Raw genomic sequence first — 288358 nt, 5'->3', positions numbered from 1 at the left:
TTTATGAGATAACCTAGAAGAAAATCTCAATACTTTGAGTAGACAAAGATCTCTTAAACAGGACATACATGTAAAAAACAAACCAGATAGAAACAGATTGACAAATTAAAATTTAAAATCTTTATATCAAAAGAAACCATGGAGAGCACAAGGGGACAAGCCACAGCATGCAAGAAGAAAATTGCAATTCATCTGTCTGACAGAGGACTCAACTCCAGATTATACACATAACTGCTTCAATCAATAAGCAAAAGATAAGCAATAGAAAAAGTGAATAAAATATTAAACAGGCATGCCACACAAAAAAATACCCAAGTCAGTGGCCCCTAAAAAAAGGTGTTCACACTCATTAAATATCAGGATATTGTACATTAAAACCACAATGTAATACCATTACCTGCCCAGCAGAATGTCTAAAATTAAAATATCACCAGTGCTACCCAACATCAGTGAGAATGTGGAGCCATAAGAATATTCCTGTTCTGCTGGCAGGACTATAAGTTGGTACAACTTTAGATAACCATTTGGTGGTATCTCCCAAAGCTGAACACATATGTACCCTCTGATGCAGGATTTTCACTCCTAGGGATAAAACCAAACTATATACCAAACAGGAATGAGTAACATGAATGCCATAAAGGATGTAAACAAGCATGTCCATAATAGTAATTGTGAAAAATTAAAAACAATTTAAATGTCTTCAACAGTGGAATAGATAAATAAAATGTTGTGTGTTCACATGATGCAATACTATACAGTAAGGAAGGTGGATAAACCACAGTCACATGGCTAAATGTGACATAATGCTGAGCAAAAGAAGCCAGACACAAAAGAGTATGTGTTCTATGATTCCATTTATATCAAGTTTAAAAACAAGCTGAATTAGAAGCCTGGGTAGCCTTTCTGTCCCTTGGGGGATGTAGTGGTGGGAAAAGAGCAAGGACAGTCCTCTGGAGCTGTGGTCACATGCTGTTTCTTGAGCAAGGTGCTCGATATCGGGTGTGTTTATTTTTGAAAATTTATCAAGCAATACTTTTATGATTTGTACACATTTCTGATGTTGCTTTATAAAAAATTTGTTCAATAAGAAGTTTACTTATAAACAAATTTGTTTAGCATTCCGAAATCTTGCCACATCTCCTCTCTAGGCTCTGGGACTATTTAATATTTAACCCATTTTTAAATATTGCTTGTTCAAGACATTCCTCCTAACTAAATCTCTAACATGATTTCATCACACTATTGAACAGGAAAAAGATATTTCTTTTATTTTTTTTAAAAGAATGGCACTGTATCCACCTGGTATAAAATATTTGCATTTAAGACTATATATTTATACTATACTATAAGATCAATAATATTATTAAATATATTATATTAAACATAAATTTAATGTCACAAATAACATGTGTATTTAAAAGATTACAACATGGAGAGTAATATTTAAAAAAAACAACTAAGATTTAATAGCCAGTTACAGTGTCTCACACCTGTAATCCTAGCAGTTCAGGAGACTAAAGTGGGAGAACTGCTTGAGGCCAGGAGTACAAGACCAGCCTGGGCAACATAGCGAGACCCCATCTCTAAAAACAATAAGAAAAATTAGCCAGGCATGGAAGCTGAGGCCAGAGGATCACTGAGCCCAGGAGTTCGAGGCTGCAATGAGCTATAATCACACCACTGAACTCCAGCCTCGGCAACAAAGTGAGACTTCATCTCAAAAAAACAGAACTAAGATTTAATAAAATGGGTCCAATTGATAATAAAAATATTTGAAAATTAAAAGTAGTACAAAGAAAATTTTGAGGTTGCAGAATCGTTTGTCCCTGAATTACAATGCCAGGGACCTGCAGATTGAACTCCTCTGATTAAACTCAGAACCTAGCTAAAAATTTTAAAAGAAGAAGAAAACACAGTAGTCAGGAAATCATCTCTTCTGCTCCTTTAGCTGGTGAGTCCTCTGCTACAAATTGCTCAGTTCCTGAACAGGCACTGCACATTAGCCAACTAGCAAGCACATGAAAGCATCAGCTATTATCTGCACCTAAGACACCACATGAGCACCAAATTGTCCTTTCACTTGAAATCCTGCCACACTCTCTACTGCAGAAGGCAGCTTCAAACACAGCTATTTCGTGTCCCAAGCAGATGTGGAACACGGAACCTCAGTAGGGCCATGATTCCAAATGCATGTCTGACTTTGAATCCTGGCCCCCAAGACTATCTCTTTGCAACAGAATCTAGTCTGGAAATGAGACAATTATTTTTTTCTCATGGGGGTTGTGGAGAGTAGAGGAAGAGAGCTGGAAAGGAGAAGGAGAGTTAGGGGATGGGAAACCAACAAAATGTGGTTCGTTTTCAGGAAGCTGCTAGGCTGGATCTTTCAGAGCAGCTCATATTTTTTCAAAATGCGTGTTTTTTTTTCCCTTTGAGGTCCGCTACTCCGGATACCCCAGTGCCCCCCTTCCAGCTCTGGCCCTTGCACCACCACCAGCCAGGGGAAAGAGCCGTGGCATGGCAGCGGTCACGGTTCTCTTGGATAAGCTTTACCATAATCTTCATAAACCTCAATGCTCAAGGTGCAGAGGGAGATTGGAGGAAACTTGTTTTTCCGTTGGTTTCTCTCTGGCTGCTGTGGCTAATCATTCCTAGAACAGGAAGCTGGAGAAATGTAGGTGGGAGACACTCTTCTGACCAGTCAGGTTGCCTCACTCTTCCAGGGTACAACCGATTAGGAAAAGCTTCAGGTTACATAACCTCCTTCCTTTAGGGCGGTTTCCCAGCAAAAGGTGAATGGGCAGCTCGCCCCTGAGAACTGCCCACCCCTGAGAAGCAGGGCAGGAATCTCCTGGCTGTGTCTTAGTATTGGTGCCTGCCTCTTTGCAACACCCCAGTGGATCAGTGGGGCAAGAAAATGAGATCCCTTGATTCATTCAACAAGCATTTATTGAGTGTCCACCCTTCTAGGTATTGGGAATACATCAGCAAACAAAATGAATAACTCTACCCTGGTGGACTCGTATTCTAGAGGAGGGAGACAGAGCAAAGCATAATAAACAAGTAAATTACAAAGTCTGTTAGAAGCTAATAAATTAAATCAAGAAAATCAGAGCAGAGACAAGTAGGGGGAGGATTTCCATTTTAAACAGGGCGCAAGGTAGGCCTCCTGGAGAAAATGACGTCTGAGCAAAGATTTGAGGGAGACGAGGGTGTCAGTTATGTGACTGGAGGAAAAGCAAAGGCCTAAGGCAGGCATGTTCCCAGTATAGTTGTCAGGGTGGGAAGAGCACAGTGAGCAGGAAACAGAATAGTAGGAAGTGATGTGTAGGGAGGTGTCAGATGAGGTGGGGCTTTGTAAGCAATTGTAAGGACCTCAAGCTTTTAGAGTAAATAAAATGACAGTCATTGCTGTTCTGAGCAAAGGAGTGACAGAACCAAACCCTTTACCCTGGTGCTCACTCTGGGTAAGAACAAACACAGAAAGGTCCTTCAAACCCTTCACAAAGGTCTGCACTAGAGCCCCCTGTAAGTTTCTGGGTGAAGTCAGATGACCTACAGACCCACCCATCCTCGTGGCCTGGGTGGAGGTACAGGGGGAGGGCAACAGCCTGTGTGTTTAACATGATTGAAATCATTCAACTGATCCATCAAGAACTGAGAAAGCAAGCCTGAGTTTCTTTTCCAGAAGAAAGAATGGCTTGACCTTAAGTCACTCTCCTCTCCTTTCCCCAATCTTCCTTGTGACCAAAGAGAGAGACTCCAAAGACTACTAGCTGAGTGCAATCTACACTCTCCAAATGCAGCAAAGGTAAATGGCTACACGGGACCCTGGCGCCATTAACTCATGCTGCAATCCCCTGAGCTAGCCACCCATGCTGGAGTACAATCCGTTTTTAAAAATAATGACACAGTAAGAACATTTTTATTTCATTAATGTGTTAGACGAGGGATGTTCTCTGAAGTCTATTAGTTCATTCTGAGCAGGCTTCCAGCCCTGAAAGAGGAAAGAAGTTTGTTGCTCTGAAGGTGTGAAACCAGGGGGAGAAAGACATATTGAATGGATTCAGAGGACAAACACCACTCTGGCCACGCCCCACCCGTGCCCAAATCTCAACAAATCATAGCAAGAAGGTGAGGCTGGAGGTGATACTTGGAAATCCACCTGATAATAATCACTGACCTTTGCATTTTGGAGCAAAAAAGTCGTTTAGAAATTGGCCTGTCCTGATGTCAGCCTGAGGCCCACAGGTTCAAATCCAACTAGCAAATATATTTTGTTTGAACTGTATAGCATTTTTTAAATTACGTAATACAAACATTTATACTGGTCATTTATATTATAAATCAGGATATCTCACACATACAGGGGAAAAAAATGTGTTTCTTACTTCTCTTTAAAAATATAAATATCTGGCAACACCACGTCTGTATTCCCAAATGGCTGGAGCTGAATGGCAGCTGTCCCCATGGACTGGGCAGATGGTCTCCATTTTGTTCCAACTCCTGCCACTCAGTGTTACTTATTTCTGGGCCATTTCACTTATTATAGCTCTAAAGTTGTCAAGCCCTTATTTGATCTAATATACTCTATATAAAATGTAGAAAACTGATGCCTAGGCAAAGGGAGACAGGAGGGTCTTCAGTCAAAGATCAGTTACCCCTTGAAGTATGTGAACTTAAAAATAAAAACCTCATAGGAACTGAGCATACATAGGCCCTTCTTTCCTCCTGGCATAACCTGGTGCCCAAGTCTCCATAACACCCTGCAGTCATGTTCTTGAATATGTCTCGGAATTATTTTTAATTTCACTTTTATTCTTGTTCAATTCAGTATTCCACATTGAGCTACATTTGGAGCTAAAGCTTTGAACAAGCAAACAAAGTTAGTTAGGGCCCCCAAGCTTTCCCAGAGTTCAGATGGAAACCATTAAACCACCAGGTTCCAGATGAGTCCCACTGGAAGCTGGCAGAAACCTCCTGCTCAGCCTGGTTAATGGCACTTGGACATTGGACAAGAGTAAAAATGACAGGTCTGCCTGCCACTGAGATTGTTAGAAAAACCTATCTTTAGGACCTGGAAGTACCTACCATTCTCTGTGCCCCTTCCAGTTTGATAAATGCTGTCATCCCTTCTCTTGGACACACAGAGACCCAGTCTGTTCTGTTATTTGCCCATTCTCAGTCTTCTTAACAAAGTTATAGGTCTTAGTGCAGAATAGGTTTCCGTGTTTCCCAGGGGATATTCCAATATTAGGCTTTGCTATAACAGAGGAAGAAAAAAGCTCCATAAATCAAGAAGAAGGTAAGAGAGGGATTTAGAGGATCAGAATGTTTTTCTACTCATTTATTTATTCACTCATTCATTCATTCATATAACAAACCAATATTGAGCACCTGCTGGGCTGGATGTTTAGAAGATCCAAATGTAACTAACACAGCTGCCCTGCTGTTGGGGAGCTCACAAAATCAACTCCCAATCATACAGTGTAACACAAGGGATGATTGAGTGCCTTTCTTAAGTCTCAGTTTTTTCATGTTTAACAGAAGGACCCCACTAACTTCCACATAGTCTGTGAAGAACAAATGAGAAAAATGAATGTTAACATTCTTTATAAAGTAGAAAGCACAATTTTAAGACCTGTCTACCATCTCATATTACAGGTGCTCAAGGGTTTGAACCATTGTGGAGAGGTATTTTAAATAAATAAATGTGGAAGGAGGGAAGTCTCTTCCGTATAGCAAAATGCTAACTAACTAAATGTGGAAAGAATGATGGAAATAGAAAATGGCCATTTAGCAAGCATCATAATAATAATCGATTCAGGCAAGAATCATCTCTGTATAATACAACTAGTGGCTTAAAGTGTGAGGAGTAACAGAATGTTCATATAATAAAGTATCTTCCAACAAGATACTTATTAATTAGAAATGGAAAGGCTTGAACAAGTCTTTACAGTATCCTTTACTGTAACTGACAGACATCACCTTAATCAAATAAAGTCAACATCACCAATAATGAGAGAAGTTGCCCTCATGTGCCTCCTGACACAACACATGGAAAAGGACATAACTTCATTTCTACGACATTCCAGCTGAATATGCATGACCTGAACCTAATCACAAGGAGATGCTGGAGAAACTCAGGTTGATGAACAGTCTGCAAAAAATCTCTGGACAGAAAACTGTTCCAGATTAAAGAAGATGAAAGAGATGCAAATACATTCAATGCAATGGTGTACCAGTGTTTTCCTTTGCTATAATAGCAGATAATTTGGATAATTGGTAAATTCAAGTGAGGTCTATAGGTTAGGTAATAGTTTTGTGTTAATGTTAATTTCCTAGTTTTGATGATTAACAATAGTGGTTATATAAGAAGTGTCTTTATTTTCAGAAAGTACACACAGAAGGATTTAGGGGTAAAGAGCATCATGTCTGTAACCTACTCTCAAATAATTCCAGAAAACATACATGGAATTATATGAAAACACGTGGTATTATGTTAAAAAAATATATGACATATATAATATATGGTACGAACATATTAAACTAAGCAAAGTTGGCAAATTATTAACATTGAGGAAATTCCTTGCACTAGTCTCTCAATTTTCTAATGTCTGAAATTTTGGCAAAATAAAAAGTTAAAAGCAATAGCAATAAAGAGGTACAATGTCAATACCTTTAACCAGCCTAGAACCAGCACACAGCATAACAGAGGCCTGGCTACGTTTTCTGGAAACCCCAGATGCCAAATGTGTTTTATCCATTTTTCATGCCTGTCTTCAGGGCTTCTGATATTCATGACAAGATGGGGGATGATTCTAAATGGGCCCATTCCCTCAGTGATGGTTTCCCATAACTAAGCAGCGTCGTTAGAACTAGGTATCGTTGCCGAGCCAGCTGGGGTCTTAAAATTTTATCTCCTGGAACCCATAATCCACATTGCCTCTTCCATTACTGCTGGAAGGCTGCAGCATAGCTCTGCTGAGTGTGTTGTGCCACCGCACATAGATCACGCAGAAATGAGGTGGCGATTTGGTCCCTGGTGCGATCTGTGCCATAGGATGGCAGTTTGCTTTGCCGGACTCTTCCTACACCACTTGGGCCGTTTTGGTCAGCTCCTATCTGTCTGGAAAAAGACACTGGCAAAACCAACCGGGGCCAGGACCCTTCGCATTTGGGGGAGTCATGAAATGGTCAGCCCCAGCAAATGGACACAATGTAACCGATCACCACCACAGTGACCGGTGACTCAAGGACTAAACTGGACAAAAGAGACAAAAATTTGTCCCCTCCCTTCAGCTGGTTAAGACACTCTTGAGAAAGTGCAGGAGTGCCCCCTTCTGCCCAGAGCTGGAAATGCTCTAGTGGCCCTGCATACGGTTCAGCCTCAAGAGGGTTTGAAATCAATTCTTCTCCTTCCAGAGCACATGTTTCTAAACACTATGCCACAGTTGCCCCCTTCAGCCATACTTAAGACTTCACCTTTATTATCTCATTTCATTTCCTCAACAACCTCGATAGCCAAGCAGAGCAGCTATCATCACGGCCTCTAACAGGTGATTTGAAACAGGCACATTGACGGTAAAGTTACTTATCCAAAGTCAGAAAGACTCTCCTCAGAAAGCTTCAATGTCTCTGTCCTTAAAATTCAGTGGCTGCAAAGAGTGGCTTCTAAATTCTCCTACACCTCGAACAATATAGGTTAGATTCTGTGATTCTGGGTCATCCTCGGTGAAACAGGGGCTGGCGAACAGTGGGAAACCGGCAGAGGCACTATCCACAGTGATGTACGTCATTTTAAGTCAAAAATGAGGACTTTGTTGATTTTCCTGTTAGGATCTGACCTGCCTGGAGCTGTCTTCTTAGTTTCTCATGAATCCACTGTTCTTTGCTCCCTCCCCCTCAGGCTATCAAATCTGAAGGGGAAACTTACTAGACCTGTGCCACTCAGAGCATAGATCCATTACTCGGTCTGATCTGTCACAGGGTTCCAGCCTCTCAGCTCACTCTGGGAACAACACATTTCCAAGGGGAGGACAGGTGCTGCTTCAGGGACCAGCAAATTTCCTATCCCTGCAGTTTACAAGCAGAAATAAGACATAGCCATTCCACCTCTCAGCATGTACACATGAGAAACACATGTACATTTGTTTGCACAAGGAGCCACCTACAAGATTTTTTTATAGTAGGAAAAAAAAGAGATGACATAAATATTTATTAATAAAGGAATGGTGAAATAAACTAGGACACATCTCCATTAATGAATATTAAGGATCAGTTAAAAAGAATGGGGTAGATCTGTATGTAATTTCAAAGAAAAGTCTGAGTAATATAATAATGAGAAATTAAATGATTTAATTAATGTTAAAACATATACATACCAAGGTACCCAAATATGTATATAAAAACATAGATAAAGCTCCAGAAAGATGTACTCCAAAATGTTAATACTTATTTCCTCTGAGAAAAGTTCAGAAGTTTCAAGATAACAGCCTAAAGGGGACTTCAGACTTACCTGTGATATTCTACTCTATTACCATATAAGAATATATTTATGTGTTAGATATGCAAATGAACATTAATTTTTTTCTTAAAATTCTAGAGCTTTTTACTGGACACTTTAAATGTCAACTGAAGCATGGGGACAGCTTGTTTTTCCCAGACCAGCCACTAGTAACAGCAACCAAAATGGGACCCTTTGCAGCTCAAATACTTGATAGGATTTTAGGAAGATGGACCCAAAATATCAGTCGGAGCGTTGGACCAGAAAATGATATTGAAGTCCCTTCTAGTCCAAAGATTTAATGGCGCTACATGTATATTCATGCACCATGCAATCTTAAAGCCTGATTCAAGCTAATATAGAAGCACATTCATAAATGTGTGGTTCTTCCCAAAGAGAGAATTTTCTATTGGTAGGGAAGAAGTGGACTTTCATGGCTAATTGGACAAACAGAGTCCACACTGAATTTCGCTGCTTTCTCCATCTTCTGGGTAGACAGGAATACATTCAGTGCAGCGATCCAGTGTCTGGGATTACCTGCACATAGCTGGCGATGGCTAAAATCACCATTCCTTTACTAGAGCATCAAGAGACTATGGTTTCAAGAGTGAACTGCCAAGAGAAACAGAAAAACCTGAAAGACCAAACTGGGACACTCCAGGAGCTGGATTCCATGGTAGGAAGAGGGTGGGTACCTTCACCCACCCCCTAAAGTCCAGAGACTGTTTGGTATCAAATTGTATTTATCACTCATGGGAGGAGGTTTGCATAGACTTAACGTTCTACAATGACTGTGCTTTCCTTGAAAAATAAAGTTTAATTTTATTGTGGTAGTTGTTGTCATCTTGAAAGTTTAGAATAAACAGACTCCAGAGGGTCTGTTCATAACAGATAATGGTGCTAGAACACAGAAATGTTCTGCTGAATAGTTTCGAAGCAGGAATTAATTAATTAATTAGTTGGGCTTTAAAAAAATGAGTTGGGAAGAAATAGAAAAAATACTACACTCAGAAATTGAAGACCAGGCTTCAACACTCAGCTCTGCTACTCACTACTTGTGTGACCTTGAGCAACACAGCAAACAACCTCTCTGAGCCAAAGTTGTCATTTATAAAATGAGTATAATGCTAATGTGCAACTAGTCACAAGGTCGTCATACAAAACTAATAAAATAGCTATCATTAGCCCCCTGCTTACAGATGAAGAAACTGAGACTCAAAGTGTTAAATGAATTTCCCAAGGACACACAGCTAATGAATGGCAGAGTCCAGTTTCAAATGCAGGTACATGTGGCTGCAGTGGCACAAGTCCTTCCCTGCCAGCTGCCCTACAGATGTGTTGGACGTAACATTACCATCCCTAGCTCCCATCCTCCAGCACCTAGCATAGAATTTAGCACAAAATAGGTGCTTATCATGTATTTGTTGTATGAACTAATTCATGCATCGGTGAATGAATGAGCTAACAGATTGTTGATTTATTTGCAAATGTCATTAATTAGTTATATGCATAACACATGAGATATGATTGTTTCGTGTTCATGATGTCAAAAGTATATTTCTCCAAATTTGATGTGTTTCAAATATCAATGTGTGCGTATGTTTGCATCTGTAACATATCCACATGTGTCCAAAAGAGAGGGAACATGAGAATAAGACAGAGATAAAAGCAATCGCATTATGTGAGCAGCCCCCTTGATAGAAGATGGATGCCAACCACCTGCCTTTGGAAACCCTCAAGCTCTCTGGGTAGTAGTCCCTTCCACACCTCAGCTGACAGGCTCTACTTTGAATTGCAGAGAGAATTGTCTTTGAGGAGCAATTCTAGCTCCTTTCTCCATCAGCATTTGATGCATACATAGAAAAGGTCAGGCTTGCAATTGGATCTATTTTCTGCATTTCCAAGGTTTTGGCTCAAAGTGAAACACCAGAGAGCTCTATGATCAAATAACCGATGTGATCAGATAACCTTTCATTACACAATAAAGGCCCTGGTGCCTGCCTCCACCTTGCCACGCTGGAGAAAGGTAGTCTGTGGAATGCCGAACATCTAAGGCTGGCTCAGAAACGCAGCTCAGGCCTCTAAGACAACATCCAGCTGCCTTTTCCACTTGCAGTTTATGTTTGCAAAACCTCAATTCTCCTGTTTCCTCTTGGCTGTAGATTTTAGGCTGGCCTGGAAAGTTTAGTGACCTCTTAGGCTCATAAAATAGTTTGGAGTCACAAGTCTTGTTCTTATTTCATCACTTACCAGCTATGTTATTTGGGCAAGTTCCTTGACCCCTCTGAGCCTCAACTTTCTCCTCTGTAAAATGAGAATAATGATACTTAGAGGCTCAAATAAGTAGCACATGTCAAAGTGCAGAATGCTAATCAACTGGAAAGGTTCATTAAGCTGAAGTAGGAAAATGTTAGCATATTTAACAGTTAAAAATATAATTTTTGGTTATGTAAGAAGAGAGAGTGGGGGTTCATAGAAAATATGTGGCCATGCAATTATATTCTTCTTCACGACCCAGCTTAAGCTCCTTAAGAAGCTTCCCCAACCCACATCAGGCAGAGCCAAGCAGGCCTCCTCCGTGCCTCTCCGATCACTGAGTGCACACTCCACTACTACACATTCGTTTGCAACTCTTTGGCTACCTCTCTGCTGTCCCCCAGCCAGATTAAGATTAGCTCAAAGCCAAGGTCATGTCTCAGGAATCCCTCAGTCTCCACCACTCAGCACTGACCATTCAGTAAATACTACCCAAAATCATGGACGTGAAATTTTACCAGCCAACACGAGACGGCTGCTCAGTCACTAAACGTCAGCGCTAGGAAAGATTTATTATGCCCTTTTTTTAAAGGATACCATTGAGACTTAGAAAAGCGAGGGGAGTCCCCTAAGAATAGAGAGCTGTTGACAGAGCACAGACTGGATCTGGGGTCATCTGACCCAAGCCCAGCACTGCTGCCACAGGACACAGGACACCACATACGTTCTCCCAGAGAGGAGGCCCAGCTAAATTTGAATTTCCAATCACCAACAAATAATTTTATAGCAAAAGTATGTGCAATGCAATGTTTAGAGCAGGCACGTACTAAAAATGTATCTGTCATTTATCTGAAATTCAAATTTAACTAGGTGTCCTGTACTATTTTTTCAGGATGTGGCAGCTCTGCTCCCAGACACCAGCGTAGACTTAGCTCCTCAGCCCCAGTCCCCTGGCTGGCTTCAGGCTTCAGCAGGTGTGGAATGTTGGCCAGGTGGCGCTTTTTATGAAAGCCAGAGGGATGGGGAAGGAAGAACAGTGTGGCACTAAGTGGGGAGTTTGGATTCTTGAAGCCGCAGGAGAGTTGCCCCTGGTACCTGAGGAAGAAGCATCCAGAAAGGTGTGATGAAGAAAAGCACAGACAGAGGGAAAGAACAGAGCCGGAATCCCACTGAGACTCTGTAAAGCCACAGAAACAATAACTGACCTTACGGGGTCATCACCATGATCAAAGGAGATAATGCATGTTTACTGCTAAGGCCTGACACTTATCAAACTCCCCAACATAGATTTGTTATTATTCTTATTTTTGAAGGAATAAGAAGTAGCATATATTGGACATATTGCATATCCCCAGCCCTGAAATGAGTATGATGTATACATATATATCATCTCAGACAAATCTCGTAACAATTCTCCAGGGTAATTACTGTTATTATTGCAGTTTACTAAGGTGCAAAGAAGTTGACACCTGCCAAAGGCCTCTTGGTAGAGTGATGGAGATAAGATTTGAACCCAGGTCTGCTTGTGTTTAAGGTCTATCTTTCTAGACGGCACCAACCTGCTTGGAAAGATCATTTTGGGATCTTCACCTTTTGGTAACCCATTTGGTGCTGACACCACTAGGAGACTGAGGCCATTTCTGAGTAGCTTCAAGCCGTTCCTTTCTTAAAGAGCCTCCTGATCCCCGTCTTAGGAAGGGTGTGCGGGAGAAGGATTGTCCCATGTCGCTGCTCAGAGATTAAGTGCAGACGGGTCTAGGAGGAAATGGGGCATCAGGACAGGGCCTGCGCCCTTTCCAGACCCCTTAGTGACCAGCCCCCGGTAGCAAGGCTGCTCTTTTGGCTCGCGACCTCCCGTTAGTCCTCCAGGGCACACTCTTTGCTCCATCTCTCCTGGCCCAGAGCCAGGGGTGGGCTGTGGAAAGACACAAGGGGGGACGAGGCTGAATGAGGCCCCCTGCAATGGTCACACCGCCCCCCCAGCCCCAATTCAGTTAAAGATTGCAGGAAGTGGTTTGTCCGTTTAGAAGTCGTCTCAGCTCTGGGGCCCTTCTGAGAAATGAACTTGCAGTTCTCTAAAGATAGATTGCGCAAAACGGGAGGGGGCAGCCCCCAAGGACCCTCCAGCAGCAATTCTCCTGAGGACTTCCAGAGAGCTCTGCCCACGCCCGCACTGCTGCCCCACCCCCCCCCCAGCAGCTGCCATCCTGGATGGACCAAATCAACACCCGACTCTTGTGCAAGTCTCAGGTTTCGTGTCCCCAGTGAACAAATTTTGTTCTGAAGAGGCAGCGGGGGAAACATAAAAAACAGGGGGAAGAGAGTTGGGGATGGTGGAGGTGGGGTTTTCAGCTGTTCATGTCATTTATTTTCCATGGGATCTTAACTGTAATTTCCAACTGCATCTGGGTTTTCTGAAACTATGTGATTTGACATGAGGTTTGCAGAGAGTTTAGGCCTCTCTCCAAACTTTAGCGCTTTCACGCCGAGGAAAACAGGTGGTAGGATCCAGGAGGACAAGTGATGTGAAGAAGGGACAAGGAAATAAATAAATAGCAATAGGCTTAGCCAGGGCAGAGTGTAGGGACATGGAGGTGACTCCACTTAAAACACTGAAATCCCAGCAATCAAACAGAGCTGGCCTTGGGAAAGACAAATCTCCACCATGTTTTTATACTTTGGACAAAGAGTTTTTAAGCAACTAGTTTTGGAGAAAGGAGGTAATTCTACCAAGAAAGGCCATAATGGGCTTAAAGCATGTATATATATATACCACCCACCCATACCCCTGATTGGCACTCTGACCAGATTTGCCCCCTCACGTAAGCAGCCCTCAATGTGTATTTCAGTTCATCTGCAGATCTCTCCAGAGCACTGGGGATACAAAGGAGGCTAAGGCACAGTGAGCTTAGGGTCTGGTGAGAGAGGGGAAAAAAGGCAGACAAAGAGAAGACCCTGTGGCTCCATACACCAGCATGAGTATGGCAAAGCACAGGCGGGCAGAGGAGGGAGTGGGCACCTCTCCGGAGGGGCAGAGGAGCTGGGGGCAGAGACCATCAGGGGAGCCTCCTGCAGGGGTGGCAGCTGAACTACATTTTGAGAGATGAATTCACCAGGCAGACAAGGTAGCCAAGGCCCATGCTGGCATGAGCAAATAACACAGGCAAAGGCATGGAGACATAAAACCGCATGAACAATGCGGGTCTGTGACTGTTCAGGAGAACAGGATGTGGGTCACAGTGGAATCAAGGCCCCCTAAAGCATCTGACCATGGGATCCCAGGGAATGCGGGTCAGCTCTGGGCTCCAGCCGGCCAGAGTGGGATTTGAGCCAACCCTGGGAAAGTAGGCGCAGTGGGGGCTTGGAATCTCACAGTCAAAATCTTCCAGCCACACAAGACTTAAACACCATCCCTTCACCCTCTGGGGCCGAGCCCACTATCATTAGACTTGCCTGCTCCAGATCTCTGCTGTGCCCGTCCCAAAGCCCCACCCCAGCTAACCCCTTGGAGCCTTAGGAACAAGCTGCAAATCCCAGCTGCCTCTCATCCCTGACACATGCCTTTGCCTCCCAAGGGTCTTCTGCTCTCTCATCCCCTACCATTTTGCTCTATCACACAATGTGTCCCTTCCCGGCCCTCAGTGTTCTCCCTTTCAGACAGTCCCACCATTTCCCCAGAACCTCAACCTTCCCATCAAATTCTCATTCTTCCTTTTCAGCTCTGCAACTGAAACCCAACCCGGCAGCACTTGAGGGAGCTGCCTCCCCTCTTCCCCTGCGACCCTCGAGAGCAACCAGAAGCTGCTCGTTCTCCAGGCTCCACATGTCTCAAGGCGGGAGGTGGAGTCAGGACAGTCACCAGAGCCACCGTCTCTCCACCACCCCATTCCCGCATTCCCACAACCTGGCAAAATCCTAAACCTGAGTTAACTCACAATCGCCTTCTTTGCTCTTCTGTTGGGGTGGCCGAGCGCAGCAGGGGGAAATCCCAGGGCTGTGACGCAGCGTCACCTCTCCATCCCTTGACAGCAAGAATGTCATCTTTCACACACTCAACCTCTGGGAATCAAGGCCTGGTCAATTCCTTTTCTTCTGCTAGTTTAGTAGCCTCTCCCATTATTTCCAAGACCTTTCCTTTCAACTTTCCTATCTTATCCCCAACACCCTAGAACATAACCTGGCTTCCTAGTCCAAAAAAGAAGTTGAGGCCATTAGGTATACACAACTTAAGTTCCTGCCCACTGTCTCCTAGAATTATTCCTGTATCCTCTCTCCCTCCAGTATCAGATGTATTAATTTCCTATTGCTGCTGTGACAAATTACCCCAAACTTTGAGGCTTAAAATGACACAGATTTATTCTCTTGCAGTTCTGGAGGTCAGACCTTCAAAATGAGTCCTACTGGGCTAAAAATCAAGTGTTGGTAGAGCTAGTTCTTCAGGAACATCCAGGAGAGAATCAGTTTCTTGCGGGTGGCTGCTAGCATTCCTGCTTAGGGCTGCAGCGCTTGAACCTCTGCTTCCATGGTGACGTTGTCACCTCTTCTTCCATAGTCAAATCTCCCTTTGGGCCAGGCGTGGTGGCTCACACCTGTAATCCTAGCCCTCTGGGAGGCCGAAGAGGGTGTGTCGTTTGAGCTCAGGCATTTGAGACCAGCCTGAACAAGAGTGAGGCTCCCATCTCTAATAAAAATAGAAAGAAATTATATGGACAACTAAAAATATATACAGAAAAAATTATCTGGGCATGGTGGTGCATGCCTGTAGTCCCAGCTACTTGGGAGGCTGAGGCAGGAGGATCACTTGAGCCCAGGAGTTTGAGGTTTCTGTGAGCTAGGCAGATGCCACAGCACTCCAGCCCGGGCAACAGAGTGAGACTCTGTCTCAAAAAAAAAAAAAAAAAAGACTTTCCTGATGAAAACAATAAACGTGATTTTTAAAAAAAAATCTCCCTTTGATTCCCTCCTGTAAGGACACCTGTGATTACATTTAAGGCCACCCAAATAATCAAGAAGAATCTCACTATTTCAAGATCTTTAATTAATCACATCTGCAAAGTCTCTTTGCCATATATAAGGTAACATTCACAGGTTCTGGGGATGAAGACACAGGCATCTTTGGGGGACCATTGTTCAGCCTAGAACAGAAGATAATGTGTGGCCTGTCTTCGTGGCCACCCCTCCACCTGTCCTCCTCGAGGTCTCTGTCCCTCCCCCTCTCTCTGGCCTCTACTGTCTTTCATTCCTGTGGGTTCTCTCCCATGAGTCTAGAAACATAACCAAGTGCCTTCCATATTAAAATACGAACACTCTCTGGATCTAACATTTTCCTCCAGCCTCTACTCTATTTCTACTCTACTTTTCTTCTGGAAGTTTCCATAAAAAGTGACCTTCACTTGCTGTCCCACTGCTCACCTTCCATTTCCTAGCCAGGCCACAATAATCTCCCTTTCCTCCCACCACTCCACTAGATCTACTCTTACAAACATCTCCAGTGGCCATGATATTGCCAAAACAATGAACACTTTTAGTCCTGTTCTAACTAGACTCTCTGCTACATTGGGCTGTGGACAACTCACCAATTTTTTTTCAAAACTCCCTTTCCCTTGCTAGATCTCCTACTAATCATTCTTTTTCATTATTATTCATGACCTCTTTCTTCTCTTCCAACTTTTTGAATACTAGAATTAAGTTCTTTGTATAGTTCTCTTCTCTCCACAGATACTCTGCTTGGGTAATATAATCTACTATCATTGTTTTAACAACCACCTATATACTGATATCTCCTAAGACTGTGATTCCAGCTCCACCATCTCCCTGAAGTCCTCCAGGTACCTCAGGATCATAAACTTTGTCCATCCTCCTATGTTTCTAATTTCTGTCAAAGTCATCATCATCTACACAGTCATCACCTACTTTCTCTCAATCAACAAATCTTAATTATTTTGCCCCTCTATGTGTTTGTTCTCTTTTGTCCACTGACCTACTGACCTAGTTTGGGGCACCCTACAAAAGCCCCATAGCTGGTCTCACACCACCCCACTCACCCCTGCCCACTGTGGATCCATCCTACACACAGGCGACCGACCTCTTTGTCTATTTGATCTTTCTACTTGAAACAACTTGGTTGTCCCACATCACCTGCAGGATAAAACCAGAGTAAGTGCTCTTTACACAGGAATCCCAGCCCTCTCTGACCTTGCCCTGACTCTGTCCTGCCTCTTATAATTGCTCTTTAGTTTGTTAACACCAAGCTGCTTTTAATTCCCACAAATGTCATGATGTTTCTTACCTTTCACCGTTGTTCATGCTATTTTTTCACACTTCTTTGATAGCAAACTTCCACCCAGCCTTCAAGAATGGGCTCAGATAGCACCTCTTCTGAGAAACCATCTGTAAACCCCCAGGCCTTTCTCTGAACTCGTGTAATACCCTGTACATTTCTCTGCTAACACTTAGCACACTACTGAACCAAGGAAATAGAAGCATTTAGATGCAAAGACAACATATTCCCTTCTGCCTCCAGCCTCTGTCCCTTTTTTCTATTTCCCTTGTAGCAAAACACAAAAGAGGATTCCATTTGACCTCATTGTTGTAAACACTTCAATCAAGTGATGCTTCTCTACCACTTTCAGAACAAAGCCAGGGAAATACTCCTTATATGGTATTAGAAGGTTCCCAGATCACATCAACCTCCTGGATTCTCTCCTACCTCACTAACCACTTCTATTCAGCCCTTTGCTCCATCTTCCTCATCACCAGCAACTTATTTGTGTGTAAGAGCTGTATTGAGACACAATTCACATTCTATACAATTCACCCATTTAAAGTGTACACATCAATGACTTTTAGTATATTCACAGATATGTGCAACTATGACCACAGTCAAATTTAAAATATTTTCATCAACTCAAAAGGAAACCCCATGACCTTTAGCTATTTTCCTACTAACTCCCTATTTCCCCCAGCCCTAATCAAACACTAATCTACTTTCTGTCTTTATAGGTCTGCCTATTCTGGACATTTCATACAAATGGAATCATATACTATGTGGTCTTTTGTGACTGGCTTCTTTTATTTAGCATAATGTTTTCAAGGTTCGTCACGTTGTAGCATGTATCAATACTTCACTCTTTTTCACAGCTAAATAATATCCCATGGTATGAATATGCCGTGTTTTGTTTATCTCTTCATCAGTTGATGTCATTAGGGTTGTTTCCTCCTCTTGGCTATTATAGATAATGCTGCTATGAACACTTGTGTGCAAGTCTTCATGTGAGCATATGTTTTCATTTCTCTTGGGTATGTACCTATGAGTAAAATTGCTGGGTCATACGGTAGCTCTATGTTTAATCATTTGAGGAAATGCCAGACTGTTTTCCAAACTGACTGCACCATTTGACATTTCCACCAGCAGTTTTCGAAAGTTCCAGTTTGTCCATATTCTCATCGACACTCGTAATTATCTGATTTTCTTAATTTTAGTCATCCTAGTGAGTGTGAACATGTATCTCATTGTGATTTTGATTTTCATTTCCCTGATGACTAATAATGTCAAGCATCTTTTCACGTGTTTATGGGCCATTTGTATATCTTATTTGGAGCACTGTCTATTCAGATCTGTTGCCCATTTTTAATTAGATTATTTGTCTTTATTATCAAATTGTAAGAATTTTTATATGGTCTAGATACAAGTTCTTTGTCAAATTTATGATTTGCAGATATTTCCTCTGATTCCTGTATTTGCACTTTCTTGATTTTGTCTTTTCAAGCATAGAATTTCTTAATTTTGATGAAAACTCATTTATTTTTCTTTTGTAGTTCATGCCTTTGGTGTCATATCTAAGAATTCGTTGACAAATCAGAGGTCATGCAAATTTGTTCCTATATTTTCTTCTAAGAGTTTTATAGGTTTAGCTCTTATATTTAGGTCTTTGATTCACTTTGAGTTAACTTTTATATATAATGTGAGATAAGGATCCAATTTCACTCTTTTGAGTGGAAATATCCAGTTTTCCTATAAAAGACTACTCTTTTCCCTGTTGAATCATCTGGGTATCCCTGTTGAAAATCAGTTGATCACAGACACATGGATTTATTTCTGGACTCTCAATTTTATCCCATTGATCTATTATGATTCTACTTATGCCAATACCACACTGTCTTGTCTACTGTTCCTTTGTAGTAAGTTTTGAAATCAGTACGTGTGATTCCTCCCACTTTGTTCTTATTTTTCAAGACTGTTTTCACAATTAAAGATCCCTTGAAATTCCATGTGAAATTTTGTATCAGCTTGTCAACTTTTACAAAGAAGCCAGCTGGGATTCTGATAAGGATTGCATTGAATCTCTAAGCCAATTTGGGAAGTATAACCACCTTAACAATATTTTTACAAGCCCTGCATATGAAATGGTTTTCCATTTATTTAAATCTTTAAATTATAAAAGTTTTTTTAAACTTTTTGTAGTTTTCAGAGTATAAGTTTCACACATCTTTTATTAAATTTATTAACTATTTTATTCTTTTTGATACTATTTTAAGTAAAATTGTTTTCTTGATTTCAGTTTCAAATTGTTTCCTGCAAGTATTCTGAAATACAATTTATTTATGTATATTAATCTTATATCTTGCAGCCTTGTTGAACTCATTTATTGGTTCTAATAGTACAGTAGTGGATTCCTTAAAATTATGTATATACAAGGTCACATCATTTGAAAATGGAGACAATTTTACTTTCTCCTTTCCTATCTAGATGTCTTTCATTTCTTTTCCTTGACCAATTGTATGCTTAGAACCTCTAGTACAATGTTGAATAAATGTTGCAAAAGCAGATATCGTTTTCTTTTTCCTAATCTCAGGGAGAAAGATTGCAGCCTTTCACCATTAAGTATGACATTAGCTGTGGGTTTTTTATAAATACCTTTTATCAAGTTGAGGAAGTTCCCTTCTAATCCTAGTTTGTCAAATATTTTTATTATAAAATGGTGTTTGAATCTGTCAAATGTTTTTTCCACATTCACTGTGATATCATATGGGGGGGTTGTATTCTGCTGGTATGATATATTACATTAATCGATTCTCATATGTTAAACGAACTTTGCATTCCTGGGATAAATCTGACTTGCTCATGGTGTATTATTCTTCTGAAATGTTTTCTGAAATGGTTTATATGTTGTTGAGAATTTTTGCATCCATATTCATAAGAGATATTGGTCTGTAGTTTCCCTTTTTGTGATTTCTGTCTGGGTAATCCTGGCCTCATTGAATCAATTCTGGAGTGTTTTCTCCTCTTTTATTTTTTGGAATTTTTCTCCTCTTCTATTTTTTGGAATTAATTAGTATTAATTGTTCTTTAAAAGTTTGGTAGAATTCACCAGTGAAGCCATCTGAAACTGGACTTTTCCTTGGGTTTGTTTTTGTAAGTAATTTATTGAGGTGAAATTCACATAATATAAAATTAAGTGTCTTAATCTAATCAAGACGAATAAATTCAGTGACATTTAGAACATTCACAATGCTGTGCAACCACCATCTCTATCTAGTTTCAAAACATCCATCATTCCAAAGAAGAACCCCTTTACCCATTAAGTAATGTGTCCCCATTCTCTTCTTCCCCCAGCCCCTGGCAACCACCAGTCTGCATTCCATCTCTACGGATTTATCTATTATAGATATTCATGTAAATGGAATCATATAATATGTAACCTTTTATGTCTGGCTTCTTTCACTTAGCATAAGGTTTTCAAGGTTCATCCATGTATGTAACAGAACTTCATTCCTTTCTATGGCTGAATAATATTCCATTGTGCATATACACCACAATTTGTTTATTCATTCTTCTGTTGATGAATATTTGGGCTGTTTCCACCTTTGGCTATGTGAATAGTGCTTCTACACACATGCATGTACATGTACTTGCTTAAATATGTCTTTTCAGTTCTATTGGGTATACACTTAGGAGTAGAATTCCAGGGTCACATAGGAATTCTATGTTTAACTTTTTGAGGAACCACCAAACTGTTCCCACAATGGCTGAATCGTTTTACATTTCTACCAGCAGTGTATGTGGGTTCCAATTTCTTCACATATTCACCAACATTTATTATTTTTTCTTTTTTGTTTTTTTTTTTTAATCATAGCTATCCTAGTAGGGGTGAAGTGGTACTTCATTGTGGTTTTCATTTACATTTCCATAATGAATAGTGATGTTGAATATCTTTCCATGTCTTTTTTGGCCATTTGTAAGTCTTTTTTGGAGAAATGGCTATTCAAGTCCCTTCCTTATTTTTTAATTGAGTTATTTATATTTTTATTTTTGAGTTGTGGGTTGTTTTAGAGTTGTGGGTTGCTTTCAATCTCTAATTCAATCTCTTTATTTATCATAGGTCTATTCAGATTGTCTATTTTTCTACTCATTTTCAGTAGCTTTCTAGAAATTTTTCCACTTCACCCAATTTGTCCAATTTATTGGAATATAATACTTTTTATTTCTATAAGTTCAAAAGTAATGTTGCCTTTTTCATTTCTGATTCTAGTAATTTGGCTCTTCCCTCATTTTTTCTTGTTCCATTTATCTCAATATTTATCAATTTTGTTAATATTTTTAAAGAACCAGATGTTCTCTTGTTTAATTTGCTCTGTTGCCCAGGCTAGAGTGCAGTGACATCATCATAGCTCACTGCAACCTCAAATTCCTGGCCTCAAGCAATCATCCTGCCTCGGTCTCCTGAGTAGCTGGGACTACAGATGCACGCCACCACACCCAGCTAAGTTTTCTATTTTTGTAGAGATGGGGTCTCGCTATGTTGCTCAGGCTGGTCTTAAACTCCTGGCCTTAATCAATTCTCCTGCCTCGGCCTCCCAGAGTGCTAGGATTATAGGCTGCACCACTACATCTGGCCTCTTTCTTTTATTATTTCTAATTTTATACCACTGTAGGTGAAGATGATACTTTATGTTAATTATACACTTTTATATTAATTTAGATTTGTTTTATGGCCTAGCATATGGTCTATCCTGCACTTGAGAAGAATGTATATTGTGCTATTAGTGAGTAGAGTTTTCTATAGATTTCTGTTAGGTCTAACTGGCTTACAGCATTGTCTTCTGTTCTCTAGTTGACATTCTGCTTTCTTGTTCCATCCATTTTTGAAAGTGGGATACCAAAGTTCTCAACTATTTTTTTTTTTGAAATGTCTATTTCTTCCTTCATTTCTTTCAGTTTATGCTTCATGTATTTTGGTGCTCTCTTGTTAGAGGCATGTATGTTCATAATTGTTACCTCTTGCTGATGTATTGAACCTTTTATCATTGTGAAATATCCCTTAGTAACAAGATATCTCGTTACTAGAGACAAAAATCTATTTTGTCTGATGGACACTCCAACTTTCTTGTCATTACTGTGTACATGATGTATCATTTCCCATTGTTTTACTTTCAATTTATTTGTATCTTTGAAAATAAAGTATGTCTCCTGTAGGCAGCATATAGTTGGAATATTTTATTTACTCTGACAATCTTTGCCTTTTGATTGTATTGTTTAATCCATTCACATTTTATGATATTATTGATAATAGTTGGATTTATGTCTATCATTTTACTTCCTACTTTCTATATGTCTCATGTCATTTATGTTCCTCTATTTCTCATGTACTGCTTTATTTTGCATTAAGTGAATATTCTCTAATATAGCATTTTCTTTTTAATGATTTTCCTCACTAAATTTTTGAGTTTTTTTTTTTAGTGCTTGCTCTAGGGCTTATTACATATATCTTAACTTATCAAAAGCATCTTCAGATTTGTATTAACTTAATTACAGATATAGAATTATTAATAAAACTAATAAAGGTTTATTACCTTCCCCCTTTATGTAGTATTATTATGTATATTACATCTATAAATATTATAAACTTGGCAATACATTTTTATAATTATTGCTTTATATAATTTTGTGTCTTTTAAATTTGCATAATTATTAGGAAAATGTTATATTTCTATATGTTATAAGCCAAAAAATACATTATATACATATTATTTTATGTTTTTTTAAATCAGAGAAGAGAAAAAGCCATAAATTGACTCATAGCCTGAGAAAATCAAATTCATCCTTTGAAGGAACAGTTCTGAAAGTTAGTGTTTGAGATTTGTTCTGACCCCAGGAGGATACTTGCTAGCTGTTTCTTCCCTATTTCCGTCTGGCAAACAAAAAATCTGTAGTTTAGCCTGTAACTCCAATGAACCTATCAATCTCCTCCCAGTTGCCTTTCACCACAACTTTCAGTTTTTGAGAGTGACTTTGAGCTTGAACTTCCCTGCTGTCTGTTGCAAATAAAGTAATTTCATCTGGGCAGGGATTTGGAACTCTCTGTTCTATGGTCTGTTTTTCCCCCTGTGCAAAATTTCTGAGCCAAGCTCTGCTACTGGGAGTGGGATGATTCTGTGCTTCTCTCAGAGTGACCCCCACTTTAGTAAGTGAGTATTTTGTGAGTGGGGGAGGAGCCATCAGCCCCAGAGCTCTTTGGTTTGCCTCTCTCAGCATGGAACCCTCACCCCAAGGTAGGGCAAGGACAAATCAGGGCCCAGGTTTTCTCAGGAGTGCTACTCCCGAGGCAAAATCTCCATTCCACAGCTGGGGCTGGATGGAAGAAGGAAACCCCTAGCTCTCAGCTGTACTTGCCCAGAATTTAGGATTAGCAACAGATAGCTAGGATATGAGAAATGCAGATGTCCTACCCCCACACACAGGAAATATAGTCCTCCAACTCGGAGCTGGGGGAGAGGGGAGCTCTGGGTTTGGGGCTGGACCAGTCTGGAGCATATGTTCCATCCTGCTGAGCTCAGATGGGGAAGGGAGAGCGCTCTCACAGTTCTTACTGAGCTTTGGTATATTTTTTATTATTATTTCAGAATATTATAGTGGTACAAACATTTTGGTTACATGATTTGCTTTTGTGCAGTTTGATTTTTTTGAATAAATGTTTCTTCATTTGCTGTATGTCCTCAGAGCTATTTCCAGAGACTTTAAGTGGTTGAAGTTTTTTATATAATTTTCACCAGTTTCTCTGAGAATCAGGTCTATGGAGCTCCTCATACTATTATGAAGGAACCTCAACCCAAACTTTAAAGGATAAAGTACCCTAGATCTTATTCTCTAGATTTCTTCTTTTTTTTTTTTTTTAATCTGGACTCACTCCTTTGGTTATTTCATCCAGATGTGGGGCTCGATGTATCATCTATACATAGATTTAAATCTCAAGCCTGACTATCTCAACCTTGATCCTTATAGCAACTGCCTCCTCCACTTGGATATGAGTAAGCATTTCAAACTTAACAAATCCAAGTTCGAACTTCTACTATCTCCTAAATCTGCTCTCCCATTAAATTCTTCCTTATTCCATGAAATTTTTTCAGTTTCTTCAGCCAAAATCCATTGCGTCAACTTTAAATCTTCTCTTTCTCTGGGGTGTCACATTTATTCTATGGAAATCATGTAGTAGCTCCACCTTCAAAATAAATCTGGAATCTGCCACTTCTGACCGCCTCCACTGTTATCACCCTGGTTGGAACCATTATCACAGCTCAACTAGATTATTTTAATAACCTTCTATTAAATAGCGTAGTCTCTCTGTTTCTGTACTTGCACTCCTCCAATTCATTCCCCATGAAGCAGCCAAAGGACTTCTGTTATAAAATAAATCCATTCATTTCACTCCTTTGCTCAGAACAGTTTCCCATCTCAATTAAGGAAAAAGACAAGTCCTTTTAATGGTTTACAAACTCTCCACATTCTGTTGTCTACCCCCCCAATACATCTCTGATCTTAACTCCCTGTACTCCCACACTCTGTCCCAGCTCTGCCGACCTCCATACTATTGCTGGAATACAGCATTCATACTTGCCACTCGGAGATCTGCTCTCACCGTCTCCTCTGCCTGAAATGCTCCTCACAGCTTCCACCTTACCTCCTTTACGTCCTTAGACAAAGATTATCATTTCATCATGCCCTACCTGGATGCCTCATCCAAAATTGCAACACCAAAGGGAAATCACGGGGTGTCAGTATGCAAAGGAGATTCTACTACACCTGAGTATTGAGGCACGTAAGCCTCGGAAGCCCCAAGGAGTATCGGAACTTTATATTCACCCTAATGGCCAGGGAGTTGGATTTCACACAAATATGGGGAAAGAAAATATGACCTTGGATATTTGTGAGGTACAGACCTCACATCTAAATCAAATCCAAATACCTGAAATTCAAACTTACACATGAAGTCAGGATATTGAAAAAAGGATTAGAAAATCACCAGTCTAGAGAAACAGAAAGATGCTACTGGGCATGCAGTTTGTCTGTGACCAGTGGAGGCAGGGGATTGACATGATGATTAAGGAAATTTAAGTGTCCAAGGGTAGCTTGGACTAGAAGTCATTACATCCATAAAATACCATGATTGCTCTGCTGTTAGACCTGGCTCTGCTACTTACCACTTATATGGTCTTGCATGTCTCTTTTACCCTTTCTGAACCTCAGTTTACTTATATGCAATAAGAGAAAAGAAATCCCTGCCTCGTGAATCTCGCACTTTGTTTTTGTGGCAGAATGTAAAATCTCTATGTAAAGTGAAAATGCTATAAAAAGCGTAATTTAGATGTCCCCTAGAAGCTCTGAGACTTAAGTAAAACCTAACTCAACTCCCCTATCCCGCCTATATAAATATATTTAAAATCGGGCTCTTCCATATGATTTTCCCAAATCTCCCTTCCCACTGCCAAACCTACTGTATCAGTTATGTTCTCTGCCAATTTCCAGGATCAAAAGAATCCACTGAAGCCAAACATCTGGTGCTTTTAGAAACTACACTGAGGATTTGGGGGTTAATAGCAAAGGAATATCATTTCTCACATCACAAGACTCTGTTGTCTTGTCAGGTCTGCACTTCATGACATCCTCTTCCAAAGCCTGTGTTCCCAACACATGGCTCTCCTTGCCATGCACAGCTTCCTGGGAAGTGCACCTAGTTAGCCCAGCCCCACTGTTCACCTCTTGGATTACCATATGGCAATATTTCTTCCATTCCATCACATTCATAATACCACATTTCCACAACGAACAAAGGACAAGGGAGACATGGGCTTTTCCTAAGAGTACAGACGTAAAAGCACAAATCACACCAGAGTTTAGAGCATATTGGTAAGGTCAAGGAAAATAGATATATGCATACACACCCCATATACAACATACACACACAATTACATACATCTTTTATTCTTTTGTAGTAATGTAGCTTTAAGAATTGGCGCACCATACCCAAAAGTGCTGGGAAACTGTATGAGATCAGCTGAGGCACAGGTACTTGACATACAGTCAGGACATTGGTCCCTAGGTAACATTTAACCACAGATCACTGTATTCATAAAAGCCATTCATTCTATGATGACAGGTCTATGTGTTATAATCATACGTTATAAAAAACCTTCAACCAACTTTGCAACATATGCTTTAAAATACAACCTCATTTAAGAGCACTAAAAGATTTGTAAAACATGCAGTTCATGTTTCCATGATATTTTGTGCACAATAGGACTTGGCTAATTTGCTGCTACAGAAACAGGAATATTCCTATAGAGTTGCTAATGTCACTGTCTACTGGGTGACATCATTCCTAATTACTACTGCCACTAACCTGGACTGTCAGTATCCTGTGCCCAACTAAGAGTCATTCCATTACCTCATAGAAGCCCTATGGTCCCCATGTCTCAATGGTATTATTATTTTCACTTTACAGATGAGCAAACAGAAATTTAGCAAAATGGTGTCATTTGCCCAAGATCTCCCAGGTGGCAAGTGGCAGGTCCAGGAGTTGAATCCAGAGTGTTTCTGACACCAACGTCTATATTCTAAACAGGCACCCAAAGGGATTTTTTTTAATTTTCAATGTACTAGACTTTTAGTAGGCATATATATAACTAATGCTTCTGGAGACAGAAGAGAAGTTCTATGGAATACAGAAATCAACCCTTCATAAGTGATTTTGCTTCCTCTGCCTGAGATAACCCATGTGTAGAACAGGAAAATATACTTACTTTTGGCCAGGAAGAAACAATTGTTATTTCCAATTCCCCACTTCCTTCTAAGAAGGGTGTTACATGGTCAAAGGTGGAGAGAATGCAAATTGGAGATGAGATGACAGGAGTAGGACCAGATCTAATGAACCTGGGGAGATATGGTGCAGAGGGAAGATGACTGAGGCAGAAGGGAAGAGGAGGGACTCAGGGAGTGTGCAGCCAAGGGAAAAGACTTGATGGAAAAGAACAAGGAGGAGTGGAAATATTCATCAAGTATTTGGGGTGATGTGTGGTGTAACCTAATCTTCCCTTCCATCTTCACTATGAAGTATTGAACTAAAAATTAAAAACTCACTAAGGATGGAGTTGACTTGGGAAGGGAGAGAGTGGTGTAGTGAAGAGAGGTGCTGAGCCCTGTTCAGGTGATGCAAACACAAGAATAGAAGTAGGGACAAGAATAGAAATGGCATCCACACAGACCCAGTCACGTACAGGAAACATGAAATGTGAAGGAAGGAGCCACAGGACTGTCACTGTGTCTTCCAGCACAGTAGTTAGATCAGTTCTCAATAGGAGGTGAGCGGTGCAGTCTCTGTTGGGAGGCTCCTCCCAAAATTCAGGCTAAGACACCCTGGAAGAGTTTCAAGGAAGAAGAAAGATTCAGAAAAGAGCAGGCTGTGATCTCCCTAGAGAAAGGATGTGTTTTGTTCATCTCTGTGACTTCCACACTTAACAAAGTGTCGGATTCATTGCCTGGGCAAAGTGAGCTTTTGATGAACCAATGAATGAATGCATGAAATGAATACATGAGTTCATTATTTAGTTTAAAAAATGGCATACCTGTCCATTGGTTCCAAAGTGATTTTTTGGAGGTGGAAAGCAACTCAGACTTGTCAGAACACCAACCAATGATTATGTCTGCCTCACCTCTTTGTTTTTGGAAAAACTTGCACTTCCTAACTCTCAAAAGTTCAATTTTGCATTCTCTGTAGAGGGAGGTAGTACTTAAATGTACAGATCGACTAAGCTAAGCACCTAAGGTTCAGAAGGGATTTATTGTCCCAGACACTCAAACATGTAACTGAGAGCCTGTATTCCACCCTAAACAGCTTTTCTAAGGATCCAATAATGTTCCACACAATTTGCAGAGGGGCATCCTTAAATGTGCTATGAATGCAACCATGTATGCCACAAGTTATAAGACCTTGGATCGGTCACTTCTCACCATGTCTCAGTTTTCTGAAGCAATGTCCCCCACTGCTCTGGAGGTCCACGATTCTATAAGATGTTATTAGGGTCTTTCTGCTGCACTAAACTACAGATTCTAATCTATAATCTGAAGACTCCAGCCTCATGCCCAGAAGTCACTTTTTGAGCCGTAAGATCATCTGGCTTCCATTAAATCATTTCATTCTCTGATATTCAGAAGAACAAGTTTCTGTTTAGAAAAGTCTGTTGGTTGCCAACCATAAATTTAGAAAATAGACAAAGTAGATAATTTACATTTACTAAGGTTACTTTGAGCCAAGCACTCTGCCAGGCAAGCTGTACACACGATTTCATTTCATCCTGCAAGTTTGGCATGATTGTCTCTACTTCACAAATTGGAGAAACTGAGGCTGAGGCAGGCAAGAAGCTTGTCTGAAGTCATACAGTTGAAAAGTGACAGAGTCGGTTTCAAGCCAGGTCCACCTGACACAAAGATGATGTTCTTGCCACTACGGCAAGGGAAAGAAGTAAAAATAAAGTTTTCAGAATGTGATTAGCAATTTGATAAACGGCATCCTATGGGAACACAGGATGTATCTGATCATTCCCCCGTCCTCATCCAGTTCTGTAAGAGGACAACAGCCTCCTGTAGCGTGACCACAGAAAAGGTGACATTTCTTAATATTTGTGGTAGGGGCTGATAATAAATGATTATGTAACTAATAACACATAGGTCTTACTTCAGATGTCTCAATTTATCTCACAGTTTGGTTAAAATAAGAGATGGTTCAGAAACATTTCTAAAGATATCCATTAATAAGTCCTGATGTTCTGATTAAGAATTTTAAAAAAGCCTCCTAAGAATTCCTAGTTTAGGACCAAACAAATGCTTTCTTGCTACTTTCCAAGAATTTCTAGATTAAATCTTCTTCTTGCAGGAGTACCATTGGCTGTTCCAAAAATTTTTATTTGGCTTAAAAAAAGCCAATAAAGGAAAGTTTTTAGAAATAAAAACCCGTGACATGCATACATGATTCTATAGTTTACAAAGTCCTGTTAAGCCTATTATCTTCATTTGAGTCTTTCCAAACCATCTATAAGGTTAAAAATACAGGAATGAATGATCCCTAGTATAGTTTCATTCAGTCAGCAGTCTTAATTGCGAGCCTATTGTGTGCCAAGTTCTTTGTTAAGGGATTAGACACAGTACTGAACTAAACACACACAGTCCCTGCTCCCATGGAGCTCCTAGTCTAGTCATTGCAAAAACATTACACAAACGCAGTCATTACACAAATAAATATATGAATGAGAGCCAGAACATTATGAAATTCACCCAGTAGCAAAAGCTAGCAACCACCAGTAAGCAAATACCCAGTCTTCTGTCTTCAAGAGTTCTGATTTTGCTTACAGGGTAATTTAACCTATCAGAGTCTTGATTTGCTCATCCTGTAAAATGGGATGATATTGGTAGATATCTTGTCTGGTCATGGCAAGGATTAAAGGAGATAACACATATAAACTAACTCAGCACAGAGTAAGTGCTCAAGAAATGTTTGCTCCCTTCTTCTCCCACTACCGTCCCCCTTTTCTTTCAAAGCTCATCTTCAGTAAGAAAACTTCCCCACCTACCCCCTCCCTTACCTGCTGGGATACCTTCTCTCTGAACTACAATAGATCTTGATGTCTGTTTCACTCCTTCAAGAATTAAAAGCTAAATTACTTTTATTATTTTCTTATTTTTCTTATTATAAAATCAATATACACACATTGCAGAAAAAATACAATAATATAGATATGGCAAAAAAAAAAAAGGAAGACAGAAAAGTGAAGCAATTGCCTTCAACTCAGAGATGACAACTCTGCATATCTGTACTTTATGTATAGACATCCAATCTTTCTCTAAGCATATTTTCCTTAAAAATTTTAATGATCATTTTATAATATGCTTTTCTACTAATACTGTATCACAAACATCTTTCCATTAAAATAAATATGCTTTGGCATTATTTATATTATTATATTGCATAGATGGGGCTGTCATTTTCTTAATTAACCTTTACATTTGCATATTTAGGTTCTGTACAAGTGTTACAACAAATACCCATCCTCATAGCTACTTTTTGTTTACACATCCTGAATTTTTCCTTAGTGTCCACTCAGCCCTATTAACACAAAGCTTTATCCTGATCCTAAGTTCCATTAAGTTGGGGTCCACCTATGTCCTGTATTGCTTAAATTCTTCCTGATGCCCAAAATGATTCCTTGAAAATTGAAATTTCTGATTAAGTTTAGATAAATAAGCCCGTCTACCCCATTGTCTTTCTCTTTGAAGGTCTAGAGTTATGCTGTCCCATGTGGTAGCCACTAGCCATGTGTGTGACTGTTTAAATTTTTAAAAATTGAAATTCAATAAAACTAAAAAGGTAGTCCCTTGGTTGCACTTGTCACATGTTGAATGCACAGTGGCCACATTTAGCTGGAGCTGCCATGTTGAACAGTGTAGATATCGAACGTTTCCATCATCACAGAGAGTTCTATTGCATAGCCATGGTCTACAGGGATAGTGAGTATACATTTGCTTTGAAAAAAGAGATTAAAGCAGTCACTTCTGTTCCCCCTTCCAACTCTCTTTAAGGCAGGACCTTAATGACCCTAAAACATAGATCCAGCCCTCTGTGATCTCTGTTTATAACTCTTTGGTGGGATTTCTTGTCCTCAGGATGAAGCCCATGCTCTTCCTCACACTTCTCTTGTCAGCTGACTCTTCTCCTCATTCTCCCCTCCTCCTCGTCCACTACACTGAACAACTCCTTTCGCACTTCTGTGCCTAAACAAATCACAGCTTCTGCCCAGAAGCCCCTTGCTTTCTTTCCATGACTGGCTAAATTCTATCTGTTCTTTAAGACTTGGCTTAAGCGCAGGCTTCCTCTGGCAGGTCTTTCTAGACACCTCCAGGCTGTATCAGGTTCCCTTCCATTGCGTTCCACAGCACCTGAGACATATTTACATTGTGCTAAAGCTTAAGCCTTAGGCTCCTTCCAGGTAATGGGCAGGAGCTCTAACAGGGTGTTTACATACTCCTACATTTTTGTAAAATTGGCAAAAATAAGGTATTTTAACTGGAATCAGCTAGGAAATTCTTCCTTCCCATTATACTTCCCTTCATGCCAGTGGCATTGCTGTGGCTGTCAGCATTTTCAGGATAGCTTTGGGGAAGGTGAGTTGGCAATGTGTCACTTTATCTACAAAATGGAATTTATTTCATATCAATAAAAAAGTAAGAAATGATGGATTCCTGATGAGAATATGTATAAAGGTACATTTTGTCACCTTTAAATTTAGATATTAAATAATAGAGAGAAAATTTAGATAAAAAATTGAATATGAAATAAAAGCAATTTGGAAGAGTAATAAAAACCTATAAAATGTATTCTGACCTAAAGAAGTAAATTGCTGGAAAAAAAAAAACCAGACCATACTAAGGTAGTAAATTCACTAAGAAAAAGAAAAAAATTTTAAAAGACTAACAGACTCTCAAACAGTTTGGTAGTCCAATTAAAAAACCGTAGTGAATCCTATAAATGTATTGGAAAAATATTTAAGTTTCTTGCTGATCTAACTAACATTGACGACGATAACAATGAATTCATAATATATGACTAAACAAGACATCAAGGACAAACCTATTGATAAGCATTGTCAATGAAGAGAGTGTGGTAGGCAAAATAATGGCTTTCCAAAAATGATGCCTGCTTCCCAATCCCTGGAACTTTTGAATATGTTCCCTTATATGGCAAAAAAAGGTTTTTGTGAATATGATGAAGGTTACAGTCTTCAAATGGGGAGATTATCCAGGATTATCTGGGTGGCCCAATTTAAAGATATGAATCCTTAAAAATGGAAGAGAGAGGCAGAAGAGTAAGTCAGAAGAAGACACAACTACAGAACATTGTGGGACTTAAAGACAGAGGACGGGGGTCACCAGCCCAGGATCGTGGGTGGCTCCTGCAAGCTGAAAAAGATAAGGAAATGGATTCTCTTCTGGAGCTTGAAGAAAGGAATGCAACCCTGCTGAAACCTTGATTTTACTCCAGTAATAATTCCTGTGTTGGACTTCTGACCAACAGAACTGTAAGGTAATAAATGGATGTGGTTTTAACCCACCACATTTATGGTAATTTTTAAAGCAGCAGTAGAAACTAATAAGAAGAACATTTAAGATTAGTTACTACATAAGAAGTGCCCTAGCATCTGATTGCTCATGTATGAAGGAAACTTGAGAATTTTTCAAAATTTGATAACAATCTTAAAATGTACAGGACTTATTAATAATGGGCTATGACACTGAAACTTTTCTAAGCTATTAGTAATTTACAACACTTGTTATTTATATATATAGCCAAAATATTAGGAATATATAGCCAAAAAATTAGGAAAAAAATATTATAAATGTGGGTCAGCATTTAACTAATAAAAATGTAGTTACCGTCTTTATTTTGAGATATTTTAGGGATATCACTGTGTCTTAGGTTGAGTTTCCCCAGAAGCAAATCCTGAGACAGGGAAAGTGCAAATGTTTTATGTGGGACAGGATACCAGCAGTGGGACCAGGTTCATAGGCATGCAACCTATGCAGTGGCACAGGGCCTGTGCTCGGAAGGGTTTTGAGCTTGGTTTAATGCTCTGCTATTACCATTTTGAAATTCTTAATAATTTTTCAACAAGAGTCCCCACAATTTCATTTTGCACTGGATCCTGAAAATTATGTAGCTGGTCCTGACCAGGAAGTACCAGCAGGGGAGTGAGGAAGTGTGAGAGAGAAAGGAAGGTAGCTGATAAAGAATGTGTTCTTGGGCAAGGCACTGCTGTGGGAACTGGGCTCAACTCCAGTGGGAAACTCTAGGAGCTTGTGTGGGAAACATTTGACAGTTGTCCCATGTAACAGGTATTTTATCCTCCAGCAAAATATTCATCCTCCACCACCTAGGGGTGGCTGGTTCCCAGAGGCATTACCTCCCACACACTTCTACCCTACTACCCTCAAGCCTTGGGAGGAGAGGCACAAGTGCTTGCAGTAGGAACCTGAGGCATTTGCTGAAATAATGAGTGCCAAGAAAATGTGGCTAGGTCCCCACGTTGTGCGTTCCAGATGACTTTTTATAATTTGCAATTTTTCTAATATCTCTTCTCATTCCAAATAAATATTCAGTTTTATGGACAATTTTATATTTCTAATTGTCCTTTTTTCTTAAAGATTGTCCCAAATGTATATAAGCTTCAGGCCCCACAAAACTGAATTGACCTGCACATTTGTGATAGAAACTATCGGTCCAGTTATGATTATTTTCTTTGCCATCTACTCCACTGGACCAGAATTATTCCTCTAGTGGTGCCTAATTCTGAAGTGATCACTTTTTCAGGCCCCATCTCTCTCCTTGATAATTCAATATAAAATAATATTAATCAAAGTCAATATGTCCAAAGCCTCTGGTAGGGCCTTAGGGTATGGATCTGGAGGTTGTATACTGCACAATTACAGGGGCCACCATTTATATCACAGTCTCTTTGAAGGGTGCCTCCTGGAGTTGGGCAGTACACAGTCTTCATGATAGCCCTGCAGACTTCTGATATCTAACATGGCCGTCAAAGTCTGCTTTATTGTCGAACATGAAATGTTCATCCGTTTTATTTCTGTCCCAAGTAGATTCATCTCTCCCTGCACTGAGCTCTCATAGTTTTTTTTTCTTTTTCGTTTTTTTCCTCTAATCTCATGACAGATTGAGCTCTCATAGTTTTTGTACTTCCTTTGACAGAGTGTTTACTATACTATAAGATTTACTCATCAATTTCCCCAGCTAGGCTTAACTTCTGGGAGATATGGGAGTATCTACTATTCATCTTTACATCCCTGATGCCACAGTATCTAGTTTAATTGCCTGTGTTATCTTACTCATCATTGCATTATGCCTGGCTCATAATAAATAAATATTCGATAAATATTAATATTCAACAAATTTTAGTTGGCAGCATTCATGAGTGAGTAAATGAATAAATGAACAGTCCCCGCACTCTATATGTCTTTGTCATTTTACCCTATTTAGCTGCCTAGCACTTCTGACTGTTCAGATTTATTTAGTTATTTATCCTCTGTACCTAAAATGCAGGTTCCATGAGGGTAAGGAAACTTAATGTTTATCCATTTATGCAATCTTGTAACAGTTCAGTGCCTGGCACATTAGAAGGTGCTTAAGAAAAAATTTTTGAATTAATAAATGAGAAAATAACCCAATAAAGTATAATTATTTCCATTTTATAGATAAGGATTGAGGTTCTTAGAGTTAAGTAGGTAACAACTGTCAGCACCATCATTCAAAATCAAGTTGGTTTAACCTAAAAATGCATTCTTTGCCATTACTCCACCCTCTCCCTCATTAGAGTAAGAGTCCTCTTAACCGCACTCTATTTCAGACTCATCAGGTCACTCTTAACTTGTGCACACATATTGGTTGATGTCCACAAACCTGAGAGCTCCAGCTAGTAAGCTACATGCTGTTAATGTCACACACTTCTGCACCATCTGTTGAGTTATATGCTCAGCACTAGTGATCAGTATATTTTTCACAAGCCAGTTAACCTCATTTTCTCCTATGGGAAATGAGAATAATAATACTAGTAGCCTTACTGGCTGGTTGTGACAATTAATAAGTGAATTCAGATCAAGCACTGAAAACAGCATAAGACCTCAGAGTTAGCTAATGTTATATGTATGTAATTTAATAAAATATCTGTAAACCTGTGGAATCTGAGTATAAAAAAGAAAATTATTGTTTCTATGAAAACTAAGTTGGAAATTAATTCTTTGGAAAAATTTGCTAAACATAGGTTGGTTTAAAAAATCCCTTGCTAAAAAAAAATTCTTTGTAAACACAATAACCATAAAATATTAGAGGGAAAAAAGTATCAAAAGTTAGAATCTAAAATCAAATTGCTTCAAAAGTATTTTTAAGCTCCTGATCTACTTTAAAGAAATTAGAGCTAGAAACACAATGAGACATTATGGGTATGTGTGTTTTTTGGTGTTGCTGTTGGTATCTGGTTTTGCAAGAAGGATTAAAACCCATACACAAATAGCCTTGGCCTTGTATCAAAAGATGGGTGAATTAATATACAGAAATAAATTTTAAGTTAAAAAATACTTAAATATACATGTATACTTTTGATAAATGATTCCCTTTTTAAACTGTTTTTGATTAACTGATCAAATACAGGTCATGTTCATGGAAAGACAAGACTTCTAATGTAGATGCTCAAACAATTGAGTGAATGAATGAATGGTGATGCATAAATGAATGATGAAATTAAAGGCTAAATAAATTGTCTGGTTCTCTTAATAAATGGCCTATTTTAGATCCCACAGTAGGGCAAAGGATAAAAAAATTTGCTCTTTTGTTACTGGTCTGATGGCTTGCAAGATCTTAAAAATAAACAAATGTAGGGAAAGCTTCTTTTGGTTTTCTCTTTCTTTTCATGTTCCTAAAGCTCTTCTTTTCTCTGCCATCATTTTTCCATTTTCTTCACCTGCTTGCATGGATGAAAGACTCTCAGTGAAATAAAAAGCTCAATGAGGTGAAAATACATCCCATAAAAACTCCCATTAAGGAGTTTACTGAAGGGGCTTACACTCTCCTCATTTAGATGGCCATATTTTATTCCTCCCAAGGAAACTGGACACCTTTAATCCAAAAAGAATGCAATGAGCATCAAAGAGCAAGAGGCAGGATCGAGTTGCAATCCTTTATTTTCCAAAGAGCATTCAGGGGAAGGGATGGGAAGAAATTTATAACTAGCTATTCTAGAGCCTGTGAATGCCAAAGTTAAATCATTCTAACTTCTGCCTGACTTACTCTGTCGTGGCCTGATGAATAAAGTGAGATTCTGTGCTAAAGGGGAAACCTGTGCAAAATTGAAAATGAAAGCTGAAGCATAAATGATGAATTTAGGATATAGCTTCACAAATAATAAGTAAATATATTTCATTGATGAATTTTATCTTAATTGGATAAAGCAAGGTAGAGAAAGAGAAAGAACATAGGACTTGAAATTGAACACAACTGGGTTCAAATCATGGCTAAGTTATTTAGCTTTCTGCTGATCCTGGACAGGGTATTTAGCCTCTTTGAGACTCAGTTTCCCCATCTGTTAAATGAAGATATTAATAGTAACACCTATTTGGAAAAGGTATGGTGAGGATCATATAAAATACTGAATATAAAAGTATATTGTATAGTGCTAGTTTCAAAATAAGGTCCTATTTCTTAGGAAGCCAGCATTCTCTGATTTAAAGTAATATTTTTATTTCAGCCTGAATCCAACATCTCACCCATATCCTCAGAGTATTGGTAATTTTAAATAGGTAGGTCTTTCCTCTTGCAAGATGCGTTTAATCTGTTTTTATAGGTATATGTGAACTATGCTAATCATTTGCCTATTAATCGCCACAGCAACATTATGAGGAACCTGAGGTTTATGGTGGTAATTTAACTTGCCTAAGGCCACAGCCAATAAGAGGCAGAATCAGAGACTGAATGCAGATCTGTTTCATTTCCCTATACTTTTCTGGATTACCCAGTATAGTATTATATATCAAAAAGATCAAAATAGCAAATATAAGCAAAATAACCTAATCTTTCTTATTCTAATTTTTCTAATCTTTTCAATCAAGTTTTCAGCAGGAGCTGCAGTCATGTGAAGGCTTGACTGGGGCTGGAAGATTCTCTTCCCAGGCTCACTCACGTGGCAGGCAATTGGTGCTGGCTGTCAGCTGAGGTGGCTGAGGTTTCCCCCAGGTCACTTCTCACCCTCCAGGGCCACCTTTTGCACTTGACCTCTCCTTCAGGATAACCTGGATTTCTTTACATGGCAGCAGGGCTCCAACAGAGTTAGAGCTAGAGCACACCAGCAAAGGAGAAAGAGCACCCAGGAGAGAAGCCACAGTCTTTTTATAACCCAATATTAGAAGTCAGCTCCCACCACTTTTGCAGCGCTGAATTCACTGCCAGGGGGTCAGTAAATCCATCCTACACTCAGGAGGAGGGTATTACACAAGGTGATGACTATCAGGAGGATAATAGCATTGGGCACCTTAATAGCTGTCTACCACAAACATATGGTTAAAAATCAGTAAAAAACAGATATAAAGTCTAAAACAGAAAAATAGGAAAAGATAGATGCAGGTATTTTAGAGAAGAATAAATTGGGATGGTTAATACAAATAAAATAATACTCAACCTCATTCATACTTAAAGGAATACACATTAAAACAATGAGATACCGGCTGGGCGCCATGGCTCACGCCTGTAATCCTAGCCCTCTGGGAGGCCGAGGTGGGTGGATCGCTCGAGGTCAGGAGTTCGAGACCAGCCTGAGTGAGACCCCGTCTCTACTAAGAATAGAAATAAAAATTATCTGGACAACTAAAAATATATATAGAAAAAATTAGCCGGGCATGGTGGCGCATGCCTGTAGTCCCAGCTACTCAGGAGGCTGAGGCAGTAGGATCGCTTAAGCCCAGGAGTTTGAGGTTGCTGTGAGCTAGGTTGACGCCACGGCACTCACTCTCGCCCAGGCAACAGAGCGAGACTCTGTCTCAAAAAAAAAAAAAAAAAAAAACAAACAAACAAAAAAAAAAAAACAATGAGATACCAGTTTTCTCTTATTGTATCAGCAAATATTAAAAAGTCTTACAATATCTAGTATTGATGAGAGTGGGGGGGAATGGCTATTCACTATTAGACAATTTGGCAATATCTCTGAAAAATGATAATGCACATAACATTTGACCAAGAAATATCACTTCCTAAAATACACTCTACAGATATATTTGCAAAGAAATTACATAATGATATTTACTGATGCAAAATTTTAATAGACTATTACTGAAAACAAAAGAAGATAGACTAAATACATTACAGAAAGCTATGCAGCTATTCAAAAGAATGAGGCTGACTTCTATATGCTGATAATGAAAATCTCTTTGTCACTTTATTAAATGAAGCATAAGAGACAGAGGAGTATTTATAATATGATTTATTTTGAAAAGAAGAAAATATATGCATATTTATGTAAACATAAAGCTTTCTGAAGAATATCTAAGAAAAATTTAATAGCACTTAATTCTGGGAAAAAGGAAAATAGTTTTTTCACTAGTTAATTTTTAACTGAGTGTATTTAATTATCTTATCATTTAAAACACTAATTGGAAAAGTGAAAGCCTTAACTATAGTCCATCTACTAAACTAACAGCAAGCTGACAGTGAGTCTGATTTGACAGTGTTAGGTGAGGCTCAGGAAAAAGGAAAGCAGGGAAAGGAACTCTGATTTATTCATCCCCAACTAAGCTCCGGGCACCTTTATTTAAGTCACCTCCCACCATCTACACTATGCACTGACCACATAGAGTGACAAGCTGCCCTCTGGTCACTCCTGCAAATGCCCTTCCTTGCACAAGTAGCATCCCTGACCTGAGCTAGCTTTCCTCACCTCTTCAGCCTGCTGAAGTCAAAGAAGACACTATACATGTACACTCTGAGATTACAATTTTGTAAGTTTATCCTCCTTTAAAAAGAACAGGGTTTCCAGTTTTTAAATTTTAGAAAAGAAAAGAAGAACACTCTGTGGGTTCCAAACCAGCCTGGGTGAACCCCTGCTCAGCCATTTCTGCTCCCAAAGCATACTCTGAGAGCCTTGGTTCTCCATGGACAGAGGGTAGGACTCTTGCGAGTTCAGCTGATCTAGGTCTACCAGGGCTGAGGTCTTGCTTACAGGTATTTGGGTCCTCGCCCGGATGATGGTGATGGATGCATAGTGTGCCTTCAGTAAATTCTTGTTGCAAAACAATGGGAGAGAAATGGTTTGAACAACATCACCTCTGCACAGATCCCATCCAAACCAGTATCATGGGCCGGGGTGGAAACATGGAAGGAGAAATGATGGGACAGGTTCATCACTTCCAAGGTGTTTCTTGGGAAGGAGCCAGGGGCTTCTACCTCCACAATTCTCATCAGCCCCCACCCCAGTTCTTTGACAGGGACAATTATATGGTATGCTCAGATTTAAGATCAATCCCCTGGTTCCTTAGTCTCCTTTCACTAAAGTGGACAGCTCCCTTTAATCCTCTCCACCATGGAGACTCCGGAGGTGCTTCTCAGGCAGGGCCTGGGGGTTAAAGACGCCAAGATCCATTTTACACATGTTGAATTTGAGGTGCGTGTTGGACATGCCAGGGTCCCTCCGGGCAGGGCAAAGGGACCACGTGAACAAGGGCCATGAGGAAGAGAGGCCCCCTGGGAAGTGGGACAAGAGCAGGGCCTGGACACAGAGCAGGGACAGCCACCCTGGCCGCCACTTTGCAACGGCAGACACAGCAGCAGCAGCCCAGTGGCGCGGCCTCGAGGAGGGAGAGGAGGGAGCCAGCCCGAAACGGAAGGGCCCCCCCAACCCCATCTTCTCCACCACTAGGGACAAAGGGCCAGTTTGAATTTGGGCCTCGCTATTTTAACACCAAAGGTTTTCATTTGGCAGTCACTGTTCATACAACACAAACTCTCTTTCCTCTGACATGAATCCTTTCTTTAAGAAGAAAAAGAAGAAAGGCCCCATCAACACAGCCGGCGGTTCCAGACAATGGCAGGAGCGTGGCTGCCAGCGCCCAGAGAAGGGGCCAGTGTGCCCGGTGGCAGCCTCCTTATCTCCCAGCTCCTGCCCGCACCACAGCTCTTGTTTTTCCTGGGTGTTTTGATGACTTCTCTCCTTCAGCTGCTTTGACAGAATTTGCCGGCTGCCGGCTGATGGGAAACAACCCTCTTCTTGTGCCTGGGCCGCTCTGTCTTCACTCCAGGCCGCAGGGGAGAAAACGTGTCTTTGTGGCTTCCCTTCAATAGCTCTCTGAGTCCAAACCCCTCGTGGGCTCTGGCAGGCCGAGCGGCGATTCTGTGAATAGATGCTGTTGTTTGCTTCTCTTTGCAAAGCCGGCCTCTGGGCATCCAGAAATGCATCCCCAGCCCAGGCTTGGTAGTTTGGGGGCAGATTCATGAGCAAGCTGGCAGATGCCCCAGCCCAGGGAGAATTATGATCAGTCGTGTGTACAGCTCATTCAGGGCCATCGACAAAATGCTTTCACACTGCTGGTCACTAGATGCGCGTTTATGGTGGCCCTACTCTGTGCCTAGCACAGCCCTCACCAGTTCTCCCCCTGAGCCCTGTGATTACCCTTTGCCATGAGTATTGTTCTAGTCTCTTCATTTTGCAGTGATAGAAACTGAGTCTCAAAATGGTCAAGTGATTTTGCATATGGTCACACAGCCAAAAAGTTACAGAGATTTATCCAGGGGCACCAATAGCTTCAGAGATGTTGAGAGTCCCCTAAAAGGTATCAAATTCTCTACTAAGCCACAGAGAAGGAACATAACACCCACCAGCCTAGGTGCTGGGTGCCATATCCCCTCATCTAGCGGACAGGGGAGAAATAAGTGATTCCTCTTTCCCTACCTTCAAATCCCTCCTTTGCACACTCAGTATCAAAAACTCCTATCATGGAGTCTGTCATCAGGCTGGCAGGTCAAGGTGACCCGACCCTGGCCCTCCACACTACACCACTCTGGACCTAGACCATCTGCAGCGTGTTCAGCTGGGCCTTTGCTGGACCACACACGGCGGCCTAGGACATTCCCCAGGCTCGAGCGGCAAGGCTGGAGGTGAGACCACTCTGGCACTGTGAGCTGAGTGCCTTGCAGTTAGCCCCTTTTCTGTGCCTCGCTCTTTCTCTGGCAAATGGGGATGCTGATAATACCTCAAGGGTATTGGAAGGATTAAATGAAAGAAAAAAATGACTGTGGGGAGACAAAATAGTACATAACATTTACACTGTAGCAGCAGCAGCTGCATAAACACCAGCGATAGCAGCAGCAATCTCACCAACAGCCCTGCTGGATTAATCGTACAACAAATGCCTCATGTGTGCTTACTCGGAACAATGCCCTGTCCCAGACACCCTCACAGCTTCCTCATCTGCAAAAACATTTGTGGCACCAATAGGGAGGCAACAAGGGGCCTAGTTGATATCTACTGTTAGTGCAGAATGTGCAATCTGGCTTCCAATGTGGCAGATTGATCCCATAGATACATTTTCTTTGGAAGAGATTTTTTTTTAAGTGAATCAAGATTTTAAAATTGGAAGTCTGATAATACTGAGCCTATGTTTATTTCTACAAGGCAGTGATCAGGCAGAGGTGAATCCTCCTTGCACAGCGAATATACACTCTCCCTCACCACAGTCCCCACCACTCCCTATTGCCTCATCAATACTGCAGCTCAGTGTCAGTTCCCTTTGTTACTGAAATTATGTTGTTGTTCCCCTTGTAGTAAATATTCTGTCCATGTATATTAGTTAGGGAAACACTAGCTGCTATATCTAGCAAATCCTCAAATATACATGGCTTAAAGCAATAAATGTTTATTTCATGGTCCTGCAATAGTCGATGGGGGTGGCTTTCCTACACATGAAGATTGAGGGACCCAAGATCTTCCCATCTTGTGGTTTTGTCAGTCCCTAGAGTTTCCATATTTGGCCTTCAGCCAGAGAATGGAGAAAGTGAGAGTCGAAAAAGCCCATCTGCTTCTTAAAAGCCCCGGCCCAGAGAGGACATATATCATTTCTTCTCACACATCACTGGTCAGAGCTAGTCATGTGGCCACGCTAGATGCAAGGTGGACGGAGAAAATTCCAACTGGGTAGCTACCTCCAACGACAACTCCACGGTATGGAAGGGAGAGTGCTTACCTTTTGTTGCCATCTATCTCTACACCACATCATAGCTCTAGGAAAAGTGTGGGGAAATAAAATAAGACTAAGGGCTAAATGACTTTTCTTACACTCACCTATTGTACTCATCTATAGTCTATCCCCTATGGGCACCTTCGTTTCCAATGTCTGGGCTACAAGCCCAGGAGCAGGGCAGAGGCTGATTCTATGGGTCTGGGGTTGGGCCTGAGATGCTGCATTGATAACAAGTTCTTAGATGATACCAGTGATGCTGGTCTGTGGGCCACATTTTCAGTAGCAATATCCTAGAATTCCAGGCTTCCTAGACCACCTGCCTCTCTTCACAAACTTCAACCCCTCCTGTCTGTGCTCCTGTAGCCCTCTCCACTACCTCTGTCACACTCAATGAAATTATGTCTCCTAGTCAGCAAGATTTCTATCAGCCTGTTCCTGTTTTCCCCAGGTGACTGTAAGCTCCTCAAGGGCAAAGATTGCATTATTCACGCACAATATGTTTGCTGAAAGAATGCATGAACGTTTACTGAGAACCTCACTATATTCTAGGCATGCAGTGCTGCATATTCCAGGATACATGAACAGCCTCTGAAGTATTGCTCGTTTCGCCATGGTGAGATACAAGCTTGGAGCTAAAAAGGTGACCGCAAGCTGCTAGACTCAAAGGACTTTCAAGCTAATTGGGACAGGGAGACTTCAGAAGGGATTTAGGCCAAATAAAAACTGGGGGAGAGGGAGGATAGCAGGGAACTAACTGGTCCTCTATAGGCAGAATCTTCCATAGGTTTTCACTGGTCCCAACCAGGCTCCACCTGTGTTATAGACTAAATTGTGTCCCCTCCCTGCAAAATTCATATGTTAAAGTCCTACCTCTAGTACCTCAGAATGTGACTTTATTTGGAGACAGGGTCTTTAAAGAGGTAATTAAGTTATAACGAGGTCATTAGGGTGGGCCTTAATCCAGTATGAGTAGGGTCATTATAAGCAGTGGAGACTAGGACACAGACACACACAGACGGAAGGCCATGTGAGGACATGGGAAGGAGACAGCCATGTACTGCCAAGGAGAGGGGACTTAGAAGAAACCAACCCTGCCAACACCTTGATCTGGGACTTCCAGCCTCCAAAACTGTGAGGAAATAAATGTCTGTCACTTAAGCCACCCAGTCTGCGATACTTTGGTAGCACAGCCTGAGCAAACTAATGTAACTTGTCTGTTAACTTCTTTGCCACTCGGGACGCTGACATCTCAAGGAAGACAAAGCAAGGAATGGAAGTGGGAGGTGGATGTTTGTTAAGCACCTGGGGTGTGATCGTGTTAATATTAGGCAACTCACCTCATCTTATTTAACCCCCATCACAATCATGTAGGTGAATAGCCTCCTTATTCCCATTTTGTATACAGAGGAAAGTGAGGTTCAGAGAGATGAAGAACTGTCCCCATATGACAAAGAGAGAAGTCAAGGAAGCCAGGTTTGTAGCCGGGGTCCATTTATTATAGATCCCTAATCTACTGAGCTACCCCTGTTGCCTCTCTCAAAGTCAGCCGATGGGCCAACTAAAAAAATCAAAAGGTAGACTGTCTGAGGGCGCCGTGGAAAATAATTTTAAACACTGTATATCTGAGCAGCATTGCAGTTACTAAAACAAATGTCATGCTATTCCTGAACAAAGAGAAAGTTACAAAACAGCAGCAAAAATGGGGCTCTGGCCTCGACACCCACACCCCTAACCTTTTAACGCCAAACAGCCCACAACAATATCGAATTTTACTCATGTTCCTGCTCTTTCCAGTCAAGCTGGCTTTGTGAGTTGTTGGCTTTATCAAAACGGAGGGAGAGTGTGTTCAATACAATGTTGGATTCATTGGGGAGAAAAAAGCAAAAGAAAAACCTTGCTTCTTCAATGCCAGGAGCTTACAAAGACATATAAACCATGAGGAATTCCAAGGACTTGCTCAGAAGCCGTTCCACAAATGCATTTCTTGAACAAAGGGCCAATGTTCCTTTCAGGGAAGAGCGCAGGACTGGTTTCCGGCATTTTTCTTTAAGTCATTAGGACCATGCCAACAAACAAACATATACTGCTCCCGGGAGAAAGAATCTCATTCAACGCAGCTTACAAGAGTTTGATTATTGGGGAAGGGGTGCTTCATGGCACGTGCCTCGCCAGCCGGCCCCCAAATGTACAGATCTGCTTAAAGGGCTTTATTGATGGTGGCCACAGACAGGGCTTGTGAGGAAAACTGACATCCCATAGATACTGAGCGACCAGCATCACCCGCACCAAGACACAGTCCTGTCAGAGACAGCTGAAAGGCCGCCTCATTTCTTGGGAAATTTATTTCTTAAAACATGTAAAATATAAAAATAATACATTCATATGTAACAGGTTTGAGATTTCCTTCACCACAACAATTAAAAGGTTTGGGAGGACCTGAAACGAAATGACATTGAATGACATTGAAAAAAAATAATGGTTGAATCTTTAGCTACGTACATATTTCAGCTTTTAATGAAATGGAAACATGACAGGGTGCATCCTGAAAACACATGGGCATTGGACTAAGAAAAATCATAGTTCAAATTTCAGCTCTGATGACTTTGACAACTTCTGTAAGCTTTAGTATCTTTATCTCTAAAGCAAGGATAATAACACTATCTCCTATAATCTATAGGAGGATATGATTAGATTAGATGAGTGTTTAGAGAGTACTTAGCATAAGGGGTAAACCCTTAAAGTATGTCACCTGTATTTCCAATTCCTCCTCTCTTCCAGAGAAATAGTTTCAAATCCACAGCATGTTTAAAGTACACCTAAGATTAGAGCAACACCACTTGTAGTAGTAGTTAGTGAGGGATAGGTCGCTCTACTCTAACAGTAGCAGTTATTAGAGAAGGGTTTCCTACTCCTCCATACCTTTGCCTCTAAATGCATTCATTTGTCCAAGAAACATTGAGGGTCTATTCTGGACTAGTTGCTGGACCATAAATGGCCATAAGGTGGCCAGTAGCTCCATTGCTTTGGGTCTCATGATTGAATCTCTCTCTGGCCCAGGTAGCATCAGTCTGTCCACCCTGTCACTAATGGCCAGCCAACAGCATCTCACTGGCCCCAGTGTGGAAGAGTGTTGATGAATCTTTGTGTACCCCACACCCCTTTTGACAAACGCACGCAACGATAAACATGTCTGCCTCGGTCTGAGCATGGAGGCTGGTGCTGGAGCAGGGAGGGCAACAGAGATGCACAGGAAGGAGTACAGGGGCTCACAGTCTAAAAGGAGTGACACACTTGTGGAAGACATGCAATACAACAGCGAGAAGAATGCAGAATTATAAGGGGAGAATAAACACCATGCAAAGAGAAGTCTGACCAATTCTCCCTACAGGCATTGGGAAAAGCTTCAAGGAAGAAGTATTGCAGTTGGGACCAGGGAACTGAGAGATGACAGGATCAGGTAGGGGAGAATGATGAGAATAACCCTCTAAGCGTGGGAAAGGGCTCAACAGAGGCAAAATTTTAAGGTAAGTGGGAGAAAGAACAAGTGATCCATTTGTCTCCTCTAGGAAGCCTCTCTACCACCACTAACTACACATCCTCCTATCTGAGTTCAGTGCCTCTTCTGTGTAGCTACTTTATCACAGCACCAGTGACATCCTCTTCACTGCTCTGCACTCCCTACACACAAACACACACACACAATATGCCATCACAGACTGGAAGCTTCATGAAGATTAGGGCTCTGTGTTCCATGATTTATACACCAGCATTTAGCACATTGCCTGGTACTCAAGTAGGTACTCAAAACAATTTTAAAAGACTGTGGTATAAGTCAATCAATAACATTCAGTCAATGAATTAATTTTGATTAGAAAATGCTAGCTGCTGAATGCTGCTGTTCCCTGAAATAGAGAATGCAAGAGTAGGGTGCTTCAGTAGAGAGGTTCCACTGCTGAGGGCCACCGGGCACTTTCGTGAGTGGGGTGGGTGGTGCTCCGGAGACAGGCCTGGACTGAAAGTACAGATCTGGGATCACTTAAATAGAGACAGTAATTGAATTCAAGTAAGGCAGACATCCAGAAAGGAAAGAAAATAATGAGAGCCAGCACAGGAGCCAAAAGAGAACAACAACACAGTTTCTAAGAAGAGTTTGCAAAGACTTCTCAGAGCACAAAGCCCCATCGTTGTTGAGTGAGGGTGTGAATAAGAAGGGAAAGGCTGATGAACCCCTGGTCAGGGAATGCCAGTGGGAAGGGCAGCCCTGGGGAAGGCACACGTTCCCTGGGCTCCCCAGCTCTCGTGGGAAATGTTATCTTTATACAGCCACACACTCTGAAGAGCCCTTCTACCGCCCCGGCCCTTCCTCAGCTATTTGTGTTGGTGCTGTGGTTTTCCTTTCTGACCCCTCTCTTTGAAACATAGGAAGAAAAGGGGAAGAAAGCCAGGATGTCCCAGAGGGTCTGGGGCTGCCATGGGTAAGGGTCTCGACCCCATGTGATCGCTGAGGAGGTGGTATTGAGCCACAGGAAGACCAGAGACTTTTCAGCCGCCCACTTCCCAGTGACCTCAGCAATTCCATGACTTTTCTGTGCCTCCTATTCTCCATTCAGTCTATCAAGTGGACACACACACACACACTTCACAGTGTTTTGTGGACAATGCAGTAGGATTATGAACATGAAAACCTCTCACGTCATGTCCTGTACATAAGAGGTACCCAGTAAATAGGGGCTTCCTTTCCTTTGGGCAAGTCTTACAACTTCCCAAAGTTATATTAATAATTGCTCTGGGGACTGATTCTTTTAGAGGAAAGAGAGGTTAAAATTAAGCCCTACCTATTCCACATGGTTGTTACGAGTGTCAAGATAAAAGCTCCTGGGTGTTGTATAACGTAGGTCTGTCTCAACCCTGACGTGCCTTTTCCTTGCCCGTCTCTCCTGTTGGAGGAGCTAGATGTAAGCAAAGGAGCTGGAGTGCCAGTGCCAGCATGTACCTGAGAGTGGTTTTTCTAACGAGAACGTGAACAAATGGATGATAGAAGGATGGAGTGAATGGCCAGAGGGCCTGAGTTGATTCCTGCAGACACAGAATCTTCATATTTAAGCTGCTTCAACCTCTGAATGGCCTCCTGAAAAACAGGGGGTCACAGAAATAGAGTCTCAGGGGTAAGAAGACTATGAAAAGACTTTCTCCTTATTTGTGAATACCCGCAAACTAGCCATTCTTCATCAAGTCTTGTTTAGAAATGCTTGTGCAGCCTGAGAAAATTGGGTTCAACTTGCCATGTAGAATTTTCTTAATGGAGTTGTATAAACATAGCTCTTTATTAATCTAAATTACTGGCCTTCAGGGTGAGTTTATTTTATTTGCACACATGATCTTCAGTCCCTGGGAACCCTGAAGGACAAGTGTGTTCCAGTGAGACTAAGCCTTTTGTGAACCACTTAGAAATGGACCCTGGGGAGGTGCTACATAAACAAAGTGTAATGAATTGTTCCCCCTGTCAAAAATGAACAATTCATAATGTGCCCCTGAATGGAACCAACTGGTCCTCTTGTCAAACACTCTGTACTTTGATGTCCTTTTCATTGGTTAGAAAAAAGAAGAAAATAACAGTCTTCTTTAATGATTTTTTTTCCAGAGTAAAAAGAGAAAAAGAATAAACTATCAACGACCAAGCCATAAGCACCATTCCTGGTGAACTACTACTGAAGAGGCACTTTTGATATCTTAATTAGACTTCCTTGAATAAGAAAAACTTGGATAATGCAATTAAAGTATTTTTTGCCAGTGTTAGAAATTACAAACTATTTAGAACAACAACAATATTCCTAAGCAGCCAGTTGGTGCAGTGGAAATAATAACAATAGTAATTACTAACATTTCTCTTACTATGTACCAGATATTGTAAGTACGTGCTTTACATACGCAATATTAAGCTATATAATCTAAACAGCAGTCCTATAGGGCCGGTGCTATTAATACCCCCATTTTTCAAGTGAGAAAACGGAGGCAGAAAGAGATTAAATGACACACCCAAAATTACACAGAAAAATATGTGGTGGAACTGAGTGTTCGAACCAGGGGATTCTGGGCCTAGGAACCATTCTTCAACTACTATGTTATAAAGAATACTAGACTAGGAATGATGAAATATCCTTTTAGTCCAGATTTTGCCATTAACTTACTATATGACCTAGGGCAAGTTACAGAGAGACCACAGTTTTCCCATCTCTAAAACAAAAGGTTCTCATGAGATGATTTCCACATTAGTTGGGATTCTTTGGCTGCAGAAAATTGAAATCCACTTTGGCAAATTCGAGCTAAAGGAGGAAGAGGAGGAGGGAGAGGAAGAGAAGGAGGAGAGGAAAACGAAGAAGAAAAGGAATTTATTGATGAGATGTTTAGGCAGCTCACAGAATAGACAGACGACTAGAGGCTAAAGAGCCAGTCTTGGAAACAGAACACGCATCAGGACAGACACGAGCATGGCACTGAGGGTCTGGTTAAAAAGACTACTAAACCATCTCATTGAGGAGCCACCACGGAAGTAAATGCACCCCTGATGTTTTGCTCCATTCTTATGTCAATCTTTAAGATTTAAAGCCCCAGTGGAGAGTCCATATGGCCTTGCATGAGCCCCACACCCTCCTTGCCAGTGGGGGTGGGGCACCTGATTTATAATCTCATCAATACCACACACAGTGGGAGTGGGTTCCCAAAGAGGATCTGCTCCCGTTAAAAAGGTATGAATTTTTTTTAAATCCATTGCTATATCAAAGGTCACTTTCAAGTGGATGTATAGATTAAATAAGATGTATGACAAGTTTGAATTAGGCACAATTTATAGTCAGAGTGTCATAAATTCTGGAGGTTATTGTAGGAAGGTGGTGGTGACAGCTACTGCCACCATGGCTTTCTCTACTGTTATTGTCATTCTCTACATAGAAATGGGGGGGGGGGTCCTGTGGAGTAGCCAAGACCAGGACGGAAGAACTTGGATCACCACGTTACTGGTCATACATCAATACCATTTCTATTTCAGTGGGTGCTCCTGCCTCTCAGATATATTGATCACACTAAATTGAGCCCTTTGGTTTGATTCCTCCTGCTGGGGGTAGTATGGGGAATGAACTAGAAGGTAAACCATTTGGATGGTTTTTGCAATATTTCAGAAAAGAGATGATCTATGTCTGAACCAGGTCAGAGATAACAGGACTGAAGAAGACAAAGCATATTCAACAGACACTTTAAAGATGGATTTGACAGGGACTCAAAGGCCTGATAACTAAAAGAAAAGGATAAGGGTGATTTTGAGGTTTCTGGTACAGATGATTCATTGGATGGAAAAGCCATTTACTGTGGAAATACAGGAGCAATTAACAGTTTACACAATAAGGGGCACAGTTTGGGACACACTGAATTTGAGGTCTTTGGGCACATTTCCAGAAGAGACATCTAGAAATCAGCTTTCTATAAGAATCTAAAGACCAGCCTGAAGTTTGAGAACGAGATTTCGCAATAATCCACAGCAGCATTAGTTTAAACCATAGGTTTGCTTAACCCCAGAAGAGTTTATGAGAGAAAAGGGGTTGGAGAGTGGGGAGGTGGTCTGCAGCTGGTGGTGGATCCCTGAGGTACAAGGGGAAAGAAGCCCACAAAGGAGATGGGAAGGAAGAATCAGGGAGGTATGAAGAGAACAAGGATAGAAGGGTCACAGTTGTTCAAGGCTAGGAGAGAGCCATGGCAGTAATATCTGAAACTCAGAATACAAGGAGACCAATCTGAACAATCCAGGTGGAAAAACTGCTTTTGCAAGGGCCCTTGTGGGAGGCCGGAACACTACATAATCGGATGGCTCATGGGCCTAAAGCACACAAGAGTGACCATAGGAAGATGAGGCTGGAAGGTGGGCAAAGCCAGATTGTGCAGAGCCTTGTGGGCCATGGTAAGGAGTCTCTGGAATTTATACTCAAATGGAGGAGAACCACTGAGAATTTCAACCAAGAGGATGATATGAGGAGCACGCATTTTTTATTGTATATATTCAAGATGTACAACATGTTTTGATACACACACACACACACACACACACAGTGAAATGATCGCTACAGTCAAGCACATTATCCTATCCATCACCTTCCATAGTTACCTTTCCTTGTTGTAAGAGCACCTAAAATCTACTCTCTTAGTGCAGGAATCAGGGGGGAAAGGGAAAAGTAAGTCAAAGGCAATAAATTTGCAGTTATATAGGATAAATAAGTCCAGAAATCCAATGTACAGCATGAGGTCTATAGTTAATAATATTGTGTTGTATACAGAACAAGCTTGAATCAAGCAGCAGGGTCGAGAAGCTTCCTAGAAGGTCAAGAGTGGAGGCAGGGAAACCAGTTAGGAAACTTGCACAAATGTTGAAGTGATAAAAGTGGTGGTGGTACAAAGCATGAACTCTAGAGTCAGCCTGCCTGGGTTTGATTCCTACCTCTGTCACTTACAAGTTGTGGGCAAAAACAATATTAACTTTTTTGGTGCCTCAGTTTCCATATCTAAAGATGGGTATGCATATAATTCCTCTCTACAAAGACGTTTTTAGGATTAAATGCAATCACAAGTGTAAAGCGCCCCAAACAGTGTCTGGTACATAGTAAGCACTCAGAACATCTCCCATTATTGGAGCAGTGCAGTAGGAAATGAAAGTGATTGGAACTTGGCGGAGAAAATGGAGAGAAGTGGATGAACTTATAAGACTCTCTCCAGGCAGCAAGCACCACAGAACTCCAGTGTCAGCTAAATTCATGGATTTTGTCTTACTTGTAGAAAAGTAGTAGAAAATAATATTGAAATGGCAGCTTGTAAAAAGTATAGTATTTTTGTGAACACAGTAGATTTTTAAATGGTTACAAATTCAGATTTTGTATAATGAACATGGAAGTGGAAGTCTAGATAAATAAACAGGCAATGTAAAGATTTGCATTTCTCAGGATGGATAGAGAAGCAAATTGTAACCTCATCTGTAAATAGGCCCATTATGTGTGAAGCATTACCAATTGTTATGCCTGGCTTTTTGGAGAGATTTCCCACAACAACTGCTAAAGATACCGGTGATGAAACCGAAAAGCTTGCAAAGGCAACAGCAATATGGCATTCTTCTCTTGACATTGAGGTCCAAAAATCTGGGATATTTTATTAGGGAGGATTAAAAAAATAGATGGGAAAGCATAAAGCACATAGCACAGTCCCTAGCTCATAGAGGCTTCTGAATAAATATTGTTTTCTCCCATTACATTTGATGACAATAGTTACTTCTTTGTGGGTCTGCTAACATTACAAACCACTAAGGGACAAACTAGGACACAGCTTCATAAGCTATAAGTGCTCAAAATATGTCACTCTGCCTGGGAAGATAATAGCTCATTGTTTGCTGTATTCATTTTCATGGTAACATACATGATTAATGATAAAAATTATACAGGCTGAATATTTGTTTTCAAACCTTTTTAACTATACAGTCATTGATATCACAAGATAAAAGCCATCATCAAAAACATGCTAAAAGTCACTGCTCAAAGATTGCTCACCCTCCTCCCCCATGACCTCCAAGACCCATCCTATATAGAAAGTAGACTGTTTTGGATAAAAGTAAGAAATAAATAGAAAAGGAGAAACAGAGAGGAAATGAACTACTACTAAGTTTGCTGTACCCCACGTGCTGTGCTAATTGCTCTCACACATAATCTAATGTGATCCTCCCCACTCTCCTGTGCAGTAGGGATTGTGGTCCCATCTTATGGAAAAAGAATATGGCCCCAGGAGTTAGCAATCAAGGCAGCAGAGCTACCGAATGGCAAAAGCAGGGGTTCAAATTTAGTTCTGACCCCAAATCTCACGCCTTCTCCACTGCACCACTGTTCCTGTGTGACTCTTAACATTTCTTCCTTAAGAGAAAGGAAGCAAATAGCTTACTTTTAAAAATTAAATCCAATTAAATAAGAATATAGGTTTCGCTTTCCGAGCAATGGTAGAATCAAAAACTCCCTGTTCAATGAAAAGTCTTTGCCACAGTGAAATTGAAAAACTATTTAGAAAGCATCAACGTTCTTCTGGTCATCAACCATACATTTATTAAGGTGCCCCAGGTGTACATGCAACTAAACGATTTTATTATTAATTTTGTGGAGTCATGGGAGTAGAGTGCAATATGATCTTGCTAAGTAAAAGAAAAACAACAGTCATAAGTAGGGTAAGAATAGTGACAAGTTGAGGACGTTTAGACAAGGAAAGTAGGCAGGAAATAGAACTAGACTAGCAACACACAAAAAAGCACAGTGATTTGGAGTTTAGGAAAGTAGTTGTTTTTAGAGACTTCTCTGTGATTTTACCAGACGTATCTTATGACTGTTAATTGTTTATGCACCTGTCTCTCCTACTTGATTTTGAACTCCTTGGGCTTAGCTTATTGTTTATCCTCGTATCTAAGTAGCTTGCACAGTGACTGGCACATGGTAGATATTTAATATATGGGTTTTGATGGGATGAATGGGTAGACAAAAGAATGAAGAATAAAGGGGTATTAGAATAAAGGACTGAATGAATACAAATGAGTGAATTTATGAATACATCTCCATTAGTAATATTTCCCTGAAGAATAAATGCTTCAAAGTTAAGATCGTTGTCAAAATTCCATCACTCTTTCTGTCCTGTTACAAAGAGAGAGGTCTAGTCTTTGGGGCAGTGGTGATGTGGACAGTGGTAGTGAACGGGTTTCATGAGTCTGGAATATGGTATGAGGGCTCCTCAAACACAAAGGAAGGCAGCAGCCAAGCCATTTATTTTAACAGATTGCTGAGATTCAAATGCCAAGAAGACCAAGCATAAACTTCATAGTGGGCATTGGTTGGCTGTCTCCTTAACATCCACCATCTTTCCTGATGGTCTGACTTCTATCTGCTCTCTAGGAACAGAGCTCACAAGTTAGGCCATTCCATCCCCTAGCCGGAGAGTTGGTTTAGAACAATCCTGTCACCTTAGCCAATTCAGAATGAACCTCAAGACTTATGCTGAGAAGTTTCAGGGCAAGAAGTTTTCATATTTCCTGGATGAGACAAGGCGATTTATTACTCCAGGAGCTGTTGGTATGCCTCTTGGGAACAAAGAGAGGAGGAGACTTAGTGTGAAGCCAGGCAGAAAATGAAAAGAAACCAAGTCTTTGGTGACAGCATTATCTGAGGCTGAAGCTTCATCTCTGAACTTTTCAGTTCATTTTTTTTGTTTTCCTACTGTTTGTAATATAATGCATCCTAACTGATACTATCACCACTTATCACATAAAATCGTATCTGGAGCAACAGGTGGCAGAGGGGTCTCAGGTGACTTTTGCAGCTCCAGCTGATGTTCACACTTGCCTTTATGGGTCAGTAGATGTATGATGTACATAAGTGTCCAACAACTTAAAAGACCAGGAAGGTCAAATGGAAGTGCAGATGTAGGCAGATCAGGAATCTCCACACTCAACTAGATTGTTCTTGTGCATCTTTGGAGAATCTGGCTGGATCAAACACAGTCCACTCCTACGACCAGACTTTAGGGTTCATTGAAGAAGCTAATTGACCTCTCATCATGTTGCAGATCCAGATGACTCCCCTACTCCTGAGCACTCTCCCAAAAATGGTTCTATTGCTAAAACAGGCCATGCAAGTTAGGGATTTCTCTCCCTAATTGCAGCTGTGCCACAGACAGTTTTGAAAGAATGGACTGAAAATGAGGAATTTAGGAATTGGGGAAATGAGCAAAGCTCTTAAGTGGCTATCATTAAAAAATTTTTTAAAAATTAAAATATCCCAGAGCATAACAGCGGTGGGGGTAGAAGAAGATTGAGCAACAGCTGTCAGCTGGAAATCTGATATAGGGTAATGTAATCAGGTTGGATTTGCAAAGTCCATTTGGTTTGCAACACGGGATAGAACTTTCCGAACCCACATCACCCAAGTTCAGGAATATGTCATTTTCTGGATGGGAACCGAGGCTTCCAGCCACAACCACTTTATTCTGTGGGCTTTGACATGGATCTTATTATTTAGGGAGTTTCTTTGGTGGGCCAGAGCGGGCAGCCCATCCTACAAAGTAGATGTTGAGCCCCCCTGCTAGCATATCATGTAATCACGCTAGGAAAGTACAGGGATGATGCAATGAATTCCAACAGGCTGGAGTAGGAACAAGAAAGAAAAACACTCAAAACTCCAAATCTTTCTTAAGTCAGTACAACAACTGGAGGATTTAACATGAAATTCCTATCCACAGGACGATGGCCAAGGCAGGAGACAGCATAATTACAGGAGATAAGACTTGGAATGGGATAAATGAGAAGCATCACCCCAAAACTACAGATTTGACAAGAAATAAAGATGACACACACAGTGAAATTTCTGTGATCAGGAGAATACATCAGGATTAAAGTATGTATATTTGTAAGGATCTCTAATCATGCATATTTAAATTTGTTTAAATATGTGCATATGAATGCATGCTCACTAGCTCTATTTAGTTCAACAAACATGTAGATTGAGCCTACTATGCGCCAGGCACTGAGCTTGGTCCTGGAAACAGAACAGGGTTTTCAACCTCAGCACTGTTGACACTTGGGACTAGATAATTCTTTCTTGGGGCGGGGAGGGGTGGGAACATGTATGGACACTGTTCTGTGCATTGTAGGATTTTTAGCAGAATCCTTCTACTCACTAAATAACAGCAGCAACACTACCCCCTAGTTGGGACAACTAAAACTATCAACAGAAATTGCTAAATGTGTCCCCTGGGTTGGGGGCACAAAATCATCACTGACTGAGAACCCCTGGAACAGACCAACAATTAAGACAGAATTATCACAGTTCAATGTGTGTGCTCTGGGGTTAAACTATCTGTGTTTGCATTCTGACCCCACAACTTAGTGGCTTTGTGACCTTGGGAAAGTTATTCAATATATTTTTAACTTCAGTATCCTCATGGATAAAATGGAAATAACATGAAAGAATACTCTGTAGGATAGTTATGGGGATTAATGAGAAGATGTGTGTAAAATATTTGACACAGTACCTGTGCCAGTTTAGGAATGCAATAAATGGTAGCTGCTATTTCCAAGGAGCTCTCAGCATAATGCAAAGCAGTAACAGCAAGTACACAATTAATTTGCACAGGTTTCCCTTACGAGTTATATTCAGTATTTCTCCCATATTGCCAAAATCCCTTTCCACCTCCAATTCACACAGGTGTATGATTTCCCCCTTTCTACCCCATGTCCACAGGCATGAATTAGACTCGAGACATTGCACCAACCCTCTAGTCTCAATCATCCTTCTCCAATGTGTCCTCCATCCTGCTGCCAAAGTTTATTTCCTGAAGATCAACTCTGAAAACTATGTCATTTCCTTTGCTTCACTGGCTCCGCTTAGCTTTTTCTGGCATTCAAAGTCTTCTACAATTTGGATTTACCATGGTTTTCCAACCATCTGTCCCTTAAGAGTTAGTTCAACTCCAATCTTCTCCAAAAAGTTTTCCCAAATCCTCTCAGGTAGAATTTATTTCTTCCTCTGACAGTCTTCCCCCGTACTTTTATGCATCCATAAATCAACTCATAACTATCTGCCCAGCTTCAAGAGTTCTTTATGCCTGTGTGTCTCCTTCATTAGAGTGAGAGCTACTTGGGAATCAAGACCAATTTTTCCATCACCCTGTATTCCTAATGCCCAATCTGCCATGGTAATTACACAGTCCACATAAAAGAAAATAAACAGAACTTGCACGACAAGGAAAAATGGGACGCAGACAAGAACTGATCAGAATAGACACCGTTTGGTCAGCCAATGGTTCTCAGGTCATTATAATCATCAATTAATCAGAATCTCTGGAACAGGACACCAAGCATCAGTATTTTTTAGTTCCCTCGGTGATTTCAATTGCAGAAAAAGACAGTTGCATGTAATATCTGAGAATATTTTCCTCACCCAGGATGTCCAAGTTTCACTGGTTGGGCCAAGTCCAATTAATTGATAGTGGCTGCCTGGAGCACTGCCTTGGAAAGGATTTGGAGGCTCCATTGGGTCTCAGCAGAAGAGAGTACAGTGATTGATTGGCAATGTCTGCCAAGAGCAAGTAATCAGGAGCTGCAACAATCATGTTGCCAATTGATGTCTCTGTGATTGATGCATGAATGAGAAGGAACTGGGTGGACCTAATGACTATCATTTATATATATATACACACATGATACTCATATATCTAAAACTATCATTTATATGTAAACATATACATATGCATATATATGTGTCTTATATACAATAATAACTACCATTTTTAGAGCATCAGCTGTATGCTGAACACTGGGTTAAGCACTGGCAATATTATTGAACAACACTGATGTGGCCTCTGACCCCAGAGTGTATACAAAAGGCAGGTATTTACAAAATAATCACAAATAGTTAATTAAAAAGTGAGAAAGAAAATTAAAGGATGCCCCACAAATCTCCACAAAGGGGGTACTGAGCTAGTCTAGAGGGCCCAAAAAGGTTCCCCTAAGGAAGTAGCATTTGAGTTAAGATCTAAGTGATGCATAGGATTTAGCAAGGGCAAGAGTGGAGGAAAAAGTTTTTCAGGCAAGAGGCCAACCCATGGGGGAAGGATGGGAACCTAGGCTCCCATACACAAAGCTACATGCTCTTGGCAAGTTACTTTAACTCTGTGAGACTCATCTGCAGATGGGGGACTAATAAACTGCAGTGCATGGCATCGTTTCAAGGCTGCAACCAGATACTCCATGTTATATACATAGTGCTGCATATATCGCCATGCAAAAGGGAGAAGTTGTTCCACGATGAAAAATATAAGCATTCTGGAGCCAGAGAGACCTGGGATCTGATTTTGGCTCTGCCACTTACTAGCTGTGTGGCTTGGTCAAATAATCTCAGCCCTCTGAGCCTCAGTTTCCACATCTATAAACTGAAGGTAGTAATCAGTTATAATGAGAAGACCACTGTGGTTAAGAGCTTACCATCAGTCAGACTGCCCATGCTCAAATTCTGGCTCCACCACTCTCTAGCTGTGTGGCTTGAGAATATTAGCTGCTGTGTGCCTCAGTTTCCTCATTTGTAGAATAGCGACAATAATTGCATTATTAGTGAAGATTCAGTGAGGCAATGCAAGTAAAACATTTAACACAGAGCCTCTCACAAAGAATGCACTTGGCAAACACTGACTGTCTTGGCAATTTCCACCTTGGTGGAATTTACTCTGCATTGTGATTCACACGGAACAGCATTTACTCATCAGAGTTAATTCTAATTACACCAAATGAAAGTCACCAAAGGCTCCGAGCTTTTACGAACTTTGAGGCTAAGAGACCCACAGCAGAGCTTCCCCACAGTATGTTCCCATCTGTGACCAAGCAGATCTGGTTTTGGTATGGACGATGATGTGGGTTGACCTGGCACCTGCTCCCTTGGTCCTAGCTGCACCACTGGACGTTTTGAATTTCACTTTCCACAACGGCAGGGGCCCAAAAAGAATCTACACACTTAATAAGAAATAGCTGGCCTGCCTACCCAGTGACAGGATGAAGTCAGAGGAGCTCTGAAATCATATGTCATCCTTTATAAAAGCAGGGTGTGAGGAAAAGATTTGCAAAAGGTGTAAGTTGAGTTTTCCTGGGTCTTCAAGAGTTAAGCACAGCTGAAGGAAGCAAGAAAATCAACAAACAGAGTATTTCCATCTGGCAAAGATTGTGCACATTTGCACTCAATAAGTAAATGCTTATTGAATTCTGACTAGACAAATGAATGAATGAATGAATGAATGAATGAATGAAGAGGATAGGAGAATAAAAATAGCATGGCACTGTGTTAGCATTTTACATAGATTCTCTTATTTGATCCTCAAAACAATACTTCAAATAGTGACTATTAGCCTGATTTTGCAGATGGGAAAACTAAGTTTCACAAAGTTAGTGGGAGAGCTGTATGATTTCAAGTCTTTGCATTGAAAAACAAGATCAACATTTCTCACCACATGCTTCGTGGATGTTAATAGGTGTTAGTCAGCAAAGAGCTACAGAGTCAAATCTCAGCGTTGTAAATAGCTGCTTAAACCACTTTTTACAGCGTTCTCTCCTGCACTACTTCTCAGAGTCTTTAATGTTAAAGTGTGTGTTATGAATCTGCAAGTAGGGATTTATTTATATATTATATGACCTCAGAACCCAAAATATCTTGCAGAACTGGTATTCAATGGAACACATACTGGGATATTTCACAATATGCTATCCTATCTCTCTGAATGATGAATGAATTAAATAAAGAAAGAAAGAAATAAAGGAAGAGATTGATGTCTGGGTATCAGATCTGGAACATGAGGCATGGCCTGTGTATTAGTCCACTAAGGCTGCCATACAAAATACCACAAACTGGGTAGTTTAAACAACAGAAATTCACTTTCTTACAGTTCTGGAGGCTGGAAGGCCAAGATCAAGGTGTCAGCAGGGTTGGTTTCTCCTGAGGCCTCTCTCCTTGGCTTGCACGTTGCCATCTTCTTGCTGTGTCCTCACACAGTCTTTTCCCTGTGTGTATGCCTCGCTGGTGTCTCTCTCTCCTCTTATAAGATCACCAATCATGTTGGATTAGAGCCCCACCCTATGACCTCATTTAACCTTAATTACCTCTTTAAAGGCTCTATCTTCAAGTATAAGGGCTTCAACGTGTGAACTGGGAGGGTGGATACAATTCAGTCCACATGGGCTATTATCTCAGTCAGCTGGGGTAGGTGGGAACATGCTCGGCATCAGTCCATAAATGCAGGTTGGGCAGTGAGAATGACATCAGGACATTAGCAATGGTGGAGGCTCCATCTGGCAGGAAAGGACAAGTGTCAAGAAGGCAGGCAATTCTGTTCATACTTATTATAGTTGGCAATAGGGAAGGGCAGCAAACATGGGGACAGGGGAGAGGAGATGACATTCTGACAAGACTTATGACAATTCCAAAATGAGGTTGCCATGATCTGAATGTTTGTACCCCCCAAAAATTCATATGTTGAAACATAATCCTCAATGTGGTGGTAGTAAGAGGTGGGACTTTGGGGAAGTGAGTATATCATGAGAGCTTCACCCTTATGAATAGGATCAGTGCCCTTCTAAATGAGGCCTGAGGGACTTTGTTTGCCAACTCCACCACGTACAGACACAGCTAGAAGCAGAGAACAGCCGCACCAGACACCAATCTGCCAGTGCCTTGATCTTGGACTTCTCCAGCCTCCAGAACCATAAGCAATAAATTTCTGTTGTTTATAAATTACTCAGTATAAGGCATTTTGTTATAGCAGCCCAAACAGACTATGACAGAGGTTTTCTTGGAAGAACAGCAAGCAGGAAATAGCAAGGATGGTCACGACTTCAGTCCTAGGTCTATTCTCCAAAAGTAGCACTTTTCAACTTTGTTTCACAAGCTAATTTTTTTTATCAAAAGGCATTGAATCAAGTTGTGTGGATAGTCGAACCATTAGACACAAGATAAGGTACTAGAAGGGTGGCATTTGTTTGTAAACTCGCTCCCCTCTCCGGGAAACCTCCAGCCCTAGTCCCAGGTCCTCCCTTGAGATATTGAACGAGGTCATGGGGCTCAAGAAAGGGAGAATGTGAAGGCATCAAAAGCAAGTCCTAGGAAGGGAGCAAGCAAGGAGACCGATTATTAGGATGCTGTGTTTTATCAGGAGGATGCTTTTGGCTACAAGTAATAGGAAAAACAATCCAGTGGCTCAAACCCTAAGAAAATGACTGGAGGAGGGGTGCTAATAGGGATGGCTACTTCAGTGGCTCAAGGACTTCACGAATGACCCAGGTGACTTCCAAGCTTCCATGCTGTCATGCTCAGCATGCTCTCCTCAGGTTCGCACCCTTTATGGTCCCCAAAACAGGAGCTGCAGTTGCAATCCTTATATGTAGGCACATTGGTATTCAGAAGCAACAGCAGAGCACCCAACATGCCCTTCTGAAGTTAAGGGAAATCTTTCCCAGAAGCCCTTGAGCCAATGTCCACTCATGTCTCATTAGCCAAAATGAGTTCACATGATGATGAGTAAACCAATCCCTGTGAAGTGACTGGTCTCAGGATAATTGGCTTAGACCAATCAGGAGTCACTCCCTGCACCTGAGATGGTACTGAGGTCAGCTTTTTTTGATGATCATAGAGAGTGGACGCCTAAACAAAATCAGATTTCTGTGACCAAGAAAGAAAGGGCAGGAAGTTTTGGCTAAAGAGTGGAACAAAGCTAAAGCCCCATGATAGGAACACGGGCACAATGCAGGAACTAGGACCCCAGGAATCAGGACCTAGAAGAATCCCCATATTGTGGCTAAATTAAGGGAACATAATTGTTGAAAGGGCTATCCCAGAGGGGCGTATGAGCACAGTATGCACACAGGAATGTCCTGTCTTGAGTGAAGAAAGGAGAGGCAGAAGGGGAGCTAGGCTAGGTGTATGGATAGGAAAATCATTCAGCTGCCACCCTGAGCTGCTGCCCAGAAGCACAGGGCAAACCCTACTCTCCACCCCCCACCCCCAAAGCAGTGAGCCCAGGGTGATAGATCCACTCTTGATGTGAGCACAAAGGCTGCTTCACGTAACATTAGAAGATTTGTGTCTCAGTTCCCACCTAGCCACTTCCCAGGCTAATGACACTTGGCGTATTACCTCTGAGCCTTGATTTCTTCATCTGAAAAATGTGATAAAAATATTTCTCTTTTCAAAGCCTCAGAAGAATTATAGGTGATCACACAAGAGCTAGGTACCATCATAAATACATGGCTATGTTAGTGGACATTTGTTAAGTCTCTGACAACCTCCAGCTGAGCAATGTATCTGACTCATCATACAAAATGGAAGACACACACCCCCTGCCACCAACCCTGCAACTCATACCAGCCAGGAACTCAATTAAAGGAATCATATCAAATTCATTTCTAATCAAAATGGAGGTCCTTGATTTGGGTGGGCTTTGGCTACAAAAACAAACAGCTCCTTTCTGGCTATCATTTCAAGCTTTCTTTTCATTCATATCTTTTTTTTCCAGAAACAGAGCTAGTCTCTACGCCACTTAATGTTCAAGCAGTAGTGACTACTCAGCATGTCAGCTCTCAGGTTAAAAATTATGGCTTTTCATTTCTGCTCCAAAGAAAACACCATCCAGAAGTACAATCACAACATTCCAAAGGGAATGCATAGTCATTTTTCAAACCTCTCAGATGTGCATGATACTACCTCCCAATGTGTATGCACCACAAATCCAGCTTTTAAAATAAAGACGGACTTTGATTACAGAGCTACTCTAATGGCACTGGATTTTAGCAGCAAGAGCAAAGTATCGTCCTCTTAGCTTTGCTAGTAGCTTGCTGTGCAACCTTCACCAAGCCACTTCCCCTCTCTGGGGCTCACCTTCTTCATCCAAGAAGTGAGGAATTAGACTAGTTGATTGCTCGGATTCATTCGAGTATGCACCATTTAATAAGAACCTATGCTGGAACAGGGATTTTTATCTCCAATTCTCACTACAAACAGAGAACTGAATCTCAGCAAGGTTAAGCCTGGGTTCAAACCTCAGTCTGTGTGACAATATACTGCCCCTTAAATAATTTACTATACTATCTCAAAGCATCTGCTATTTTTTATTGTATTATTTTTTGAATTTTTTCAATAAGTCATTTATTGCTCACCCCTTATAGATATGGATTGTGATGTCAGAATCATGTTACAGGTTTTGGTTTCTAAGTGCAGGTTCATGCAGCTCCCCACAAAGGCTAGGGGAGGGAAATAAGGGTGTCCCAAAGAGGTAGAGAGTGCAGGCTAAATCTAAAATTGCTGGAATCCTGCAGCCTCTCTTGTCACCCCATTTTTGTGACAGGCAGCTGTTTTCTAGCTAAGTGTGTCCTCTCCCTGCCTAGTCATTAGAAGCAACCCAAACCCCTCTGAGAACTGTGGGTGAGAAGGGCACAGCCCGTCCCCAAGCCTACTTCCTTTCATCAGCTGCACAAAGATTCCCTCCGACACAGGTCATTACAGGGGATTAGGCCTCAGAGTTCAGGGGTTCCCAAGAGTGGGTCACCTCCTGCAAGGCCTCCCTCTCTGGCCTTTCCCAAGCTTGGTGGGCCTCCGCCTTTTCCCTTCCCAGCCTAATCATCTACAACAAAGAGTTTGATGAGGGGGAAGTGAAAGGGGAGGTGATATTTGAAGGTGAAAAAAACGCTGGTTCTCAACTCAGACAAAAGATGAGATTAAATGGTTGAGGGGACAGCCCTTCCAAGTTGCTGAGGGGGCCTCTGTGAAATTAATATACTTCCCTAGGCCTGCTGAGAAAGCTCTCCCTCTGCAAATTCATATGCATGAGAATGTCAGCCCAGGAACCTGGTTTAAGATTTGCTTGATGTCAGGGAAAGAAAGAGCTGCAGGAAAGAATTGATCCGAGACCTTTATCTTTCTCACGTCCGTGGGGCTTTGCCTGGGGCACAGGTACTCAGCAAAGACACTGATTTCACCATTCTTACCAACCTTAAGAATGGATGCAATAGTCTGGGAATCTGGGTTCTAGCCTTGTGAATTGCCACAGAGCAGAAACGCCACTGCTTGGCAGCTGTGTGGCCTTCAGCAAGTTACCTGGCCTCTCTGAACCTCAGGTTCTTCATCGATATATCCCTTACCCAGTTGTTGGAGGAAATAAAAAATGAGATAAGGTATGGAAAGTAATTACTTGGTCCCTAGAGGCCTGTTTCCTCTTTTCCTCCCTCCCTTTTTTCTTCCTTCCTACTTTTCTCCCTTTTTTCCTACCTAACTTCCTTTCTTGTCTCTTTTTATTTATTTATTTATTCATTCATTCATTCATTCATTTATTTTTATTTCAGAATATTATGGAGGTACAAACGTTTTGGTTACATAAATTGCTTTGCACCATTTGAGCCAATGTTACGAGTGTGCCCATTCCCCAGTTAGTGCACATTGTACACATTAGGTGTGCATTTACCCATCCCCTCTTCCTACACCACCTGCTTGATATCCGATGAATGTTCTTTCCATATGTGCACATCAGTGTTGATCAATGGAACACATATTTCAGTACCTGCTCTGGACAAGTTATTTTGCCAAGAGCTAAGGTCACCAAGGTAAGTATTGTACCACCTCTACCTTCTTGTCTAAGAAGGAGAGAATTCCAGTTGTTTGGCAAGAGCAATGGAAATTATGTAAAGAATGGGAAATCCATAAGTATTAAATACCTTCATCCTCAGTGTTTGCGGTGGCGCTTCTGGAAGCTCTCCTAACCAATGCCTGAGTCTATAATTCACTGAGTTATCACGAAGATGACCTCTGCATGCCACTAGGGCAGAGTTGGGACCAGGACTCAGGTCTGCGGACTTCCAGTGCAAGCTCTTTCAACATGAGCCTGATGGCAGAGAAATACAAGGTCATGAACCACAATTTTAAAACATGCCATTTAATTCATGCTAAGAAACTGTCCTCCTTTCTTTTATCTTTCTGTCTCAAAAGAAGAAAGAGATAACAATTATTTTAAAAGTGAGATCACTTTGGTGATAACACAAGTCTACAGAGCTACAAAATTCAGCTTTTAAAAATAGCTGCATGGAAATGTAGACCCAGAGAAAAAAGGTCATTGGGGAAAGGAAGCATCAGCTCTTACCCCATCCTTTTTGAAACCAAACCACACAGAACCCTGAGCAAGCTGTTCAAATTCCAGCCGAAACTGTAGGCTGAGACATATATGAGTTTTTAAAACATCACGTGATAGATGACCTTTGCAGTGTCGGTGACTAAGTCTGGAAGGGTAGTGTGGAAAGAGCACTGAGCACAGCGTCGAGAAGGGACCTCCGTAAACACTAGCTGGCAGGCCAGGGCTAGCCCTTCATCTCACCAAGATGTACATTTCCTCGTGGGTAAGATACTGTAAGGATTCAGTGTGCCAGCATATGAGAAAGCATTTCAAAAATATAGAACAGTGCTGTCCAATATGGTAACCATTAGTCATTGTGCCTACTAGAATTTAAATTAATTAAAATTAGGTAAAATTTTAAACTCTGTTCTTCAATCACACTAGCCATATTTCACATGCCCAGTAGCCATATGTGGCTAGTTCCTCCTGTAACAGTGCCTCTAACAGTACTAGAATAGAACGTTTCGTCACTGCAGAAAGTTCTGTTGACTAGAACTGGCCTCGAGGACAGAGCCCACACTGTTAATGATGGCCACCTCTGGGAAGAGGACAGGTGCTGGGAGGAATTTTAAACTTTTACTTTGTAAACTTCTGCATTGTCTGTCTATGTTGCCATGAATAGGAGTCTTATTTACAACTTTTAAAATAAAATCCAACAAGGAAGTGATTACCATTAAAAACAAGATAATGGTTACTTCTCAGGGAGGGTGACTGATCTGGAAGGGACTCAGGGTAGATTTGTGGGGCACTAGGAATGGAATATTTGGGCACAGATACTCAGCAAAACAAATTGATTTTTCTCATTCCTAATAACCATAAGTATGGATAGAGTTACATGCATGTTTGTTTTGAAATTATTTATAATAGTTAAGTTTGTCTTATTTACTTTTTCATATGTGTGTTTTACTTTCTGATACATTTTAAATAAGAGTTTTTTTTATGTGGATAATTTGTGTGGCTACACTTCTCAATAAGGAGGTGCTGCCCTTCACATCAATAAATGATCTCCAGTTTGGTAAATAACAAAAGGGGTTCAGCCCTCACCTGCAACCCCTCTCCTTTAAGCTGCCCTTAATAACGGCCGCCCAGCCCACGTTCACTCTTCGCATCCTCCCTAACTCCTCAGGAATGCTCATGAGAAACAACAGAAGACAGCAGGTAATGGTGATAGAACTTATCTAGGAGACAATTTTACAATATATAGCCTCCAGTTTTTGAACATGCATATGCTTTGATACATCTATTAATTAAATTTTTATTTTAAATTACCTGTACAAAGATTTAGCTAGATGGATGCTAACAACAGTGATTTTTTAGCATTATCATAATATCCAGGAAAAATAACTGGAAAGAACATCAATATCCAAACCAACAAATAGGTTAAATTCTGATATATCCAGACAACCAAATACTGAATAACTATTAAAAGTCATGCTGTGGAGAATTCTTTGATGTGGAAACCCATTCATGCTATATATTGCAAAGAGGAAAACAACAGATTACAGAAAAGCAAATATAGTATTATTCCTTTTTGGCGGAGAAAAATTTGTACTAAAACTACCTTTGGGAATACATCATGCATTGCTTAATGATACATTCTGAGAAATGTGTAGTTAGGGGATTTCGTCATTGTGTGAACATAGGATGTACTTAGACAAACCCAGATGGTACAGCCTACTACACATCTACACTATGTGGTATACCCTATTGCTCCTAGGCTATAAACCTGTACAGGATGTTACTATCCTGAACACTGTAGACAACTGTAACGCAATGGTAATTATTTGTATAGCTAAACATAGAAAGATATAGTAAAAATACAATATAAAAGATTTTTTAAAACAGTACACCTATATAATGTACTTACCATGAATGGAGCTTGCAGGACTGGAAGTTGCTCTGGGTGAGCCAGTGGGTGAGAGGTGAGTGAATGTGAAGGCCTAGGACATTACTATATACTACTGTGGACTTTTTGACTCTTTTGTAGTAGTAGCTTAAAACACAAACGCATTGTACACCTGTACAAAAATATTTTCCTTCTCTATATCTTTATTCTATAAGTTTTTTTCTATTAATTTTTTTTTTTACTTTGTAAACTTTTTTGCTAAAAACTAAGACACAAACACACACATTAGCCTAGACCTACACAAGGTCAGGATCATCAGCAACACTGTCTTCTATCTCCACATCTTGTCCCACTGGAAGGTCTTTAGGGACAATAACACACACGAAGCTGTCATCTCCTATGATAGCAATGCCTTCTTCTGGAATACCTCCTGAAGGGCCTGCCTGAGGCTGTTTTACAACTAACTTCTTTTTTGCAAGTAGAAGGAATACACTCTAAAATAACAATAAAAAGTATAGAATAGTAAAAACATAAACCAGTAACATAGTCGTTTATTATCAAGTATTATGGTACTATACATGATCATATGTGTTGTACTTTTACGACTGGCAGCACAGTAGATCAGTTTATAGCAGCATCACCACAAACATGTGAGTAATACATTGTGCTATGACATTACAATGGCTACCATGTCACTAGGTGGTAAGAGTTTTTCAGCTCCATTATAATTTCATGGGACCACTGTAATATATGTGGTCCATGGTTGACTGAAATGTCATTATGTAGAGTGTGAGTGTACTTCTTTGTACTTTTAGATTTTATTCTCTAAATTCTCTAGGGTGGGTATGCATTATTTTTTTTACCACCACCACCCCCCCGTCTGCATTATTTTTTAATCAGATAAGAAGTTAATTACATAATCTGAAGTTAATTGGGAACCTCTCCTGTTGGGCATTTCCAAGTGCTAGGTGAATGGAGTAGGCGTCTACTGACAGTCATGAAAGCCAAGGCAGTCGTTTATTAATTGGACATTGGCCGCAGATGATCTAAGCTGGGACAAGCAGAGCCCTTCCCTGGTATTTTACAAGTAAAGACCTAAGAGACAGTCTCAGTTGCTCCCCAGCGATGGAAAGTGGGACTCCAGCACCACATTCCTGTACCAGGTGTAAAATCCAGACTGAAGCAGAGGACGAGGCTAGCATGCAGGCAGACAGGTTAGACAATATGTGAGGAGAGCAAATCTCAGTGACATTCCACTTATCTCTGGCCTGTTGTTATATGAGCCATCCCCAAAACTTCCCTTTGGGCCTACAATTGTTTGAGCTAGGTTTCTGCCACCTGCAACCCAAAAAGTCTGGCCTCGATTTTTACACGCAGAAACTCCTTATAATGAGTCAAGCCTCCAAAGGCACATTTGCCTGATCTTTAACAGATCATTCTCAAAGTGGATCGGGTTAGGCTATCAGTAAGTGACGAGTTGAATTGAACTGAAATGAATTGGATTGACCTGAATTGAAAAATTACATAGAAGTTCAACACAGAAGGTATTAAACTAATATCATTTGATCTTTTCCCCAACAACAATAAGGACTAGACATCTCTTTCATTATTACGAGGGCAGGAGATGAGATGTAAAAGGTCTCAATGACTACATTATCCTCAGTGTGTACCATAGGGCTTGGCACGTAGTTGCAATTCAACGACTAGAAAATGAATGAATGTATTTTCTCTTCTCTATCCATAGCTTACGAGAAATATATTACACCAGGTTATATGGGATGTGAAAATCACTGTGTCCTCCCATGGCTTAATAAACTATGATTGAAGCTAACCTAATGCCTGAGTGCTGACTAACTTTACTGTGACTCCCCATCCGTTGAATATGCAAAGTGAATGCAGTTTGCTACCTGCACCCTCCTCCCCATCTGAGGAAACACTGAAGTCTCAAATAACTCTGCTAATGGAAATTGAATGGCACAATGGCTATTAAACTTTCTAAATAGCTGCCATCTCCATAGGCATCCCTTAGGGAAAATCAGAAATATGTTCAACTCATTGGACTCACTGAGAAATCCAGTGAGGGAGAGAAAGAAAAAACTAGGGAGAGTGAGTGGTTAGATAGCACAGAGGACCAACCCACTACACAGGAGGGAAACATCATTCTTAGATCACAAGAGAAAATTTTAGGAAAGATCCTTTCTGAAAAGTGGGCAATCCTATGTTTGAACACACACCCCCCCGTACATTATATTCTATTAGGTCCACATGATTCCTTCTACCATCATCAATAGCATCTATTGATCACCTACTGTGTGCCAAGCACTGTCTTCTCATGGAAACCTCTCAATAACACTGAGTTAGACATTATTATTGTCTCCATATTACAGGTACAGAAACGGAAGTAGTGAAAAGCAAAATAACTTGCTTATGACTAAACAGGTTGTCAGGGGTCGACCTGAGATTTAAACCCAGGAATTATACTGACTCTCAATCATAATACTTAAAATACTTTGTAGTACTTGACTATTTACCCATCAATATCCTCCACAAAACTATGAGTTCTTAAATGGCAGAGATGATGCTTAATTGATCATATTAATATTTCCAGCATCTAGTGTCTTATGCAGAGTTTGTGCCCAATGAATGGTAGAGGATGTGAACTTCTTAGTTTATGTATTTTTCTTAATTTTTTGATGATAACAAATCAATATAGCATTGAATGAGCTTAAGATTCAGAATTTTAAAATATGGAGTGTTCATCTCTGTATCTTCAGTTCCTAGCACATTATCTATAAGTTATTTGATATGTTTTCAAAAGAAAGAGACTGAGTGTAGAAGCTTCTTCAAGTAGTCTCCATGACCATGATCATACCTAGTGTCATGCTTCAGTTAATACATAAAACCTGCTGCGAAAGACACAGATGGGGATGGGCCTGCCTAACTGAGCCATGAGTGACTAACCAAACACACACCCAAAGCCGGGTTAAAGCAATCCCTCAATTTTCTTAGCTAAGAAAAAATATATATTGTACCTTTAATAATCACAAGTTTGCTTCTCTTTCCCTCAAGACAGAGTAAAATTACACTCTGTTATTAGTTTTTTAAGTTTACTATATATTTCTCACCTACTTAGGAAAAAAACTTAAGGTTTGAAATATCAAAGTAGGTGATATATAAACAAAGAGCATTTAAAAATAAAATCAGAGGTGACTGGAGATTATATAAAGAAAAAGAGAGGACTGTAGACCTTTCTGTCCAAAGCTAAAAATAAACCTAACTCGGTCATACCCCCTTCTTTAGATCTGCTTTGATGGCTGCATATCTCTTACGGTTCTTCTAACCTTCTACTGTTAGGTGTAGCAGGTGAAATTCTCTGATCTCTTCTGCCAGATCAGAAGGCCTGCATGGGTGGGACTGTGTCTTGTTGTTCTCTGCATTCCCCAGCACGTAACACTTGGCCTTGTGCATGTTAGCTACAGCTACTCAAGAATTTGAGGGCCCTTAAGCTATTCTTGGATAGAGTCTACATTTCTGGAACATAGTGTAGTACCTGAAACACAAGAGGCACTTAATCAATGTCCGTTGGGTTCGTGGATTGAATTGAACGGAATTGTCAAAATGTTGGTGTCCGTACTTTGGACTCCATTCCACTCTGTTCCTTCAGCTACTTCAAGAAAGCTAAGCATAGTCTTCTACAGATTCCACACCTTGGCCAGGCATCTAAAATCAGTCAATGTTATCCCTATGATGCTCACTAGAACCATGAAAGGTGGGGACCAGTTTCTCCTTTTCCAAGATGAAGAGACTGAGGCAGAAGAGGTTGACTATTTTTTCCAAGGCTGTACGGACACTAAGTGACAGAACCAGGTTTGGAACGCTGTGTGTGGATGCAGAGCCTCATACTGTCCATAGTGCTTCACTACTTTCTCCTTCCCAGACTCACAAATGTGCAAGTGCACAGGAACATACACATGGCACCTGAGCCCTTTTGCCTGCAAGGCACAAAGCCTCAAAAGGCATCCACACCTAGAGTCAAAAACAAGTCACAATGTCCTGTGTTCCTCCATTGATTAAATTCAGTTGACAAGTATTTGTTGAGTACCACCATGTGCCTGGAACCATACTAGGTGCTGGGAATTAGCAGTGAGCAGGATAAATAAGCAGTGGAAGCAGCGGGGCGAGACAGAGCAGGGATCAATAAATTTTTCCATAAAGGGCTAGATAGCAAATATCTCAAGCTTTGCACCCCAGAACAGTCTCTGTACAGCTATTCAGCCACACCCTTACAGAGCCAAAGCAGCCAGTGACAATGCATAAACAAATGGGCCAACTCTGTTCCAGTAAAACTTTATTTACAAGAACAGTCAGGCTTGATTTGACCTACAGTAGTCTGCCAACCCCTGAGATAGACAATAAACATGGAAATAAATGAAGATAGATGAAAGTATGGAGATAAAGGTAAGTTCTATGAAGAAAATAAAGCAGTGTAACAGGACAGAGAGAGAATGAGCGGCAACTTTAGATAAGGTAGCAAGGTACGAGACAATAGTTGAGATGAGACCAGAAAACTGATGAACCAGCCATACCAAGATCCTGAGAAAGAGCTTTCCAAGTGGTAGGAAGGACGAGGACAAAGAGGCTAAGACAAAGTGTATCTGGGGAACAGAAAGAAGCCCAGCATGTCTGGAACAATAGTGACAGGAGATAGAGTCAAAGGGTGGACAGGAGCGGATCACATCAGGCCGTAAGGACACAGGGAGGAGGTGGGATCTCCACAACGCAACAGAACACATCAGGAGGTTTCAGCAGCATTTGTGACATGCTTTAATTTATAAGTTTGAACATGTTAACTCCAGCGCTGCATTGTGCATGGGCACTAGCGATGCAAAAGCAAAAAGAGAAAGCCAGGCAGGAGACTTGCATAGGGAGGTAGCAGAGCAGAGAGTAAGAAGTGGTTGGATTCCAGAGAGATTTGGGAGGTGGTAAAACCACCAAAAGTTGCTGGGGGTTGCAAGTAGGAGTAAAGACAATGGAGGATTCCAGCATGTGTTCATTTGGTTTCACATATTGACAGAGAACAACTGCTGGGCATTGAAGAGAATCTATTATGTTCAAGGGGAGCAGCGCAGACAGAAAGCACTATTGGTTTGGGTGCTCTGAAGGTTGACCCTAATTGTCCAGAAAGGTGGCTGCACTCAGCATGATCTGATAAGAGGCCACTGCAGAGCCTGCAAGGTAATGCCTGTTGTATCACACAGGTTTTTGCAAAATGCAAACCAGCCAAGTAGGAACTCTTCTAAGACTGTTCCAATTTCTTATCACCAAAACACCAAAATAAGGAAGCAAAAACACATGGCCCACCTTAGCTGGGGCCAATTTGACCCAGTGACAAACACTCAAATATTCTAGTGCATTCTCCACCAGACGTGCCTCTTTGGGCTGTAAAGGACCACATATTTAGGAGATCTTAAAAGTATTTGTGAGGAATGTGAATATTAGCCATTTCCTGGGGTCGGGGGTTGCAGAGATCCAGGACTGGGGTGACAGCCTGAGGCTGTCTGAGGAAATCACTCACTGCTCTAACGCTCTAAACGGCTGAAGGCCAGGCTAATTCTCCTGCAAGAAGCTTGAAGACTTTCTCTCAGAGAGAGTCTTTCTGTTCTCCTCATTATCAGAAATGCTGTCAGGCACATAGTAAGAGTTATGTAATAGGAAGCAATACTTTCCGGCCATTTCTCCATCCTCCTGTTATATAATAATCATGCCAAGATGAGGTGGCCAACGTCTAAGCCACAGAGATGCAACCCTGTCAAGTAAATTTATAGTTGATACTTCCTTTTCTTTTTTTTAGCAAGTACTCCCCACCCCCTTTGTGCTCCTTCCCTCCTGCCTTCCCAACCCGCCAGTTTCCAAGCTGAGCTTTTTTCTCATTAGGTGGACCTGTTCCATTCATGAAAAAGGGGAGAAAGGCTACTTTAATTCATTCATTTACTTATTCATTCAGCTAACCAGTTAACAAATGATTATTTAATAGCCTACCATGTAAGGGATTCTGCAAAAAGGTGGAGAGAGAATAAGCTTTGAATAATGGATTTGGGCCTACCAGCTAGGTGACCTGAGACAAAAGACTTGAACTTTCTGAGCTTCATCTGTAATATAGTCTAAGAAGACCAAGCTGGTGGGGTTCTTGGGAGGATTAGAGGTAATAGGAGTAATGTACCTCTTCATAGCTATTATTATTATTCTTAATATTATCATGCCTTTGGCAGCAGAATTACTGAAACAAAAAAGACAAAGGATCAGCTCTTAGCTCAAATCTAGTGGGAAAGAGGCTAAGGTAAAAAAGGAAAGTAACAATTGTCATTTGGTGTAAAACATACATTGCTAAAAGTCAGAAGAGGGGGCCATGAGAACAATGAGAAGGGACAACTCTACCAGATCATTTTCATATCAAGTGGCAGTGTCTCATGCCATGTGTGCAATTGTAGGGCCCCGAAGATAAGCAACCTTACAGTTGAATCAAAAAGAAGCCAGGACTTCAGCTTGGGAGGAATTTAATACACGATGTATAAACTGCCAACCCCAAGAATTCAAAGCTCCTTTGAAATTCAAAATTAATAAATGCAATTCACCATATCAATGGAATAAATGGGAAAAGACAACAAACTCCATCAGTACAGAAAAAGCATTTGACAAAAGTCAAAACTTATTTATGATTAAAAAAACTGTCAACAAACTATTAAACAGAAATAGAAAGAAATTCCTCAAGCAGATAAAGAGCATCTATGAAAAACCTACTCTAACATCGTACATAATAATGAAATACCAAATGTTTACCTCTAAGTTTGGAACTAAGGTGAAGATGTTTGCTCTCACCATTTTTATTCTACATGTTACTACAGGTCATAGGCAGTGCAATAAGGTAAGGAAAGAAACACAAGGCAAACATATTGTGGGGGGAGAAGTAAAAATTCCTTTATTTACAGATGACCTGATCATATATGAAGAAAATCTTAAGGAATCTACAAACATAAAAAACTATTAGAGCTAAGAAATGAGTTTAGCAAGGTTGTAGAATAGAAGGCCAGCAGTTTAAAAATAATAATAAATTGTATTTCTATACACTAGCAACAAACAACTACAGATAAAGTTTTTAAAACAGCATTTACAATAGCATCATAAACATGAAAATTAAACTATATGCAAGACCTGGACACCCAAAAACTTTCATTTAAAGAAGATCTAAATATATAGATATGCTAATGTTCATGGATGCAAGGGTTCAATATTGTTAAGATGGCCATGACTCCCAAATTGATCAATAGAGTCACACAATTCCAATCACCATCGTAGAAACTGACAAACTGGTTCTTAAATTTATATGGAATTTCAAAGTGTCTGGAATAGTCAAAGCAATTTTGAAAAAGAACACAGTTGGAAACTAGCAGTACCTGAATTCAAGAATTATTATATTAATAAAACTACAGTAACAAAGGTAGTGTGGTACTGGCATAAGGATAGACATAGAAATCAATGCAAGAGAATAAGGAGTCAAGACATGGACTCTTGAACTGGTTAACTGAGTGCCATGATAATGCAATGATTAAAAAAATAATAATAGCCTTTTCAGCAAATGGTGCTACAACAACTGGATATTTATAAGGAAAAATAAAATGACCCTCAACACTTACCACATACCACTCACAAAAATTAACTCAAAATGTATTATAGACCTAAATGTAACCACTAAAATTATAAAGAACATATGGGAGGAAATCTTTGTAGCACTGGGTTAGACAAAGTTTTCTTATGACCAAAAAAAAAAAAGAAATGAAGCCTAAAGAAAAAATGTGTAAGTTAGACTCCATCAAAATGTAAAACTTCTGCTTTTCAAAGATATCCTTGAGAAAAATAAAAAGGCAAGCCTGGGGGGAAAAAAGTTCACAACCCATATCTGACGATGAATTTGTATTCAGAATATAGAAAAACTTTGCAACTCAATAATAAGCAAAACAGCCAAAACAAAACAAAAAGTACAAAACATTTGAGTAGACACTTCACAAAAGAAAATCTACAAATGGCCAATAAGGATATGAAGAAATGCTCAAAAGTATTAGTTATCATGGAAATGCAAATTATGATCACAATGAGATACTACTGCTTATCCATTAGAATGTCTAAAACTAACAAGACCGACAACACAAGCGCTGACGAGGAAGTACCTGATATTCTCACACATTGCTGGTGAGAATGTAAAATGACACAAACACTTTGGAGAACTGTTTGGCACTTTCCTATAAAGCTAAACACACACTTAATGTACAACCTTACAGTTCTATTCTTAGATATTTACCCAAGAGAAAAGAAAGTATGTCCACATAAAGACTTGTGCATGAGTGTTCGTATCAGCTCTATTCATAATAGGCAAAAACTGGAAAGAACCCAAATGTCCACCAATGGGCGAATGAATCAACACATAGTAATAGCAAGGAATAAACTGCTGATACCTGCAACACATGGAAGAATCTCCAAAACATTATTCTAAACAAGAGAAGCCAAACATCAAAGAATAAGTACTATATGATTTTATTAATATGATTACTAACAAAGATTAATATATAATGACAAGAACTGGATCAGTCATTGCCTAGGGCTGGTATTGAGTAGAAAGGGAAATAAGGAACTCTTTTCCACTGATAGAAATGTTCTATATCTCTACTGTCACAATGGTTATATGGGCATATACATTTTTCAAAAGTCATCAAACTGTACCTTTAAAAGAGATGCATTTTCTATTTCCAAAGTAGATGGAAATTTTATCTCAATAAAGCCCATTTAAAATTATTTTTAAGAGAAGGGAAAGAAAACTGGGTTTGGTGAAGCACTGAGTATGGGATCTCCAAGTTTCCAATCCCACGGAGTTGGGGAGAATTGAAAGATCAGCACAGAAGCCCCAAACTGGCTAAAAGTTCAACCACAAGAGAGGCCCTCTAAACAGTTCCCATGAATGTAAACTGAGATATAATACCAAGTCCTATGATGTCGGCATAGATAAGATCCTGCCACAAAACAGATGACACAATCAAAAGAGAAATGGAAGAGAGTTTCCTGCAGGAACAATAGGCAATGGATGGTCGAGAGCCCAGGGACAAGCAGTGGCGGGAAGCCCGTGCCACAGTGAGGCCTGAAGAGGGACAGTTACCAAATCTAGGGAGAGTTAAAGCATGGGCACAAGCCCCCCAACAGGAGCTGCAGACTTGGGTGGTGAAAAGAGCTCCTGCCAAACATGGCCTCGCAGAAGGTGAGCAAGTGAACTAAATACCTTAACTTCTCTCTCCTCCTTTTGTCCCCTGATCCACAGGTTCCTTCCACTGGCCACACCCAACCAGAAACCAGAGAAGAAGGGAGCCCAGATGATACAATTGCTAAAGGTCAGTTACCTGGGGCAGAGCAGGTGAAGAAGGGTGAAAAATGGATCTGGAGGGCAACGCAAGATTATCCAACACAAGATCCAAATGCAGTGGCTCACACCTGTAATCCTAGCACTTTGGGAGGCTGAGGTGGGCGGATTGCTCTAGGTCAGGAGTTCAAGACCAGCCTGAGCAAGAGCGAGACCCCATCTCTACTAAAAATGGATAGAAATTATCTGGACAACTAAAAATATATATAGAAAAAAATTAGCTGGGCATGGTGGCGCATGCCTGTAGTCAAAGCTACTCGGGAGGCTAAGGCAGGAGGATTGCTTGAGCCCAGGAGTTTGAGGTTGCTATGAGCTAGGCTGATGCCACGGCACTCACTCTAGCCTGGGCAACAAAGCAAGACTCTGTCTCAAAAAAATTAAATTAAATTAAATAAATAAATAAATAAATAATTTAAAAAAAAGATCCAAATGTACTTCAGAATTCAGTGAATCAAGTACATGCTTATCATACTCTTGTTTTATGCCCAGCTCGGTACTTGGCTCTGCAGGAAATATTTTTAATGGGGGGGTGGGGAAGGATGATACTATGTACTGTATGTACTATAAAGCACTTTTCCATCCCTTGTTTATTGGATCCTCACAAAAGCCCCATGAGAAAGGAGGCGCAGGGATTGTGGTTTCCATATTATAGACCAAGAAAGAAAAGCTCAGGGGAGAGAAAGGTTTTGTCCAAGGTAACGGTGCCAACAACTAATGGAGCTTCGCGTCCTGATGCCCAAAAGCATAACCAATCCAACCTATTTATTGAGCAGACCACAAGTGGAGGACTGGCTATCCTTCTAGTCAGTCTCCTGGGCTGTCTGCTTAGGGACAAAGGAGACTTTCTGGAGTTTGGACAAAATGGTCAGACATCTAATATACTCACGCCAGCCTCCACCCTGTGATGGTTACAGTGCTTATTCTAAAATGTGTATCCAACTCCTTCACTCTCTGCGTAACACCCTTCAATGTTCCCTTGCCATATGAGGCCTTCCAGAAGGAGACCTCTGTTACCGTCTCCAAATTTATCTCCCGCAGTGCTCCCTGGAAACCTCCATGAAGCCACAACCCACTACTACTCAGAGTTGCTTATAGCTGATACCTTCTTTCTTGCCTTCACCCTTTTTGTTGCGTTCTCTGCCTTCTCAGGCCCTACAGACTCCCTACACATAGAAGACCTCCACTCTGCCTCTTGACAGTGACTACCTTTTGAGACAGAAGGACTAGTAATACTTCAATAATCTAGTTTTATCAAGAAAGAGGGCCAGGCACGGTGACTCACACCTGTAATTCTAGCACTCTGGGAGGCTGAGGAGGGAGGATCGCTTGAGCTCAGGAGTTCAAGACCAGACAGAGCAAGAGCGAGACCCTGTCTCTACTAAAAATAGAAAAATTAGCCAGGCGTCATGGTGCACACCTGTAGTCCCAGCTACTGGGGAGGCTGAGGCAGAAGGATCGCTTGAGCCTAGGAGTTTGAGGTTGCTGTGAGCTAGGCTGACACCACAGCACTCTAGCCCAGGTGACAGAGCGAAACTCTGTCTCAAAAAAAAGAAAAAAGAAAGAAAGAGTTATTTCAAATGAATGGTTTTTCCAAATTAAAAAAAAAATTTAAGTACAAATTAAATATCTTAGCTATTTTAGAAGGAAAAGTGTCATACCTCTCTTAGCTTTGTAAATTAGGATATTAAACATGATTTTAGTCCCGTTCAGTGACCGAGGATCATTATTCATCGCACTGTAACAGCCATAGGAATTACCGAGATATGACACACTGTTGTCCTTGCACAAAACGCCAGAGGGTTGGCACTGACTGAGTCTTTGCTTTTTACTGGTTGTTCTCCACCAGGGTCGCTGGATTTTATGCAGCTTGCCTGAACTGAAGTGTACAGCCCCTTCCTCTTCACACTTTTAATTTTCTGTATCTAATCTGCTGTGTCTTGAGAAACCAGATTGCCAAGTTAAAACTGTTTCTTAAGTAAGAATAAATAAGTTCTATGCCAAAGGCAGAAGCACGTTACTTTACTGCGCCAGCTTTTTGATATTGACTTTGTCACCTCTGAGTCTTTTTTTTGCCCATGTCCTGGTTCTCAGATGTTTGTCACAAAACTGATGTGGCCAGACAAGTGACCTCTGAATAAGGAATGTCTTATCAACGTCCCAGTAAATTACCGGGTGTGATCCCCCCGTGCGGGCTCGTTAAACTGTTCAGACTCATGTTCACATCTGCTCCCACACCTCAGGGGCACTTTCTAGAAGGTGACTCTCTCTCTTTCTGCCATCTTAGCAAAACTGAACTATCTCAGGGCACAGATATGTTGAAGAAGGAGCAATCTTGTTATCCTGCAAAATACAGCCATTCTTAATCAGTGTCTTCCCAGCTTCTGAGGTTTTCCCAGGTTTACTCTCGTTGACAACCAAAAAAATAGACATCCATTGGTCTGCATCTCCCCACGGGCCAGGGTGTTAATATGATGAATAATATAAAGGTGTCTTCCTGGAAAAAGCATAATCGAGACTTCAGTAAAAATTATAAATGGGGTGTGTTTGGGACAAGCGATGGAGAAGGGAGGGAATCAAACGCCTTTAGCATTCACCGTGTGTTAGACTCTTCAGTCTCAGCTTTAGCTTCACTTTGAGCCTTTCCTGAGTGCAATCTGCAATTCCTCTTCCATCTGCAAGTAATTCTTCCTCTCGTTTGCTCTCATTGCCATTTGTAAACCCAACCAAACAACTGGGACACCTTCTTAAATTCATGCATTCACCACTCTGACTCTCCCACGAGTCTCTGAGCCCCTTGAAGGATAAGAATTGGATCTTGTTCATCACTGCATTCCCAGGATCAGCACAGTGCCAACATACAAAACGTGCTCAATTAATGTTCAAGTGCTAGAATTAAGCATGATTTTATCAAACTTAAGCTGCTCCCTTGTTTCATTATGTTTACGTAGCCCAACTCAGCCTGGATGGGTAAGTCTCCTACCTGCCTCGCGGTTTTGGACAACTTTCAGCTTATAGCGTTCAGGACTCAGGGACTTAGGTCTCAATTTTGAGCTTGTAGCAGCATTCGGGACTAAGTAATTTGGACTCAAGACTAGGGTCACTGTAAGTCTTGCTTCAATTTAACTTTTTAATTTCATCTAGTATAAAAGACTGAATGTGTTTCTTAAAATTGTAGGCATTCTTTTTTCAAAGAAAGGGTTTGAGTGTCCTCAGGTCCCCAGCGAGGGGCATGCAAATAATACCTAGCTCTTTACCCATTCTCTGAAGGTGGTCCTGAGGCACAGCGTGGCTGGCAGTGCTGAAAGGGGCTGCTTGGACAACCTGTCCTGGACTGGCCAATGAAAAAGGTGTTTATCTTTGGACTAGTGATGCTACTTCTGTGGTTTATCTGAAGGATATAGCCAGATATATGTGGATAATTGTTCATCAAAGAATTACATACAATAGTAAAAAACTAGAAATAGCACAAAGAGTCAACTATAATCAAAAAATGTGTGGTTCATCCATAGACTAGCATAGTAGGCAGACATGAAAATTGCTTTCAGTGAATATTTACTGTCATGGGAAAATGCTTACAATATAGTATTATGTGGTCAAAGCACATTAAAGAATGAGTGTGCATACATATATATGTATGCATTTGAGAAAATACAATATACAAATACACAAAAATGCTCATACAAACACATTATTTCCTTAATTCTAGATGCTATCTATTTTAATATTCTCCATCTATTTAATATCAAGATTTAATGTTGATAAATACTATGATATCAATAATAATGCCATATCATTATAGAATGCACCCCAGTTTCAGAAGCATTAAAATATAGAGGGAAATTCACCTTTGTTAGAAGAGACAAAAGAAAGCCACATGATTTCAGGTTTAGCAAAATAATATATTTAGACATACATTAGATTAAAATATAATGAAGTATTTGAAAATGTAAATGATGGTTATGTCTGGGTTGTTTCTATTTTTCCACTTTATGAAACTTTCTGAATGGATACTACCTCTTCTTCAAGATGCTCAGAGCTTGGTAGAGGGAGCCAGATGTATGAATTAATGTTAGGAAGGACTGCAAGTCTGTGACTGTGTTTGAACAGTTGACAATGGTCAATTCTACAGGACATGTGGAGGTGCCATCGAGATAGGTTTCATCTATGGGCAATGCCTGAGCTGGATCTTAGAAAGGGACCAGAGGTAGAAGGCAGCCATTGAGGGAAGGCATCCTAAACACAGGCAGCAAAGACATGGCTTTTTCTGGGAACTACAAACCCACTAGGGTTTGTTCAAGAGCCACAATAAATGCCAAAGTGGGTAGTTAACTTTTTGCAGGATTTGAAAAATCCTCTTCCCCACCTCACAAAGATGTTTCAAGATTCAGGTGCCACAGAGCCTAAAATTCAAATATAATATCTACAACAGTTCACAGCCCAAAAGAAGATGCTCAAAAAACCTGTGAAATGAACAAGTAAATGAAGAAACGAACTCAGGATTCAGGTCTGCTGGTCACCATTGTCTTTAAGTTCTCCCTGTATTTTCTGATTTTCAGAAAATCTTTCCTGGGCTGGTTATCATTAGCTTTATACTTCAGTGTCCATGTGTTAGATCTGAATGCCTGAGAGACTCTTGAAATTTTAGAGGAGGTAGAAAACAGAAGATCTGAATTCTTATTTCATCTCTGCTGTTTACAAGCCTTGTGATCTCAGACACATGGCTTGAATTCTCAGAATCTTGGGGGTTTGTTTCATCTGTAAAATAGAGATCATTATATCTTCCCTGACCTTACGGAAGTGAGAGGATCAGAGTAGCTAATAAGTGTTAAAACCATTTGTGATATCTAAAATTGTATACAGCTACCAGGGATTATCACCTTATAAATCAAAAGCTAAAAAGAATCAATAATTTGCCCAAGGGTATAGAAAACGGCAAAATGAGACTCTTGAACCAAATCCTCAATACCACACTCTCACCTGCAGCCCCTGTTAGGGGGGAGGGAAATGAAGAGGAGAGAAGATATGCACAGTGAGGGGTTCTGAGTCTTACTGTTTTGCCTGATCTCATATCTTTGCCCCCCCACCTGCCCCTCTCTCCAGCTGACTTCTAGAGGACAGCACCACACTGCCAGTCACAAAGCTATGCACAAGTGCCATCTCTTCCAGGATAACAACGGTCATCGGGCCAAGCTTGAGAGGCCAAAGTCAGTGCAGGTTTGCATGGCCCATCCACCCTTCTTTATGATCAACTCTTCCTTCAAAGGCCAGGATGTGAGCATTCATCTTTCTGGGTTCTTCAACCATTAGTGCCCAGGACTCTCCCCAGGCCATATATCACGGCACTGAAGGCAGGAGGTGCAGACAAAAGTCGTCACTTGTGTTGATGTGGTGTGAAGAAGGTGATTAATGAAAGCCACACATGGCCTCCCAGCTTTTGACTTACCTAAGCTCACTAAAGGTGCTGACGTGGCTATTTTTCACGAGCCGTCTTTCCCATCCCCTTCCCCACCACTGCTTTCAAGAATAGCTTCAGCTTGGTGGGTCTTATTTTGAAGGAAGGCAGGAAAAACGTAGTAGTCATCCAAACCACACCAGTGTGTCTGACGAGCCTGCGTGCACGACTTTTTATTCTCTGACTTCTGCTTTTGTTGAATTTGAAATTCATTCACTCATTCAATAAATATTTAGGAGTACCCACTCTAGGTGCTTAGGATACATCAGTAAGTAAAACAGACAAAAATCCTCACCGTGGTGAAGCTTGCATTCTCCTAATAGAAGACAGACGTTTCCAGGTAAATTGTAAAGTGTGCTACAGGGTGACAAGTGCGATGGGAGACACAGAGCAGAGAATGGGAGTAAGTACTGGGGCAGTTGCAATTTTAATCGGAGCTGTCAGCGTAAGCTTCACTGATGGGATGATGTTTGAGCAAACCACGAAAGAGGCAAAAGGCTTAGCCAAGTGGGTATCTGCAGGAAGAGTGTTCTAAGGAGTGGGAACAGCCACTGCAAAAGCCCGAAGGTGCAAATAAGTGCAAATTGCTTGAAGAACAGCAATGAAGCGAGTGTGGTAAAAGAAACAAGGCTGTCAGATAAATAAAGGAGAATGAAGTCAGAGACGGAAGAGAGGCCAGGTCATGTGGGGCCTTGTGGGCCATTACCAGGCCATCAGCCTTGTCTCCAAATCAGATGAGAAGTCACTAGAAAGTTTTGAGCTGATTTGTGCTTTGAGAGATGCACCTTAGCTGTCACTTGAGAATAGACAACAGGCTGTACGGGAGAGGCAGGGAGACCACGGCCATCAGCCAGGTGAGCAGTGGTGGTGACTTTTACCAGAGGGTTCACTGTGGAGGGCTTAGAAATGGCCAAATACTGGCTGTGTCATATCTCACTGAATCTAAGATGCCACTGTTTGTGGGAAACATTCCTAATTAGGATACATTAATAGGTGACATGATCTGTATCTTGGCATCGAGGAAATATGGAATTTTAAAGTTAAACTAAAGAGTTTGCCAGCAGATTGGAAGTGAGGATGAAAGACAGAGAGGAGTAGAAGATGCTTCCAAAGTTTGAGGTCCGAGCAATTGGAAGGATGGAGCTGCCCTCGTCAGGAAGGGTGGGCGAGACATAGGTAAGAGCACAGTTTGGGGCATGGTAAGTTTTGATGTCTCTTAAAAATTCAAGTGGCGATGCCTTATAGGCTGTTGAATATACGTGTTCAGGAAAGAAGTTCAGACCAGAGAGGCAAATCTGAGAGTCATAGAATATAACAATAATTGAAGCCCAAAGATTGAACGAGATCACCATGGGAGGGAGAATAGACAGAGAAAAGAGGGCCCAGTGTGGAGCCCTGGGCTTTCCATGTGAGAGGTCTGGGAGGAAAAGAGAAACCAGCAAAGGAGACTGAGCAGAAGTAACCAACGAGATAAGATAAAATAACACAAATAATTGAAAATGGCCAAGAGTTCCGGATTGGTTTGGGGAGGGGAAAAAACAACTAACTTACATGTTTCTGAAATAGATGTAACGAAAAATGGCTCAACTCTATGCTCAGCTGATGACACGTGGTGATCAGCCGGGATAGGGTTAATGTGGAAATGGCCACAGCAAACAGATGGAAAAAGAAAGAAAGAGGGAAAAGAATTAGACTAGAGATGAAAAGATAACCATGTAAATGCTTACATTATGTATTTATTTCATGTGTGTCTTCACGAGCCACCTTGTGCTAGGAAAGACTGAAGGTGGTTTGTGAGAACTCAGCTTGTTTGTGTTGAATATTTTTAACTTTACAAAGCAATTTTACCCTCCATTCTAATGTACCCCCATCACTCATTCAGTATTTATTGTGCTACATTCATTCATTCATTCATTGATGTCACCAATACTCATTGCCAGCGCTGGAGCCAGCATTCTGGGTGCTAGGTGTAGTAGGCCAACTTGCAGACACATGGTTCCAACCCCATTTTTGATCTGGAAGCCAGTCCAGACACAAGACTAAGCATATCAGAAACTAATTCACCAAGCACTCACAAACCCTCTTCTTAAATCTGCAAAAGGCAGAGAAGAAACCCAAGACCACAATCGATAGGGGGCCAGGCTGGCAGGTTCCGAAACCTCCCACACTAAGTCAGAGTCCACACTGCCACCGGCTCACTTATCCTTCCCGAGGTGGGCAGGCAAGGTAGGAAGTCACCCAACAGTAATGACAGCCAACATGCACACTGCCTTTTCGGTGGGAAATCAATTTCCATTTCTTGCATTTAAGTTAAAGAATATGGTAGTGTTGGGAGGTGAGTACAGTTGTCATCCGGGTCTTAGATGAGCAAGCAAAGGCTCGAGGGAGGTGAGGTGGTTTCCCCAGAGCATAGCCAGGAGGCGGCTCACTGGAACTCGAGCCCAAGTCTCCAGATCTTTGTAGCCAGCAGTGGGTTGGGTGCTTGGTGGAAGCTCCAAACAGATAAACGGTAAAAAGCTGACTGGAAAACAAGAGCAACTATCACCAGAGAAAGCAGGCATTTGAGGGGGCCAGGAAACAGCTGGCAGGAGACAAGGCTCTGAGCAGTGCAAGGGAGCGGGCACTTGGGGACAGATAGGGAGGAGCGTGGCACGTCCCAATGGGGGTTCAGAGAGGCGCCCGAACCACACATTACTGCCAAGAGAGGGGCTCGAGGAAGTGTCTCAGCTTCTACATGGCACAGCAGAAAGAAGGCAACAGACCTGGATTAGGCTGATCAACCATCCTGGCTCACCCAGGACTGAGGTGGTTACTAGGATTCGGAACTTTCAGTCTTAAAACCAGGAAAGTCCTGGGCAAACCAGGATGGGTTGGTCATCCTGGTTAGAATTCCGGTCCTGTTGCTTTCCAGCTATGTGAACCTTGGACAAACTACCTCCTGTCTTCTGATCCTAATCACCACTAAAGTAGGGGTAAGAATGTGACCCCGGCAGATTTATCATGTGATTGAAGTGAAATAAGTGAGGGGAAAAAAAAAATTAACGTTCCATCTGGCACTTGTAAGGCATTCAATAAATGGCAGCTATTATTATTACTATGAAGTTATTAAAATGAGATTTTCAACTGTACTTTTCTCACCATTCTGGAAGCTGAAATGCAGTCTTCGGAGCTGTTCCAGAAACGATTCTCTCAGGAGCTGGGTTTGGGGCCAGCTGTTGGGGATCTTTATAAACACCATAAACTCTGAGAGGCTGGGGCAACACCATACAAGGATCAAGTGAAAACCCAGCTGTGGGTTCGTTTGGTCCTTTTGCTGCTTCTTGGAAGTTTCTGCATCTTCCAAGATGAACATCTCCTAGTTAAACTTTGCCACTGCATCGGTGTGTGCATCATACCGGGCTGACCCGGGGAATGACAGGGAAGCCAACCGAGTTTCCTCATAGCCACCCAGACACCAGGCACTCGGGGTCCCTTTAGCCCAGACTGTGCCCACTCCCCTTGCTCCCCCAGCCATCCCCCTCACATTCCCCAAAGGCCCTGAGGGGACCTTTGACCAATCTGGCAACATCACAGTAAGCAACCCCAGCATACAGGCTCTATGTACCCACTCTATGAACATCATTTTAATTTCCAGGTGGATTTGATGCATTAATCCACAGCTCTATTACAAGCCAAAAATTCAAGCCCTGTTTCTCTCTCTCTCTCTCTCTCTCTCTCTCTGTAAAAGTCCTTACTTTAAAGCTCTGCATTACACTATAAGCTATTTGCTCTTTGGGCATCAACTGATATCATGCTTATTGCAGTGTAGTATCATAATCTGTCTATGTTGTGAACCAACAGAACTCTTGAAAGGTAGGAACCATGTGTCATCCATGGTGACAGAATATAGTATGGCTTTTAAGATTACCACTGCCCACCTGGTAACGGGTATAGGGTTTATTTTGGGGGTGATGAAACATGTTCTAAAATTAACTGTGATGATATTTGCACATCTCTGTCAAATACAGTAAAAATTATTGAACTGTACACTATAAATGGGTGAACTACACAGTATATGAATTATACTTCATTGAAGCCATGTTTAAAAAGAAAAAGAATGTCACTGCTTGGTTTTGAATTCCAGCTTCACTATTTTGTGATCTGGAGCGAGTTACAGGATTTCTCTGTACCTCAGTTCCCTCATCTGTAAACTGGGTTAAAGCCATATCTATTAATACCTCAAAGGGCTACTATAAGGAATTGAATTGGCAATTATTTTTAAAGTAATTAGAACAGTTCCCGGAACATATAAAGTAATATTTAAGGACAGTTATTTATTTTTCAGCTCTGTATTCCCAGAACATGGTTAAGTGCCTGACACATAGTGAGTAAATGATAAAGATTTTTCAAATGTATAACCCCGCAAGTACCTATAGGAATCCAAATGTGGGACGTTCTAGTGCCTTAAACAATAAAAGAGAACTGAACTAAGGGGTCAATGGCTTGAGTTTGAGTTCTGATCACCACGTGTAGCCGGATGACCTTAAACAAATCACTTTCCTATTTACCCCAAGACTCAGCTTCCTCCTCTAACAAATGAAACTGACAAGTCCACTTCTACCAAGCTCAAGGGGTTGTTTCAAAGAAGAAATGAGTTAATGTATATAAATACTCTTTAAAACTATAAGTGTGCAAATATAAATCCCTCCCAGAAATTGGTTTTGCCCTAAAACCAAGTTGCTCTCTTACCCTAAAAGTCCTATTAGACACGCCCAGCCTGCCATACTCATTCATCATTGCAGGAACATGTGCCAAACATCAAACACAGGTGAGGTATGACCCCAGTGAAAGAGGCAATAAGTAACTGGGCTCTGAGCACCAGCTTGGTCCCATTGTGCCCTGCCCTAGTTGAACTGTGAACTCCTACGAAGCACTGTTCCTTTAAATTTTGGCCCTTTGTGGCTCACAGATGAGTAAATTCAGGCAGCAGCTGTCAGCTCTGCAGGCAGCAGAGAGTCCTTCCAGGGCAGCATTCCCAGCAACGCCACGGTGGGAGGGTGAAATGAGGTGGGCCAAGAGACCCGAAAGTCCCAATTCAAAAGCCTCTACTGCCATCTACCGACGGTCTGAAGAATCCATTGGCAAAAAGCCAAGAGAGGACTGGGGGTGGGGGGAAGCCTTGGTAACAGAAGGGACTTAACAAACCAATTAGTCCACCCCCCGTTGTCCATATGGGGAAGCTGAGAACCAAAAAGGAAAAGGGGCTTGTGTGAGGTCACACCTCTAGCTCATGGCAGCCCACATCTCCTGGATCCGAATCTCAGCTCTGCCCCACCCCACACCATTTCAATCTGAAAATATGAACTATCAGTGAAGATGGCTTGGCGGAAAGAGTTTCTACTAGACACTCTTTTCTCTCCACCTTCTGTCCCACCTTCTTCTCCATTAGAACCCAGCGTCTCCTACTGTCCGGCCACCTCGTGTACTTGAAAGCATTTGCTTTTTTTCAAGAACATGGAGGACAGGAAAGATTCTGTTTAGTAGACACTCAACATGCTCTTTTATAGACGAAGAAACTAAGGCTCAGGGATATCAAAGAACTTGCTTGTGGCAATGGTTCCCAAAGGGCCTGATATTAGGATCACCTGGGTGTCTTTTACAAACTTCAAAGCCCAGGCCACACCCCAGGCCTATTAACTCGGAATCGCTGGGTTAGAAAACAGGTATCCACATTAGTTTTTGAAACTCCCCCACTTCCAGGAAATCCCAACATTCACCTAGGTCTGATAGTGTTTAGATAAGTTTAGATAGGGTTTGGGAGCCCCAGACTTGTGTTCCCCCAATCGATAGGTGAGACAACAGAGTCCTAGGTCATTCAACTCCCAGGCCAGTGAAGAATAGCGTCAACATATTTCAGTTGTTTGCATCATCCTTTAAAGCTTTTTGCCATTTCCACACACTAACGATATTATCAATAACATTTTAAGTGACCCCTTTTTGGTTACTTAAATCAATGTATTGTTAAAAGAACATTGTAACTTTCAGAAACAGGAAAACAATATCCCTTGCTACAAAACAAAAACCAATCATAAGAAGAAATACAAAAATTAAAATAAAAACGTGCCTCCCCTGTGAAACAAAGTTATCTCATTTTCCAATCTGGGGGAACCATTGCTTACTGATAGCAAAGAAAGGTACTCCTGTCTGCTCCTGACAAGACTGAGAGAAATGTAACAAAAACATACCTTTGAGCAGGAGTGTTTGTGTTCACTTGGTGCCTCGATAGGTGTGCTCACCATTTTCTTTCTGTTGTCCTGTCTCTTTCCAGCCTCACTACTGAGCTCGGGGGAAACACTCATCAGGATCCTCTGTGTTGTGAGACCTGAGCCCAGGGACTGTGGGTTCTCACCAAATTGTGACAGCATCTTGCCCAGGGACTTATCCAACAGCTGGGGCCCCATCACACATTACTAAGAGCAACAGATATTCTTTTTGCATTGCTCTGCCTCCTCCTTGCTTGGCTGGACCACCTGTTGGCGTGGAACCATGGCCCGGCACCGCCAGCTCTTTGCACCCTCCCACTCCATGACTGCAGACCAACTCCACGGCCCCATTTCCCTTTCCTGCATGTGAGTGTCATCGCACTCTGTGCTCAGGACACGACTGTTTGGCATGGGCTAGCAGCAGGTGTGAAGTCCAGGCCACAACTGTGCTTGGCAGCATCCTCCTCAATGCCACTGACCCTCTGGAACTGGGGCTGTGTTAATTGAGCAAAAAGAGGGCTAATTAACAGTTACTCCTGAAGACATCATTTGTGTCTGTTTTGAAAATATCTGGCAATCAGTCTATTCAACAGCCACCTGGAAGAAAGCTGGTTATCTGGTCATCCAAGTTTTTTCAGTCACGTAGAACCATCACCTTCACACCTTTAAGAGAAATAACTATTTAAAACTGATTACCATTAATATATGATCGATTTAGGTGTTTAAGTAAAAGCAGAAAAGCAAAAAGAAGAACATGGAAAGCCTTTGTAGTCCCACCACCTATAGAAAACCACTGTTAACCCCTATGTGGTCATTTTTCTCTCTTCACTGTAAACCTTATTTTTCATTTTTAGATAAAAATTAGTTCACACAAAATATGCTACTTTGTATCATTTCGTTCACATTACAATCATCTTTCTATCAATCAGTGTTCCTATATGACATCATTTGTAATGAATGGAGAATATTCCATTTGCAAATGATTGAGATGAATAGAGCAAAAAAATTAAGATAGTGAGTATCCTAAACATTAGATGTTATAATGCCCATTTTAAAGACATGAAAATGAAGGTAAATAGGCAGCCAGTCAATAGTGGGACAGAGAAGCCCTCCCACATCTGCATGATTTCAAACCTGAACTCCTCCCATACCCGTGTTTCCTTTGCATGCCTCGTTGTAAGATTCCCCGTGGAAATCTGCATTTTTAACATGTAATGCATTTTATTATAAACTGAACTCCATTTGATAACCTGTGAAGAGCCACCTGAGGTCCGATCGTGATTCAGAAGAACCAAGTTGAGCAGGATTTTCCTCTGACAAAGACCAGACCTGGTTGGACGTGGTTTCTCACAATCATGTGTGTCGAGATTGGAAAGAACTCCAGACTAGATGTCAGGAGCTATGGGTTGTATCCTCACCTCCTCCATTCACCAGCCAAGAAGTCATGGCCACATCACTCATTCTATCTGAGCCTCAGTTTCCTAATCTATATGTTGGAGTAATACAACCAGCCCTGCCAAGCTCAATAGATTCTAAACAGCAAATGAAAGAATGAAGCGGTATACAAACATAAAAGATCCTTATAAAGTCTACTATGGATCTATCAACAGTGAATTTTTCTAGCACTCTAAAACACATCAAAGAACTGTAAACCAAACTAATTTTAAAAATAAGGAAATTGCCTTCCCTAGAAGTTAGGCAGCTTGCTCTAAGTTTCACAGTGAGTGAAATGTTAGCTAATGTTAGAAACCAGTGTCTGGATTCACATGGCAACTTTCTTTTTATAAGACCACCTTTAGGGTAATAAATGTTCCAAACATGTTCACATAAACATGTTGAAGGCAATTCAGTTCAGTTCCGTTTATTTCAGGTCAATAAAGATAAGCCAAAAGTTTGTTTGCCACGTCCAATGACCTCTTCGGTCAATGAATTTCAGCTGTGATTTCTGTCTTAAATTGAACTTCTTTCGGCTCTGAGGGTTTGCTTACCTAACAAGAGCCGCCTGGAAAGAGTAGAGAAAAACATAAAGAAACTTGGAGCTTGCATTTTCCACAAGCTCTCACACCAGATTCCAGATACAGCATTCTCCTGAATCCGACCTGAAGTGGTTTAGTCAATTGATCACATCCTAGGAATTTGGAGAGCTGCCAGGTCAGGGAAAATTAGTTACAGAGTCACAAAGCAGTGCAGCCCCGTCACATGAAAGTCACTTCCAGCTTGGAACGGATTGCAAATTCCTGCCTCCTGAGTGGTGTTTCAGATGACTGGGATCTGGCTGTCTGTGGGCAGTCAGCAAAGCGGCAGAAGGAAGTCAGGGGGCAGGGGCATTCCAACACCCTGCCTGAGACCCACAATCGCAGAAAAGGAGAACTTCCTGATGCTCCGTGGAGCTGAGACTCGACTTAATGTTGTTTGAGCAAAAAACAACAAGCTTCCATTTCAATTTGCCCTCATTTAAAACGCTGAACACATTTACATTTAACAGCATGGAGACTCTCCTGCCCCAACCCAGAGCTTTTCCAAACTGTTCACGTGGCATGAACAAGGATGACAGGGTTGCCCACATGCATATTAGAACTTCTAAATGCTTATTATACGCCAAGGATTGTGCTAAGTGCTTTATATACCTTGACTCATCTAATCCTTATACACAGCCTCAGGATAGAGGTGCTATTATCACTGTTACAGCCAAGGAAGGTTAAGTAACCTGCACAAGGTCAACAACTGGTAAATGATAATGGACGAACTTAACACAAGTCTGTCTGACTCCAAATCCCAGGCTCTACACAAGTTGGGTAAATATGAGGCCAGTGACCTTCAGATAATACACGAGGGTTAAGGATCTGGCCTCTGTTTTATTGACTGCCAGGCCCTGTCATGTTTCTAAGTCACCCATTGCAAGGTGTTGCAGCTTTAGCAGTTTGGAAAAATCTTCCTTATGTCAAAATGTTTCATCAGCCTTCATTCCCACCCCCTCTGCAACCTCATAGTCCTTACTTCCCAAACTCTCCTCTGGGAAGTCTCTCTCAGACCCCATTCCCACGAAATACGTCTGACATCACAAAGGGATTCTTGTCTGACTTCTGTTGTTCTAATTAAAGTTTAAGCAAAACGTTTCTTGCTCTAATCCAAGTAAAAGAGCATGATTGTCCTCTATTTCATATTGCCCTCACAGTTACAATACATGCTTACATCTGCTGGTGTAAAATATGATTAATTTTTTTTCCAAAACCCTAGGGCTGGGAGGGGCTTGGAAATTTTGTCTTTTGCTTCCCCCTGCCTTCAGACAGGACCCCTCTAGATCAACAAAGCATGAAAGCACCCTGTGAGGTCCCTAGGAAGAGAATTATAAGCCCCACTTCATGTGCTAGGAAATGCAGTCAGGGTGACCGATCTGAAGTCCCTCAAGTAGACTGTGGCCAGGGAAAGAAGGGAGGCAGGAACATGGGTCTCTCAGAGGAAGCTTTGCCTTCTCACATAACCCTTATCCATAGCGTCTGTGCACTATTACTAACCATTTCCACTATGAAGGATCATGGGCGTATGAGAACATTATCTTCTCATAGGCATTTATAATTCCATTTGTCCAACATTTCCTGCATGGTATTAAAGATAGAGAGGCAGGTAGATTAATTCACCACCCCCCTAAAAATGCAGGTCAAGGCCTGGGATTCAACAGCCACCTCAATAATAGAGAATGAGCGCCCTCTGTAGGTGAGGCGGAGTCTTGCAGGCCAGCCCCAATGACTGTCCCCATCTGCCAGGTCCACACACTCTGTGTAGCACGCAGAGCATACAGCAGGCCTTGGGGTGAGTCCCAGCCCAGCTTTGCCACCACCAGCTGTGTGGCCACAGGCAAATTACCCCCATGCATTGAACCCAAGCTTTCTCATTTCTACATTGTGGTTGATAAACCCTTGAATGGGTTAAATGGGGCCCCCCTAAAGATGCATCCACACCCTAACCCTCAGAAGCTGCGAATGTGACCTCATTTGAAAAAAAGGGTCTTTGCAGATGTAATTACATTAAGGCTGTTGACATGAGATCATCCTGGATTATCCAAGTGGTCCCTAAATCCAGGGACAAGTGTCCTTATAAGAGACACCAGGAAGACAGACAAAGGGAGAGGAGGAAAAGACTATGTGAAGACGAAAGTGAGATGGAAGTTGCATGGCTACAAGCCAAGGAACACAGGAGCTGCCATAAACCGAAAGAGGCAAAGACAGATTCTCCCCTAGAGTCTTCAGGGTGAATATGGCCCTGCCGACACCTTGACTTTGTACTCTGTCCTCCAGAACTGAGAGAGAATAAATTTCTAGGGTTACTTTTTAAGCCATTAAGTTTGTGGTCATTTGTTAAAACAGGACTAGGAAACTAAAATCCACCTATTTCGTGGAACCTACCCCAGAGTAAGTACTTCTTCATATTATCGGGGTTTTTCTTGCCCTTACTGTGCCCAAAGTTAACTAAGTTCCTCTTCATTCTGTCCATGCCTCCTAGAGACGATCCACCCAACCAAAGTTCCAGAATCAAGGTTTTAGTGTTTTGATTTGGGGTTGTATGTTTATTTGTTGGGAGGACGAGGTGCATATACCTATTATTAACATATTTCCTATGGATATTTTTCAAAATAATAGCCCCAAATTTTGATTCAAGTGAAGCTGGTTGGACCCCTGAGAGAGTATTTTGAGAACATTTCACAACTGATTCTGATACAAAAGCAGGACTGATATTCGATCGACATACCCTGACCAGTGTCCTCTCTGCTTGGTCTGGGATTGGGTCATATGGTTAAATATTTGGACCCCACCGTCCCCCTGTGCCCTGGCACTGCTCTGCCATCACCACTGACATGGGCAGAATCACCTGAGCAGACTGGTCAGCCCAGAGCAGACAGCTGAGGCTGACTAGTCCAGGGCTCAAACTGTGCTGGCGAAGCCAGGGTTGCCTGACATACCTTGGGGAACAGGCACGGCAGTGGGGCACAACAGGAGACAGCTGGGGCACAGGCCCCTGGTGGCCCAAACTCCTTTACACAGATCTGCTCTTCTTATTTGCTTTATAAATGGAATACACATAAGATTCTTTCTTGGGAAAAACTTAAAAGCATTCTGATGACTTTTTTAAACAAAATTAAAAACCACTGATGACATACTTATTTTCTAGGCAGGAAACTTAGGTCCAAAGAGATTAAGTGACATGCCCAGGACGGTACAGTGAGGAAGTGACGGCCAAGACCAGGCTGGTGGACTCGACATTTATCCAGGGCCTGTGTGCTCCACCAGCCGCAGTCGCAGCCACCAGCCCCAGGCTGAGGCCCCAGAGCACGGACAGCTTTGGCTCCAGCGCCATTCTCCAGGTGCAGTCGCCCCCGCACCTCTCCGAAGGTGCATGCCTGGGATGAGAGGGGATGCCCGGGCAGTGCTCTCGCCGCTCCACTCTCTGGGAGAGAACTTGGCCTTCATCTGCACCAGGGCAGCTCAGCTTCCAGGCCGTTGCTGCCAGAAGCGGTGTCATTGCTTGGGAAATCTTCCTGCTGATCAGAAACTCCTCTCCATTGTATCTTTTCCCTTCCTTAGAGCTGACACCCAGACCTTATCTCACATGAGGAAATGTTCAGGCCACACGACCGTTGAGATATTTCTCAGAACACAATTGTAAAGCACATGTTTCACCAAGAAGAAAATGAGGAGGACAAGACACACGGTGATCACCATGCTGGTTCTGAGAACGAGCCCCTATCTGCTCTGACCCAGATGTGGACTCACAGACTGGTGTCAGCCTCACAGCTGGTCAATGAGGCAGCCAAGAAAAGCTCAAAGCCGGGTGGAGGAGTCCAGCACCCAAAGGGTAAAGATGCAAAAAGTAAACACTCACGAGAGAGCCACAGCCTCAAAGCCCTGGGCTGCCCCAGCCTGACATACCACAGCGAAAAGCCAATGAAGTCTGAAAAATATGCACCTCACCAAGCTCCTAGCATGGAGGAATCACTCATTACACTTTGCCCAAGTTAGAAATGTCTGTGCGGGTTCTTCCCCCAAGGAAACCCCAATGCAGTGAGGAGGGTGCTATGTATGTTTAGAAAGCTAAGTGGCCACAAGATTCCAATATTTGTTCCAAACAGCAAAAAAGAAAAAAATAAGAAGAGATACAAAGTACTACGTGGTCAATGAATGACCAGATAAATGGTAGAATCAATAATTACTAGAAGAGTTCAGTGGGGGAAGTTCAGGCAGGAAGGCTAGCAAGGCTTAATAATACCTATCATTTATTAAATACCTACTACCTGCCAGAATTTAAGAATTTTTCTTTCAGCAACTCCACAAGGTCCATTATAAGTATCTCCGCTTCACAGAGGCGGGAGCTGAAATGCACAGAGGCCGAGTGACCTCCCATAATAACTCAGCTGTGGAACCACAGTGGGACGTGAGGTTCTGTCTGATGCCAGGCCCTGCACCCTTTCCTGAGTGTCCTCAGCCATAGGGGACAAGGAGCACTTGGATAAAGGCAAAAGGAAAGAGGGATCATTGCAGGCAGGTAAAGGGAGCAGCTGAAATCACAGAGGCAGGAAAGTCCAAAGCACGCTTGGGGCTTTTAACAGAGATGAATTTAGCTACGATGGAGGTTTCTGGAATGGGTAGTATTTATTGTGTACTTACTATGTTAGGCAAAGTTCTAAGAACTTTGCATGTGTCATCTCATTTAACCCTCACAATAACCCTGTGAAGTATGGAGTATTATCATTCCCAAAGCGTGGATAAGGAAATCGAGGTACAGAGAGGTTAAGGAACTTGCCTAAGATCACACAGCTGGTAAGTGGCAGAGGCAGGATTTGAACACAGTCTGGATCGAAAGCCCATGCTCTGAATCACACATGATACTTGATGGAGTTTGTCATGGACAAGCTGGAAAAGCCAGGTACAGTATAGGCACTGCCTTGAATTGTCAGGTGTTTGTACTTCATCCTTCTACAGAAAACAATAGAATTATTAATATATTGAAATAACTGTCCTTATAAAAACAAAGTGAGGGTAAGAGAATCTCTCCATAAGAACAAAGTTCAGCCAAGGAAGGGGCAGTTGCCTCCTTGCCCCTTGGAGTTCTCTGCGTCTTTTGCTTCCCCAGCAATCATGTAACCAAAGCAGAAAGGTTCTTTCAGCAGCGGGAAAGAACAATCAGGCGCTAGAGCCAGTGAAAAAGGCGTGCGGTATGTGGGAGGCGGCAGCAAGGCTGGAACAGTATAGAGGTGGACAGGAGAACAATGGAAGAGAAAGGCTAAAAAGAATTTGCTGAGTGATTTGAGAAAAGTAGTTGTCACTGGGTGTGCCTGATTTTAACCTACGGTGAACCCATCTTCTGACCCAAGAACCAGCTGACAGGTCCCCATAAGAAGAATGAGGCTGAATGTCTGAAGCTATCTCTGTCCCAGAAAATCAAGGACAGTCTGTGGCTGTGTTTGTGTCTGTTACCTTCCACACACCTCTGGGAAAGGAGTGCGCTCATCCAGGGAGCCCACCAAGGCCTGAGCAGCGATGTGGAACCAGGAGAAAGACAGGACACAAGGAGAGGCATGCGCCGCCCTGCTCTTGGCCTTAAGAGTCCCCAGACTCTTCTATATAGAAATCTACGTGAAGTTCCCCTGGCATTTATGGAGGGCATTTCCTATTATAAGGAGATTTCATGTAGATTATGTCTTTATTCCATCTACCCCCTCCCAAAAAAAATAGATAAAAAAAAAACAGCATCCAGAGCCACGGGAGTGTGGAGCCAAAAATGAGCATTTGTCTGAGGTTGACTGTGGTCCAGGTAGCAAGCTCTGCACTCTCTGCAGCTGGGTTAGATAATCCTCACCCCCGACCCCAGGACATGCTTTTGATTCCCCCCACATTAAAGATGAGGGCTTGACACCAGTGTGAGAAGATGACTTCTCAGGGTCACACAACTAAGAAAGAATAGGCTCGAGGTGGCCACTGCCCCGTCCCCTTCCCTGGGACAGCAGGGCAGGTCTGGCCTCACTACGTCACAGGTGACGAAATAATCAAGGTCCCAAAACACCACACAAGTCAATGCCAGAGCAAGGCTGAAATCTAGCGCTCACATTTTCTAGTTCCATATTAGTTTTGCCTTTTTATTATGTTATTTGAGTACACTTGTGTTTTGGCAAATTCCTTAAGAAAAAGGGCCAGGACTTTCCATCCTGCTATCCCCAGGGAGCCCAACACCAAGCCTGGCCTGTGAAGACATGAAGCGTGCATCGCTGGTTTGTTGGATGAATTGGTTATCATGACTAATCTCTTTGGTCCCAACAGTGTGCTTCTTCAATCCATCCTTCATGCTACTTCTGGAGGTATAGTGCTGAAGGATTTGTCCTCTTCAACAAAGGCAATCCTTTTCCTCCTCAAGGCTCAGCTTAAATGCCATCTTCCCCATGAAACTTCTGCGTTCTCGCCATGACAATGCCCATCCCTGCCTCTCCCACCCTGCTGGGGTAGCCCTTAGCTGTGCACTCGTGGGTATCTCCTCCGTTACATTATCCTCCTTGAGGAGCTGTCAGTCATCTTTATATTCTTAATCAATGTCCATGGGCATATAAAGGAATGCATAAATGGATGGATAGGTTAGTCAATGAATTAAAAAAAAAATACGTAGAGAGATGAGAAAATAGGTGAAATATTGGGACCCAGAAATTCAAAGCAGTGGACTCCACATCAGAGGCTCCAAATTCTACTCAGAGCTTTACCCTGGACTTGCTGTGTGATCTAACTAAAGTCACTCCCCCCTCTTGGCCTCTCTTACTTGCATTTAAAAAGAAGGGGTTAGACTAGAATTGCTGCGACTCCCCGTTTTCCAATTCTGTGAATGAAAAGTTCACCCTTGGACAAGCCCCATTAACGGATGTCTTGTACCTTCTCCCTTGGACACAGCAATTATCCTCAACCAGCACCTTATCTGAAGCAACCCTTCTCTGCCTAGTCCCCACCAGGAGCATTGCTATCTCTTAGGGGACCTCCTCAGGGTGTTTGTGAACAAAAGCAAGTGTCTTATCTGGACACTGGCTCTGCACTATCCTGCCCTGGTAAAACATGAATGGATTTGCAGAGTATGTAGCCTCTGACAGGCTTCCCATCCCAGGAATGGCTAAAAAGGCAGCCTTGGCTTTCTCGGAAAGATTGTGCAATATTATGCTACTACAGGGCTGACAAGGAGGCAACTCCTAGCCCGGGACCCCTCAGCTAAGTTCAACTCCAGGTCAAGTCAGAGGCCCCCACCAGCTCAGGGGCACAGGATCCACGAGGAAGAAATTCCAGGACGTTGCCAGAAGCTAACAACAGTTCCCAGCTGTTCCCAGCCGCCTCCTGCCATTGAAGTAGTTTGGAGTGGGGGTCTCCGCACAGTCACAGCAGAAGGAAGGTCAAATGAATGGCTGTGCCTCTGGGCCAGGGCGGAGGACACGGCAGAGAGAACAGAAGTCTCTTTGTTATTGGCAGCTCCTGCACATGGCCTCGAGACCCCTGACAGAGACCTCTGTCTCCCTGGAACCCTTGGGGACTTTGACATCGGTTGTATTGGCGGCTATCCTTGTGTAATGACTTTAAAACCTCTGCTTCCAGCTTGCCTGGGGCCTGGGGCCTTACTCTGCAATTCCTTTTGGAGCATATGCTGTGAAACTCTCTTAATAAAAGGTAGTTCCAGAACTGATGTCCCTAGAGTGGAATCAATACAACACCTACCTTACAGTCAGTTCAGCTTGAGCTGCCTACTGCCCACTGCCCCCACGTGCCCACCTTCCCCCTCTCCCCCGCCCCACTCATCATTCAGGTCTCAGTTTTGATGCACCCCCTCAGAAATGCCTTCCCTACCCACCTTCTGCAAACCAAATCATGCCTCTTCTCCTAACACATTCATCCATTTTCCCTGTTTGTGTTTCCTTTTTGGAACTCACCACAACTTGTACTTGGGCATTTATGTGACTGTGTAATGATTAGGCACCCAACTAGTACTTTAATCTCCCGATGGAAGAGGCTGTGCTTGTTTTATTGTCACTGTCTACCAAGAACCCACACATTGCCCGGCACACAATAAGTGATCAACAAATAATGGTTGAAAACAAGTGAATAGATCCATGAATGAATGATTTAACATAAAAGAGTATTATCTTCAGAATCCTAAAAGAGAAAATTTTATATTTATTAACAGTTATGAAGCCCTTACTACGTGGTCTCTTAACTGCTTCTTTATTTTTATGTAAAAGAAGTATGAAGATAAAGAAGACAGTCCTTTTCCCTCGATGAGTTCAAGGGGAGCCAGACATGCAATTTGCCGATTACAAATACTGCAGTCTCATGAAATCCTCATGTGCAGGGTAAGCATCATGACTTGTAGCTGACAAACAGGAACTCTGAGGCCCAGAAACATTAAGTTCTCCACTCAGACCCAGAGCTGGTGAATGTTGGAGCTGGAAACCGGGTCTCCTGGATCCCAGGACTAAGAGTGTTCCACCAGCTATACTCCCGCCCTTCTCAGCTTGGACTGGTTTTTTTAATTCTTGCATTTGAAAGTAGATAGGTCCAGAATTCTGGAAGTTCACACTATTTGCCAGGAGTGACTCCTGGCAGGACCAGGAGGTGGCCTCGCTTCAGGAGGCTCATACTCTGCTCCCTGTTCCAAGCTGGGCATTGGATCATTCTAAGCAGGAAGGCTGGGCAACAGCTGCAAATGCCTGCTCTCACCCCGCCGAGCTGGTGTTCACATCTCTCCTGGCTCAAGGGATATTAGAGGCTTTGTGCTGAAGAGGCTTCCTTTGAGTGCTGGCAACCATCCAAAGGGAAAATGTATACCATTAGCAAATGATTACGGGTCTACTCTGCTTGGTTATGTCAATACCCCAAAGGAAAGATACATTCGGACTCAGAAACTGCTCCCTCAAGAGCCAACTCTATGAGCACCCTGAGGACAAGTTTCCTACACTGCAAATCACAAAAGCTTTGGACTCCCACAAAACTGTGTTATTTTGGGCACGTTACTCAAATTCTTTGAACCTTACCTTCCTAATCTGAAAAATAGATTCCTACGGCTGCTGTGAAGACTACATAAGACCAATCACACGCCACCTTTGGCACTTCAGCAGTGTCCGTTACATGACAGCTCCCACCACAATCCTCTGGTTTTTTAACCTTCATTTTCCTCCCTCAGTCCCTATTCCATCTCTCTTGGTCTTTATCTCATTCTGTTATTTTCTGGCCATTTCTCATATTATCAAGATCCTTTAGGTTCTGACCATCTCTGCTAGGGAATCACTCCCACCCACAATGGGCGGCATGCAGAAGAGATCAAAAGAAAGTGCAATTAGATTTTCCCAAGAGAGTCCAGGACAGCTGCGGAGGGGGAGGTAATTCTGAACTAATTCTTGACGATGGGGGGGAGGACATGCAAGGGCCCCCAAGCAGAGTGTTGGGACGCCCCGTCAGTGTGACAGAGCTGATGCGGGGAGCTGGCCAGGACCACAGAAGAAGACGCAAAGGACAAAGTTTCATGGGGCCATGGTGGAAGCGCCAGGGAGCACCCTGGAATGCCCTCCCGTGGCTATCAGAGGACGTTAAGTACAGGAGTGAAATAATCACATCTTGTCTGATGAAGTTGAGTCCCATACTGACGACAAGAAGGACGAGTGGGACACAAGAGAAACTAGAGACTAAGACACCGGTTAGGAGGTTTTGAGGTGAACCATGACAGGACATTAATGCCCAGATTAGGGCAAAAGACAACAGGGATAGGGATGAGGGAATGGATCAAAAGACACACCTAACACACAACACATGGGACTTGGCAATTGATTTATGCAGGAGGCAACAGAAAGAGCATGAAAATGCCTCTGAGGTTTCTAGCTCAGGAGCTGAGGTTTCCAGGGTCACCATTAACAGAGACTTGGGGTGTGAGTGAGACACACCCACAGCAGGAAGAGACAATGTCTTTAGTTGGTGACATGCAGTGTGTGAGTTACCTATGGGACATCTAAGTGATAGCACTGAGTGGCACCGAGACATCTGGATTAGAAATAGAGTCTGGGGGCCATTTGGCATGAAAGTGAATTATAACAGAATTTATAAGTGAATGAAATCACCATAAGGATAGAGCCCCTACTTTAAAAAAGAAAAGTGAAACAGGGCACTTAAGGCATGGACAGGGAGACCAGAGGAGAACTGGGAAAGACCGAGAGTGCCGCATGAGGGGGAGAGAACATAGCCAAGTGGTGGTTACACAAACTCATACCTGTGTCAAAATGTATGGAACTGTGTACCAACGTAAGTCAATTTTGCTGTGCAATAATTTTTTTTCTTTCCTTTTTTTTTTTTTTTTTTTTTTTTGAGACAGAGTCTTGCTCTGTTGCCCAGGCTAGAATGCCGTGGCATCAGCCTAGCTCACAGCAACCTCAAACTCCTGGGCTCAAGCGATCTTTCTGCCTCAGCCTCCCGAGTAGCTGGGACCACAGGCATGCGCCACCATGCCTGGCTAATTTTTTTTTCTATATATATTTTTAGCTGTCCAGATTATTTCTTTCTATTTTTTTTTAGTAGAGACGGGGTCAGGCTCTTGCTCAGGCTGGTCTCAAACTCCTGACCTCAAGCAATCCTCCCACCTCAGCCTCCTAAAGAGCTAGGATTACAGGCATGAGCCACCGAGCCCGGCCTGTGCAATAATTTTTTTAATAAAATTAATAAAATACAAAAAGAAAAAAAGTTCTTTATGATCCTACTTACCAAGGGAGAAACCACTTTTAACATGTTGGCATATTTCCTTTTAATCCTTTTTATTTTCTTATGTACTTTTTGAAATGGAATTGTATGTGTAATTAACAAGCACAAATGTAATCTTTCCTGATTTATATTACATTGTTTTAAAATTCCATGTGTTAAATAACCAAAGTGGTGCCAACACAGGAAAGGAAGAAAGGAAAGAAAGAAGGAAGGAAGGAAGGAGAAAAGAAGGGAGAGAGGGAGCCAGGGGCCCTAGATACTGCTGAACCCAGCAGAGGGGAAAGATAGCACAAGCCTGGGAAGAGGATATGGTTTCTTTCAAATTCATTTTAAATCTTACCTAAAGCTTAGACATATACATCCTTTTGGAAAGCTCTCTCCCCATTTTTCAAAGAAGGAACAATAAAAAAAAAGCTTCCTTTTTCTTTTTTTTCTTTTTTTTTTTAAGAAAGGGAGGCAGTGGCAATTCAAGTCACCGTCCAAAACTCTCTTTTGCGTAGTAACATCTCCACCTGCTGGACGTGAATGATATCACCGCAGAGCACAGGGAGGTCGCTCAGGTTGGCAAACCCACAGCCCCAAAGAATATGGAGGTTCGTGGAGCTTCTCAGCCCAGACCCAGGTAGCAACCTAACCAGGAAGTACCTTCACCCCGACCCCTCCCCCATTAAATAATCTACCAGCCCTGTGACCACGAAGAATTAAGTATTAAACATTTTACCAGTGAATATAGGGCTCTGAACACCATTGAATGCAAGGAGGCCAGACATGATTTAACCCATCTTGTGGCAAAAAGAAAAGTTGGTATGTTAGAAGCACGGATATGACATTAAGGACTCCCAAGTCCCAGGCTCAGCCCTCCCTCCAGCGTGGTGAGACTCAGAGATCCACCAAACAAGATCACGGGCTTTGCCCCCAGGTCGATGAGTGTCAGAGGCTCACGGCACAGCAGTATTCTCCAATGTGGTCTTAAGAGTAATTATGTTGATTTTTTTTTTTACTTCCAACTGCCTATTTCATTTCCCAGTTTCTTTTTTTTTTTTTTTTTTTTTTTGACAGAGTCTCGCTCTGTTGCCCAAGCTAGAGTGCCATGGTGTCAAGCCTAGCTCACACCAACCTCAAACTCCCGGGCTCAAGCAATCCTCCTGCCTCAGCCTCCTGAGTAGCTGGGACTATGGGCATGCACCACCATGTCTGGCTAATTTTTTTCTATATATATTTTAGCTGTCCAAATCATTTCTTTCTATTTTTAGTAGAGACGGGGTCTTGCTCTTGCTCAGGCTGGCCTCGAACTCCTGACCTCGAGCAATCCTCCCATTTTGGCCTCCCAGAGTGCTAGGATTACAGGCGTGAGCCACAGTGCTCGGCCTTATCTCCCAGTTTCTTAATAAGTTCTAGACTCAGAGTAGTAACATGGGTGTGATCTATTAGCACCTTCAAACTCTGTACCTTCCCAGAGAGTATCAGCACAATAAAGGAGGCGTGGCCAGGCAAAGCCTGTTGTGAGAAGGGCCCTCTCAGACTCCACTGGAAGAAGTTATTTGGAGTGAAAGATTTTTCTCGTACTCCCTCCTGTGACCCCCCCATTGTGCAACCACCAACCTGCTTGCACACAGGTGGAGCCTCATAGCATTTCCACATTTGGGCCTTTGACCATAGCGCTAAGATCAGACATGTTTTATTCACTGTCTTCACATAGATTACCCACTGAGAGCCCCAGGGGTAGAAGAGGCTGCAAGATTCTCACACAGAAAATGAGCTTAGAGCCCCAAACTCCTGGGGTTGGTTTCATATAAGCACTGAGACTGATATGGTTCTTGGGGCCAAACTGCAGCAAAGCACACAGACGTGAGTGTAGCAGCCTCCAGCAAAGGAGGCAGCCAGGGAAGAAGGGACATCGCCAAGCAAGCAGTTGACAAAGGCAAGGATGAGACACGAGAGAGACAAGAGGCCTTTGCTACCCACTGATTTAAAGGGCCAAGTCCCAAGCCCTGTGTCCCTATCATGAGTCACGACCATGACCTCATCCTCAGGAGAACTTTATACTGACACCCAATTAACCAGAATGCTCAGATAATAGAAATTTCTAGTAAAAGGGAAAAAGTTTAATTTCCTGCATACTAGAGAAGTTAGCAAAAATGCCAGTTCATTTAATTGTTGGGATTAGTACTCAAATCTAGCATACCTAGTTGCTTTTCTCTCACTTAATGACTCCACTCAGAAAAACGATCAAGTCGTTGATTTTTGGTGTTCTGTGCTTTCATTCGTGTAGCATGTTTATTTAGTACCTAGTGTGGTCAGGCACCATATAGGCACTCACCGCAGATACAACGATCCGTAAGACAGACTCAGGCTCTGTCCTCCTGGAGCCAGCACATGGGAGGTGACTTTGTGGTGAAGGGCACAGGCTGGGACCAGACACCCAGGGCCCCCATCTGCCATTTCCTGCCTCGTGATCTGGGGCACGATGCTTAACCTCTCTATGCTGTGTTTTCCTTGCCTGAAAAATGAAGATAATGCTAGTACTGAGTCCGTGAGGTGTGGTGAGTGTTAAGCAAGGATGTCCTAAAGAGCTTGAAGCTGCACCACGTATGGGGTCAGAATTTAATAAATACAGCAATTATCATCATATAGCAAGTCCTAAGGGTGCTCATTCGAAAGTAACAACTGCAAAAAACAGGGCAGAATGTAGGTTTTAAAAGCGGCGGAGATTCCCCTGAGAGTGCACTAATTCAAAACGTTCCTTGGACATTGTGGTAGGTTGAACAATGTCCCTGTCAAAGATGTCCCTGTCATAATCCCTGAAATCTCTGAATGTCACTTTATATTGCAAAAGAACTTTGCAGATGTGATTAAGTTCCGGGTCTTGAGATGGAGAGATTATCCTAGGTTATCCACGTGGGTCCAATGTAATCACAGCCATTCTTTTAACAAGCAGGCAGGAGATCAGAGTCAGAAACAGAGGGTAGTGATGTGACAAAGCAGAGGGGGAAAGGTCGTGTGATGTGGGGCCCTGAGCAGCGCGCCACTTCACCACCTCCCCATTCTATTCTGGAATGCCGGAGAGCTGAGCTCAGGACCTCAACCTGCCCCTTGGAAATGCCACTGCCCTCACCACCGCTGCAATTAACAATGATGGCCGATGTGTGGTGGTCACTGGGCACTGCACAGAGCCCATGTAAGAAGATGGGGTCTTTTTATCCTTCCCATTCTTTCCCTGGAAGGGTATTTCCAGGTTTAATATTAATATAATAATGTACTGAAGTATGCAGTAGGAGGTGATCGGCATTAGCAAAAAATGTTTGTCTTGTAGATGTTTCACTGTTAAACAAGAGAAAGTCTCCTCCCACCCTGCCTCTGCCCCCACTTCACCTCTGCCCCCAACTCTAGCTACAAAAGAGGCTCATATGAGGTCTCCTTCTACCCTATGCATCAAAAATAACAACACAGAACCAATGGAACCAGAGCATGAATTCTTGGTGGGGAGTAGAGCGGAGGCAGAGGGTGCACCAGGGGCTGCTGGGGGAGCAGGAATGAGGGAGAGAGGTCACAGGGGGGGACGCGTGTAGGACATAGCCAAGTGAGAAGGAAAGCTCCCTCTGGCCCTCCCTCTGCACTCTGCCTCCGTGCACGGTCACATAATAGTACGGTCTTTGTCCTGGTAATGAAGCGCACCTTCCATCTTTCCAAAGGTTACAAACAGAGCTAAGATACTGCCCCCATCCACACCATTTCATTTAATCCTCACAAGAACCTGTTGAGATGGTTAAATCATTCCCATGACGCAGACAAGGGGTTGATGCCCAAGGATCAACCTGTCCAAGGTCACTTCAGAGCCAGAATCCACCCTCCTTCGAGGCGTCGCCCCCCACTGTGCTGGACCTTGTTTCCCCTCCCCATAAATAAGGTGACGTCCAGAACCAAGACATTTCTAAGTCCTCCTCCAACAAAGCCTGGAGCCCAGGGTGGTCTAGAAACCTTGACATGAACATCAGGTTTTGGCCTGGAACAGAGGAAGAGCTGGAAGTAAAGGATCCCTCCCAAGCTGGAGACAGCTGGGCCCAGCTGAGGAGCAGGATAAAAACCACCTCTCCGTGCAGTACCGTCCTTCAGAGGGGGCGTAGCCACCGCGGGGTCTTGGAAATAGGCAAGAGGTGTCTGCTGAGTCTGCACGAGCGTGGGTGGCTGAAGGGTGCTGGATAGCCACCCCAGGGAGGTCACCCTGAACTGGAAGGACTCCAGAAACGCCCCTGGAGCTCTGGGGACAGCTGGAGGGGAGGGCAATATGCAAACATCCAGGGTCGCCCCCGCACACGTGGAACAAGGAGGGAAGGAAGGGAACAGATGCCCCAGGAGTAATTGCTGTGTGCTACAGGCACTACACCACGCGCTTCCAGAGATGCTGTCTGAGATATCAGCTCTTCAGGGTCAAAACCCCCTTCGTTCCCAGCCTTCAGCAAGCCTGAAACACCCTCCACCACTGCCCATGATTGAGTCTTTTTCTTTAAACTCAGCTGGCCCACACCTTCTAGAAGGGAACTGTTTTGTTTTAAATCTTTAGTGTACATAGGAATCACTGCCTTCCTAGATCTAGGTAGGGGGCTGGGAATCTGCATGTTTAACAAGCATCCCCAGGTGATGTTTTCAGGTAGGTGGTCCCCAGACTACACTGGGAAAATATTGCTTCTTTTCTAGGCCACTGCCTCAAAACTCTTTCTTACTTATTTATTTATTCTTAGAGACAGGGTCTCCCTCTGTTGCCTAGGCTGGAGTGCAGTAGAGCAATCATAGTGCACTACAACCTCAAATTCCTGGTCTCAAGCAATCCTCTTTTCGCAGCCTCCCAAGTAGCTGGGACTATAGGCATGTGCAATCATACCCTGCTAATTTTTTTTCTTTTTTTTTTTTTTTTTGGTAGAGGCAGGGTCTTGCTATGTTGCTTATGCTGGTCTTGAACTCCTAGCCTCAGGTGATCCTCCCACCTCGGCCTCCCACAGTGCTAGGACTATAGGCATGACCAAAGTACTGTGCCCTGACAAAGCACTAATGCCCTGTGCTCTCAGAACTCCTGACTTCTGTCCCAATATCTGGATCAGCTGCCAGCATCTTCATTTCAACTGCCCGATGGTACAGCCGCCATGTATAGTAATTCGGGTTTTGTACCTCCCAGGGCACCCCACTGAGCAATCCTGTGTTCCATCAGCCACGCTGTGCACACTGGCAGGTCTGCCTGCAAGAGGACCCTTCTTTTGATATTTGTCTTGCCCTCTGGACTCCTCTTTTTGGCCTTCTGGGCTCCAGCTTTCTTCTCATCCCTTACGTGACTCACGTCTTTCTTCCTCCATCTTGCTGCCTTTTCCCTAGCCCACCCCACACCCTCCTGATCTATCCTCAGCCCCAAAGAACTTCCCATCTGAGCTCACTCCTTTCCCCCTAAGGCTCCACGGCAAGGGAGAGAGTCCTTAAGGTCTCCAGAAGTTCTCAAGTGTCACACACATAGGTGGTCTGGAAGGAAGGAGAAATGGAGCAAATAAGTACTTGTCAGAGTCTACGAAGGAAGTCGACCAAACAGCAGGAGAAAATAAATCGGTAATCGTGGGAGTCTGGCAGGAAAACCCAAATCAGCCCCCTGGAAGGAAGATGCTTCTTTGAAATTTCCAGTCTTAGCTTAAAGTTTTACATGAACTGTGCATGTCACTCCATCATAGAGCTGCTTTAGTTTGAATATAAAATTAATGTCTTAAATCAGTTATGACTAAAGAGGGAAAATGAAGAAATTCCTCTCATAACCAAACTGCACCTTTGTCTACTATATACCTTGATCTTAGAGGTTAGGCTTTAATATTCCAAGACGGTAGAAAGAGTCTCACATCCATTTCTCAAAGATGCCCAGGAAGAAGGAGGCAGGTGAATTGGGTGGCAGAGTAGCATGCGAGGGCCCAGAGCATGAAGTGAGCCAGTGTTTCAGAGGCTCCATGACAGACTTGGGGTTTAGAAGAAAAGGAGGTAAAAGGACACAAGCAGAGTGACGTAGACAGCACCACCCGCAGTCACTGTCCCTGCTACGAGAGCACGGATGCAATGGAATATCAGGGTGCTGGTGTTATTTGCTAATGATAATGAGCACAGGATAATGTTAGAATTGACACCCCCTCCAAATAAAATCATCTCGCTCGGCCCCCTCGTTTTACAGATTGGAAAACCAAGACCCAAAGAGAAGCAACCCGCCCAAGGTCGTTGGCCTGGTCATTAGTGTAGAGGCAAAATGAGAACAGCTCCATCCTGTGTCCCCAGCCCCTGCTCTGTCCAGTGGCCGAGCCGCTCCCCAGCCCTGAGCATCTCCCCTTGCGGTACCTGGCTTCTCATTCATCATGCAGCTTCAAGGGCTTCTGTGATCTGCACAAAAGAGCAGCACTTTGACCTGCAATAAATCACTGCAGCTAATGGTGTCCTGCTCCAGGACTATCTGCGGACAGCCCTGTTCTCACTCACTCTTGCAATAAAACAGCTGAGCCGACCGCTTGCCTTGAGGGAAGTACGGGAACCAGGAGAAAGGGGAGACCCAAAGCGGGGAGCTGGGTTTGTTTTCCTCTCCCATCTCCCATGCCTCCTTTTCCTTCCTTCCTTTCTTTCATCCTTCCTTCCTGCTCTCCTTCCTTCCATCCTTCCTTCCCTCCTTCTTTCCTCCCTTCCCTCTGTCACTCCTTCCTTCTGTCCCTTCCTTCTCCCGTCCTCCCTTCTTGTGTCCCACAAATATGACACTATAAAAAACAATTTCTATGTTAAACCCCAATGCTACCACCTCAGTCATTTGGAACAGTCCCTAATAGGGTCACTTCAAGATTAGGGGTCTTACATAGTGAAGGCAGCCTCAGTATTATCTTCTGTCCACACAGGGGACTGCCAAGATGCCCATGTCCCCAACCACAGGTGCTCCATGCTGGGCAGTTCTGCGCTGCTTCTGGGCCATGCTTTGGCCATGCAAATCCTTTGCCAGGCTCCCTCGGGTACCATCTGCCTTGACTACCACTCAGCGCTTCCTCCCAGGAATCCTGCCCCCTCCCTGGAATGCTGCCCGGATCTTCACTGCAGGGGAAGATTCCTCTCAACCCCTCCAACCTGGGAGAATCTCATCCTGGTTTGGGGTCTAAGCCAAGCACTTTCATTGCTTCTCAGACATTTTGTCCATTCTTGAGACACCCTATCTCCTAAAGACTCGGGCCTAAACAATTTGCCTCTCTGTGCCTCAGTTTCCTCTTCTATAAAATAATGGTAACTACTCATAATATTATTGAAAGGACTAAATAAGGTAGTACATGTAAGGTATTTGGAACATTGACTACCATATATAAAACACCATATGAGCAATTACTATTATTATTAATGGTGTATTGCCACTGCCAAAAAAAAAATGAATGGCTCTTTAGGCTGCATTAATGAGAATATAATAAAGTATAATAGTGGAAGTGAAAGTCTTTGTGTAATCCTCACTAATTAGACCATACATGGTATATCTCAATTTCAGGGAAACTATTTAAAGAGAAATTTCAATAAACTGAAAGGCATTCAGAGGAGATAGATCCAAATGGTGTAGAAACTTAATATCTTCTTATATGAAAGGAGGCTGAAGACCAGAGATGATTGCTCTGAAGCAGAGACACGTGGAGGAGGGAAAGGGGGAGGAGAGGACAGGGGGCATAGGAGTTGTCCTCAAAGATATGAAGGGCTGTTTTTTCATTTTCATCTTTGTGTCCCTAGGTCCTGGTAGGCTGCTTGGCACTTAGGTCATGCTTAATAAACTTTAGCTAATGGTTGAAAAGTCAGTCAAGTAATCAGTCAATCAGTGAGTACATTCATATGGAAGAATAGAGACCTGGTATTAGAAATTATAGGGAGATTTTTAAAAGTAATTAACATAAAGAAATTTTTAAAATAATCTTTACAAAGAGGCAGGGAGTCCCCTAGCCTGTGGAAGGATTGATTGTTATCAGTGTTTGTTCGGGATAGTGGTACTGCTGGGTGAGGGACTCAGGTACAGAGAAATTGGAATTGGGCAACAGGGATGTTTTCCAGATTCTATATTTCTTGGACCAATAAAATTTTGCCCACACAAAAAAAAAAATCAGAGTAATTACAGGGAGTTGACAACTTTTTGGCAACAACGGATATTAAGACTAATCCAATTATCTGCTATTGTCATTCTGTAAAAACAAAAACAAAAACAAAATCATATGTTAACAAAAGAGAAGAGAAGGAAGAACATGATCTCAGAATAAAAGAAATCCTTTATATTCATAAACTTTGCTTTCTAAACCTCAGTGTGTTTTCCTCACTCTTCTGTTAACCAGGAAAACACGACTGCACAGCACCAGTTTGGGGGCCCGTGTTTGGGAACTGCTGGACTCAATGATTGCGAGGTCCTTTCCCTAGATACTTGGCGTTTCCAGTCCAAAAATGAAGCCAGGCACTTAATATGTGCTCAGTGTATATCTGCAGAAGGAACGACTGAATTATTTTCAGTTATTTGATATTGGGCAGCATCCCTCACCCTCAGCACAGAACCCCAGTGGTACAACTCCTGAAAAAGTGCAGTGAGGAAAAAAATCAGCCAAAATTCGTGAGGACAGAGGAGAGTCTACACTGCTCTGTTCTGCCTGACATTTGAAAAGCAACATCCTCTCCACCACCTCTATTTCCCCCACTGTTAATGATAACCCTACTGTCTCTACAGTATTCAGCAGTTAATATGGTACTTTCCACCCGGCACAGTGGCTCACACCTGTAATCCCAGCACTTTGGGAGACTGAGGTGGGAGGATCGTTTGAGCCCAGGAGTTCTCGGCTACAATGAGCTATGATTAGGCCACTGCACTCCAGCCTGGGTGACAGAGCAAGACCTTGTTTCTAAAAAAATAAGTGAATAAAATTTAAAAATGAAAATTTAAAAAAAAGACACTTTCATGTTCGTTGTATCATTTGTTCATTCATCAAACATTTATGGTGCACTCACTCTGTACCAGGTGCTGTGCTAGGCTCTGGGAAATAGAGCAGAATAATATGCTGTCTTCCCTAGATATCATGGAACCCTGCTTGGGATCCCTGGGCATCATCACCTGTCACTTCCCCTCACGGGACTGCAAATTCCTCCAGAACAGGGGGTGCATCTGTTTATCTTAGGATGCCTGGTATCTGGAAGGGAGAAAGTGATCGGAGGGAAAGAACTAAGGCAAGCTCTGCCATATTCTCAGCCTGGCCAAAGAAATGCCCAGATAAGTAATGTTGCCATGCTGGTCAGACGTCTCAAAAACATTGGATCAGATTAGCCCTGAATGCAGGGATGGCTACACAATTTGCAGGGCCCAGTACAAAATGTAAATACAGGGCCCTTGTTCAAAAAGCAGGAAAAAAGTGCCCTTAGAGAAATGAAAATACAGAGTTTTTTTCTTCCACTTCATGGTTTCTCTTTCAATCAGCCATGGTAAGTTTTATCATTTGCTATTTAATATCATTCTAAGAAAAAAATACTTAAATTTTAAATTATTGGCACCAATTTTACTGTTCATCTTTATATTGTACAATTCCAGTTTTACATGCAAATGTAAGAGCATTTAATTCATAAACAGAATCACCAAAATTATACAATTTCAATTTGGTAGCTCACATTTCATTCTTACCAGAACAATGGAAGCAACATGCAACTAGCTCAGTTGTTTCTATGTCACTTTTTGATACATGCACATTCTACCAATGCCCTCTACCTTTGGTTTACAGAGGGGTAAATAAGGAAAGGAAACTGGCCCATCTAATCTTTGCCTTTCATCAGCCATCATTCTTGGCATAAGTGACTGACTAATACGAGGAAGTAGCACAAATAAGAATAGAGATGAGAAGATAGAATTCCTTGGTGGTTCATGCTTCTTGAAATGCCATTGCCTTCTTTCTGCATTCCAAGTCAGTTCTAGTTCAAATGGCCTGCTTTGGACACACTCTGAGTCATGCTGACCTCCTAAGCACTGCAGTCCCACCAGAATTCCCTGCTCACGGCCACGGACATTGGAACTGGCCAGTGTGAATGGCGTGGTGAGGTACCATGGACACCCACGCTGTGCGTCTCTCCTCTCTGCTCAAGTGCGTGCTCCATGGTCCCGCTGGACTCCACTTACAAAATGTAAGTTCAAAGATAAAATGACTAAGGATTTCAAGACTGTGGCAGCAGAGTGCTAAGCCAAGCATGGGTCGTGGGCAAGCCCATAGAGGGGACCCAGGGCTCACAGCCAAGGAAACAGTGCCTGAAGCCTGGCTGAGATGTGGAGCATCCAGAGCCCCTGACACCCAGGCAAGGTCAGCCAGGGAGGCTTGGGTGGAAAGGGGAGACTAGCTAGCTGCTTAGGGGAGCTGCCTTAGCAAGGAGAAAAGCACCCCAGGCCCTGCAGCAAAAATGGTGCATGAGGCTCTGTCTCCCTGCGGGACTCAGGGATGAGTTTGGGATGAGAAGCAAGAGAAAGCAGGTGTCGTCCTCCTGAGCCCGTGCTCAGGGGAACCTCCTAGAATCTAGAAAGGGAAAAATGGCCAAGACAACATTCCCACGCTCACCAGGACTCAGAGGCCCAAGCGATTCCAGTCCTAGCCATAAAAGGGCCATCTTTCACACTGCTGAGAGTTGTCACAGGAACGAAAGTCGGAGGCACCAGAGTTGGATGGCCCAGCCAGTCGGCACTGGCCACACGGCCAGGTGGGTTTGCTCCTAAAACAGAGCCCACTCGTGGCCCTTCCCTAAGCATTGCCGGGTGGAAACCAGGAATGCTGTCCTTAACGAACAGTGGACAAAATGGCTGCAGTTCCTTCTCCAACACAAAGCGTTCTTCAGCTACAGGAGAAAGTGCGGTTTTCTCTCTGGTACACCAGCTGGATGTGAAAACCTTTCCAACTCTGGACAACTGTCCTTGTCACCTACTGGTTCAGTGTCCCTGCCTGGCTACCTTCATGTGCCTCAGTTTCCTCATCTGAAAATAGAGGAAATAATACCTGCTTCAAAGGGACGTCAGGGAGGGTGAATGAGGTAACACGTGAAGGGAAGAAGTATTCTCTCTCTCTTTGCTTACACTTTCCCCTTCATTTTGCTTATTCTGCTCTGCAGAATGCATTCCTTGTTCTCCAAATCCCAAGAGGTCCTGCACAAATCCCACCCCATGCATGGGGCTTCTATCTCCAGCTCTCACCGAATCCCCCTTCCGATGGTCAAGAAAAATGTCCGTCCCATACTTGGAGCAACGGGTTACATTCAGCTTGCTGAATGCTACTGCGAAAAGGGGATGAATGACATCGGATCAGTTTTTAAATTCAGTGAGTCTCAGCAGTGTTCGTTTTATTAGAATTCTCAGCACAGATCTTGACATGTCAGAAGCGCACAGTGGATTGAATTATGACAATGCCCAGCTTCAGACTCCTCAAGAGTTTCCCTTTACTCCCAAAAATCAAATTATACATACATATTATAATAAAACTGTATTCATATACAATAAAATGTAATGTTTCACATATATAAAATGTATCCCCAAACTCCTGTCATGGCCTGCTGAGGCTCCCTGCATTATCCGGCTCCTTCCCAATTCTCCAAACTCATCTCTTGTCATCCTCCCCTCCATCAATCTTCTCCAACCCCACTAGCCTGTTTTCAAAATGTCTCCTCAAAAATGCCCATCTTTTTCCCACAATAGGGCTTTGCATATGCTCTTCCCACAGCCTGGAATGCCCTTTCCCCACTTTTGGCAAAGCTAGCTCTTTTTCATAGTGGAGACCTCAGCTTAATCATGGTGCTCTTTGATCACCCCAGCTAAGGCGGTCTCCCAGGTTTCCATGAGGGTAGAGACTATGTCTGTGTTGTTCATCTCCGGGTACCAGCATCTAGCATTGTACGTGACATACAGCTGGCAATTAATAAATTCAGAGGATGAATGCATGAATGATAAATGAAGTAAATGATTTTTTTCTTCTCCCCTATGCATGTAGTTCTCTTCTGGGTGTTTTGCAAATGCAAATGGTGTCTTCCATTAGAATGCAGGCAGGGTAAGCATTATAGATTTCTTTTGTTTCCAGCCCAGTATGCAGTACAGCACAGTGCCTGTAGACAGCACTCAGAAAATGTTTGATGAATGAATGAATCATTGAATGGATGAGCAAATGGGCACGTACCCCAAACTTGCTGAACTGAACTAAGTAGACCTGCACGGGTAAAGGAAGTGCCACATCCTTGGGCCAGTGAACATGTGTTCTGCATTTGTCAGTGATGCTTTCTTGTGCTCAGTTCCCTCGCATGGCCATCACTGTCAGCCTGCTAATGGGATCATAAAGGAAGGGGAACCAGGGTCCTGGGTTTTTTCAGAGTCATCAGCACAAAGCCCTTTTAATGTGAGTTCCTGACTCAATTGGGTGTGGAGAGAAGAGAAAAGGTGATGAATGACCCAATACAAGGAAAATTCAGATACCTGACTTTGTTCTTATCTTGGGAAGAATGCGGCAGCCTGAAAGAGTCGGCAGCATGCACACTGAGTCATGATAGACTAAGAAACTCAAGAATGTCCCTTGATAAATGTTTGCTGGATGAATGAATGGTTCTGTTGCTTATTACCTTTTAAGTGAATAGGGTCAAAGGTTGCTATTAACTCAAGGCTCATGGGGTAAGATATTCTTTGTGACCTGGCAGGAATTATTACCAAGGGCAGACTGGGCCAGCAAGTTCACATGGCTAATGAAGACAGGGTCACGGGTTTGAGGTCCCCTGGAGACTAGTTATCTGCGAGCAGAGGCAAAATCTGCTCCACAGCCACGCTCCACGCGCTAACGCTGGGCAACCATCCTGCAAACCCACTCATTCCTCCTGGATCATCTTGTCCAAGAGGGGAGGGTAGAGTACGCATGCCTTCCCTGAATCGGCTCATCAGAGGAAAACAACCAAATACTGTTTACATTTGGTTAGGACATCTCAACGACGATGACAACAGTAGCATTTATTGAGCAGTTACTCTGTGCCAGGCAGCATGCTGGGCTCTTTACGTGGATTTTTCACTGGATATTTACATTGGGCTCTTTACGTGGATTTTTCACTGGATATTTACATGTGGGTATAATTGTCCACTTTACAAATGAGAAAACTAGAGCTTAAAGTTAACAAGATTATTTCACCCTTACTCTCTTATCTATGTCATCTGGTTGAATCCACTGTACCCCTGCAAGGTAGATTTTATTCTGTCTTTTACAAATGAGAAAACTGAGGGTGGAAGAGGCTCGCTGGCTTACCAAGATCACCCAGATGGGAAATGGCAGAGCCTCATCCCCGATCCAGATGTCCCCAAACCTAGTTCTGTTCTCTTAACCCTGACACCAGAGAAACTGTTTTTGTTTTTTTTGATGAGCAGATTAATAGCATGGTCTTTGGCTGGGTGCAGTGGCTCACATTTGTAATCCCAGCACTCTGGGAGGCCAAGGAGGGAGGATTGCTTGAGCTCAGGAGTTCAAGACCAGCCTGAGCAAAAGGGAGAGCTTATCTCCACTAAAAATAGGAAAATTAGCTGGGCGCTGTGGCATGCACCTGTAGTCCCAGCTACTCAGGAGGCTGAGATAGGAGGATCACATGAGCCCAGGAATTTGAGGCTATAGTGAGTTAGGATGACACCACTGCACTCTAGCCCCAGCATGAGGGCAAGACTCTGTCTCAAAAAAATTTTTAAAAAAATTTTAAAAATAACATGGTCTTTACAGATGAAGCATGATGAGTTCAAAACCAGGGAAAGCAAGGCTCCGATTGTTGCAAAGAGTTGCCATTTAAGAGGTGACCCAGGCTAAACCCACAGGCTTCAAGGCTGGGAAGTGAGGTGCAGTGAGATGCAGAGGAAGGGACGGGCTTCAGACCCATAGGGGTCCAGCTTTGCCATTTACTGTGTGTTACTGGGCAAGTTACCTAGTTAGCACTGTTCTACTGCCCCTAAATGCTTTAAATGCATCAACTGATTTAGTCCTAACAACTGTACGAAGCAGTTGTTAGTCACCCCATATCATGAACAAGAAAACGGAAACAAAGAAACCAAGTAGCCTATCCAAGGAACCTAACTAGAAAGTGGCAGAGTTGGGATTTCAATCCAGGTAGTCCGGCTACAGTGCCTGTGCTCCGAACAGTCATGGCATGCTGCTAGGAAGAATAATAATAACAACAGGGCCAGGTGTGGTGGCACAAGCCTGTAGTCCCAGCTACTTGGGAGGCCAAGGCAAGAGGATCTCTTGAGCCCAGGAGTTTGAGGCCTGCAACATAGCAAGACTCCTATCTCAATTAATTAATTAATTAATTAATTAATTGAAAAATAATAACAATAATAATAATGTCTACTTCATAGGCTTTGGGGAATCTAATACCTATACAGTGCATAGCAAAGTGTCTGGCACATGGCATTTATACAATACATGGCATATTTTATCATTGAGTACATTTTCCACCTTGGGAGGTTCATTTTTCAGTAGGTGATTAGGAATATCACAATCAGCTGCAGCTAGATGATACAGACTGGTGGATGCTCCAGGATGGTTCAGGATTTGAAATTAAACATTTTGTGCATGGGTTGAGCTACAAGTCCTTGGAAGGCATCTAACCCAGCAGGCTGATTCTGGTACCGGGAATATTTGCTAAGGATGGGTGCTGGCTCACGGTTACCGCCAGTCACGGGAATACAAAGCAACAAGAAAACACAAGTTTTACTCCACACAAGTCTACATCTAAGAGGTCCATGAGCAGCTAGCAAGACTTGACTGTGGCTGTGGATCAGGGACAAGGCTACAGGCCCTGAGGAGGAAGATCTCACAAGGGCAAGGCGGGGCTTGGAAGGAGATATAGTATGAAGATAAGGGCTTGGGCACAGAGAATAAGGGAGGGGTGGGTGCCTAGCATCAGGACAAAGTTTTATCCCAGGTACCAGATAGCTGGCAAAAGATGCAGATTAGACAAGCAGCTTAAGAGGGACCTGAAGTTGAGTTTCACTCGATTTATCCAGAGTTTTTTCAAAGTCTCCTGCCTTGGGACAGCAGGGGTCCTTGCAGTTTGGCCTTTAGGGAGGTGTGGCAGAGGCTGAGGGGTTGCAGCTGGCAGTGAACAGCTTACCAAGGCTGGGATCCAGGCAGAGCTCAGCACCTTCAGACTGAAGCTGGGGGAGGACTTGTCGGGGATGTCAGGGTGTAGATTCTTGCAGCTGGCAAAGGGTTAGACTAGTGACCCATAACATACCTCCAACTCTGCACTCTTACCATCGCAACAGGCACGCACTAGTGTGCTCCCAGCCCTCCTGGATCATCTGAGGCAAGTAGGGACTAAACTGAGGCGCCTTAGAACTGCTTACATGGTAGCACTTGGAATCCAAATACGGAGACAGCACAATTCTCCGAAATGTGAACCTGGCAGAGATGTCTCTGAGAACAAGCTCCCTGTGATGGCAGAGTTTGTCCTGAAACCAACAACTCTACAGCTCTGCGTCTGTTTTCGAAGGTGATGCGACTGGCCTTGGTGGGGGGGTGGGAGCCCCAAGCGTGGTGCCGTGGTGCCGTGTCTCTCAAGGAGCAAGGATGGGACGGTCCCAGCCATCAATGGAGCCTTGTGGCCGCAGCGGAAAGGCAGGAACGCCCTGTCTCGGGAATGCAACCTCGGCAGTGCCGAGGACAGCCACTCTTGGCCATTATGAAACCCCAGACACTCTGGGTGTGGTGGGGTTTTTAAAAGCGTATTCTGCAGCCACTGAGGAGCCTTGGAAATGTGGAGAGCATAGCACCAGGGCCATTAAACGCCCAGACAGCTCGGGACAGAGACGAGAACAAGGAGCCAATGAGCTTGGGGCAGAGTGTCTCAAAGAAATAAACATGTGGTGAAGGTGTTTCCATGGCCAGTAAATACTGTCTTTCAGGGGGCCCCGAAGGAGACCGAACAGCCGTGCCCCCCCTTCCCCGATAAAAGAGTGACACTGTGTATCTAAGAAGTGAGCAGCCAGGCACAGAAGCCAGATTTCCCAGCCACCCTTTAATTTATAGGCCATAAATGATGGAGCCCATGATCTATTGCCCCTGACTCAGGGGGGATTTATTCCAACTAAGAGCACACACAGAGCCCACTGATACAACTAATGGCCTTGGGTGGAAAAAGGTCGGGCTCTCAGTAAATGCTAAGTAAAGATGTTTGGAACAGACAGAACACTAAAGATGGTTCCAAACATCACAGGAAGCAGCGCGTACTACCCATCCCAGCTGAGGTCAAGCTGCAGGGGGGAACCTGGATGCTACAGACAGACGGGGACAGCCTGAAGCAGCTGGCAACAGGGCTTCATCTCTAACAACCTTCCAGTGAACAGCTTTTCAAGTTTGCCTCTTACCCTGGCTTCTGCCCCCTCAAAGCCACTCTCAGGCTGGCTCCGCTCCTTCACACTGAGCTGCCAAGTGACAGTGCTGTGCAGGCCCAGCCCCCGTCTGTCCCGTGACACTGCGATGCCAGAGAGAGTTCAGGCCTGTCACAGAACGCAGGCTCAATAAATCTTTATCCAGTGAATGAAGAGACAGAAACAGTCTGTTTTTATTCATTCACTCATCTATCCACCCATCCAACAGGTATTTCCCAAATGGAACTTGTCACAAAGAAAGAACTTATTTCATGTTCAGTGACTGGCCAGCAAGAGAGAATTTGGTAATGTTTTATTTTCACTGGTGCGTGTGTGTGTGTGTGTGTGTGTGTGTGGGTGTGTGTGTATATCTTATTGTTGCCATGATATATAGCAAGGGAAACTGATTTTCCATTTATGGTAGTGATAAAATTTTCTTTTTTTCAAGACTCTTCCCACAAAAGAAGGAAGTCAATGGAAATAAAAATCTTCAGTAAATAAAAGCACAGGTTTTATAAGTATATGGGTAAAATCTTGTGAAATAAAGACATTTTCAGATGAAGGATGGCTGAGGGGGTTTGTCACTGGCAGACCTGCTCTAAAACAATTGCCAAAACAAGTTCTTCAGGCTGAAGGGAAATGATACCAGAGGGAATAAAACTTCAGTATTAGAAAAGGAACCGCATAATGTAAATAATCTGATAAATACAGTAGACTATTTTTTCTCCTCTTAAATTCTTAAAAATACGTATAACTCTTGAAAGCAAAAATGTTAATATTGGGGTGTTTCCAGTGTACTAGACATAATATATAGATCACTCCTAACACCAGATGTAAGGCTAAAGGGACTTACATGGTGTAAGGCTTCTATGCTTTACATGAAGTGATAAAATATTTACTCTAAATATTATAGAATGTGAAAATTTAGGTATATAAATTGTAATGCCTAGAGAAACCACTAAAAAGTTTTACAAATAGATATAACCAATAAACAAATAGATAATTTTTTTTAAAAATCAGCTGAATCTGGGGAGACAAAAGTGACTAGAGTTTGCAGAACAGACTACCAGAGAGAAGAAAGCTAAACAAAGAGAAAATGCCAGAGATTTTCAGAAGGTTCTCCTCAAGTATTCAGCTGATGAGCACCTGTAGTGACAAAACGACCCAAGGTTGGGAGGAAAAAAAATACAAAAAAAAGGTATACAGGAAACAGGCCCCAGTCTTCACAGAAGGTCATAAATAGTGCCTTTTCCCCAAGCTAGACTCGAAAGCCATATGATTTTCGGGCAGCAGATGACATACTCAGAGGGTCTTCTTATCTCAGTTGTGGAAAATAATTAGCCCTAGACGAAATGCTCTTCTGGGCTAGCCTGAAAAAGCCTTAAAAGCAACACTCAACAGAATCCTTTCCCAAGTAACTTAATTGCATCCCAGAACAAGGGTCTAGCCTCCAACAGGGTAATTGAAGTTTCTAAAGGAAAGTGATAGGAGACAGGAAAAAAACTGAAGAAATATTTGCCTAAAATGTCCAAATTTGATGAAATCTATAAATTCGCAGATGCAAGAATCTCAACATCCCAAGTATTGAAAGAAAAACTATTAGTACAACCTAGAATTCTTTATACAGCTAAAATAATTTCAAAAACAAACTAAGGCAAAGTCAGAATAAAAACATTTACAGGCATTTGAAGGCTGAGCAAATTTACCACCAGCAGAATCACACTACAAGAAATGTAAAAAGAAATCAGGCAGAAGGAATATGACACTAGGTGGTATATGTGGATCTGTACAACTGAATCCCAAGAGCCCTGGAAGTCTTAACTGCATGGGCAAACATGTAGGATTTTTTATTATTATTTAAATATCATTAAATAAAATATTTAATCTGTTTAAGCAAAAATAATAACAATATAGGGTGGATTTTATAACATATCTACAAGTAAAATCTATGTCAAAAATAGCATAAAGCTAGAGGAAGAGAAAGGGATTATGCAATTGTAAGTTTCTTGTACTATACATGAAGTGGTATAACATCACTTGAACTCTAAAGCAACTTCTAAAATAACAAAACAAAGTTATAGCAAATAAGTCAATGAAGGAGATAAAAAACGAATTACAAAAAAATTTATTCATTCCTGGCCGGGCGCGGTGGCTCACGCCTGTAATCCTAGCACTCTGGGAAGCCAAGGCAGGTGGATCACTCGAGGTCAGGAGTTTGATACCAGCCTGAGCAAGAGAGAGACCCTGTCTCTACTAAAAATAGAAAGAAATTAGTGGGCCAACTAAAAACACATAGAAAAAAATTAGCCAGGGATGGTGGCACATGCCTGTAGTCCCAGCTACTCAGGAGGCTGAGGCAGGAGGATCGCTTGAGCCTAGGAGTTTGAGGTTGCTGTGAGCTGGGCTGATGCCACAGCACTCTAGCCCAGGCAACAGAGTGAGACTCTGTCTCAAAAAAAAAAAAAAGCTTTGTCACATAACTGAGGAACGGCAGCTAATGGGCAAAAAAAAATAAAAAAAGTAAAATAAAATATCTGTCTAGTATGCCTCTTTATCTTATATTTCTTCATTCCAATTTCACTCCACTTTAAGTCATTGTATGCCCTGTCAGAAAATTAAAGATACCTTTGATCATTTCTTTCCACTGTTTATGAGCCTTCAATGCCTCCTCACTAGAGGCCTGCAGTGCTCAGGGAATGGCAATCTGCAAGCCCATGGGAAAAAATTCAGAGTCCTCCTTGAATAAAAGGGAGGGACTTGGAAAGAGATGAAGCTTTAGTGACATAATCAATGTGGGTAAGTGGGAGAGTTACCATTTTGTTTTATTTCTGGTAGCCCAACTGGATACCTTGGGCTAGTGTGGCTTGTAAATGAGTCTGTTAAATAAGAATCCACCCATCATGGGTGGGATTCACAGCAAGGCATCCAGAAAGGTGGATTTTGGCTGGTCTAGGTTCCCTGTGCAGCTGTCAGGATCCTCATTTCACCTGCAGAGTCTTTCTTCCCTTCGCCTTCCCACGGAAAGCTACCTGGGTTTTTCTCTCTTCCCCATTATGTCGTGAGCCCCATTAGAACATAATACTATCAGGACAGAGAACATGTCTATTTTATTTATGTCTGTATTTTAGTGCCTAACAGAGTATGCGGCAAATCGTACCCTTGATATTCATTGACTAAATGACTGAATGAATGAATTATAGGTGCCAAAAAATTTTTTTCATTTCAACAGCACTTAATCCAGAGTCTTGCCTACAGCATGTGCTCGATAGATGTTTATTGGATTTAATTTTTTTTCAAAACACATTTTTAAAAAGGATTCTAATCATATTTTTATGTTTAAGGCCAGTACAGATTTTTAGAAGTAGCCTGATTTGAGTTATCTATGTGCCAGCATCCTAAAATTTATAGCTTCATGAAACTGCAAACTGCAAATCATGAAACTGTGGAACGTTCACACATGGGAGGGGCTCACTCGCCATGTTCTATTTTTCTGTCATTCCCATGTCAGTGTCAGCATCAAGGACATTTTAAAACAAATGTTATCCTTGCTGAGATGTGAATGATGCCGTCCCTAGCCACCTGTCGGGAGGAATGCCAGCATGTCTGCTCATCGCTCCCCGCAACCTAGGCAAATTCTACTCCTGCTGGGGTCTTCCCACCTTGCTGAGCTCCCTCTGCACTGCCAGGTGGCCATCAGGGCTCAGCATCTGGCAGTTTTTCTGCTGCTTGAAAAACCCAGTGAATTTTAATGCTATTGAGCAACTCTGCTCAAACACTCCTGGTGTGAACTGAGCAAAGCTGTGGTTGCTAGGCAACCTTTACAAAAGCAGAAGGATTTCCCAAAGAAAAAGAGACCCAGAATATACTTGAATCAAGTACAATTGCACTGTTAATTTGCAAGTGGTTGGAGTGCACCCCTATCTTGGTTAGATGGTCTATTTCTTTCTCACTCTAGAAAATGACTACTCTGGCCTTTCAAATTGTCAACCAAGGGTGAAAGTATTTTTACTCTTTCCAGAGACCCAGTGTAGCTAGAAAGAGGTATGTTCCAAGGCTGGGACTTCTAGCAAATAGTGAGTGCTCGATAAATATTAATGTTTGTTTAATTAATTAACATGTGGGCAGAAGGGCCTGCTTTTGTATCCTGAGGGAATCGTGGCCCCTGGAGATGTATAAAAGCATAGTTACACACCTACAGGGTGGTTTTAAAATAAGTCCACAAATTCTTTAGTACCTCCTCCCTTTAAGAGATAAAGCTTACGTAGGGGCTGGGCTTAATGACTCACTTCGAACACATACCGTATGCAGTTGACAGTGTATGAGTAGGTCATAAAAGGCAGCACGAGGTTTTCCTCTCTCCCTCTCTGACATTCTCTCTGAGGGGAGCCAGCCGCCATGTTGTGAGCACACTCAAGCCATCCATGGAGAGCCCACACGGTTGGGAACTGAGGCCTCCTGCCAACAGCCATGTGAGAGAATCATCTTCAAAACTGATTCTCCAGCCTCTTGTAGCCTTCAGGTGACTGTAACCTCTGCCAACAGCCAACTACTACCCCATGTAAGACCGCAAGCCACAACCACCCACCTAGGCCACTCTCCAATTCCTGATCCACGGGAACAGGGAAATATAAATATTTGTTATTTTAAACTGCTATGTTTTGGGGGTGATTTGTTACACAGAAATAGATAATACAGTCTTCTTTCATCTTTTTTTGAGAAGACAGCTTACTAAAACAAACTCCAGAAGGCAGGGGTTCTGTCTGGTTCACTTCTGTATCCCCAACACCTGGTACCTTGTACACACGTAATAAACCATGGGTAGCAACTCAATGACAAGCTGGTTCCTAATCTTTTACAGAAACGAATACATACTCACACACAGAAACAAGAGTATAGTTCCTCAGTTAAATAAGAGGCTTTTTAACAAAGAACCATCAGACAGCTTATTTATCAAAAAAGGAACCATTATAAATTATAGGAAAAATGCTACTAGAATTCGCATGGCGGGAGCTGCATCTACAGGGAATGCGAGGCCTTGAAGTACCCAAGGTAAGAACGATGAACAAAAGGCACAGCTTGAGCAATGAAGCTCCTCCTGAGAAGGAAAAGGCACTGCCAAGCAGTGCAGGGGAACTAAGGTCTCAGATCCCACTTGGGGATTTCCTTGACATTGTCCTCAACCAACATCATAAAAGTAATTCAAGTGTACAAAGGCTGGTTGGACAAGATAACCCTTCAGCACCTTTCTGACGTGAGCTGCTATGATTGGAAGCCTTCCATCCTGCCTCCGCTGCCCGCACACCTGGGAGGCAGGTAAGAAGCACACGCTCCTGCCCTCTGCCCTCCTGAAGAAAGCTAAAGGGGAAGGCATGGTGCCAACGTTTCCCACATTCACGTTCACACACGCCCGCTCTCCATCAACTATCTTATTCGACTGTTTGAGGACAGGCTAAATACATGTCCTCATAAGAGATGGTGAATAATGGCAGCAAATCACTGTCTTGCTTCCTCCATGACAATCAGGGTGATATAGATTAAAAGCAAGACTTGCCCTCCCTGCAACCTCAGGTAAGCAAGGGCTAACTGGATCCAAATGCAAAGATGCACTTTCTTTCTATTACAACTCATTTCCAGGGTTGATGGTGTGTACTCTGCCGAGTGCTTGAGGTACGCGAGCAAAGTAGCCATCTAGCCTAACATCTCAGTTACTTTTCACCACCCCTCCAGAGCAAGGGGGCGTTTTCAAAAGTGTTCAGTTGCCCAAGAATATCTAAAGATTAAAAATAGTAATTTAGATGTCTCAGACCAGAGAATCTCATTCTTCTGTTCTTTCCACCCACTGCTGTTGAGTCTATGGCCACGATATCAGGCACACAGCAAACCTCTAAAACTCAATATTGCTATTGCCGTTAGTTCAAGTCATTCAAGAAAAGTTTATTGAGCATTAACTATGTGCAAGCGCTGCTACGTTTTTCACATACACTATTTAATTTGATCCAACCACCACCCAATAGAATGAGAAAAATGAAGCTCAGAGGATTTGAATTATCTCCCAGAGGTCACAAAGCTAGTGACCCACCCAACTCCACACCCAAGTTCCCTGGGTCACCTTCGCCCCCCCCCACCAGAGCAGTCTTTTGTTTGAAGACAACATTTACGCTTCCACCGAGATAGTGAACCCCAAGATTTTCACCACTCTTGCTTTTCTATGTGTTGACCAAGGTTCCAATATTTTGAAAGAGTTTAACTACCTGGCTGAATTCATTTAGAAATAATACTTCCCTGTTTATGGAAAGATGTTTAAAACTCCCAACCCAGGCCTTTGCTCAGCATGAGACAATCAGATTTATCACAGGATCCGTAATAATCCAAGTATAAGCAATTAACATTTGACCAAGTTGTAGCTTTTCTGAAATACTGAAAATAGCTCTATGTTCCCCGTAATTCTGGTCTTACCTCCAAGAGATTTCTATGGGAGCCATTTAGGACAATCAATGTAGTGTTTAAGAGGGAGATTCTATTCTGAGGATGTATTAATAGAAATAAACTAGTGTTAACCCTCTCTGTCGTCGTCCCTTTTCTCCCAGCCCATTCCAGGTGAACCCAGCAGGGAGGAAGCTGAAAGGGAGAAGAAAGGAGGGGTGGGGGAGGGAAGATAGGAAAGCCTGGGTGGGAGACAGGACATCTCCCCCAAATTTAATAGGTCCCAAAGCAAATGAAGCAGAGAGTGACTGGCCCCATCAAACTCCCTGCTGTTTGACAATGCTGCCACCTTCTGGCATAAACTAGAAATTCACTAGGAAATGCTAGCTGCTGTCATTTAATAGCTAAACCCCAGGGATGTGATCTGCTATACCAATAAAGTTTCTAAAAATTTACTTCCAGTGTATTCCTGGGATATTTAAGTTATCATTCAGTACACTCACTTTTCAAGCTTCTACCTTTTAAAATATACCATATAGTACCTAGACAATCAGAGAACTTTCTCGATGTTTCACCTACCTCCATGCATGCCCCTTCCAATCCATTTCCCACCCAGCAGCCAGAGTCTCCCGTGACTTTTAATTTCACTTGGAACAAATCCAAATATGTTGCTCTGGCCCAGAAGGGATCCCAAACTGGTATCCCAACGTTCAGGAGCTCAGATTGCATATGTGTGCCCAGTGCAGTGTTTTAAATGGTGTTAAGTGGGCCACTCCCCATGTCCTCAGTTTTATGGCAACCTCCCACCCAAACCCAGTACACACATGTACACCCCTTCACATATTAATTTACCCACTTGGAAATTTGCACTTACCCAAAACCTCAAAATGTGACCTTATTTGGAAATAGAGTCTCTACAAATGTATTTAGTTAAGAAGAGGTCACATAAGGACTGATGTCCTTATGAGAAGAGACCCAGAGACAAAGACACACAAGGGAAGAATTCCATATGAAGACAGAGGCAGAGATTGGAATGATACAGCTGCAAGCCAAGGAATGCCAAGGCTTGTAGGCAACCACCGGAAAGTAGGACAAAACAAAGAGCGGTTCTGCCCTAGAGCCTACAGGGAGAATGTGTCCCTGCTGACACCTTGATTGCAGAGTTCTGTCCTCCAGAACTGTGAGAGAATCAGTCTCTATTGTCTTAGACCACCCAGTTTGCAGTAATTTGCTACAGAAATCACAGGACTAATATATTGTTTGTTTTAACCAACAACTAAAATATAAGTTTCCCGGACTTTTTTTGCCTTGATTATCACAATATTCACAATATTCTCAGGGCCTAGGACCAAGTCTGGGATAGGAAACAAATCAGTATGTGCTATCACATTCATCAGTTATTTAGTGCTTTATTTAGTCTGTTTGGTGAGGTCATGTTTCCCTGGATGTTGTTGATGCTTGCAGACATTATCAATGTCTAGGCTTTAAAGAGTTAGATATTTATTCCAATCTTCATAGTCTCAGCTTATTTGTATGTACCTGTTCTTCTTAAGACTGCTTTCCCAGAATTCAAAGGGGGTTGAGTGTTATGACCTAAGCTAGTGGTCACTGCAGCCATTTTAGCAGCTTGTAGAAAGTCACCTTGTCAATGTGTCCTCACATGGTGGAAAGAGAGGGAGATAGCAAGTTCTCTGGTGTTTCTTCCTCTAAGGGCACTAATCCCACCATGAGGGCCCCACCCTCGTGACCTCATCTAGTCCTAATTACCTCCCAAAGGCCCCATTTTCAAATACCACCACACTGGGGCTTGGTGCTTCAACCTATGAATTTGAAGGAGATGCAAACATTCAGACCATAACAAAGGGAAAACCGAACCTCTGCCATTGTGGGCCCCATAGCTCAAAACCCAGAGTGGGAGAAAAGTGGAGAACAAATGCAAGCTTGGGAATGACGAGAGAACAGGAGTTCTGAATTGAGCTTGTTGCATTGAAACCTGGAACTCCAGGTCAGCCTCATCAGTTGCAGTAGTAGTGGCCACAAGGGCAAAGCCCAGCAACCCTGGAGCTGTCCCTGCCGGATGTCTGTGGCCCCCACCCCTGCTCTGCCAGCCCAACCATTGGCTACTCCCTGTTGCTAGGTTGGTTATTCCTGCTCTGTTAACTAGACTGCAGAAGGGAGAAACTCAGGTGGAAACTGCTTTCCAATGTATAACTGCAGGGGGCAGCAGAGAGATGCAGTAAAGATCACTTTTTTCCAAAGATTTTGAAGCTGATTTTTATTGGTGGTGATGTTTTGTTTGTTTTTAAAAGAAAGACAGTACAGCATGGAGTTTAAGACGGCGAACTTCAAAGCTAGGCTGCCCTGAGTGTAAACCCCAGCTCTGCCACTTACTAGCAGTGAGTCAGGGGCAATTTAACCTTTGCCTCAAGTTCTTAATTTTTTAAAACGGGAATGACACTAGTCAACCTCCTGGGGTTGTAATGAGCTAAGACACGTCAAGTGCCTGGCTGGCACTCAGAAAGCACTCAGTAAGCGTGACTGCTGCCCAGGCAGTGGCATGATCACAGCTCACTGCAGCCTTGAACTCCTGGGCTCAAATGATCCTCCCGCCTGCAAGGGAAGTTCATTTGTATAGGCAATAGGTTTCTTAGGCCAAACTAAAATGATTGCCCGCGTGTCTTCCACCGGCTTTCCAGGGAGGCATGAGTCTGCACACTTATGTGACCAAGGTGTTATCTCCTATGTGAACCCACGTGATCACGCTTCCCCACGGCGTGTTGCCACTACCGTTCAGAGCCATATATACGCACTCACCATGTTCTCGCTGCTGCTGCATCCCCCCTGGACAATAAAGAGCATGTCTCATCTGCCCGCTGCCGCCGCCTCTCTTCTTTCAACTCCGGGAAGCCTGCTCCGGTGCGCTGGCAGGCCACAGAGCCCACTCCCCACACCGCCTCAGCCCCCCCAAGCGCTGGGATTACAGGTGTGAGCTGCCACATCTGGCCAGCTTTTGTTTTTCTATGGAACTGTTCTCGGATGTACTTCAGGGGGCTTTATACTCAGGTATCCAAAGTTTCTCCCATCCACACAATCCTCATCCAAGAGTCCCTGGAACCCCCAGGTGCAGTTACTTTGGCTCAGCTGGGGCCTCTCTGTGGAATTAACAGAGGACAAGCACTTCTTCGTGCAGATGATGCCCAGGTCTGAGGAGCCACAGTGAGGCACTCTGGGTCAGCGCAGGCAGTCAGATGACGGGCCAGGGTCTGGAGGGAAGGACAGACTCCCCTCCACTCTCAGGCTGACCTTGAGCTACCTCCACGCAAGCTCACTCAGCTGAAGTGAACCAGCGTCCCGGTTCCCAAAGTGTGGTCCTGAGAGCAGCAGAAGCAGCCTCACCTGGGGGCTTGTTAGACATGCGCCTCTGGAGCCCCACTTCTCAGAAACTCTCGGGGTGAGCCCTCCTGGTGATCTGATGCAGCTAAAGTTTGAAAGCCACTGCAGTAGATAGAGAGTCTTGATTTAAGATGTGAAATAGCCAGGTCTCCTCATACAGCCCAAATTGTTGGCAACAAAGATATCAGGATGCTCGAGACACGAAGGGCGGGAGGCAGGTGGGGGAGATGGAGAGCAGGTGCCAAAACAATGGAATTTCTGGATCTTTCAAAGGCTCCTGGAATATTTCAAATCAGAGATGTCTAGAAAAAAAGTCAGGACGTCCATTGCTGCAACACAAGTATTATTTATATAAGGCAAGAAATAGTATATGTCATAAAAGAGATTCAGACATGGTCAGAAAGTCTCTTCACTCTAGGGCAACCAGTGAAGACCCAGGACTGTTTTCTGTCCTCATATTGCTTGATATTAAGACTTGAAATAAACCTTGTTAGGACAGCACTCATGAGGCAGACAGATCACCTGGGCTTGCCCACTCTGAGCAGGATCATTTTATATATTCTTTTCTAATGATAAAATTTAGTTAACAGCCTGTAATCCCAGCACTTTGGGAGGCTGAGGCAGAAGGATTACTTAGGCCAGGAGTTCAAGATCAGCCTGGGCAACATAGCGAGATCCTGTCTGTACAAAAAAAAAAAAAAAATTAGCCTTGAATGGTGCCTTGCACCTGTAGTTCCAGCTACTCAGAAAGCTGAGGCAGGAGGACCCCTTGAGCCCAGGAGTTTGAGGCTGCAGTGAGTTATGATCACACCATTGCATTCCAGCCTGGGTGACAGAGCAAGGATCTGTCTTAAAAAAACAAACAAACAAACCAAAACACTTAATCAAAACAGTGGTTAAAGAAAAAATCTTTCCTAAACACATGAAGAACATTTTAATCTTCATAATTCCATGCCCCAGATATAACCAATACCGACATTTGGGTACTTTTCCTTTCAGTCCTATGCATACATATAAATTATTTTGCAGAAAAATTTGTAGATAGATAGATGATAGATATATAGGTATAGATATGTACACTTGCTTGCTTAAAATGTAATACATTGTGTGAATGTCATCAAATTATCCTCTGTAACATGAAAAGTAAAGTTTTTGGTAAAGGGATCTTTGCAAACTTTCCACCAAGCCCTGGAAAGCCTTATTCTGGAAATAGAAGCACCATGCCATATTTTGCCACATCTAAGCATATCTGAGTTTTATCTTACTGGTTAGTGCTGACACAGGCTACTCCTTGTAGGGAAGTAAGAACATAGATATTTTTCTACTCTCCATTGCCAAAATTGTCCAATCCGTCAAATCAATCAAGTCTATTTTTGCACACTCCTCTTACAGACTCAGAAACACTCATTAAAAAAAATCAAGAGGTATAGACAGCTACAAATAATTTAAAAGGAGTTCATTGTTTACTCACATGTCTTAAAGGACATTAAATGGAAATTCCCCAAAGCAGCCGGGCGCAGCCTGGAAGCTGATGTTGCCTTAGCCGCGTTTCCAAGTGTGAAGTGGAATGGATGAGATTTATTTTTACAGATAGGAAGATGGGGCCTAAGGAAGTCATAAACCCAGTTAAGCCAGAAAGGGGACTAGAACCTCCCCCACCAGCGTGGCCGATGCCTCTAAGGCGATGGTCCCCAACCCCCAGGCCAAAGACTGGTACCTGTCTGTAGCCTATTAGGAGCCGGGCTGCACAGCAGGAGGTGAGTAGTGGACTGCGGTGAGGGGAGCGGAGCTTCATCTGTTATTTACAGCCGCTCCCCATTGCTTGCATCACCACCTGAGTTCCGCCTCCTGTCGGATCAGTGGTGGCATTAGATTCCCATCACCAGGTAGGACTGTCTAGTTGCAGGAAAACAAGCTCAGGGCTCCCACTGATTCTGCATTATGGTTAGTTGTATAATTATTTCATTACATATTATAATGTAATAATAATAGAAATAAAGTGCACAATAAATGTAATGTGCTTGAATCATCCCAAAACCATCCTCCCCCCACCCCACCCCTCAACTGTCAAAGACAGTGCCTACTGAGCCTGGAAATGGTCTCCCCAATCCTGCAAAATCTGCTTCACCCACCGCCTTCCCATCCGTCCCTCCAGGTGCTCAGGCCAAAGGCTGGGATCGTTCTCGACTCCCCTCTCACCTCCCACATCCAGTTTGGAGAAAGCCTGTTGGTTCTACCTTTAAAATATACCCTGAATCTGGTCACTTGTCACCACATCCATTGCCATGTCCACCATCATTTCTTGCCTCAGTTATCAAAATTGCTTAACTGATCTCCCTGCTTAACTGATCTCACCTCCCGTCAGTCTGTTCTTGGCATAGCAGTAGGAATGAACCTTTTCAAATGTATCAGTTCACGTCACTCCTTCGCCTGAGCCTTCTGACGTCTCAGAGCAACAGCCACAGTCCTACTGTGGCCTTCAAGGCTTGCCGTGATCAGACCCCACTACACCTCTGGCTCCAGCCACACTGGCCTCCTCGAACCCGCAGCACTGTCTGCCCTAGGCCTCTGCTCCTGCTCTCAGCTCTGTGTGGGATGCCTTTCCCCAGATAGCCTCGCTGTTAAAACTGGCTCACTTGGGACAAGACCCACCAGTCCACCCTGTTAAATTGTACACTGTGCCTCTGCCCAACACTCTCAATCCACCTTAGCTTTCTTTTATACTTAGCATCTTCCACAGTCCTATATAACTTCGTGATACATTACGTCTGGGCACTGGGAATACAGCAGTGCAGGGAACAGCCACAGTCCTGCTCCCATGGATGGGCAATCTGGAGTGGGAGGCAAGCGTTCAAGAACCACACAATCAGCCTGGGCGTTACAAAGGAGACCTCAGGAAGACGGGCATCCTCGGAGCTGCACTGGCACTAGGACTCCACCTTTGGCAAGCAAATTGGTGGAGCAGCACTGCTTTCCCAGGCAGGAGGTGGGGAATTCGGGGGCGGAGGGCTCTCGGGAAGAGTAGGAAAGAGCATATCCAAAGGCCTCAAGATCCTCACGGCGTTAAGCATCAGCGAGATATGAAAGGCTTGCTTTGTGTACCTTCAAATGTCAACCAGGTATTATACAGTGGGTTTACCATATGCGTTACAGATACAGTGGTTGTTAATTTTCACCTCTGTAAAGCTGATAACTTGAGTGTGATGTCCACGCCAGAAGGTGCTGTACCTGTACCTGGGGAACGCTAGCTCCACAGCAGGCACAGCTACCTGTGCACCCAAAGCTCATTGCATCTTCAACCAACCGTATCATTTTCTCCATTTTATGGGACAGAAAACTGAGGCTTCAGTGACATCAAGTAGCTTCCAAGGCCACAGAGCTAGCAAGTGGATAACATAAAATTCGAACCTAGGTCTATCTAACTTACTGAAGCCATACTATTGCTCCTACAACACAAATTAGTCTTCAGGAGATTTTTAAAAAACAATAGTCAAAAAATCATGGTTATTTCACATCAATAGAATATTCACATCATGTACTGGAGAATATATGCCAACATTTGCTTTCACTCACGTGGCTTCCTCTGCCTGGAACACCCTCTATAAACCCAGAACTGCTGTTTCTCGTTCACCTTTATAGTCCCTAGGACACAGGCTGTGTGTGGCTCTGCATGGATACTTACTAAATATTTATTGACATAAAGATTTGCTTGTGAACACGCTCACTACAGAAATGTATCACATACTTCAGCTTGATTTTTAAAATTGGTGTGTTGCCAGTTTTAGTTTCAAATATGCAGGTCATCACCTGCCCATTTAGAAAACTGACACTATCACACAGCAAGTTTTTAATAAAAATTATAGGATCTCTACATGTTTCATTAAAATTGTGCAGGTTTGCCCAGCAACCACACTGACTGAGGAAAGTAGTTATAACTAGGGCCATTGATTACTCTAGAAATAAATGGAAAACAATACATGTTAACAGACATGGTACCTGTGGTTTTTAATATAGTCATGTCATGATGGTCAGAGTAAGACTTCTGATATGCAAAGGACATTATGGGTATTAACTAGTGTAATTGTTAAGGCCACTCTAGAGAGGTAGGTATTTTGATTATTCCCAACTTTATAAATGAGGACACATGAGACTTGCCCAAAGTTATACTAAGTTAAAGGAGACCAGAATAAACTCAAGTGCACTGACTAAAGCCTGTACTTCAGTACTCACACTACCACTGCCTTTGCAGACAGTAAGTATGAGACATACGATGTCTATGACATAGAATCAAACAATGCTAGAGATCATGTTTCAATTCTCTCATTTTACTGAAGAGGAAAATAGAGTTCAAAACGAGAGGTCTCTTCTTGGGTCTCCTGACTCTTCATGCACAGATCTTTCCATTACCTCTTCTACGATTTCAACTTATTGAAATATGCTAAGGGATTATTTTACAAAAACTTCTTGAACTTATTGAAATATGTAAGGGATTGTTCTATAAAAACTTCTGAAACTGCAGTTACTGCAATCTCAAATGGAATCAGAATGACATTTCAACTCAAAAGACCTAGAATATGAGCACAGATGCCAATTATTCTTATGACAAGTCTGAAATACTTGAGCAATTTAGAAATAGTCCAGAAGGCATTTATTTATTTATTTGAAACAGCCTCCCTCTGTCACCCTGGGTAGAGTGCAGTGGTGTCATTGTGGCTCACTGTAACCTCAGACTCCTGGGCTCAAGGGATCCTCCTGCCTCAACCTCCCAAGTAGCTGGGACTACAGGTACATGGCACACTTGGCTAATTTTTCTATTTTTGGTAGAGATGGGGGTCTCACTGTTGCTCAGGCTGGTCTCGAACTCCTGAGCTCAAGTGATTTTCCCACCTTGGCCTCCCAGATTGCTAGGGTTACAGGTGTGAGCCACCATACCCCCGGCCTAGAGTGCCTTTTAATCCAAATTTTTAAAGTGAGAAGACAGCCAGTTGAGAAGTTTCACTCATCTATGTTTAGGGATGTAGAAATGGGGCAGTGGTGAAAGATAATCATGGGTTTAGCAGAAGAGATGCTATAATGGGTTACTCTGAATCATGAAGGCACAAGGGCTGGAGCACAGGATGAAGGGACACACCGACCAGATTTGTCTTGCAAATAAGAGGGGTTCAAAGGATTTGCCCACACTCCAAGGACAGACATTACAAGTAGAGATCAGACGTGGCAGAGAAGATGTCTCCCTGCTCTCTATTTGGGCTGTCTGAATGGCAAACATTAGACCTGAATTGAATGCCTGAATCCATCCTCTAGCAGTAGAGATGCTTTCACACTGCAGCACCGTGCTTTTATCACAGTGGGTTCTCAAATAAACCTGCTCTTTTGACTAGGGGAGGGTCTTTCTATAAAGGGCCAGTTAGTAAATATTTTAGGCTCTGAGGGTCATATGGTCTCTGTCACAATCCAATGCTGCTGTTACAGTGCAAAAGTAGCAATAAATAATATGTACACAAATGCGTTAAGGCTATGTTCCAATACAATTTTATTAACACTGGAACTTGAATTTCATATATTTTTCTCATGCTACAAAATATTATCCTTTAATCATTCTTAGCTCACAGGCAGTACAAAAACAGACGGTGGGCAGACTGGGCCATAGACCAGTTTGCTAATCCCCGAGCTAGAGATTTTTTCACTTATTCACAAAATGCGGAGCATGAACTATGTTAACTGCACAGGCCACAGCAGTGTCTATTCCAGCTGCATCATTATTTATTCTTTATGCTCATTCACAGCACTCAAACATTCATTCGGCAGCTACCCAAATTTGGGTACTGTTCCAGACCCTTCCTTGGGACACTGAAGGAAAATCAAACATGTCCCTTCTCTCCAGTTCTCATACTATCTCTTCAGTATCCAGACACTACACCTCTTATAGAATCAGAAAAGACATCCAAAAGTGCAGTTAAATATCACAAGTGTTTTGTGAGAAACTTGTATTAGATTCTCAGAGCCGCCGTAACAAATTACCACAAACTGGGTGACTTGAAACAACAGCAATTTTTTCTCTCACAATCCTGGAGGCCCGAAGTCTGAAATCAAGATGTTACCAGGGCTGGTTCCTTCCGGAGATACTGCGGGAGAATGTGTTCCATGCCTCACTCCTAGTTTCCGGTGGCTGCCAGCAATTCTTAGCGTTCCTTAGCATGCAGACGCATTGCTCCCATCTCTGCCTCCACCTTCACGTGGCCGTCCGCTCTATTTCCCTTTCTTTTCTCTTACCAGCACTTGTCAGTGGATTTAGGGCCCACCCTAATCCACAATGATCTCATCTCCAGATCCTTAATTTCAATGGCAAATAACCTTTTTCTGATTAAGGTGACATTTATAGGTTCCAGGTGAATGTATCCTTTTTTTTTTTTTGGAGGGGGGGGCGCATTTCAACCCATGACAACATTCTTAGAAGATGCCTGGAAGGACAGGCCCATGTCATCCAGAAGGCGCCATGAAGGAAGTAACACAAGCCGATCCCTGAAAGATGAGAGCTGGTGTTCATCACATGGTCACGAGGGAGGAAGGCAATGTCAGGTTCAGGGACCAGCCAGACCAGAGCTAGGGAGGTGGAATAATCTGTGAACGGCAAGCAGTTGAGGTCTGGCTGAAGAACAGGGCATGAAGTGGGAAAGCAGCAAGCAGGAGGCCAGAGGAGTCAGCAGGGATTCAGTTAGGAAGGGCTGCGTGTGCCCTGATCCAGCTGTTATCAAGCCAGGTTTTGATGGAAGCCTCTGTGACTCTCTTCCCTGGTTAACCATTTTAATTGTATAATACTTCAGATAATCTTCTCATTAAACCACTGGCATGGCTGCACTACACAACAGTTAAGCAGCTTCTCCCAAACATGAGATTTAGGTTATATGAATTAGGTTTTATGCTCTTAAAATAAAAAACATGTTCATTTTCTACCACTAATGAGATCATAGCCTCCAGTTTTCTCCTGGCAAAGTCCCTCTTATACTCCCTCTCCTCCCAGTATGAAAGGGCTGCTCTGCCTTCTACACTCTGCTTTGCATTGCTACCCTTTTACTCCGGGAACTGAGAATCAAGCAGAATAAAGAAGTGCTCTTCCTTCTACTACTACATCCATACAAGTATAAATTAAGAATAAAATTCAAGTTAATGACAAGATCACCGGTCTTATATACTTAGCAAAATTTTAAAAGCAATTAAAATTATGTACATAATGATGAAGAAAAATACTATTGAAAAGACCCAGCTGTCCCCTAAAAGAAAGAAAAATTACATAATGTGTATACGCATTCCATAAAAACATACAAGGGGAAAACTTTTGAAGCCTGAAAACAAAACATCAGTAAACCAAGCCACGCTTAGAAAAATGAAAGCTGATTTTTATTTTATCAACAGCCATTCTTTAAACATGAACATGCATACGTAATATTCTACGCACACATCACAGTTTTTAACGTTAGTTAATAAAGGTTAAACACACAACATACATCCTTACAAAAAAAGTCAAAATGCAAACTCAAAACTTTAAACAAAACTCTTACTAATTTAAAAAAAGTCTGTGTTGGGTACCATTTGTACAACACAGTTAATTTAAACATTTTCAATTTGGCTGCACATGAAAAAAGCGGCAGTAGAAAATAAAGTCATTGAGGGTTTTTAAATAGCAGAATAGGCAGTTTTGCCATGCAGGAGAAGCAATATTAAATATTAGTTTCAAAAAAAATCCACATTTAAAAATATTTAGTTCAAGTCACAGAATTTTTCTCAGTAGAGACCCCAATGCAATGCATAATTAGCTGCCTTAGATGGCCTGTTTGAAAGGACAATATCCTCTCAGAATGTAACTTTACTGATTTTGGCACAGAAAAGAATTCTTAAGAACAAGAACATGATTAAAAAAGAGGGAAGAGGAACAGAGGAAAGAAATAAAAGCAAGAATAAATGAGATAGTAATTGCAATCACTAAAAAACTGTGCATTCTCAGTCATTGCAGAATACTGTCTTCTGTCTATAGCAGGTGCTTATTCCAGAACTGTTATTGCAGCATGGATTTAATTTGCTTGGAGGTAGTCTCATCATTCAAATGTTTTGTTGTGTACCTTAAAAAAAAAAAAAAGATTAATTTTAGGGGATTATTTAAAAGTCTGCATTGAGTTCTTTAATTATAACAAAATGAGCAATTGGTCAGGTAGATCTTCTCTCACAAAATCATGCCTTTTCATTGCAGCTTTAACCCTGTTCAGGTTCTGCATAGCTTGTCCTCCTCACTACTTTTCCAACAGAATAGCCAATACCTGTTTAACTTAGTTACGACTACCCTTGTTGAAATGATTGGTTAAACTCTCGAGTAAACAATTAGCTGTAACTTCTCACTCAGAGGAAAATAACTGTTTTATCCCAGAGACTGGCAAATTATGGCCCATGGGCCAAATCCAACCCACCACCTATTTTTGCATGGACTGTGAGCTAAGCATATATATATTTCTAACATTTTGAGTGGCTGGAGGGAAAGCAAATAAAAAGAATAGCAGTATTTGTGTTAATGCGGAAATTATATGAAATTCAAACTTCAGTGCTTACATATAAAAGTTTTATTGGAACACACCATGTTGATTCATTCTATGGTTACCTTCTTGCTACAATGGCAGAGTTGAGTAGCTGTGACAGAAACCACGAGGCCCACAAGGCCTAAAATATCTACTTCCTCTCTGGCCCTTTATAGAAAAGTCTACAAACCCCTATTCTGCTCTGGCCCTTTATAGAAAAGTCTACAAACCCCTATTCTGCTCTGGCCCTTTACAGAAAAGTCTGCAAACCCCTATTCTGCTCTGGCCCTTTATAGAAAAGTCTACAAACCCCTATTCTGCTCTGGCCCTTTATAGAAAAGTCTACAAACCCCTATTCTGCTCTGGCCCTTTACAGAAAAGTCTACAAACCCCTATTCTGCTCTGGCCCTTTATAGAAAAGTCTACAAACCCCTATTCTGCTCTGGCCCTTTATAGAAAAGTCTGCAAACCCCTATTCTGCTCTGGCCCTTTATAGAAAAGTCTGCAAACCCCTATTCTGCTCTGGCCCTTTATAGAAAAGTCTGCAAACCCCTATTCTACCCTGTACTTTACCTCAACTCCTACAGCTGTCACATCCCTAAAATGTCTCCATTCTTTACAGGCCATATTTCCAGGCAAGTGTGTTCTGCTACAAGCATGCAAATCCAATTTAAGAATCCAAAAGAATCACTTCACTTAGAACAATTATTATGAGAGGATTCATCATATGATTCCCTTAAATAGCAGAAATCCAATAAGCAAGCCTACTATGTGTCAGGCACTGTTGTAGGAGCTTACAACCCAGCAGAGGGAGAAAGAAGGATACACTAACATCACAGAAGGGGTACAGCCTCTCAGCAAAGGAAGAAAGTACAAGAGGCTACAGAGACGGGGAAAGACCAGCTCAAGTGCAAGCCTGGAGGCCACATATAGTGAGGAGTTCGGAGAACATTTTAAGTGCAATGAAAGTCAACAGAGGATATTAAACAAGGGAGTGATGTGATTCCACTTGTCTGGGGAGGATCACTCTGGCTGTTGGGGGAAACTGTAAAGGAGCAGAAGCAGCAGCAGGGGGACCCATCTAAGGCTGTTACTTAGGACCAGGTGAGAGATGCTCAAGGCTTGGGCCAAATTAGTAGCAATGGAGACAGGTGTCCAATGCTTGAATGTGGAATATATTCTGGAGATAATCCAGACAGATTGATTCATTTGGTTTAGAAGAATTCCACATATAATCTTTAAGGACTAGATCATTTTGAGCAGGTACATACAGACAATCTTTCTGTGTTAAAGAAATTTAAACTCAGTTCCTATTAGTTTCATTTCAAATCAATTTAAAAACTGAAGAAAATATCTATACTCAAGTAAACCTCTAGAGAGTAAAGAGACAAACATGTTTATTAAGTACCTGATATACTCTCTATAATGCTACTCAGAAGTTACTTCCAAACTGTTCTCATATTATTGAATAGATACCAGAGTGCCTGGTACATTATAGGTGCTTAATAAATATTTGTGAAAAAAGACATGGTAGGCTGCCAGGCTGGAAAGAAAAAACCCATAAAGGAATATTTACATGAAATGGTAAGTCATGTGGCAAAGACTTAATCTGTTTTATTTATGTAGATAAAGTGTATGTTTAACTACATATAATCTTACTGATGTCAGAAAATAACAGTTCTCGATACCCATCCCTTCATTTCTGTTTTTCTCCCCCTCTCCTTTACACTACTGGACAGTAGAAAGAGCCAAGTAATGTGCACAGTAAAATTTCTACTGCAGTTAAAAGTATTACTGTTCAGCAATGTACTGTGATATTCAAAGAGCTGTGAGTGTTCTCTCTACCCATGACCTAAGTTCTCTCTCCTTCTGTGGGATGTGATTGCAGCTTCCAGCAGTTCTCAGATTCTTCCTTTAACAGAGCCAATCTAGAGTATATTACATCAGCACACTCTTTTATCAAGAAAAGGCCAATATCATCTAATGTATGTGAAAATAATGTATGACGATGTATGGTATTATTCACAATGTCCTTTTCCAAGTACATATGACTTTTTTCTACTAAAGAAAAGCAATTATATTTACCTTTGTTCTTAAATTTAATAAAGACAATTATCTAGCACAGAACCTGAACTCCCAACTCTAGCTCTCTCTTTATCTTTCCCTCTTACTGATTAAGGACATTTGGTTCCATTTCTCCACTCGTAAAATGCAGACACAACTTGTTGCTTTCTCTTATTAGCATACCATCAGCTGAAGGTACTATATATACAATTGCTATAGAAAAGCATTCAAAACAAACATATATATACATAAACACATACATGCAATTATATTGCCATTTAAAATCTTTTGGTCATTAATTCCACAATGGTTAAGTTTGATTTTGTAGAGGGGTAAATAACAACACTTGCATGGTACCTTGGGGGTTACCAAATGCTTTCTTAAGATTTGCTCTCAGTGAAACACACTAAAGGCTAGGTTGATTTAGTTTAAGCAATGTTTTTCAAAGAATCAGCATTATCTACACTAGCATGGGTGTTTGTTTAAAATGAATATGCCTGAGTCCCAACTCAGACTTAATTAAAGAGACTCTCTGGAGGTGGTGACCTGGCAATCTGCATTTTTCATAACCAGGGGATTCTGAAGCAAACTAAAGTTCAATCACATAACAAATCTAAGACTTAAGAAAGCAGCGTAACACATATGGGATTTCAAGAATGAAATTCTAAATTTGAAAACAGATTCTAACATTTACTAGCTGTATAATCTTTAGTCCCTCAGACTTTAACGTAACTCTTGAGCTTCTACATTGGAGGCAATATGAACACCCCATAGTTACCCACCTGCCTCACAGAGCCATGGCGAAGATTAAATAAGGTCTTATATTGGAAAATGCATTGTAACTTTTGTGATATAAAGTGTTACCAACTATAACCACCACTACACATAGCATTCGAGTATACTGATTAACCTTACAAAACTTTTCAGTTGAAAAAATTAGAACTAGACACAGAATATGCTCACTCTAAATAAAAACAGTTCAAGAGTTGTCTCTACAACAAAATTTCATTTTTTACTTTCCATTATATATTTGGAAAGAAAACTTAACAAAACTGACAGGTGGCTCTTGGCTCTATGGTGCTTTCTCTCCCTCTCCCTCACATGCAGATCACGGTGGGGGACACTACAACTCCATCTCGCACTACCACTGCCCTCCTTTGCCCCAATTTAAAGAAAAAGAGACTGAACTACCCTTAAGCTCTGAGAAAACAATAGTAAATTCTGAGTTTTTATTTTTTATTTATTTATTTTTTTTAGACAAAGTCTCATTCTGTTGCCCAGGCTAGAGTGCCATGGCGTCAGCCTAGCTCACAGCAACCTCAAATTCCTGGGCTCAAGCGATCCTTCTGCCTCAGCCTCCCAAGTAGCTAGGACTACAGGCATGCACCACCCATGCCCGGCTAATTTTTTTTGTATACGTATTTTTAGCTGTCCATATAATTTCTTTCTATTTTTAGTAGAGATGGGGTCTCACTCTTGTTCAGGCTGGGCTCGAACTCCTGAGCTCAAACAATCTGCCCACCTCGGCCTACCAGAGTGCTAGGATTACAGGCGTGAGCCACCACGCCCGGCCTGAGTTTTTAAATTAATCTTTTAAATACTCCCTTCTGGTAAAGAAATAATACTAAAACCTCCTAGACCTCAAGTACCTCTAAGTTTTAACAAAAGACTTCCTGAAGTCTTGCTGGCTTCAAAGTGTTTGACCAATCAGAAAGAAACATGCCTGGGAGAAAAGTCAGGCTGACTGAGACACAGGGAGTGTTCAGAAAGGAACCAAGTAGGAAAGACTCACAATAACATAAATGTTGGTAAAATCACTGAAGTATGCAATGTAAAAACTTCAACAGTAAAAAATTCCAAAAACCAGGCTTATGATCGATATTATAATGATGTTCCTTACTTAATCTTTCTGATATTCATTTGTAATAGGTCTCCTTTATCCAGACAGTCACTACTTACACAACATTTTACATAATCTTTTAAAAATCATTTTTCATAATCTTTTTTTTTTAAATTTTAATTTTTTTAAAAGGCTAGTCAAGTGAAGCAGTGAAGACTGGAGAAAGAACAAAGCAATCCAATTATAACTAATTGGTTGTGATCAATTAGTTATAAACCACCACTGCACTTGGACTGGCCTACTTTTTATAATCTTAATAAAATCATTTGATAGTTCACTCAGCTGAATGACACAAAGCCTATATTTTGCTTTGTGATATAAATGTCTCTATATAAATATTTCTGGGTTCGTGTAATTTTTGTGTTTAAACTCAATATAATCAAGTAATGGGAAATTATCTTTTATGTCAGGGAAATTATACTACCAATTAAATCTCTATGGTCAAGAAGTTATAAATACTGAGATTTTCATTTTAAAATATTCCAGCATTCTAAGGCACTTCAGTAACTAAATCAAGTAAAACTAAGCTGAGAAGACATCAAATAATGACTGCTTTATTTTCATTATAGAGCAATGATTATCTACGTGTGTAAAGAAAAAACTCTGGAAGGCTACATTCTAAAATGTTAATAGTGGTTTATCACAAGATGGTGAGATTGCATGATTTCTTTTTCTTTAAATTTTCCTATGTTATCTTAATTTTATTTATCATTAGCATGTATTATACTTTTATTAGAAAACAAGCAATAAGCAGTCCCTGTGTCAAGAGGAAAAAGTAAAAGCTAAAATCGTCAACCAAGAAATGAAGCTGCTATTGTCATTTATACATATATTTCTCATTATAAAATACTGTAACCACTATTTAGAAGCAAGATTACAAGTAAGCAAAATGAGATCTTTGTATTTCCAGTTTGAACATTTATTTTGTTTTGTTTAACCCTTGTGGAACATTTACTTTCATATGTGTTGTGCTACTCACATTTAAAAGCATTTTCTTTACATACACATAAATCAATCATTTTCTTTACATATTTTTCTATATATACGTACATGCACATATACATACCTGAGAGCATTTAGAAGACCTTCTACACTATTAGGAGGTTGGTCCTTAAGAACTTTGATACAACCTTTCATCTAAGGAAAAAAGAAAAAAGCAAAAGTAAAACATCCATTTTTTCACACAACATTCATTTTCAAAATAGTAAAATAAAATAAATCATGATCACAATTACAGAACTCAAGAGATTGCATGCTGTGTCAAATTAATTACTCTTAGAGCAGAAAAAAGAAACCTACCCAAGTGTTAGCATTTTCAGTTTGTCAGTGAAACAGACTTTTTGAGAACCAAGTCAGTTAAACTAAAGTACCACCCACACTAATGAAAAACAAAGGCTTCCTAAGGAGAAAACTTCCTGGAAAAGGTGCTAAGTAGTAATTTAAAGGACAGAATGGATATGTTAGCAAGGAAAAGAGGAACTTTCCAGGTAAAAGAACCTCATGGTGAAAATAATGAAGTGTCACAAACTGAAGACAGACAGAAATTTCTGCAGGGCTGAAATGAGAGTTAGAGAGAGCCCTGAAGGCCAGGATGACTCATCTGGAACTGATATGCCAGGCAGCATGGACTTGCTACGACTCAATGAAGGTGGTATTTAAGGAAGATTAGCCTGGTTATTGTGAAAAAGCATAACATAACAGAAAGAACACAGCCTGTGGAAGCCAGAGAGATGTGGGTTCAACCCCCGACTTGACCATTCACTAGTGATTCCTAAACTATAATCGCTGTCAGTAAAAGACAGAACACCTACATCCTAGGAGTATATTCAGAATCACAAGGGAGAACAAATATAAAATTCCTGGGACATAGTAATCATGCAATATATGTTCACTCATTTCTTTTTACACATGATAGACATGCATGAGAGGCAGAAGATTGGCCAGCAATCAGTAATCGAGATCTGAAATGCTAAAAGCTTGAACTAGTTATGAAAGGGAGATTGGAAGACAATTCTCACCAAACACTGATGAACTAGATGTGAGAGGGTGAGCAGAGAAACTACAAAATAGAGAAATCAAATACTTAATTTCTAATACAAACTGTTACAGAGACAAGGAAAGCAGAAATTTCTTTATAGTCACAAATTATTATGATTGGGTAGGGAGGGAAAATATGTGAAGCCTTTGACTTTTTTATTGGAACACCACTACTGACCTTTTATATGCATTTTGAAATGAACCTTTTGTTTGAAATGGCCTTTGGCCAAAGGAATTAAAGGACATGATTATAAAATTTCTTATATCTAATTATCTATTTATATTGCAAATGTGTACAAGGATCCTACAAGGGGATACTCTAAAGACAATACAGTCACCCTTCAATCATGCCCCCTGTATACAGGCCACAAGACATATAGCAAGAGAACAGAGGAGATGAAAACCCACCATTATCACACAAACTATAAATCTGAGTTCTGCGAGAGTCCAGCCTACTAGCTATTTAAGTAAAATAAAAGCTTATGGTTTCCATGTAAGGAAGTTGCTTGAAAATACATAAAACAATATATAACTTACATCAATTTTGGAAGTTTTGGCAAATGCTCCCACTGGATGTACGTGGTCATAGAGTATTATGACGCCCACCATTACCCTCAAGCAGAATGACACTGTCTCTTCATTTGTAAATCTGCTTCTGTATTCCCTGGAGTGTAGAAAAGATAACAAAACGCTTTATTGAGTTGATCCAACTTTCACTAGATGCCAACTTACCCCTTTGCTCTCTAAAAGGGATGCTAACCTTACACCCTCTTCTCCACAATGAGATCCCCAGAGAGATAAGGAGGTGATGAGTGGAGGAGTCATCACCCACATATTCTAGTCTCTATCGTACCCACCTTAGTATATTACCCCTTCCACTTGACAGACAGCAACAGTTTTACAGAATCAAAAGCAGTACCTAAGTAAAAGTCCGGGGACAGGTGCTATGTAAAGGCTGATACCATCAATATGAGGAAAAAAGTCATAAGCTTAATAGAGCACACAGGTTTGCTACTCAGGGGCTAACTTGATCTAAACACATTATTGTATTACTGGATTTGAATCTTATTAAAATTCAATCATATTCTTCTCTCATTTGGGAAAAAGGAAATAGAACTTTTACGTGTATAGAAAGAAGTGTGGCACAGCAGAGCAAGTACAGAACCAGGATAGAGACATCTGGGCACATGGGTGGGGCCAGCCACTGTGCATAAGTCCCTTCATTTCCCAAGACCTCACTTCCTTAAGTGAGGAGGAGGATTATGATGACAGTTGCCCTCCTATTTATAAGGTTTTCCAGTAAGAGGATGTATATAATAGTGAGTTGGAAAATAAAAAGTGCTAGGAAAACAAAAGTTATGTAGCAAAAACCATATATAGTCAGGCATCGCTTAACGACAGGGACAGTTCTGAAAAACGTGTCCTTAGGCGATTTCATCAGTGTGTGAACATCACAGAGTGTACTTACACAAGCCTAGAGGGTACAAACTACTACACACCTAGGCTATAGGGAATGTATAGCCTATTGCTCGTAGGCAACAAAACTGTACAACGTGTTACTATCTGAATCTGTAAGCAACTGTAATACAATGCTAAGTATCTGTGTATCTAAACATACCTAAACATAGAAAAGATACTGTAAAAATACAATAGACAAGATGTAAAACGGTACACCTGTATAGGGCACTTAACATGGATGGAGCTTGCGGGAGTGGAAGTTGCTCTGGGTGAGTGAGTGGTGAGTGAATGTGAAGGCCTAGGACATTAATTGTACACTATTACAGACTTTGTAAACACTGTACACTTAGGCTAAACTGACAAAAAAATTTTTTTCAATAACAAATTTACCTTAGCTTATTGTAACTTTTTTACTTTATAAACTTTTGAATTTTTAAAATTTTTGCCTCTTTCATAATTTGACATATTTGGCTTGTGCTACAACCTAATGACGGTTACAACACCACTAGGAGATAAGAATTTTTCAGTTCCATTATAATCTTACAGGACCACCATCCCATATGTGCTTTATGGTTGACCTAAATGTATATCATTATGTGGCACATGATTATATTATTCAAGAATCCAGGAGGGATTCTTTCTGCCTGCTGATAGGAAAATTCATCCAGAACATATTGTGTTACATATCATAAATGCTTTAGAGAGAAGAAAAACTCAGAAGGGAATTCAGGTTTGTGTTGAAAAAAATAAAGACTGAGAACTATATTGAGATATTAATAAAAATGGATACATGGAAGAATAACTCTAGCTCTGTGGCAAAAAGGCAAGATTCTTCAATAAAAAGAGAAAGAATCTTTATGAGAAGCATAACTGAGGAGCTTCAAAGCTCTTCCCCATCCCTGCCTGCCCTCCCCCAAATACCACAACATTTATGTTCTGAAGAGTCTATGTTAGTTAGACTGGTGTGAAGACCAACTCTCCTTTATATTTAATCAGAAGTTACATTAAGTTGCCAAATTATTTTAATTTTGTTCATATAAAAATAATTAATACTTGGGGCATACTTAATTTCCACTTTCCAAATAAGACATGTTCATATTTGGACACGTTTTGAAATACCAATCTCAACAGTACTGTTAAAAGTGAAAAGGATCAGCTAATACTCACGGTGTTTCGAGCATAACTCTGCATACACTAGCCATGGTGCTTAAACAATCTGTAGTATTTTCTATTGGTAAATTTTTATTCTGTAGAAGTGGATAGAGAACAAAAAAAGTAAGTGACAAAGTTACTACTTAAATATAATTTAAAATTTAGCATAACATGACAAATCAGCAACTTTAAAATCTGGTTCCTACTCCTCATTTTCTAAATAATTCACTAGATTGATTTTAAGCACTGTTTCCTTTGCTCTTCCAAGAGGCACTTTTATTCTAGCTGGGTGAGAAAAACTGGACCACACAGACAGGGGTCAGAGGTGTAGAGCCTTGTAGGGAATGAGGTATTTGGACTAGGAAGTCACTGGGAACATTTTAAGCAGAGGAGGGAGAGAATGTTTATATTTTAAGAAGATTACTTGGCTGCTCTATGGAGAAAGGACAATAGCGGGGCAAGAATAAAGGGAGTAAGAATGGTTGGAACATGAATTCAGTAACCCAGATGTGAGGGTCTGATCTGGATAGGTAGCGAGAGAAGGAGTTAAAGTTTTCAGATTCATGATATATAGTATTTTGTAGGGAAAGCCAATAAGACTGTTTGATGGAGTAAATGTAGGGAGTGAGAAAAAGAATGGAAATTTAGAACAGCAGCCCCTAGTTTTCTGCTTGCACAGTGGTACTACTAATTGAGAAAAGAAAGACTAAAGAAAAATCAGGGTGAGAAAAGCTAACCAAGAGTTTGGTTTGACCATGCCATCACTGACGTATACATCTGGGAGTCTGTCAGATTCGAAATGTTATTTAAAGCCATAGGACTTGCTAAAATCCTCATGTCGGCAACAGACGGAAGAGAAAAACAATGCAAAGAATAATAACTTCCTAGACGATGCTTACCTCTGATACAAATTTTGTGGTAGCATCACTCAAGGTTTTCAGCATTGGAGTTGCCTCAGCATAAAACAAAGACATTCGATTTGCCAATTCATTATTTACTTCATTTTCTCCTTCTGCCTGTGTTGGAAAGTAAGAGCACTTCATATTAGTTCATAAATTATTAAATATGATAACATTTATAAAACGACCAAGACAGGGTGCCTACTTCATTAATACTTATTAAATTAATCTAATACCCTTAACAAATTACATTTTAGACCCTCATATGCACATAGTACTTAAATATCCTTTAAAGATAAAAAATTACAAATGCTATTAAGTAATTTTTTAAAAGATTAACCTCTTTAAAAATATTTTAAATGATGTTAAGAAATTAAGTAAAACCTTGGTGGACTGCCTACTATATACAAGAGATAATTATAAATGCTATGGAGGACAGAAAGATGAGTATCAAATTGCATCCTGTCCTTAGGAACACACAAGTATCCATACAACATCCACAATAAAATGCTAACAGATGATGACAGAATAATGGCATGAAAAAAAGATTAAGTTAGACTAGAAGAAACTAAGAAGGACTCATAGAAGAGTTAGGCTTTTGCAGGTAATGTTGGGCACATAAACAAGGTATTCTAACCTGGCAGGGGGAAAGAGCATGTTTTCATATGACTCAGTAGAGTGTAATTCAGCATATTTGGTGTAAAAACGGGCAGCAAGTAGCGAAACGTATGGTTGGGGTCAGATTATAGATTGCCTGAAATACTAGCATAAGTTCATTTTTTTTCCTTCATAGGGAACAGGACGTCACTTGGAGTGCTAGAAGAAATGAATGACAATCAATAAAGTCAATTTTCTAAAGAAAACTAACTGATGATAGTGCGCAGACTGTACCAAAAAAGAAAAAGACTACAGGTCAGGAAATGAGTTATGCTGCTATAGAATAACTGCCAAAAAGAGAGTAGGAATTAAGTTCTCAGTTGGGACAGAAGTAGTAGGAGATAAAAAGGGGGTGGAGAAGGGATTCTAGAAATATTTCACTTGAAAACAATTGGTTTTATCTGTAATTGTTGAGGGTGAAAGATAGCAAAAAGATGACATTAATGTCTTTGACCTTGAGTGATCACAGGGATTGCTATAGTATAAGATTGACTGTTTTGCTTTTATTTTATTTTATATGGTGGGTATGAAAAAGACAGATGTTAAGGTCAGTTTCACACCAGGAATTTATCTATGCACAGCCAAAGTGATACAAATAACAGATGTTTCATGAAAAGAAATCTTTTCCTCTGACCCAGTGCCTATCTTAAAGCAACCATTTCATAAAGTATTTATTTAATGATAAAAAAGAGTGAATGGTCTCCTCTGGTATTTTTATTTTAAATCTCTTATGCCACTTACCACTTCTTATGCAGTTACAGTATTTCTCTAATCAACTATCTATGAGAGGCTGGGCTGATTTTGAAATTTCTCTCTTTTTCACACCAATTAGCATAATGTAGGTCCTCAAAATACACAGAGAACAAGATAATATTTTCTTCCTATCTAAGGTTTTACGTATGGTATTTAACCCCTTAGAGGTAGAAAAGTGTAATAAACCGCTTAATTGGAGGATGGCAAGAGGTTAACAGGACTAAAGAAACCATAAGAGGTGCTATCTTAGCCAACAACAGGCACAGAAGCCATTTTCTCTAACAGCTCTCCCAGGCATAAATGTGCTAATGATCCATGACCTCACTCTCCCCTCTTGCCAGTATCAGGTATTTCTCTTAACCCAGGTCAACTGCTCTCCAAGATTCTTTCATTCTAAGAATATGGGGACAAAGAACTCATAACTATTAATTCACAACATTTTTGTATAGTTAAAAATGAGAATACATAGAGAAATTTTATAAGCATCAATGTTACATAGACAAGCAATTTTACTGAAGTAGTCATGGGAATTTAGAGATGGAGAGGAACAACAGGTAAACAAACATATGGTTTGCTACAGTTTGCTCTTTCCTCCCACAGCTGTGGCTGCTCATAATTACTAAATTTATTACTAGCTTTAGCATTATCTTAATGAACAAATTAAAGAATAAAATCAATAGATTGAGAGCTGAGTTATTCTTCTTACCAGCCCCCCAACTCAAAGCATTAACTTACTGGTACATTATTAATCCTCATACGACTCAATGTTCTTCTATAATAGCTGAAATCATTCTGTATGGCAGGATTTGTCATCTAAAAAAGACATTTATGAAAGAAAAACTTGTTACGTACTAAATACTAACGTAAAAATTAAGTGAAAAATCTACCAAATTTGTAGTATCATTTTAAGAACTAAAACTAGGGTCATTCAAGATGGGTTATAACAAACACGTATTCCTTACTAAACATATAAAACTACACAGATTCTTTTAGAGTGTACTTTTCTTCTTCTTTTCAATGATTTCAAGATAATATACTAAAAGCTTGTTTACCAAAAAATGATATTACTAAATAAACATAAATTAAAAAGAATGTATAAGCATTTGTTTTGAATTATTATAATAAAAGTATGTGCATATGGTCAATAGAGCAATCCTCACATAGACTAAAATTTTACATACAAATCATTTGTGCTCAAAGTATTAATAAGAGAATGAATAGTTGTCTATGACACAATCATAAAATGTTGAAGTTAGGAATCCACCTCTTTCATCTGAGGCCCTGAAAAGTCAAAAGACCTGCCCAAGGTTTCATTAATTGCTTCCTGTGGCAGAACCTATACTGGAACTCAGGTCTCCTCATAAGACATCTAGTGTTTACTCCTTTACACTCACTCCTTTTAACAACAGGATATTCATAGTTATAAAGACTACTAAGAGTGAGAGAGGAAGAAAGAGAGAAAGGAGAAAGGAAAGAAGGAGAAAGGAAGAGGGAGGGAGGGGGAAAAAGAAAACAATTTTAACATTTTAATATAAAAGAATGTTGAAAAATGAGCATGAGCAGAAAAGAAAAAATTCTAGAAAAGAAATTAAAAATTGTTTTCAGAGATGATTTTATAAAATAAAGTTAAAAGAAGACTGAATAATGGGTGATTTACTATTTGCTATATAATACATAAAAAGACCTGCCATAATTTTTAAATCAAGTTTTCTTCTTTTATTAAGGTCCAGTGGACATCATATAAATACATTTTATTAAGGTTTCCAGGCTCTTCCTCCTAGTACTTATTGGAAGACTCATGATTTTCATAACAATCAGGGCCAGCAGAAAAATTCTACCTTGAGTTCATCAAACCGGAGTGTGAAATGAAGAATTTCTGCAAACTGTTTAGCAAGAGCCTGCTCTCGCTCTAGATGCTGGGTAGGAGAAAACGGGGTACTTGTCAAAGCTCCCAGAAGACCTCTTAATGCTGCTTCTAAAGAAAAAAAGATAAAAAGTGAACAATTCATAAGTGTTATAATTTTAACTCCCAGAAAAGCTCTTTTTAAAAAACAGATGATCTAAATATAATCAAAATAAAGAAGTTGGCCGGGCGCGGTGGCTCACGCCTGTAATCCTAGCTCTGGGAGGCCGAGGCGGGTGGATCGCTCGAGGTCAGGAGTTCGAGACCAGCCTGAGCAAGAGTGAGACCCCGTCTCTACTAAAAATAGAAAGAAATTATCTGGCCAACTAAAAATATATATACAAAAAAATTAGCCGGGCATGGTGGCTCATGCCTGTAGTCCCAGCTACTCGGGAGGCTGAGGCAGTAGGATCGCTTAAGCCCAGGAGTTTGAGGTTGCTGTGAGCTAGGCTGATGCCACGGCACTCACTCTAGCCCGGGTAACAAAGTGAGACTCTGTCTCAAAAAAAAAAAAAAAAAAAAAAAAAAGAAGTTTAAAATTTGCCATTGCTAATGTATGGCATACACTCAAACCATACTATTTAATACAATAAAAACTTCAAAGGGACTAAATCAAGGGTTTATAATTCTGTAAACCCAGATCCAAAATAAAGCAGAATGTAAATTTGAATTAAACACCTGAATCAAAGCACAAATTTTATATTACTTTTATCATTCCTAGAATTTGGTTTTATGAAATGGTAATTGTCACCTACAACTGAGTAACTTCTTCAGTGGTATTCTGTCCACACAGTCAAATCTGTACATGGCTATGAATGGACTACTAACTTCTCATACTTTGAATATGCCATTTCTTTTAGTTACTAAAGAAAATTTTGGTTTAGTAAGTTTCTCAAGTGTCTTAGAGCTTGGCATCTCAGGACTGTAATACAAATATTCTCATTCACTACATGAGCAAAATGGTCCCTTTAAAATAAGTGCTACTTTTGGAATGCCAGACTAACAAATACAGTGTTTAAAAATAGAAATACTTCAAAAATTACCTATTGGATACAATGTACACTATTTGGGTGACTGGTACACTAAAATCCCTGACTTCATCACTATACAATTCATCCATGTAAAAAAAAAAAAACAAAACAAAAAAAAACACTGGTACCTTCTAAATCTATTAAAATAAATTATTTTTAAAAATGCAAATACTGATATTTCAGTTCAAAAAAATTGCAGAAATCAAACTGATTCAGTTACAGATTATAGAGTTGGAAAACAATGTTAGATTCTAATCAGAGAAAACAAGAGTTTACAAAGTTAAAAGGTGATCTGACATTATAACCAAATTAATGTCATATTAATAAACAAATATTTATTAATACATTACATCATCAACTGTTAACATAAAAAAAACCCAATTCAACTAATTATGAAGACCTAAATATGAGTCAGCATCTGTACTACACACGTTATGTAGTCTCTCATTTTAACTTTCACAATCAACCATGACATGAGTATTACAGATGGATAAAGTGAGTTTCACTGAGGTTAGAGCCCAATGTTATAGCTAGTAAATGCCAGGTGTTTCCGACTCCAAAGCTCTATTCTTTCAACCATAATAAACGGTCTCTCAAATAAAGGAACATTCTGCTTAGCCTTCTGTAACCTTATAAAACATTAATCTACTGATTACTACCAAGAGTACCAATTACTTCTATAGCCTTATAAAATATTAATCTACTAATTATAAATAATAGTAGGTACTTCTTATGTGTCTGTATGTGCCAGGTACTGAGCTTGATACTTCACAGACACTATTTCTCATCTAAAATGACAGCTATTATCTTTTGTCTTGTTCCTCAGTAAGTCAGAAAATGTATTGACTGCCTACTCTGTGCTAGACACTAGGAAAACAGATAAAGACAGACACGCTCCCTATGCCTTATTATATAGAGAGAAGAAAGATGAATGGTTACTACTGTGATATATCTGCTGAAAAGGTATACATGGTACATAGTACAGTAGAAAGGTATACAAATAGGTCCTCTACTAACTGAAGGCTCAGGAAAAGACTTCCCTGAATAAGTGACTTCTGGACTGGGACTGGAGTATTCATTAGGGATGAGCAGGAGTTTACAGATAGAAAGGGAAGGAAGTCAGACCCTGAGCTGAGAAGAGCATGACATAGTCAAAGAACTGCAAGAAGACCAATATAGGTAGAATAGAGAGGGCAAGGAGGAGAGTAACCAACACTAAGACAAATCACATACAATCTGTATGCCACATTAAGCACTCTGGCCTTGACATCCTCGTGTCCTGGAGAAAGCACTTAAACAGCATAGTGACATAATCAAATTAGCATTTTAAAACCCCACTTCATCTTCAGTGCAGAGAATGGATTGCAGGGGTACAGATGGCTTAGACAGGTGTAAGAGTGGGTATAAAGAAGATTAAGAAGAAAACATTATTCATTATTTTGAAAAAATGATTTACTTCTCCCAAGATTCATTCCATGTGTTGGTGTTAATGTAAGTAGAAAGCAAAGTTTAAGAGACACTGAAAACGATTATTATAAAATACTATTCTAGGCTGTTAAAGAAAAAAAAGCAATTTGTACTTGGCTAGATTTTATCAAGTCTCGGGGTTAATTTCAGCATTCCAAGTGCTCTACCACTTTGGGGAATGAAGTCTGGTCACTTGGCTGTTGGGATGGCCAGTGCCCAGTAGCTGCAGAACTTCTGTCCATGAATGGCTAAAGCCCTCAATGGTAGATCTATCATGAAAGAGAAACTAAAGATGACAAGGCTGTTAATCTGCCTTTGAAGCAGCTAGATCAGCCTCTCATGCTGCAGGCCTTTGCTGGCACAGTCTCACCAGCCTACAATTCCTCAAGAGAAAAACTGGAGGCAATGAATCTCACACATGGTGACCCAGGTTTCTGGATGAGTTAGGAAGAAAGAGAGGTAATGAAGAGATGGCCTGGGGATTAGACTCTAATGAAGTTCTTAAAACAAAACAATGTAGTCATGATTTTTTAAAAATGTAGATGATAAGGGGGAAATTAATGGGCTACTAAGCCCTAAATTTTGAAAAAAATAAAGGGCAGCTGGTAGACCAGTGCAGGAGCCAAAGCCATCTAAGAAGGTTGCAAGAAAAAGACAACTGGGAGAAATAATGAAGATGACAAATTAGTCCACAAGCTACAACAGGAGGGGGGAACAACTAGATGATCAGGAACAGGAGGCCCCTGCAGAGACTTGCCCTTTAAGGACAAGTCATTTATTCCCACCAACTGCCACCCATTTACTCTTAAATGCCAGCCCTTGAATTCTCTGAAGAGAACCGAAGGATGTGAACTATGGGAGGATTTAAGACAGCCAACAGACATGACCACAATAGTTATGTTCACTTTTGGATCTTCTAAAGGGATTTTGATAGATTCAGCCCAGTGAAAAGATACCAATATGTTGGAAAGAGTTATTCATTATGACCCTTGGAAACAGTCCCTAAAGTTAGCTCCTAGACCACGAGGAAGACTGAGGCATGACAAAGTAGTTTGTCTACTGTCTGAGCACACAACCTTCTCTCAGGCAGCTGCCTGAACAGGGAAGAGTCCACGGCCTCAGACTGAAATAAGCAAGCACAGCAAGTTTCCCAGGCCAGCATGGTTAAACCCTGTCAGCAAAACTCAGTATCTTCCAAATTAGTCAGGTAATCCCTGCCCTGTCCCTCTGTAAATATGAGAACTGGCAAGGGATCAGAGTTCCTCCTCTGGATTATGACCCATGGTATATCTACAGCGCTCAGGCCAAATAATCTTCTCCTTGGAACTGCAAAACTCTGAAGGACCATGTGCATTTAATAGTTGTGTGGTGCTCCCTGCGCTGTTTGTGGTATTTGTCTTCACTTCTGGCTCAACAGTGAAGGTAAGAAGAGAAGAAACAAGAGAGGTTTAGTGGATAGAATGTAGAGAATTTATCAGACAGGATGCCAAAACTCAAAGAAGTTAAGTGATATCATCAAGACTGCACAGCTAAGAAGTGGCAAGCACCTGCATTCAAGCACAGGCCATATGTCACCAAAGCCTAAAATCCATTATTACTGCTGCTTCTAACTATCCAATACATATTTATCAGATATTTGTGCCCATTAACCTGTCACTCATTCATTCAACAAACATGAAGTGAGTCCTACCATATACAAGCAAGGATATGCATCTGTTAACCAGGAACTAGAAACATTATTAACCAGGTTCGTGGCCAAGAGATGATGGGTAACATATCAGATCTTAAATTTGTACTCTGCTTATAACTTTACAGAAGACCCTAGAGTACAATTATGAAGATTCAAGGCTCCCAAGTGACAGCATGAAAATTGATAGCTTTTTGCTATTATCTATGTTATTATATCCCTCTGCCAAAATGGAATAGCACCCATGATGGGACACACACCACTAGACTGATTAATTCCAGTAGTTAAAATATAAGATAACGTTCAAGTCCAACTGGCTTGATGTATTTTAGAATTATTCTTTTTTCACTGGCATATGCTAAGAGACCAAGATTAGCTTTAATAGGACCTGAGCACCTTCTAAAACAATTTAACTTCAAATGCACCTACAAACTGCCAGCATAAGAAAAACTCTAAATAAATCGTAGTCAAGATAAGCAAGATTAAAAGACCAAGGCTAAGGTTACAGAAGGTTATAAAGCTACAGACTATACAGATTCTTGACTGAAAGGCAAATACTGTAAAAGAACTAATTTTATGATTGGGAAAATAAATGACAATTCTCATTTCTAGTAAGAAAAGGATAATTTATACAAACACTTCTATCCCAACTATTGTCTGTCTTAACATTACATTTAACAGTTTGTATTACATCAAGAAAAAATAGCAATTTGCTTACTTTTTTAGAATACAGGCATTTTTTTAAAAAAAATGGAACTCCAACTTTAAAGCATACGTTGCAAACACAAATGGTCAAGTAAAAAATATAAAGAAATAAAGAGCAAGATATAAAAAAAAAATATGCAGCCGTAAGGACTTACTGCAAACTAGAACGCACATGCCCTAACTAATAGAGACAGAGGTGGTCTGCCAAGTATTAATTGCTCCCGCCCATTGATAACGCAGATCAATTATTGGCTAACCTAGTGACTTTTCCAAAGCAAATGCAGACTTAAACTATGTGGGCCAAACAAATCACATCTCGGGTTTAAATTTAGCTCTGGGGCCCGAAGTTTGACTTCAGTCTTACAGTATGGCTTTCTTATTAGATATGATATATATTCATTTAGAATATGTAACACCTTTAAACAATTCAGAAATTGAAACATGTTAAGAACTTAATAAAATTTAAATAGTTCAAATTTCTGACACAAATCTATACTGCTCCTCCCCCGTGCCCACCGACTACAAAAAGTCCTTCAAATTTACAACTTGCAAATCACAAAAGGAGCTAACTGGCTAAATCTTACCTGCTCTACCTCCTCCTCCTACAAGAAAGGGAATTCCAATTTTGCTTACTTGTACTGAAAACACGATTCTAATCTTTGAATAATTTTTCCCATACAAAGGAAAAAGCAAACTGTTCTGAATTCTTTTTACTTTAATAACTCCCTAGATAACTTTGGATATATCATTAGCTTCCCATTTCTTACCTACAGTTTTAGATGAACTGAGCATAATTAGCAATGATTTTAACAACACAAAATTTAAATAACCCAAGGGCCTGAGAATTAGTTCCCCAAATATGGGAAAGGATTTACTGCAGAGGTGGAGAGAAATTCCATCAAATGATTTCTTATACTAGGACCCTTTAGCATGCAAAGAAATCAAAGAGATTTCCTAGTGGAAATTATAATTTTTGGAGAAAAATGGTCTAAATAAATCAAAAGCCTGGGTTGACAGGAATGGTAAGATCATTCTGTAATCTTAGAATCTAGAAAGTTTTCTTTACTTATGTAACATATTCAGCCAAAGCATTGTGAACATAAAATATTCTAAATAACTTCTGACACTAATAAACGTCTTTTTCACTAAGGAAGTCATAACGACAAAACTTTCAACTTACCTAACCTCTGAGAAAATTCATAAAATTTCTTTAATTTGCCTACTAGTGGAACAACTGCACCCCATGCTTTCTCTTGCAACTTCTCATCTGCTGGATGCTGGATTGCCTTCAAAATACAAAGAATAAAAACAGATTTTTAAAAATTACAACAGTATCATTTTTACATTAAAATATTGGTTTTAGCGAACATAGGAAACCCTGATATAATCTATAAACTATAGAATAATGGATGCAGGAATGGTGACAGTGGGCCTTAACTCCATGGATACTTTAGCTTATTAGAATACATTCTTAGTTATCACAGTAGTATCATAGTAGATATGGCTACAATGAAATGAAAAATGATACAATATATGTTTGTTAAATATATTAAGCCTTGGTGCCTTTTAGATCCACAAAAGAAAATACTTCATATTGTTTCCCGTATCAGTCAAGATTTCATAGTATTTCTCTGTCAAAGAACTATTTTGGTAGAATAAAAGGAAACAAAAAAAGCAAGGCAACAGATGAAGATGCCAACTTTGAGAACAGGCAAGAAGCTTTCAATAATTTGAATTCCAGACCAGGCTCGATGGCTCACGCCTGTAACCCCACCAATTTGGGAAGCCAAGACGGGAGGATCGCTTCAGTCTAGAAGTTTGAGACCAGCCTGAGCAACACAGCAAGACTGTCTCTACAAAAAATGAGGAAAATTAGTCGGGCATGGTGGCGCATGCCTACAGTCCCAGCTACTCAGAACGCTGAGGAGGGAATATTGCTTAAGCCCAGGAGTACAAGGTTGCAGTGAGCTGTGATGGTGTCACTGCACTCTAGCCTGGGCAACAGAGTGAGACCCTGTCCCTAAGAAAATAATAATAATAATAATAGTAATAATAACTTGAATTCCAGGGTCAAACTAGCTCTAAGAAAACTAGCTGACACTTAAGATCCTCCTAGATCAACCTGGAAAATGTGCTTTAGAAATTGTCACAGATACTTATTCCCTATAACTAAAATCTTATTCTGGATTCCAAGTTCACTCAGGCTTTCCTGAATAAGAAGATGAAAACCTGGTTTCAAATCTGACAGGATGAAAAACAAAACAACCCCCAGATCTTAATATAAACATGAATATGCCTTTTTCTAAACTCGGTCTTTCAAACCATTAGGCAATCTTTTCTGAATGTAGAGAGTTAGTCCCAAAGAAACATTTTCTTGCTTTTATCTTCCTTTTGCCTACAGATGTTTCTCTTAATCCTTTATGTAACTTAATGCTTTTCTCAACAACCTGGTTTGCTTTCTCTAACGTCTTCAAACACACCATCTGAAAGCTGAAATTCATAACCAAGGCAGGGGCCTGCTTATGAACATTATCAGGAGGTACTGACTTTGCCCACACAAAAACAAAAAACAAGAATGCAAAATAAAATTGTATTCAGATATATTTAAAGGACGTTCTGACTAAATTAATAACTATAAACTAAATAAATGGTATCAATTGCTTAAGCAATTTACTTTATAAGTTTGCCACTATTTTCAAATTTTCTTGAAGTTTATAGTTCTTTTAATGATTCTTAAACCTAACAAGTACCTGAAGTCAATCCTACTCATGTGATTATCTAGAAATACTGTAATGTTAAACAAAATCTGACATTACAATATGTCAGATTTGCTTCACATTATATATTAATATGAACATTTCAAAGGGACTTTGATATTATGCTGATGTTTATGGGAAAAAATCCTTTTAGCCTCAAGTATAGACTCAATAATGATTTACATCAAGTAGTAAGTATTTATTGATGTATTATTCAGTAAATAAGCAAACAGATGAAAATTAAAATTGTATTTTCTTCTCTTAAAGAAGCCTATCCAACTTTTCTTGCAAGGATGAAACAATGATTTTCCAAATGTCAATTCATTCTCATAATATAAAAAAGCTCCATTAAATGTCACCCATTTTCATAGCTGAACAGAGCTATTTCCCTGTCCTTCCTTGCCTAGATTTACAGCTGAAGATACTGGCTGCTCTTTTATGACAAACATTTTGTGGTTTTTGTACTTCTGATTCCTTGTCCTCTCACATCAGTTTCTCTGCTGTTAAACAAGGTTTTGGTCAATACCCATTACAGCCCAATATGCAAAAGGACACTTAGTAAATGTCAGTGGTGAGGTTATAATGTAGCATGTTTTATAACTCATTTTCAAAAATGTTAAAACTCTCATGGACACATCCCAACCTTAATGGAAAGTTCCTATCTCCCTTTCTAGTGGTTTATTCTAGACAATAAACTTTGCTTATGTAATAGATTCTATCTTAAACTTTATTCTATTTAAGAATTATGTTTCATAAAATGTTAAACTAAAATATATATAATCCCACACATTAGCATAGTAATAAAACATAGTAAGTTTATGTTAGCTTTGTGTCAGGCACTGTGCTATGCTGTTTACATAGATTATCTAATTTTATCTTCACAATAACTCTATGAATTGCTTCCACAGTTTTGCTACTATGACTAAGGCAGCCATAAAGGCTTTTATACTTACATTTCCTCTTCCATTATAGTTGTTTGGAATATATTTTCTAAAATATATGTACCTGGTGCAAGAGTACAAAAAATTTAATTGCTGTCATCCTATACACCACCAAACTGATTTCCAAAAAGACAACTGTTTTACAATACATGTAACTTTTCCACAGTGATGTGGTGCACTTATTAACAAAGCTGAACATTTTTTCTATTGGCTGTGCTTTTTCATGGGTAGAATGGTTGGTTGCTCTACCAAGTCTTATTAATTAATTAGCAACATTAAGTGTTAATATTGATGTAAGATAGTTATATCAGTTCTTTGTATATTTGGCATATATTCATTCAGCTTTCATGTATATCTTTCTTTCCTAATTTGTTTTCTACTGTTCAGAAATCTTTTCTATTTGTATCATTAAACTCACACATCAATATCTGAATCAAAATTTCTTCAACTGCTCAAATGACTATACATTTGTCCCTCATCTACCATAGATTTAACGCAGTTTTTAAAGAGTTTTCTAGCTTATTTTTTAAATCCACGTTATTTACCTATTTCTCTTGCCTTACACTTCCTTTGCGAAACAGTTTAATGATGGTACCTTTAAATAAATAAGTCTCAAAGCCTGATAAAGTAAATCTCTTACCGTTGCTTTTTATTCTTCCCTTATATTTTGGCATTCTTCAGTGTTGTTTTTCTATATAAACTTTTTCTTTTAAACTTTAAGACATATGTTTACTTTCTCACATCACTAATCGTGAAACATTATGAATGAACTATATGTGGTGACATCTTATATCTCCTCAGGAAATGGCACTATTGTGTGACTATGGCATCCCTATACAGAACTCCAATCTTTGGTCATAGCATCAAATGTTCCTGGTTTCACAGCCCCACAAGCCCTCTTTGAAATGTGCTATGTATAAAATTTCCTATCATCGTACTCTCTTCTAGAAGATTACAACTGAATCTTAATATGTATTGAATTAAGTCTACATACAGACTTTGGGAGAGATACTATTTTTTATTGTAGGGAGCCTTCCCACACAGAGAAGCAAAGAATAACCCTTCCAATGGGAAGTACTGCAAAAAGCTCTAAAGAGTTCTACCTTAAGGGAAAAAAAAACCAAATAGATAATGAATGGTATTTGTTCTATGGTGAATAAAATACTTCTCTTTATTGTTTATGGGAGACGATTATAACCAGAGGATAAAAATTCAAATACAAGACAAACTTTAAAGAAGTTTAATGAGGCCAGGTGCAGTAGCTCATACCTGTAATCCTAGCTAGCAATTTGGGAGAGCGAGGTGGGAGGACTACTTGAGCCCAGGAGTTTCAGACAAGCCTGGGCAACATAGAGAGAACTTGTCTCTACGAAAGAAATTTTAAAATAGCTGGGTGTGGTGGTGCACATCTGTAGTCCCAGGTACTTGGGAAGCTGAGGCAGGAGGATTGTTGAGCCCAGGATTTCAAGACTGCAGTGAGCTATGATTGAGTCACTGCACTCCAGCCTGTGCCACAGAGCAAGACTCTGTCTCTTTTGTTTCTTTTTCTATTTTTACAAAAAAAAGGTCTAATGAGCTAACACCTATAAATAATTAAAAGTAATTTGTAGCACTAATAATCAACATGGAGACACTTTCAAACATTTTAGAATAACTGTTGTAACTTGCAGGGAAAGAACAATTTGCTAATTAGTTCACTGAGATCCTGCTTACTTCATTTAAATCTTTTATTTCCATAAATGTTTAATTTTTCAAAATAGGTTTAAATGTTCAGAGAACATGAACTTCACATAAATGGTTACATGCCTTGATTTACTAAAACCTTAAGGTTTTATTTAAGCTGATATGGTCACGATTAGTCTAAAACGCTTGTATTTATTTCTTCAATAGTTAAGTGCTTACTAAGCACTGTACTAGGTACTAATAATACCAAAGTATATTAAAAAACCAGGTTTACCCTTTTCAAGCCTCAAGCTGGCAGTAAAGTGGTTGGAGAGATGAACAAATAATACCAATTTTTTTTAAATGATGTTTACCATAAAAGAAATGTGCATAAAGCACCAGGGCAAAAGAGTAAGAAGTAGGTGGTTATCTGGATTTGAAGGAGGGTAGGGGGAAAAAAGGGGCATTCCAGACAGAAAGAAAGACAAGGAAGGGTATCTGTGCAAGACACACAGGGAACAAGCTGTCCAGTGCAGGAGAGGTAAGAAATGGAATTCACACTATCTATAATTCCTCTCTGTTGATACCACTATCTCCTAATCTAAAATAAAAATCACAGAATCATTTAACTCTCCCTTCTCCCTTAAACTAAACATCCAGTCAATGGCCAAAGAATCTTTTGAATTGTCTTCTGGGGTCTGCACTTTATTCTGCCTTCACTAGTCATCCAAGTGTCAGAAGAGAACTCAAGTTGGATATGAACTGTAAGCTCAAAGACTGGTCCTTGATGACCTCTGCACTATTTGTTATAGAGAAAAATAACAGAAGCAGAGGTGGGGGGAAATGAAGAAACACAGTGTGGACACTGCCTTCAAGAAATGTGGTAATGAGAAAAAGAGAGGTTAAGGTCCCAAGCTAGGGAGTTTCTTTGGTGGCATAAAACATCTACACGTATGCTGAGAGGAAGAAGTTAGTAAAAGAACAAAGATGATGTCATTAAGAGAAGGGAAGGAATAATTAAAAGAGTAAAGTTCTAGAACAGGATGAAGAACAAGGTAAACAAGCTAATCTTGGAAAGAAGTCGGGACACACTTTCTAAAAATGGGAAAAGAGATGAATGGAAACCTTAGTAAGTTCAGCGGTTTGGGAGAGAAAAGCTGAGGCAGACCACACCAAACATTTCCCTTGTGGTGTAAAGTCAGTGGGGGGTGTGGTGTCCACATTGCAAAGATGATTTCAAGTTTCTCCTGGGAAGGTTAGGAGGAATAGAAAAAACAGACTGGCAGAACAAAGCCACAGAAAGTTATGTTCTCTCCCCCCAAAAAGAAAAGTATAAATAGTTCCTCGTGGATATTGCAAATTTCAGGTATGAGAGCAAACAAAAAAGTAAATAAAATTTTCTCTAATATACTTAAATTACCCATTTGTGGAACATCGTTTTCTTTTTTACCCTCGTATCACTGCAACCACTTCTGTAATAATGCTAAGTAATCGTCCTTCAAATATAACACTTAATATGAAATAGAGAATTCTAAGGTCTAGAAAACCATAGAGATTTGAAAGAGGTGAGACCCAGTAAGTTTTAGCTTCCTATACATAAATGTGATTTACCTCTCGTATTTCATGGCCAGCTCCTCTGTATGACTGTAAGTCCTCCAAGATGCCTTCTGCATCTTTTAATACTACATTCACCTGATTATAAATTTCCTTCTCAGACTCTGTAGGCTGGGCATCTAAACAGCAGGAAAGCACAAGAAAATTTACAGTGACATGAATTTTTTAAAAACATGTATAACTCCAAGCAATTAACAATCCAATTTTCCAAAGATAAGTACGTTTTATTCAATGTTAACTTTGCACTTCTCAGAAAAGACCAATAATTTTTCTAAAGCTCCATGTTTAAATAACTAGCCTCAAGTTTATAAATATCACAAAGAAGCAAGGGAACACCAAACATTACTATTTAGTTTAAGTTACAAATTATGACTTGATATTTTAAACCAATCTGAGAATTATAATTAAAAATTTTTAATTGTGATCATCACTTTTCTACTACATTCATCACTATCACTGACTATAAATGCATTAGTAATCATCTATTTTAATGCAATAGAAATGAAAGCCTACTAAAATATCTTGTTCATCTATAGTTTAAGATTGAAACTACTTTATTTTCCTGTAAAGTTTAACTTTCTAAGTTATGATACAAAAAAGTAAAAATTTTAGAAGAATAGTTTTAAATACTCCCCTTTTCTAGGGATCACTTTAAATTCCATATTAACATTTATGACAATATGGGTTAAAGAAGGGAGGATATATACAACTAAGACGAAACCCAAGGCAGTACCATAGAGCTTTTCTGCTGATGGACACAAGGGCAGGATTCCTGAGCAGAGGAGTTCAAATTACAAAACGGCTCCAGAACTAGCTGCTGAAAACTAGATACTTTAAGCTATGTTACAATATTATTACTGAAACTTTGAAATGGTAAAGCAAAAATTTGAGTCTCTACACGCTTGGGAGTAAGGGAAAAATGAAAGGAGAATTTGTTATAAAAAGCATAATCAGGGACACAAACATATGGGCATTTTCACCACCTGTGGTGTTGGCCACAAAACATGTTAATGGATGACTAAATCTGAATTTCTCTCTGCTTGATTCAAATTAACAGAAATCCCGCTTTTAATAATAACTTGGTCATTTGTTTCTCTGAGGACAAATCTTTTTATTTAATATATTTGATGTGTTTTTTTTAAAAAGGGGGAGCTCTGTGAGGAAACTGAGTTCTTCATAAATCTTTCCAACTACACCACATTCAACACTACAGAAAAGGCATAAAGCACTTAAAATGATAAACACGATTACCATAATGTTGTAAAGAAGAATTTTAATGGCAGAATTCCTCCATGCTAAAATGTTCTCTTACGAAGGGAATGGAGGAAATCTAAATTTATAAGTCATTAAGCACGTTTTTGACAAATCACTGTTTACCAATTATACAAAACTAGTATCTACACTTTTCTGCATGTACTTCGCCTCTGCACAAATACACAATGATCTCTTTATTCCTTTACTTAGAAAATTTAAAAGAAACTTAGTTCACACATGAACCTAGGTGTAAAGATGCCTAAAAACTAACTATTTTGTGCTTGGGGCAAGTCATAATTCAGTTCCATCTATTAAACCTGCCAATTTGTCAAAAATATACAACATATTTTTAAAAAATCAACAATTACAGTACCAAATTTTAAATTCAACATATGCAAAACAGTACTATAGCAACAGTAATAAAGTAACAATTATATGCAAAGCCAACTAAAGAATCTGTTCACATATATGTTCCCTTATTTTTCAGTTTTCAGAAATCATGTATTATTTTGTTAGAATGAAAATACCTTGACAAAATAATTACACAAAAGAAGCCAATTGAAAAACTAAAAAGACTCTCTGTCCCAGGCTACAAAGGTATTACTAGGAACAAATAGTGATATTGTAGCTAAATGATTAGCCTACAAAAAAAAAAAAAATCAGGCTTCATAATTTAGCAGTAGTATGTTTTCACATTTAGCCAGACCATATTTTGTAATGTAACAGTTAAACATATACTTTAAAAATAAAATCACACCTCATAACTTTTATACTTACACCGGATGCACTAGAGAAAAATAATTTTTACATGCAAAAATGACAGTTTTATACTTTTTCATATGGAACTGTGGAACTACAAATAACATCAATAGTAGACATATAATATAGTTTGAATTCATGAAGTGGGAATTCATGACAAAAGACAATATTTTAACTATCTATATCAACAGTATTTGTGAAGTTCAAAAAAATATTAAACTATGTATTTTTGGTGTGGTGACTAGCTGTTAACATAAAAATGTGACACTGAGACTTACATACAAACAAAACATTATAAAGTAGACTTAAATAGACCTTGTAAGTGGTTAATAACTAGTAAAAGTTTAAAAAGTACCAAGAAATTTAAAAATAAAGGAGAAGATTCAAGTTTCCTCCTTAAGGGTGTGAAAAATACCCAGCACCACACTGATTAAACATTTTTTAGACTATCACAGGAAAGTCACATTTATAATTTTGAAAGCTGCTGAAGACTGCTGTAGAAATGAAGACAAACAGAAAAAAGCAGACAGGTAAGCACTAACTTACTGAAGCATGTCATGCAAAAGGGTAAAATACTACGGAGGGAAAAAGACTGTATAAAATAAAGCATTTATTTTTTTAAAAATGGTATTTTATAATGCAACCAAGACTTGTCACTTTGATTTTTGATAGCCAAGAATGACTTTACTATTTCAACAAAAAAAATGTAGCACTTAGCTAACAAAAAGACATTTGATTGCAAAATAATGTATATACTACTAAGAGTAGACATACTGATTATTCATGAAGCTTACTTTTAAAAGCTGTTCAAAGGAAATTAAGGCATGTTTCAATTGTTCTTACTGTTTAAAGGTAAAATTAAGTATATAAATAACTTCACGCTAGTTTCCTATAGGGTGGAGGGTAGAAGTGGAGTCACTAAAAATAACAGCTAAAATTTAAGTTAAGATACAAAACGAGGCAAAGATTAGCTATGAAAGTAAAAAAATAAAAAGCTAGTCAACATAAAAATTATAATTGTGATAAGGGGTTTTTCTGCTTTAATCTTATATTCATTCATTCAATAAATACTTGCAATCTATCTATTAAGTTTCATCAAGGCAGGAGCCAAAATGTACAGTACATATCATCAGTATATATGTAAACTGAGTACCTAGATTTTCTATAATAAATATTTTTTGAATGAATGAGAAGGTACAGAGATATAAATAAGCCTCTACCATGAATTAAAGGGGACTACTATGCATTTTGATCTCTAAGCAAATAGAATCCTACATCATGTTAGAAAAATAAATATAAAAAAGGTGCCACCAGAATAAAAGTATTTCAAAGTACAGGACAAAAGAAATTGAAAATACGTAAGAGATAAATGAAAAAATATAGTGGGTCTCAATATTTCTAAATGATGGGGCAAACAGGTAACACAAAAGACACAAGAAATAAAGGAAATGTATGACTCAATAGAAAGGCACTGTAACAAAGAATCAGAGAAAGTAGATTCTATTCTCACTTACAAATGACTACCTCTATTCTATTTTCATCCACCTGCAGATAAATAAATCGAGTTAACAAATATGTACTGAACTTCTTCTACTATTTAAAAAGAACTAAGCTAAGTCTGGGAAAAGACATAAAAATAAATAAAAGTCCCTCTTCTCCCAAGGATTAGAATTTAATGAGCCAGTAGACACAGTAGTACTCAGGCTAAAGATCTGTCATTAGAATGAGCTATAAATTAACAACATTGTTATAAAATAGTAAGAAATTCCAAGAACTAGAAGAGGCTATACAAGTCCCTCCCACCCCACCATTCAGTGTTCTTTATATGCTGCCATTAGCATAAGTGCTGCCAAATTCTATGGAGCAATTCTGGGCTTATATCATAATTGAACCATTATTAAATAAAATCAAAATGAAACCTTATCATACAGCAGTAATTTTTTTAAGGAAAAAAATCCCTCTATCTAGAGTAAAAAATAGTGTTTCATTGAACACAGAATGACACTTCATGCCTTGTGGCCTTTGTCTATGTTGCTCCTCCTTTCCACAACTGTCCTTCACTAAACTAGCTTGAAACATTCTAATTTGCCCTCCAAAACCCAATTCAAACGTCACCATCAGAAAGAAAGTCTTCCATGATGATGCCCAACTACTCATGGGTAGATTAAGTTAATACCTTCCTGTGCTATGCTCTGAATGTAAATAAAACTGTGAATTTGCCTTTTTTTTTTTTTTTTAATAGACACGGGGTTTTGCTCTGTTGACTAGGCTGGAGTGTAGGGGTGTGAGCATAGTTCACTGGACCCTCAAACTCCTGGACTCAAGCGATCCTCCTGAATTGGCCTCTAAAAGTGCATGTGCTGAGATTACAGGCATGAGCCACCATGCCCAGTGAGTTTGCATTTCTATCTATCCTACCAGATTAAGAGCTCCTTGAAGATAGAGGTTGTATTTTAGTTATCTCTACATCCTCAGCACCTACTGGCTGGTATACAGTAGGCAAGCCATAAATTTATGTTGCACTGAAGTGAAAAGCAGTTACAGGGATAAGGAGGTAAGTTAAGGGAGTAATGGTTTACATTAAAGACAGTCTTCCATTAAAGATTCCATTAAATCCCATGTCAAATGCATTAAAATAATTCGTATACAATATGATGCAAAAAGCCAGGTAAATCTGTATGAAATTATTTCTATAGTTGCCCACTATGAAGACATAGTAGGCTAGACTTAACCAATTAGAATGATGAAAATAGTATAAGTAAATTACACTGGTGACATGGACATTACTGTGCATCTAGAAAGAAATAAACAATATAATTACTAATTATGCTATTTCATTAAAAGACTGTGGCTTTATTAAGTAGTCACTAGGAACTGGCAAATCAACTATGTTGGCAATTCTGAGAGTCTGGTATAAAATAGTGTAAGGAAGGACACATCTGATGGGCCAAGGCCACTACAGTAACCTAATTTAAGTCAAGCTTTTACAAATGCATATTTCCAAAAGAAAGAAAACTATGCAAACAGATGAGACAGAAAATTAAGAAAATGCCAATGTTAGAATCAAAAGAAAACATTTTAAAATCTAAGAAATAACAGTGGGCAAACTCTAGCCTGGTATACAGTATATCTTCATTAAATTTCATTTGCAGTATACCAGTAAGTATCAAACCAAAAGTTTTACATTGGCTGATACAGGCAACAAGCATCATTTTTTAAATTTATATCTGCCTTTAAGAAGTTAACATTTAATATGTAATTCTGTATTATTGGTTATTTTGCTGTTATTAGCAATTTTAACCTTTTCCTGGCACTAAATTAGCTATTTAAATTTTAAGAATAATGATCCAAACACCCCCACAGATTGGAAAGCCACGACCAAGTAATCTTTTAAACACTACATTTAAATTCATGCTTCCCACTTGACCACAATACAATGCTACGTTTATAAAAAGATCAAGTGCCAAGTCTTGAACAAGATCTTGACTGTATCAAAGCCAAGATTCTGCAAATGTAAGGAATTTGGACAAAGAGGAAAAAGGAGACAGGATGGCAGAAAAATATAAAAGAACACATTTGAAACAAATGCAAATAAACTAAAATACAGCTCTAGTGTAAGTTGCCTCACCTGAAAGAATAATCTTCAAGTCAGCAATCTGCTCAACATCCCCAAGCTGATTAAAAGTCATGCTAAACATGCACTCAAAATAGCACTGCTTAATTGTTGAGAAGGGTCAAGAAAACTAACACTCATAATATTTCCCCCTAAAAACCCAACAATTTAATATGGTCCTGATAATGACATCACTACTCATTACTAACTGCACACAGTATCCAAACTGTAAAAGTTTGCTTATAGGAATGTAGTAAAAGTAGAATATATCAGAGACCACAAATTATTCTATAAAGTAGAGATAAGCTATAAATTGATGTATTCATATCAACTGTCCCGGTTTAAAGAAAAATATATATAAATGATTCATAAAATAGAATGAATTGTGTAAAAACTAAACCGAAGTTGAAGGAAAAGATAATGACTGGGGATTTAAGTGGTTTATTTTGTTTTTAAAATCAGAAAAAGTCTTAAATTTTAAATGTTTTAAAATCTGCTCAAATGTTTTAACCTCATATAAAAATGTAAGGAATCACATGATTTAAAACCTCTTCACCCTTTCCTAACAATTTTCTAATGATCAGTTAAAATAGCAACATTCACACTAAAACACCAATTAAATATCACTTTTCTCAATATGATAACCAGACAAGCTGAAGCAATGCTGACAGCCAAAACAAGCAAAAGCTTTGCAACATGCACCGAGGTCAATGACACTTACCTGCCACTCTTAGACCATATTACAATAGGTCATGCAACATAAAACAAACAGAAGGCAAATTACTTAAAGGTCTGTGAACCCATTATTTTTCTTTTTATTCAGAGTTAGAAAAAATGAATTCCTGAAATAAATACATTAAATTTTTTAACTTTTCAAATTATCTGCAAAGATTAAATAATTTAGGTTCACACTTACCTTTTAATATTATGCCCAAATTACTGAGCTCTGAATGGCCTTCATGAACAGATTTGTATTTAAAATATTTAAATATGCACCTAGAGTAATTGAAACCTAGTAGATTTTTCTTGACTACAATAAAATTTTTCCCTAAATATTGCTTCTATTAATAAATCTTGAAGTAGTATTTGTCCTTTCCACCAAAATTTTTTTATAAAAATGTTTTCATTAGAGAATATCTTAAATTATACAATAAATCTCAACTAAGAGATATGAAATCTCTTATAAAAGCTCAAATAAAGACATTTTATCATCACAATTTAATCTATAAAATATGACTTCCAGTTCTAGAAGGCGCCAGAAATTTTCCTCAATTCATAGCTCAGTCATGCAAAGCAGTTAAAAAGATGGCGAAGTGGAAACATTCATTTAGTGCAAGACAAACGCAGTCTACTGCAGGCAAAGAGAAATAGATATAAAATCATCTTCTCACTTTCAAAATCAAGGAAAAAATTTGGCCCCTGCTCAAGGTCTGTGCATGTCAAAACTTTAAGAAGATTCCCCATGTTAAGGTACCTGTCAAGACAAGAATGAGAAAAGAGAAAATATCCCTTTATAAAAAAGAACATCTGAAATTGACTTAAAAAAAAAAAAAGTAACAGGGAAAATGTTCATTAGGCCATGAATTCATCCTTCAGGTTACCCAGACTGTGCTCTGGAAAACAGCAAACCGGGTTCTCAAGGTGTTGATATGTAGGACCTAGAGGTGAAATGTGGTTTTCCTGTACACAATGGCACAACTGTTGCTCTAATTCTTCTTAAAATTCTCCCAAGACAAGTTTCATTAATGGCCTTATAATGAAAAATTCTTTAAGTATTCCAATAGTGCTAGTATTCTGAAAAAGAAATTTCTGATCAAGAATTATTCAAGTGTAATCTTGTTAGTATAGCACTGAAACAACAATTTATTTCAAAGCCAAATATTAAGATGTTTGGCCATAGCTCACCTTTTCATCTCATCTTAAAACAGCGTAATATAAAACTTACTTCCTGCGTGCTGTTCAATATAGCATATATTTCTAACGAAATTTGGATTATTATTAATTTGTAGAGGTTAAAGTATTGATTCCAGATATGCAGCACAATTCTTATTTTTAATAAAATTATTATAGGATTATAAGCAAATGGCTTGTTTGACATAGTCACTAAAGCATACTATTAGAATGTTCATCATAAGGCTACTTGCTTCATGGACTAATGAAAGGACAGCACTGGCTACAGACTCAACATGATTTTAGCAAATGAAAAACTAAAGAATTATACATATGATGGTGATGTTTGCCTACGATTAAGAAAAAAAATCATGCAAACTTTGTTCAATCCCATAATTAACAAATATTCTGACTGGCCTTCACTGTGGTGTGAATATAATTAATCTTTCACCTTTACCATTATGCACCAGCTGTGAAGGGCTAAAGAGACTTACTTTCAAAGTCCAAGAAAAAATGTGCTGCATTGTGGTCTATGTCCCTGGTTAGCACCTTAATGAGATTACCCATGCCAGCAAACCTAAAAATAAAAATGGCAACATCATTTAGTTCCAGTAAAAAATTTTAAGCAGAGGCCTGGATTCGGCAAAGGCTGGCTTGCTCATAATTACCAACAGGTGCAGGTTTATGTGCTTTTGGCACTGAAAATTTGGAACTTTAAATAAAAGCACATTTGGCTCTGAATTTAGCCCCTGTCCCTCTTTCCCACATATCAAAAAAGTTACATAAAGCAAGATGGGAAGAAAAGATTAGATTTTTACATATAACTTGCAATATTTACATTTGATTACTATCTAAGTGTTATGCCTTTAAAATTTTTGAGGTATATATTCTCAACTTAAATTACTACCAAAACTAGATTTCTCAAGTAAATATAGAGACCACTGCTTTTAGATGAATAGGGATATTTTTCCTTCTTCCAGAATCAAATCCTATTGGGAATACAAAGAAGATAGTATTCAAACCACATTTAACCATTAAAGACTGAAGAAAGTTATCAATTAAACCCATTTAAAAAGTTCACCACACATAAACCAATATTTCTTACATATTCTATCTCCTAAGATTAATCAAAATTTTATTATTTAACTCTTAGACTGAATATTCAACTATACACAACTCTACAATGTATGTAACTTAAAAGTTAACATAGCAAACAAGCATATAGGGAGCCAGCACATTATCACAATCTAGTAAGTTTGCAGAGGAAAAAAAGTAAAAATAATGCACTGGCATAAATGTTGCCCAAGAATTTGCCATAACACAGTGAGCATGAAGGTGGGAGGTTGTGTCAGGAACATCCAGGAAACCAGGTTCAAACCTGGAAGCTGGACTAAGAACAGGGAAGGCAAACTATGGTATCACAGCTACCTACACCCTCCCTCCCTCCAATTCCAGTGCTTTTTCTCCAAAGACCCAGCTGCTGGCAAATGTAAATAAAACAAAACATAAAAGTAGCAGTACCTTTAATACAACTTGTCACTCCCATTACAAGAAGCATAAAAAAAAAATCTGTACTTCTGGTCACCTGTGCTGTTCTCCCTTCCTCCACCCACTCCCCAATAACGCCTGTGTCCCTAACTATAAGCTTCCCAAGAGGAAATAAATACATGTGTGCAACAGTTATTTATTTGCTTTGGAGGCCAAAGTCTGATGGACAGAACACACGTTTCTTACAAAATGTTAAAGCAATTGAATTTATTCACAAGTATGATAAATACTGAACAGTCCCTCTCCTTTAAAACAATATTCCCCCAATGAAAGAGGTAGGAATCGATGTTTTTTATATTAATATTTCTATCATACAGAATTTCAATGGTCTGATTTTGTACAACGTTTTACGTGAAAGGACTAGGTGAGATTAAGGCTGGGAGGGAAATACTTAATAGTTATCTTGTGTACTGTAAAAAGTTTAGTAATACAAAGCTTTTATATTTAAGGAAAGGATAAGCATTTTTCCTAAATCATCACATCCAAATAATTAACTCAAATTGGTTACTAAATTTATTCAATAGGTTTTTCAAGAAACCATTTGGAAATATTTCACAACTTTAATTTTTAAAGGCTTTCAAACATATATCGAGTATCTCTTTCCAAACATATATAAATTTGCTCACTAACAAGAACTGAGACTAAATATGAAAAAAAAAACCTAGTGGTTATCAAAACTACAACTATAGATAGAAAATATATCATGGCCGGGCGCGGTGGCTCAGGCCTGTAATCCTAGCACTCTGGGAGGCTGAGGCGGGTGGATCGCTCAAGGTCAGGAGTTCAAGACCAACCTGAGCAAGAGCGAGACCTCGTCTCTACTAAAAATAGAAAGAAATTATCTGGACAGCTAAAAATATATATAGAAAAAAATTAGCCGGGCATGGTGACACATGCCTGTAGTCCCAGCTATTCGGGAGGCTGAGGCAGGAGGATCGCTTGAGTCCAGGAGTTTGAGGTTGCTGTGAGCTAGGATGATGCCACGGCACTCACTCTAGCCCGGGCAACAGAGTGAAACTCTGTCTCAAAAAAAAAAAAAGAAAGAAAGAAAAAAAAAGAAAATATATCATGAGAAAGGACTGTATTTAACAGGAGAAAGGCAGCAAACCATTTGGTTTTAAGAGTTTAACCTATAGAATCAAACCAGAATTCCAACTGTAGCTTACTAGCTGTTTGACCATAAGGACGGTAGTTATTAATAACTTCTCAGAGACTCATTTCTGGGTTGGTACAACACAGACAATTATAGTAACCATCTTAAAGTGTTATTACAAGGGTTAAATGAGACTAAGCACTGACTCAGCACAGTGCCTGGCACACAGAAAGTATTAAATAAACGTTAGCTGTTGCTATAATATAACCCCCAAATCACAAAGTAACTTTTTAAAAATAGTAACGGTTCTATTTCTTTTAACACAAATCAGAGTCTTTATAAATAAATTTCAATGTTATAAATCAGAGTAAAGCCAATTTTTAGTCCATTTTTGTCAATAATATTGCTGAAGCGCTGTCCTATAGTTATTCTATGAACAGGAAACCATCATCAGGTACAGGATGGATAAAGAAGAGCTAGATTAGGTTTCCTTACTTCTTACCATGTGCACACAGTCTACCCTTCAGGGAAAATGTTAATGAGCCAAGTTGGTCTGCTCCATTTTCCTACAGCCCCTTTTGTAAAAAATTCTTCCACTTTTTAGTTCTTCTTTCTAGGCACCCCAGGCTAATGTGATCGTACACTGCTTTATACTTGGTCCTGACCTATTTGGTACCAAAGCTCTCAATGATTTAGAATTTCTTACCTCTTTATCACGTACACAGACACTTAGGTCGAAATGGCTCAGCTTATCTAGCATAGTGTTTCTCAATCTTGGTACTATTAACCTTTAGGGCTGGATAATTCTTTTGTTGTGGGGCTCTATCTCACATTTTAGGAAATTCCGCAGCAACCAAGTCTTCAAATCCACTAGATACCAGTAGCACCTCGCCCTCCCACCGCCCAATAAATTCTGACAACCAAAAATGTCTCCAGATATTGTCAAACATCTCCTACGGGCAAATTTCCTCCAGTTAAGTAACCACTGATCTGTAACTGTTGCTCAGTGCAGAAATTCCCTGCACCATATAGCACACAGGACAGATGCTAACTAGGCAACCCACATCATGCATGTCTCTTTGTACAAAAACACATGGAATTTTTCAAAGATCTGAAATAGTTCCATTATAACATTATCAGTTCTCCTGTATTTATAAGAATAAACAAAAAAATTAAAACCATACCCCTATCTTGCCATATTTTAACTCAGCCAAAAGCCAAACAAAAAAACAAAACAAAACAAAAAAAACCCCTTCTATCCCCTCACTGTGACTAATTTCAACAAATATGATATAGTGGTTAATTGTCAGCTCAGGTAGGTACCAGACTGCTTGGGTTCAAAACCCATCTCTGCCACTTCAAAGCCTTGCGACTTTAGTCGTTTCCTAACTTCACACCTGAGTTTTCTTAGCTGTCAAAAGTGTATAATAAAAATATCCAGTGCAGAGAGTTCCTAACATCATTGCATGGGTTAATACAAGCACAACATTTAGTTCTATGCCTGGCAGCTTACTTGCTGCTATGACTGTTGCAGCTGTTAGAGCAACCTGACTAAACTACATAATCTGTTCCCAGTAGCAGAACCTGTGGAATGTGAGGCATGGGAATACATGGCAGCCATACTTCCTGCCACAGAGGACACCAGGCTGTCACAAGAGAATGAAGCCAACATGCAGTGGGGAGTTCCAGAAAGTATCTTGGAGTCATTAATTTCCATTTATTCACAAGTTCCAGCTGCCATTTCCTTCAGTTCAGTTGTTTGCTTTTCCTCTACTTTTAAGACACCCTAGTTTCTTTTAAAAAATATTCTTATTAGCTATTTAGTTGAGTTGGATTTCTGCTACTTGCATCTAAAAGAATCTAATAAGGTTTCTAAGTTTCAGATGAATAAATAAATTTGATAAGAAAGATACCAAAAGGTATAAGATTTTTAAACAAATTATATAAAACTTGACCTCAAATACTACTGGTATATTTTGGAGGCACTGCTTTCAAGTAAGGAATTAATATTATCATTTACAATAATAATAAACTGTAAGTCTTACTATCTGAATTTAGGATGAAAAAGCTAAAGAATTCTCTTTTATTTTTTATTGTAATCCTTGGATTTAAATTAAATACTAAAAATATTTACTAAATAGTCTAAAAAGAAATTTAATATAAATTTAATACACAGAACCCAGACAGAGTTTACTTCAAGAGTTTGTAATATTGCTGGTGCAATTTTGTGACTATGAGTCCTTATGCTAAACATTTGTTTCAATGTTGACAACTTATCTAGAAAGGAATACATCCTTCCTGGCCGGCAGTCTGTGGAATATATTTTTAAGCAAACAAAAGGCATAAATACATTAGACCATTTCCCCATAAAACATTTGAAGTTTTCTTATAGAATAACAAGCCAACAGAAACAGAACTGCATGCTACAGTTACCATACTATTTCCTCTACCTTTCTAGGCACTTCCTTCAAGACACTATTATTTCATTTACTCTTCTACGCTCAAAGGACTTTCTAATGCCGTCTCCTCTTGGCTGGCTTCTTTTCATCCTTCAGCTCTCATCTCAAATGGTACGTCTTTAGAGAGGCTGTTCTCTGCCAACCTTCTCAAAAGGAGTTGCACTGGCTGCCCCATCATCTTCTACTTCTTCATGCAACTTATTCCTTCAGCACACTTAACACAATCTGAATGACTGTGTTTGTTTGGTGTCAGTTTTCCTCACATCCAGCTGATAAACTCATTAATAATAAATATTTGTGAGTGGGGAGTGAGAAGGAGGAGAAATATTTGTGGGTGGGGAGTGAGAAGGAGGAGGAAGGAAGGAAAGCTCACAAACACATTGGCGACCATCATTTTAAAGCAGGGTTTCTCAGACTGGGCACTACTAATGTTTGAGCCCAGCAATTACATGCTTTGGGGGCTGTCCTGTGTCTTGTAGGATATTTAGCTGCATCTGGGACCTTTACCCACTAGATACCTCCTATTGCCCCTTCCTCCAGTTGTGCAAACCAACAATGTCTCCAGACATTGCCAAATGTACCCTAGAAGGCAAAAAAGTGCCTGGTTGGGAGCTGCTGCTTTCAACATACGACCACAACCATGAAGTGGACACTCAGTTTTGCCTGGCAAGCCTACTACATATCCTTAGTCAATCTACTCTCCCACTTTCCCACGTGACCATTCACACGTTTTTTTAAAAATCTCCTCAAACTCCAACAACCCTTCCTCCATCTTCACTTGCAAGAAATGACCTCACTACATTTTTCACACACAAAACATGGAAACATCTACTACCTTTTCCACACGCTTTCTTCATCAGTAAAATCACACTGCAACTTCTGCACCTGTTCCTGAGGGACAACCTCTCCTCTGGGGCCCTGATTCTCCTACGCACCTTTGTCTGCTCAAGGACTTCACTCCCCTCTATTATGATGCCATCTTTTCTGTGTTCTTTATTAGTGACACTTGTCAAATGAGCTATCTAGCTATTTCTTTCCACTTTTCCCATTCTCATTATTTCAACTCATTCTAATCCGGCTTTTACACTCACGAGTACAATGAAGCTGTCCCTGTCAAGGTCACCAAAACTTGCATCTGGCTAAATCTAAAAGGGTAATTCTCACACTTCAACTTAACAGGACTCAGCAGCTTTTGATCCAGTTTATCACTCACTCCTTCCTGAAACACTTTCTTCATTTGACATTTTGGAAAATACATTCTCATAAGTTTCCTTCCTACCTAATGTTTTTTTGTTTTTCAGTACCCTTCCCTCTGGCATACATGCATGCATTTAATTCTCCCACCTTAAGACACAACAAAAATGTATCTTACTTCTATTTCACTCACCAGCTCCCAATCAATTCCCTTGATTCTCTTTGCAGCAAAATTACTTAAAAAGAGTCATCAACACTCAGCCTCTTTTATTCCTCTCCCTGTTAAACCCATTCCAACCTGGCTTTTGCCCCCATCCCAAATCACCAAAATTGCTCTGGGAAGGCTACCAAGTGACCTCCCTGCTGCTAATCCCAGTGTCAATACTCAAGCCCTCAAACCTTACTTCACCTGATAGGAGCATCAGAGGGAACTGACACTCCCCCGTCCTTGTCCACACACTTTTCTCATTAGCTTCAAGGGTAGCACATCTCACTTCCTCTATCACCAAACTACTGTGGTCCTTGCCACCCTCACTTCTTGCCAGAGTTACTTCAAGAGCCTCCTAACTGGTCTCCTTGCTTCTACCCTGGCCTCCTCTTACAATATCTTTTCATAAGAAGTAAAGCAATCTTTTAAAAATATATCAGACTACCTCCTTTCTCTGCACAAAACCATGCAATGACTTACCACACACTCAGAATAAAAATCCAAATCCTTTATCAAGTCTTACAAAACTCTACATTATCTGTCCCTAGTGCACTCTGGCCTCCCCTCCCCTCCCTCTCCACTGCACTCACATCCGTCTATCCACAACAGCCTGCTTGCAGTTTCTCTAATGCAGCAAGATTTCCTTCTCCTTCGAAGCTTTGTATCTGCTTTTCCCTGTCCTGGAATGCTCTTTCCACAGACCTTCAAATTCAAATGCCAAGCTATTGCATGTCCCTCAGAGAGTGCTTCTTTAAATAATAAGCCATCTATAATCCCCACCCCATGCTCCCTTTTTATCCCCTTCTCAAATTGATGTTCACCACCACCTAACACACTTCCTTGTATTATCTATCTACTCTGTCTTCCACTGAATAGTGAACTCTGAGAAGGCAGGAGCTTTGCTCCTGTAAACTACTCTATATTCACAGCACCTAGAACAATGTAGGGCATGCTGATGGTAGTCCTAAGTATTTGTTGAATAAACTCATGATTAAAAATATACAGATTAGCGTGAAAATAGGGTTAAAAAATACAGAGAAAACAAAAATTTGTCTTTAAAGTTATAGGAGAGTTCCGGGGGGAGGGGGGGAGGTTCAAAATAAATACAATTGAAAACTCTCCTCAGCTGAAAACAAAAAAAATCTGAGAATTCAGAAAAAACTAACTTCTCAGCCAAATTAATCAAGTCTTCTCTCGTTCTTTCTTTGTAAAATCCATACATAATACATACACAATAGTTTTATGTTCAACTATAAAGAACTTTTGGTATGTTAAATATCAGGAAAATAGATTGGCAGATAATATGTATGCCTATCAAGAAAGTCTATAGTTTGCTAAGATAACTTATGAAGAACGTTACAGGCATACCTTGTTTTATTGCATTTAGCTTCACTCAGCTTCACAGATTTTGCTTTTTTTATATATATAAACAAACTGAAGGTTTGTGGCAACCCTGGGTCTAGCAAGTCTATTGGTACTATTTTTCCAACAGTGTGTAATCACTTCATGTCTGGGTCACATTTTGGTTAATCCTTGCAACATTTGAGAGCTTTTCATTATTATTATATCTGTGGTAGTGATCTGTGATCTTTCATGTTACTACTGTAATTGTTTTGGGACACCATGAACAGCACCCACAAAAGACAAAAGACTTGATAGATAAATGTGTGTGTGTTCCGACAGTTCCACTGACCACGCGTTCCCCCGTCTCTCTCCCTCTCCTCAGGCCTCCCTATTCTGAGAAACAATATTAAAATTAGGCCAACTAATAACCTTACAATGGCCTCTAAGGGTTCATGTGAAAGGAAGAGTCACAAGTCTTTCACTTTAAATCAAAAGCTAGAAACTATTAAAAGCTTAGTGAGGAGGGCATGTGGAAAGCCAAGATAGGCAGAAAGCTAGGCCTCTTGCACCAGTTAGCCAAGCTGTATTAATAAATGCAAAGGAGAAGTTCTCAAAGGAAATTAAAAGTGCTACTCCAATGAACACAGGAACGATAAGAAAGCAAAATAGCCTCATCGCTGGTATGGAGAAAGCTTTAGTGCTCCGAAAAGATGATCCAATCACCCACAACATTCCCCTAAAGGCCTAATCCAGAGCAAGACCCTAACTCTCTTCAATTCTATGAAGTCTGAGAGAGGTGAGAAAGCTGCAGAAGAAAGTTGGCAGAGGTTGGTTCATGAGGTTTAAGAGAGAATCCATCTCTGTAGTATCAAACTGCAAGATGAAGCAGTAAATTATCCAGAAGATCTAGCTAAGATCACTGATGAAGATGGCTACACTAAAAAACAGATTTTCAATGCAGACAAAATAACCTTATATTGGAAGAAAATGGCATCTAGGACTTTCATAACTAGAGAGGAGAAGTCAATGCCTGGTTTCAAAGCTTCAAAGGATAAGTTCACTCACCTATTGGGGGCTAATGCAGCTGGTAACTTTAAGTGGCAGCCAAGGCCCATTTACCATTTCGAAAATCCTATCGCCCTTAAGAAATGCTAAAACGGCCTGGCGCAGTGGCTCACGCCTGTAATCCTGGCATTCTGGGAGGCCGAGGCGGGAGGATTGCTCGAGGTCAGGAGTTTGAGACCAGCCTGAGCAAGAGTGAGACTCCGTCTCTACTAAAAATTAGAAAAAAATTAACCAGACAACTAAAAATATATAGAAAAAATTAGCCGGGCATGGTGGCGCATGCCTGTAGTCCCAGCTACTCGGGAGGCTAAGGCAGGAAGATTGCTTGAGCCCAGGAGTTTGAGGATGCTGTGAGCTAGGCTGACGTCACAGCACTCTAACCCAGGCAACAGAATGAGACTCCGTCTCAAAAAAAAAAAAGAGAGAATTATGCTAAAACAACAAAGCCTGGATGACAGCACATCTGTGTACAGCATGGTTTACTGAATATTTTAGTTATGTCACTGAATATTTTAGTAATGTTTTAGTTATGTCACTATTGACACATAGTACTCAGAAAAAAAGAATCCTTTCAAAATATTATTGCTCATTGACAGTACACCTAGTCACTCAAGAACTCTGACAGAGATGTACAAGGAGATGAATGTTGTTTTCATGTCTGCTAACACACCTATTCTGCAGCCCATGAATCAAAGAGTAATTTCAACTTTCAAGTCTTATTATCTAAGAAATACATTTCATAAGACTAAAGCTGCCATAATGGATCTGAGCAAAGTAAATCAAAAACCTTCTGGAAAAGATTCACTATTCTAGATGCCTTAAGAACATTTATATATAATTCATGGGAGGAGGTCAAAATATCAACCTTAACAAGAGTTTGAAAAAAGTAGATTCCAACTCTCATGGATGACTGTGAGGGGCTGTTCAAGACTTCAGTGGAGGAAATAACTGCAGATATGGTAAAAATAGCAAGAAAACTAGAATTAGAAGTGGAGCCTGAAGATGAGATTGAAATGCTGCAATCTCATGATAAAACTTGAACTGATGAGGAGGTGCTTCTTATGGACGAGCAAAGAAAGTGGTTTCTTGAAATGCAATCTACCCCTGGTGAAAATACTGTGAACACTGTTGAAATGACAACAAATATATACCACTGTTATGTACCTATAATAATTAAAAATAAAAAAAATTTTAAAGAAAATGTTAAAGTTAGAGAAAAGCAATCAAAGGTGAAAGGCCAGTTACATCACTCCATTGCCACATATCTAGACCTAAGGTTTGCAGATGAACACGTCTCAAATGATTGCAGAAAACAGCAAGTACAAGCTAAAATAGTAAAAACTGAAAAAAAAAATTTAAATCCTATCAAAAATCTCACTTATTAAGTCTGCTTCAGAAAATACTCAGACAACATCCTATTCAAATACTGTACAAAGTCTGTGTACTGAACTGCTTCTATGAAACTGCACCATCATCGCTTGAAAGCAAATGTCACTATAAGGAAATGTAAAGGTGTTAAGAAAGAAGGTACCTCTGTTTTTCAAGTCCTGTCACCTCCAGCAGCAAGATAGCTCTAGCTTCTTATGGAACTCCTAGCAGCAGTGTACTTAGTACCTGGCCCCTTCAGAGGTCTGAGACTCCACAGCCCTATGGGGTCCCCCTTCAAGCTCCTAATTCTCCCTAATCCATCTCTTCCCTTATGTTCCCCTGGCCCTAGAAGTAACTTGCTTCCTGTGATCTCCATTAATATCTAAGTTATCTCACTAACCTCTTTTGGCTCAGGCTTCTAACACTGTATAAATAAATCCATTTATTAAATTTTCAGTTTTAAAACAGTTTCTGCTTTCCTGGTTAGAATGCGACTGATACCAGAGAAGTTCTATCTAGTTACACCGTTATTAGTTTAGCAATTAATAAAGTGATCCTCTGATTCTCCTTCCTTTGTGAAATGTAAAGGAAGAAACAGAGTGATTAACAGCAGGATTCAGGTTTTCCTGAGTGCCCAGCAACAACACCATCATAGTAGTACTAAAATCTCACCTGGAATCCCTAGCAAATGGCAAGATCAATATATTTTAATTTTAGTCTAGTTTATGACATGCAGTTAAAGTTACTTGACTTAAATGTGACAAGAATGAACAATGGAATGAAAATTGGGCGACCTGATTTGTAGTCTTGACTCTATCACAAAATGTATGACTTTATACAAGTCAGTTGACTTGTTAAACTAAATCTCACACATTGCTTCTGCTTATAAGCCTATGTATGTTCCACTGCATCTTTCCTAATGCTGACATCTAGTGGATACACTTAGACTTTGTATTTTAAAACAAAAAATCTTATTTCAGCTATTTTAACTTCAAAACTCAACAGGATATTGGGCCATGAGCAATGAATATAATAAATTAGGAGACCAATACTGCCCTATAAATGGAAGTAAACCACAATAAAATAGTATTACATCAGATTGTCATGGCATCTTTGTGTCTGATTCAAAGATTACTGGTACTCTTCCATGCCTCCAGCAATTAAAAGTTAAACCACCAACACAAATTAATGTCAGAGCTTCAAATTTAGAACATGAAAGCAAAGAAACGCTTCCTGCTACAATGGCTTGCATCAGGTACAAAGGGTATAAGAAGGACTAGTACAAAGTTCCAAGGTAACTAATATGTGAGTATCTAGGATGGTGTGTGATAAAAACACATAAAACAAACTCAAAATTATCTATTTTATAAGGAATTATGAAAGTTTCTACTGAAAAAAGGTTATCATTAGACAAAAATAGTATTCTAAATTTTCTTAAACTTAATACTATTTTGGAATCCATGAATACAAATTAACAATAAATTTTATTTCATGTCAATAACTCAAAAGAAAAGCGTGACCCACAGTCCACTGTCACATTTAATTGTCAAAGTTGTTATGCTTTTTTTTTTGGAGCAGCATTCTGATTTGGATTATGGCTTTCTTTATATAACACACTGCAAAATAAATATATGCCAACAGTTTTAATAATGATTAATTCTGGAAATACAGTATTTTAAATGTTTCATTCCAGTATATATTTCAAAATTATACTAGGGTGGAACCTGTGGCTTTGGGGCCACAAGTGACCTTCTGGATCCTTGAGTGTAGCCTTTTGCCTGATCCAAATTTTACAGAACAAATCCTTTTATTAAAAGGGGTGCAGCAGAGAAAGATGCCTCCCTTTGGTGCTTAAAAAAGAACAATCTTGAAATCAGAAGGCCACAGGTTCCCCACCCATGACTGACATAGAGGCAAGAGCAATGGGCACACTACTGGTGGAAGTGGAAACTGGTATGACCGCTTTGGGAAATTAGCCTGGCATTCCTTATGAAGTTCATGTGTATATTCACCCAACGAACTATAATACTGTGCAATTAACTATATATAGCACAGATGAACAGGAAAACCAAAGTGCTGAATAAAAAACTTAAATCAGAAAACTCTATTTATAGAGCATATATAGGTATATAATATACCATTAAACTAAATGGCATATTAAAGACACTGGTTGTTTCTGAGGGGAGACAATCATAGCTTTGGGCAACTTCAAAGATCTGATATTATTCTAGTTCCTCAGTTAGTGGTGGATTCATGAAGTCTTTTTAGTCTTTTTTTTTTTTTTTTTTTTTTTTGAGACAGAGTCTTGCTCTGTTGCCTGGGCTAGAGTGCCGTGGCGTCAGCCCAGCTCACAACAACCTCAAACTCCTGGGCTCCTCCCAAGTAGCTGGGACTACAGCCCCACACCACCAAGCCTGGCTAATTTTTTCTATTTTTAGTAGAAAAACCGGGGTCTCACTCTTGCTCAGGCTGGTCTCGAACTCCTGACCTCAAGCGATCCTCCCACCTCAAACTCCCAGAATGCTAGGATTACAGGCATGAGCCACCATGCCTGGCCCTATTTCTAGGCTTTATAATTTACAAATAATATATATACATTCTTTTGTATGAATCAACAACTTAAAATATTTAAAAATGTAAAGTCACTGATACTCAGAGAACACATGTGACTTATTCAAAGATGCCTGCAAAAAAGCCTGGACTGGAATTGAGGTACCAGAATTCTTTCCAATATACATTCTATAATACATGGATGATTAATCAAAAATATTTTATCATTATTATATAAAACCTGAAATATTTCTATATCTAGTGTTTACAGTACCTGGCAGTGGTAGTTGTTTTAAATCAAACAATTTTAACTTAGCACCTGTCTGCCAATCACTGTGATAGATACTGAATATCTGGCACTGAGGAATTCAAAGACAAGTGGAAGAAACCAGACAAGATAGTGTGGCCATGCTTCCATACAGAGACAAGCAAAGGATACTATGAACACACAGAAAAAGGAACACTTAATCCAACTTTGGTAAGGTAAATAAGGCTTCCCAGAGGGGCTGATTCTTAATTCTTTCTTGTTTGCTATTTCTTTTAATAATGCCAATATAAGGAAAAGCAGAGAAAAAATAATAATATTCACATACTCTATCACCCAGATTAAAGCTATAACACTTTGGCCACATTTGCTTCAGATGGCCTCTCCACTTTTTTTGTGTGCAGTTAACCTCTCAACCTCTCCCAACCAATTTTCTTCCCCTTCACTCGTCATTCTCTTAAGGTAATCAATATCTTAAAATCATACTTCCTTTCCAAACATATTTTAAAATTTTTACTACAAAGATAATACATTCATAAACAACATAGTATTGTTCTGCTTTTCAATTTGCATAAATGATAAACTATGCAAATTCTTTGAAAATAATTGGCTTTTCTCACTGAATTTTTGAGAATTATCCATGTTCATTCATTTTAGCTATTACACACTATTTCATTATTCAAATAAACCAATTTATTTATTTATCCCCCTACTGATGGATAGTAAGATTGTTTTCAATTTTTTACTATTAACAAATTATACTTTACACATCTATACACACACTACATATACTTATGCCCACATACAAGAGTTTCTGCAGCATAGCTATCTAGAAACAAAAAGGCAGTTGTAACTTTACTAGGTGGTGCTAAATTACTCTCCAAAGTATTCCATTTCTATCAATTCAATGTTCCTTGGTAAAAGATTTCCTCTTTCCCATCCTCCAAAACCTCAAATTTAACTTTTAGATTGTGAACTCTTTCATTTTGTATTTTCTTAATTACTAGTAAAAATGTATACCTCTTTGTATGTTTAAATGCCATATGAGAAATGTATATTCATTTCCTTTACCTCCTATGCCACTGATTTCTCTACTATGTATCTCTCAGTCCCAAACCTACATTCCTGTATCACTGGGGCTGAGAACTGGACTGTACTGCCACTACGTTGTATTGCAGGAGCTGAGAATCTGTAAACATTTCCCAGACATCCTTGCTAGCTGGGCTCCTGTTAAATTATGTCAATAGGAGATGCTGGAGCGTGAGAAGAAGGCAGGAGGAAGAGAGACGCTTCTGATAAGGACACGCTAACAGTTGATGCAGCAGTGGTGTGAACAGGGTGAGCCCAGTAACCAATACCCTAAAATTAGAGCCAAGTGCAGCCTGCGGGTTCCAACCCCATGGTGGTAGCAGGCTATATCTTTAGTAGCAGCAGTAGCAGCATTACTACTTCTTATTTTTTGCTACTCAGTTCCACCCCCTCTTCCTTTTGCTTTTCTGGCCTAATACCTTTGTAACCAATCCTTTGTATTAAACTGTTTGAAATACCCAAAGTGGCATGTTTTCCTGACTTGATTCTTACTAACACACCACCCTCCTTTTTTGTTCCTCCTGAGTTTTAGGAACTCTAAATAGAAATTCTGGATACTTGCTGGACATGACGGCTGATTCCTATAATCCCAGCAACTAGAGAGGCCAAGGCAGGAGAATCAAGGCCAGGAGTTTGAGAACACCCTGGGCAACATAGCAAGACCCCTTCTTTATAAAAAAAAATTAAAAAAAAATAGCCAGGCATGGTGGCACTCACCTGTAGTCCCAGCTACTCAGGAGGCTGAGGTTGGAGGATTGCCTGATCCTAGGAGTTCAAGGCAGCAGTGAGCTATGATTGTGTCACTGCCCTCCAGCCTGGGCAACACAGAGTGGGGAGGAAGGAAGGAAGGAAGGAAGGAAGGAAGGAAGGAAGGAAGGAAGGAAGGAAGGAAGGAAGGAAGGGAGGGAGGGAGGGAGGAAGGGAGGGAGGGAGGGAGGGGGAGGGAGGGGATTTTTTGTAAAATTCTGGATACTAATCTTTTGATGCTTATATACAAGGCAAATATTTTCTCCTACTCTCTGTCTTAACTTTACGGTATCGTGTCATAAAAGTCCAATTTTTCATCATTTCTTTGTGGTCTGTGCTTATTGTCTAAGTAATAATCTTCAAACTTGCCTTAGCTATTCTTGGCCTTTTATTCACTCATGTGACTATCAAATTCGACAAAAAAACCTGATGGGACTTTGATTTGATTTTACATTAAATATATACATCATTCTGAGGCAGAATTGCCTTCTTTGTAATATCAGTCATTTTGTCATTTAATCTATGAATATGGTAGATTACATGAATCCATGTTCTACTGCTAAACCATTCGTGCATTCCTGGGATCAAGTCTATTTCATCATATTAAAAAAAACATATATTCCTAGATTTGGTCTGCTAATATTTCACCTTGGATTATTTCATAAATAAGATTAACCTATAATTTTTCTCTCTATTCTTGTCTGGTTTTGCTATAAAGCCTGTTTTACATATAGGCTCTTTCTATTATTTGGAACAGTTTATAAACTATAGAACATGTCAATTCCTCAATGAGTTTCATAGGAAAGTTCTTTCAAACACTTAAGAAGTTTAAATCATTTTCATTGTTGAAACTCTAGCCTTTAGCAGACACTCTGTCCCACAGCCAGTAAACATTTGTCAAATTAATGAATGAATGAACAATTCAAGTAAAAAAGCTTATTTATCAAAAAAGAGAATACCTAAACTAAGGGCATCCCATCAAAGGAGTAGCTTTACGTCCAATGAAACAAAGTGCAACTTTATATATTAGGAAGTAAGCTTATGGAATGTGTTACCTACCATGGGATAATTTAAATATAAGCTTCACAAAGGTTAAGAAAATCAAGGGCAAGAGTAGCAAAGGTTTATTGCTAACACATTAAACCTAGCCTAAACAGCAACGATATGTTTCCATAATATTCTTTACTACAAATGAACTAAACTGATCTTCAATGTTCTTTCTCATATTCCTATGCATTACAACATTAAGACCCCAAATCCTTAAAACCTTGATCTGAAGACCAACAGTCATCCTCAGAAATAGCACTTTTTTTTTTTTTTTTTTTTTTGAGACAGAGTCTCACTCTGTTGCCTGGGCGAGTGCCGTGACGTCAACCTAGCACTTTTTTATTTTTCTCTTTTTGCATAGAGAGTAACTAACGGCTACAGAGACATTCTCATCCATTACACATGAACATGCCAGCCCTGCAGAGTGAGAGTCTCTGATGCCTCTTCCAGTCACCAAATAGCAGCAAAAGAGCAAGGAACTCAAGGCCTCACTCCCAGGTAAGGAGGCATTACGGTAGTGAAAAGACGAAATATGTACCATCCATCATTCTTTCTTCCCCTCAAAGATTTCACAGGAAAAGGAGGGAGTGGGGGAAGCAGGAGGCCTGAACTGGGTGGAAATCTGCCAGAACTTGGCATGTGGAAATAAAGTAGCATTCCTAGTTAACCCACTATTCCTGAAATGGATAAGAGGTTCTTAAAATTCATTCTTCTACTTTCTTTCTCCCATAATTTGAGTTAAAAGATAAAGTATTCTCTGAAGTGAAGCATCCCTTAATTTCTGGGGTATACTGGGGACTCTACTCAACATTAATAGTCCCTGATGAGGAAAGACATCAGGCAGAATGACTTTATATCCAATCACCAATGCATAAGAGAATCTTAGACAAGGAAGGGACCATCCATACTAAAATGGAAGACTCAAGCTTTGCCATTTAACCTTAGTATTATATAAACTGATTCTACAACATCCACGCCAGGTAGCCATCTAGCCTCTGCTTAAATGTTATTCTGCATGACTTAAATTTTAGACTTCTGTCAATTTTTAGAAAAAAGACACTTAAGCCAATGATTGAATGATTCAAAATTAAGACATGAATTCTGCCCTCAAGAACCACATAATCCTTGTATTAAACTGTAATTCTCCCACTTGTTAATTTCTCCTCATTGGTCTCAATTCTTAAGGGCCTCTTGGAACCAAACTAAACAAACAATCCCTGTCCTACTTGAAAAACCATTAAACATTTGAAGTATCTTAAAATATAGTACAGTGAGGTCAAAAGAAAATTACCCATGAAACTATATATACTCACATATGCAAAAAAATTACTAACAAGTCATCTCCTGTCTACTAATTATAAGGATTTAGCTTCTGAAAGTGAAAACTGTTTAGGAGTGGTTTTTTAAAGAAATATTTAAAACAAAGACCTTCTTAAACGTTATAAGCTAAAGAAACTAAGGGCATTGGGGCCATTTTTCTCTGAGTGTGATCTTAATTTTTGTATCCAAAGCATCCCGCACAAGGCTTTGCATGCTATAAGTACTAAATGAATGTTAAGTCAGTAAATGAAATCTTACTGTGTGTAACATACTACGGCACATACAATTCATCCAAAAAGAATTTTAAAAAATTCTAAGTGTTCCTGAAAGACATTTAATACTAGTACTAAAACTGCTCAATCAGGGAGAAAAATTCTCACAGAAAAAAAAATTTCTTAAGAAAAAAAAAAGTATGATTAGGTATGCACACAAAGGAATTTAATACAATGAAATTACAAAAGGCACAAATGTTTCTCTTGTTCTTGAACTTAAATCAATTTAAATGAACTTAAATTAAAATTATTCCCTTAAATATAATTCTTCCAGGTTCATCATAAACAGAATACAAAAATAAAAAATAATATATCTTTCTCTTCTTGGTGATATAAATTTTAATAAGATATATACTTGAATGATTTTCTACATTTATAAATCAGTACCTCTTATGCTCAACAGACTCCAGCAGAGGTCACTCATTACATTCCAAGTAAATGACACTGTAAAAGCTGATTTTTTTTTTAAAGGGCTGATTTATAAAGAATAGAAACTAACCTATTGTTTTCCTAGTATTGTGGAATATGTTAATTTTAAATGACTTTCTGAAACCCTTATAAAGACCAAATATAGTATGTGCATATCATATCAACTTTTTTGAACTAAGTATGCCAATCTAATTACTACACCTTTTACAGTTTTACATAGCATACAAGGGAAATATTTATATAAGCTAAAGTTCAAATCACTAAACCATTTAATATTTTTACTGTCAACCTTAATAACAAACAGGGAAGGCTCTCTAAAGGAAAAGATGTTTATTTAGGAATAGAGAATTGCAATGCAAATACGCATGACATAGTAAACTATGTGTGTGTATTCAGAGCGGTAAAGGAAGACAAAAGATTTTAAAGGAAAAAAATCAGAAGGATTACATAATTGTTTTGAAATAATTATCCTTGGCTACAAAGATCAATAACAAGGGTGACATCAGTCTGAGGTTGGATAGGCAGTTGCTGGGCAAATGTCCTTGCAGAAATATTTTTTGTGTAAGGTTGCAATGGTCTTTGTTCAAGGTTGTGGTTTTTGTAGAGTCTTTTTTCTTTATCAGGTATACAAGCATGAGAATCCTCTCTGCATGGTCTTTCCTGGCCCTATGTGTCAAGGTTTTCTTAACACTAGTGACTTCATTTTGATTCTCACAACTTTCATTACCATATGTCTGAAGTTGCTGGGAGAGAGAAAGGCGAAAAGAAGGAAGCAAAGGAGATGAGAAAGGATAGAAAACCTGAGCCCAGAAAAAAGGGTTTGTAAAATGACTTGAAATCATGTAGCTTAACTCCCTAATCTTATGAAAGGGAACTTAAAACTAGAGAAACTTGGTGACTTGGGCAAAAGCAGCAAATTAGTAAAAAAAAAAAAAAAAATGGAGTTTAATCCACTGACCCTGGCAGTGCAGCTTTTCAGAACATCTTCGAAATATGACATCAGAGCCAGATCACATTGAGAGAAAGAATCAAGTACCACTACCCCCACAACCAAAAACACAAAAACAGAAGTCAGATATCCTACCAAGTCCCCTTCAAAACGACTGTTAATGCTGTTTTTGCTATCAACCAAACTTCAACAGACCTGCCATTCCCTTTATTTATAGTCCAACTAGCAGGTGCTGGACAAGCACTGCAATTTTAGTGACAACATTCCAGGCTCTTTCTAGCTTAGGCTGGCACATTATCGCTGTATAGTTCATACTGCTAACGGAAATTCAAAACACTTGGTGACTTTCTGCAAGTCTTTACCTTTTTTTGTGCTTCCAGAACACAAGCATCAGAACACTTACTATTTGTATCCTTCCTATGGCAATGATGACATTTCTCTTGTTAAAAATGTTCGGCATCTCATACTGATTTTTTTTAAAACATATTTACTTCATATTTCTTTAAGTAGAATGTGAGTTCTTTGAAGAGAGGAACCCTCCTTGGCTTAACACTTATTTTTTGCTATTATTGACCAGCAAACAGAAGTTCTTCTAAGCTATTTCACAAACTTCTAGCCTACATCAATAGCCTATTTCTAAGGAATGGATATTTAACTACTTTAAGATTATAGAACACAAAAAACTACACATTAAGTGTGATGGAGAAAGGTCGGTCTAGCTGACTTTTCACTAACCAAGGTTCTTAATCTGGGGTCAACAGAGAATTCAGCGATTTGTGAATGTGGATGGGAACCTTTCAATTAACCGCTACATGAAAATAAGCGGTTCCTTCAATCAAGACTATAGGCAACAAACCACAATAGTACTAGAAATACCTATGAATTTGTCATTAATAGAAATCACAGATATTATAATGTTATATGACAACTGTTACAGACTTATCACTATTTAAAATTATAGTAAACAGATTCACTAACACTCTCTAATGTGAGAAACATGTATAATAATGTGAGAAAACATACATATTACCCTATCACAAATTTGTATTTGTAATATTTTTTTTAACAGTACTTCAAAATAACTCATTTCCTTTTTTTAAGACACAGGGTCTCACTCTGTCACCCTGGAGTGCAGTGGTGTGATCATGGCTCACTGCAGCCTAGAACTCCTGAACTTTAGCAACCCTCCCAAGTAGCTGGCACTACAGGCATACATCACCATGACCCGCTAACATTTTTTAGAGATGGGGTCTCATTATGTTGCCCAGGCTGGTCTCAAACTCCTAGGCTCAAGTGATCGTCTGGCCTCAGCTTCCCAAAGTGCTGGGATTACAGGCATGAGCCACTGCAACCAGCCCCTTTTCAATCCTATGTATTTTACTTCATAAAATCACGAATCATCATTAGAATCATATTCTGAAGTGGGATTCACAGGCTTCACCAGATTCCCAAAAAGGTCCTTGGCATAAAAACTGTTCAAGAACCCCTGCACTGTAACATACAAAGTAGGTGAGGTGAAGACAATTCCGAAGGACTGTTGTGATAACTGCCATATCAGCTCTACTAACATGACAGGCTAGTTTTGAGATGTAAATATCCCTTGTTTATGACTAGGAAGAGCACAGAAAGAGATTTTAAACTGATCATTTGCACTTGAAGAACACAAGGTATGTCTACAAAAAAATTACATTTTCAAATACTTATTAACTTGTTATAATTAAAATAATTCCAATACTACAAATGTTTAAGCATATGGGACCCTTTAATAATAACTACTTTTTTAAAGTATCCTTTACTTCTAAGATTTAAATAAAAGAACAAAATCAACAGGTAGAATTCTTATTTAAAATAATGTATAAAAGTATCATCCTTTCTAGTTTCCAATACAAAAATACATATGTACATACCTATACTTTAAGCTGCTAAGACCTTTCTTGATCAACTCTACTGATGAATAGCTACAATGACTTAAAAAGGAATTCAAAGATAAACAAACACATACCTCTCCTATTGAAAGAAAGCTGTAAAAAAAAAGTTCTAATTAATTCACATTTTCCCCACTACTTCCTATTCTAATTCAGAAACTAAACAATAGATATTTCCTAAAGACATTTATAGTAGTTAAATATTGAGTAAAGAACATTTCCCTTAAATTATATGTAGTCAATGTTGGTTTTTACTTAAATCACAACTTTTCATTTATATTTGAATAATCATTTCCCCCAAAGACATATTTACCTTCAGCCAGTGCTGGTGATTCTGTCCTTGTCCTTCTGTCTGTTTAAAGAAAGAAAAAAGGAAGAAAGTCTAAAACATTATTATACTTTAAACAAGATTTTATTACAGTTAACATCAAAATTCATGAATGCTATCACATGCAAATTTATGCACACATATTTATTTTTATACATATAATATATAACACACACATTATCTCCTTGGATTAACTCAACCACCATTTATAAAGGACCTATTAAAAGTAAGGCATCATGGTAAGCCCTGGAAAACATCAGATGATAAGACAACCTAGATGTCACTCTCAATACACTCGAAGACTAATAGGTATACCAAGAAAAGTACACAATTCTCATCATAGCAAGGGATAAGAAGGGAAGGACAATTAGTACTTCCTCTTTATTCTTGTAGCAAGGGCCTAAAATTATCAAAAGAGGCATATTTATATATTCTTATCACAGTTTAAGTTCATTCAGTTTTAATGTCTTAAAAATTGGTTTTACCTCCAGGTACTAAAATCCTTATTCCATAATAATAACCTATTATTTGCCAGAGGCACATTTGGCAAAACTCAAGTGAACCACAAATTCCTCTCTAGGGTTGATGTTACCATTTATTTCTAAGCCTAGAGCAATCTGAGGTAAAATAAAATCTTCAGAATGAATTATAACTGCGGTAGGGCACAGTGGCTCACACCTGTAATACTAGCACTCTGGGAGGCGGAGGCAAGAAGACTGCTTGAGGCCAGGAGTTCAAGACCAGCCTGAGCAAGAGTGAGGGGCCATCTCTACAAAAACAGAAAAATTAGCCAGGTGTGGCAGCACAGCCTATAGTCCCAGCTACTTGGGACGGAGCCGGAGAATCGCCTGAGCCCAGGAGTTTGGGGTTGCAGTGAGCTATGATGATGCAACTGCACTATAGCCCAGGCGACAGACCAAGATGCTGTCTCAATCAATCTATCAATAAAAATAAAAAATATTATAACTTTGCAACTAAGAGCAACTATAGCCACTACAACAAACTAGCTTAGTTCACAAAGACAATGAGAAGAAACATTTGACTAACGGAACTAGACACCTTTATGTGAAAATTTCTTTCCCTAATTGTTTATTCTATGACCCATGAGTTCTGGATTTAACAAACATACAATTTCTATGTATAAAAGTGCTAGGTAACATCTTGAGTGGATAGAGTACTATCTTCCAAGATGATAAATGATCTTACACTGTCTTCCAAAGGCTGAAATGTAGTGCTGTGCCACCAACAGATTTTAAAAGAAAAAAATGAGGCTCCACTGGATCAGACATTCTGATCTGGGGGAGGAGAGAGGGGATTCTGCCAGGAGACACAGGAAGGGGTTCTGCAGCATTCTGGAGCCATAATTATCACCGGGTCATCTGGGACTCCTTACTTTGTACCAGCATGCTAAGGAAGCAGTTACCATGTGGCGGTGGGCATGGGGAGGCCAGTTGTAAACTGACCCTCACAACCAAGAGGACCTATGACTGATGCTCACTATGGGGACAGGAGGGAATATACCAAGAACCGATGGGATCTGACTGGTGCTGCCATGCTCAGTGATAACTCTAAACAGGTGGCTGCAGCAACTATGACATAAAAAGAAAAAAGAAATAAGGACACTGATCCGCTGGAGAAGAAAGTCTGGATCACTGTACCAGGAAAAAGTTTCAACCTATTGAAGTGCTAGCTGAAGGTTGGAAAAATCTAGAATGACTGGTGGAGAACTGTTAACTATCAACTTTGTTCCACTAGCTCTCCTGTTGTAAATCTATTGTAAAGACTATGGCCACCACCATGAAAGCTTTGTAGTAGGCTGGACTTAACAGTCAACACTTAATGGAGGGTATAAGCGGGTGAGCTGTGGAGGGCGCCTCTTGTGGCTTCTTGTTTTCACTCCAGCTGAGACACTTCTCTTTGGCTGTACTATCTGTGGCTCACTTTCTGCTCTGCAGCTTTGTAATAAGAGATGCCTACAGGAATTCTTCAGCCATTCAGAGACATATACAAACCTGGAAATTTGAAGCTGTTAACATCATGGGCAACCCTTGATCAATGGGGGATGATACCTGGTAAATAAATACCACCTTCCCACCCAGAGCTATATTCTTCTTGTTTTCTCAGAGGGCTTCCTCAGATCAAGCCCCAGTTGCTCACAGAAATGACCAGCTCAATAATGCACCATTGGATTGACTTTCCCTCCTTCTTGTTTCACTTGCCCCCATCCTCCAACTTCTGTTTCTTATTAACAGGTCCCCAAATAAATTGCCTGCAAGAAAGCACCTGTCTCAGGCTCTGCTTTTGGGGTGAAACTAGGTTAAGACACTTGTCTCACAGGATCCCACACTCCCTTTCTTTTTGTCCTACCTCACTGGATGGTTCCTCTTAATCTCCTTTCCTTAATCTCCTCCTCTTCTCTCAATCTCCTGAAAGCTGACATGTCCAGAGCTCAGTCCTGAGTCCCCTACTCCTTTTGTGATCTCATTCTGTCTTATGGCTTTATATCATCTTTATATCTCATATATGCCCAGTCTAGACATTTCTCTCCAACTCCACACTCATACAGATACTGCCTACTCAATATTTCCAATGGCATGTTCTAACACACACCTTAAACTCAACATATCCAAAACTAAACTCACCTTCTCACCACAAACCTGATTTACCTGCAGCCTTCCCCATCTCAGCTGATGGCAACTCTATCCTTCCAGTTGCTTGGGTTAAAAACCTTAGATTCCTCTTCAACTACTCTTTTTTGTATACCCCATCTTCCACCCAAACTCTCACTACCTAAAATCCTCACATCTGTTATCTCCTATTAACTCAAAGTTGAAGATCCAGCTGTATTAGCATTATTAGATCTATTCCTTCTGTATTCAAGAGGCTCTAAAACAAGGGCTGTGAAAACGCACATGGGGTTGTCTGGAGCCACCTTAGGTAGAAGTGTTAAGGCCAAACAAACACGTACGTTTATCTAAATGGTGCCACTGCTATTAACATGCCATGCTAAAAATGCAGGTGATCCAGTACTAGATATTCACGTGAAACAGATTTTAGATGTTAGTAACTAATGCAATATAAGTTTTAGAAACACTCGGTAGGCCAAGTGAAACAGTCTGAAGGCTGTATTTGGTTGACAACCCATCAGTTTTCAACTTCTGTTATAGAACTTCACATTGTCCATTATGTTAATCCTTAATCTTTCACTTTTCTGTATCAATTAGGACATGAATGGGCGTGACCCTACTTATGTTCAAAGTCTAACTACTCTGTTTTTTTCTCAAAGGCTCCTCTTAGATCGTTACAAGTGGAATGAATAAACACTTTTTTGCTTTTTCCGCCAAAGACAAAACTTCCTTCCCTAAGGCCCACTGCAATCACAGAGAAATAAACAAAACAAGTGGCTTGGCTGGCCACTTTTATAAACCACAGGAGAAAAACCAGTGCCACTTGCATAAATCCATGGGGAAAAGTTCAATTGTCATGTCTAATTCTTAACAAATCAAGACATAATAAAACACTTGTATTTACCCTTAGAAATCAAGTAAGGGTCATAAATAGTAAATATTAACTCATATTTAAACTGGATAATCCAGGCTTCTAAAATCTACAAATCTATAGGTTCTTCAGGTAAGTGTTAAAATTTCTTTGCCTCCAGCAAAGATAAAACATAAGTATTATGACTTCAGAACAGTCCATCAACCATGTTTATAGCGTTGCAGTATTTCAAATGATGGTACATAAACCTAACTGGTTACACAACCTAGACTGCATTCCTCTTTCATTTAGGTATATGATAAAATCTAATGGAACTCAATTTCTTTAAGCCTCCCTTGCTAAACACAAAGCAAACTTAAAAACCATCTCAGAAATAGAAAAAAGAACACTTGAATTAATGGGCCTATTGCCCATGTTCCTAGATCAAAAAACAAGTATTATAAAAGTGCATATAACTTAACTCCAACAAGTATATGAATAAATTTTAACTTAAGAACTTGAAAAAGTGTTCTATATTCACTTGGGAAAAAAGAAACATGCAAGTCTATAAAATTTTTTTCAAAAAAACAGAACAGATGAGAATGACCAGTACTTGCCACTAATAATTAAAATTGTGTGAACTAGTAGAGATACAGAGTTAGTAGGAGAGAACAGTGAAGTGAGAACAGTTCCAATTGTACCTAGGTCATTAAATATGAAATGTCTGATTTCAAATCAAAAGTTTAGATTATATCTCCAACAAGAGGCAGTACAAGTAATCAAAGTATGCACCTAAACTATCGACACAGTTTTGCCATCTCAATGGTAGGTTGTTTATGCCAGCAGTGAAGACGCCTGGAGAGCCAGTAGCGATGAAATCACAACAGGCGTTTTCTATAGCTTGTTGAGAACTGCATGTTTTTCCTTGCAAGAAGTGGTCCAAAGCCTGGAAGAAGTGGTAGTTGGTGCAAGGTCTGGTGAATACAGTGGATGACAGAGAGTTTCCAAGTCCAGCCTCTGTAGTTTCAGCAGCGTTGTTTGCGTGACCCGCGGCCAAGTGTTGCTTGCAAAAGGAATGGCCTGTCTCTATTGACCAATCTCTGCTGCTTAATTGCAAGCGTCCTCATCATTTCATCTCATTGGTTGTAGTAGACATCTGCTGTAATCGGCTGACCAGGTTTCACAAAGCTGTAGTGGAAAATACCAGTGCTGCACCACCAAACAGACACCATTAGCTGTTTGTGATGAATATTCGGTTTTGGACTATGTTTCAGCACTTCATCTTTGTCCAACCATTGTGCCAAATGCTTGCAATTGTCAAAAAGACTCCATTTTTCATAACACGTAACAATACAGTGTGTAAAAATGGTTTGCCTGTATGTTGTGACAGCAAAAAAAGGCAAGCTTCAAGATGGTTTCTCTTCTCACACTCGTTTAATTCATGCAGAACCCATCTATCCAGCTTCTTTATGTTGCCCATTTGTTTCAAATGGTCCAATATTGTTGGAATAGTAATGTCAAACCTTGCTGCTAATTCGCATGTAGGCTGAGATGGATTCGCTTCCACTACACCTTTCAGCCCATCATTATTCACCTTGGTCTCAGGTTGCCCATGTGGCACATTTTCAAGATTAAAATCACCAGAATGGAACTTCTCCAACCGTTGATGTACTGTGCATTCATTAGGCATATCCTTCCCAAACACTTCATTGATATTTCAAGCTGTCTGTGTTGCATCTGTTCCATGATGGAACTCACATTCGAAAATAACACTAATATTTTACCTATCCGTGATTTCACAAAAAATGCTTTAAAAAATGTGAAAGATAATCACAAGCCAAAACATTTGTTTGAAAGACTGAGGATGTACCTTCACAATAAAAATAAACCAAGAAGTGTCAAAGTGAAATGTCAGAGATATCAACTATCAAACTTAGTACTTAAGGATATCGGACATTTCATACTTAATAAATAACCTAATATATAAATATTAAAAAGAACCAAACCAAATATTTATGAAAGAGTACACCATGTATATACTACCAAAATAGATAAGGAGATGCTATGATGAAAAAGACTGTGTTCTCTAGAATTATCTAGTCTTACTGTGGCAAATAAGATGTTCAACAAAATGTATAGGGAGAAACATGTATATACAGTGCTGTGGCTACTATGAGAAGAGAGTTTATTTTCAGCTAGGGGTAGGGCATGGAAATTAAGTGTCAGGAAAGATTTTACGAAGCTCTGTTGTTTGACATAGACTTTGAAAAAGGGACAGGATTTGGATGAGCAGGAAAAGGAGATAGAAAGTTCAAGAAGAATATTACAAGGAGAAATGTATTAATATCATTTAGGGCAACAAAAGAGGAAAACTTTATTTTATAAATGATGCTGAAACAACCCCATGGAAAACTGAGATAGACCCTTCTTAGCCTACATTTGCAAACGAATTAGTTTAATTTCTCAAAACTATTAATAAATCTCAGAAAACAGAAAATAGTATCTTATTATTGCAGGAACAATATACTAAAATTTGAAGCACGGTAAGAAATTTAAAATGGAAAGATCAGTTATGTAAAAATTAAAAATAACGGACAAAAATGTTTTAATAGTTAATGTGAACATACATAAATGACACCAAGATAAGAGAGGAAAACATAACCATGATAACTTATAAGCGGAAGGCAAAATAGTATAAACAAATATGGAAAAATTTATAGTCCCTAATAACATTAAGGAAACACAATAAAATGGTTTAGATAACTGGTTCTGAAATGAAACAGACTTGGGTTGAGTTTTCACTTATTTAAATTATTATTTCAGCATCTGTTTTGTAATTTGTAAAACAGAGATTTCCACTCATTTAAATTAAGTTATATGAGCATGATTTTCCTTTATTTGTAAAACAGCAAAAATAATCTCAAAGAGTATGTGCAGACTAATGAAAATGCTAGTTTTGTTGAACATGGTCACTACCTTATCTAATATTAAAATTACAATAATATATACATATTTCTCTATTTTGACAATATCATCTCAAGTATAGTATTCTTAAGAAAATGATGTCTAAGACACACCAGAGCTCAAATACCTGAATGAAAACCTCGGTCTTCTATGCCATCCTGCACCATGCTTACTACCACAAAATGGTTTTATCAGAAGAAAGTACAAAAGTTACATTAGGAGCCTCTCTCCTTGCTAAATCCAGAACTATATTTTCTATATAGAAACAAATATCAAGGTATATATATCATAAATCTTGATATTATGTTATTAATCAAGTATCAATATATTTCAGCATTTTAAAATGGACAATACAAGGACACTGGTACTCTGAGAAAGCAGTCTGCCAACCTCACTTGCCAGCAAATTAATAAACTTCTCTTTCCTTCTCCTCAAACCACTTGTCCTCATTCTTCTGATGCCGCCTCAGAAACAAATGCTGAACTTTCAGTAACATTTGTAGCAGGCAAATTAATACCTGTTTAATGTCTTTATATTCACAGATGGAGAATGTGGACAATGCATCAGTATATTCTGGCTCTGCTCTTAATAATGGGCATGCCTTTTAAAATCATTCTTTTTGGAGGTTCTACTGTTGAAAGAGTGGTTTTTCTGTCTCAAATCACTCAATAAATGTTAATGAAGAAAAAAATAAAATAAAATAAAATTGACAATACCAAAAAATTCTTAATCTCTATTGTAAACTCATGCTCCTGAAGCTTTGAAATACCAACCCTTCTCATCGCCCTAAAGAAAATTTTATGACCTCCAGAAAGAAAGAAATTGCCAGTTAACAGTTGAATAGGTAATGCCAGGCCTTCAGAACATGACTTTATTTTTGTAGATTCTAAAAATTTCTTAGAAATTTAATTTTCCCTTTTATTGTAAAGGCAATAATACATGTTCACTATACAAAATGGCTAGAGAAAGTGTAAAGAAAAAAATGAATATCACTATCTATAATCCCACAACCAAGGCTAACTACTTCAATGATTTCTTCCCTTCTAATTTTTCTTTCATGCATATTTTTACACAATTGAACATCATTTCTTTATATTTGTCCTGTTTTTTATCATTCATATCATGAGCAATATTTTCACATCATTACTCTTTCAAAATATCACTTTTAATCATTATGTACCATCCCATCACATGGTATAACACATTTTTTCAAACATTTTCCCACTGTTGGACATTCAGGTTTTCTCTTATAAATAACGCTACATCCAGGACTTCCATAAGCACATAAAGACTTTGTACAGATTAGAAGTCATCCCATTCTCACACAAAAATTTTTATAAACTAGTATTTTTTTTTTATAACCTGAACAACTATACAAGGTAGCTCTACCCAGGTTGGGGTTCAGGACCTCCAGCAAGCAAAATCTCTGGCCCTGCATACATGTGTCTATACAGAAGGGTCACACTCTTGCCTACTCACAAACAATCCCTGGACATCAAGGCACAAACATGCCTAAGCCAGTACCAGGCACCTTGCCCCAAATTTCTCAGATGAGACCACCACATCAGGTTCTGTCAGACTGGAAGGGCAGACAAGTAAGAAATCACCTCAAAGGATGCCTGGAGCTCAGTCTGGACAAGACACTGCTGTACACACCTATGTAACCCGGGACTGTACTGACATAAGATCTCCTGAGTCCCCGGCATGCAATAGGTGATAGTGATGGTTTATGTACCAGGCAGTTGCTGCTCCAAGATGTGGCCAGAAGGCCCCAAATCCCTACACTCACCCACGATCACAAAAGTGACAGGTCTATGTTGTGCCTGACACACCCAGAGACATGGCACCCCATGTGCAGAAGACCATGTGAACACCCTGCATAATTACCCTAGCTATGACCAATATAAATCTTTGTTGAAATAACTTAACATTTTTTAGGATATGTCAAGGTCTTGATAACTAAAGTCAAATTGCTGTTCAAATATACATTCCAATTTATACTGTCATCAGAACCATGCATGGGCCAATCTCACAGCATCCTTGACATGAGCTTCATACATATACACAAGTGCCTTCTTTCACACTGTTTAACTACTAATAAAGTCAACTATTTTTTCTCCATTAGTTTAACTAGTCCTTTCTCATTTTTCTAGTAAGTCTTTACTTATTTGTAAGAGAATCACTATTATATTTGAATTTCCTGGATGAGACACTCAATATAAATGTATAATGTTAGGTATGATCTTTTAAAATTATCCCTTTCCACTAGGCTGTCTTTTCATGTTCTTACTATGTCTGAGATACTATGCTAAGCACTTTGAATGATTTATTTCACTGAAGCCTGAAAACCTAGTAAGATAAAATTATTAGTCCATTTTCACTGATGAGAAATTAGAAGTTTTAAAAGGTTAAGTAGCTTGCCCCTAGTCATGAAGAGCAGGTAGGGAGTTCGGGCAGAGGGACAGAGATGAGGAGAGGCAGGGGGAGGGAGAATTATTTTTCAGAAAACAATCTAATTCAAACAATAATTATTAGAATACACTTTACTGTAAATGTGACTTTGTATAAAACAAATACTATTCTCCTGCTAATTCTTATTGTAAAATTAAAAATGATTCCTTAAAAAATAACACACAACAGTTAGGTAATAGGAAATCTTGAGGCAAGAACCAGATTAAGATGATCACCAGGCTTTGGGAACACTATACAGAACCCTCTTGCTTCTGGATCTCCTGGTTACTGTCAATATCTTGCCCTGATTACTAGACTCCCTGCAATGGGACTTTTCTGATAGCTCAACTCAGGGATGTTGTGGAATGTACAGCAAGGGAGAGACTATAAAATGCATTCTGACAGCAGGTGCTGCAATCATGCCAACCTAAAGATTCCAGAGATTTAAGATATGTTCTGTGAAACAGGCCCGGCGCCGTAGCTCACGCCTGTAATCCTAGTACTCTGGGAGGCCAAGGCGGGAGGATCGCTTGAGGTCAGGAGTTCAAGACCAGCCTGAGCAAGAGTGAGACCCTGTCTCTACTAAAAATAGAAAGAAATCAGCCAGACAACTAAAAATATATAGAAAAAATTAGCCAGGCATGGTGGCACATGCCTGTAGTCCCAGCTACTCGGGAGGCTGAAGCAGGAGGATCACTTGAGCCCAGGAGTTTGAGGTTGCTGTGAGCTAGGCTGACACCAGGGCACTATAGCCCAGGCAAGAGAGTGAGACTCTGTCTCAAAAAAAAACCAAACAAACAAAAGGTATGTTCTATGAAACAAATAAGTACCCTATTTTGCAGCTCTATAGGCTCAAACTCTATTAAATTAAATGCTAATTAAAAGATACAAGCTGAGATTTTAGTGTTTTTCATTTAATCTACCTGTATGTTCAAAATCCCTCATAAAATTTATGCACGATGTAATTTTAAAGGAATAGTAAATACTAAGAGAGGTAATAACACAGAAAAAAAGCTTTGCAATTCTACACATAAGGAAAACAATATTTGCCCCAGGGTTAATTTTAGAAAAGACCAAATAAATACTTACTTGAATTTATACATCCTACTAAAAATATATATGCTCCAGAACTATGTGAAGTTGCAAACTGCACTAGCACTGAAGTGACTATCTTTTCCAGCTTTTCACCTTGCTGCATCACCTCCCCACCTCCACCACGACCATCTCCACCCTAGTCAGCCACTGCTATTTCAAACTTAAAAAGAAAAAAAAAATCATAACCAAGTCTGGGTTATGTTAGAAATGCAAGGCTGACTTAGAATATCTACTAACTGTTTTCACTACTTTAACAGATTAAAGGAAAACAATCATATGATTACCTCAAAAGATGCATAAAGACCTTTTCATAAAAGCTATACTCACTTATTATTAAAAAAAAAAACTTACCAAGATAAGAATAGAAAGGATAAAGGTTATCTAACACTACCCAAAGCTTGCAATAAATATAATTCTTAATGAAGAAATATTAGAAACTTTGCCCTTAAAATCTGAAATGAGACAAGGATGACCACTATCATTACTTCTATTCAACCCTGTATTGCAGGTCCTAGCCAGTGTTAAAAGTCAAGAGAAAGAGTCAAAAGGTAAGAAAAAAAATTAAAAGGAAATAAAATCTCCATTTCCCCACAATTATAACTGTTCACACAGGAAATCCAGAAAGTTTAGAATTCATGAGTCTGGCAAGGTAGCTAAATATTACTATCAATTAAAAAATATTTATAATTCTAGTTTCAAGTAAAAAGCAGAAAAGATAATTTGTCCCACAAATTTACAATAGCAAAAAGCAATACAGTAACTAGGACGAATCTAACAGAAGCTGTGCAAGATCTACACAGGAAAAAAACCATAAAATTTTATACAAAGCTGTAAATTTAAAAATGTCATGTTCATAACAAGGAAGATTCAATACTACAAAGATGACAATTCTCTCCCAAATTCACATAAATATTAAATGCATTTCCAACCAAACTCCTGAAAGCATTCTTTTGTAGAACTTAATGAGCTCATTCTAAAATTTACAGGAAAAAGCAAAATCACAAGGAATCAAGTAGGACAACTTGTCCAATGATATATCAAGACACAAAATAAAACTACAGTAATTGAGACAGAATGGTACTGATACAAAGACAAACTGACAAACAAAAGAGAACTGTCCAAAAGCAAAATACACAGCCCAGCAACAAATACACACACATTTCAAAAGCAGGTAAATATTAAGGACCACACTGCAGACTGCTGGGGAAAGGAGGAGACTGGGGCTGGGGTAGTTGATTATTCATATAGAAAAAAATAAAATCCCTATCCTACATCATACATAAAAATGAATTACCACAGTATTAAATACTTAAATGTAAAAGGCAAAACTCAAAGTTTTACAAGAAAATATAAAATGTTTTTTTATGATCTTAAGGTAGGGAAGGAGTGCTTAATTTAAATAAGATTTAAAAAACATTAACCACAAATGAAAAAACTGATATTACATTAACACCAAGAACCTGTTCATCAAGACGGTTTAAAGAAATTAAATATATAGACCAGACATGGTGGCTCATGTCTGTAATACTAGCATTTGGGAAGGATCATTTGAGCTCAAGAGTTCGAGACTGGCCTGGGCAACACAGCAAGACGCCATCTCTACAAAAATAAAAATAAAAAAAATTAGCCACGTGTTACGGCAGGCCACTGTAATCTTAGCTACTTGGAAGGCTAAAGTGGGAGGATAACTTGAGCCCAGGAGTTCAAGATCACAATGAGGTATGATGGCACCACTGCATTCTTTGAGCAACAAAGAAATTAAATGCATGAACCACTAAACTATGAGAAGATACTGGCAACACATAGAGAAAGGATTAGTACCTAAAGAAGTCCTAAACTTGGCAGAACAAAACAAAGAAATTCATTTAAAAAAATGGACCACATGGCTGGACTCAGTGGCTTATGCCTGCAATCCTTGCACTTTGGGAGACCAAGGTGGGAGGATAGCTTGAGGTCAGGAGTTTGAGACCAGCCTGAGCAACAGAGCAAGCTCCTGTCTCTACAAAAATCAAAATTAAAAAATTAGCCACAAGCCAGGCACAGTGGCTCACACCTATAATCATAGCACTCTGGGCAGTCAAAGCAGGAGGATTGCTTGAGCTCAGGAGTTCAAGATGAGCTTGAGCAAGAGCTAGACCCTGTCTCTACTAAAAATAGAAAAGCTAGCTGGGTGTGGTAGCGCATGCCTACAGCCCCAGCTACTCGGGAGGCTGAGGCAAAAGGATCATTTGAGCCCAGCAGAGAGAGGTTGCAGTGAGCTATGATCGCGCCACTGCATTCTAGCCCAGACAACAGAACAAAAAAAAAAACAAAAAAAGGACCACATAGCCAGGTGCAGTGGCACACACCCATATTCCCAGCTAGTTACCCATATTCCCAGCTAGTCGAGAGGCTGAGGTGGGAGGATCACTTGAAGCCGGGAGTTTGAGGCTGCAGTACGCTATAGCCACTGCACTCCAGCCTCAGTAACATAGTGAGAACTCGTCATGAGGAAAAAAAAAAGGGACCACAGACAAGAGCAGCATTTTAAAAACACACACACAAAAAGCAAACAAACACTTGCAGGGAAATTCTCAACCCTGACACTTTATAGCTAAAACCATACAAAATATCATTTTATACCTGTTAGGTTAGTAGAAGTTAAGAAGCCTGACAATATCAAGTGTTAGTAAGAACGTGTATCAATATGTACTCTTAGACACCCAACTTGTGAAATTATAAACTGTTATAATCACTACAGAAAACATTTGGCATTATTTTGTTAACTTAAACATTGCATATGCTATAATCTAACAATTCCATTCTCAGGTATAGACTTGGAAAAAATCTTATACATGAATGTGATAAGAAATGTACAAGCAAGCAAGCATCAAGCATGTTCTAAACAGTATTATTTGTTGTAGGGGAGAAAAATGTTTGCTGAGAACGGATAAATGGTGGCTTTTTCACACAATGGAAACTTAGCAGTAAAAATAAGCTAGAGCCACCTGCAAGAACAAGGAAGGATGAATCTTAGAAACAATGAATTCATGAAGTCTCAGACTACATACAGATTTCATATATAGCTCAAAAAACAGCAAAACTGAAATATATATTATTTAGGGAAATATATATACATGACTTTTTAAGTTATAAAAGTAATATACATAAAATTCAGAACACTTTACTGGGGGGGGGATGACTATATTAGGGAAGAACAAAGGAGCTTCCCAATTCTTAAACCAGTGGTAAGTTTATTCACTTTCACCTAATGATTATTAACGCTTTATAACCTACATATGTTTCCTATATTTTATACGTATGAAGCATGAAATATTTTTAAAAATTTAATGCAAATAAGCATTCAAAAGCTAGCAGGAGAGCTTAGGTCACGTTCTGGGGCTGGGGAAGGAGAGGACTGGGAATAGAGAAGGTGCATTCAAATAAAAACAAAGGTTTTTTTATTTGCCTTTCTTTTCTTACAAGTCATTTTTTTAAAAAAACAATTATATATGATAATCAACAAGATGAACTGATGAAGCATGTTAAAGAGTGGTTCAGGTAAAATGATTCAGTGAATCCCTAATCTGTGTGTCATGTTTATGGTGACAGGAAGCAAGTGTGCTTCCTAGCACTGTTAAGGAAACTGATAAAGCTACACACAAAGCACAAAAGTGAATCCTCTAATTTAATACTTTGACTTTCAAGAATCCATTCCACTTTCAAAATGATGCCTAAATATAGCAGAAGCTCTTGAGATAAACCTTGCCTTTCCCCAAGGTGTTATAATTACAGTAAAAGCCCTCTTTACCCATTATAATCAGAACAAGTTCTTCAAATGATTGAAATTCCTGAGAGAAACATCTAAAATACACACACACACACACACACACACACACACACACACGAGCAAACATTCATTAGCCAATCTTTTCATGAAAGCCAAGGTATATTCTTTGACTACAGGTCACTGCTAGAACATTTCCATCCATCACAGTCTAATATTTTTATAAAAATTACTAGGGAAAAAACCTAGAATACTAGGAAAATTAAATTTTTTAAAAGCTTACAAAACACAAATTCCAATTCTTTGCAGACTGCCAATAATCACTTTATGAACCTGTGCTAGTTTGCAAAGTACACTTTGAGTAGCACTAGTGTGAATAAAGCTTGGGCTCTGGAGCCAAACTGTCAGGCTCAGCCTTGTACAAGTTACTCTCTACCTTTGTTTGCTCATCTGTAGAACAGAGATAATAGTAATACTTATCATATAACTCAGTTAATGTGAGGATTAAATAAACAAATATGTTTAGCATTTAAAACAGTCCCTGACACATAAGTATTCTAAAATATAAGTTAATGTTCTCATACATTACTATTATAGATTACAAGCTTAAATGTTTTTTCTAAAATGTCTAGTTTTTGTCTTTTTAAAATGTAATGATAAAGATACTAAAAATACAACATACTTTATAGTTTTCTACTTTTTCCAATATTTTACATCCTGATAAGTGACCAATCACATCACTTCTTTCAAAGTCTGTCAGTGACTGGTCACTGCATACCTGTTATTCACACTACATGCAGACTGAGGAGCATGTACTTGTGTTATCTCACTATCTCCCAGTGACAAACCCAAGTGACACCTTACAAAAATGGATAATCAAAAGTGGAAATTTGCCAACAAAGATGAAAGCGCAGCAAAAAACCAAAAGTGACAGCACTAGAAGTGAAATTCTAACGGAACATAAATGGAGTTACAGAAGAAAGAACTGAACTGAGACTGTTGACAATGCCGCTGTCAGTGAGCCTAAATATGCAGTCAGAGGAACTCTGTGAAGGCAAAATTATCAACATAAATGAGGAGTGTGTGTGATGAAAAGGGTGATGATGTCTCAGAGGAAGTGACGCCAGCCAAAACTTTATATTAAAGGAACTCTTGGATATATTTGTGACATCGAAAGTGCAATGGATAAAATATTGAAAGCTGACCTAAACTTTGGAAAAAGTATAACAATTTGTCCAAGGCCTAGAAATGATACTCACTCCACACTGCAAGTTATACAACGTAGAAGAAATCAGGCACTGTTCAAACTACTCTTGATAAATTGTTTACAAAGAAATAAAACACTTTAATCCTCAATGTTTAAATTACTCCGCTCTAAGAAAGTATTAGTTTTGCTATTTTATCCATTACCCTATACATTTGCAAACAACAATAAAAGTGGGTTTTGACAAAAATCTTTACAAGTCATGGAACAACATAATTTCTAAGATTGCTTTGCGTAATTTCAGCTTACATAGGCATTTTTACAGTCTACCGCACAAAAGTGAGGACTGCCTGTATAGAGAACTTTTACAACTTAATGAGAGAAACAATTCAATTTAAAGATAGGCAAAAGATTTCAAAGGACAATTCACCAAAGACAGATGGATTACAAATAAGCACCTGAAAAAATGATCAACGTCATTAGTCATTAGAGAAATGCAAATTAAAACCACAGTAGATGGCTAAAAAAAAAATTTTAATTGACCATACCAAGTGCTGCTGAAGATACAGAACAAATGGAATTCCTATACACTTTGGAAATGCAAAACCAGTTTAAAAAGTTAAATCCACATTTACCATATGACACAAGTCATTCTACCTAGGTATTTATCCAAAACACATGAAAGCAAATGTTTATACAAAGAATCATACCCTAAAGTTCATAGCAACTTTACTTGTAATAGCCTCAAACCAGAAACAACCCAAATATTCATCAACAAATGAATGGACAAATAAATTGTGGTATTTCCGTGTACTCAGCAATAAAAGGAACAAATCACTGATATACTCAACATGTATAAATTTCAAATCATTATGCTGAGTGAAAGAAACCAGATATAAAAGAACACATATTGTTTGAGTCTTCATATATGAAATTCTAGCCTGGACAATATCGCAAGACCCTGTATCTAAAAAATTAAATTAATTAATTATAAGAAAAAGATGAGATTCTAGGAAATGCAAATTAATCTCATGACAGAAAGTGGATAGGTGGTTGCCTGGGTTCTAGAAGCAGGTAAGGTGGATGGATTTCAAAGGTGCAGGAAGAAACTTTTGAAGGTGATAGATATGGTTTCATGGGTGATTGATTACCTATGTTGAAGCTCATTAAACTGTATGCTTTAAATATGTGCTGTTTGATATACAGTATGTCAATAGGCACTAATAAAGCTGTTTTTAAAATGGTCCACAGGCTTGGTGTGGTGACTCATTCCCATAATCCCAAGTGACTCGGAAGGCAGGAAGATTGCTTCAGCCCACGAGTTAGAGGCCAGCCTAAGCAACAGAGTGAGACTCCGTCTCTACAAAAATAAAGGTAAAAAATTAGCTGGGAGTGTTGGCATGCATCCGTGGGCCCAGCTACTTAGGAGACTGAGTCGGGAAGATCACTTAGCCCAGGAGTTTGAGGTTACAATGAGCTATGACTGTGCCACTGTATTCCAGCCTGGGTAACAGAGCAAGACCCTGTCTCTTAAAGAAGAAAAATAAAAAAGGTCCATGGGACCATCTGCATCTGAATGTGCTAAAAATGTGGATTCTCAAGCTTGCCACAAACCACCTACTAAATTCTAGGGGGTTAGGCCTAAGAATCTGCACTTTCCAAGACCTCAGTGACTCTCAAGTATGCTGATATTTACTCTATAATCTACAGACTAGATCTAATGTCTTAGACAAGCAGTCCCCAACTTTTCTGGCACCAGGGACTGTTTTCATGTAAGACAATTTTTTCACAGACCAGGGAGGGGGAGGATAGTTTCCGAATGATTCAAGCACATTACATTTATTGTGCACTTTATTTCTACTATTATTACATTGTAATATATAGTGAAATAATTATACAACTCACCATAGGTTGGGGACCCCTGGTCTAGAATCTTCAAAAAAGCTATCACTCCTACCTTCTATAAAAATAGACTTAGAACTTCAGTCCATCAATTTTTCCTATAACACCAACCCGTATTTAGTGCTAGACAAGTTATTATCTAACATTATGTTAGATATATTTCTTAATACTTATGTCAACATCATCTTATATAAAGCCCATAATTTCAGAGCTTTAGAACTTAGACATTTTTACTATTATATTCATATTTATATTTTAATTTTGAAATTTGGTCTATATGTGATTTCTTTTTTTTTTTTTTTTTTTTTGAGACAGAGTCTCGCTCTGTTGCCCAGGCTAGAGTGAGTGCCGTGGCGTCAGTGTAGCTCACAGCAACCTCAAACTCCTGGGCTTAAGCGATCCTACTATCTCAGCCTCCCGAGTAGCTGGGACTACAGGCATGCGCCACCATGCCCGGCTAATTTTTTCTATATATATTTTTAGTTGTCCAGATAATTTCTTTCTATTTTTAGTAGAGACGGGGTCTCGCTCAGGCTGGTCTCGAACTCCTGACCTCGAGCGATCCACCTGCCTTGGCCTCCCAGAGGGCTAGGATTACAGGCGTGAGCCACCACGCCCGGCCTATATGTGATTTCTTAAGTAGTTCAATATGTGATTTCTTAAGTAGTTCAATAAGAGAAAAGCCCGCAGAGTCAAAGAATTTTAAAGCTGAAAATAAAGCTTTATGACTTAAATTTAAAATCACAGAGCTGGCACAGTGGCTCGTGCCTATATAACCTCAGCAACTTGGGAGAGGCTGAGGTGCAAGGAGTCACTTGAGGCCAGGAGTCTGAGACCAGCCTGGGCAACACCGCAAGACCCTGTCTCTAAAAGAAAAAGAAGAAGAAGAAGAAAAATTAGGTGTAGTGGCACCTGCCTGTAATTCTAGCTACTTGGGAAGCTGAGGCAGGAGGATCACCTGAGCCCAAGAGTTCAAGCCTGCAGTGAGCTAAAACCATGCCTCTGCACTTCAGCCTGGGCGACAGAACAAGACCCCATCCCTAAATGAATGAATGAATAAATAAATTTAAAATCATACTCTATCTCAACTCCATTTCACAAATGAGAAAGCTGAGACTCAGAAAGGTTAAATTTGAGCAGAATCAGTACTAAAATGCAAATCTTCTACTTTCTTCTGAAATGTAAGTCTCCTATTTCAACTTTCTTCTAGGTAGGTTTCCGTTCCATTGCTTTCAATTTCTCCTAGATTCTTATTTACTCATTGTCATTTCTCTAGATCAGGTTTTTATGGTGTTACTCATAACTAATGCAATAATCTTCTAAATGGTTAACCTACTTCTAGTTTTCTCTGCACTCTATTTCTCTTACACAAATACCTGAGTACCTTATTAGTCAAGCACTTTGAGAGACACTAATTTTATCTTATCATTGCCCTACTAAAAAACTTATAATAGCTCCAAATATCTTTCAGGGTATATTCACAAACTGGCACACTTAGGAATCCCCATTCTGGTTTCAGGCTACTCCAGCAACACATGCTACTGGAGTCCTCTGAGCAGAGACCCCTAACATTCCAGTCCTTAAATCCGTTTCTTCCTCCTGGAAAGGCATTCCTTTCTTCTTTGTAAAAAGGCTCTTATCCTTTAAAGTCCAGTTTAAAGCTATTCCCACTTTGAGCAGGCTTTTGCCTAATACTCTAGCAGCTCACGTCAATCTCTGCAATCCTAAAGCATTTTTATCCAATAGTGCACTCCTACTCATGTATTTCATATATTGGTCATATTCCTGAGAGAAGATAAATTCTTAAAAGACATGAAACTTATTTTTCAAGTCTTTTGTATACTAACGTGCAGTACTTAAGCATGTTACAACAAAGAGAAACAGCCTAACACAGAGGTGGAAAAGGTTTAATCTACAGACTTTGAAACCAGTCAGAGCCCAGTTTCAATCCTACTTCTGACAACTGGTACTGTGACTCACAGTCACATAGCTAGTTAGCATTAATTTCCTCATCTGTCAAATGAAGTTAACAGTTTACCTTACAGCAGTGTTGTAAAGATTAAATGAGATTCAATGAGAATGCATGTTTAGTACTCACCAAAAAGCACAAAGTGAAACATTCAGTGAATTGTAGCTATTATTAGCAACAATGATTAAACATCTACCATGTGGCAGATACTGTGCTAGGTTCTAGAAATACAAGAATGCATAAGATCTGAGCTATGATCTTAAAGAACTTGATATATACACCAATACCATTCATCCATCCACGTTAGAAAATAGCGGTCATCATTCTTACCCGCACTATAAGATCTGAAAGACTAACCATTCTATTTCCTAAAGCTCTGTCTCATTCCTCTATTAACTCTACTCCCACAACCACTGTAACTAGCAAGTCAAGACAGGACTCCTACAGCAGCTTCCTTTGGGTCTCATTGCTCCAAGTCTAACCTTTTTTCAACTCATCCTCTATAATGTTATTAGAATAATCCTTCTAATGCAGAAATTGAATCACATATCTACACATCATCCTTCTAGTTAGTATATTTCAGTAATTGTAATGCCATAGGACAGAAATCTCAGGTTGACTCAGTACTTACAAACAAATTTACAAAATTTTTCTTAAATATCTTTTTATGTATTGTTAAATCAGCTTCATAAAAAATGTAATTATACTTCTTTAAAAACTTCAGCTCTAGTTTTATTAGAAAATTCACCCTACCCTGGTATTACTTCATATTTGTATTGTTACTAATAACCACTGGCCAGTACGATGGCTGCTCATCACAACCATCCATGGAACACCACCCTTTTTTTAATTATACATGCCTGATTCTGATTCACCAAGTCTAGGGTACCTCCTGGCATTTGTCTTTTTAAGAAGCACACAATAATTCTAATACATAGTCACGACTGTCCAATCCTAGATCAAGACACTTTGTATGGAAAAACAACCAACCCCAGATGTGATAATATTGTTTTATCTAAAGCAGAGGTCCACAAACCACCCACAGACCAAACCTAACCCAATGGCCTTGTTTTTGTTCTGCCTGCACACTAAGAATGATTTTTAACATTTTTAAAAGGTTGAACAAACAAAACAAAAAACCTACAAAGTAGACTGTGCACTTAGACTCAAATAAATAATGAGGGATACCTATTATTATATTGCCTGGCTCTTTTCCCAGGTCTTGTATGTCATATTAAGCCAACCGCACCTTCTACGCATGGGTGCTGTCATTACATCCTTGTACTTCTGAGAACCCAAACAGTTTAAGTATGATCAGAGCGCATTAGGGAGTTTTTGTCCATCAATTCAACAGGCATTATTACAAACTTTATTTTCCCTCTAGCAGTGCTTGATACACAAAGAAATAAAACAATCTTTATCCTGAAAGAGGTTAACAGCTTCTTATGGAAATAATACTTACATATATAAAAAGTAACAAGTCCACAATAATTCTGTCAACACTAAATTATTGTCACAAACTACAATTATAATAGAAATTTAGAAAACAGGACAGCGTAAGAAGAGAGTATACTCCTAGTGTGGGTTAAAGATCTTCCCAATAGGCCCCATAGCACATTGTATCGCTCATCAAAATGTCTGACCTTTTCCCGTGACTCAAGTGGTTATCACAGCCTGTTAATTATTACTGTACTCCCCTGCACCAAGCACCATGTCTGACAAGTCCCAGTCTATGATGTATATATGCTGAGCGAATGAATAAGCAAACAACATGAAAATAGATGTAAGGAGACTGGAAAAAATGTAACTTGTCTAGAGTTAAGGCCCCAAAGACTGGTGATTCTGCTAAAAGGACTTGTTTGGGAAAATGAGAGATAAAGATAGGTCAACGTATTGGTAGCAGATAACTGACAAAATTTAGAAAAATATGTAATTTCTATTAAAAATTAAAGTAACAACAAAATCTTCAATGAAATACTCTGAGGTGCCCACAGTGGTTTTATAGATATGGTTTTTCTGGACTGACAAAATTATTCAATTGCAATATTAAGCAGAGATAACCACTTTGGAGAGATACCACATATCTGATATGCAATACTATATTACTGCATGTCTTAGTAGCAATAAAATAGCTGATTTTTAACAGACTATTCAAAATGCTTTGGCCAGGCGTGGTAGCTCACACCTGTAATCCTAGTACTCTTGGAGGCCGAGGCAGGAGGATCACTTGAAGTCACAAGTTCCAGACCAGCCTAAACAAGAGCAAGACCCCATATCTCTACTAAAAATAGAAAAAAAATTAGCCAAGCAACTAAAAACAGAAAAAATTAGCCAGGTATGGTAGTGCATGCCTGTCGTCCCAGATATTCAGGAGGCTGAGGCAGGAGGATTCATTGAGCCCAGGAGTTCGAGGTTGCTGTGAGCTAGGCTAATGCCAAGGCACTCTAGCCTGGGGAACAGAGCAAGACTCTGTCTCAAAAAAAAAAAAAAAAAAGCTTTGTCACATAACCTAAAGAATATGCTCAAAATTCAACAAAGATCAATAAAGGATCTCCAGTAGGCCACATGTTATATGCAAGGCAGAGTACAAAATGCTGAGTAAAACAAGACCTGCCCTCGAGAAGCTCGTAGTCTATGAGATGACATGTAAACAAATTACTACAATACAGTATAATTAAATAAAATGCTGTACTAGAGTTTTGTGGTTAAACTGCTATGGGAAAACAGATGAGGGAGTAATTTAATTATGTCTAGAAGAGAGTGTCAGAGAAAGCTAGAGAAGTGATGATGCTTGAATTTGCCTTGTATATTTAAAAACACCACTATCACTAACAACTTCCAAAGACATTTTTCATATGCTTTAAATTAAGTAAGATAACTTCATTTTAGGATCTGTATTAGCACATCCACTAAACTGGAAAAGAGGCATATTAAATACTACCTGATTGTTAAAAAAGGCGTAACAATGAAATAATACTAAAGTCCTTAGGAAAAAGGCTTTGTTAAACTAAGACTGAGGCAACATTAAGAACGTAACAGAACACTGGACAAGGTTTTTCAGTCCCACTAATTGCAAACCATGCTGATTGCTTCAACAAATTGCTATCCCGTTTGTTGTATGTATTTGAACCTTAATCTGTTTGACCTTCTTTTATTTCTACTTATTGGAGAGCTTAGATAATTCCAAATTTTGACTACTCAAGTCTGAACTTACAAATCAAATCAGAGGAAAACACTTTCAAAAAAGGACATGTACTATTCTAAGAATTACTCTTTAATAGTCAGAGTATATAGCCATGTGCTAAAGCTTTATCTTTAAATACACATAGTCCAATCTGCAAAATATCCTGGGATGAAATAGGTGTTTTCTGTGTCTACCTTCTCTTTTAAAAACTACCCTACATGTCTTACAGGCATTTCTCCTAAGCATCCACTAGTAGCCACATGATATCTAATAGGTTCAACAGACAAAAACATCAATACACACAATTATAAAAGTATCACATCATATATGTTCATTTAATTTCTCAAAAAAGTCGCTAATTCTTTAGTGTAACTTTATTTTTTTCTAACTTTTAGAGGTGTTATAGAGACAATCAAGTGGAAAACATTCAGTATCTCCAGATCTTGGCATATGTATGCATACTGCCTATGCACCTTTTTGTAGTAAGAAAGGATTATCATTTCCTGAAAGCACAGTCAACATGAACACATACTATTTTGTAACACATGCTCAAAACAGTATATGAAGTGTTTTTATTCTCAAAACATTAAGAATCGTGTTTTGAGACTAAAAAGCAAATCAAATTAAAACTTCCCCAGGCTACACAGGGAAGAAACTAGTATTGTGTGATCTTTATTTCCTAGATGTAAACATCTTAGTTTAAATGACTTTTTAACAGATAATCACCTATAAACAGAATGAATGTACCATAGCTATACTTCCACTGCTATGTTACAAACTTTCATATCATCAGTAATTTCCACCTAGATATTTCAGACTTGAAAAGGTAGTAGAAAAATATGATTTTAAAATAAATTCTGAAACCATTAGCTCATAACATCCTGGATGTTTTACCTTTTGCTATTCTGTTCATTCACGAAATACCTTATAAAAATCTGTACATTTTTAAATCTCCCCCTTTTCTCATTCATTTGATTTCCACCAAATATAGGAATACCTACATATACTAGACTTCACTAGTTCACTATTTCATTTGTAGTCTCTAGGAACTTATTCTATCTAGAGAGAGAGAGATTTCTTATAACAAAAGACAAATTTTCAGGCATTTGAGAAGTATGTCTTGCTTCCTTGAATTAAAAGGGAAAATATTTTAAAAGGTGCCAGGCCACAGCAGTGGCTCATGCCTATAATCCTAGCATTCTGGGAAGCCAAGGCAGGAAGATCACCTGAGCCCAAGGGTTCCAGACCAGCGTGAGCTACATAGGAAGACCCAGTACATAAAAAATAGAAAAATTAGCCAGGCATGGTGGCACGTGCCTGTAGTCCCTGCTACTTGGCAGGCTAAGGCAGGACGATTGCTTGAGCCCAGCAGTTTGAGGTTGCAGTGAACTATGATGATGCCACTGCACTCCAGCATGGGTGACAGAGTGAGACCTAGTCTCAAAAAAATTAAAAATTAAAAAATAAAAGGTGCCAGTAAGAATAAAAAAAAATGAAGGTACTAAAATTATGAACATGGAAAAAAAGATGATCTACGCTAAATGATGGACAAGGAGAACGTACTGATCACTGAAGTTAACCTCATCAATATTTATTTTAGCCATTACTTCCAGCCTCCTTCCTAATGTACCTTTTTCTTAGCAAGTAGTCTTATATTTTTTTAAAAGCTAGATTATATACAGCCATCAATTATTAATTATTACCTTTACATTCCAAATCAGAGAATGAGTGTTGATGCTAAGTAAATCAGCTTGTTTTCAGGGTTTGAGATTTATAATGAATCATTTACTTATCTTTCCTCTACTGTATTAAAAAAACTAAAACACTAGAGTTTTTTTGTTCTGTAACTTCTTGATAATGACTGATAGCTATCACTCAGATATATATTAACAGCCATTATTTGAGTGCCCGCCCTTTCCTATGCTAAGCTATTGGGCAACCTGATACTCACATGGTCTAAAAGTATTATCACACAGAGACCTTTTACCACTGAGAGATCTGGCAGACATCATCCTCAATGAGGGGTCAAACATAGTATCACCAAAAATGTGACAAACAGACATTATATATATGCCTGCTGATACGAAGCAATGGGATGTACTCAACATTATCCTATGAAATATACTTGTCAAATATGTATATCCTGACTCTATTGATGAGGAAACATAAAACAGACAAACCCAGATAGATTATGGAACATTCTACAAGACAACTTGCCTGGATGGAAAGGAGCAGGTGTGGGGATTAAAATAAAAGCAGGAGTTCAGTTTTGAACATGTTAAATTTGAGAGGCCCATAACCCATCAAATGGAAGATGTTGAGAAAGCAGTGGATACAGAAGTGTGAAGTTCAGAAACAAGGTCAGACCACACATTCTACAGCTACATTCCAACACTTAGTATCTCGAGAGAATGGTCCAAAGACCAAAGACACTTGAAAAATGACTCACAGTGGCAGCAATAAGAGACCAGTGGCCACAGTACCCTAACCAGACTTTTACTGCAACATAATCTGGGCTGTATTTTCCTGCTGGTGAGTCTTCTTTGGTTATTGTTCATTTCTGGATCCCTAGTCTCTCCACCAATTCTGTGGGCTACCTGTTATCATCCCAACAAATTCCTTTTCCATCCAAATTAGCCAGTCAGTTTCTGCTACTGGCAACCAAGGACCCTTGTATGAATTATAAAGAATATCTTGGTCTCAAATAGAAAAATAACTATAATTTTCTTCCTAATTTAAAGCCATTCCTACAAATAAGCAAAACGTAACTATGTTACAAAAGTAACTCTGAAGTGCAGATGTAAATAAAGATACTCAAAACTCAGTGATGGTATAAATCAGTTTCTTGAGACATTTAAGGGGTACCTAGATCATCAAAAAAAAAAAACTTTACGTTTCAAAGTACAAAATTTGAATATTAAATAGAATACCCAGAAAGATGACAAAACACCAAAATTATTTTTAAAATATCAAATAAAAAAATTTTCTAGAAAAAGAAAAATGCAGCACATTTTGAGAATATAAGAACAGAAGAAGGATACTGGTTTTCACAAAGTGTTCTCTTTGCAATAAGATCTTTCTTTGGTTTTATGTATTCCAAATTACTCCAACGAAGTACAATAATGAAAATATTCTCCACATTGGTCTACCTTTTCTTTAGTCTCTCAATTCATACATTCCCACAAACACATCAGTAAAACTAGTCTTCATGCTTATCTTTTCACATCTCAAATCAGAAGTTGAACTTTTGGCTATACTAAGAACGTTTCTTACATCCTTGATAGCACATCCTGTATTCATACTAAACCCCTTACACTTCCATTTAGTATTGTTAAGGAACACATTTTGAAGAAGTAGAACACATATAAAAGACAGAAAAACACTTAAAATTATAAGAAACATTTGTTTTAAGATGAAGAAAAGATACTAATATATGTAAATACCTACTATGTATCACACATTTTGCTACAGACCATAATTTTTTTCAAACACTGTAAAACAGGTGATGTTACCCCTTTTATAAAAAGTAGATGAGGAAAATCTCAAAAATTTTACCTCATGTCATGTGCTAACAAGGGATTGATCTATTTCCAGAACAGATCTGGATGTCCAAAGTTGATGCCATTTTATCCAAAAGAAAATGCTTCAATGAGCACATTCTTATCATAAAAGTTCATTTTCACTGACATTTTTCTTATTAGAAAAACAACTGTAACCATTAAACTCAACAAGCAGAACCTGTGGAATGTAACCATAAAAAGCAACTTTTTGTCCACCACTGTCTTTTGAAGTTACTCTGCAGCAATAATGTCCCTGAACTTTTAGTTAAGCAAGTAACCATGACTTTTGGTCACTTTCAAGTTAATCTGAGTTTAGAAACTGAAAGATCTACAGTATAATTGTCAAAATTTTTCATTCAAGGTTACAGGTCTCTGCTTTCTCAGCTCTGTCTGCTACAGGACAGCCCTGTGCAGTACTAGACGACTGTGCTTCTATCCCTCTCCCTTTCACCCTGCTAGCCCTGGGTGGGGCAATTATTTATCATTAGAGGGTTTAGACACTTTCATGGCTCAAAAAATGTTTAAAGCCTATTATGTCAAAGAATACTTTCAGGGGTTCCTTGGAAGTTGGAGGTGCTCACTCACCCCACCCGTGGGGATCTCTAATTACAATTCCTGTGATACAGGACAATGCATCTCCTCTGGGAATCCAGCCCCATCCCACTACCCTTCCACCCTCTCTTTGGGGCTTTCTCTCACTAGTAGTCATCATGTGGTCTATGGGAAACATGGATCACTTGGCCCAAAAAACTTTGGAAGGACTGGCAGTCCCCCCGACCTCATTTTGCTATACTGTCAGTCTCTTTTTCACCCTTTAAATTTTCCAGCATTAATTAGACAGACATCAATCCATTGTGTCCCCCAAATTGCAGGAGTTACATATTAACCTCTTCGAGTAGTCACCATAAATTCCCATCCCCTTTACTTGAGGGGAAGCACTCCCCATCCCCCACAAAGATGGGGGTGAGGTTAGGACAGATTCCTAGCATACCGCCAATGGGTTTTAAAAACTCTTCCAATTTCTAACAATTTGGGTCAAAAACTCTTTTCTAATTTCCAACATTCTGAATCCTTTTATACCAACCGATGGGGTAGGTATTAGAAGTCACAAGATCCATTTTCTGGCTGTCTTTTACAAGACCTGCATTGTGTTCTTACAACTCATTTTAGAAATGTGAATCTACCAAGGGACAAATCCAGAATAAAAGAGTTCCACTTCAGCATCTTACTACATAAATTTTGCATAAAAAGCAGGAAGAAAACAAAAATTCACAATCTCACCAGACTTAGCCAGTGTTAACACTTTTCTTTCCATTAATTTGTCATCTAAAAATTTATTTCAAGTTTGAACTTTTAAAAACCTTGTATAAAAACACCTACCTCATTTATATAATTTCATTGAGTAATCCAGTTTCTCACCTAAATTAAGCATCCCTTTATCTAGCACAAATTTCCACTAAACCAATGTGATGGTCTTCTAAAACCTTGTCTCATTATGTCACTCCCAAACCCAAAACCTTTGCTGGCTCCCCACAGCCAGAGATTAAACTTCAGCTTTTTAAAACTTAAGCATAATCTAGACAGTTTCCTACAGCTGTTACAACTCTAAATTTGATTTTAAATTATGTATTCATCATATAAAATCATACTATAAAAAATGTGAATGTCAGAGGAGTTCCTAACAATGGGATTTAACCTACACTGGCAGAAGAGAAGCATTTCAGAATTCAGTCACAATTCCAAGATGGCTGCTGAAAGTATTTCAAATTTTGGCTTCATCAAGGGTCACAAGGCTGAATTCACAAAGTGTAAAAGAACAAAGATTGTTATTCCTTTATTAACACGATAAAATTAAGCTTGCAGCGGGGATCAGTCCTCATACAACAGCAAATAAAATTCTGTAGCACCACATGTATATATCTACTGGCTCCAAACTCATTATCACCAACTGCCAAAAAGTTAATCTAATGCTCAAGAGTAAATTTATGAACACTCTAAATGTTTAAAACTGGATTTGAGGATTAATGTTGTCAAAGTTTCACACATAGTTTGCTATCCGTTCTCAGAGCACACATATAAAAATTTGTTTTAAAGTCATCTTTCAGCAGATGATGTGAGAAGTAAATTCCATTCAAACATGCTACCAAGAAAAATGCATTCATAGTTCTTAGCCCGAAGAGGTTTTGGTCTTCTCAGAAATTTATGTCAGTAAAATCTCACAGAACTACGAAGGTGCCTAGAGTAAGAAATAATCATTTATCTCTTAGAAAGTTGATAATAAGTGTATTCACTCAAAAAGTACACAATAACAATGAGCGTGAGCAAATACTGATGTATCTTTATGTATAAATGTGGAGCATGTGTGTACTCATATAACATGTATATTTGCGTGACAATGCCTGGAAAGATGTTCACCAAAACAGTCACTACCTAGATGGTGATTTTTACTTTCTTCTTTTACTTCTCTACGTTGTTTCAATTTTTTATAAATATAAGAGCACATATTTTTATAAGAATTTTCATTAATAAAATATGGTATGAAAGCCACAGTAGTCTATGGCCATACCACCCTGAACACGCCCGATCTCATCTGAAAGCCACAGTAATCAAGCCATGTGGTACTAGCAGAAGGATAAATCAATGAAACTGACATGAAAGTACAGAAATAAACCCATACATCTGTGGTCAAATGATTATCAACAGAAATACAAAAAGAGGAAAGGATAGTCTTTTCAACAAATGTTGCTGAGACAACTGGATATCCACATGCAAAAACATGAACTTCAAAACTTAAGTCACATCATAAAGTTAACTACAAATGGATCACAGACCTAAATGTAAGGGCTAAAACTATAAAACTTTTAGAAGAAAACAGCCAAGCACAATGTGGGATTACACCTGTAATCCCAGCTACTCGGAAGGCTAAGGCAGAGGATAGCTTGAGCCCAGGAGCTGGAGGCTGCAGTGAGCTATGGATGATTGTGCCACTGAACTCTGGTGACAGAGTGAGACCCCCACCTCCTCTTCTCTAAAAAGTGGGGTGGGAGAAAGAGAAGCAGAAGGAAAAGGAGAAAACATAGGAGTAAATCAGAAACCTCACAACCTTTGGTTAGGCAAAGATTTCTTAGATATGACACAGAAAGTATAATTTTTAACAGAAATAAAAACTAGACTCCACCAAAATTCAAAACCTTACACTTCAAGAGACACCGTTAAGAAAACAAAAGGACAAGCCACAAACTGAGAGGAAATATGTGCAAATAATGTATCTGATAAAGGACTTGGATCCAGATTATATAAAAAAAAAACCTCTTACAACTCAATAAGAAAAAAAAACAACCCAATTGAAAGTGGGCAAAAGATCTGATATTCATTTCACTAAAACAGACATATAAAATGGCTTAAAAAGATGCTCAACATCATTAGTCATGAAGGAATTGCAAATTCAAACCACCATGCTATACTACTTCATGCCCACTACAATAATTATAATCAAAAAGATAATGACAAGTGTTAGGAGGATTTGGAGAAACTGATATCCTCAAATACTCCTGGCAGGATGTAAAATTGTACTGACAGTTGGATAATAGTTTGGCAATTTCTGTAAAATTAAATATAAATTTACCATATGACCTAACAGTTCCATTCCTAGGCATCCACCCAAAAGAAATGAAAATATACAGCAGCCTCACACCTAATTGCACACAAATGTTCACAGCATTATTTATAACAGCCAAAAAATGAGAACTAACCAAATGTCCATCAACTGATAAATGGATTAACAAAACATGGCATATCCGCACAACAGAACACTACTCAGCAATAAAAAGGAACAAATTACTAGTGCACTCAACAACATGGATAAACCTCAAAAACATTAAATGAAAGAAGCCAGACACAAAAGACTATATATTGTATGAATCCATTTATAAGAAATTTCCCAGAAAGGAAAAATTTATAGAGATAGGTAAGTGGTTGCCTGAGGCTGGGAGTAGTAATGAAGATAAATTGTAATAGGATTCAAGGGATCTTACTGAGTTAACAGACAAAGTTCTAAAACTGAACCTATGGTAATGGCTGCAAAGCTCACTATATTTACTAAAAAGTCATTGACTAGTGCATTTATAATGGTTGAATTCTACAGTAAGTAAAGTATAACTCCATAAAATTGTTTTTAAAAAAAAATAGTGGAAAAAAAAGTTAGTAAGTAGTTATGTTTATTGAAGGAATTACTGGGTTCTTCTAGATGCCAAAGCCAAAAATCAGTGAAACAACAAAACCATATTAAATGAAAGTATACATTAAAATGGCATACCGAAATAGCATATATACTGCTTATCTCTGTTATCAGTACTACAGGTGATTTCTACTTTTTATTAAAGTATTATACTTCTAAGGGTCCTGAGAGTAAATCTTTTTGACCTGATTAACTACTAGCCCCACATCTTTACTAAGAAAGATTTTAAAAAACAGAAGGCCACATTATGGCCTTTTTTCCCTATTATGTCCTGCTATACAGGAAAATAACAGGAATATAAATACATAGAAACAAAATATATACACATATATTATGTATATGTATATTCCTATACCAGAGACTAAAAAAGAAAGCAGAACTATCCAAAGCCTGCTCTGGAACCTTCTTTGGATAGAAATTCAGCAAGGTCATATCTAAACAGAAGGGGCTCGAAGGCAAGTAGTGAGTGAATCTTTCCTGGTGGTTGGCTTTCCACTATTCTCAACTAGCTCTTGAAAAGATGACTTACAGTATCCGTCCTAGAAGGGATATGAGAGAGGAAGTAAACGAACTTCACAAAAAGTTTTGCTTGTAGACTACAACTAGGAAAAATTCTGAAGTGCTTAAATATTTTTTAAAAAATATTCAAATATACAGACTACCTAAGCAAACTACACAAACTGAGAATGGTTTAAAAAAATTAAATTTCATTTTAATAAAACAATATACCTTATTTTTAAAAGTTGATTATAAAGCAAGAACAATGAAAATCAGCTAAAACAAAGTTCTTAAAAGACACACGCTAACAGACTACTAAGAGGTCAGTACCACATACCAAAGACAGAACACTGGCCAGCTGTCACCATCTCACACACAGTATAACAGAACTTTGGCACACCCATTTCAAAGAATTGCCAACCCCAGGCTACGTATTTTGACTATTGCTTCAACATATTGTTCTATAAATAAAAAGAAAATGCTTTAGTTTAACTATAGTCACATTTTAATATAGAAGTCCCAATTATCAAAAAGACTGCTTCCAGGCCGGGCGTGGTGGTTCACACCTGTAATCCTAGCACTCTGGGAGGCCGAGGCTGGTGGATCATTTGAGCTCAGGAGTTCTAGACCAGCCTGAGCAAGAGTGAGACCCCATCTCTACTAAAAAAATAGAAAGAAATTAGCTGGACAACTAAAAATATATATATAAAAAATTAGCCAGGCATGGTGGCGCATGCCTGTAGTCCTAGCTACTCGAGAGGCAGGAGGATTGCTTGAGCCCAGGAGTTTGAGGTTGCTGTGAGCTAGGCTGACACCACAGCACTCTAGTCCAGGCAACAGAGGAGACTCTGTCTCAAACCAAAAAAAAAAAAAAAAAAAGACTACTACTAAAAAGCTTCCGTCCTTAGGCATTCACCTGCTTTTACCCAGGGTTGCTTTTACCCAGGGTTGCTTTTACCCACTAGCAACTCAGAGCTGGCTCCACCACAGCTAGAAGATTTTAGAATTCCAAGTCTCTTAATTCATGTACACTTTAACCCAAATGAATGGAATAAATGAAGTTGACTTCTCTGTAGTTTTTAAAACAACTTGATAAACCAGAACACATTAGGTATTAAAGTCAAAATAAATTAAAATGTAACAAATAATCTTCCACAAGAAAAGTTAGCTTTCAAAATAACATTTTTAGAATACTTGTTTACAGAAAATAACTGGAAGGACAAATTTATAAAATGATAATAGATAAAATGGAGCCCTGCCCCCTAAAGAAAAAAAGAGAAATAGAAATAAATCGCTAGTTTGAACCTCCCCCTCACTATGCTAGCCTATCTTATTCTCTTATATCTACATTTTTCCTTCATATAAAGGGGAAGAAGTTGCCCTTAAAAACGTGCTGAATTAACAAATATTATTTCATTTCTAAGAATTTGCCAGGGCCAGGCGTGGTGGCTCACGCCTGTAATCCTAGCACTCTGGGAGGCCAAAGAGGAGGGATCACTTGAGGTCAGGAGTTTGAGATCAGCCTGAGCAAGAGCAAGACCCTGTCTCTACTAAAAATAGAAAAATTAGCTGGGCGTGGTGGCGTGCACCTGTAATGCTATATACTCAGGAGGCTGAGGCAGGAGAATCACTTGAGCCCAGAAGTTTGAGGTTGTTGTGAGCTAGGCTGACATCATGACACTTCAAGTCCAGGTGACAAAGCGAGACTCCATCTCAAAAAAAAAAAAAAAAAAAAAAAAGAATTTGGGAGAATTTAAAGTAGGGAAATGGAGTTTGACAGAAAGAAAGCAAAGTAATCTCATACCTTACACCCCAAGGTTGTTTTCTCATATTTAACTTTAATTTAATGTCCCTGAAATTCTTAAAAGACCAGATGTGAACTTTCTCAACCAAAAGATGTCTGAACATGTCAGTCATTATTTTTTGAGTAAATGTTGTTAGAACAGCCGACTTAGAGAAAACCTCAAAATTCCACCAAGGTCACTACATACAGGTTTGCCCCAAAAAACGGAGCAAAGACATGAACAGCACCAATAATAAGACTTATTGTGTCTTTATTACATGCCAGGCCAGATTGATATGTAATTTACAGATGTTGGGAAACATTCCTCTGGTCTCTTGCATGTGTGTGTTACAAGCAGAGGTACCAAGTGTTCCTTGCTGTGGACTTTCTTTTCAAGGATGCCTGTAGTAAACAACCTCAAAAAATAAAGATAGTTTCTCCTTCCAGACCAAAGTACAGGCATGCTTACAGACCAGTATAATAAATACAATGTATCCTTCCAGAGCAAGGGGCAAGCATACTTACTGCCCATTTGAAAAGATTTGGGGTCCCTGAAGGCTTCTCTCCAATAACGTAACTCATTGTGTCCAAGTATTACCTGGCCCTCTTCATGTCATCCTGTAGAGACTGAGGATCAGAAAACCAGCATAAATGCTAATACTCTGGCTACTGCCATAACAGAGAATAATAAACTGCCCTTCATCTCTGACACAGGAGTTTCATGTCTTCTATCAGCATCCGTGAAAATGTGACAGGGTAACTTATTTATTAGCTTGCAAGTAGGATAAAATCTCGGACCTTCATGGTTCTTGACAGTTCGGGGCAACATGGATGGGATGTTGACAGAACCATGATTTTCTAAGGGAAAGGATAAAGGCCCAGCAGACTGAGTTCTGGGAAATGAGAAGACATCCTGGGATCTGAGAGTGATCCTAGTGGCAGGTAGGGAGAAGGTGGGAATAAGGATTCCCCCACTGTCCTATTTGTTAATTAACAAGAGTTCAATTAATGTTTAGAAACTGAGCAGTGAGAAGCAAGAAGGAAATTAGCCACTCAAATGGTGCCTTGGTGGTTGTTCATTCTCCTCTGGACTAGTGGAAAAAGGGATGTATCATGACAACGGGGCAACAAGCTCCATGGCCCCAGGGTGGAAGGCAATGTGGCTGTAGCAGCTTAGCCAAGAACGTCCCCGCAACCCCAGCTAAAATAGATGGTGTAAGTAAAGGATGGCTTTGCTGCCAACTACAGAGCTTCTGGTGGGCCAAAAACATTAAAAGTTCCTTTAGTTGAACTGTAAAGGAATGATCAAAAGTGAATGTTTAGCTCACGCCTGTAATCCTAGCACTCTGGGAGGCCGAGGCGGGTGGATCGCTCGAGGTCAGGAGTTCGAGACCAGCCTGAGCAAGACCTCGTCTCTACTAAAAATAGAAAGAAATTATCTGGCCAACTAAAAATACATATAGGAAAAAAAAAATTAGCCGGGCATGGTGGCGCATGCCTGTAGTCCCAGCTACTCGGGAGGCTGAGGCAGTAGGATCACTTAAGCCCAGGAGTTTGAGGTTGCTGTGAGCTAGGCTGACGCCAGGGCACTCACTCTAGCCGGGGCAACAGAGCGAGACTGTCTCAAAAAAAAAAAAAAAAAGTGAATGTAAAGAACTGTAACTGGATATAAGGAAAGCAAAGTAATTTCACACCTTATACTCCAAGGTGGTTTTCTCACATTTCACTTTAATTTAATGCCACCAAGTTGATAACTGGCACCAAGTTGCTCTCTTCCTCCATACCTGCTGATCTCTCACTTATATCCCAAACTCTTCTGCTTTAAAGAAAAAGATGGTTAGGAATGGAGCTGAGGTCTCCCTGATCCCCAAAAGGAACTTAAGGCCAGACAGACCCATCTGAGGCTACCCACGTAACTTTAGGGAGGGACTCAAAATTTTATGGTTCTCTTGAATACAGGCATCCAGGTCACCATCCTTTCTAGTCCTGCAGGGGGGAGGGGACACCCAGATACAGTTGATAGGGCCTGGGCAGGGGTTACAGTGGGTTAAGGAAATGAGTATGACTTATGGGTGGGGTTCTTTGGGCCATTTCAATGTACTTTTGTTGCCTCTACATCTTAACATATAGTAGGAATTGATTTGTTATATGCTTGTACTTCCCTATCCCGTAAGAGCCAGAGAGGAGAGTTCTTCCAATTAAGAAAGGGCTGTATGTAAAGAAGTTCTAGTAGTTTTGAGGCCCCACAATCCTAATGACCATTTTGAGCTACAAGTCTCTATACTCATGATTTTACTGATTAGAGCACTTGGCAAAGGGAAGTAGTCTCCACCTGGAGGTACCCCCTGGTGTTTTAGACACTTTGTCTCCCTGACACAGCTATCAGGTTTACCCCCTTTTGAAAAGTAGCTATTAGTTTGCTTCTGGGCTCTTGTAGAAACTGAATACCTGATTCATGGAGGCCTCATAAGTCTCCAGCTTGATATTCCTATTTTGGGGTGGGTCAGCTCACACTCAATGACTAAGAATGTGGTAAATCAATGGAAAAATGCTTATTTGAAAACACATATGGCTTAGCCTTAATCCTACGCAGCATCTCAACTTTACATGAAAAAGCTGCACCTAGCCTTTTGGGAGAAACTTTATTCCCTATTCTACCACTGGAAGCAAAGTTAGTGACTCAATGGAGCCCACATTCAGTGAATTATCAAATCTTATAGATTTAATATCATCCTCCCCATTGCCAATACTCAAGTACAGATCACTATCAATTCTTTCCCAGACTTCAGTAACAGCCTCTTAGTTTGTCTGCTTGTATTCAATCTTACTTCACCTTCAATCCATTCTCCAAAAGCCGAGTAAGAACGATCTTTAGAAAAGACATATTTCACTCTCTCTCTTCCATTAAAATCTTATAATAGTTTCCCCAGTGCCGTCAGTCCAAACTGAACTGAACTTAACATGACTCATGCAGCTGACCTTACAGTTTCCTTCTTGTCTACCTCCCTCTTTAGCCTCATTTTTCCCACCTCTCCTTTACGTATTCTATAATACAATCCTGCCATACAGAACCAGTAGTTTCTAACATGACTTCACTTATCTTCAGGCTTTTTGCCCCTTGCTCTAGCTCCATGCACTCTCCCTTTTGCCTGACTGATCCACTCTTCAGGTCTTAGTTTAGATGGCATCACAACAGGGGTTTCATCCTGATTCCTTAAAATAAGAATAGGTACCCATGTAACACATATCACTGAATTCACACTATTTTTCTCTATCTTCTATTCCACCGCAAGGAAGGACTATAAATGATTTATTCACTGTTACATAACTCCGCTTATGTGCTCAAGAACTATTTGGGTAATTAAAGGCAATCCATACCCAATATTGTGCCAGGTGTCAAACAAACAGATGATCAAAACCCATATTATTTTAAATGATCATTCGACTTAGAAATGCATTACTTTAATAAAATTATATCTTGCCTTCCCTATTATGTTGCATTGAAATTAATACAAAAATTTCACAACAGTGTTGTGAGGCATGTAACAGAGACATTATTATTCCCATTTTATAATCTGAGATCTTCACGATAGCAGACAAGAGCAAGCCAGGACTTAAATGCAATGTTTTTGTCAATACACAGTAAAATTTTACAATGAGAAGAATCTCTTGGTAAGAGTACAAGTCAACAAACTACAAAAGTCTACCTTAAGACATAGCAGATCTCAGATTTCATTTAAACTAATGCATTTAATTCTCCATTATATTCACTAATAACAGAGAAATAGTGTAAGTAATCATCAAATAATAGTATCTGGGAACATGTCATAATTTTTTTCTTACCAAATGTTTCCTGAAAATGTCTGACCTAAATTAGTACTCAGTATAATTTGGATTATCTAAGGACAAGGACATGCCAATATGTGATTGGAAGAAATGTTCTAGACACAGTGAAAAGAGTGTGTATCAGTCTAGGATTTAACATATACCACACATAATGCATCAACTAGAGTACACCAAATAGAGATTACTGCACAGCAGAAAATAACTGTACAGGATTCAAAGCTTCATAGTGTCACATACAATAGCACCTCTATGTTGAAGATCATCTTTTCAAAATAAATTTAACACCTATAAAAATATATCTTTGCATTAGGTCTCCCACTTAAAATCACACAGTATCCTTGAAAACAATCATTCTCACCCATGGTACCATTATCCAGATGTTAGGGTGTGTAACAAGAAATGTATATATTTAAATAATCAAAATTCTAAGAAAGATTTCCTTGTTTAAAAAGTTTTACAAATGTAACTCATTTGCATTCCAATTACTTGCATGAGTAGGAAAGGAGTGAAGCTGTGACTAGTGAGCAGGAAATTTTAATCTTGTATATGCTCATGGGAGAGTACAGAAAACATTATCCTGTGTGGTGACTAAAAAAAGTAAAGTTTTGAGATCTGTTAATATGCTCTCTAAATAAATACAAAACAGAAGACCTCAAATTAGTACCTTGAAATAGTAAGTAAAGGGGATGAGTTACACAGGCCTGGGTTCAAATGCCAGTCTTCAGCATCTGCCACTTGGGAGTGTACTCAGCTGAACAAGTTACTCTCTGAGCCTTACTTTCCTAACGTTAATTAGGAATTAACTAGAAATTAATCTACACCTTGCAAGGTTGTCATAAAACGAATCTAATAAGGAACCTGGCATATAGTAGGTGATCAATATTACAGCATAATAATTAAGAGCCAGGTTAATTTAGTGAATTGATCATAATATAGGATGAGCTCATGCATCCAAAAACTTTTATGCTGACTTTCAGAAACTTTAAATGCATAAGAAATGATCTGAATTGACTATCGTTCATGAATGCTGACCAGATATATACATAAAATACCCATTCTAAATAAATGAATCCATTCTATGAACTAAAGCATAATACAAAATGGTATGTCTATTGTACTTTCTCTCCCAAAGATCTCAAAGCAATTTAAATAACCCAATACAGCAGTCTTCAAAACATATACTGCAGCTCACAGCAATCAACATCTTTCTCCAAAACTTTTGCCACATAATCACAAAATGCTGTCATAGTCTAACCCTTTGACCTTACCATTCATTCAATTGTTCAAAACATTTACTGAGAATACACTATACACCAGGCAGGCACTGTGTTAACCTCTGGTGTTACAGAAAAGGAGAGACCAAAAATAATAGGAAGCATGTCACTAACAACATAATTAAATATTTCCAAATATTGTAGTCTTGTTTTCCTTAAACAGTGAAAATTAAATTATAGGCTCTTAAACTAGTTGAATGCATCAAGACTTAGTAAGAATTAAGTAATGTCATAAATGATAATCCAGTATTTTTCCAAGGAGACTAGGAGTAAAATAAGCATCTCTCTATACTTCTCCATCAACTGTTATTTACTATGTAAAGATAAATGACCATTTCAAATGAGTCAATAACCTAAGGAGGAGCACTACTTATTAAGATGTAATTTTTTAACCCATTTAGTTTTGGAAATTTCAGACAAGTGAATTTTGAGTTTAAGGTAAAGATCACCTGTAATCTATCAAAAACAAACTGCATTGACTTAGCTTTACTCAAGATCTGAAATTATATTTTTGCTGGGGCAACCAGAGTCAACTTACTAATCACATCTCCCTTTGATCAAATGATCACTTTCTTAGAAGAGAAAAACATAGCCTCTATCCAATTATATAACCTAGAGTAGAGTTCATACTATACATCCTACAACATTATACAAAGCAAGAGTTGCCCTGAAAACAACTACATCACTACTAAAGTTTTTTTTAATGTTTTTAATTATTATTTAGCAAAACAGCTCTGCCAAAAAAAAAGTAAGCCTGACTATGAGTTAAGAAATTTTAAGTGGTTATCCAAAACCTAAATGGAGACAAGCAGCAAGTGCCTTTCTAATACCTAGCTCCCCAGAAAAAACGCTACCATAAATATTGACAGCAATAGCATCATCATGCAAGTAGGTGTGCTTTAGAAGTAAGAACCTCCCTTGGATTCAGTATTATGGGACTATGAAAGTCACATGAAAAAAAAAATGCTATCATTTCGTTTTATGAATGCCGATTAGGCAATTTCAGTTAACTGCAACACTTCACAAATGGGCTATCAAATAAGCCCCAGTTATCAAGTACTTCTAGACACAAAGCTTCTGTTTCTATTATTAAACACAATTAAAGAATTAAAGGGATCAGTGTGTTTTTCTTGAGGTACATTAGTCAGAAATGGTTTGCAACAGTAAGTCACCAAACACCCAAGTGATTGAAATTCCTTTAGCTATATGAAACGCTCCTCTTGAACGTCTACCAAACTGCAAGGCTAAAAAGAACACAAAATTGATTGATACACATTTTTCACGTGGAGATTAAAGAGTAAAAAAGGTGGCAAACTCAATAAACTTACAGAAAGGGAAAAAAGGTGTAAGCAAATTCCAAAAATCTTTGTCTTATCCAGAATGGCACTTTGTGGTACTGCATATATTCAGGCATTTCATCAGTATTCAGCACACAGGGGGGCACTCAATAAATGTTGACAGATGACACAAGAAAAAGTCTCACCAACAAACATTATAGCAAAGCATTAACAGGTAATGTTGCAAATCAGTCAAGGAAACCAGTGATGAGGAATCTGGAGGAGTAAAAAAAAAAAAAAAAACAACAATCTTCTGCCAAATTTTACACTCAGAGAAAAATTAATCCATCATAGACACTCTTCCAGGGGAAAAAACAAGGAAAAGAAAAAGGTATTTAGTATGGCCCAGAATAGCCATGAGGTTAGGAGAAAAAAAAAATCCCCACAGCAACTGCCACCTCCACTAAAGTTTGACAGTCACAAATTTGGGTAATTATAGTAGAAATTGTGTGTTTTGGAAACACACTAACACCACACCCTAAGACTCAGAATCTGGACTTCAAACGCTGGGAATTAAAAGGTCAACGCAGTACATAAGTTGGAAGTCTGGCCGCGCAGGTGGAAAACGAAGTGACGGCGAGCAGTAAAGACACCAACTTCGACGCCAGTGACCAGGAGAGCCGGGTGTCGGGTGAGGCGTGGCAAGCCCGAGGGAGAAGGGGGTGTGCATCTGGGGACGAGCACATGGAGGGGGGCAAGGAGAAAAGGCAGCTGCGAGGAGGCAGGGGTGGTGGAAGCTGGGGTGGGGGCAGACGTCGACGCGAGGGGGACAAGCTAGGGAGCCAAAAGTCGGGGACGGCGGCAGGACTTGGGGGTGGAAGGGGGCAGCGAGCACGCGCGTGGAGGTGCAAGGGGATGGAAAGGGAGGAAGAAAGGAAGATCAGAATGAATGAGTGCTGGGGCCAGGCCGGGCCGCGGGCCGGGGAGGAAGGGCTAGGGGCGCCGCGGGGCCGGGGGCGGGCCCGCCACGCCAGGAGGGGAGGAAGCCCAGCGCCGGCGAGGGCCCCGCCGCACGCGCCTCTCCGCCAAAATGGGGTCGCGACGCAGGACGGCGAGGGGTGTGAGTAAAGAGGGGAAAACGGTAAAAGCCGATCACTCACCCTCCGCTCGGGCCTCCAGGCGCTCTCAGCCCCGCTCCTGAGCCCTCCGCGAGCCGCAGCGGCGACTCCTCAGCGGCGCTAGGGGGAGCCCCGGGCCCGGAGCGGGGGAGCGGCGGCGGCCAGACCGGGAGCCTCTCCGCACCTGCCCCTGTGGCGGAGCAGCGATGAGCCAGGCGGCGGTGGCGGCGGCAGCGGCTCCGGCTCCGAGTGGGGAGGGCAAGTGACCCGGATGTACAGGGTAACGGCGAGGAGGGGGAGGGTGGAATGCCAGGAAGTGAAGGCGCCGCGGACCTGTCCGGCCGTGCGCATGCGCCGCGCGCGCGCCCCGCAAGGTAAACCCTCAGCCTTCCTTCTCCACCCCTCCTCCCCGCCCCTCCGAAGGGGGCGGGGCGAGGCAGGAGACAGGTGGTCGGCCCGGCGCCGCGCGGAGAGGAAGGAGGCGCGGCCAGCCTGTCCGCGCCCTCCGGCCTCCTTAAAGGGGCAGCACCTTCGCGCCAAGATAGTTTCTGGGTGGGTCGAGGTCTTCCAGCCTTCTCATAGTACAGATGGGAAACTGAGGTTCAGAGGTGGCAGCTACCTGCCCCAGGTCAGCGAGCTTGGAAATGGCAGGAACTGGAACTTGGGACTCGCAGAGCGGGACGGAAGCCTGGAAAGCTGCCACATTTCACCACCCCCACGCCTGAACGGCCGGGCCCGTGGGCGCGCCTTTCCCCCTCTGGCCAGGTACCGAGCCTCGCCGCGGCTCCCGACTCCACAGATGCGCCTGGCAGGCTCCCCAGAACTGAGAGCTGCACCGTTATCGCCTGCAATGGTATCAGGCAGACGCCCTTGGGAGGTGTTAAATGATCCGTCTGAGAACAGAAATCAGACGCCACGATTTGAGACCCGTAGCATATGCACAGAACTTTATGATAAATCAGACCCATGTTCTGGGGTCTACTCTAGGCAATGTCTGGTGGGCAGAGAACTTCAATGTGGTAGAGGGCGCAGCCTCTTGATTATATCCCTAATTCCCCTTTCACTCTTTGAACATAAATGCTCCCTCCCCCTCTTTGCATACAAAAACAGAACATCCCCTCTAGCTAGTTCATCCTACTCCTGTTATAAAACTCCTGGATTTTTTCCTTAACACTAAAGTGTCAAAAATTACAATCTCCCGGGGTTATTTTCAGTTTGACTGATGAGCAGATCAGCAAGATGAACATAAATGATTATGAATATTTTGGGATCACAGGCCGAACTGAAAATCCCATAAAAGTATGGACTTTTCTCCCCAGGAAAATATATTTATGTACACAAATTACATACAATTTCAGGAGATTCATGGAACAAGGGAGCCTATCTGTGAAATCCTGATTATGAATGCAGGTCTAGTCAAATAGGTAAGATCCCAAGAACTATCTGGGCCTTACTATATGTAGCCAATAAATCACTCCTTGCCCCCAAAGACAGAAGGGCAGCCCTTACCTTATTTATTAGCGTTTGTCTTCCTCTTGAGTTCTATGGGAACCAAATGGTATGTAATATAATATGTTAAACAGAAACATGTTAAGAGAGTCATGGAGAGATTAAGTGGCTTTTTCAAGGCACATACTAAGGGAAAGAGTCCTGGACTTCAGACTTTTAATTGTCATGAGGATTTGGAGTTTCTATACTATATCTATTATAATTTTCATCAATGTCAATCAAACAGAAAGAGTTGATGTTTTGCAAACATTGATGCTGATAGAAAAGTCTTCATAATCCAAGAACCTTGGTCCATTTGTCTGACACACTGACATCCAATCTTAGATAACCTGGGTTTGTACACAGAGAGCACTGTCCTCAATTTGAACCAGAGGAAGAGTTCATACATATGCCCCATCCGTTAGCCATGAGCTCTAAGTAACCACACACCTCTAACCCAACCTCCCACCAAAAGTAAAAATCTTTCAGGGTATCCTCAACACATAAACATCCAGTTTAGTTCGAATATCTCCAATGATAGGGAGCTCATTACTGCAATTGTCAGCTTCCTCTAACTGAGGAACCTCTTCTTTTACACTGAGCAGAAATCTGATGCCCCAAAATTTTCATCCATTGGTCCTAATTTCATCTCTGGAGAGCAACACAGACATGATGCTGGAAAATAGTCCACTGGGGAGTGATAATAGTAAAATAGGATGAGTCCTGTGAGGAGCATAGAATACCTTCTCAGAGGCACCTTTCTCATTCTCAGTGCTAGACACCCCCCACCCCCCACCCCGTGCAAGGACTCAAGAATAAGTTCTTCTACTACCCCATGTGGGAAGGCCCTGAAAGAGGGAGCTAGCTCAGAAAACAAGATCCTAGGAGAAGTGCTGAGTTTATTCTTCCGTAATCCTTTCTTCATCATTCTGCATGAATGTAATCACATTTCAGCTGAGGACAAAGTTTTCAAAGTTTTTTGTTGAAAAAACAAGCAAAAGGACACACACACAAAAAATGTTTACATAAGAGCACTAGCCTCACAATGATGATTTAATCAATGTGGCTAGCTAGCATTTTCTGAGGCCTTACGATGTGCCAGGCACTGTACTAAGCCCTTGGCTTGCATTCCTCTTTTCCTTTTTTACAACCACCCTATATGGTACTGTACATTTTATAAATGAGGAAACTGAGGCTCAGGATGTGCCAGATCCGGGATTCAAACCCAATCTGTCACCTCCCCAGTTTGTCTGTTTCTCCATTTACACTGCTTTGCCTCTGTCTACTTTCTTAAATTTCAGAAGATCCTGTTACTTTCTTTAAGTGCTGTTTTCTTTGAAATTTTTATTTTATTATTAAATTGATTTTAAAATGTTAGAGAATAAATTGTTTTAATCAACCATTGATTCATTCAATCAACACACATTTTTGCCCCTCAATTATATCCTAGGCACCATGCTGAGGGTCCAGGAAGGAGGACAGTAAGACAATAGGTCCCTGCTCCAGAGGGTCTCAGAGTTTAGCGAGAGGACAGGCTGTAATCTTGTACTTACAGCATGATTCATTGTAATTTAGGAGGGGAGAGGAACCAACTTTCCCTGGGACAGCTGTGAAAGCTTCACTGAGGTTGGGACCTTTGAGTTTGGTCTTGAAAGGAAGGGGGAAGGGCCAAGAAGAAAAGGCACAGGGCCACAGGGAGGGGACTTTGTGACAGGCTGAGATTGTAAAGGACCTCACATGCCATGCTAAGGAGTTTGAACTTGCTTTCTGAAGGCAACCATAAGAGAAGCTTCTCGCCACAGGGGACACATAATCAGATATGTTTTATATCAAGATCACTCTGACTACAGGGTCTAACATGGACTACAGTGGTAGAGAGAATGGAGGCCAGCAGACCAGTTAAGAGGCTTCCGTGGGGTCGAGGAGAGAGATAATGAGACCCTGGTCTAGGAAGCTGGTAGTGAAGATGAAGAACAGGCACCAGAATTAAGATACTTACTGATGTATTGATAGAACCTACAGGAGTTTATAACTAGTTGAATCTGGGGGAAGAGGAAACGGGCTGTGAGGCATAACCCCGAGGTTCCTGACTTGGCAGGCTAAATGAATGGTGTGACACCATCTGATCCCAACACCTTTACACAGTTTTCATTCCTGTTCCAACCTTTATCCCTGTAAATGTACATTGCTTTAATTGGTATCTTCAGATATGTGCAACTATTTCCCAACACTTTTTCATATTTCTACACAGTCACATCTATCATATTTCATCATGTTGAAATAGCTCAGTTTCCTTCAGTTGCTAAAGGTCCACACCCTCCATGCCTGGTTTACCCTAGACTCACTGGGCTCAGGGCATTTTGCAAGGGATGAATTGAGCCAGGAAAGAGAGGCTTTAGGCAAAAGGTGTTGGAAAAGTGTGGTCTCAAGGCCCAGAGAAGCTGCAACTCTCCTGGGATAGGCTTGGGCAACTATTGCTGCATTGAATGTAGAAACTGCAGAGCTGTGGAAAAAAACTTGTCATCCACTGGGATCCTGAGGTCTAATTCTCTATGAGAGCTGGTTCTCATGTGCTAACCCCTCTCATCTATTCATTCATTTATTCACTCATTCCACAAAGCATCCTTGCGAAACAGAGGGCAATACAGCAGAGCTGAAATCACCTCGAAGCTCTGGATGTCGTGTGGTCAGGGTTTGAAACCTGCTCTACAATTTACACAAGTTATTCATCCTCTTGGAGCCTCAGTTTCCCCACAAATTTGTTGCAAGGATTAACTCGGATAAAACTTGTAAAACACTGGGGGCTGAACTAGGAATAGATGAAGCTCAATAATTGTTTTCAGTCTTGGTTCCCTCCTTATGCTTTCTTGATTCCTATCACTGTACCCTGAGTTTTTGACCAAACCCTCCAGCCAACGATGCATGAGCTGGAGTTCTGAGCCTGAATCTGCCAGACAGAACTGGGGCCACTCACTTGATCTCTCAAAACTTCCACTTCTTACCTGTGAAATGGGGCTAAGATTCTATCTACCTCACAGAAACTTTGCGAAGCTCTCAGAAATACTATATAGGATTATACTTTCAAAGCCCCAAAACATTGTCATTACTGACTGTTACTCCCGATATAGACATCTTTGTTTTGTTTCTCCCTTAAAAACAAAAACAAACAAACAAACAAAAAACCTATGACCTCAGCATAAGTTCCCTGGATTGTAATTACTGCGTCAAAGGATCTGAACATTATTATGGTTTCTTGATTTGCATTGCCCAGTTGCCCTTAGAAAGGACTCTATCAATATTTGCTGCCATGCTTAACTCAAATACATCATTCAGTATGTTTAAGCACCTACAGTATAGGTTTTGTTGCCTCTGTATCCAGTCTTACTCCTCAATTGAACAGTCAGGGAGTTCTACCAATGACTCTTTGTTCCCTTCCACAGAATGAATACTGAATCCTTGAGGAAAAAGACATCTTCTAAACATTTCCATCATAGGCAGGGACCCCAATGTTACCTTTTGGATGAGGACCCAATGAATATTTAATGAAAGCGGACAAAGACGGGGACAAGAGGCCTGGGAATCCCCTGGGTAGGGCTCAAGCTCATCCAGCATTGAAAGATGACATCAGAGCTGCTATTCAAAAAGACCCAAAGTACGAAAGCAACAAATCAAACCCAACACCTTCCTGTTATTTAGCAAAACATTAACCAATCTCTCAGGAGCCATAAAACTGTCCTATGGCCATATCTCCCCAGAGTTATAAGGTTTATCTGTGAGCCTCCAACACATTTCCAAACATCACACATTTCTCAGAAGTGGGGCAGCTCCAGGTCTCATTTCCCCAGCCCTGCCAGGAAGGAAGGAAGAGTCCCACCGCCTTGCACTGGCGGTTCCCTCCCTGTACCTTGAGTATACTTTCTGGTCTCTTCACGTGGTTGTTTTTTTGGCCTTCAGGGTCAAAGGGGTCCTCCCCATCACCCTTCCTAAAGGCAAACCCCACATCCCCACACTCACTCCCTAGCAGGTCACTGTTTTTTTTTTCCTTCACAGCACTTATCACAAGTTCTAAGTACTTTAATTTTTTAGCTTAAAAATGTTTTAACTAAAAATTAAAAAGAAAAACTCTCACTAAAACGTCAGTTCTGTGAAGGCAGAGACAGAGGCTACTGTGCCCACTGCAATCCCTGCCATGGTGCCCAGCCCCTAGGAGACCCTCCACAAATATGTTGATCAGGTAAAAAAGGGAGGGGGGCCTAAGCAGTAAATGGGGGGCCCCAGTGCCCTATTCACCCGATTATATGAGTAATACATGTTGCAGCAAAAATTTGAAAATACATATGAGCAAAAGGAAAAAATAACACTCATGATCCAACCACCCACACCATGTGGACACCGTTCCAAATGTTTTTTCTACGTCTTTATCTATGTAAAGGTAAGACATATTTTTATATAAATGGTTCATATACTGAATTGTAATCTGCTGTGTTTCATTGCACAGTGAATCTTAATCATCCTTCCTTAATAAAGGAAGTTCAGCTATATTGTTGTTAAAGGCTATATAATACTCCGGCTGTGTAACTAAACCATAAAGTATTTCATAAAGCTAGAGTTCAGCTAATGGGGAGATTTCGTCAATGTCAATAAAGGTAAAATGTTTTATTATAGCACTTCCTCTTGACGAGCTTCCCATTTTTTCCCTCTGTGTTTGTACTGCTTTGGAGCTGTATTTCTACAGAAATGTACTCCCCACCGCCCATTCACCACCTGGAGTTATTAGAGTTCCCATCAACTAGAGAAGTAAAATTGTTTGCAATCGGAAAAGCTGGAGTGTGACAAAGCAGGGATGATGCCTCGGAGTTCAAATCGGGAATCTGCTGCTGATACAGGCGACAGAAATGACAAGTGTGCTTTCTTGCTGAGATATGAAAGGGAAAAAGAGGAAAAGACTTTCTGCTCACCTTCCTTTATCCCTCCCAAGCCCTACCAGGCAGCAAGGTTTTTCCCAAGAGGGACAGACTGGTCCCCAGGGTTAACTCGTGTTGTAAGCAGTTTGCAGCCCAAGCCCATTGCTCCATTTACAGACTCGCCGGCTGCAGAAAAATCCAAGAGGGCACGCTCAGGATGTGCTGCCCTTTCCACAAACAACTCTTTCAGCCCATTGTGTGGTTCCACGGCACAAAGGACTACCCACTTGGCATTTTCAGCTCTGACAGTCCCATACCCTCCACCAGGAAGGGCACAGGCACGGGAGGGAGGTTCTCAATCAATTATAATCCATCAACATCAAGGATAATACACAACTACTATGTATATTAGAAAATGGTAAAAACATGAGAAAATATTTATAAATTAATATTTCCAATCTTCTTTAGCACTATTCTGTTTTTTCCAAAATAGTTATGACCTCCTAACATAGTTTGTATTATGTTTATTGCCTCTCTCCATGAACTAGACCGAAGCTTCATGGCAGCAGGGATTTATGACTGGTTTGTTCACTGATGTGTCTCCAGCCCCTAGAATGATGCCTGGCACATGGTAGGGGCTCAGCTAACATTTGTTGATTGAAAAAGTGTGAATATTAAATTAAAAGAACAAAGCACAAAATTACATATATAATAGAAGGCAAAATTACATATGTGATTATGTATATTTTATGTATATATATTAGATTGTATATGTGATAACATTACATATATAATAGAATATAAAATTACATATATAATTAATATGTAATATGTACCCCAATGGGAAATGGTAGAAAGGATCAGGGCAGTTAAAACTTCAAAGACAACCGGGTGAGACTAGGGATAAAATATTATTCTTGGCCAGATGTGGTGGCTCACACCTGCAATCCCAGCACTTTGGGAGGCCAAGGCAGGAGGATCACTTGAGGCCATGAGTTTGAGACCAGCCTGAGCAACATAGCAAGACCCCATCTCTACGAAAAATGGAAAACTTAGCCAGGCAAGGTGGTGTGGGCCTGTAGTCTCAGCTACTCTGGAGGCTGTGGCAGGAGGATCCCTGGAGCCCAGGAGTTTCAGGCTGCAGTGAGCTATGATGATGCCACTGCACTCCAGCCTGGGAGACAGAGCAAGACCCTGTTTAAAAAAACATATATATATTCTTTTTTATTTTCCTTTAGTATTTTAAACCATTTTGTTTGTCCAGAAAGATGGCATTTGAAAAGGTAAGAGTCTAGACAGGAGGAAAGTGAAAGAGAAGAGGAAGCAGAGGTGGCCAAGGGAGATGGGAGAGAGGCAGATGGAGAGCACAGCAAAAGGCAGGAGGGATGGAAGCAGATAGAAGGCTCCTGGCTGGTAGTTACTCTAGTCATGAAAATAGACTCACGCAGGCAGAAAGAAAACTAGGTAATATGATACAAATAAAGGAAAGCCAGTTTACCTTGAACTTTTAATTACAAGCTCATATCTGTTAAACTATTCCCAGGTTGATAGAATTTCCCCCATTAATTGCCTCAATCAACAAAAGTTTTGGTGAATTTGAGCACAAAGGGGCACTTGGGACAGTTACATGTTACTGTTCTCACCAGTCCTGAGTCTTCTTTTGATCTGCTGCATTAGATGCAGCAGTCCCAATTATACGGTTAATTGATGGGCCACACATTTTCATTGGCCAATTGATCAACCATTCCACCCTGGGTCACGTACTTGGGGGAACACATGGAGCCCAGGAAACAGCCTTCCTTTCCTGGGTATGACAGGCACACTACTCCAGTACAAAGCAACACCCAACTGCAAAGTAAATGATACAGATGGTATGTCCTATAAAATTAAAAGGCAAGAGGCCTTGCCTGTAATCCTAGCACTCTGGGAGGTTGGGGTGGGAGGATCGCTTGAAGTCAGGAATTCAAGACCAGCTTGAGCAAGAATGAAACCCTGTCTCTATAAAAAATAGAAAAACTAGCATGGTGGCACCTGTAGTCCCCGCCACAGGTTGCAGTGAGCTACGATGTCACCACTGTACTCTAGCCTGGGCGACAGAGCAAGATCCTGTCAAACAAACAAATAAATAGCAAGAAGAGTTCCTTCCAGCTTCAGGAGGTCAGGGCAGGGGAGAGAGGGCAGGGAAAGTATGTCCAGGGAAGCCTTGTTCTTCACTTTATCAAATCACAGGGACCCTTGTGCTGTTTGTGGGCTGAATCTTGACCTCTTCACCTGGTCCCACCTTGCACTCGGGATCGCACGCTGCTCTGAATGCCTCCAGCCCCGCTGCTTGCCGGGGCTCTTCATCATGTCCGTGCATTTGCCACTTTGAGCAAACCAGGTCAGGTCCCCTGCTGGGAGTGCTCCCAGGCCCCTGTGCTTTTTGTTTACGGCACATAATCATTAGTGTAATTGTATGGCTATTTGTGTAGTGCCTTGAACACTGTGAGCTCCAGGAGAGCAGAGGCCACACTGTTTTGTCACCACTGTATCCCCAGTGAGAACACTGAGCCTGGCACAAGGCACGCACTCAATAAACAGTGGCAGCTGGTCAAAGAGATGGCATCAATCCAGCCCGAGTCAGCACAGGCCTAGGGTCGTAACCCTACTCTGAATCCCCAACACGGCTACAGCCCTGGAAGAAGGGAATCAGAAAATCAGCACAAAGAGGTAAGATTTAATGCCCACCCCCCAAAGTAGCCTAAATGATCAGGTCACTAGCTGAGTGACTTAGTGTAATATTTTAAATACAGAGCTTTAGACAGAACAAGGGGAATAAGTCAAACATGAACTAAGAGTGTGCAAGAGCTTAGGTTCTCACAGTCACTTTTTGAGGCTACAGAAGGAAAGACACTGCACAAGCCTTTAAGAAACAATAGCCGATATGGTCCAAGAGAAGAAGAAGTGTAACTGGTTTAGCTAGCTTCCTCTCTAAAATCCTGGTGCTGATTTCATGTTAGAACACAGGTTTAATGAGCAGGCATCCTTCATCCCAGTTGTTATGCACAGGGGAAGACAAAGAGGAGAATGTTATCTTGCCCAAGCTCTGGTCTCGTCTCAACCCACAGACTTGGAGAAAATGTTTATAGTGTCCATTTCAGTATTTATTTAGCATTTTTATTTAATAGGCCGCTTGTATTTATCAGTGCCTGCATCAGAGTTCCTGAGTGAATCACCTAATTTCAGAAGTGGAAAGAATTTTGGAATTCATCTTCAATCCAACATTGTATGCTTACGAAAATGCAGGGCCCAAGTGGTTAAGGAACTTGTCCAGGAGCCCCGGGTGGCTTCACAGAAGCACAATCCCCCAGTCCTGGAGTCTGGGCCCAGGGTGAGGTCAAAGGGATTCATGTCTACCCTGTCTGAGAACTGCTGAGTTCATTTACAAAAATTAGTCTGGGTCATTGAGGCATTAACAACATTCTGTAAAATATCTCTACTAATAAGCAGTATGCGGCATTTGGTATGGCATCTGGTGTGATCTTTCAAGATAAAAAGGGGTCGATTAAATTACTATCTTTATTTGGCCCTCATAAAACACAAATCTCTTCCACTATTAAAAAACTATTAGATGGATGTGCTGCATGATGAAGAAATAAGTGGAAATGCAGGTTTTACGGGATTTCCCAACCATCTATAATAGTGGGAGTGGTGTTTTGGTTTTTTCTTTTTTTTTTTGAGACAGTCTTGCTCTGTGGCCTAGGCTGGAGTGCAGTGGCATGATCACAGATCACGGTAGCCTCAAACTCCTGGGTTCAAGCAATCCTTCTGCCTCAGTCTCCTGAGTAGCTGGAGCTACAGGTGAACACAACCACATCTAGCTAATTTTTTAATTTTTTGTAGAGATGGGGTCTTGCTAGGTTGCCCAGGCTGGTCTGGAACTCCTGCCCTCAATCGATCCTACTGCTTCAGCCCCCCAAGTGCTCAGATTATAGGTGTGAGCCACCGCACCTGGTAGGAGTGGTATCTTTCTTGGTAGTAATACCAAACTGCTTACAGAGTTCCTGTAAATACTATTTCCTGCTATTGTGCAGCTGCCCATGGCATTCTCTCTGCGAGGAACACCTTCCCCCACACTCCCACATTTCCTGGCCAAACTCCTACTTACGCATCAATGCTCCAGTCAGAAAATTATATGGACAGTAGATAAGCATTTCAAGGTAACTTAGTTTCTCTCTTTACCTTAAGGTAATGAACAATCCTTCTAGGATATAAGAAAATGACTAACAACGGCAAGAAGCTTGCATACCACTGTGCACTCCGTTGAGAAGTGTTACAAAAACACAAGGTAATATTTTATTAATTTATTTAACCTGATTCCTTTAGACACATAAAGAGTGGTTTTGATGGATGAATCAACCAACCCAAGATTAATAGCCTGGCATGCTGTACTCTTTTCTCTGTCCAAGCCACAAGCCAAAGGAAACTCAGCCTCAATTTACAACTTTGCAAAATATGCTTTTGAATGTGGACTCCTGAATCTGCTGCGGTTATTAAAAGGATGGCTGCATCTGTCAGGATGGGATAGGTTATGCTATGGTAACAAATAACCCCCAAACTCAGCCCTAAAGATGACCACAATGGTCTCTCTGGGGTCAACAAGGAAAACCCAGCAACCCCATCTTTCTGATCTTTTACCTGACAATCTGGGTTAGCCAATTCTGTGGCTGACATCAGTTAGAAGAGTATGACCCCTTCCTTTCCTCTAGCGGCCTCCGGAGCTGTCCTGCAAAGTGCAGTGCGGATTAGAAGTGACAATGTTTGTAGAACGCCCGGGGTACTGCCTGGCATATATTAATAGCCAGTAAATGCCAATGATGGCTGCTACCACTGTCATTACCATTATCCCCACTCCTCTTCACATCACAATCATGATACTGTTATTATAATTCTCACAGAGCAATGTTTCCTAAACATGTCCTGAACATCACCTGGAGAGCTTAAAAAACTACTAAGGCTTATGTCCCATCCCCAGAGCTTGTGAATTAATTCACCTAATATGTTATCAGGTTATTCTAATGTGCAGACAAGTTGGGAACCAGTGTTATAGAGGCAGCAAAATTCATATACATGCATAAATATATTCGTATTGCACACACACACACACACACACACACACACACACACACACATGCCTGCTCCCAGGTTCCATGAATCTTGCTCCCTCTATGACAGTAGCAGTTACATCCATTAGGGTGAGCTAGGTTATGCTGTGGTAACAAACAGCCCCTAAATCTCATCCCTAAGGACAACCACAGTGGTCACCCTGTAGGGTGGCAATGAGCCTGGCAACCCTGTTTTTCTGGTCTTCACCTGACATTTAAGCCTATGCATTTTACCCTTAGACCTTCTCATGTTCTATTTACTTTTACTTTATACCTTTTCCAAGGTCCAATTGAAGAAATTGCCTGGCCCAGAGTAAATCAGAACCCAAAAATTATACCGACCTGGACAGACTGGGGGGAAATATGGTTAGAGGAGGGCCAGTAGAGGCTGTCAGTAATTAGGACCATGCTTTGCTCAACTCTCTATCCCCAAGCCCCAAAGCAAAGCAGACAACTTGACAGAAATGTGGATAGGTAAACTAATTATCATCAGTAATAACCTGGAAAAAAAGCAGACACAAGAACTCAAAAAGCACAGAATCTAAGTTGAAAACCTTATTCATCTACTTGTCATCAACCACCATTTGGATTTCCCCCGTTTTGATTAATTTCTCCCAGGACGAAATTATATCTGCTGGGGCAGAAAGGAAGTAAGTGAGGTCAGTAGACCTATGAACTAGTGAGAGCCTTTTCACCTGGCAGCGAAGTGCAGGACACACACACTGGACGCAGGGAGCCGTATGAACACATTCTGCCAGCAGCACACAAATGATTTTCAGCAAATCATCTTCCTGCTCTGTCAGATGTTATGTCTCTGCAGAGTCTGGAGAGAACCAGAAAACCCAGCTTGTTTGCCCTCATTTTGGCAGTTTAATTTAGGAATCACACTGGCTTTACATAAACCACCCAAAAAAACAGTATTCTGTATTTTGAAGGCACAAGTGAACTTGGGCCCGAGGGAAAGCAGCATTGTATACGATTGCATAATAGCTACTCTATTCCTTTAAAACCTAATGGCATTCACAGGCATTGTTGGTTAACAATGGTTCTACTTTTCTCAGAAGCTCATTCAATTTTCTGTTGTTTACCTGAACCTGGAAGAGGAGTTTTCTTCCCATCTATAGTTGGTTAAAGAAAAAAAGCAGGCAGGATTCCACTAACAAAAGCTTGAAATGAAAAGCAGTGACTACTCCCAAGGCCCTGCTTGTTGTAGAAGAGTCACTAAACAAATCTTTTAAGGGTCTCTATTAATGATCTATTTCAGCGGTCCTCAACCTTTTTGGCACCAGGGACTGGTTTCATGGAAGATAAGTTTTCCACGGATGGAAGGAGGCGGGGGGCCAGGGGGTTGTAGGAGGAGGCAGAGCTCAGGTGGAGATGCACGGCCCTGTTTTCCTACCAGGCCATGGACAGGCACCAGGGGTTGGGGACCACAGATCTATTTTCTCTACTACTATCACAAAAAAGGAAAGGAAGTAGTGTGAGAGCCACAGCCACAGACAGACCTGGTTTGCTTGCTAGGTGTGTAACTGCCTCTCTGGACTTGTTTCCTCATCTGTAAAATAGAAATAATTACGTACTTGGCAGGGATATTATGAGAACTAACTACAAAAATACATGCAAAGTGCCTACCATCCAAGAAATGCAAACGCCTTTCCTCAGGAAGCTCACTGGAAGGTGAGTTTCTAATGAGAAGAGGTAATGCCTGACTCATCTCTGCATGGTGATCTAGCCCACTAAGACTGTCGTTGCCTCTTTGCCAACATCTTTGCTCCACTCCTCCCCGACAAGAGGCATCCCTCCCTCACGCACACCTCATCTCCAATTCCAGGGACAGGTCCTGAATGGTCTGAGCCAATCGGTGTTATCCTATTTCCCCGGCCACCCTGACTGGTTAAGAGATGGATGTATGTCTTGAGATGATCCAATCCAAAGGAAGCTCAGAAAATTTGTTCAGTGGCTATGGGGAGAGATGGTAGCTCTCTCCTCTCTCACTACGATGAAGGAAGTCAACCTGAGAACAAAGCCAATGAACAGAAGTGCAGAGCTGAGAGAATCACAGAGAAAAGAAGCTGGAACCCTGATCAAAGTGTGCCTGAAACCTATCCCACCTCTCCACTTTCGGGTTACATGAACCACTTCACTGCTTCTATTAATTATCCCATTTAACGAGGATTTCTGTCACTTGCAACTCAAAGCATCCTAACTGACACATCCTGGAGTGTGGCTGAATAAATCACTGAATGAAAGATCCTGCAAAAATGTCATCACACTTCCCATGATTTAACTCAGACTTCAAGTTCCCTGGGAGCAGAAGCCCTATCCACCTTGGTCACACGGGACCTAACAGAGTTTCTGTACCCAGGCCCTCAGTGCCAGGGCCTGGGACCTCAGGCAAGTTACTCAACTCTCTGAGCCACAGTTTCTCTCTCTGACAAACACAATTAACGAAATTAACTTTAAAAATTTTTAAATGCAACTATAAACAGGGAGAAAAGATTGAAAGGCCATATACCAAGATACTCATAGCAATTAGCCCTAGGTGGTAAGATTATTAGGAGGACTTGCCTTTTTCTCTTTGTTGTGCATATTTGCATTTTCTATAATCAACATAAATCGGTTGTCTAATAAAATGAAAATAGAAGTGGGGTGATGACAATTAAAGTGTCTAACCCAGCGCCTATGACATAAAGTGGGAACCCAGCAAATGTCTCTTCTCTATGAATGCCCTTCAGACATTAGGAAACAGCTATCATGTGTCTCTTCTGTCTCCTATTTCTTGTTAAATATTTCAGCTAATTTAATAGCATCCTTATATGACTTGATTCCAGGGCCCTCTCCTATCCCTCCTCTCTGCAAAGGCTCCATCTGTTCAAACCCCACTCCGGGTATTGTATAACCAGCTTACAGAATCAGCAGCACGCCCTTGTTTGCTCATTCATCTGTTAATTCATTCACCGAGTAAACACTGATTAAAAACCTACTATATTGGACATTCTTTGCTTTTTGCCTACCCACCATTCACAAATGCTTCCCTGATTTCCCTGGGAGATGACCGCCTTCCCTCATTCTCAGTCCTTGTGCCCAGAGGTGCAGACCCCACCATAGCTTCTTAAGGGGGACAGGCAGTTGATCCAGGATGGCCAACCAGAGCATGGCATTCACCTGGCCACAGGGATTGGTTCAGGAATGTACAGGTTACCCAGAAAAGACCAATCAGAGACAGTGAGACTCAATTCTAATACTTGTCAAACTATTGGGAAAGTGGACTTTTTTACCTCCTGCTAGAACCACCAACAGCCACCTTGCATCACAATCCAAAATTAAATGTAGGCAGCACTAAGAAATGGTGAAAAACTGTGTAAGCCTTGGCAACACTGCAAGCCTTGGATCCTCCGTGCCTTAGGTTCCATCCCTAGACTTTTCAGTTACATAAACCAACAAGTCCCCTTTCTGTGGAAGCCAGTGTGAGCTAGGATTCTGTTTCGAGGTGGACAGAATCCTGACATGAAATCCAAAGTGCTGGGGCATATGCCGCATACTGGCTATACCCAGGTAAGGCAAGACGATCCATGCCATCTTTCCAGGCACTCACAGAAAGCTATAAACAACTGCAATTATTAAAGCCAATAAGATAATTGCTTCAATTAAATATTAATACTACACAGTGCAATATGAGCACAGGAAGGGTGAGTTGGTCAGGGAAGGCCTCACGCAGCAATAGCATTTCAACCTACTCTCTAATCTCTAGTCAGGCAGTGAAGATAGAATTACTGTTTGGAGGAGTCAGATAACACTGTTGGTTCACGTTCTTCTTGCAGTAAACTAAAACCACTACAGCCCACACTGCACATAGGGCCAATGCTACTTAAAGTGCTTAACAGCGCTCTCTGAAGGAGCCTGCAAAATACCGTCTCAAGAGACCAACGAAGTGCCAAGGTCAAACAACTCTCACTTACAAGTAGTTCATCTGAATGTTACAGATGATGTTACACTCTTACATAATACCCAGGTCACTTTATGGGATTTTGATTCTATAAGCTTAAGTGTTCATTCCACTTTTCTTGCCCATTTGGATTATTGCTGATCAAATCAGGACAGCATCATAACAACAGCCCTTTCAAGATGAATAACCTACTTACGGAATTTATTTCCAAAGGATAACAAGGCAGAAGGAAGAGAGAAAGCCTCTGGTTCTATAAAACATTTCACGATGGATTAGAAATGTGGCTGATTGCAGAAAACAACAACAACACAAAAGCACCACTGGGAGTATCTATTTTGCTAAAAAAGGCTCTAAAAATCACTATTTTCAAGTGAACAGAAGCAAGTATCTCTTAGACCTTTGATGATGCATACTTCACGGGAAAGTTGTAAAGATAAAATCATTCTAAAAAGAAGGACACCGCAGGACAAATTCTCCTTGCCTTTGTTGTTTCTAAGCATATAAGCTATTCGTTTGGTCCAGAAACACAGCTCCAACTTTCCAGAGCAAAGAATCTTACAGTTGAAAAACTTAATAGACAATACTTCTATGAGGTCTCAAGAGAGGTGCCAGGGATTTAGTGGCAGGAGGGAAAAAGGCTTGAGATGCCTTCCAGATAACTCAGATTTCTAAGAAGCAGCTGGGTTACCCCTGTTTCTAAAATACCTTTAAGACTGTCATTGAATTCCACTTCCTGTACTTGCATGCCACAGGACTTGGCACAACTACCAGACCTCTCCTCTTCTTGAAAACGGGATTATCATTTATCACACATTTCCGGGACAGCTCTATGTTCCAGATAGCGCCGGGCACTGGAGAGACCTTCCGTGTTATGGATGTGTGAGGACTAAGCCAGCTAACACAGGTGCCTGCTGCTTGGCAGGTGCTCAGTAAATGTTGGTTTCCCATTGGAGATTAGCAACCCCACCTAGGAGATCTGCTGACCTCCTTTAAAAATGGGAAGTTATATTTTGTTTTGTTTTGTTTTTAAATGTCCTGTTGTCTCTTCCTGCCCCTGTGATATCACACATGACATTACTACTTCCTGAAAATTCCACCCCTGCGTGCACAAAGTTTTTTTTTTAACTAATTTGTTTTTAATAGAAAAAGTACTATATGCTTATGCTTAAACTTTCAAAAAATATATATATATAAAAGGACATACAGCAGGATATCTTCCACCCACCCCAGACTCACAATCCCCCCAGCTTTGGCTTTTCCCCATACGGTAGTCTCTTAGTTGCCTTTTTTTTTTTTTTTTTTGGTGTCCTTTTAGCATTAGTCAAGGCATAATCAAGCATGTGTACGAGTGTGGGTGGGTATGTGTAAGCACTTATACCACTCTCTTGTTTTTCCACACTTGGGAGGATACCACATATACTTTCCTGTATATTGCCTTCTTTAAAAAAAATTAAGAATGTATCCTGGAAATCATTTCTCCTTAGCATATACGACCTACTATTTTAAACAGTGGCAGAGCATTCAATCAATGCCTTATTGACATACACTTAAGTTGCTTCCAGGGTCTACTCCAAATAATGCTGCAATGCATATAGGTTAACATGCATCTTCACACACATGTGTAACTATAGGAATGACAGGATTTATAAGACAAAATCCTTAAAGTGTAATTGCAAGATCAGAGGGCATGTGCACTTAAAATGTTGGTAGACAGTGCCAACTGCCCTTCAAAGAGGTTGTACTAATTTTCCCTCTCACCAACAGTGTGATGTGTATGCCAGTTTCTCCACCCACATTCACAAAAGGTTGTTTTGTTTTGTTTTTAAATATAAAAGAAGAAAGAAGGGCAGAGCTCCACTCCTGTCCCGTTGTCTCTTCTTGCCCCTGTGATACCACACGTGACATTACCACTTCCTGAAAATTCCACCCCTGGATGCACAACCCAGAGATCAGAGTTTAAAATAAAATAAATGTCAAAGGCAGCGGTGTGCTGGAGCCAGTTCATACTGGCTCAAGAGTCCTGACTGTGTTCATCTCTTTCAAACTCCATGTTCAGTGACATCATATTGGTAGTTTGAAATTAGTCATGGTGTAAGCAGTTACACCCGAGGAATCAGCAAATGCTACAAATCAGGGCTTCTTTTCTTTCCCCAGAGAGATTGCTGTAAACATTTACCAGTACATCAATGCATACTACAGTGGAAACTGAGGCTGTGTTACCCTTCTTTGAATATTTCACCCTTTATGCTAACTTGGTCACAAATTCTTGGAACCTAAGAGATGGAGGAGATCTGAAAGGATATCTAATCCTTATGTCTTCTAATACTGCTTTTCCATTAGTCCCTCATTGAAGACATAAATAGTACCCTCTTTGTCACTTTACAATTCTTTCATACTTCCACCTTTCTATCACTTTGTGCTTATTCTTGGTGATTTCCCACAGTGTAGTAAATTGCAAATACAGTCTCTAGGCCACACCAGACAGGCTGGCATCAAATCCTAGCTCCAATACTAGTTGTGTGTCCTTGGGCAAGTGGCTTAAACTGCTATGTCTTAGTTTCCTTGTCAATAAAATATGGATAATGATAATAATGTCTCCTCATAATTTTGTTCTGAGCATTAAATGAGGTAATGCAAGTAAAGTACACAGAACAGTGGCACATACTATGCACTTAACAAATGTTAACCATCATTGTCTTCCAGCTCACTAATTCTCTCTTTAGCTATATCAAATCTGTCATTTAATGCTTTTGTTAGATTTTAACTTTAATGACTATTTTTCATTTTAAATTTGGCAGCTTTCAAATCAACCTATTCTTTTTTCATCTTTCTTTACATTTCTATATCATCTTTAGTTCCTAATCATCTTAAATATACTATTGTATAGTCTCCTTTAGATGTGTTTGTTAGTTCCCACTTGGAGCAGTTTGTATTCTGAATAGTTTATAGTTTTTAATTGTGAACTCATCTTCAGAGAAGGTTGTTTTTCTGTGGGAGTCCTGTTAGGTACAGGTTATTGAAATATCCCTATGGAGTGATTTTGTGTTTGTGGTAGGGTTTTTTCGTGGTACTAGACCAGTTTTTATATTAATTTTTCAGGTTGAAGGGTCTCATACTTCATAGGTAATAAAGATACAGATTCCACAACTACATATGGCACAGTCCTTGGTTTTTAATTTCTTGCTGGTGACTTTCTTCCACTCAAGGCAAGCTTCCTCTCTATTTCTCCAGGCAGTGGAGTTTTTCTAGCCCCTTTTCATGTAGAGGTCAGATCTTCAAGGCTCCATGGCACTCAATTCTACCTTGAGCCCAGGCCTCATTTCTAGACCCACTGTGGCACTAAAACTTTAGCCCCCATACTCTATAGCTTATATCTAGGTACAAAAGCCCCAGGAGTGGTCATGGCTTCAGCTCACATGCAACCATTTGGCTTAAATTCTCTCTTCACTTTTGACACTTGTGGATTTGCCTTTCTTATGAGTTCCCCTAGATACAATTCTCACATTTCAATCAACTCTGCATTCACATCAGGAAGGACTCACACAAATCAGCTCAGTTCACCACATTGCCAGAAGTGTTCCAGGTCACCAAATCTAACATAACCACTTACCCACACTTGAGTTCTAGTCACATTAAAATTGCATCTTACTCAAGGGTTTGCTTCTAAAGTCAGTGTATAATATTAAAATTAAAAGGAATCAAAATTCCCCTTGAAAAATCCCACAATAAGGTCTCATGTTGGAGACAGACCATCTCTCATGAAGTCCAAGAAAGCCAGTTTTTACTGCAGCACTGGATTTGGTTTCTTAGGTTGAGCACCATATGAAATAGCTGGCTTGGATTTAGGGGCCATCTTGTGTGATAATTAAAATCTATAAACATGAGAAACACACTCAATGGCACAAGATGCTCACACTCTGAAAAGCCATGGGAACAAAGACCAACAGACGGAACAGCAGATCCAAGTCTGCCATTCACACTCACTCCAAGAGAGACGCCTGTTGGGTGGAAGGACAGGATCACCCATGCTATTTAAAGTGTTGTTTTTATCTCTACTTTGTTTTGTTTTTGTTAAGCAAGTATATTTGGATCTGGAGAAGGTAGAAGCATGAATCTAAGATGACAGATGTCAGAACAGTGGTTATCTTTGGGGGACTACAAACTGCAAAAGGGCATGAGGGAACATTCTAGAAAGATGGAAATATTGTATATCCTGATTTGGGTGGTGGTTAGATGGGTGTAACACATTAAAAATATATCCAGCTGTATGATTAAGATTTGTGCATTTTACAGGATAATATACAAATATATATAAGTTATAGCTTGATCAAAATAACAATTAAAAGCATGCCTGAACAGAGACTGCTGCGTAGCATTCTGCCAAGGGTCCCCATTCTATGATTAAGCCTCACTGGAGGCTGACTAGTCAAATGGAGGGTAGTGAGGAGACCACGAAACACAAGAAAAGAAGAGGTAGAAAATAAAAGTACCCTGTTGAGGGTAGAGGGCACCCAAGCTCAAAGAGTTGATGGTTTTCCATGAGGGTCCCTATAGAGGTGACCAGACTGTAGTGGTTAAGATCACTGGCTTTCCATCTGGACTGCTTGGATGTGAATACAGGCTCTACCTCTTACTAACAGAGTGCCCTTGGGCAAGTTACTTCTTTATTTTTTTTTAATTTATTTATTTTAGAGACAAGGTCTAGCTCTGTCACCCTGGCCAGAGTGTAGCGGCCCAGTCACAGCTCATTATAACCTCAAACTCCTGGGCTCGAGTGATCCTCCTGCTTCAGCTTCCTGAGTAGCTGGGATTACAATCACAAACCATCAGAGCCCTATAAGTTTTTATTTTTTGCTATGTTACCCAGGCTGGTCTCAAACTCCTGGCCTCAAGCGATCCTCCTGCCTCAGCCTCCCAAAGTGCTAGGATTACAAGTGTGAGGCCCCATACCAGGCCACCTCTCTTCTTTGAACCTCAACTTTGTAGGGCTGTTATGAAGCTTAAACAAGTTAATTTGGGTAAAGTTTTAGCATAGGGTCTAAATATAGTAAATACTCAATAAATATTAGCTATTATACTTATTACCGATGATAGGTAGCTAGAAGTGTCTTAGTCCCTCCAAAATTACAGATCTTATTTAAATTAATTTGACTTGGTAACCTATAAGTTCTCAGCAAATATTCATGGAGTGAATGAAAGAATGCATATGTGTTCTGATTTCAACACAGGCAGAAAGTTCTTATTTCTACATCACCTGACCTTTACCATCCACTTTAATTTTCCCTTATAATGAAGTGGTTCAGAGTACAGGCTCTGGAACCGGATGGCCAGGGTCAGATTCCAGCTGTGTTACTTACCAACTTGGTAACCTTGAATGAATTATTACTCAAACTCCAGGCCTCAGTTTCTTCTCCTGTAAAAGAGGTATAACAAGGGATTAAGCAAGTTACAACAGTCCTTAGCACACAAAAAGCTCTCAGTTAATCTGAGCCACTATTATTTTTTTCCCATACTAGAGGTGTGGTCTAGTGCTAACAACTTCAAATAGCATTTATATAAAACATAGTTTACAGAATTGTTTCACACTTTTTTCATTTAATGCTCAAAATAGTCTTGTGTATTACAAATAAAGATGTGGAGATTCAGAGAAGTTAAGTAACTTGCTGAAGGTTACACAACAAGCAAGATTGAAACCGAACTCCTATGCCTGAGTGACAGTTTGGCAGGACTGAGTTGTCCCAGGGGAAGAGGGTGAGGCCAGAGCTATCCTTTGAAATGCAGAATTCTAAGATAAAGGATGTTGGAACCTGAGGCTGCAGAGGCAAGTCTTGGTCCCAGCAAAATGCTCAGCCCAAATTGCATTTGAACTGGTCTTAGTCATTCTGCCCCCTGAATCACTTCCTGTTTTAGGTTTCTCCTTTGCAGAGAAAGGAAAACAAATACGTACATTATACCAGCCTTGTCACCCTCAAAGACCTCTTATGGCAACAAAAGCTTATGAATCAAAGAGAGTTTTCATAAAACCATACTTAAACATCTCATTTTAACGCATTCACCAACATTTCGCGTGAAGACCAGAGTAAAGTCTGCAGTGGCTAGACACTCTTAATATTGGATAGAAGAGAAATAGAATGCCTTTTTTCCTGGCCTTTATTTTGATTAAATCTTTAGCTGCCGTAGTGTTTTGTCTTTGCTTTTCATCGGGTGCTGAAACTACCGGAAGCCACTTAACCAGCCTCATTTTATTCACAAAAGGCTTGGGGGCCATGTCTAATTGTCGTGGGAGAACACTGTCTGCTGATAATTCAACCACTTCTGCTTTGGCCAGCTCTCCTTTTGTTTGCCAGCACAGGTTTTCCTTTTGCTGCTGTTCTTGTTGTATCAGTGTGGTTTCACATTCCCTTTTAAATAATAATTACAGAACTACTCAGTGGCCAAAGAAAGACGGGGTTTAATTTAAGAACCATCTAAAGCACACTTGGCAAGCTATGTCCTAAAATGTGTGCACACAACACACATACCACACACTCTATGCACATGCACACCGCACCATACATACACACACATATGTGCACGCAGGTGCCCAGACTCATGATTACTGTTCTCCTGACTCCTCTTGCGACGTCGTCCAGTTATAATAAGGATGTTTTTTCTTTCTTCTGATTCTGACCAGATTTACAAAATACAAAATGGGGACAAGTTGCTCACTTGGGAAACATTTTAGCGCCTTGGGCAAAGTCACAGAAATTAGAAAAAACACACTAACTCACTCTCACAAAACTCGTTTGTTTTTTTTAAGAATACTAAGAGTAAGTCGATGATTGCACCACTCAGAGACAAACCTAGGACACAAAGTATGGCTCTGACAGAAGGAAAGTGGGCATCCTGAAGCATGGGTGACTTGTTTGCACTTCCAAGCTATGGGCAAAGAGAACCTGGACTAGAGCTCCAGGAACCACATCTTGTCTCCTCTTTAGACTCACACCATGGGTTCCAAGCCCTTCTCAGCCTCGTGAAAAATCTGACTTTGGCCAAGTCACCTAACCTCTCTAAGCTCCTGCAGCTGGCAATAAAGGAAGGACACTCATCCCCAAGTATTGTGGCCACGGAGATAATTCCAGGAAGTAAACCATCCGCCCAGGCCCCCAGGAGCTTTGGGAGATTACTGTGAGCAACTACAGGTGATTATTACAACTGGGTGAGTACAGGTGCTGGGCACCACAGTAAAGAATATTTAATTAACTCAGCAGGGGATGGAAAGTCATGGGTTATGTACAAAAGGCTTCCCCAAGGAGGTGATATCTAAGCTGAGAACTAAAAGACAAGTTAGAATTGGACAGAGGCAGGAGGGGACCCAAGCAGAGGGAACAACCCATGCGAAGCCCACAGGTTAGACTGCAGGTTCACCTGGCCAAGCAAGCATATGAGGTGGAAACAGAGATAAGCCTGGATACTGGGGGGTGGGGGCGAGGTTGCCAGGGTAGCCTCTGTGGTCCTTGCCAGCTCTCAAGGCTGACTCTGTGGTCCTTTTTCCCTGACGGCCCTTTCACTGGCATGCTGAAGTCCCCAAGTCTGCTCCAGGGCAATCCAAATCACCCCACATGGGCACCCCCTCTTTCTTCTTTCTTTTCCCTTGCCTCTTGGGAGTGACCGGGCAGTGACTCAAGGAAGGGAGCTGTCCTCTACTTGTCATGTGGTTCTTTTTTTTTTTTTTTTTTTGAGACAGAGTGTCACTTTGTTGCCCGGGCTAGAGTGAGTGCCGTGGCATCAGCCTAGCTCACAGCAACCTCAAACTCCTGGGCTTAAGCGATCCTACTGCCTCAGCCTCCCTAGTAGCTGGGACTACAGGCATGAGCCACCATGCCCGGCTAATTTTTTTTGTATATATATTTTTTAGTTGGCCAGATAATTTCTTTCTATTTTTAGTAGAGACGGGGTCTCACTCTTGCTCAGGCTGGTCTCGAACTCCTGACCTCGAGCGATCCACCCGCCTCGGCCTCCCAGAGCTAGGATTACAGGCGTGAGCCACCGCGCCCGGCCATGTGGTTCTTTAAAAACCACCCAAGGCTCCTCTACACCATCAGCCTTCTAATGGACTCCACCCTTCTCCCATCCAGCCCCTTGACCCAGCTGAGAAATGTTGGATTTATCTGTGTCCTTGTTGCTTCCTCCAGGAGACTGTAAGCTACCTGAGGGCTGATGCTATGTTTTGGTCATCCTGGTGTGCTCTGCACCTGGTACTGCTACGCCTGATGCATAGTAGATCCTCAAAAATGCATGCAGATTCCAACCGATTTCCTCTCTCTGCAAATGAACACTACCCAGTGCCCTCCCAACAGAGCAGCTCTGTCTGAGGCCAGGACAGGGACCCACAATGGGGCCACTCAACACTCCTCCCCAGGGCTCTCTGGGAGACTACAGGGGGTCTATGAAGCCCAAGGGAAAACAGGCAACTGTTTTAGTCTAATCTCCCCTTATACAAAGAATCTCAGGCCCAAAGGAATGATATAACCTGCCCAAAGTCTCTTACCAAATGTGATTTAATTTTTTTAAAGGAGTACAACATCACTTAAATGGAAGGCTCATTACCCTCCACTAGAAATGTCACTTATTTTAGGGGAAAACCCTTAATGTTGGCAAGTCTAATGGAAGCTTTCCTTTATCTCACCTCCAATTACACCACACTCTGATAACGCCTGGGATTTTCTAGGCAGGACTAAAAGTGCCCATTGAAGCAAGTCTATTTACAAAGGTCACCAGGAATTTTTTTAGGGATTGGATATATTTTAAATTATAGATCATTTTTAAAGTTAATTCTGTATTATGTAATCTAAGGTTATAACAATTTTTAAAGAAAAGTTGAGCCTCCCAAACCATTTAGTTTCTTTGTTTTGTTTTTAATGTTTTGCTATTAAAACAACTTTACTAGAACATCACAGATGATTTTTAAAGAAGACATTTCTGCCCATAATCCCTCCACCAAAAGAAAGATTTCCTTACAATTCCCTGTGTCCTATTAAACTCTTTTATTCACAGATCTGTATTCTGGACATACGTATGTATTTTATTAAAATGAATTACCTTCAGTATAGAAGTTCCTTAAATAGTTTCCTTTTTTCTTTAAAAAAAAAAAAACAACTTTTGTTATGCAAGTCACTGGCATGATGTTTCTGATAAACAACATAAAGCAAAAACCAGACTACAAATTAAGAGCACATGTAAATTCTGGGTTTGAGACATTTAGGAGATTTTGTAGCCTGCTTCATTCAATCATTATTCTGACACTTCTCACATCCCACTGAATAGGACACAGGCAAAGGAAAATAGGTGTTTACTTATTCCACCTGGCAGAAGGTAGAATAGGTAAAACTTCCACTGCCGAAGTTTACAACAGTTGCTTTTTGCTGAAAAGTATAAGTCAATATTTTTTCTGCAAATGACATGACATCTCTGGCTTGACCAGTGTGTAAAAATACTGCTGCCAGGTCCCAGCTCTGCACAATTAAACAGACTCTCTAAGGATGAAACCCCAACACCAGCACCATAGGTCTCCAAAGCTCCCCAGGTGATTTGCTTGTGCAGTTGGGACTGAGAAGCACCAGGCCAAGATAACTCATTAGTCAAAGAAAGCCCATGGGAAATCTTATCTGGAAGTGAAGAACTCTTTGTAATTAAATAAAATAGCAGATGTAAAAGTACCTAACAGTGCCTGTTACCCAGAAGACAATAAATGTTAATTAAACAAAAAAAAATTTTAAATAATTACTCCTTCCCCTCAGTGAATTCATCTTGTAATTTTATTGGCTTGTTTATCACTTGTTTTCTTCTTTACCATGATTCATTCGATCCTTGTTAATAAAATTATAAACTTATACCCATAATCCTATGCAATTACAAGAGCTCTGTAATATTTCCAACCACCATTAATCGCTTTATTTAATAAAATTTTCCCCCAGAACAGTGGCTAATATATAGTAAATATGCAACAAACATTAGCTATATGCAATGAGTATTCAGAATTCTTCTAATTCAGAATTCATGATCATTTTTCTAAACTAGGCTGAAATTTATTTCACACTATTAGAAGGATCTAGCAATAATGTAAAAAATTATCAGGGTAAACTTATGAATAGACTTTTAAGCAAATCACTTCCCTTTTATAATTTTATTAAAGAATAGTAAATATAATCATTGCACAGGTAACTTATCTACCCATTGATTCCAACTTCTCCCTACATCTAACTCTCTGAGCTTGAATTAGGAAGGTGATTTTGGTTTTTTTTTTGGGGGGGACAGGGTTTTACTCTGTTGTATCAGCTAGAGTCCAGTGGTGACATCATAGCTCACAGCAACCTCAAACTCCTGGGCTCAAGCAATCCTCCTACCTCAGCTTCCCAAGTAGTTGGGACTACAGGCACAGGCGACCACACCCAACTTAATTTTATATTTTTTTGTAGAGACGGGATGAGGGAGTGGCCTTACTATGTTGCTCAGACTAGTCTCGAACTCCTTGGTTGGAGCAATCCTCCGGCCTCCGCCTCCCAAGTGCTAGAATTACAGGCGTAAGCACTGTACCCCGAGCAAAAAGATGATTCTTACATATATTCACATTATCCCTCAGCTCTGAGAAGTGAAACATTTGTTTGAAAAAAATACAATTTCTGAATCAGGACAAAGAGGTTTTATTAAGAACATTTCCAAATGTCTTTGCCCTGCTGGGATGAATTACTCCAGTCCTGATCTTTCCTTGCAGAGTGCCAAGCATACCTTTAACAGGTACGTGGGGAGCTCTGCTGTACCTGGTTCAGGACTCACACTTGCTAACACTCTGCTACGTTTCATTTCTTTAGGCTTTCCATCTCCCAAAATCTGCCATTCATGTTTTGAATGAATTAGACTCAAAAGGCCCCATCTGGGCCAGATGCAGTGGCTCACCCCTGTAATCCCAGTACTTTGGGAGGCTGAGGTGGGAGGATCATTTGAGGCCAGGGGTTGAAAACCAACCTGAACAACACAGTGGAGACCCCGTCTCTAAAAAAAAAAAAGAAAAATTTAAAAATTAGCTGGGTGTGGTGGTGCACACCTGTAGTCCCGGGTACTCAGGAAGCTGAGATGGGAGGATTGCTTGAGCCCAGGAGTTCGGAACTGCAGTGAACTATGACCGCGCTGCTGAACTCCAGCCTGGATAACAGAACAAGACCCAGTCTTCAAAAAAAAAAAAAACACATCCAAAAACAATAATGATGTGCGCATCTCTATGTGTATATATGTCAATAACAAGGTAAAAAGTGATCATACAAAGGCCTTCGGCGAGTGAATCGTTTGACTCCTGCAATAAGAATGTAACGATTGACTATCATAGGCCAGGCAGAAAGCCTGGACACACTCCTCCATGTGTCCATAAGGTCGCAGTGGAGCTCTGAAGATTTGGCCTGAAAGGAAACCAGAAGTTAGGAGATAAATAGCTGTGGATAACTCCTGTGGTTCTCATCAGTCTCACGCTTGCCCCGAAGCCCAGGACACACCATTCCGTATTATCACCTAATATCTGTCCTGACTCTTTCAATGAGATCATAAAGGCACCTGAGTGTGGGCACCTGGTAGTAGTAGTAGAAGTATTAATCTTAGTTTCTATGCTATTAATTTCCTTGTCTGTAGTATGTTATATAGCTGGATGGTCAGATTACCTGAATATTAAAACTTCTCTAACTCATGTTTCCATTTAATATTCTGGTCGGCCATGCACTAAATTACTACTGTGAGATGGTTGTGGGGCAGACTTCACACAAGTGATTCTAATTTGTCTTGGTTGGTTTGAATTTGTTGTTGGAAAAACTGCAATATCTGCAACCCCCACTGCAACAGACCTAGAGAGGATCCCAGAGACTGGAACCGCAGGCTGCCGCAGGCACCATCTCCGCGGACTCGTTCCAGCACTATGAAGAACCAAAGATGCAGCTTGGAAAATAAACACATCCCCTATGCTGGAGTTTTCTAAAGTGCCCCTTGATCCATTCAGTATGTGTCCTTTTATATTAGCCAGGTTCTCTGTGGCTCTGTCAACGTGTATTATTTGCCAAGTATCCCATCCAGAAAAGAAACTAACACAGTGGGGTTGGGGGATGTCCTTTAAACACATTCTCGCTGTTTAATTTCCTAATCATAACTAGCGCTAATCGGCAAAGTGGGTGCACACATATATATGCATTTTAAAAATATAACACATTTTTATAATTCTAATACCAGGAATACACAAAGTACTTCTGACCTTCACTGCATGTGAATCCCATACACATTTTGGGATTCTTTGCAGATAGCATAACTGATTCTGGGGTCCACCATAAGCTTTCTGGCTTGGGTTTGCTTTGCCCTCAAAAGTAGCCAAAATTAATTTCAAATATTTTGCTACACTAACAGTTGAAGGAATAAAGTGTCTACTAGAGCTTCTTTTATTCACATATTATCTTCCCTGAGATTGTAACCTTCTAGACTGAAGGACTATTAGTTGGGAGCCTCCTTTGGAAGGATAAGCAAGAACAACACCAAGTACACTTTTCTACCAGAGCCAGGGCCCAAGATCTGGGGAGATACTGCTGGTATACTGGGCAATTCTCTTTCAAAGATAATATACAGCAATGGAGTTTATTAATTATCATCTCCCTTAAACCTCCTTCTCTTCTGGAACTATGAACCATTTTCAGAATCAAATTCTGATGCACGACAAAAATAAAAACACAGTTTCTAACCATTTTGCCTAACCATTCTCCTGGCATGGGCTGATTGCAGCTTAAGACACACATCTTACATTTTTCCACAGTATTATGATCTATTGCTTACATATTAAAAAGTGTCTTTTAATGAAGCTGTAGTGCTTGCAACACTATGTCCAAGTAATAAATTTGCCTTTAACCCCAAGAAATCTCAGATATTTTTTGTGAGGGGAATGGGAATAACTATGTAGTAGGGTGCTTAGCACGTTGATAAATGTTCACAATAAATATTATGAAGCTTTAAACCAATCACCTGTTTAAAACAATAACATTAATTGTTGCGTACTTTAATAAGTGGTCTTCCAGTTCAACACACCATTGATCTCATAAACATAATAGGAAGGTGGGAGGAGAAAGGAAAGGCACTATTGTGCACTGAATAGCCACCTAAACTTCACCCCAGGAGGTAGATTGATTTAGCCCTACCCTTTTTTAAGTGGAGACAAGGACAGTAGCTCACTAATGGAGTTACCTGTCCATCAGTTCTCTGAGTAGCAAATACTTTCTCAGTGTAAGGATGTGTCACCTTTAAAGATACATCACTATTACTTGAAAAAGTGACATTTGTAGAGAGTATTATTTCTGGGTTAGCTGGTCCAACTCCCTGATTTTATGGGGAGGGAATCTGAAGCCTGGAAGGAAAGAACTTGCTCAGTGTCAGAAGCAGGATCACAACAGAGTCGGACCAGCTACCCAGTTCCCTGACTTGCCTGCCCCCCACTTCCTTAGTTTACCTGGGTAACAGCTTCCCAGGCTTCAGGCCCCAGTCCAGGGACACTGCCGTACAGACGGGCACCCGCTGGTACACACTACCTCGGTGCCCCCGTCTCCCAGAATGCTCCTCACACTATACCTGACGGACACGATCATCTATTCATCGAGCTTCTCCGCTGGACTTGGAGTAGCTCAAGTGCACATTTCTATTTGTGTCCTGGCACTGCGCGCAGTAACGACATCTATGTGGATATTGTGTGTAGTGAGCAGAGTGACCAACTCACTCCCATCTGCCAGGGAATTTCCCAGCTTTAGCAATGCAAGTCCCGGTCCCGGGAAACCCCCCAACCAGGATGGCCGGTCACCCCGACATTAACAGGGTCAAACAGTCTGCTCACAATTTCCCCTTCTCTAACCATCCTCTGATGCCAGGCCAGGCCCCGGAGCCCTGTCTGTGCCATGGAGTCACTCCAGCTCAGTGCTGTCCAACAGAACCTTCTGCCGTGATGAAGATGATCTGTATCTGCACTGTCCAACACCGTAGCACTGGCCACATGTGGCTACTGAGCACTGGAACTCTGGCTAAGTGTGACTGAGGAACTGCATTTTTAAATGTTATTTAATTTTAATGACTCTAAACTTAAATAGCCCCATGTGGCTAATGGCTACCATATGAAGACAATTCAGTTCTGGTTTTACATATGTGGAATTAGGGTCTGTAGTGGCCATCGCTGTGCACACGGATGAGCTCTGAAGTCAGACAAACCTTGCTCCAAATCCTAACTCATTTACTAATATGGCACTTAACTTTCCGGGGAAGCTCATTTCTTCACCTGTAATCCTTAAAAATTTACTACTCGACGAAGTATGGAAAGTGAAGTGACTGGCCCACAGCAGAATTTCAAGAAATAGGATTTTTCTAGAAGCAGCTAAGCTACATTTATGTAAAAATGCTACAAAAATCTGATTTTGAACCACAAAGGTAAACACATGAGCATCATTTCAGCCGATCTCTAAAATCCCTGTTCTCTTAAATTCTCATTCTGAACAATCATGGCTATTCACGACTCCACTTCTGTCCCCAGGCCTGGAGATGGCTGTCACCAAGTCCCATCAGAAGGTACCAAGGTCAACACAATCTAGGTAATAAACATGCACGTGTCCAAATTCATCAAAATGTATACATTAAATATGTGCAATTTTTGTGTATCAATTATACAAAATACCCTGCTAAACAAAAAAAAATAAACAAAGAAGGTACCACAGGGCAGCAGGCACTGGGTGGGAGCTACCATACCAGGTCACCCTGAGCGTGGCCCCACACGCCCCAGGGGCAGGGATCCAGTGCTCACCTGTGCTCCCTGCCAGCTCTGGGGTCTTGGGGACTCCGGGGTGCTGGGGACGGCCCGGCCTGGGAGGGAGGCATCCAGCACAATGCCCCACCCTGCTCGCCTGCAGCGACACCAGAGGCAGCCTCCCTCCCTCCAGCAGGCAGGTGCAGCTGCACGGCCTCCTGAGCCCTGTCCTCTCCAGGGTCCGTCCTGGGCCCTAACAAATACATCCCCTTGGCAGGAACCGGCAGCAGGTCCCAGGAGAAGCCAGCCGCTGATCAGAATCACCAGGGGAGCTTTTTCAAAACACCATTCCCCAGAATTGGCAACCGGTGTTTGCAGACAACTCCCAGGTGCCAGTGCTGCACAGCTGGGGACGCTCCATTTTTCCTCTGAATGCCTGAGGTGACCCTGCTGACAGCCACGATGAGGAGGACTGCCGCAGAGAGAAGCACTGTGCAGGGCTGTGCCAAGAAGTCCTGTCCTTAGCAGTTCCCTCCCTCTGGCTTGCAGGGACGACATTCAGAAGGCTGCAGGGCCCTGAAGCCAGATTGGGACACAGCTTGCTTCCCTGCTCTGCCCCACCTGGCTGAGCACCTTCCAGGTCCCCAGGAGACCTCCCCATCCCATGTGCAGAGCTGGCAGGGAGCCCTCTTCTCCGGCCACACTCTGGCCATCCAAGGACAGGAGCCCTAATCCATGCCTGCACTCAATGCTGCTATTGTGGTTGTTACCCTCCTGTCACTGAGAAGAAGCCAGCTCTAGAGGTGGGGTGGCTTACCCAAGGCCCCGTGGTACCGGGGACAGGGCTGGGGCAGGAACTCTGGGTTCCTGGCTCATTTTCCCAGTGCCCCAGGACACTGCCACTGCCACTGCCCTCCCCACCAACACTTTTTTTCCCCCCTCTTACAGCCAATAGGCAGGCTCTGCTGGTCAGGATAGAACCTCATTTCATATCCCAGGATTCTTAATTTATAGGACCCCACCTATCCTCCTCAAACTAATCCATGGGGTCCTCTGGATGCCCTCCAAGCACTCCAGGGTGGTGGTTTTTAGCACAGCTTTGGAGCCTGACATACCAGGATTGCCATGCGGTAGCTGAGTGACCTAGGACAAGTTTCTTAACCTCTCTGGGCTCAGTTTCCTTAGCTTTAAAGTGGGGATGATGGAATTTACCACGAAAAGTTGTGCTGGGGATTATTAGGTGAGATTGTGCAAAGGGATGGGATGGGCACCACAGCTGGGGGGGTCGCACTTACTAAGAGGCGGCAGGTACTCCTACCCAGGTGGCCGTACCTTCTCATCGCCTTCTCCACGCTCCATCCTGGCCCACCCAAGCTCCGTAGTGTTCACCCCCTTGTCTTCCCCCAGGCCCCTGGGCCAGCTGACCCACTCCCCTTGCCTGGCCTCCCCTCCTGGGTGTCTGGTCCACCCCGCAGGCAATGATGACCAACCGCGTGGCCGGACGCACCACATCCCCCCACCCCCAGAAATAATAACGAGAAGTAACCCTTTTCTATTCCCCATTCCAGACTTCCTTAATTAAAATCAAATATTTGCACACCCTCCAAGGCCTATAAACCTGAATTGCTCCCAGAAAAACAAATGCTCAGGAGCAAAGAGAGCGAGTGTGGCAGAGGTGGCCGGCGGAAGCTCGGGGGAAAAGGCAGCGACTCCTGAACAACCAACTGCACAGCGCCCGCCGGCCTGGGGAGCCGCCATTTCCACGGCAATCGCCCTCCAATTTTCTCCATCGACCTCCACAAAAGGAAAAAAAAAAGGAAAATTGAAAGGCCCACCGAAAATGAGCAGGGGTGGGGGAGGGATGGAGGTGAGGGGCATTCTACCCAGCCCCACCCCGAGGGCCTTCAAACCAGCAGGCAGCGTTCAGCTGCTTCCTCCAGCACGGCTGTCCCAGCTGTTAAGATACTGAAATACTTTCAAACAGGCTGGGAAATAGCTGCTGCCCACAGGAGCCCCCTCCCCAAGTGCCTCTCCCCGAGCACTGCCAGACCTTCCCCGGGATCCAGCAAGAAAAGAATTAAAGTCAGGCTCTGTAGAGGCTTCCGGAAAGTACTCCGCAGATTGGTGCCCAATGTTAAATACTCTGGCCCTCACCCCTGGCCACAGGTAGGGGCATGAAGAATGCAAACAAAATTCCGAGGGATTGAGAAGAAGGACAAGGTCTCAATGCTTGCTTGCTGAAGGAAGAGAGAGGGAGAAGGGAGAGGGGTGGGCAGAGGGAGAAGGCGAGACTGGTTCACAAGGCAGTGGCCCCAAGACACACCACAGAGCTGCCGGTACCTCCCTCCCTCTGGGTCACTCCCTCCGTCCCCGTTCAGGTCACCGCTGCAACACAAGCCTCCCTAGCCAGGTACTATAGTTTGAATGCCTGTCCCCCTCAAAACTCATGTTGAAACTTAGTCCCCAGTGTGGCACTACTGAGAGGTGGGGCCTTTCAGAGGTAATTGGAGGTAATAGATTAATCCAGTCACCTATCAATGGGTTATGATGGGAGTGGGACTGGCGGCTTTATGAGAAGAGGAAGAGAGACCTGAGCGAGCATGTGAACCCACTCAGCCCCCGGCCATGTGATGCCCTCAACGCCTCGGGACTCTGCAGAAAATCCCCACCTGCAAGAAGGCTCTCACCAGCTGCAGCCCCTCGACCGGGGACTTCTCAGCCTCCATAACTGTAAGAAATTTATTCATTTTCTTTATAAATTACCCAATTTCCTATATTTTGTTCTAAGCAACAGAAAACAGACTAGGACATCAGGCAAAAGGAAACAGGGCGCTGTGCTCCTGCCTTGCACAGCTGACATCTTGCCTGCCTGACCTCCACACCCCTTCCGGTAATGGCTCCCAGTTTTCCTATGGGGCATCCCCTAATAGTCCTCTCATGTGCTCCAGGGGTGGCACATTACCTAGAAGAGAACAGACAAAGCACAGAACCATCCAGAACCAGTGGATGATTCAAAACCAGCCATGTGACCCTAACCTCTTCAGCACTTTGGCAGAAGCCACTGGGAAGAGAGTATCTTTCCCCCAACACAACCCAGAGTTGCTAACATGAGCCGATGGAAGCCTGAATCCAAGCTGCCAGCAGCCTCTTGACATCTCAAAGAGAGAGACCCTGAAAAACAAGGAGGAAGGAAGGCAGAGCCAGGAGACGGAGACAAAAGCTAGTCAACACGGTTTCGGACCCTGGATCAGCCATGCCTAACTGGCTAGTTACTTGATGCATAACTTATCTTTTCTAAACTTCAGGTAGAGTTTGGTTACTGCCACTTGCAACCCAGAGCACTGACTGATACGATGCTCAGTGGGTTAAGAGAGGCTGCTGGTTGCTACCAGGCAGGACCCACTTCCTGCCCCAGCTACCATTTCAGGTCTGACTGTGGATGGCACCTGGGAGGCTGGCTGCAGGCCCCAAGCCTTCTGCTCTGTGCAAACCAAACATTCTTCCCTCACTGCAGACCTCCAGTCTCTCACCTTCCACCTCCCACCTGCCACCTTTCCTGATACACACATCTCCATATGGCCTGCAGACTGTGGTGCAAGCTCCTTTAACACAGCTTACAGCGCCACCGTCACCTGGCCCTGACGTCCTCACAAACCCTCTAGTTGGGCCACACGGACCTGTGAACGTTCTTTGACCTCACTGAGATCCTTCTCATCTCCAGATATTTGCTCACGCTACCTGATCTGAACAGTGTTTCCAAACATAAGGCGTTTTTATAATACAATCCCAGTTTACACCATAATAATAATACACCGTAACCTCTTTGAGGCCTGGGGTGACCCCTCATGTTCTATATCCCACATCCTGTTCACTTAGGTCGAAGCCCCTGCACTCCGTGGGCATTAAGTAAATGTTGACAGGACCTCATAAACACAGCCTCTACCCCTAGATCAGCGGTCCCCAACCTTTTTGGTACCAGGACAGGTTTCATGGAAGACAATTTTCCATAGACCCTGGGGGTGGTGGGAAGCTCAGGCAGGAAGCCTCACTCGCTGGCTGGCCAGCTGACCACTGATCAGCTCCTGCTGTGCAGCCTGGTTCCTAACAGGCCACAGACAGGTACCCGGTCGCTGCCTGGGGGTTGCCTAGGGGTGGGGACTGCAGCCCTGGATGGTTATCAAGGCCCTCTCCCAAGCTTTATAACACCTACTTCAGATAGAAAATCGCTCTGGGTTTTTAAAGTCTTTGTTATGTAAATTAAAGTGGGAATTTTTTTAAAATTGAAAAACAGCCAGCTGTGTAAATTTCAGCCAGAGCCTTAAGAAAAAGTCTATGAAGAAAAGTTCTCTTGACACTGAACATAAACTGACTGCAATCATAACTGCAATGTACAGAGAGCTGATTTCAAAACAGACCTTGGAGAGCTTCTGGTAGGACCTTCCCATTTTACAGAAGTGGAAACTGAGCTTCCGAGAAGTGAAATCTTCGCCCAACATCATCACACAGCTGGGAGGCAGAGGTAACCAGGAAAAAAACCAGGTTCTCTGCCTCTTCCCCCCTAATATTTATATATCTTCATTTTAATTTTTTTATTACAACATTAATTACACACTCACTTAAAAATATAAGCCACACAGAAGTTCTATATGTATTTTCTACTCTTTGCACTGTATCTCAGTGGGTCTCTGAAAAATGGGGTCTCTGTATTTACTGGCAGAACCACCAGGGCCCTTCTGGCCTTAGGCTTCATGTGGTTTCTCACCCTCTAGACTACCCGTAAACACTGCCAACACTGGCAACGCAGACAGCAGCTGCGAGTTGTGCAATGAAAGCCCGTCTCTACTTCCTAATGTGGACCCAGACGGTTCTTGGTGGTCTGAAGTTTCCATCTCACTGCTTATTTTAAAAGAACTCAAATTAAGTTGGTCCCCAGACAATCTCTGATTTTGCCAAGCCCCTCGATCAATCTGTAAGGAGTGACCAGAACTCACTCCCACTGTACTGGCAGGATGTGTTCAGGACCCCGTAGGCCTGACGTCCGCCCTGAGTTCACGCCATTCTCTTCCAGAGGGAGGAAGACGGCCACCTCTCTGCCTTGTCCTAACCAATATTAGGGCACTGCTCAGTCTATGAAGACAGCGTTTCCTTTTCCACTTCGTCTACTAGGCTGTACTCTCCCTAGCACCTAGCACAGTGTGGGCACCAAGTAGATGTTCCATAAACACTGTGTGAGTGAGTGTGTGTGTATGCACACATACTATGCATGCACGTTTTTATAGAGAACCATGTCTATTTGAACATATAGTTGTTCAATAAATGCTTGTTTTATATATACATGGAATATACATATATATTTATATTTTTATATATAGACGTGTTTAATATATAAGCATGTTTACCTATAGCACATAGGTGTTCAGTAAATAACTATTTTATACATAATATATACAATATACATATATACATGAATATATGAGTGAATAGGTGAGAAACAAGACACGGTTTAAAGGCAGAACAGGCTGAGGAGCTGAAATGAAAACTCCAGGAGGGCAAATGCTGTGTCTCTCTCATTCTTCACTGCATCCCCAGGCCCCAGCACAGAGCCTGCCTGGCACTTAGTATGTGCTCAATAAATACTGGTCAAATGGATTCCCCTCTAAAACTCATGTTGAAACTTAATCTGCAATGTGGCAGTATTGAGATATGGGGTCTTTTAAGAGGTCATTGGGTCACAGGGGCTCTGCTCTTGGGAATGAATTAATCAATACCTGGATTAATGGATTAGTTATCTTGGGAGGAGAACTGGTGGCTTTATGAGAAGAGGAAGAGAGACCTGAGCTAGCATGTGAGCTCGCTCAGCCCCCGGCCATGTGACGCCCTCAATGCCTCAGGACTCTGCAGAGCCCCCACCTGCCAAAAAGGCTCTCACCAGATGCAGCCCCTCGACCGGGGACTTCTCAGCCTCCATAACTGTAAGAAATAAATTGTTTTTCATTATAAATTGCCCAGTTTCAGGTATTCTGTTATAAGCAACAGAAAATGGACTAAGACATGGCTGAACAGCCAGCCTAGTTTCATTTGGTGAACATTTACTGAGCAAGTACTTACCAAGCGCCAAGGACCACGCCAGGCTCTGGGAAGCCGACGGGAGGGACCCAGAGAGATGCGGTCCCTGCCTTCCAGGGAGGAGACCTAATAAAGAGGTGAGCAAACTGCACACACTCCATGCACATCGAGAGGAGGGCTTTGAAGGGAAGGAACAGAGATGGAGTAAAGGCGAGATCTACAAGAAAGACTCTCCGAGAAGGAAAGACTGACACTGAGGAAGAAGGAGGCTGCTTTGCAAAGAGCCAGGAACACGTCAGGCAGGGGGAACAGCATGAAGCCAGGGAACAGAAAGAAGCTAGTGGGCTGCAGCCAGGGAGGAAGGGCAGAGTGCTCAGAGGAAGGCAAGGGCTGGGATCTCAGGACCTTGAGTTTTGTTTAGTTTTCAAGTAACAGCAGGAAGCTACTGAGGGTTTTAAGCAGAGGGATGGTATAATCCTATTTACATTCTTAAACTATCTGGCACCATATGAAAAATGCAGAGTTCAGGGAAACATCCCCTCGGCGTCCTGCCCATTTGTCAAAGAGTGAGAAACAATCCCATGATAACACAGATTCAGACATCATTAATGAAAGGAATTCAGGGTAAGAAGGAAGAACAACCTTTCCTCTATGGTAACACAGCATTTCCTGGCTGTTCTTACGTTCTTAAAAACATGGGGCCTGCTCTGGGTGGGCAAGGCTGGGGTGAGCAGGGTAGGTGGGTCCAGGCACCCTGTCATTCATCTTGTTCATTACAGGACTCAACGTCCTCCTGTAAAAATGTGCTCTTCCTCTAGCCTCCTAGCTCTCGAGCTACACATGGGCACTTCTTGGTAACTCTGTCTTTCTTCCCCCCCCAACACATCCATTAAATGAGTGCCAAGTTTTGTCAACTCCATCTCCACGGTACTTCTTGAATCCATTCTCTCTTCTCAATGCCCAGCACCACTGCCTTACTGCTGCTATGACACCCTTAGAAACAATCTCCTAATGGTGTCCTTCTCTCTAGCCTGCCTCTCTTCCACAATGTCACAACATTCGTGATTTTTCTAGAAATCATAAACCAGACTGCATCACTCTTCTGCGTACAATCCTCCCTAGAGCAGGCACACCCCACTGTCTCCTGGTGGGGATTAGCCACATGGTTTGGGCACAACTATCCATATCTCCCTTAAGGACTGCCCTTGGCTGGCCTAAGGCAAGTCTTCTAGTCCTCATGCTTTGCCAGTGAGCAGTTCAAGTAAGAGGGAACCTGGGTCAGAAGTCAATCGGCACTAGGTAGTCTCCTGGCCACAAGGATTGGCTCCAGGGTACACACACAACCTAAGCTGGTCCAGCAGGAATTGGGCAGGAGATGTGGATGTAAAGCTCGGAATGGCTGCAGCCACATTACCACCACGAGGGAGGCAGTCTGAGGATAAAACTCACACAGGAAGGCAGAGCTGAGAGAACAGCAGAGAAATGAGCAAGGACGTGGATCAAACCCCACCTGAAGCCTGCCCTACCCCTGGAAGTTTCAATTACACATCTCCATGAGTTCCCTTTCCTGGCTAAGCCAGCTTGAGTTGAGTTCACTGTTACCAGCAAACATAAGTACATATACTCACTATAATCTCAACATAAAGTACAAACTCCTCAGCATGGCATACGACAGCAGTCAGCAAACTACAGCTCACAGGCCGACTCAGGCCCATTGCCTGTTTTGGTAAATAAAGTTTTATTTTAACACAGCTATGCCCATGCATTATGGATTGCTGATGGCGGCTTAGGCACGACAACAGCACAGTAGAATAGATGCAACAGAGACCATCTGGCCACCAAAGCCCATTTTCTTATTTACAGAAAAAATTTGCAAACCCCTGACATTCCAGTCATCCATATTTTGGCTTCTGCCTTCCCTTCCAGGTGACCATCCAGCACTCTCTGCCTCCCTGGTGGATCACGCTGAGACATCCTGCAGGCACACCCTCACCGCTGCCCGTTGTGCCTAGCCCACTCCTTGCGCCCTACTGACCTTGGCTCAGGCATCACCTCTCTTTGAGGGTCCCCTGTCAGGGTGAGGAGTCCCTTGTGAAACCACAGCACCTCTGCCCACCCCTATTCTCCCACCACGCTGGAATTACCCAACTGTGTGTCTGTCTCCACCTCTGGCCTGAAGGCTCCAGAAGGGCTGGGATTATCGCTTTTATATGTTGAGTTGTGTCTCCCTAAAATTCATACGTTGAAGTCCTAACTCCCAATACCAAAGAATGTAACCTTATTTGGAAATAGGGTCTTTGCAGATGTAATTGGTTAAGATGAGGTCACACTGGAGTAGGATAGGCCCTAAATCCAATGACTGGTGTCCTTATGAGACAACCACCATGTGAAGACAGACATACACACGGAGAGAATGTCACGTGAACATAAAGGTAGAGATCAGGGAGATGCGTCTACAAGCCAGGGAACAGCAAGCATTGCCCACAAACACCAGCAGCTAGGAGAGGGGCAGGTTCTCCCTCACAGCCCTCAGAAGGAACCAACCCTGCCAACCTTAATCTTGGACTGCCAAGAACTGCTCTCAGACAACAAATGTCTATAAGTCTCCCAGGTTGTGACACTTTGTCACAGCAGCCCTACAAGCTCACACAGGCTTCTTTACCTCTGCATCCTGGTGCTTAGCACAGTGCCTGACACCCAGAAGGTGGCTCACTGTGGCTCAATGCTTACTGAATGGAACCACAGTAGCCTAGGTTTTCAAGGCATCAGGCCGGTGGATGTCAGGAGATAAACACCCAAAGCAAGCTCCCCTGTCTCACCACGTGACCATGGCAGGGACAGGGTGCCTCACGACAGCCTCAGTGGAACACAGCAGTCAGGGCTAGAGAATACAAACGAGAGAAATCAGCTATAACTAGTGTATGGAAAAAATGAATTTGATGAGAAGCTATAAGGCATTCCCAGAACCAACAGGCAAGTTGGAGAACCATGCTTGGACAAAGGGTCAAGGGATATTGGACAGAGGGAAAATGTGGCCACGGCCATGCCACAGGATGTCTGCTGAGGACACTTGCCACCTGCACTGGACTCTCAGCTGTGAACGACCTCCCAGTGCCCCTGTGTCTGTGTGGCACTCAGTCCAGAGTTGAGGCCGAGGGTGGCAGCGCCCACGTGGCCATGCTGGCATCATATGCTGGTGCCCAGGAGGCTGCAAGAAAGAACATCTGGGCCATCTCAGCTTCCACACTGGGAGGCAGGGCTTTGCCTCCCTCCAAGACTGGGTGTTCCCCCAAACAGGCAGGTGGGTAGGACGCTGCACACCCCAAAATATAAAAAGTGTCTGTGAGACATGCTAACCCACCAAACCATAGAGTTAAGTAAATGCAGATCCATGAGCCCCATTTCACTATCTCTGGGTCCCCTGGATTGACTCAGGGGCTCCCAGGCGGGCAGAAGTGAGGGAGAGGTCTCTGCATGTCTACACAGCCCCAGAGCCAAGTGTGAACAAAGGAAGTGTTTCTTCATCTCACCACAGAGAGCAAGTGTGAAGCAGGATTTCAAGCATCTGCTATTGCAAAAGATCAAAAGCAGTAGCAAAAGGTCATTTTCAGAAACATCCTTTTTCTCCTACCCCATAAAGCCATTCAGCATCAGCTATATTCTGGATAACTTAATTGCCATTATCTGAAGCTCATTCATTCAGTCATTCATTCATTCGGTAAACTGTCCCAAGACTCAGATGTGCCAGGCCCTGTGCTGGCTATTGGAGTTACAAAGATGAATCTATTGCTATCCCTCACCTCCAGAAGTTCGGTCGCTGCAGAAGAAGATAACAACAGAGCCAGCTTTGCTTTGGGGACAGCAAGTTCAATGGAGGGTTGGAGGTTACTAATGTGAATATGTGCTCCAGGCTTTTTTAATATTCGCTGGGCATCACTCCATTTCTCTACACACACACACACACACACACACACACACACACACGCACACACACACACACAAACACGCGCGCGCGCGCGCACTTCCTCCCAGTGGGTCACCTCCCTAGTCAGCCACCAGCCCTAGGACAGTCCTGAGAACTAGGCCTGGGTGTCCAAAGCTGGATCCTCTTAGGAAGGGCCATGGGCTACTGGCCTGGCTGAAGATGTCAAGCCTTGGCCAGTCGGCTTCCCTGGGTGAGGCGACCAGAGGCAGAGGCTGATGCTGTCACCCAGCTGGCCGTGTTCAAGGGCAAGACCCTAGCTCTTGGCCAACAGCTGGTTCTCAGGAAACCAGAGGATGAAGCTTGTCTTAGGTGCCCCTACTCTACCCTCCACAAATCATCACACCAACACCTACCGTCTGCACCACGCTTTCTGGCTCCTGAAACACTTTTACACACATTCACTCCTTCATCGTTCACACACTGAATGCCTGGTGTGTGTGAGGCACTCTGCTTAGAGCCAGGAATCTAAAGAGTAATAAAACACAGCCCCCTGCCCTTTTGGATGCCACTTCCTCTGGGAAGCCCTCCGTGATCTCTCCGGCTGGAGCCAGGTTTCCTGACACCACAGCACTCTGCATTAGGGCTTGCTCTCTCTCAGTGCCAACCCCCTGGTGCAGATGAGGAAGGGACTCGTCCTCCTCCTGTACCACTGCATCCCCAGGGCACAGTGCCTGGCACACACTGGGAGCAGAATGACTGTCTTGAGTAATTACTCTTAGGATAAGAATCTGGCATTATCATTCCCTCAGTTTGCAGATTAGAAAATTTATCTCAGAGAGCTTGGGTGACTTGTCCAACATTTTAATGCTAGCAAAACTAGGTGAGTCTCTCATCTCATTCTCTTCATACCAATTTCCAAACCGACTCTCTCCATCCCAGCCAGCGTTTGGCTCTCCCTTTCCCCAGGGCCCGCAGAGCTCCACCTGCCTTCCTGTGATCACCTTATTGTTGGGGACCTAATGTATCCTCCCCCGGGGTACTTTTTCAAAGCTACTCTGAAGACAGAAACCTGTGGTTAAAACAAAGAAATGGATTCCAATGATGGGATGTCAGGTATTCATTTATTCATTAAACAAATACGTACTGAGCATGCTCTATTCTAGGCGCAGAGATACAGGAGTGAACACAGGCAAAATCGCTGCCCTCTGAGGTATGATCACGAAACGGTGTTACGAAAAGCTGGTGTCCCTGTGTTGAATGAATGAATGAACGAATTGCAAGTGATGCCAAGTGATCGATTCAAGATGTAACTTAGGCTAACACAGAGCACGTGGTCTATTTGGAGACGGGGCGCTGGGTGGAGACCACATAATTCTGCACACCTAGACCACTCCATTTTCTACTGGGGGATCCCCTGTTCCCCTTCACTCTCCTTTCAACACCCACAGTACAAGAGAAACAGAATGAGCCTCCCTTTTTGGCCACTGCTAGCTTCCTGATTAAAGTCAAGGATTTGTGTTTATTCAGGGTCTATAAAAACAGACCCAAAAAGAGTGTTTAAGAGAAAGCAGATGAAATGTGGGTAAGGACTAGCTAATAAAATCAGGGGGAAATGCTGTGAGTTTTCAATCACGACTGTGATTAAACAAAACTTGCAGGAGGATGCTTTGAGGGCCGAGCACATCATGTGTGCAGTGCCTGAGTTTCCAGGGTAAAATGTAAACCATAACTTCCTGCAGAATTAATTGGTCCCCGGTGGGGGATACGTGCTAAGTTCCTCTGGACTGAGCCAAAGATCACGATGCAGTTAATGTGGTTTCCCCTCCCCCCTCCTGCCACTAGTGTCACACAGCCTGTCAAGACTGCATTTAAAAACGCTGTGGATTTTTGGGTTCACAGAGGAAAGCCTTCAAAGGAAGAACCTGTGTTCAGATTACAAGAGGCACCTACAGAGGTGTCAGAAGCTGAGGCTGCCTCTTCCAGAACATTCACTGTCAGCTCATCCTCTGGGCCTCAGTCTCCTCACCCGGCCACTGCACTAGACACTGGCTAAAGTGTCTTCCAACCACAGCTTCACACACACTAGGTTCTTCCAAGCAGGGACCTGGGGTGCGGAGGAGCACCCCTGTTTTGAAACATGAGTGAGAGTATGGCCTGAATTTGAAAATGAGTGACAAAGGCAGGAGGATCCCGGGAGCCCTAAGGATGTCCCCCCAAGGAAGTGGATGACCTCTCAGAGATCAAAGGGGGCCGGCCCTAATGAAACCCTAATGAACAAATTTCCACAATTAAGGACAACAATGGGAGAGCCACCAGTGGGGCCCAGAAAACAATCAATGTCTTCGATTAAGAGCTGCTGATGAAATTCCACATTGGTGCTTTCATCTGGCTCCCCTGGGTGTTTGCTGGCTTTGCAAGTTTTCAGAGAAAATTATCTTGAATATACATTATTCCCCAAGCCACCAAACAGAGAGCTTGGCCCTCCTGCCTCCTCCCCACCAAGGTTTCCCAGATGAGTCCTTAATGTCAGACAGTAGCAACCTCACAACACTCAGTGGGCCCAGGCTTGGCTCTTTTTGGGCAAGACCATCTCTCTCACCAGTTTTCCCACCTTGCAGGTCCAACTACTTTATCGGAGCCTTGGTTTACCAAGAGTTTTCTGGGCTTGATGCTGAAGCCAGTATCCCTGGGCTGGGACCAATCTCTCACAATGCTGAAGCCCCGATAACCATGGAAGCGCTGTCTGGATACTGGTTTGGTTTAAATACCAGAGTGGAGTCCATCCTGAGCCAACTGCAAGTCAACCCGGATTCTGAACCATTCTGAGTATAAATGGTCAAGGGCAAAACAGGCTGCTGAAGGACTGCACCAAAGCGAGCCATTCACGCCCACAGGTGTGAATGCTGTCTGCCTGCCTGCTTTAGCACCTGCTGCGCCCTCTGTCTGAAATGCTGCTCCCTTCAAAACTCACGTCAAACTGTCACCTACTTTATAAGGCCTTCCCCAACTCCTCCAGGCAGTTAGCAGTTCCTGAGGGAATGAGCCCTGCCAGGCCCTGTGATTGGCTAGAAGTACAAAGAGAAACATCCGTATCTGGTTAGAGACCTATCCAAACTAGAGTTTGCAAATAACCTCTTGCTCACAACTCTATTTTATAAATTTTACTGTATAATATTTAAGATATACGAAAAACACATAAAGAATAATAAAACCACCTCTTGTATCTACCATCCAGCTTAAGAAATAAAAATTAGTGAATACAAACAAAGTCTCCTGGGTACCCCAATCATACCTCTCTCTCCAATCCTCAGAGGTAAAAACTATCCTAAATTTGGTATTTATCATTTCTGTGCATTTCTTTATACTTGCACTACACAGGATTGCAAGTTTAAAAATTTTCATAATTTTAACACTTTTCCTACTAACACAACGATTTGTTTTTATGTCCATCTCCTCCCACGATCTGGGACCCCTGTGGGCAGTGCTCGCATCCTGTTAATCTCTACATCCAGGCACCTAACCCAAACCCTGGCACGGAGTGCATGCTTCATACATGCTTATTGAAAATGGAAAAGACAAGAAAACACCAAGGGCAAGGTCTTCACCCACTAGACCCAAAAAGGGAGGAGGGAGAGGGTGCAGGGGCTTTCCTGGTGGAGCCCACCTAGACGGCATCCTTCTGCAGGTGCACAGCACCCAAGCACGACACCACGGGCCAGCTGGTGGGACGCGGCAGCGTTACTGTGAGGAGCAGCACCCACAGCACTGCACCCAGCACCCAGCGAGGTCTCTGCTGCACGGGTTTGGTGAATGAATGGCCATTTCTACATGCAAGAAAACGGAGAGGCTGGAACAACTGAGTATGACTGCTCCAGAGGAGACTCGATTCAGGGCCTAACAGAGCCACAGAGTGTTCACTCATCAAGGACCAATGTCTTCTTTCATTCAGCCCCAGCCCCACCCTGACTTTCAACTCACTAAATAATACAGCCCCATATGGCTTCTGGGATCTTTGGAGGAAACCCAGTGGGTGTCGTACAAATGAGAAAATGCTTAAGTACACAGGGGTGGGGTGGGGTAGGGGACGGGAGGACAGTTTATGTGGCCACCAGGAGAACAGGCTGATTTTGAGAGTACAGGGAACACCAGGCTTCTGAATAAAGGGCAGGATGCAGCCTCAGTAAATGCTCTTTTCATGAATTAAGATGTGTCCTTTGACCTTCGAATTCTCTGCCAGCCTGAAGTGCATCTGCAAGTAGAATTTAACAAGAGCCAGGGCTGAGAAAATAAGTCCCAACTCTGGCCCTGACCAGCTGTGCAGCTGTGCAGCAAATCACTTAACCTCTCTGGGCTTCAATTTTCCAAAAAAAAATTATGCACTCTACAAACTCTCTTGGAGACAGGCCTACCGTGAGCTTGGCCGGTGGATCTAAAGCAGAAAATGGCCCAGCCCTGGGATCGACAGTGTTTAGTGGAACAAGGCCAAAGCATAAACACAAAGTACTCTACAGATGTAAGGTAGTGTTATTATACTTTATTTTCTATCACATAAGCCTCTTTCTGGATTTTTTTTCTCTTCCTTCCTTCTTTTTCTCTCTCTCTTTTTTTTTTAAAGATTCAAGACATGGTGCTTGGTCAATGCTAAGTAGAACAGAGAGAGCCAGGAAGCTCATCTTTAATTCAGCGCTGACAATACTCAGCTCAGCTCAAACTTGGCAAAAACGCTTTCTTCTCGCACATCTATTCATAGATGTCTGTTCCTAGAGTTAACACTCAATTATTCACCCTAACAGAGGAATTGTCCCATGCTCTGAGAATAGCATAGGGGGTTGGGGGCTGGGAAGCAGGAGGGGCAGAGAACAGGGACAGACCTAGAAAAGACCCCACCTACGGCACAGAGAGCAGCCACACCCCTCTGGGAGGGCAGGAAGGCAGCAGCACCCCCCAGTGTGGTCAGCAGGGAGGAGACAGATGCATTGGTTACCAAGGGCCTCCTGTGATACTCAGCTTGAGCCTCATCTGGACTTCTGGGGACTCCTGTCCCACAGGGAGGGAAGGGAGCTCAGACAAGTGACATGACATGCCAGAGCCACAGAGCTGTTAACACAATGCAGAGACTAATCCCATGTGGGCCAAGTACCCCAGGAGCAGATGGAACCAACCCCCTCAGGTGATTAAAATCTTGGAGCTGCCATAGGTTTCAACTCCTCCCAAGTTCCAAACCTTTTTACCAGAACTGCTTCACACCTGACGAGCCGCCCACAATGACTTGCTGGGTTGAACTAAATCTCCTGCAAGGTTCTGATGAGAATTCAATGAGATGATGTATGCCTGGCAGAAACCTCTACCATCAGCGTATTCAGCTGTGTTTGATTCCTTCGTGTTCTTCCTCTGACCCCCAAAACTTCAAGGACAAGAACCAGCACGACTCGGATCGGCGAGCCCAGGGCCCAGCTCAGCAAGTAGCTAAAGGTTCAGCCTTCATTCATTCATCCGAGCAGCATGACCTGCTGTTGCCATAGAGCTCAGATGTGGGTAAGGGGCAGAGGAGGGGCAAAGGGCAAACCTAGGGGTTTTCTGGACACTCAATAAACACCTATTTGAGATGCTGAGATGTGTCCCCCTTTTGTATTTAATCACAGAATCACAAATATACACACATAAAAATAATAGATCTTGGGGTGTGTAATAGATATTTAAAAAGAGGCCAATTTCAACTGTTCACCCAAAGCAGAAAATTAATCCATACGCTCGTTCATCAAACACACCTTTGGTACCTACGTACCAGGTACCTTTCGATATTTTGTGCCTCCCTTTAAAAAATGGCTCAGGAGCTTCAAATCAGAATCCTTGCAAAACACAGGCAAAGATGACAAGTGGGCCGCATCACAGACACAGAACTCGAGAGAAAACGGCATTTTAAATACCACAGAGACTGTCTGGAAATCTGCAATCCCATAAACGGTTACAGCTCAGCCAGCCGCTGAGCCGCCTTTGTCCGCTCCTTACAGGCTTCTCAGAGGCGGATGCCCCCATTTCTCCCTGGCCCTGAATCCCAGCCACAGAGCACAAGCAGGGGTTTGAGAAGTGGTCCCTCTCCCACAGAGAGGTCAGATGCACCCTCTCTCCCTGGACGGGCAGCGCGCAGGAGCTGGGGGAACACTCAGGTGCTTGCACACATGAGGTCACTCATCTTCCATCGAGGACACACTGGACAGCAGCGGCTCCCTCCATCTGAACCGAAGTGCATTTCTGCTTTGGAATTTACACGATGTCCCCAAACAGAAAACACCTGGCCATCATTCATCAGTAGCTCTCGTTCTTCTGACATTTTCCTGAAAATAATTTCTCTATGACTTGAACAGAGTTACTGGTGTTAGGTGTCTCTAGGTTCCTTAATCCCATCTGCTGCTCACTGGGAAGAAGTGATGAGGTTCTAGAAAAATCTCATGACCTCTCTCTGACCCCAGGTTTCCTCATTTATAAAATGGCATTAATAATGTCTTCTGTATAGGTCTAGGAGAGTGTGGTTCATGGTGGCTATTATATTTAAGAATTGCTTGATATTTGGGACTAGATGATGAAAAGAATTAAAAAAAAAAAAAAGAAAGAAAGAAAGAAAGAAAGAATTGCTCCCTGTTTGCTATTGGGCCTGTATTTTTTTTTTTTTAAAGTTTTTTAGAGACAGGGTCTCACTCTGTGACCCAGGCTGTAGTGCAGTTGTGTGATCATAGCTGACAGCAATCTTGAACTCTTCGGCTCAAGCGATCCTCCTGCCTCAGCCTCCCAAGAAGCTAGGACTATAGGTGTGCACCACCACACCCAGCTAATTTTTTTTCTTTTGTGTGTGTGTGTGTAGATGGGGTCTCAAACTCCTGGCCTCAAGCGATCCTCTCACCTCAGCCTCCCCAAATGCCAGGATTCCAGGTGTGAGCCACTGCACCCAGCCACCTGTCCTTATTTTACCTCCGGGATGCCTGGGCCTAAGTTTTATTAATTGATCTGTTTTGTCATACGTAGTTTACGAAGTGATCTAAACTTCGGTTTTCTTTCCTTCCCTGAAAACAATAGGGTACTAAGTTTCTTAGAAAAGAAGAAAAGAGACAAGAGAAGAGAGGAGCAGAGAGGAAAAGAGAAGAGAGAAGGGGAGAGGAGGAGGTTTTCTTCCAGGAAAAGTAACATAAGCACATTACAGAAAAATGTGCAAAAGAGGGAAAGGGAAAGAAAATCATCCATGTTCTCATCCTCTAACACAGGCTCTGACACCGTTTTGGTGTCTTTCCTTGACATCCTGTTTCCTATGAGTGACTGACGGCTTTCCTAAGCGTCCTCACAGCCTCCACGGCCCTGACGGGGCTGTGTCATATTTCACTGTGTGGCTGCAGCACAACTGATGTAAGTGTGTGATGACTGTCAGACATTTAGGTTACTTACAATTTGTTTTGTTCTTGTAAAAAGCTGAACTAAAGATCTTTGTGCAACATTTTGTCCATATTTTTTATTGTTTCCTTAGGAGAGATTCCCAAAAGTGGGTTCACTGGGTCAAAGGTTATGAAGAACTTCATGTCCCTTGACATCAATTGCCACAGTTGCCCAGAAGGGCCGTTCAGGGACCCTGTCGGCCACCAGCTAGAAGACACATGTGGCTTCAGGGGGGCTGGGGGGCAACACACCTTTCACAGGCATCGTGGAGTGGGGTCAGGCACACCTGTTGGGTTTTCTCTAGAGTGAGCGCTCACGGAACATTCTGGTCTCTGCACAGTGGCATGTGCAATCTCAGGCACTTTTCAACTCTCCTTGCTGAAGGGGAGCTTCTTAATAAGTTCGAGAATAAGCCCCCAGGTGGAACCAAATACTCCCTCCTTCCTCCCCCAACAGTTATTTAGGGACAATAGAGGAACAAAAGATCAGGTTCCTCTTCTTTCGGTTTTAGGTGTCCGAGGTCTGGAGACAAAGACGAGTTTATCTGGAGAGAGGCATTTTTCAACCACAAGCCCAATCACAGGGGAGAGGGGGTCCAGAAGTGGGTAAGGGACATTCAAAGGTCATAGCTAGTTTATTCCTCGTTTGCCTCCAGATAGTTCCACCTGGAGGTAGGGCCTCAAGGATGATGGAGTCAAATCCAAAGGTGGGGGGGGGCCCATGGGCTGAGGAGGCTGAAGCCCTTCGAGATCAACTCCAGGATGGGGCATTCAACCACAGACTTGAGACGTGCAGGAACAGTGACAAAGTGGTAAAAGGCCTAAATCTAGGAGCTGCTGTGACCACAGAGAGTTGGCTTTTACTTAAAAAAACAAAACAACAAAAAAAAAACCTACCAGGTACGGTGGCGCATGCCTGTAGTCCCAGCTACTTGGGAGGCTGAGGCAGGAGGCTCCCTTAAGCCCAGGAGTTTAAAGCTAACCTGAGCGATATAGTGGGACCCTATCTTTAATTGATTAATTAATTAGTCAACTGAATCAGGCCTCACTAGGCGAGAGTAGCTATCTCTTTCCTGCCCACTGCATCTTATGTAACCCACCCCTGGGTATCAGGACAACTTTGTACACTCTGAAGATGTCCTCGATGCATCACAACATACAATAGGCTCACATCCTACCCTCATTCTTTTCATCTTTTTTCTATACAATAAAAAATTGTATAGTAACAAACATCAAGTCAATGTATGATATAAATAGCAGTGGACAATATAAAGTACAATGGACAACATACCAAAAAAGAAACAAATGCAAATAGATACAATAGGCAAAATACACTTTTACATTATTTAAAGTTTTTTGAGTGAAAAAAAAAAAAAGCACCGTGGTCCTTGGCCATGAGGATTGCTGAGATGCCCGTCGCTAGGAGACGCCCACTTAGAAACCACCCCCTCTCCTGGTGGCAGCTAGCAGGAGCAGTGTCTGCTCTCGGGTAAACAACTCCATTTGGAGACTTTGCCAGGTACGTTTGAGGTTGACCCACAGGAGGTAGGGAACACGGTAGATGCACTGAGGCTGCCCTGGGACATCTGAGTTCCAGCTTTGCTTCTTATTAGACTCTAAGTTTTCTCAGTTTCCTCATCTGTAAAGTGGGAATATTACCTGACTCATAGAGTTATCGTGATGGTAAGAAATAAAATATACAAAGTACGTGGCACATGCTCCACGTGCCATAAGGGAAAGTTATTACTATAACGGAGTCCAAAACTTCAGAAAGCAACCCAAAAAGTCACAGGAACCCACCACATGATGTTTATGGGAACCCTGCAAAGAGCGGCTTTTTGCCTGGGCTGTAACTGCCTACACAAGTGGTCAAGAACGTCGCCTCGCTCCCTGACTCCTGCTCTCCCGACAATCAACCTGCTGGTGTGTCCCTCGCGGTGTCTGATGACGCTCCCTGCCATCCCGCCTCCAAGCCTGCCAAGAAAGCTTTTCTGGTTCCTGAGTGAGAAGAATGGTCCTAGAGGGCTGGGCTTGGGGTTAGCCCAAGAAAACAAACCCACGTTCCTTCCTTCTGTAAGCTGCTCAAGCCTCTTAGGGACGTGTGCTGGGTGGCCGTGGGACACATGGTGCTCATTCCCCACATGGATCCATCCCAGGGCCCAGCCCACGGTAGGTGCTCACTAATGGCTGCTGTTGAATGGCAGGGTGGATCCTGCTCCTTCCTTCCTTGTGAACTGAAAACTTGCTAGGAAGTCACGTTCAGGAATGACTGTAAAATACCACTTTTCAGAATACTCAGAAATCTCTATCTGGTTCTTTCATTCGAAAGCCTGTTTGATGTGTCTGCACGCTGGCTGGTCTCCGGTGCCCCAGGAGCACAGGGCAGTACACAAAATCAGAGTTCAGGGGAGCAAAGCAGACATTTTAGGAAGTGATTGCCCAAGTTTCACTTTCACGTCGTCTTCTGCATTCTACTTCAACTCTGGTTTTGAACAAAGCTGGGGCCTGTAAAGAGACTTCCTTTAGTCTACACTCTCCACGCCCTGGGTCCCAGCCCTGAGGCTGTGTGGACTGGGAACGAATTACTCAGCATCTACTAAACGCCAGATCCTACACCAGGCACATTCAGACATTTTCCAACTTAAGAGCCAAAACAAGCTGGAAAACAGGCATTGAGATGCTAGGGAAGGTTATACGATGTACGATGTACGAAAGACTTCGCAGTTAGGGAGTCGGGTCTGAACCAAGACATGGCTCTAAGGTCCAAGCTTCTCACTCCACCTTCTCACTGTCCCTTTTCAAACGTGCCAGCCACCAAGGTTGCAGAGTGTTCCGTTTGGCATAAAGCCACCTCAGCAGTTTGAAAACATCTTAAAGAAATGCCCCTAACAACGAATGCATACCGTATCTCTGCCAGTGATAGCTCTGGCCAAAAATTAGCACTGAACAAATCATACAGCTCTCACTCCCCTCACCTCACCCCCCCTCCCGTCTTTGAATATGAGAAGGGAGAATGTGGGGAGAGTTTCTACTAAAGGCCATGCCAGGTGCTTTTATACACATTATCCCACTCAATCCTCCAAACACCCCAGGGAGCCAGGTAATATTAGCCCAGCTACACCAACGGCAATTCTGGTTCAGCAAGGTGATGTGATTTGCCCAAGGTCACTCGGTGCTGGGGGGGGGGGGCCTGGGTTCCTTCAGCTCTGCAATGCAATAGGATTTGCTGAGTAGGCACTAGGTGTAAATTCTAAAGAGCTCAAAGTGGCCAGACAGAGCCAGAGCCAGGAGCCGCTGTTGGGCAGATGAGGAAACGATGGAGCTTTCCTTCCTCCAGCTGCCCTTGCCCTTCCCATCCTCAACTCCTCGGCATGACTCTGCCCTCACGGTCCTCCCCTTCCCTCAGCAAAGGATACTGGTGTGGGAGGGGGAGAGGATGGAGAGAGGGTTAGTCCCGGCAGGCTGTGTATTGGTTCCAAAGCTGTCACTTTCCCCATGGTAGGCCTTCTTTTCCACTGTGGATTTAAGGACTTAGTCCCCTGCCCAAGGAAGGGCAAGGGCAGAGGTTCACTTTGAGCTGGGGAGGACTCCAGCCCTCAGCATGCTCCAGGTGCAGACGGGCAGGCACCGTGGAGCGGCGGGAAAAGCCAGCTTGGGAGACAGCAGATCAGTGCGCCAGCCCTGACTCTGCCTCTCGGGCAAGATGCTTCCCCCTCTGGGTCCCAGTTCCCTCATGTGTTTAAATGAGAGGACTGGATGCTTAAGCCTGAAACTCTGAGCATGAGCTTCCCACTCAGACCTTCCAGACCTCAATCACGTGAGAGAAAGCTATGCAGTTCACACCGCCTCTCCCTGCCACCAACCCCACCTCAGCAGGTGCCTCGGCCCTGCTGGGCTTATTGAGCACCTGCTGGCAGATAAAGGTGGTCTCTCTCCTCTACCGCCAGTGGGGCTCCCACTGTCACCTGTACTGAAGTCTACCCTAGGCCTTTGATGTTATGTCACGTGTTTCTCGCGTCTGCCCCTTCTGCTAAGCTGCGCAGGAACCTCCAGGGGCATGTTCAGATCCGCATCTCAGCATCCACCCTGAATGGACGAGGGGGAGGGGGTCAGAGGAGATGACCACGTGCTCCACGAACCAGGGGCATCACCCACCCAGGCCCACTCAGAATCCGCAACTCCTCCACCTCCTCCATCCCTTGGCTTTCAGCACCTAGAAGCCTCCCACATTGGGGGCCTTAGCAGGACTCACTAAAATGCAGCCCATCACTAACCAAAGGAGATTCACCTTGGGAACTTCCTAGAAGCCTGCTACTGACTCCTCACAAGGAGGATCTGAAATGTGCAGCCGCCAGGGGGCTTCCTGGCCCATGTTACTCACTGGGTCGCTTTCAGAAACGCTGAGGCACGTCCTCTTCCCTGGGACTTGGCGACCCTCACCCTCCCCCGTCTCCCCAACCACAAATGAGTGACCGCTCGCCTGCCCACCCCGGGCAGCAGAGGCAGACAGACCAACTGCCCACCCACACCCATGGGCCCTGTCCACGCTCAGAAAGTGCTCTTCCCGCGTGTTTCTACTCTCGACATTTACTCAACTTGGAAAGACAAGGAATCTTTCCAAAACACGTTTTCAGTTTCTTAATAAACCCCGCAATTCCTTTAATGATTTCAGATTATCTTAAATATTTATAAAAAATCACTCTCAGCAACACTTCCTTAAGCAAACCTCCTCGTCGACTTCGATTATTTATATATTTATGAACATGATGTTCAAGGACCAGATGGCAGCTAGTAAGTCTTCAAAAAGGAGAAAAAAAAAAAAATCAATGGGACAGAATGTAAACTCGATGACTCCCCCATTTACTCTTCTTGACGAGCTCTGGTGCAATTATCTTTCCATTCAGGGGAAGCGCCACACAACCCCCAGTCAACAATTGGATTAAAATAGCGCACTTGGACTTCAGAAAGCTTGGAGGCTCCAACTTCAATCTAGGAATAACCTGCCAGCCAAGGGCTCAATTCCCAAGGGGAACTGGAGCTCTGCTGGGAGGACAGGACAATGGGACCAGTGGAGGGAGGGAAGCAGCATGGTGGGAGGCAGACGTGTGCTGAGCACCTACTGTGTGCCATGCACTCTCCTGGGAGGCTTTCCACATGACCGCAGACCTGAGCGTCGCAACAGCACTTCCAGGTGGCAACTATTATTCCTCATTTGAAACATGAAGAAGGTCCAAAGAGAGAGGAAATACCTTGTCCAAGGTCACAGAGCTAGTAAACGGCAGAGCCAGGGTGTGGACCCAGGCAGTCTGGCCCCCAGACCCTCACTGCTTCTAAAAGTAGAAAGAGTAAGAGGGAAAAAATAACTGTTCTTAACCTCATGCATCCTTGGCTACAAAGTTATCTTTCTTTCAACCTGGTGAGGCCAATCACCCTTTTAAGACTATCAAAGACTTAACTCCCAAAGTTCTACCAAGGCCATGGGAGCACTAACCCTTTGAGAGCCCAGGGAAGGAGGAAAGCCTCAGCTGAGGGGAGTCCACGCAGAAGTTATGAGATGTGAAATGAGTGTCACAGGTACATAGAGTTAACCTTACAAGATGGTGGGGCAGGGAGACCCTTTACCCTAAGATGTGCTTGAAAAACAAGATGACAACGAGTATGACTTCAGCAGGACTTTATCAAATGTCCCTTTTTGGGAGAGGAAAAAAGAATAGAATTAGCCCCTTCCTCCCCTTGCACCCCCAATTTACTTCTTTCAAGAAGCTCCAATTCAAGTTAAAAAAGATACATGGTTCTGGCCTTTGAAATGCCTATACTCTGGCCAAGGAAACAGCGATTATCACTATTATTGAAGATGATAATAATAATCACTGATGGTGGTCACCATTTTCTGGTTGCCTAACAGGAACCAGGGCCATGCTAAGGGCTTTGCTTACACTATTACAGTGAGCAACACAACCCCATGACATATTTGCCCCATTTTACAGATGAGAACACTGAGGCTCTGAGAGGTGAAGAAACTTGGTCACATGCACGTGAACAGCGAGAAAGAAAACTAAGGTTGAATTTGGATGTTAGTCTCCTACTGAGGAACCCTGTGAGACAGATGGGCGTGGGGATTATTTTGCCTGTCTATGGATGAGGAAAAGCCAGTTCCGAGAGGGCAGTGACCTCTCAGGCTGCATGGCCAGTGGGTAAAGTGTACCAATTTTAAATCTGAGTTTTCACCTATACAACACTGCCTACAATGCTCCCTGGAGGACGGTTTCGCTGAAGACAGCCAAGTCCCAGACCGCCAAAGCCACATGAATGATGGTCTCTTCAATCAAAGAGATAGCAGGAACGCTGAGCACAAGTGAGGCCACAACCTCCTGGCACTGGCGTCCCTCGGCATCCTTCCTGAACATCGGTCTCTGGATCCTGATGTAAGAAGAGCTGTCTGGGACTGGGATTCCACACAGGGAGGAACCACCGGAGAACAATTTCAAGGTCACCTATGGGCCAGTGTGCTGACCTTGGGAAGGAAACAGAATGTACACCCACACAGAGCAAAGGGGAACCCACTGCTCTTCTATTCATTCCGTCAAAAAACGTACTGAGTTTCCGACATGTGCCAGGCAGCCTGTCAGGTGCCAGGGGAAGCACTAACATGGTTCAGAAAGGAGCAGGGTCTCAGCTTGGTAGACTGAGACTTAGGTGAGGACCCTGAATCTGCCCCTTCCTGGCTCAGGGTCTTGTGCCAAATTCCTAGACAATAAGTCTAGGTAAAATGAGAATAATATCTCCCCTTCACAGGTAACGGTGGCCACTCCATGAGTTAAAAATGAACCTGCACATGCTCACACTGCAGCCTGTCACTGCACAGAGGTGCCTGCTGTTGCCTGTTAAAAATAACAGTAGCTCCCAGACTCCTGCCCTCCAGAGATGGGGGAGCAGTGTGCCCACATAGCTAAGGACCCTAAGAGAGGTACACAGAAGACTTTGGGAGCTGGGAAAGGAGGAGAAGGAATGGCTGTCAGAGAAAGCAAAATTCCTTGAAAATCTCCCAAAACGACCTGCAGAAACACATACTGGGCCTTTATCTGAAAGCCATTTCCAAGTTTCCCTGTACATGAACCCACTCTAACCTCTTTCATCACACACTCTGCCTCTCCCCATGCTGAAAACCCAAAAAAAACGATCTAGAGAATGCAAATTATAACGCACCTCCCCAGGAGGAAACTTCAGGCCAGCTGACCACTCCTGCATGCCCACCAGGGTAGGAAACCCACCTCTTCCCACCTTCCTCCACATTACAGGAACCCCCCCATGCCTGGGAAACCATTTCAGCCTCGGCCAGTCATCTGGCCGTGCCAACCAAAATGCTGCTTCCCTTTTATTTCCCCCAGTGCACTCTTTCAAGAACGGGAGAGTCTCAAAGTCAGGGTTTACGTTCCTTTTCACAGGGAGTCAATATTTTCACAAGATCATTCTCCTGGGGGAAGGGGTGGAGTCCATCAAGCCCAGGTGGCAAATGTGGGTTTCTGGGGATGGTGAATGGATGTTACAGAGCAAGGAAGCAAAAATGTGGAAGCACACCAGCTCACTTCTCAAAATTCACCACCCACCCATTCATTTCATAGATATCTATGGAGTGCCTCCCGCGTGCTCCAGGCACCCCTTCTAGGTGCTGGCGATGTAGAAATTCAAGGTGACTGGCAATGACACTTTCCATCACTGCACGCCCGCCAAGCCAGGAAATCCATGCTCATTTTCTCAAGGCCCCATTCACAGCAGCCCATTTTACTGGCGGGAGCCTCGGACTCAGAGAGGGTAAGCGGCTTGCCCAAGGTCACACAGCTAGTAAATAGCAGGGCCAAGAATTAAAGATAGGTGCAAAATCCACGTGACACGCCCCCTCAGAGCCTCCTTCCCACGCAATTCCTCCCCACCCCTCCATTTCTTGAAGCAGGGAGGGAAGCAAAGACACCCATGGTGGGGGAAGGGGGCTGGGGGGCGCTCCAGCAAGGGAAGTCCTGGGTTCCTCTTTCCTCCTGCCCCCAACACAGGACTCGGGTTTCAGAGGACACACAGGTTCCTTCCAGACCCACTGTGTGTGTACGTGGGAAAGCCCTGCAGGCTGCAAGGGCATCCACCCGTTAACACTGAACTTCCATTTGAAATGCAAGATGATTAAAAGATAAAGGGCAAAGAGGAAGTGCTTTTTAAACACAGGCGGGTGGCTACCCCAGGAGGAAGTCTTGAGGCCAGCGGAGAGTCTGTTCACCCCTTCTAGTTCCTCAATTCTACAGCCACCGGCCTTCCCAATCCCTGCTGGAAGTTAGCTGGGGGGCTGCACTGCGCCGGGGTCAGTCCCTGTGCCCTCACCTGGCTCGCGGCAAGGGCCTGCCCGGGGCAACCACCCCCCCCCCCCCCAGAGCGCCCCCTGCCTCGGGGCGCAGGACGCGCCGGCCGCGCCGGGCACCCCTGCGCGCTCCCCGCAGCCGGGTGGACCCGGGCGGCGGCCCCGCTGCGTGCTCCCCCCGCGTCCCCCCGCGTCCCCCCGCCGCCCCAACCCACCCGAGGTGCCTCCTCGGGGCCCCCCGCGCCGGCCACCCCGGCCAGCGGGGACGCCCCCGCCCTGCGGCGCCCGGCCGGCGCGGCCCGGATCGCACCCCCGGCTCTCCCCGCAGCCATCACGCGCGCACCCCGCGCCCTCCCGGGCGCACCCCGGCTGCAGGGGCACGCGCGCGGGCGGCCGGGCGGCCGGGCGGAGGCGCCGGCGGAGCCCCGGCACGTACCTGGCGGCCCGGGCGGCCGGGCGAGGGGAGCGCGGGCGCGGGAGCGCAGGAGCCTCGGAGCCTCCGGTGCCGCCGCCGCCGCCGCCGCCGTTTCCGGGTTGGCGGGTCTCACGTCACCGCCACAGGTTTGCGAGCTGCCCCCGCCGCGGCGGCAGCAGCAGCAGCAGCGGCCCCGGCGAGTGCCAGGCGAGAAATAACTATAAAAGGAAGAGGCACGGCGAGGAGGAAGAGGAAGCGCCGTTTACCTTCGAGAAGCCGAGCCGCCGGCGCTCGCACAAAAGGAGGACGCTCGCCTCGCGGACGCGCCTCCCCCCGCGCCCCGTCCCCGCCGCATCGCGGGGGCCCCGCATCAGCGCGCGCCGCGCCCCGGGACCGCCCCGCGCCGGCCCCCACCCCAAAACCCGCGGCCGGGGTGCCGGCGCCCATCTGGCGGCGCCCGCCCGAGCCGGGGAGCTGAGGCCTCGGGGCCGTGGTGACCTTGGGCAAGTCGCAGCAGGCCGGCCGAGGCTGCGTGGGGCGCGCTGGCGCGTGGGCAGTCATCGCCCTCCAGGTGTGGAGGGGGAAATCCGGTTCAAACCGGCTCTGGGAGGCGCAGGGGGGCCCCCAAGGTCACAGCCTGCCAGCCAGGGCTCCAGCTCGAACCCGAGGCTCCCGGGCTTCAGGTCGACCAGGTTCCTGTCCCAGGGTGCGCTTCCCCTTCTGCTGGACTTAGGGAATAATGACAGTCCCTGCCCGGCTCACCTCGCAACGGGGTCAGTAAGAGGATGTGCTGTCAGGGCATTCATTCAGCCCTTCTGCAGATGGTTGTTGGACCTACTAAGTGTCAGGGCTGTTCTAGGCCACAGCTGGGAACCACAACAAAAGCCCTGCCTGGGAGGGGCAGGGGGGAACAGACTCTAAAATATCTGGTGGGTCTGGTGGTGCTGAGTGCCAGGAGGAAAAATAGAACGGGATGGCGGACAGAGAGTGCGGCTCTATGCTACCCTGAGTGGCTCTACAAGGACTTTTAATTTAATACAGAAATCCCCGGATAAAGATCTCCCCACTCTAATTCCAGTTTCCCGATATTATGGGAGACCCCATATCTTTCCCCTAGTCTAGAAAGGCAAAGAACGCGTTTTTCTTCATGGAACAGGACGTGCCTAGGAAACTGATATTCTTCCCTCTGCCTTGCTCCCCAGCCCTCCAGCACATCCTATCATTATCTTGAAGTTCAGCCACATTTCTCAGGAATATAGACAATGTTCTCTAAAATAATCTTTCCTCTGTCCTCTAGCGGGGCATCAAAAGGGTTACATCAAAAGTTTTCATTGCCTTTCCACCCTCCACCTCCAGCTATGGGGGATGCGGGGTGTGCCCACATCATAGTGAGTGCTGAGTTACCTGATTCCAATCCAGTCGCTTCTTTAACAAAGGTGCCTTGAGCCCTTTCTCTTGACCATGCCAGGTGCTAGGAGGGGGTGGGAGGCACTGGAATGATGCCATTTCAACAGGACTCTCTGAGCTGGTTCTAAGCTTCTGTGAGCATCAGTGCCCCAACCCCTAAAGGAGGGAAACTGATGCCCACCTTGCATTGGGCTGTGAGAAGTAGGTTGGAAACAGCTGGGTCCTGAACTGTGAACTTGAAGAGAAGCAGGAAAATGATTTGGAATCAGAGCTGAGCCAGTTACAAAATGGGCATTAATAATTCCGAGCATTTAGAAGTGCTAACCAGGTACCAAACACTGTGCCCATATCACTTCATCCTCAAACAGCCCCGTGAGGCAGGTTTAGCATGCTCAGTATCATATATGAAGATACTGAAGCCAGAAAAGAGGTGGAATTTGCCTAAGGTCATACTAATTAGAGCTGGGCATTGCCTGACTCAAAGCCCAAGCACTTAGCCGCTCTGAGCCTTAGTTTGTTCATCTGTGAAATGGAATGGGCAATAATGACTTCATTAGGTTGTGGTGGGCATTAGATGAAATACCGCATTTGTAGCACCTAGCAGCAGTAGGTCCCAGGAGAAAGCTACCACCATTGTTGTGATTATCACAATAATTGTTAAAGGTATGGAGTAAGGAACTTTCTGGCAAGCTTGGGAAACTTGCAAATAGTTTTATGTGAATGTAATGTAGAGTGCAAATTCAGAGGTCTGGGAAGCAGGAAAGAATAGGTGAAGGTGTGGGCAGGGGCTGCATCACGCTTAGCCTGCACTCCACTGAATTCTGAGACACCTGGGATGAGGAATCCAACTCATGTGTATGAGCCTCAGAGAGGAATGTCTCCATTCACTGGATTCAATGAGGCTAGCAGGATGATCTTGGCTCATTCAATCAGGTCTTTATAGATTTGACAAATTCAAGCAAATGGGGAACTGAGGATAATGCCTGGGGAAACCTTTGGCAATTCTGCAATAACTGCTGTGTTTCCCCGGGATATCAACCCTGATAACGGCAAGCAGAAGTCCAGCATCCTTTAAAGAGCACTGTTTTTCAAGTCAGAAGGCCTGCCTGCCCTTTCCAGCTGTGCAATGCTGGGCAAGTCATTTAACCTCTGTCTCCTTTAATTTTCTTATCTGTAAAATGGGAATAATAATGTTATCTTCTGTGGTAGAGAGGACTATGTGAGAAAATGAATTTTTAATGCTTTATATACTGCAAAGCAGCATGCACATTTTAGTTTCAATATTAGAATCCTGTTCTCTCATAGCACATGCAGTCCACGCGTCTTTCAAGCAAAAATAGCTGTTTCCTTCATATATGCAAAAGCCCCTCAAAAATATGCCTCCAAAATGTGTTTCCCTGCTGAGCGTTTGCAAGAGTGAATGCTATTATGTATAGAAGGTAGCAGAAGATAGAAGGCAGGAGATACGGGGATTCGGTTTTTGTCCTGCTGGTCAGTATTTTACAATTAAACAAATCCCACACATCCCATCATAATAAAAGCAAACTCAGTGGCATTCTGCTTACCTATTTGTCAGGCTTCCACACCTCTGGCTGTTCAGAACCAAGAGAGAGAAGGGATGAGTCAGTCTCAAACCAAGCCCAAGCCTGCTAGGGGATGCCATTCTGGAACTGCAGCGTGGCCCTGTGAAGACGCTGCAGAGGCTCAGCCCTTCTAGGCTGGGGAATCCCACTCAGTGAGGGGGGGAATGGCTTTCCGTGACAGAGAGCTGGCCCTCAGGCTGGAGCAGGGATCCTCACCAAGACACACAGAACCCAGGGCTCCAAAGGCTGAGAAGTGAGTATGTCCAGGAGCTGGAAGGAGGGGAGGATGGAGGAGTAACTATTTAATGCATATGGAATTTTTTTGGGGGGTGACCTAAATATTTCAGAATTATATCAAGCTGATGGTTTCACAACATTAGTGAATGTACTAAAGGGCACCGAATTATTCACTTTGAAATAGTTAAGTATATATTATGTGAATTTCATGTGAATTTTTTAAAAAGAAAGAAAAACCTTGGGGGCAGGGAGCCAGTGAGCAGAAAGAACCTTTACTGTATTTGCAATGTTTCGATACTTCGACAGCAGGGCTACAGAAATACACCAAAATGGCAGAATCACAGCACCTGGGTGCGGTAACAACTTGTAAGCAGCCGGTTTATAGAACTGATCCTTTAACAGTGGAGAGTAAAAGGAATTAATATTAAATAGTCCAGTTTGGGTATTATTTTTTTTTTACTGTTATAACTTGTGTTTGTGGAAAAGAGGTTAGCATAGTACAAAAGTTCAGGGTCGAGTTAGAGAGACTTGAATTCAAATCCTACCATTAGTTCTTATGAGCTGTAGGACCTTGGAAAGTATTTGGCCTCTCTGTGCCTGGTGTTCCCTCATCAAGTAAATGTGCTTATGATGATACATCATCATCATCATCATCATCATAGGATTATGGTGGGGACTAAGTGGAGCGGCAAAGGTAACATTTCACCTGGAAGGTGCTTAATACATTATACTTATTGTGGTTGGCATTGCCTTTGTTGTTGTTGCCGTGTGGTATACAAAACCTTTCAGAACACAGATCCTGGGGAAGATGAACCAAGAGTTCTTAGGGGATGTCTCAATGCATTAGAGCTGCTATAACAAAGTACCACAGGCCGGGCACGGTGGCTCACGCCTGTGATCCTAGCCCTCTGGGAGGCTGAGGTGGGAGGATTGCTTGAGGTCAGGAGTTTGAGACCAGCCTGAGCAAGAGCAAGACCCCATCTCTACTAAAAATAGAAAAGTTAGCCGGGAGTGGTGGCACGTGCCTGTAGCCCCAGCTACTCGGGAGGCTGAGGCAGGAGGGTTGCTTGAGCCCAGGAGATTGAGGTTGCTGAGCTGGGCTGATGCCACGGCACTCTAGCCCGGGTGACAGAGCAAGACTCTGTCTCAAAAAAAATAAAATAAAATAAAATAAAAGTACTACAGACTGGGTGGCTTACATACAACAGAAATTTCTTTCATACAGTTCTGGAGGCTGGAAGTCTGAAATTAGAGTGCCAGCATGTTCGGGTTCTGGAGAGGGTCCTCTTCCTGGTTGCAGATTTCTGACTTCCAGCTGTGGCCTCACATGGCAGAAGGAGAGAGGCAGTTCTCTGGGGTCTCTTTTAGAAGGGCACTAATTCCACTCATAAGGGCTCCATCCTGACCTAATCACCTCCCAAAGTCTCCACCTCCTAATACCGTCACCTTGGGGGTTAGGATTTCAATATACTAATTTGGGGGGGACACAAACATTCGGTCCATTGCAGGGTAACTTAGAAACCACCCTTTACAGTCTAATG

At 41.2% G+C, this 288358-nt stretch overlaps 1 protein-coding gene, 1 long non-coding RNA gene and 1 other non-coding gene across 9 annotated transcripts; all 3 read right to left on the bottom strand.

Annotated features, from left to right (window-relative positions):
* Positions 1-132963: 132963 nt before the first annotated feature.
* Positions 132964-283810, bottom strand: CYRIB (CYFIP related Rac1 interactor B). 7 transcript variants are annotated; one of them, XM_045561462.1, is made up of 14 exons: positions 227201-227421; positions 187539-187577; positions 187303-187321; positions 166848-166930; positions 165855-165937; positions 158835-158956; positions 153045-153150; positions 146910-147046; positions 145807-145884; positions 143662-143778; positions 142778-142857; positions 140690-140816; positions 139182-139252; positions 132964-133704 (listed from the first exon to the last, which is right to left on the bottom strand). In XM_045561462.1, exons 5-14 carry the CDS (start codon positions 165925-165927, stop codon positions 133641-133643), a joined length of 975 nt encoding a protein of 324 aa, XP_045417418.1. In that variant the 5' UTR covers positions 165928-165937; positions 166848-166930; positions 187303-187321; positions 187539-187577; positions 227201-227421; the 3' UTR covers positions 132964-133640. The 7 variants fall into 7 exon arrangements, with proteins under 7 accessions (XP_045417418.1, XP_045417420.1, XP_045417416.1 ...); XM_045561464.1 differs by lacking the exons at positions 166848-166930; positions 227201-227421 and adding an exon at positions 247998-248014; XM_045561460.1 differs by lacking the exons at positions 158835-158956; positions 165855-165937; positions 166848-166930; positions 187303-187321; positions 227201-227421 and adding exons at positions 247998-248053; positions 251722-251758; positions 253939-254049.
* LOC123645471 lies at positions 156347-156473 on the bottom strand. The gene has a single exon (XR_006737586.1). It is a non-coding gene; the product is annotated as a small nucleolar RNA SNORA25 (small nucleolar RNA).
* On the bottom strand, positions 238284-240228 carry LOC123644997. Its single transcript, XR_006737359.1, has 3 exons — positions 240200-240228; positions 239390-239517; positions 238284-238315 (listed from the first exon to the last, which is right to left on the bottom strand). It is a non-coding gene; the product is annotated as an uncharacterized LOC123644997 (long non-coding RNA).
* Positions 283811-288358: the final 4548 nt, after the last annotated feature.

The sequence above is a fragment of the Lemur catta genome, chromosome 9 (assembly GCF_020740605.2).
Source record: "Lemur catta isolate mLemCat1 chromosome 9, mLemCat1.pri, whole genome shotgun sequence".
Lineage (NCBI taxonomy): Eukaryota > Metazoa > Chordata > Mammalia > Primates > Lemuridae > Lemur > Lemur catta.
The sequence above is the reverse complement of the archived record's forward strand: the minus strand, read 5'-3'. Positions and strand labels throughout refer to the sequence as shown.

Bases quoted from the DNA above. Each gene is read 5' to 3' on its own strand.
- CYRIB (XM_045561460.1), bottom strand. From the start codon at position 254,034: ATGGAGGAGTGTGTCCAGGCTTTCTGCCTGGCCTATGATAGTCAATCG. The intron at 143,779-145,806 runs GTAAGTTAATGC...TTTCCAACACAG, and splicing joins TGAGGATTAATAATGTACCA to GCAGAAGGAGAAAATGAAGT. The intron at 133,705-139,181 runs GTATGTATATGT...TTTTTTTTTAAG, and splicing joins GGTCTTCTAAATGCTCTCAG to GTACACAACAAAACATTTGA.